The 262,577-nt window shown below is 47.4% G+C and overlaps 1 protein-coding gene across 1 annotated transcript; it reads right to left on the bottom strand.

The window, feature by feature from the left end:
• Nucleotides 1–21,115: 21,115 nt before the first annotated feature.
• On the bottom strand, nucleotides 21,116–201,846 carry plxna2 (plexin A2). Its single transcript, XM_086159682.1, has 31 exons — nucleotides 200,524–201,846; nucleotides 195,944–196,126; nucleotides 145,249–145,383; nucleotides 115,774–115,874; nucleotides 104,461–104,584; nucleotides 99,798–99,951; nucleotides 96,480–96,576; nucleotides 92,816–92,930; nucleotides 91,074–91,274; nucleotides 89,640–89,736; nucleotides 88,453–88,652; nucleotides 81,494–81,645; nucleotides 76,630–76,747; nucleotides 73,341–73,477; nucleotides 71,084–71,251; nucleotides 69,149–69,242; nucleotides 63,184–63,423; nucleotides 61,835–61,978; nucleotides 61,429–61,663; nucleotides 59,156–59,298; nucleotides 58,053–58,321; nucleotides 45,711–45,777; nucleotides 45,281–45,427; nucleotides 43,439–43,598; nucleotides 42,451–42,554; nucleotides 34,990–35,089; nucleotides 30,428–30,618; nucleotides 30,187–30,356; nucleotides 29,766–29,978; nucleotides 29,493–29,643; nucleotides 21,116–22,819 (listed from the first exon to the last, which is right to left on the bottom strand). Exons 1-31 carry the CDS (start codon nucleotides 201,712–201,714, stop codon nucleotides 22,724–22,726), a joined length of 5,697 nt encoding a protein of 1,898 aa, XP_086015808.1. The 5' UTR covers nucleotides 201,715–201,846; the 3' UTR covers nucleotides 21,116–22,723.
• Between the last annotated feature and the right edge of the window lie 60,731 nt (nucleotides 201,847–262,577).

The raw sequence follows: 262,577 nt of genomic DNA, 5'->3' as shown, positions 1-262,577 counted from the left end.
ACCTGCACGGACCAGGCCAATGAACTGAAATTTGGAAAACAAAAAATATTGCAGAAATATACAAACCATTTTTCTACACTTACAGATGACATGGATGAAATTCCGATCGTGAAATAAACCAGACTTACGGGGGGGGGCGTGCGAAGCTCAAAGCTAAATTTTCACCATTTTTACAACCGCAGCAGTAATGATGGAATACAATACAACCGCGGGGCCACAGCTTTGTAACTACTGCTGCTCCGGACCTAGATTTCCTAGCGCCACTCCGGCGTGAACCACGGTTTTCGATTTCAAGTGCATTTGTTGAGCACTTTGAGACCAAATGTAAAAACTGAAGAATAATGTTAGAAAGAGACCCCCTTCACGCCCCAAAACAAGAAAACAAACAAACAAAAAAACAAACACAAAAACATAAAGTTGCAGAAATGAGGTTTATGGACACATAAATGCTCAGTAGGGGTTCACCATGTTTATATACAAGACTAACTTCTGTCTTGGCAGGATTCTTTTATTTCGCTGCCAAACCATGATTATCTACTATAAACCTGGCAGGGGAGAACATTTGAAGGACTCTCTCCTCTCATACCCTCCCCCTTTTCAGTCACCCACTCCAAGTTACCCATTTTGTGCGTGTGTGTGTGTTTGTGTGTGTTTAGTCTAATTGCACAAAGAAGATCTGTTCGAAGAGGAGGGGGGCGTCGCCGGGACATCATGAGGACCGGCACATGGCGGCAGAGAATACCAACCCCCATCGGGCATTTTTGGAGGATATTTTGGGGGCTTTATCTGTCCATGAAGTGACCATGAAGTGATCACGGGTGCGGGACCGGCGTGTGATGCGACCATAGATGGAGGAGGGATAAAGGCTTCCAAACAAGCACACGAAGAACACACATTCGAAAGTTGACACGTTTCTGTAAGGAACGACTTGGAAGAGACCCCTGCTGATCTGCTTATTGTTGTTTCCAGTGACAGTTCTGTTTGGCGTGCCGACACCTCCTCTCTCTTACGCTCTGTGGCAGACTCTCTGTTTGTTTGGTTGTTTATGAAAAACTGCGCGCTTAAAACTAACTGGTGAGTACAGAGAAACTAATGAGGGAATCACGATATTAGGGGGCCGACAAGAGCTCGTCTGGCAACGGACTGGCTTTATGCCATAATCATAACATGAACGCTCCATTTCTTAAGACAACAATAGCAGTAATAGGATTCATTACCGTCTGCTTAGAGTGTTTTCCCAGGCGGGGACTTCACTAATGATTTCACCAATTGAGGAGAGGAAACAAAGAAGAATCCTTTTGCTCACTTTCACTGTTTCTTTCTCTCTCTCTCTCACTCTCTCTCTCCGCAAAACATTAGTGCAGTGAGTCTCCCGGGCTCCTCTGCGCCCTCATCATTCTGTTGATCTACCCATCCATCGCCACTCCTGCATCTAATTCCTCTTCTGTTTCCTCCCATTCTCCTTGCTAATGATGCATGCTAACAACCACTCAAGCACGCCCTCCCGTGTGTCCAGAAGTGTGCAGACAAACCTAGCAATTACAACCCCCCCCCCAACCTGTGGAAGACAAACATGGAAATGCATTCATTTTCACCCTTAACCCTGCGGCTTCTGCTATCTCTGCGCTCTTCCTCCGAAGTCCGTGACATGTAACGGAGTGGAACGGAGGCCGACCTGGCCAAGCGTTTCCACAACGTCGTGATGGGACAACACGGGGGTCTAGTTTCCCACCAGGGAAGCCGTATGGAAAGACCAACACTTTGGAAAGGAAGATACGCAACTATAGTGTTACACAACCGACACGGGCTTGTCAGATGACTGCTGCATGTGCTGAACACAGAGCAAGATAGTCTTACTTTAACCAGCTGAGGCTCAAACTGAAGAAATACGCACCAAATAAACACCTCATTTGTGTAACAATGCCCACAACGACGGAAATATCAGTTGCAGAGGGGGGCCTGTTGGTGTGTTTCTTAAAAATTGTACCCTGTTAACAATTTTGCCCTGTTACTGTGTTTTTCCAGTGCACATTCCTACCTTCCTCAACTTACTTGACAACTGTTTTTTTTACATGGAGGTTGTTTATAGGGAAAATGAACAAATTCATCGGTTTGGGGGGGGTGGGGTGGGGGGGACCGAACAGAGGAATCAATACAAAAACAACAAAAAACAGATCCTGGTGGAAACGGTTATGATTTCATACAAAATGATGGAAATAGCAATTAGAAATACACTGTTGTAGTGGCTCAATTGTCATTATCTGCCCATTTGTTGTGATTTTGTGCATTTGTGACATCCCACTTGGTCCATAAAACAACAACCACTTCAGAGTTAGCGAGCTAGTAGTATTCTCCTGAATTAGCAATGGGGTGAAGTTGCTCAGTTCTTTGAGGATATAGTACATACATGTTTAAAACATTTGAGGTGCAATAGCGATGTTCCCCAAAGAACATAGCCTCCGTGGTTTAGTCCTCCCGAGACATCTCTAACCTTGCTTGCAGTAAAAACAAACAAGTTGGTATATTTTTCTGGAAAAATGGTGATGGGCTGATCCAGGAGCCCCCCCTGGGCTAGCACTGCACAAATTGGGAGGGGAAGTCTGGTTATATGAAGCCGTGGACCAACTAATGGGAAAATAACCACTATCAATCATGACTGGCATGCACGTGGAGCTGAAAGGTGCACTGTGTGACAAGGAGTGTTCTGCTCTCGCCGCTTCGACAGACAGGTTTGATGCTAAAATGTGCATTTCTGGACACCTTTCAACATGGTTCGATAATACTGACCCATTGGTCAGACAACGGCTACAGAAATGAGAAGAAATACCTTTATTGTCACATACAGTTAAACAAAGAGCACAACATCAGTGGAGTTTAACCCCTGTATTTAACCCATCTTGGATGCAGCATGAGCAGAAAGCAGCTACGTAACAAGCGAAGGGGAGCAGTCAGGGGTCCAGTGTCTTGCTCAACAACACTTGGACAGGCTAGGAAGAAACACAAATCAAACCAGGAACGGTCAGTTCCAAGGACGACCGCTCAAACCTCCTGTGCCACGCCGCCCCTCAAATTATAGAGAAATGCTGAGTCCACTCGCTCATTTGGGAACGTGGCCTCTCCCAAACAGTTAGGGGTCTCTCCTAAATGGGTCTGTGTATCAAACCATGTGGCATACCTTAAAAGTTTTTTTTATAAAAACCATCATCTGCCAGCTGACAGAAGAGTGTAATAAATGTCACGTTTTTCACTATGAATAACTGACTAATCACTCTGTCATTGGTCAAATGATTCCCGAAGATATTTGGAATAGGCCCTTCCTTTTTACCCAAGAGGCCAAACTGAACACAAAGGGCAACAGAGAAATCGGGTGTGATACCAGGACTTTGACTCCACCCTGTTGACATGTCTCGCTGAGGATAGTGACAGAAGAAAAAAGGGAAAACCAACAGAGACCTCCACCTTCTATTGGCACCTGTTCCTGGGAAACCCAATGATTGTGTTTGTAAATGACACTCTCACAACACTCCTGAATTTCACTGCAGAAACAAGATTGTCAAACAATGAAAATTTCCGTACATGACTTGGTTTCAGTCCGTTTCCGATACCTGCTTATTGTATTGATTGAGTCCATGAGCGCCGCACTTTCCTAAACACGGAACAAGATGCCAAATCCCCCACCCCCTTCTCCCCTGAAATTTAGCTCTCCATTTTCCCAATTGCCTTGATCTCATACAGATGTTCTCCTTTAGTACTCCCCTCTGGAGGAAGCCTACTCCTATTGTTCATAAAAATCAGTCCCACGTACCCAGACGACTCAGCCCAACCCTTGCTCTTCATGGTTTGGGACATGTATGATCAGATACATGAGACAAGAATGCGCGTTAGTCAACCTTGCAACAGCTCCAAAACATTTTGGAAGCCCCTTACATATTCACTCAGAAGTAGATAATGCTCTCTTCCAAGGGACCGGTCGTTGAGATGCATTTGTGTGCATGTAATCGCAATCGTGGATGATCTTTCTCCACCCAACTTGCTGTCTTTTACAGCATGTCCTGTCTTACGGAAGGTCAAGTCTCCTAAAAGGCACAGAAGGAAATGAAGCTTCTTTCCCTCAAAAAAAAACAAAAAAACGTTTGTCCGATTGGAGGGGATATTGACAACTGCACATTTGTTGCGTTTACTTTTGTTTGTTAATTTGCATTCTGTTGCGTAAAGTTGAGTATTCCGGGGATATATTTTTTCATCTTGCAGATCTTTGCTCTTTACTTGAGTGCTGAGACTGAGGACGGTTCATCGAAACTAATCAATTCCACCGAACTAATGGTGAGGTAAAAACACAAACCGCGAGCCCATTACACCTTTGCCTATTCACCGCTGGAAATCTCACAATAACTCTAATAACTAAAATGTATCCAGACCCTGTGGACATGAGATACAGCACCGTTTTTGCTGCGCTCGCTTCCTTTGTTCCGTTGCACTTTGTCTCCCTGGTGACCCGGATACTTTTTTGATGGGGCGTATCTGGTGACCTGGTATCATGAACACGATGGCAAACGCAAAGTCTAAAACACGCTGAGGTCAACCATTGTCAATCATGGGATTTTGACGTGTTATGACCTGAGGAGTCTAAGTTTAATTTGGTTAGCTAAATAAAAGGACAGTGTATTATCGGGGCGGGGAACCATAAAAATCCAACATCCTATTCTATGTGTTTGACCACTGTACAAGAAGATGGTTCTCTCTCCAATCCTCTTTGCGTCCAAGTGGACGCAACATTTCCCTGGGTGCATTTTATGAAGGGGAAGACATTCGTCCTTCACTTTGATTGGATGCATATGCCTCTTCCCAGTACAACATCCATACACTTAGACACGTAGGTTTGAGCCTTCAACGCAAGTCAGACCCCACATATATAGTTCACCACAAAAATGTTAAAATCTTCTTGCGCACGCATTCAGATTCAGCATTTTGTCCCTTTGGATCACAAACAGATTACAAATGGTGCATTGTACAGTCCTGACGACACAAGCGGGTGGTGACTTTGGGATCACACATAGCAAGACTCGGATCCAGGATGAACCCTTCCAAATAAATACCATTTCTGGTTTCTAGCGCTCACAATTCATGGCGCATCAGGAACACGCAACCTTCTTGAACTCCCATAAAACAGTATGACATCTGCACAAGCACGGGTTGTCTTTGCTCCCATTGGCTCTCACCGCTGTGGCTCATTAACAGTGAGCGCAACATATCAACCATACCCCGGAACGGCCCACAGCTCTGGGAGGGGGCAGATCGATTTGTTGAGACTATGCAAGCACGGATCTGCCAAAAAATCTGGAGCACACCTGGGGAAGCTTTGGAAATCCACTGGTTGGGACTAAACATCTTGCAGTGAGCAGTCATACTGAATATGTACCACGATATACAAAAAACTAATAAATATTGCGAAGTGTTTGACAAGATTTCCCCATGAAAATAATCTCCACATTCTTCATGTACCGCTTTTTCCCCTTTCTCGCATTCGAATTCCAGGATCTATAGGGATACAGTGAATTTTTGTTTCAAGTTTCCCCATCATATTTTCATCTGGCAAAAAGTGTAATACAACTGGCTTTAAAAATAAATCAATCTGTAGCCCTGTCTCTTTAAAATCCGAACATCCTCTGACACAGAACCCTATTACTGTTTGATGAATGAATGTTAAAAAAAACAAAACATGAAACTTCCTGTGTCAGAGTCTTGTTAGTGAAGCTTGTACATTAAACGGAAGCGACAAGAAGGGAAACACATTCTTGACAGGGGGGTAACGCACAACAATATGACTGAATGCTTGGGCTGGACTTTGACACCAATCTGACCTCAACCTGAAAACCCACCAACCTGCTTTTCACCCCTTGCGCTGTCATTAAAGGGATAAAGCTAACAATCGGACAACCACAAATGTCCCCAACCACGAATACAAAGAGCTAAACCTTTTTTTGGACTCCACAAATGTTGTTAGAGTGTACAGCAGGCAAAGGAAGGCACGTGCACACACACACACACACACATCCTTGGATCTGAAGGTAGTGCACAAAGCGGGATGGCCAAAACGTGCACACTTCTCCTAAATATCCCCATTGAAATGCTTTTTTGATACTTAATTTGGAACCTCACAGAGACAGCTGTACAGGGGGGTCCACACGTGCCCGTACACACACACACACACACACACACACACACACACACACACACACACACACACACACACACACACACACACACACACACACACACACGCACACACACACACACACACACACACACTTCTTTTGTCCTGGCTTCCTGGTGTCCTTCCTGATGATTTTTTTGAAAAGGTCAAAGTCTACAGGCAAGTAACCAGCCCTAATTGGGTGACGGTATACATTTTCAAATGATGTGTGTTCGGGGATCGGAGGTTAGCTGGCACATTGAGTCCCCTGTGTCAGTTTCTCCATCGCAACCACCGCATTCTTTGAAATATTTCGTCACCGGTCTGAGAATCGATCCTCGCGGGGAATGACAACAAAGTAAAAATCGTCCCCCTTCAGCATTTTGATTTCATCGCCACGTGTTTTCCGTTTGTGTTTTCACGTAGCATAAACAAATGGCTGACTGCAGCCATTCACTCTGGCCCATCTTGTGATCCCATATGGGCCCATTTAAAATCAAAACAAAGTTCTGATCCCAATGTACTGAGACTGATTTAAAGTCTTAATTTATTTGTAACAATACAATGGCTTGGCTTGCTGAAGCCCCTTGAGTCTGAATCTTTGATCCTTGCTACCACTAGATGGCACTGGAAGACCGTGCTCTTTGGCTCTTCTCCCCTCCGGCCCATTGAAAAATATTTCTGACTGACTCCATTCTGCGCCCTTGTGGCCACGAGGCAGCAAACACCCCGATCTGTTCTTACCGCCCCGTTCTTCACATGCAGCAAAACATACAGAGCAGACTATTGGTATCATTATAATGATTCATTAAAATACAACAGCTTGAACAAGTCATTGGAAAAAAAAAGAAAAAGTCCCAGACTACTGAGGCAGTAGTAGAAAACTATGCCGGAGGGGGGAAAGAAGATGGCAAATAAAAGAAATCTCTCCGAAAACATGCATCCAATCGAACTGCCTGGGGAATTTATCATGCAGGCCTCGTCTTTCAATAACTGACTATCACATGTCTTGAGGTGTTTTTTCTTTATGGTGATGTGTGTGTGTGTGTTTGGAGGCAGGCAGGTGTACACCTCACCCCAGCCCGTTCTCTGAAGTGTTGCTCTGGGCTCATTGGGAGACGCTGGGGTCCTCCACATCAAATATTCATTTCACAGAAACTCCTAAGCCTTAAATAATTCTCAAAGAAGTGTGCCGACAGCGAGCCCTTGCCAACCCAGGCACGTTTCTATCTGGACAATGGATTCAAGGGAGCACGAGGAGGAAGCCAGAAGAAGGATGGCGTGTGTGTGTGTGTGTGTGTGTGCGTGTGTGTGTGTGTAAGGGGGTGGCAGACAGTAAGTGGGAAGTGAAATCTATTGGGCTCATAACAGATGGCTTGCTTAAAGAGGTATCAACTGGATATACAGTTGGCCACGGGCTTTGTTTAATGAGAACAGATAAGAGGAGGGAGATTAAGAGTAAACATTTACGCATGTTTCTTTTTTATCGATAAGAAAAAAAGGAAGTTGGTGTTTAACATCCAAACTGCATCATTAGAAATTTTAACAACCACCAAAGGCTTTAAATAAACCTGACAACATCTGACAGATGACAGTTATTGATTTAGTTAACCGAGCATTCATACGAAAGGTTTTTTTTTCCGAGACAAAAACGACAACTCATTTCTACATAACAGCCGTACTTGTTTGTCTGCAAGATAGCTCCAATCACCTGATCCCATCTGATCTGACCCCGTGCCCACACCTCCTCCCCGACCACAATTATGCTATTTGAGACGGTTGATCTCGCACTCATTACCTCTCCATATCTTGAGACCCTGACTGAACGAATGTGTCCCCTCCGGTGTCTCTGTGGCAGGTGGCGTGTCAACTTGGCCCCGGTCCTTAGCCCTGGAGTGCTGATAAGAGCTCAGCGTGGAAAATCAGACAGCAGCGCTCTGGCCTTTCAGAAGCGAGCAGAGGAAAATGAGCCATGAAGGAAATCGGAGGTGATTATCTTTATTATTAGCCAGGGGAGTAACCGTGGAAACGGCGACCTGTGTGTGTGTGTGTATGTGTGTGTGTGTGTGTATGTGTGTGGTGGGGGGGTGGGATGCGCACGCTGTTCCAGCAGCCTGCCGATTGGCCTGTACAGGCACCAGTGGTAATTAACATCTGCATATGCAAACTAGCGCTCTGGCAGGGGAAATTTGGCAGGCATTTCTCACCTGCACCCTACTCCTGGAAACAGCAGGGTAGTTAAATTTGTGTCGCTCTGTGTGCGTGTGTGTGTGAGAAACTACACCCACACAAACACACACACACATAGAAAATCAAATTATATGCGTTCATATTCATAACGCAACCCTGTTCCTTGGCGTGTTGGGTGTATTTTAATAACCCGCGCCATTTGCATAGTGGAAAAATAATGACGCCTGCACTTTTAGGAAGCACAATTGGCATGGGCAGAGCGGGGGCAACTGGGGCATATGGGCAACAGCCACCCGCCTCTGTGCCTTTTTTGTTTATTTTTTGCTTTTGTTTTGCAGCGCTAAAAGAGTTGAGGCCACACAACAGGAGGTTGTCAGCTGGCCAGCAGGGGGAGCCTCATTATCATATCAGGCAGCGTGGATGGGGCCACGTCCAGAGGAAGACAAAGATCGTCATCCTCACCTGCTGAGCGGACGAGTCTTTGGGAGAAAAAAAAAAACCTGTTGTCAGCAGGAAAGTTTCTCTACATCTGTGCATTAATGAAACAGTTCATTAGCAACTACGCGTGGTTGTGTAGTCTTCTGTCGGGCTCATCCTGCTGAAGACGCACCTGTTTGTTCGTGTGCGCGCGCCGCTCTGTACAGGCTGCGTGTTGCTGAATGAGTCTCCGACCTGCAAATTATGTGGAGCGTCCACAGATGCGGCCCGGGGTCTGCTGTGCCGCTGAGTTCTAATGAGCTAGCGGGCTGGCGGGCGGCGGGCGAGACAGGCCACGAAGCACGGCGAGAATGACAGCTCCGACAGCAGGAAGCCGGAGTATAAATAGAGCATGTGCTGTGAGCTTATAACACCTGGATTGCACTCACAATTTCCCTCAGACCAAATCCCAGCACCACCCATATCTTTTTCTTGTGTTCTGTTCAGCTCCGGCGCCTCCTCTTATGTCAGCTCGCTGTCAGAAGTCGTCCTTCCTTGTAACTCTCTTTGCTTTCTGCTCAGACGTGTCAAGGATTGTATCGCTCCCGTCCTCCTCCTCTGCTTCCTCTGCCTTCTTCTCCTCCTTCTCCTCCTCCTCTTCCCTGGGCCCTTGGTTCATTTATCCCCTCCAATCAGACAGGTTTTTGCCCTCTGAATTACTTTGTCAAATTTAAAATGTTTACGTAACCACTTGAGAGAGCCCTACAGGCTCCTTAAAACTATGAAGCTTTTGAAGAAATAATGAATGTCTGCTAACCCTGAGGCCAGTTTCCCGTCCACAGTCCAAGCCCAAGGACTCCATATTTGTAATGACAGTGCTGCTTCCAGAACTGAATGACTGCAAAAGTGCAAGCAAGGCTGTTACACAAAATTACTCCGTACATTGTATTCAGGTCACGGATCTCAAAGCCCAGTTCTTGAATTGTTACTTTTTTTTTGTAGGCCACATGCTTTAACAAAATTTTGAAAAAAGGACCCTTCTGACTTGGTCGAGACACCAAGGACGGGCGAGGGAGGACTAATGAACCGAAAGAGGTGACCCACCTAAAGGCGGGGTGGACGATCAGAAAGATGAGGTGAAATTAACAGAGAGACAAAGATGGATCAAATCTGAATTTCAACGGAAGCGAGGTGCAGGTATGGAGAGAGAATTCCAAACCACGACCACGGCCAAAAAATTCAGCGCTAACATCATCTGCAGCCCAATAATGGAGCTCTGTGCAAGATTACGAACATTACATGAGCTTCGTGCCCCTTTGCACTTTCTGTCCGAGACCCATTAATTTTAAAGATACCCTCCAAACGGCCAGCGGACTTTGGTCTAAAAGGTCTTCAACGAACCACCTGCCCCAGAGCGGAAACTGAGCAGCAACTTTTTCATGATGGATAACTTGGCAACTGAACTTGGCAGTGACTTTCATGTTTCCCTGCTTTCAACCTCCCATTACAGGACTCCAACAGCATTTGAATTCCAATCAGCTCGGTTTAATGTTAAGTGTATAAAACAAAAAAACATTCTCAACATCTCTTAAAAGTCATAAGCTGGTGTTATGTAGAGCGAGTATAGTATAGCGAATGATAATGACACTCAAGCTAAAACATGCAAACATTTTATTACAATTTAGAAATGGTTACTCCAGTTAAAGGACACTATATTTTGTGGGTGACACAAAGGCATTTTGAAATAATTGCACCCTGTGTTTTAGATGTGGAAAAAGACCAGCTGCAGCAGAGTTGCGATTACAAGTGGTCTGGCTAACGACTGGAGCACGACAATGCGAGACTAACTGCAGCAAAGGAAAGTATGCTAACACAAAGGTAACACTCGTCGGAGCACAGCGTCTGAGTTAGCCACGGTAAACACATGTCTATAGCTCAAAGATTCTATGCTAGGTGTGTCAAACTCAAGGCCTGCGGGCCAAATATGGTCCGCCACATATTTTGATGTGGCCCGCGACAACGTCTTCAAAGGTCTTAAAAGTCAAACGCGTGCATTGACCATAAACTGTTACCAAAAATTCATGCTGATCATATTACTCTATTGCAGTGTATCCACATCAATGCAATTATCAACAAGTGGCATTGAGATATACAAATGATCCCTAAATGTCCAGGGAAAGAAAAGCTGATGCAGACGGAAAGCTGTTCTAAGAAAGCTGGGAGGGCGAAAACATGTTTGTGCTTCAAGGAGAAAAACCAGTGTGCCTTTTGTGTTACGAGGCAGTGTCGGTTGTCAAAGAATACAATCTACGTCTGCATTTTGACACCAAACACGGAGCTAAGTATGCCAAAGTTAGCCTTCAGAAAAACAACAAAATGTCCAAGAATTAAAAGCCAAACTACGATGTCAGCAGAATGTGTTCACGAAAGCCACATCCAAAACACTGCAGCAGTGAAAGCAAGCTTTATAGGGGTTGAAGAAATCAACCAAGCGTCAAAGTCTACATCTGTCACACATTTTTTTTTAATCTATTTATTTATTTATTCATTTTACTGTTTATACAATTTTCTACTATTATTTATTATTGTTATAGACTTCTTGCAACTCTGGTACAACAATTTCCTTCGGGATAAATAAAGTTGTTCTTATTCTTATGAGCAGCTCACAACTGTTGGTTGTACTTATTCTGTTAGTCTGCTCATCTCAATTGTGTCAAAAAGGTTTTGAACAAAGTTAATGTCATCACTAGTGTTAGATGATATTTTTCTTTATTCACTTGGACAGTTTAATCATTGATTGATAAGAGTACTGTGGATATCTCCACCTGACAATTTAAAATGATTTATGCTGTAACAGAGCAACCAGTAAACATCTATGCAAATGCATGTGTAACATTTTGGATTTGAATGAGTAATGATAAAGAGTAATTACATTTATTTTACATTACATTTGGTTACTGAAACATGTGGGCATTTGAGGGTAACCATTATGCCGATGTGATCCTGGGTGAAAATGAGTGAACCCCGTGTTCTATACCAATAATATTTATCACGACAAACTACTTTAAATACTCTTAAAGCGATGTTACGTCACTTTAAGCTAGACATTCAATAATATTCCAATGAGAAACACATATATACATACATTCAAGCCTGATATTGTAGCTGCATAAAGGCTAAAAACTAGCTTCTGGCATCCGGGTACTTGTAATTTATCATCAAACTTGGGTCGAAAACTTTGTCAAACACATCTCGGGTTTCTCTCTAACAGTTTGAGTTTCTTTGCTTAAAGAAATACTACTTCTGCACCGTTATAGAGACGATGGCAGAATTAAAAAACAACAAAATCCGCCTTCGGCTAACTTTGTGGTTTCATCCTCCACAACGATACGTTCTAGCAAAGAAGGCGACGCTCGATAGCTTAATTGTTAACGTCAACACAACAACCAAACACCGGCTTTTCACCGCTTATTTCACACAGCAATCGTCTGGAAACTCGGTTGAAAACCAGGCAACATGCAGATTCCACGTTTTCCATTTGGAATTGTAATTTACGTACCTGAGGAGCTGTCAGGAGTCAGCGTTTTTCTCTTTGACTGTCAGCTCAAGCATTCATTTCCTCTATTGCGCGCTTGCAGCTGGACCGGCACGACAGCGACACCTAGCGGTGGAAAGGGACATTACACATTTTTTGTCTGGGACTGTTTTCTGAGGGAGAGTCAAAGGAGTTGTCAGTTTATTATTTTTACTACTTTTACTTTATACATTTCTCATTTTATTTTTTATTTTTTAGTTGACATATCTGCCATTTTTTGCAGGTGTAATTCTTCATATGTTCAGGAGTGCTAACTTGACCCATACCACCCCCTGCCCCTTGTGGTGCAGACATTGCCGATTGCAACAGCAATGTGCTAAAAAAGCTTTGGATTCAAGATTCATAGCATCAGTCGCCAGGAGCACACACTTGCTTCCATTTTTGCTTCCATTTTTGTCACGGCACCTCCCCCACCGACTAATCGCACTCTTAAATCATCCAAAAGGTTCCAGGCCATATTCCTCCAATTCCACAACCCATAAACATGTTAGTATATAGGTAGCAATTACCTCTTCAGATGATACCAGGTGATATTCTCACCAGCACAATCTGTCCCTGTATTATCCTGTTGCGAGGAGACAATGGCGCACTCCCAAAGGGCAACTCCTGCAAAATTGAAAAAAAAAAAAAAGCTATTAAGTGCCAGATCACTTTCCAACTCATTTATGTAAATGATTTGATTCCAACACATAGATGAGATGTTTTAGATCTCCCTAAAACTGCTTTTTATTTCACTCTGTATTGTTTTTTTTTTAATACAAAATACAGATTAAACTCACCCCGGCGGATTTAAATCTCTTTACCTGTAAACACACGTCAGACGGCGAATACAGATGTTCTGAATAATTGCTTCTGGAGCTGATTGTTCAGTCGTAATGCCGGGCCCTCCATTCAAGGGGGTTTACGGCTACTGTGTCTACTGTTTGTTTTAGTTCATCGTAAATGTAACGCTCACATCTGCTGTCTATCAGGACCACCTGCTATGCCCCCCCCCCCTCCACACACACACACACACACACACACTTGATAGTCTTCTTTTTTCAAATCCTTTTAGGTTCGGGACTGGGACATCATGTCTAGCGTCCTGGAGATGACCTGCGCCAAAGGTGGCCGCCGTGTGAGGTTGGTTGAAGAATGGCAAACAAAACAAAAAAGAATATAAATATAACCCGAGGCCTTGACATCAGGGTTGATAATTCGAGTGGAAGCCTGCAGTGCCGCCACTGCCGCCGCCTGACGACTGATCCTGGCGCAGCTCTCGCAGCAGGGAGGAGGATTTTGGGTTCATGGCGGCAGCGTTGTCCTCCGGTCTATGTGAGAAGGGTGGTAAAGGGTCTCTCGGTTTTATCCAATGTTTCAAAATCACCTTCGCTGTTTGGAGAATTTGGCTTATTGCCTGGTGGTCTCTCGGTTAATACCAAGGAGGAATTTATTGATTCACTAAAGGTGTATTTTTTTTTTCTACCCTGGTGTTTAAAAGAATAAAGAAATAAAAAAAAGGGAGAAGCAGAACACAAGATGACAAAACACAAACCGGTATTTGGGTGTCGGCAGAGCATTGGGCAGCATGAATATGTGAAGATGGAGGACAGCAAACAATAGAATCCAGATTCTTTTTCTAAATTAATCTTGTTTTACAAGCACTCCATGATGGCAAAAGAAAGTTATGGCAGAACATCTGTCACTGGGGGGGACAGATATTCCCGAAGGTGCCGACTGCCAATAAAATCTTCCTCCGCTAGCGTCTTTTCCCAGAGCTGTCTCTCCGTTGGGTATCAACGGCGTCATTTCAAGCTTACAGTTTTCCATGTGAACACTTGATCGAAATGAACTTTACTTAATCAACTGCCATTCATCATCCGGTAAGCCTCTCCGGTGAGCCGAATCCACCAAATGTGGCCCCCGAGGCAATTTATATACTCTTACAAAAGAAATCAAATAGCATTGTTTTTCCCCTTATCATTTATAAGACAATATGTTTGCCAATTGACATGCAAAACAAAATTCAAGTAAATACAAATGACATAAGAAATACAATACAAATAAACTTTTTACCTTGTAAATAAATGAATAAATAATAATAATAATAGTAATAACTTATAAATACAACAAAATTTTGTTGTATTTATGATGAAAACATTAAAAACATTTGGAATTACTATTTGTAGGACTATTAATTGACCATTGCTTTACGTTTAAATCAGCCTGATCTTTTTCATTTTAAGAGTTATTAGTAATCGGTGTAGTTTTAGTATAATTAAGGTGAATTTTTTCCGATATTCTGGCGCCCTTAGCATTTGCCTATATGGTCTAATGGGCATGCCGGTTACGCTTCACACCATCTGGTTTATTTTGGTAACGAATGAATCGGGACGGTTTGGTCACCATGGCAACAAGTCAGCCGGAGTTACCGGTGACTCAGTGCTGGATCAATAGGCTCCAATGCCTTATTTTCTTTTAACGTCTTTAAATTTGTGATTTCCTTTGGTCCCCTCTTTAGATATATCCATCACGACTTAATAAGGAGGCTCGGGACTGGACGCCATCTCTAGGGACGCCAATAATCTTGAATTGAAATGAGCAGTGATGCGCAGGTGCCGACATAAATTATAAACAGAGAGAATATATAAACAGGGAATAATGTGAACAGAAAATCACAAATTTAAAAACATGAAAAGAAAATACAGCATTGGAGCTACATTTGCCTTGAAATTACGGCGTTGTGGTTCCCAAAACGTGTATGCAAGAACGAAGGGGATGCGCTGAAATGCAAAATGCGAAATGAGTGCATTATCAATATGCCCCTGCTATCGATTAATAACATCCCATCAGCTCGCTTGGATGACAAGCAGACTAAAATGTCATGAATGGCAGCCTGCACCCGGTATTGGGTTAAACGTGCCCGTGAGTGCGCTTTCCACCGTAGTGTCCCTCCTAGTGGTCGCCCGAGGTAATACAAATAGTAACCACAATTACATCCGACATGCCTTCGGATTTTTAGCAATCAGGTGAAATATCAGAAACATTACAAAAAACACCCAAAAATTCGACCCGGGGGACACGCTTGCAGCCGATTGGTCCGACGCTTCGGCCACAGGTGTGACGGGAAGCGTCACGGGAGGGAACTATCAGAGTAAAACAGGAAGCGTGAATTAAAGGTCATCCAAAACAACCTACCTTAAAAACGGGGCCGAAAACCCACGCCGGGTATCCCCTTTTCACCAGCTCGCATTAATTATTTCAGAATTTGCCTTGTAATCCGGGGCTGAGCGTCCCAGCCAGAACGAATGGGATGTCAGCTTTACGCAACTACTTGTAAAGGCATTACAGGGCGTTAAGTCCCGTGTGGATTTGAATTGGTCTCAGCAGTACAGGATTAGAAGCAACGGGGATTAGACCTTCCCCGGAGGAGGTACAGGAGCAGGGGTGGCCACGGGACTATGGATACGGGAATAAAAAAATGGCGGGGCGGGGCGAGGCGGAGATCCATGCAGGTAAACCTGACTGATTTCCGGCTTTCTGTTTTAAAACCCTATACAAATACACAAATACATGTGAGAATATTTCATTTTCCTGAACCGGCTTCACAAGACGCCGCGATTTCCATCAGAAGGGAAAAAAAAGAGGAGCGTTGGAGTGAAGCTTCTGTTCCGTTTTGTCGGGGAAACATTTCTGAACCGTCTTGAACCGGCGACGGATGGTTTTCAAGGATCAAACGCAGGAAAAAAATTTTTTTTTTCTTCTATTTTTCCAAACCTGTTGTCTCCCAGGATTTTTTTTCTTTTACATCTTCGCTAAATTCAACAAACTGTTTCAGAAATCAGAAGCTTCTGCGTCCGATATACTTTCTGTTATTCGAGGCTCGAGACGATAACCGATTTCTCCCTCAAATCCAGCGTCTTCTAATTGTATTAGCGCTGATAAATTATTCCTAAACCACCCCCTTACCGTCTCTGCAATTTTTAATCCGCAATTAAATATTCATTTCTGCTTTTGGTGAATTATTAGCGGCTTTTCTCGTGACGTGTCCCCTGGCCAGGCGAATATCTTTCAGCCAGAAGAAGCGTTAGCGACCTCTAGTTGCCTCCCCGCCCCCAAGGTGTCGTCGATCCATCGATTCCAACTCGCTGCTTCTTTGTCAAATATAATGATTCTTTTTTTTAAAAAAAAGGAAAGTATTTTAAAAACTCGGCAGGTGAAATTTTCGCCGTAGGGCAAGACATCACTCGGTCAATGCCAGAAGCAGAAATTTCTGCTCCGGCTCACTGGGTTCAGCTGGGAGCGTAGAAAACGTCTCTACTTCCTGTTTTAAATGTGTGCGATTCTTAAACTCGCACCTCCCCGAGTCCAACATCCAGTTCTCGGGCTCGTGTTCCTCCTACACGGGCAGCGGCGAGGCTGTTTATGCCGTTTTTTTTTTTTTCAAGTTGTTTATTATGTTCTAATCTGGGTCACGGCTCGCTTTACGGTTAGAGGCTAAAAACATGGCTGTTCTGTGAAACACCATCCGTGTGTGTGTGTGTGTGGATCATTAGTCCTGCCCGAGAATAAAAAAAACAAACTCTGCAGACAAACTATTTTGACTTTCTCTGCATTTGTTGTTTCCTCCGTACATCGGCGCTTTGTTTCACATTGCAAATTTCGCAATTTGGATTTATCTTGGAAAGCTGTCTGCACCCAGGGAGGAGTTTTCAAAAAAGCAAAACTTACACGAGACAGAGGCCCTTCAAAGCGACTCAGCGCCATAAGACAATTTTCACATTTGCATCTGGAGTAGTTGCTTCATGTTCAAAGTAGGATTGGGAGCATAAAGGGTTAATTTCAATTAGTTAATTACAGAAACTGTCCAGAAAATGTATTTTCACATTTCTCAGTGCACGAGTTCCAAGAGGGCCAATAATACTGACACATAACGGGATTAGCGTGATGGACAACGTTGATGAGGCAATGTTGATAAATAGGAAATTGAAATATAAGACTTCGAGATAGAGGTTTAAACGCACATGTTGTTCTTTCCACCCTCTGTTAGCACCTCAACGCTAAACACGTCGGAGCAAGCGTGCAGGTCGCTAACCTAACTGTGCTTCAGAACATAGCATAGCATTGCTATTTTAAGGTATCATCTGTTTTTTCCTTCCAACGTTTGAAGAAGTCGCATTAGGTAGTTTCTGGTACAAAGTTCAATTTTTTTGAAAACTCAAGATACAATACAATGAGATAGAGTTTACTGATCTCACAACAGGGAAATTTAATTGTCACAACAGCATTAAAAATAGGGAAGGGAAATAGTGAATAGTAAAAAGAAAAAGCAATATATAAATATAAACAACGGTAAAAGCTTCCTATAAAATATGAGAGAAACAAAATAAATGCCTTGTGATTGGAGGTAGTGATGAATAGACATGGAGTAGTGATTAAAGGAAAAAAAACATTTTTGGGATTCTTATGAGCGGCATAAAAAAAGTGTTTATGTGCTTGTGGTGTTGAACAGTTTAAATTTCCTATTTTCATGTAAAATATTACAAAGCAATTAATACAGTCGATGGATATATTATTAGGCCTCTTTTAAATCGCGTCCCGCCCCAGATTGTAATACTTCGATTCCGCCTTGTGTGTGTGATTAAGCAATGCTCGATGTCTGTGAATGTGAGTTTAGCGCCCTCTTGTGTTCAGCACAAGCGTTGCAGGCATGTTTGGGGTTCTGCACGTGCACAGTGGACCGTGTCACGGAAGACGCAAAGGTGCTACGTACTCAAACAGTTGTCGCTTTTGACACCATTAATCTGTGAGCATGTTGCACTGCACACTTTAAGAATTAAGAACAATTCCAATAACGTCGGTATCATTAGTTAAAGTATGTATTTTAAGTCAATGTTTGGTTCAAGTCATTGCTAACCCGCACTATAAACTCGCACTTTGCAAAATTGCAATTTGCTAACTTGCACAATGCAAATTTGTGTTAAGCGCTCGCTAGCAGGGTTCATGCTATGGCGAATACCCGTGTATTTTACTACGCTAAGTCGTATTAAGCTAGTGCTAGCAGGGTTTACGCTACTGCGGATACACGTGTCATTTACCGCGTTTCAGTTTTAGCATTTTTCATAAATGTCAATGTGTGTCGGTGGACGTGTCGCGCATGAAATAAGTAAAATTCCAGTCGGTGCAGTTTTTAACCAGCAAAGTTTATTCATATATAACAATGGTACAAAGTGAATCCTTGGCTTGCAAAATAGGTGTGCTTCATATTTACAATAGGTACACAATAATATATTATCATAACAAAATCAAAGCAAATAATAATAATAATTAAAAAACCCAAACAAAACAAGAGAACAAACTTTTTTCTTTTTTAAATACTTTTAAGTTTCTTACAATTTTCACAACACTTTTAAAAAATAACAAGAACAGACAGCCATTGTCATCATCATCGTCGTCATCATCATTATTATTTTACAGAACTCCAGTGTTGACGAAGGGTTGTTTACAATGGGTTTAAAATGGAAGGGTATTGGTCGCGTTTCCCCGGTGATAGAAGCCGATCCTTATCCCAGTCCGTCTGTCCACCGCCGCTTAGGAGCCGGGCGATGGGGTGCAGAGCGAACGCCTCCGTTTTGCGTGAGGAATGACTTTTAAAAAGGAAACACTCGAAATATAAAAAAAAAAGTGCAAGAAGCATCTTCTGTTAGCGATCGGCTAAAGGCCGCGAATCTGAGCGGGATTCTGCGCCGCAGAGCCAGAGGAACCCCGGCGGCTAGCCAACACCATGGACGATTAACAGCGAACAACAACAACAACAAAATCTCTTTAAAAAAGGAAAAATAAAAGGTGCGTTCAGGTGTGATTTAAGACAAACGGCGAGTTAAGGCTCATTTATGCTCAGGTTACAGACGTAAACAGGTCCGTTTCAAACGTCATCAGACATAGTGTGAAGCACTGCGTCCACTAGAGGGCAGCAGTGAGCTCAGAGTTCACTTTCAAGTTCCAAGTTTTGTTTAAGAATGGCGGCACAGCGGACGGCGGCGGTCTGTGCGGCCGCAAAACACACGGCGGCGTGTGGATAGAGACTTCTTCTCCTCTTGCTATGCTGATGCCATGCTGTCTTCTTCTTCTCCTTTCACTGGTCGCACTTGAGCGTGTTGCTCAACCCCACGACGCCCGGTGGCACTACGCTATTTGGCTAAACGAAAACATACAGAATTACGCAGAGGACGGACAGGCGGGTCCGTCTGTACGCGGAGCCGACGTCGAGCATAAATGAGCCTTCAGGAAGAATTGAATGGCGGGTGGATATGGAACAAAATGCAGAGCTAAAGTGTTCATTCTAAATGCATGCAAAAGAAGTAACAGTCGCACAGGAAACTGAGGAGATATCCTGTTAAATATATATAACTATATATATATATATCATTTCTGCAGGACAGATAGAAGCCACATTTTTTTGTGGCTCTGACCCGGGCTGGGGATACATTTCGGTGAGGGGGGAGAGAAGAAAAAGCAAAAAGAAAAAGGCATTTAGGTCCTGTCGAAGTGTTTTTAAGCGTCAAGCAGTGCTGAGGTATGAGGACGATACAATTCTATTTGCTGCAATCGGGAAGACGCCATCATTGAACGGAAGAAGCTTTTTTTTGTGTGTCGTGCGGGTGCCGCGTGTGTGTGAAGCATTGCGTACCTCCGGATCCTTAGTTCGAACCTCAACTCCCCCCAAAACAACTAGCGTAATGAGATAGCGCCGCCGCCATCACTGGCTTCGGCAATGGACCAGGTGATTGGAGAGACCAAATGTCGGAGAGGCTTTCTATTAATTTTATCTTATTTTATTTTTTTCCACGCATAAAGCATAGAAATTGGCAAAATCACAGCGTGTTTGACATCTGTTGTCATGGCAACTGGCTAGGCTTTGAGCTAAAATAGAGAAATGTCAGAAATGTCGGATAAATTTGAGTTTCTTTCGCCGGGGGGGATTCAGTTGAAATATGTACCGCTACTTTTTTTCCCAACACTTCAGAGTCCAATCGATTGATCGATTGCGATCGATTGCCTTCGGTCAGACGGCGAAATGACAAAAAGAAGGGGAGACACGCAGCCGTTAAAAAAAAAAAAAGACGGACCGGTCAATTTGCTCCGAATAGAACTTCTCAGCTCCCGGGCGGAGGGATCCCCGTCTCGGAGGGGCGGAGCCTCCACGCCATGACGGCGCCATTAAAACCGCGGCTGATCTGACCCGCCTCTGCCCCCTGCTGGCCAGACGCGGTAACAGCATGTCACTAACACACACACACACACACACACACACCTTCACTCTGAATTTCTACCGGCCTGTTAGCGTGATGTGATTTTCCATCTCCTGCTTGCTCCACACACACACACACACACACACACACACACACACACACATCCAGCCTCAGATCAAAGAGCAGCTTCAAAGCTGGAGCAGGAGACGAGAGCTAAAAGGCCTCCCCTTCTCTCTCTCTCTCTCTCTCTCTTTTTTTCTCCTTCCACCTCTCCCTCGCTCCTCGACACCGCCCTCCAAGCACGGCCGGGTGACGCGGCCTCCGGCCCGCACCCTCTTCACCTCGGCTGGAGACGGCTGGAGACGGGGAGGGTGTTACCGTGGAGATGATCGGGGGGGGGGGGGATCCCCGAGCGAGACGGGGAACGCACGAGCGGGAGGGAATCTAAGGCCACGGAGATAAAGAAGCACCTTTCACCCACAACCGGTGTGTTTGTGTTTTTTTTTTTTTTTTCATGCTCTTGGCTGTTAACTGTACAAACCGGTGAGAATTGAAAACCTAGATTCAAGTACTCGATGTAAACGGAACGGAAACTGAAACAGTGTTCGTCTCCGGCGGAGACGCGGAGACCGACACCTGGAGGACGGGATCCGGGGTTCGCCGTCGTCCAGCTGCGAAGGTCGGAAGGTTAACGCCGACGTCGGCCGGCGGGCCGGTTTGGTTCTTTGAAGTCGCGAGAATAATCTTTTAAACACGGGACGTAAACAAACGACACGTAACATACAGCCATTTCCTGTTGTTTCTAAGACACGCCCTCCCCTCTTCCCCTCCCCCTCCCCGCCCACATTTTCGTACCTTCGGCGGCTCGTCGCTGACATCTGTAAAGCATAAACCGAATCTGACAGAATTGAAAAAAAAAATAAAAAATCACACAAAAGAGAACGAGGGGCGACACGACGGGATCTTTTGGCACTTGGTCGAACCCGACCCCCACGGGTCAGGGGGTCAGGGTTCGATCACTTGATAAAAGTCAAAGACGGACATTTAGGACACGTCTGACGTGTGACGGCGTGCAGACACGGGTTACGAGACAGACAGCCAGCAGTCTTTTTTTTTTTTTCTTTTTTTTTTTTTCGTGGCCGCTATCATGGCGGCGGGGCGCGGAGCAGCAGGGGGCGCCGGCTCCCCTTCCACCCCGAGGTCCGAGGTTAGGTCCGAGGTTACGGGTGGAGGGGGCGCCTGGGCCGACGGCTGGAACTGCTGCAATACCCCCCCCCCCCCCGTCACCTTCTTCAGCACACACACACACACACACACACATTTCTACATTCACATACACTGTTTCAGCCCCGGCGCAGGGAAGCCTCGGACGCTGATTCAAGGTCGGCGTCTAAATACTCCATGATCCGTGATCCGCCAAGAGTGGAGCTCCACTTGGACCGTGAGAGTCCCGTTGCATCCGGAGCACCGGGCTTTTGGTCCGAGGGCGGAGGGGAAACGGGGCGTGGTGGCGAAGATCCTGGATGGGTTTCCTTTTTGACTGCAACTGATAATCCTCTAATGTACAAATACAAAAATAAAATCTGACGGCGAACTCAGCTGCCCAGCGTGAGATATCCTCCTCCTCCTCCTCCTGTACGTCTTCCTCGCCTTTTTTTTTTTTGTTCCCCCCGTGTCTTGTTTCACACTTGTGCACGAGCGTCTGGCTGAGTTGAGAATAAACCTTGTTTCTGCCATTTTGTTCAGCACGGGCTTGCGGGAGTCTGACGCAAACACACACACACACACACACACACACACACACACACACACCATTTCCAGGCTGAGAGAAAATATCCTTTGAGGGGAGTAAAAGTAAATACAAGCCGTGGTGTTGCCCGCTCCCCCGACGCCCCATGTCACAGTCTGCGGGCCCTCGGCGACGCTCGCCAGGAGAGGAATCACAAACCGAAGCGTCTGGTTCTTGTGGTCCGAGCCGTTCCACGGCGAGAGGTAAGCGCGCCCCGAGACCTTGGGGGCGTCTTCGCGTAGTCCGGGGGCGGGACGGCGGCGGGGGGGAAGGGGATCGGGGTCGGTGGACGGGGCGCGGGTTCAACCTCAGCTCTCCAGGGACATGGCGGAGATGAGCTGCTCCACCTTGTAGGCCAGCCTTTGCTTCCTGGCCTGCTCGTCCTGCTCCAGCGCCGCCGCGATCTGGTCGGGGGGGGGGGGGGGGGGGAACACAGAACGGCGGGTTATTTTTTAATTTTGTGGACAAAGAGAGGAAAAGAAAAAAAAAAAATAAGGGTGGGATGGAAGCGGGGGGTTAGGCTTCTATGAAGAACACATGAAAGAAAAGACGAGAGAGAGAAAATTGCATCACCGCCGTCATCTTTGACGGGATCGCGAAATATTTGCGCGTCGGCCCGTTTCCCCTTTTATCTTCCGAGGCCTTGCGTGTTCGCCCGCCGTTCGTCAGACGCCGGCAGACAGACGCCGCTCGCCCGGCCTCTTTTCTCACGTCTGCCTGTCGCCGCCGATCCGTGTCAGGGTGACACCTGGTGCACGGCGAGGAGCCTTTTCACAAGGATATGAAACACACCCCGATATACAGGACTGTCTCAGAAAATTAGAATATTGTGATAAAGTTCTTTATCTTCTGTAATGCAATTAAAAAAACAAAAATTACTTTAAATATTTTAATGTTAATATTTAATATTCTAAATATTCTAATATTTTGAGATAGGATTTTTGAGTTTTCTTAAGATGTAAGCCATAATAAGCAATATTACAATGATAAAAGGCTTGCAATATTTCACTTGATTTGTAATGAATCCAGAATATATGACATTTTTGTTATTTAATTGCATTACAGAAAATAAAGAACTTTATCACAATATTCAAATTTTATGAGACAGTCCTATATAATAGGGAGGAGGCGGTGCTGGACGCAGGCCCCCCAGGTGTGGAGATGGATCTGGACCATCGCTCTTTAAAAATATTGACCGACACCCCGAATCCCTCCCGTGAGCGAGCGTTTGGCGACAGTGGCGGGAAAAAATGGCAATGGATTGAAGGAGACGGTCAGAGAGAAAGAAAAGTAATTTGTGTTTGAGGGGTTCAGGCGCGATTGACCTATTACAAATGATAACAAAAGCTCGGTTAGTTACATGGTAATAGCTGAACCTTGACTTAAGAGTTTTCCAAGATACAAATCGTCGCTCCGGATTTTTTGCTTTGTCGCCCAGCAGACGTCTTTGCCCCATCTTAATGGTAAATAAAACTAGTCTAGTTCTTAACATTCTCTTTTATAACACATTTGTCCCATTTAAAAACACGTAACGAAAATGGAGTCGGTGGAATCGCGGGCCGTATCGCTGGAGGCCAGTGGTGAACGGGTTTGTGGAGTTGTGTGGACTAAACCACCTGGAACTCAACGTAACAAAGGCAAAGGAGTTGGTGGTGGATCGTAGGAAAGGACCGGCCCAAACGTTACCTCCATCCATGGGACGGATGTGGACGAGTACATGTGGGCTTCCATATGGACAATAAACTAGACTGGACTGAAAACACAGTTTACATGTGTGCTAAAAACACAGTATACATGTGTGCTAAAAACACAGTATACATGTGTGCTAAAAACACAGTATACATGTATGCTAAAAACACAGTATACATGTATGCTAAAAACACAGTATACATGTGTGCTGTACACAAGAAAGGTCAGAGCCGCCTCTTCTTTCTTAGGAGACTCAGGTCTTTCATGCTGTTTGTTTATCCCACGTGGTGTCCAGCGTCATCTTCTACGCCAGGGGTGCCCACATTTTTTCGCCTTTTCAAATGACCATGTGAAAATGATCTAACTCCACTAAAAATGCTGAATATCTATTTATTGTTTTATCTACTGGGTATACTTTACACAATAAATGTTTACGGATCTTGCATAACTGCACGAAACCTTACGGCACACTACAACAGAGTACTTTTTTGGTAAATACCTTATTCTGATGACTTGAATGGAGTCAGCAGCATAGTTGAAGTTAGCTGAGAGAAAAATGACCGCTGTCCCGACAGCTGGGATTTGAGTTCCTTCACCTTTCTCCTTCTCAGCTCACTTTTCGGAGGGAAGTCGTAGTTCCTAAAAATGCCGCTCCACGTTTCCCTTTTTTGTTATAGCGATGGTAGACCGGCAGATGAGACGAACGCACTTTGAAAATGACCTAGTAAAAGAAAAATCCACCTCCCATTCCGTATGGAAGTGATACGTTTTAGTCTTTTTACTCGGTCCAGCTCATTTTTATACCCATAAGTTCAGAAGACATAAATTGGAGGCTAACTCGCTAGCTTGCTGGAACGCGCCGTTCTGTGCTTGTGCGCGGTGACGCCTGCGTCACAAAAAATCAGATCTGACAAACCGACTGCCAGTCAAGTGACAAAATTTCATTGTGAGGATGATCGGCTGACGTCGACGTTTTAATGCCATGCCATCTACCCACGCTACCTTTGCGATCGACCGGTAGATCGCGATCGTCCGATGCTAACAGGCTTAATAAGCTCATTAAGAAGGCTGGCTCCGTCCTGGGAGTTGAACCGGACTCATTAGTGGACGTGTCTGGGAGGAGGATGGTGAAGAAGCTGCTCAGTATCAGGGACGACGCCTCTCACCCGTCGCACGCCGGGCTACCGGCCGTAGACTGAGACCGCCGGAGCACCACAGAACGCCACAGGCGGTAAGAAGGTCCTTCTTACCTGTGGCCATCATACTATATAACTATCTGCAAGACTGAAACGCGACAGCAAAAAAATCAGGTTGGAGCCGTCCGGTAAAAGAACTTCCTTCGGGATTTAATAAAATACCATTTTATTCTATTCTATTTCTGATGTTTCAGTTCATTTTAATGGGAACATTTAATTTGCTATACCATCAAATCCAGTTACCGGCTCGGTCACCGAACAAATTGAACTCGTAAGTCAGGGTATTACAGTGCATTAATAGCTTCATAAAAAGTAATAGCCGCGGTGGACTGGCGTGGATGAAGCTCCGCCCCCTCGGGATCTGCAAAATGAGAAGGCCCGTGGATTCGGGAGAAGATACGAGCTTGATATTGTGCACCGATGAATGGAAACGAGTACAGACGGGAAGGACGGAGAAGAGTGACGGTCCACTCCGGTTCCCCTGGAGAAGCTGGAGTTCGGACCCAAAGATCTGCTGAGCGGACGCGGCGTTTTGGGTGTTTCTGAATATCCGCGGCGGAGAATAACGGCGTGATTACATTTAATGACATACCCTGGCTTTTGATTTTATGCGCTTTGAATATCTTTCATATAAATATATAGCGTTCCATCAAGGTCAAGCGGAGGTGAACTTCAAGTTCTCGACCCGGCGAGGAACTTATTAGTATTTCGAAGGAGGTGAGCCGTCCCTTTCATCTCGACCCCCCCCACCACCACCACCAGCGCCACTCCGGATCCTCCAGGCTTACCGCTGCAAGATCTCCGTCCCCAAACGTTCACGGGAGTCAGGCGATAATAAGCGGGGTTCTCCTCAGTCTTTGAAGTCGCACCGTGAGGGCCTGACCTCCTCCCAACCCCCCGAAACACACACACACACACACACACACACCTTGACTCATCCAATCCAAAGCTAGCACGATGACTGACGCAAACATGTGATGGACCAGAGCTCCCCCCCCCCTGAACTCTGACTGACCGCTACATTTTTCGTGATGCTACGCTAAGTCGCGCTCTTAGCATTTAGCTAATTTCCAGCCACAGCCTCCGTCTGCAGCCCCCCTTCCTCGCCTTCCTCCTCCCGCTTAAGTGCTTCTCAAAAGGCCCTGCAGGTTGTCCGGTCGTCTCTCCGTCGGGCCCCGCTGGTTGGTGTTTTATTCATCTCCGGCGCACATGCACGAGAATCTCCCTACGCCGCCACTTTCGCACATCCATTTTCGCGGTCTGGGTGTGTGTGTGTGCGTGAATGCGAGTGTGTGTGTGTGTGTGTGGGGGGTTTGGTCGTCATGGCACGCGGGGCCCTCTGTCAGGGTGAGTGAGATGGAGCTGCCGTCCGGCGGCGCCAGATGAGGCTTTAACGTGCGGAGAAATGAGTGTGTGCACCGAGAGAAGCGTGGAGGCTGACTGGATAATGGATTTGGAAGAAAAAAAAGAAAAAAAAGCGGGAATGGACGGGGAAGGCGAGAGCGAGGGTATGATGGTAGGGGAGGGGGGGCCAACATAAAGGTCAGGCTAATGTTTCCCAGAGGAGGCGCTGACATTAGAAGCAGAACGTCTCCATAAAAGCTCTTCGTTCCACATCTCCTGCCCTCCTTTTTATGCTTCCTGTGATCTGACAGCGTGACTCTGTGTGTGTGTGTGTGTGCGTGTGTGTGTGTGCATGCATGTGTGTGTGTGTGATTCTGCTGGTGAGAGCCTTGTTTAACAGAGAGATAACTCTAACACAGCACCGGGGGAAGGACAGCGCCGCGCCGAGAACTTGTAGACACTTCCCCGCTCTCCGATTCCGATGATGTTCGCCGTGGCTCTCCGAGGGGCGTCTGCGTCTGACCTCTGTCGCCGCGGTAACCTCTGCCGACCTAGTACGGGTCGGCCCGAGGATATCAGGGGCGCCTTCTGCGCTCATTTGAACGACCTCCTTTCCATTCGACGCAATTTGTAATTTCCAATCTGCGTGTAATTACTGATTTGCTGAGACTAATTACGACCCCGGGAACCTCTGCCGGGTCACAGCCGCAGAGCCAGGACATCCACGGGGGGGGATTCACTGGACCGGCAGACATCCCATAATTCCAGTGATAATAGTACTTCAATTAATTGGAATTAAAGTGTAATTTCCGTTTTTTAAAGCATCTTGTTTATTCCAATTGCTGCGTATGTAGAATATTCATACATATTTATATGTGTACGTTTATATGTATGCGTATTACATATACACATGTATTTATGTATGGGTAAATATATGTAAATATAATACTATAAAGTAGTAATATCACATGTGTATCATATGTATATTTAAATGTGTGCATTTATATGTATGCATTTGACATATACACATGTATTTATGTATGTGTAAATATATGTAAATATAATACTTTAAAGTAGTAATATTACATGTGTATCATTTATATTTAAATGTGTACATTTATATGTATGCATATTACATATACACATGTATTTATGTATGTGTAAATATATGTAAATATAATACTATAAAGTAGTAATATAACATGCAGTGCCCAATTTTTCGGACTAAAAATCACAGATTTTTTTTTAGGGTGTGGCTTGTCCCGCGACTTATACTCAGGTGCGACTTATCCATTAAAATATCTACGATAATTTAGTGCGTTCTAGACTCAGTGCCAGTGTGCCAGTATCTGCTACTCCTATCACTCGTGGAGCACTGTAAATTTTGAATTTAAACATCAACATATCATGACTGAACACAAATTCCACCAAATGGAAAATCATATTCTGAAAACGCCAATGGTGCAGCAAAAAAGAAAGTCTGGAGTGAGTCCCGGGCTCAAAGCTGGATGGCCGAAGCTAGAAGACAAGTTCACAAACGGGTGCTTGAACAACGTTCTACCAGGAGAGGCTTGTCGACGCTGCGGTTTCGTCTCCACGGCCAGATAGTCGGCAAAGCGATGAATATATATGACTTTACGGGAGGATCTTCTTGGTGTTGACGCTTCATGCTACGCAACCGCCTCTCTATCAGAGCACGGACGACAATGTCCAAAAACATCCGTGCAGAAGAGGAAGCGGATCTACGGTTTTGGAGTGAGATCGAGAGTTTGGTAAACTTTTATGATTTGTTGTTAATGCTATAGTTATCTGAATAGCTGTTAATATGTTAGGTTAACATACCAGACACCTGTTCAGCACGTTGCTCTCTATTCTGTTATTACTAGTGTACCGACCCCGTGTTACTGTTTAGAAGAATATTTCAAGTTCTGTGATTTCCTACTGGCTGTGTTTTGGGAGGAGAGAGAGCGCTGAGACGGAGAAGATTAATGTATAAAAATTTTCTAATAAAGATAAGGTTTAACCAGCAAATCGTCATAGTTGGGCACGTGCGGTCCGACACTGTAACTTGCCTTTTGAGGTGAATGGCTGTTCTTTGTCTCGTATTTTATCAAATAAATTTCGCCTCCAAAATGGCACTTATAGTCCAGTTTGACTTATATGTTTTTTTCCTCTTCATGATGCATTTTTTGGCGGGCGCAAATTATATTCCGGGAAATACAGTACTAAGAAATCTTTTTTTAATAGCAAATTAGGCTCTTTATTTTGGTTTGTTTTTGCAGACATGGGCCAACACAATGCTGAATGGTTGTATCCAATAGATTACCACTGCTAGCTTGTTTAATAGCAAATATAAAGATTTTTTTTTAAATATCCAGTGTTTGTTATAATGATTTCATGTACTGTGAGAGGTGCTAAATCGCGAACCTCTGATCAGGTGACCTGTTGGATGCAAGACAGCGAGATCCAATTAGAGGACTTCCAGCGAATGCTGACTCCGCCCCCTACCTGCCAATGTAAACAACACATCTGCAAGCTACGTTTGAATCCTCTGTGATCAATATTTGTGAATAAGAGGCTAAGATATTAGACCCCCCCACTGCACCTGCGTGAATATGATGGGATGTTCAAGGGCGAAGACGCCGTAAATCAACCCCGTTGACGATCAGGCGTAAATAAAACGGCGTGTGTTGCTCTGCCATTACGAGCGTGATCCTGGCACCTGAGCCGATGCTCCGCTTCATTAATCCTGCCGAACGTGCCCACGGACACATCCATCACGTCGCCGCCGCGCCCGTCTCCCGCCCAACAGATGCCCACGGCTTCGCCAACCGGGGCCGCCACCCACCTCCTCGCTGTACTTGCTGACGTAGGAGTAGATCTCGTTGAGAGCGCTGAGCATGTTGAACTCGTTGGAGTGGAGTCTGGCCTGCTCCGCCAGGTAGGCGTTCATGTCCTGGTCGCTGATGGCCGGCAGCCGGTTGATGTCAGCGTAGTACCTGGGGGTCGGGGCGGGGACGAAATGTGGCGTCAATCACGAAGGACGTGAGACGGATTCAACCCATTTTGGGTCGGTACAACTGTTTTGCTAACCCTAGCTTGCCGAGTTGGCGGCACGTACCTCTCCACCCAGCTCTTGTAGTTGGGTATGTCTTTAGCGTAGAGCAGCTTATTGGACGGCGAGTCCTTCCCCAGGCGGTGCTCGGAGGTGGAGCACGAATCCATGAAGGTCTGAGCGACCACCGACAGGCAGGCGTCCGTGATGCTGCTCTTGTGGATGTCGAAGACAAACTGCGGGTTTTTGATCACGTTCACCCAGAAACGCAGCGGGAGGCTGAGGAAGAGGAGTTAGCGCGGTTACTTCAGGTTCAACTCTGGATTGTGAGCGTTAGCTCCTGCCGGATCACCGATCTGCTCCGGAGCAGGTCAATATCCAGACAAGAAGTGACGACAAATGGCCAACGGCATTGCTTTTAGACGTTGGTACATTTAGCGGAGGCGAATTTCTCGACGAGGTCTTGGATATAAACAAAGGGACGCACCAGTTGCTCTTCCACGTGTGGCGAACGTCCGTGTCGTAGATGCCGTGCTTGTCGGCCTGCTCGTCCAGGAAGTCGAACATGTACTTGATAGCCAGGGGGAGCGTGCTCCCGCGGTGCACCGTGCTGAACAGCGTCTCGAACAGGTCGTCCACGAACTTCTGCAGCGTCCCCTGCGACCGTAAAAGGAGACGCTCAGCGTCGGAGGTTGGACGCGGCCGGGGCTCGCGGAGACGGGACGTACCTTTGTGGCCAGCAACCTTGTCAGATAGATCTCCGACACCATCTTGCTGCCGCGGTCGCCTTCCTTCTGGTCCCCGTGCTCGTGGTTCTTCACCAGGTGCCACACCTTCACGCCGCTCTCCAGATCCGGGGTGATCATGGGGGCCCGCGAGCGAAGACTGTCAGGACTCCCCGTGTAGCGGAAGGAGGAGTCTGAGCGGAGGACATGCGGCAAAACAGTCAGCGAACGTTGAGCAACGGAGTGAACGGTATTTTGTCTGTTTTTGTTGTGTGAATGACAGAGTGAATGGTTTTCTGTTTTTTACATGAAATCATGAAAGAGAGTGAATGGTTGTTTATCTCCATGACATTTGAACGTGAGAGTGAATGGTTTTCACGTCTCTAGAAGACATCATGAATAAGAGGGAATAATATTTTGATTTTTAATATTGTGTGACTGACAAAGCAAATGTTTTTATGTCTCTATATAACATGTTTATATGAATGGTTGCACAATGGTTGTATGTCTATATGACATGAATTGGTGAGTGGATGGATGGATGTCTCATATGCCATGTGAATGAGAGGATGAACCGTTGTTTATCTAAATCTTCTTCTTCTTCCTCTTTCCGCTTTTCCCTTCAGGGGTCGCCAGCGAATAAACCTTCTCCATCTAACCCTCTTCTCTGTTTCCTCCGCTCTCACACCAACTACCTTCATATCCTCTCTCACGACGTCCATAAATCTTCTCTTTGGTCTTCCTCGAGACCTCCTGCCTTGCAGCTCCAATTCTAGCATCCGTCTACCGATACATTCGCTATCCCTTCTTTTTACATGACCGAACCATCTCAGTCTGGCTTCTCTGACCTTCTTACCAAAACATCTAACATGTGCTGTTCCTCTGATAGACTCATTCCTGATCCTATCCATCCTGGTCACTCCCAAAAAGAACCTCAACATCTTCATCTCTACGACCTCTAGCTCTGCCTCCTGTCTTTTGGTCACTGTAACTGTTTCTAGTCCATACAGCATCGCTGGTCTCACCACTGTCTTGTACACCTTTCCTTTCATTCTGAAAATGAGAGGGTGAATGAACAGTTGCATATCTGTAAACAACGGCATGAATGAGAGTGAATGGTTGCATGCTTGTATATGACATTTGCATCATAGGGTTAATGGGTGGATGTTTCTATACAGCATCATGAATGACAAGGTTAATGGTTGTATGTTTCTGTATGACATGAATGAGATCACAAATAATTGTAAGATAGTTGTATATCTCCATATGCGAATGAGATGGTGAGCAATTGTATGTCTCTATATGAGGTGTGAATTAGAGAGCAAATGGTTGCATGTCTATATGACGTCATGAATGAATGGTTATATGCTTCTATATGACAAGTTTAGAGAGGCCCAGCTCCCCCCCCGTGACCCTGACTGCAGGATAAGCGACAAACATAATGAATGGATGAATGAATGAATGCGATTGCGTTATAAATTAGTCATTACACTTCGGGCCGTGCGTCAACAGGACGTCAAAACAAAACAAAACAAAACAAACAAAAACATCCAAAAACACTAATTTCCAACTTTTATCTCCCCTTTGCAACTAATTACAGAGGCGAATCCTCGGCACTCGTTCTTCCCGGCAGAGGAAATTACAGCGCTGGATAATTTAATAAAAGAGCCGGCCGATGAAAGGGACGGGAAATTGCGGTCGGGAGAGGGGGGGTGGGTGGGTGGGGGGTGCTCTGCGGGGCCAGAAAATCAAAAACAAACCCAGATGACGCGCAAAATTCGTGAGGGGTCGGTGTTCGCCGGCTCCGCGACAAACAGGAAATGGGCCGGCGGTGTTTACATGCGTCCCCTCTCCAGCTCGGTGATTAATTACACGATAATTAATCTTTTATGATTCACCCCGCTCCCTTTTTCTTCCGCGAATCGCCCTTCTTTTGCACCGTGGACATTCCACCGCCCGTGTCGACACGACATGGTGTTTTACTAGAGGCTGTTAGTGTTAACCCTTCCAGTGCCAATGATGCCGACGACCCCGTCCGGGTTTATTTTAACGTTCAAGTGTGATATTTTTACGACCGCATTGAACCCAGGATCATTTAATTCCTCCTCTCTCGGAGACTCAACAGTCTCGGGGTGTTCTGAGGATGAGTTACGTTTATTTTAGTTTTTTTTTTAGGAGAGAAGTCAATTTCGAGAGCCGTCGTTTTGCCCCGGGAAGAACTCAAATCAAGGCCTGGAGAAAAATAATAATTTGTTTAGCGCCCTTTAGGCACGTTCCTTCATCCACGCGTCATCCTCGTCTTTTTCGCTCTCACCTCCCCGCCGCTGTTTTTTTTTCGGCTTCCCTAATTAGCCGCCGTCTTTCCCTGGCAGCCCCCCTCGGGGGCGGGAGGCGGGGATTCACATATCTGAGGATCCGGATGAGAATTCTCTCACCTGCCTTCAAAGGCCTCGCTCCAAAAAAAAAAAAAATCTTTTTTTTTTTTTTTTTTCCCCGCTGCCACATGTAGGTTTTAAATGAGACCAACCGGCGGCGTCCACCTGGGTCAGGGTTGATGGGGCGATTATATCAAGGGATCAAGGCCCCTGGAATCCGCTCTTAATCCAGTCGCTATTTTGAGCTCCCTAGCTATTTCTGCATTCCCTTCCTGGATTTTTTTATCTTCACGTGGAACCGCGCGCCGCCGCTTCCCCGAGGTCCTGGATGGGAAGCAGCCCGGGGAGAGCTACTGGCGGTGAGGTTGAGGCGGTGTCAGGCGGCTTAAATTGAGTCAAGATGCTAAGTGCTGAACGTTAAATTGGTAGGAATCCATCAGCGAGGCGCAGTGGAGACACAGCTGCGCCCGTCCCACCGCCCGATGATTGATGAGCGATGCGCAGGTGCCAGAGGATGCTTCTGTTCTCTATGCGGCGCACATCTCGGTCAGAGAAAAGGGAAAAAATAAATAAAAGCGACGGGCAGAGTGGGCTGGGGTGGCTTCCTCTCCTCTGCCTAAAAGTTGTGTTTCCGTGAAAACGCCATCACCGTCGGGAGTGCAGAGGGCAAAGCAAGCTCCAAAAAAAATGAGATGAGAGGAGCATCGGTGTCCCCACTTCCCCCGAGTTAGCCGGTTCAACGGCGCCGGCGGCCCTATCTCCGGCAGATAATTGCCCGCGCTCGTTTATCTTTTCCGGCCGGCGTGAAGTATCATCGCCGCATAATAATTAGCGACGGCACGTGTCTTGGCCGGGAACCAGATCCGTCACCTCTGAAAGGATGGGCATGTTTTCAAGCACGTAGGTGGAGGAGCGCTTACATGTGTCTGTGGCGAAGCGCCCGCCCTCCGCGCCGCGCATGGTAATATCGTTGCACTTCAAAACAGCTTCTCCCACGGAGCGGGGCGGGGCTAACAGAGCTCATTACGCCCCGCCGTGGCACGAATTCATGAATAAAGTAACGGACACAGATTAGCTGAGAACCCTAGGAAATGTTGAGATGCTTTTTTTCCACTTGAGTTGAGACAAAATTCACCAGACGCACCATCCAGACGCACTTTCATTTATTATCTATATGCTGGAGTGTATCCTCGCTGTCATTGAGCGAGAGGTGGAGAACACCCTGGATTGGTTGGCATATGTCACCCTCTTAAAATAATCGCCAAAGTCATTTTTTTTTTAACTTTTTTTTTTTTGCCTAAATCATCTCCTCATGATGCTGACCACCTCTGGCAAAATTGCTTACATTCTCAGTCAAACAGATTATACCCTTCTACCCCTTTAGTAGAAATTGCCTCTGTCAAGAGTGTGTCAAATGGTTCAGTTTTTTGTGTTTCCTGAAAAATTTGAAAAAATGACATGGGCGATTATTTTAAGAGGGTGACGATAAAGAGATGCACAAACATTCATCCTAACATTCATAGTCATATAGAAACATAAAACTGTTCATTCTCTCATTTAGTCATATAGAAACGTACAACCATTCATTCTCTCATTCACACAACATATGGAGACAAACTATCATTCACTCGCTCATCATCGTCCTACAGCCACCATTCACTCTCTCATTCAAATGTCATATAGACATGGAACCATTCATTCGCTCAGTCAGTCATATAGAAACCTAAAACTATTCATTCTCTCATTCATAATCATATAGAAACATACAAGATTCACCCTCTCATTCAGTCAAATAGAAACATACAACCATTCACTCTCTCATTCACACAACATATAGAGACAAAATATCATTCACTTGCTCATCCACGTCATACAGCCACCATTCACTCTCTCATTCGAATGTCATATAGAGAAATACAAGCATTCACCCATTCGTAAACTGTTAAATAGACATCCAGCCATTTGAACCATGTATAGAGACATAAAACTATTCACTGTTATTCAAAGGCCAGATAGAAACCAGATAGATGTCCTCATTCTGGGCATTCTGGACTCTGATGAACCTCCTTTGGATCGTGGGGAGGGAGAAGGAGAACCCGGAGGAAACTCCGAAACACCAGGCAGAAAGGCCCCCGCGCCCCCGGTCGGAATCGAACCGGGGACCTTCGGAGAAGAGCTGCATCCACTCACCGTATCTGCTGATGGAGGTGCGCGATATGCTGGCCGAGGAGGGGATGTTGTAGGATGAGGTCTGCTTCGGCACCAGCGCCACCACACAGCGGTCTGACACCTGCGGCGGGAGGAAGCACAATAACCATCTGAAAAGGGGGGATTTTTGTCACGTGTATCTAGAAAAGCCGTCCCGTGTTTTCGGCGGCGTAATCCCGCCAATGTGTTCTGAGAAAGGAGCAGACGACAATGGGAGAATGTAAGGCCCGGAGTGAATAATCAAAACATTTCCCAAATCCTTCTAAAACCCTTCCCTTCCTGTCGTGTCTGTGCTTCCTGCTGTTCTCTTTCTTTTTTTTTTTTTTCTCCTCTCTCCCGCGGAGCAGATTGCCGTGGCGGCGTGATGAGCTGTAACTCGACGTGACTGTCGCCCTCCTCCTCCCCCCGCCCCGCCGCTCCCCCATCCCTTTTCGCAAACATGAGAGACGTGATGTAAGCTTCGGAGCCGGTTGATGAGATGCAACGGGCGGCGAGGTGGAGCAAGTGAGGCTCGGAGGGTTGGGGCGGGCGAATGAAAAACTGAAAAAAAAAAAATAAAAAATAAAAATACAGGCGAGCGAGTGAGACGCTGAACGTCTCATCTCATGTGCACTTCACATCCTTCAGGAAAATGAGGTGCGCGGATACAATAATAGCATTAAAGCTGCGCCGAGTCAGATGAGGAGGCGGGGCTTTGACTTACTGATGGAAAACGAGGTTGGTTGTTTTATTTTTTGGGGGGGCGACATGATGCACTCCTGTCACTGAAGCTAGAGGTTAGCAAACCAATGCTAGCCACTTTTGGAGGGATGCTAATGATATCTTTCGGAGGCCGAGGTAGCTCATCGGATGCCATTTACTGACCACCCTCAAAAAAAATGAGCCTCCAGTTGGGCAAACAAACAAAACCCAAATGCAAGACTTCAAAAATAAACCGCCGCGTTTCTTCGGAAAAAGCTGGAAGCGCATCTTGTCTTTTTTCCCGGCCTTTTGGAAGCGTTTCTCGTTTGCTCCCCCGACTTCCTTCCACCCCATTTTTTTTCTTCTACAAATGAATCCGGGGAAGCGCTATTTGCCGGAGCCTCCATCTGGCCTCCGCCGGCAAGGGGTTTGAAACTGTGGGTGAAATCTAAAAGGGATCGTGTTCGAGGAAACGAGGCGGCGGCGTTTCCATCTGACATCGGAACGGGTGGAGAAAAGTGTCAGGGGTGATAAAAGAGAATCAGCCAAAATGAGGGGAAAGGTGTGGAAAACGGAAGTGAGAGCAGCCGTTGCGTCTGGTTCAGAGACGCTGAGGAGAAGACAGGAGGCAGAGCTGGAGGCAGCGGAGATGAAGATGTGGAGCTTCTTTTTGGGAGGGTTAGATATTCTGGAGATAAAGTCACACTGAGAGGGTTTGGACATGGAAGAGGAATGGTGAAGATTCGGGTACAAGGATGCTGAAGCTGGAGGAAGACCGGAGAGGAGGTTTTGGAGGACACGCGGAGGATGCAGAGGAGAGTGTTGATTGGCTGTGGCAACACCTGAATGGTGGAGCCCGAAGGAAAACAAGTTAGCTTAAAGAGGAGGTTCTGAAGTCCTGCTAGCAAGAGGGACGGGACGCAGATCTGGAGTCTGAAGTCCACCCGTTGAGTTTGTAAACATCCGGTTTGTTGTTTTGAGCTGTCCAATAAGAAATATATCAATCTTCCAGAATAGAGTTTGGAGATCATTTTCCCCATCGGTATTGTTTGGCTAGCTGAGTTAGCATCCCTTGCGCTCACTGCACCGCCTCATGGCTGCTTTTGACCGAAATCGAACCTGACCGGCGCCCGCAGTCTGATGTCCTAAACCTCTCAATCGCAACCCTCCCCCCTTTGTCTCCGCTCTCTGAAAATTCCATTCCGGCGAAGCGCCTTCTATGCCGACGATGCGCTAACCAGCGATAAAAAAAAACGATGGATGACGGTAACTTCCGTGGAAATTGCTCCGCCGGTTCCTCTGACGTGATTTCTCCGGGAGGCATGAAATAGCCCCCCGCCCCTCTTTTGATGGCTGCCAGAGAGGCCGGAGCAGAGATGGGTCCTGGTGATAGAGTAAAAGATTGAAGGCGTGCAGATTTGCCCTTCAGGGATAATCCAGTGTGGGGCTGATAGTGGGCAGGTGTGATAAGGGCTGTGGGCCCGCCTGTGATAACACCTTCCATTACACAGAACCCGGCAGCCTGCGGAGTCCGGTCGGCCTTTATCTTTCTCTTCTCAGGCCTCCACGCGCAAACGCCGCCCTGCCCCCGCCCTCCCCTCAGGGGCGCCTTCCCCGCCGGACTCATCTTCTAAGATCACGATGCCTATCGGGCCCGGACACTTTGGCCGAGCAGCCGCGCCGACTTCTCCGTGGATGCGATGGCATTTCCTTGAATTTTTTTTTTTTTTTTTCTTTTTGGCTGGATAAAAGCTCCGGCGGTTGGCTCGGGTTTCACACATATGCATGCCACGTCTGTTGATGTAAACAAATGACAAGTGAATTGCGGGTGGAGCTTCTGGGAGGCACGGAGAGCGGCTGGAAACATCCGGTTGTTTTTGGGTTTAGTGACAAATGATATTCTGAGGCCATTTTTATACTGAAGGAGTTTGTGTCCCCATTGTGTGGGGTGTTTTTAACCCTTGCGCGATCTTAACATTGTTTTTACTCCCCTTTTCCTACGGGTCAAAAATGACCCATAAGACAATCTTTGTACCCTAGTGGTGTACAGCCCACATGGAAACATAAACAAAAAAGAAGTATCAATTTTTCTAATTATGGGGTCTCTTTAGGAAAAGTCATAGAATTTCAAGTCGGAAAAAAATAGGTTAATGTGTTTTTTCTACAGCTAAACATGGTGGTGGGTCACTTTTGACCTGCAAGACAACACAAGGGTTAAATAAGAAAAAATGTCATTTACAAATATAGATAATGATACACAATAAAAGAGAATGTAAAGACATTAACTGGTCTTATTAAGTGTATTTACCATGATAATTGGACGAAGATGCCACCATGGGGGAGCGTTTCCTAAACTTGGTGCTCTAAACTTAATGCTACAATGTATTGCTAAATGTAACTTGAGCGCTATCCTACACTTTATCGCTAAACTTAATGTAGCCACGGATTGAACACAGATCCTCTTTCTGAAATGAACAAACCGTCCCCGACTGGCTTTGGACGACTCTTCCGATGCCTCATCCGTTGACATTCCCGCTGTCTGCTGCACCAAATCCCCGTAAATATGCGGTGCCTTCTCACGAAAACAACTGTTCCATCTCTTCACGGACAAGTCGACAACACGCACGCCACGATCATGTTTGTTCCACTGATTTTTACTAGGCTACCTTGCGGCGGGCGGCATGTCTGACTTCCACTCGCTCATCCCACTTGCTACGATCTCAGATCTCGGCTCGTATCGCAAAGGAAAAATAATCCACCCAACAATGGCTCGGATGTCGGACAACTTGTAAGTTGGGGCACTTGTAAGTCAAATTCATCTCTATGAGTTCACAATGGAAGATCTGCCTGTGTTTGGAAAATGACCGGTCAGACCATGACGGGCATTTCTAAAATGACCGTCATTATCAAGATAAAAAAAACATACAGTTCGATGGCTGATGATAATAGAAAATGTTCTATTGTTCCGACCATCTGACCCGCCTAGAACCCCGGATACCCTCCGCCCTCCAGGAGGGGTACTCAGGTTTGCACCCAGGAGATGTCAGTGGATACGCAAGCTGCCTTCCATAAACAAACAGATATCGGCGCAGGGGTATCCATGCTGTCTGGGACGGTTGAAAATAGCCCAGAAAGCCCCGCGTGGTGTCTCCGAGGTGGGTAACAGGATCCCGCCGCCGTCGACGTCGGCTCTCCTGATTTTGGGGGCGAGGACGCGCCGAGGTCACCGGACAGGCTCCGTGCCGACTTTGCTCTCCCCATGAGTATCCCCACCGAAACAAGAAAAATAAATACACAGACAACGCCCTTGTCCAGACTTTGTCAAATGTCGTCAGGGAAACTACCCGCTCCGTTGGACATTTTGAATTCTCATAAACAACTGTTTCTCACTAGCCGCCCGTTTCCGATCGATCCAAAAGTCCGGGCTCTTTAACTCGTGCCGAACAACGTAGGAGCCGCAGGAGTCGCGCCTCCTTCCGACAGGACGAGTCAAACGCCTCTAAAATCGGGCCGATGATTTTGCAAACGTCATAAATAATACATACCGACTCCTGCTCGTGCGCGGCCATCTTCCAGGCAGACAAATAAAAGATAAAGTTTTATTTGGATGCCTTTTTTTAACTATTTTGAATTTATCTGTGCCCGGGGTTGGGGAGGGGATTCTTGGGATGCTGTGCGGCCCATTAAATTTAATGCCTCTGTCTGGTCGCGGTTTCCCTGTCGCGGGAGAATTAAGACGCCGGTTGACGCTTCGGTCCCAGACCCCCCCAGAAATATCTCTTTTTTAGCTCCAGCCATTTCTCTTATCCTGACCCCCGCGGGCCCAGTGAGCGGCAGCCGTCAGGTGTGGAGCCAATCAGAAGGGAGCGTCGAGCGTCCGCTCTCGCCGGGGGGCATTAAGGGCCGTCTCCACAGAAATGATGAAGTGGTATCATTAAAGCGGGTTAAAGCGGCACAGGAAGTGCAGAGGACGTGCTAGAAGTCCGACGATGTAAAATTAAAGTCATTGTGTGTGTGTGTGTGTGTGTGTGTGTGTGTGTGTGTGTGTGTTGCTGTGTCAGCAACTCTGGTTTTAAAACATAACCATGCTTTGCTTTAATAATCGACCCCCTCAAAACATCACGGTCTGTGACAGCGAAGCTTAACTGCTGGGTCTTAATAATAGCCGTTTCCAGGGCAACGAGGTGCTGGTTTGAACCCCCACAATTTTCGGCCGATCGGCCAACGGGGCGGTGTCACTTTTATTTTCCATCTAAGGGTTAAAAAAGGGTTAATTTCCACGGTAACATCGAAAATTCTCGTTTTGTGTGAGGACAGTAAGTGAGGTTATGTCCGTGCACATAGCATTTTTTTATTTCTGTTAAATTTTTTCAAGCCCCCCCAAAAAAATTAAAAAGAATGTGTCACCGGTTGTATGGGTGCACCGCTGATAATTGGGCGCACCTATCGGCAAATCCCAAAAAGACTAATTTCCTACCGACGCCGTAGGAATCGCCAACGTTCTGAGGAAGGCGACCACAGGAAGGACCTTCCACCCGTCAACTTCCTCCGTGGAACGCAGAGCCAGATCAGACGTTGATTATCGAATTATGAGCAAAAGAGCTATAATTAAACCAAATTCCCTTTTCAAAAGCTCTCTTTAATTCATGTTCAATGAGTGTTTTCACGTTTTTTTGACACCTTCACTTGAGTCCTCTCTCTTCCAGGTCATCTTCCACCTCCTTCCTTGACCTCCTAACACTTTCCCTTTACATGATATTTTATTTTGATCTGGGCTTGAATATCATCTTCTTAATGGGTTCAGAGAAGAAAACTAAATGTGAGTAAAGTAAATTGGGGACGGAGGGTGACTTCGACTTTGACAAGTCCTCGGAGAAGGACGCCAGTGTCTAATGACTCCTATATCTGCTGTCATCATCATTATTATTATTATTATTCATTCTTGATCTGTACCGCTTATCCCATACTCAGGGTTAAGGGGGTGCTGAAGCCTATCCCAGCTGTCACCATGGGTAAATCACCAGCCAATCACAGGGCAACATATAGGGATGTACAACCATTCACTCATGACATTATATAGAGATACAGCCCTCATTCACCCTCATTCACATGTCTGGACAATTTTGGGTCTCCAAAGAAGCCGTGTTATTGGACGATGGGAGGAAACCAGAGAACTCCATGCAGACACGGGGAGAACACGAACGCGCAGAAAGGCAGCCCGGTTGGAATTGAACCAGGGAACTCCTTGATATTATAATTATAATAATAAGTATTGTTATTGTTGTTGTTTTTGTTGTTCTTGGAATGATCATACTCATTGTAATACTTAAAATAATGATAATAATAATAATAACAAGAATAAGAATCACAACAATAATAATAAAAATAATAATAATGATAATAAATAATATCAATATTATGATAATAATATGACATTGTATTATTATATTGTGACAATAATATGATTATGTAATATGATATGTTTGTAATTATTATTATCATTATTATTATTGTTATTATTATTCTTATAACATTTTCATGACGATGATAAAAATAATAATAATAACAAGACTAAGAATCACAATAACAATAATAATATTAATAATGATAATAACAAATATTATTATTATTACGATAATAATTTGATATTGTATTATTATATTGTGATAATAATATGATAATTATATGATTATATGATATAATAATATGATTATCATTATTATCATCATTATTATTATTGTTATTATTATTATTATATCATGATGATGATGATATTGTTATCATTGTTATTATTATTATTTTATTTTATTATTTTATTATTTTTATTAGCGAAAGCACAAAATCCTTTCCAAGACAAGAATTGTGAAATTGATGCAAATCAGCCCTGCAGCAACAAGGTGTTGTTTTAAGCTCTGCCAGTAGGGGGCGCTGTTTCCGTCGTTTACCTTGCAGGTATAAAACCTGTATCTAAATGTCTCGGTGACATCCAGTTCCCATCCCTTCACGTCATGTTTCTCTTTTCTGCAAACACATTTTCTGCTCAGATCGGACCAGACCCCTTCCCCCCCATCATCTGATGCTTCTTTCATTACCGGGGAACCAGAAGTCGGCTGCCTGCTGGCTCCGGCCTCGCCTGTCTCATTATTCTCCCATTTAAACGCCTCTTTATTACTCCTCTCTTGACTTCCCTCACCTGCGCTCATTTGTAACCCAAAGGCCCGAGCAGTCCGCGGCGGTCCCGGGGCAACGAGCGATCCCGCCGAGAAGCTTTGTTGCCGCGGTTTCCGCACCCCCGTCGTAACCCCCTCCCGACATTAATGACGCCGCTCCGGAGAACACTGCGCCCGCTGGTCGTCAGACGGCCGGGGCGTGAACGGAGCGGGCAGTCACAGCGGGGCAGAAGAGAGCTCATCTTCCCCTCCCCGCCTGCGCTCTGATCATCCCTGCCGTAATCCCAGCGGCTGCCGGCCAATGAGAGGCTGCCGCGGAAAAACCGCCATAGCCCTGCTGCGCGGGAACATCGAAAGGGACTTGACTTAAATGTTCTGCGGAGCGCTGGAGGATGGCGCTCAGGGGCGTCCCTCCAATCAGAGCGGTCGATGGTTCACTTCCAGCTCCTCCTGACTGCATGCTAAAGTGTCCTTGGGAAGGACAGTCAAACTCCAATTGCTGCGTGTGTGTGTGTGTGTGTGTGTGTGCTCCTCAGCCACCTTGGTCATGTTCGACCTTGCAACAGCTAACGACAAAAGCCCGGTTCCTTACCTGGTAGTGCATCAGGGTGTTGAGCCTCTTCCAGTCGTTCTCGATCTTGGTGGTGATGTCTTCATCCTGCAGCACGACACGAGCCATCCGGCCCTGGCGCCACTCTGACCACACACACACACACACACACACACACACACAAGGTCTTCAATGGGGGGTCTTATTGTCCACTATATTTAATTCATACACTCAAAACAGATGAAGACGCCTGTTACCGCGACTCGGCTGAAAGAACCCTGCAATCCCTTCGTCACTTGAGACGCTTTTCTTCCCTTTCAGGTGCAGCGAACGATGACACGTGTCGTAATTAAAAAAAAGACATGCGTGAGCAAAAAAAAAAACAAAAAAAAAACAACAGGCTACACGGTAATTGGTGCTTGCGTCGTGGAAAAATTTGGCCCATTATTGTCGACAGCGGCCGGCCCATCGGGGCCGGGGCTGGGGAGGGGGGAGAAAATAACCTCCTTTCAAAAAAAAAAAAAAAAAAAAAAAAAAGAAGCAGGGGATGGAGGCCGTGCTCCTTGTGGGGTAACAAAACGATAATAAGGGTGTTGACGGGGATCTGGACGGCGGCGCCGGCTCTCGGGTTCCGAGTGATCATCGATTTTCCCCTCTGCTGCCCCGGGTTTTATTACTTTGAGTCCGGGCCAGGCGGTCACATGACCACCCCACCCCGAACTGTTTAACTCCGGGAAAAACGCGCAGAATGTCCGATAGCGGGACTCCGAGACGGGGAGGGGAGGAAGGAGGGCGGGCGGACGACAGACTGTGTGGGAGCGGGGGGTGGCCAGACGTCTGCGTCACACACACACACACACCCTCACACACTCCCTCACAGGTGGGGGTCAGGTACTGTCCGTCTGTTGGATCGGGGCGGGTCGAGGTGAAGGGTGGAGACGAACTCGGCAATAACCCGTGCACGTCACTCAGGGTTTCATTATTACTGCGCGAAGCTACGCCGCTGAGTGTGTGTGTGTGTGTGTCATACCTAGGTCCATATCGACGGCCCGGGGCCGCTGGGAGTAGGGCATGTTCTTGTACACGGCGTCCAGGATCTTCTCCTTCACCTGCGTGATGGTGTCGCAGTTCAGCACTTTCACCGGAATCTCCGGGCTGTTCTCGTTGTCCGGGTTCACGCAGTTCAGGATCTGTTTCGTCGAGGGTGGAAATAAGAGGAGGGGGGGGTCAGAGACGAAGGGCGGGGAGGCGTCGAGCCCCTGCGCGGTCCGACGCGAGGCTCGGCGCTCATTAGAGCCTCCTCCGAGCCGCTTCCGCTCCTCGCCGGCATCCAAAAAAAAAATCTAATTTCACACCTTCGGCGGGACACCAATTTCCAGCTCCGCCGGAGTTTCGGCGCGTAATGAGCCAAACTCCCGGTCGGAGCAATCAGAGCACCGTGGCGTCTCACGCTGTCTGCGCGAGTGTGTGTGTGTGTGTGTGTTTTTGTAAAATGGGCTGTTTGGTTTGTTCCAACCCCGACAGCCACCTACCCTGATGTTGGGCCAACACCGCAGCCTGTGGGATCATTGGTTTACTTAATCACACACACACACACACACGTGGGCCTTTGCAAAATCAGGTGCGAAAGGCCGAAGCTTTTGTGCGCGGCACGTGCCGAAACTACGTAGGATGTTTATTTTAAACCCATCTCACCCACCCCCAGAAGCTGCGTCACCAAAACAATGAGCGGTGGAGCTCTGCCAGTCCAAAACATTAAATTTGCATTTTCAGGGCCGCGCGGAAAATCAAAGGAGAAGCATTAACTGAGGGGATGAATTCGGTCGGATTAACCGCTGTCTAGCCGTTTTGTCGTTGTCAGTTTTGTTGTTGATGACTGCGATGGTGGCGGCGGCGGCTGAGATTCAAAACCCTTGGAAAAAGCAAGAATAACCGGAGAATAAACTGGAGATCCGGGAGCCGAGGGGCAGAGCGGGGGGGCGCTGTCGGGATTTTCGCAAATTCCAGCCCGATTTCACAAAAATTTGGATGATTATGAATAATTAATTATAAATGATGATATGTGATGATTACCTCACATATAAGCAGAGTGCAATAAACCCTTTTTTACAACACTTTTTACATCTTTCCTTTTTTCTTTCTACATATTTCTCTATTTATTCTCGCAGTTGTTATTTATATTTTTTTCATATAGTTGTTCTTATATTTTTTCTGTCTTATATCTCAACCCCCGCGATGCTGCTATTGTTGCATGGTTGTGCTGTGTGCTGCTTTTTAAGGCTGTTTTTTTTTTTCTCCTGTTTTGATTCCACTGAGTCTCTAAATTTCATAAATTTTTTTTCATATAGTTGTTCTTATATTTTTTCTGTCTCATATCTCGAACCCAGCGATGCTGCTATTGTTGCATGGTTGTGCTGTGTTTTAAGGCTGTTTTTTTTTTTCCTGTTTTGATCCCATCGAATCTCTAAATTTCATCGCGCTCTGTGTAATGACGACACAAATCTTGAATCCTACAAAAAAAAAAAAAAAATCAGACACAGTTTCAGACACAGTTGGGCTCAACTAGCGGAGGGGTCTGCCCGCGATATCTAACCCCAACCCCCCCCCGAACCTGCTAGCATCCTGTCAATCAAGCGGCGCCAAAGGGGACCCTCCTGTGGACGCCCCCACTCCCCGTGCTGCCTTCAGGGACCCTGCGCTGCTGTCAATTACGCGTCAGAATCCGTGCCGGCTGCGGCCGCAGCATCTCGGGCCGGCTAATTGGCAGGTCTGGATTATCGGTAAATCTGGCCCCCGCGTCGGGGCGCTGCTTCCACGGGCGCCCTCGTGTAAAATTCCTGCCGCTCGTGCAGAGGGGAGGGGGCCGACGTACCAGGGTTTTGTACTCGATCTGCTGGCGGATGAGCTTGTCTTCGCTAAGGGAGTAGCGGGCCTCCCCGGTGATGGCGTCGATAGGCCCCTTCTCCATCTGCTGCTTGATGGCGCAGTACAACATGAACAGAGGCTCCCCGGCGCACTCCTGCAAACACACACACACACACACACACACACACACATGCAGAAGAAAAACCCCAACAGCTTTACACATGAGAGAATACCACATGAAACACAAACACAAGTTCACGTATTGTACTTAACACACGACACTACACGCAATCACACACTAGATGGAGGCGGCAATTTGATAAAGCATGCAAGGCTGATTTATATTTAAATCACACATGCACAAAGACGCACGCGCGCGCACATACACACACACACACACACTCAGGCGGGCTCGCTGTGTCGCTCTGAGCACTAACCTTGAGGAAGCGGTGAAGGAGGAAGGCGAACCAGTTTGTAAGCATCTTCTCTGCGACTGACTCCGTTCTGAAAGGATTTTGAAAAAGAGAGCAGAGACGGGAGATGAATATTCTTTCGTTCACTCATTCGTTCATCATCTAACGCCGCTTATCCTGCAGTAAAGGTTGCAGGGGTCGTTATACAGGGGTTCATCTGTCGATCACTATAAAGACGTCGTATGGAGACATGCAACTATTCGCCCTCATCATATAATTCAATCTATGCAACCATACACACCTCATACATAAAGCTACGTCATCTCTCCTTCTCATGTCGTTTAGAGACTTGCAACTGCTCACACACTCACTCACACATCATTTCTACATACAACCATTCACGCTCTCATCCTCAAGTCCTATAAACATACAACCAACGACCCTCTCATTCAGACGTCGTACCGACATAAAACCATTCACTTGCTCATTCACATGTCAAATACACACACAACCGTTCACTCTCTCATCCTCATGTCATAGAGAGGGATGAAACCATTCGCTCGCTCGCTTAATCGTACGTCATATCGACATAAAAACGAATAAAATCCTCCATAATTCATGAGTTCACGTCGGAGCTTTTGGGAAGGTGGTCGTGTTCCTCGTGTACCTCTAGCAGTAAATCGGGGGGAGGAAGCAAAGCCGGTCGGGCAGTCTGTGCTTGTTTCTTGCACGTATGTGTGTGTGTGTGTGCCACACTGGTGTGTGTGTGTGTGATCGTGCGTGAATGTGATTAAGTGTGTGTATATTCACGTGTGGTTGAACACAGCAGGGCGTCAGCAGCTGTGACAAGCCTCAGCTGCTGAGAGAGACGAGCGCTGTCACAGCCAGGTAACGGCTGATCACAGCCAAAATGATCTCTTCTCGTCTGGTTTACACACACACACACACACACACACACACACACACACACACACACACACACACACAATCTCCTCTCCCATCCCAGTCAATCACACATGGAGTTACAGCTCGCTGCTGGGCTTGATTGGGCATGAAAACACACGAGTGTGCAGTGACCTCTCGACTGTTCGTACCGTCGGCGCCGGTGCAGACGGCGCCCGCGCCTCTCTAACGATTTCGGGCTATTTTGTCTGAACGCCAGGCAAATATCCCCCCACCGCCTCATTAGCACAGTCGTGGAAGACGAAATGGAAAAAAAAAAAAAAAAAAAAGTTTGGGTTTGTGATAAATAAATAAATAAATAAATGGACAATTAAATAAATAAAAGCGCTAGCCTGGTGGGAGCGGTAAACGTGCGGAACAGATGAGTGGGTTAGCGGTGTGTGTGCAGCGTCTGTGCACGACGGGCACCCGAGGTGAGTAACAACAAGCTCCCAACACATCTGCTTTTAAACAACAAGGCGCTCGCCATTTGGTAACATGTTTGGATTCTTTTGCATGATTTTTTTAACTACCCTGCTTTTAAAAACTAACTAACTCACTAACTAATCTGTCTTAACAGTGACCCCTTAACTCCTCACTGCCCTGTGGATGTGGTAGGTGTCCTTCCGACTGGAAGTTTGGTGGTTCAAACATCGACTTACGAGTGCATCAACTTTTCCGTGAAAGAATCCGTCGCTCGGTAAATTTTTCACTCTGTGATACAAACTCAAATCTGAGTTGCGAGCGAGTGGGATGACAATGACGCCGTACGTTGCTGTTGGTGAGATACGGTGACGAGAGCATCATCTTCACTTGTAAAGCATCTATGAGTACCATGAAAAGCGCCATACAAATCCGATGCATTATTATTATTATTATTATTATTATTATCTTTTACGACAACATTTACGGGGGTTCGGTGCAGCAGACGAAGGGAAAGTCAATCCAAAGCTGGTCGGGAGGGTTTGAACATTTTGAAAAGAGGACTGGTATTACTGCGTCACTTAATTAAGGTTAGCAATAAAGTGTAGCATAGTGTGCTAGTTACATTTAGCAATGCAATGTAGCGTTAAGTGTATCGTAAGTGAAACGATAGAGCGAAATATTTCTTTATATTCTTTTTATGATGTATTTTCATTTTTTTTTATATATGTACATTCTTCTTATTTGAATCCTGGAATAGATTCATGGCGCTTCAATTTATTTCTATGGGGAAATTTAATTTAATATATGAGCTAATTGAGTTACAACCTCAAGAAACTTGTATGTCGAAGTATTACTAAATTGCTTAACATGCGTAATGACAAAAATGAGACATAAATGAGATAAAAAAAAAATTGTAATAAAAAAACAAAATAAACAGCCATTGGGTCTCCGCAGACAGTTGTGCAAATATGCTGGAATGGACGGCGGTTGCAGAGAATAATAAATTCAATTACGTAACGCATCTATTTTTAATGGCATCACTTCAGAGATGACAAACAGGTAAATCCTGTTAATACCAGATCTATGTTCCCAGTTGGAGCCAGTTGGAGACCGTCTCATTTCGCACGGTTTGACAAGTGACGTCACTCTCGCACAGCATTTTGGGTGTTCGGCGCTGCCTGACGGATCGCCGTAAGTGAAAACATATCAGTTACCATCGACGTGATGGTAACATCGCCAGGTGATGCCACGTACGAATGGCGATAAGCCGGGAGGAAAGGGGGTGGCCCTATTAATGTTGTATAAAATGACAATTTTGCCGGTGGACGTGATAGAGGGGCTCGGTTGCACCGCGCAGCAGGGACGAACCACGGATTAGCATTAATCAAAGCAGCCAGGTATTAAAGACAAACTCAAAAGCCTCCATCTCCTCAGAGCTAAGTAGTGCCGTGGATGATTGGACCCATTCAAGCTCTGAATGGACCTAAAGGGAAATTATGACTATTATGGAGATAATGGCGTTAAGTCGTGTTGAAGAGCCGCGAGCGGGAGCGTAAGTGGCTAAAACGCCGGTCCAAGTTTGCGGGCGTCAGAGAGGGTGACGGCCGTCCACGTCACCGACGGGAGAGAAGGTGTCGATCCTCCACATGAAATTGAGACACAGGCGAGATTCTTCCTCCTTTCTCTTGTAAAACTCACAACCCTGGTTTGGTTCGCTTGAGAAATCGAAAGGTCTGCAAGTCCTTTGGAAATAAAGGAAAAGACCTGTTGATATTATTCTTGCTCGGGTGAGCGTCGAGTGCGACATCAGACACCGCCTTTGAGTCCGGTTGCATGCTTAAATGGCGGGTCGGCCGTGCTTTTCCTTCCCCGAGGGCTGAATCATCTCCCAAAGCCTATTAAATCTCCTTGACGCTTTTGGTCGTTTCCGCCGACGCCTCAAACCCATTAGCGTCCAGAAGCCTGTTCTGTTTTATAGAGCTTTGCAGGTCCATTGGTTTTTAAAATGGTTAAATTTCACTTCAGTTATTCGGCCGTTCGTTTCAATTTGTCACAACGATGTAAGTCTATAAAGGAAATTTGTAACAGTAAAAAAAAAAAACACGGCTCCGTACATACCGTTTCTTCCTGAGTCACCAAAATCATGTCATGAAGCGAATTAAATGAGGTGTAAGAGAAGCTCAAATGTCAACAAAGCAAGAAATACATTTAAGAAACAAACTGGGCCTTTTTTTCGTGCCTGTTTGATAGAAGCTGACTACTTTAATTTGTTTTAATTATTATTATTCATATTATCAAATATTATATTATTTATTATTTATTTATATTATTTTTATTATTATTTTTTTATTATTGTTATTATTATTATCTTGCTACAGTAGGGGGTTCAGTCCCGCCAAGCAGCCCCTTTTTTCCTCGCTCAATATATGGAGCATCAGCCGATGGATCAATACCAGTTGTTCTCCCAGCTGCCGTTCAGCTGATACGGGGATCGATTTGAGAAATATGAGCTCCGCTTCCTTTCCATCGCCACCCCTACACACACTCGAAGCCTGTCTTTATTCCAAAACAACCAAAAACCGACGCCGCAAGTTGTATCACTCCTAAACACAGTGTGTCCCCGCGTGTTTTTTGACGATCCAGCAAATCCCGGCGTAATTGGCCTCCTTCCTCTGTGAGAATTAACCCCTCCGTGTCACCACCACCACCACCGCCGCCGCCGCCGTCCGTGTCCCCCTCCCCGTCTGCATGAGAATTTAATGTGTTAGAAGTTAATGGAACCCATTAAGCATTATAATAAGCTCAGCAAGTCCCACAGAAGGAAGTCAAATAAAGCCTTTTGTGCGGGGGCTGTGCTGACTCCCTAATATCTCTCCTTTGGAATGTCGGGGGCGAGGCGCACTTTGTTCTTCATCTCCCCCTCCCGTCCTCTCCGTCATCTGCCTCCACTTCCTCCGCTCTATTAATTGAGTTTCATTAACGAACATCCGGATTTCATTATCCCACACGGGTGTTTAAGAGCATCCTCCCATCCTCTAACTCCAAGGTGGAGAAGGCGTAGGGGGGGGGAGGGAGGGGGGCGCGGTAGTGCTAGCAGGCAGCGGAAAGCCTTTCAATGAGACTAATGCCAAACACAATGCGTGCCTCCTTAATAACGCTGTACTCCATTGCTCTGCATGGGAGGAAATCTCATTACAAAAATGCTGAGGAGAAAAATAATACAAGATTGAAGGAGTCTCGGGGCGACCGAAGCAATGTTCTGCGCTTCCATTAAAATAACACCGTGAGGAATGAGGGGAAGGGAAGGAGGCAAAACTCGGGGAAGCGGCGGGCAACTCCGGCGGGGGTCATCGACTGCGCGAGGAGTTTTTCGCTAATAACGGACAGGCGGGGAGAAACGATAACAGACATTAAGACTCTATTGGGAAGGTTGGAATTAAGCAGCGGGAACAAAGTGTGCGGAGAAAATGGGCGTAAGAAGCTACTTTACTAATGGTTCAAAGTACCATCCTGTCGTAATATTCGGGGGTGAGTTCCGCGGGAGAGCAGGGAGAAGAGGCACATTAGCGGAGCTGGGATGTCTCCTCCTAAAAGCTTCCGGGCGAATCTTGAGCGTAAGAATCCCCCCCCCAAAAAAAAATCTCTCCACAGCGAGACAAAGATGGCGAGATGTGTCTCGAAACCTTTAAACACCGACAATACCGTTCGGCTCTGACACTCCTCCGAAGAGCGCGAGTGCACCCTTCAAACGTGATTCTGGGAACTTAACTGACAGGAGATATCTTTGCGGCATGAAGGGCAAGACGCAGAACGTTCTATAATTTACTTTGACTGGGGGGGGGGAGATAGACGGGGGGGGGGGTAATAGGATCCAGCACTTAGCAGGAGGAAGCAGCAAAACCCGGCGTGAAACACATTGTTACACCAGCCAGCACCTTCTGCTGGCTTCTCATTACAGCTGGAGCGGTCTAGACTCCGAGTTCCCCGCTCGACGGTTTTAATCGAAATACCCACGATTTTGCCGACGATACCTGCGAAACAGCAAGAAGAAGCCGCGGGAGATGGTAAACCTGGCCAGGAACGAAAGTCCTGACCGAGACCTTCTGAATGTGAAGAAAACAAAAATCATGGTAGTCGACGGAGACGGGAAGGACGTCAGACCCGTCGATGTCGGACGACGATATGGAGCAAGTGACAAGATGACGAAGGACGGCAAGGGAGGAAGTGCGGAAGATGGCGACCATCTGGAGGAGCGAAGGGATTTGGTTTTGAGTCTCAAGTTGAGGCAACTTCAGGCGACCACCTTTTGCATGGAAGCGAGCCCAGGACCAAGCATAACACTGACCAAATGCAGTGTTCCCGCAGGGTACGGCAAGACAGACTACCATCTGGGTACCGAGCAAAACCGGAAGCGAGCTGACACGGCACAGAGAAGGGGAAGGTACGTTTTTCTAGGACACGTGATTTGGCGCAGTGGACTGAAGAGACAGAGGTGGTCGGGGTGAAAAAAAAAAACAGGAAGGAATCGACACAGCGTTGCATCCTATGACACCTGACCAAGAAGAGGACACGTTTCCAAGCGGGAAACAACACAAACCAACGTTTTGGCGACGATATCCAACAAAACTCTCTGCTTGCACAACAGGCCAAAATTAGTTTGATGAAAATTAGCTTAGCTGTGCTACATTTGCTTCAGTCAAGGGTTGAATTCTTTCTGTTCATCCCCACTAGCTAATCCGTGGGGTTTGGCGTTGTTCCCATCCTATGACACTTTTTGGGATTTTGTCATGATGCGAAATAACCTTGTTGTCCGTAGTGTCCCTTTCACGCTTCGCAGTTTTACTCCGCTTTTAATTTTGACGGTAATTCTTTCTCTTGCAGCGCATTCTATGTTGCAAAGGAGAAGGTCTGTGTAATAAAGCTTGTTAAAATGCAGAATAATGTGTGTTTAGATCAGAATAAGGAACATCAACCCCCAAAACCGCGGGAAAGCTCGTGACATCCTCGCCTGATTGGGCGGCCGGCGCCAACTCGTGGAAAGTTTTTGTTTGTGTTTACGTCCCCCGCCAGTAAGAAGGACGTCGATTTTGACTCCGGTGTTTTAACGTGCATCCACCACCACCACCACCGTGGCATCCGGCCTCTTTTAGGACAGGAATAGAAATTCAAATGAATGGAAATTTAATGAAGCGCACACACGATGCGATACATATTTATGAGCGACTGTGAGCATATTAAATGCTACAAAGTCAAATATAATGCCGGCAAACACACGCATCAGATCTCAGCACACGTCTGCAGAGGTGCTTTTTTTTTTTGTTTGAAGAGCCATTTTATTCAACTTACTCCGGGCAAAACAAGTCAGGCAACAAATATCCATTCTCTCTTGCTTTTTCTTTAAATCTAAAATGCATATACTATAGGTATGACGCTTAAAGCTAACAGCATTGTATCTGTGGCATGATAGAGGCTAATCTTATTCCCATCATTCCCAGCGAAGTATAGATAACGCATCAGCAATTAAACAGTCAGATGTGGTTAAAAAATAGTATTGGGAAGGACAATTATGTGTGTGTGTGTGTTTGTGTGTGAGAGAGAGACGAATAGGAGAAAATAGGTTTGTTGCGCCAAGGCGTTGATGCTAATCGGCGAACGGCTTTAACGTCCCGCCCAGAGGCCTGCCCCCCAGCGGAGGGCATCCAGAGCCTCCCTTTAATTTGCTAAATTAATATGTTTATCAGTTTTTATAAAATAAGAAAACTCAATGCAAACAAGCACCGCGGGTCGTTTGCATCGGGCCGACGGTTGCCAGGCAACAAAATTTAAGCTAGTCAATTTGAGACCGACGACGGGATTTATTTTTATTTTAACCTTTTGTTACCACATAGATGGCAGGCTGTTTTGAAATCATGACACCGACCAAATAAAAAACGACGCTCCACGGACGCCCCTAAAACGCTCCGGCACTTCAAACATCAGATTCAGTCACTTCATGAAGGGGAAATTACCATTATATATGCACTTTAAAGTAAAGGGATTTAACAGTAGTTTTTTTTTCTTCATTTACATATTTATACCTCTTATAACTTTATATATGTGCGAAATGGACTGAATATCTTATCGAGGATTTTTATTCAGATACCAATTAGAAGTCAACTGCTGCCACGGTTTGTGAGCAGTACAGTCCAACTAGTCCACGAAGGTTCTCGGTCACCCGGTTCTGGCTAATTGCTGTATCGCCACTTGCCCCAGAGGCTTTTTCAGTTCTAGTGGACCGTGGGCGGTTTCCGGTCCACAACTGACAGAGTTGGGGTTCGACGTTTGTCCGAGTTAAGAGAGTTCGTTACGCTAATGGGTGAGTTGTTTTGCTCCGACTGGGTCGACTGGGGTTGTTGTGTTTATATGTGCGACGTTGTGAGGTGCGTCATTTGGGACACAAAGGTACTTGCGTAAAACCAAAAAATGAGCATTAGCTCACTTTGGCTAGGGGGAGGGACACGGATCTGGTATGCCTGTGCCTTTTTTGGGAAAGATCTCAGCACGGTGCTGTATGTAGGCGAAAGGTTGTGAATGCGACCCCCTCCTCTGTTCAGTGAAGGTCTCTGCAGTCTGACAAAGATAGCTTGTTTGACTCCTCTCTCGATCCGTCTGTCTCCTCTGACAGGAATGCAGACAATGTTGTCTTTGAAAGAGTGGCCCTTGTCCTTGAGGTGTCGGTGGACCGCAGAGTCCCGACCTGAAGAGGGGACTCCTGTGTCGGGCCATTCGTTTGAGCGGAGGTTGTTTTGTCACTCCGATATAGAGGTCATCACAATTCTCACTGCACTTCACAGCAAATACCACATTCTCCATCTTGTGTCTCGGTATTCTGTCCTTGGAGTGCACTAGTCTTTGCCTCGGGGTGTTGCGGGGTTTGAAGTGCACCGGAATTTAGTGTCGACTGAAAACCCTTATGACTTTTTCCAAAATACCAGCAATGTATAGTATTACAATGTCCTTGGGTTTGTTTCTATCCTCCACGGAAAACAAGAAAGACAAGAATACTGCAGTACAGAAGTACAGTTTGCTTAGCATGGTGGTGGACTGGAAAATTCTGGAACTGGACTGGGAATTAAGGCAAAATTCCAATAAAAGCAGAGATGCCACGTAGAACATTTCCTGATCCCCTTCATCTGAAAGCTGTGTTTATTACTGCAAGTTGATCCCCTAGTGACTCAGGGCTGCTGGTCTTAGACATACGCTTGAACTACAAGTCCTGCCCCAGTGACATACATCTTAGCAAAGACAACCCTGCCTTCTCTCTGGAGGAAAACTTGGGCAACAACATAAACGGGGGCATACAATAAGAGACCACCTTTGCTGAAATGTCGCCTTTGGGTAAATACTCGGAATATTGCGTTGCTATAAACAGCCGAGGCGCCAGACTTTGTCGTTGGCGTCGCTCTGGCTGACAAGAGGCGTCGTCATGGAACAAGACGGTGCGCTTATTCTTCACAGTACGGGGGGGATTACTAAAATGCATCTTCAGTCTTTATATGCAGTAAAATGTGACAACTGAGGTAAACAGCATCTGTTGACTCCCCCGTCCACGTCATTCCGCATCTCACACGGCGACGACTTCGCAGTCCCCTTTTCCCGCGGTCCAATCGAAATGGGTACGTGACAGCGGGGCTCGGAAAAATGCCGGATTCACCCCGAGGAAATAAATAAATGAGCGGACCCCTCCTCGAACGCCGCGATACTGTTCGCAGGCTGGTTCTAGCTCTAAAAGGTCGGTGCTGCGGGCTTGTGGACACGGTCGCGACCCCCCCGGAGAGAAGCACTACATGACAGCTGAGCGGCGAGAGGAGCGGAGCTCTTTGCTGTGACTACCGCGCCACGTCTTGGGATGCACTTTCCACCCGTTGTAAAATGAATGAGGAAATGGGCCGGGCGACCTGGAGGACCGTCGCCTCAACACCCCCCCCGAACACTTCCTTGTCCCCGTTCCGACGGGAAGGGCTGCCAGCCCGCCAATAATTTATTCAGGCCGCTTTTGGAGTGGCCGTTTGCCGCAGCGCCACTCGGAGAACGGCGGATCCCGATGGTCGACGGCGTTTGGGTTCATACCACTAGCACGTTAGCATAGCATGCTCTTAACCCCTTCCGGTCTGTTTAAAAGGAAAAGTATCACAAAAAGTACACGTCCTCTTCATCAGCCTCAATAGTTCTACTTCCATTCAGATCACGGTCAGATTAACCGACCGCGTTGTGAAGGAAGTCAAACCCTGATCAGGCGCTCTTAAGATTCCTCGAACCGGCAGCGAGGTGTTTGTCTGAAACGCCGAAGCTCTGTATTATCGCCGGTTTGAGGAAGACGGGGCCGGGGCTCCGGATGAGTGATCGGATCGCTGGCGTGCGGACACAAAATCCCCGGCTGTCGAAAAGCTGATCGTGATGAAGGCGAAAAATAAAAAAAAATAAAACCTCTACGCCGCTGTGAATTTTGTTTCTGCACACACACACACACACACAAGCGCACAATCCGTTAGACGAGGCTGGCTGCTTTCTAGTGTTTTGGCAGGCAGATTTAGCGGCGGGTGCAAATAAAAGCCTCGGCTATTATTTGAAGTTTTATGGTACATGAAGCTGCTGATGATGTTTGTGAACACTTCTAACTGCGAGGACAAACAGCGGGAGAACTCTGACACTCCCGCTTAGTGTCTCCTCTGTCAACCTCCTGGATTGTATTTCCCAACCAGGAAAACCCGAGCGCCTGATCGGAGTCACTTCAACGGGTTAATCCGATATTTTACGATCACATTAAGAACATCTTTTATTACCGTCGTAATTAAACCGATACAAGACGCACTAAGCAGGACTTTCTGGTAATGAATGTGTTATTCCCGCAAAATCACACACAGATATGGACGCCGTCGTTTGTTTACGCGCTTTTGTTTCGTTAAGGTTAGAAAAGCAGAGTGAAGTGGGTCGGGGTGGGGGGGGGTCTACGCAAGCATCGCACCGTCCCATTATACGTGATAATGGATCGAGGGGAGCAGACGGAGGAAACGAGGGAACGGCGAGGGAAAATGGCAGTGCGACACGGTGGGGCAGCCTTCATCACCCCCCCCCCCCAACAAACACAATTACTGCGGGGAGATGGGCTCGATTCGACTGCCGTCGCAAACGTGTGTGTGTGTGTGTGTGTGTGTGTGTGTGTGTGTGTGGATCGGTGAGTCAGCCGGCTGGCGCTGCTGCATCGGGAGGGGGAAGACGACAACGACGGCAAAAAGAGCCGCGACGAATCGATAATCCCTTCAATTCTTCGGAAAAACTAAGGAGGTAAATGCATAAGAAATGTATAAAAAAAAAAAAAAAGAAAAAAAAAAGAAAAAAAAGGAAAGAAAAGGGGGCACTTAGCCCCTCCAGGCGGCCTCGGCAGGGACCCCGAAGATTACCCAGCGAGGGCTTCCTAATAGGAAGGGATAATAAAAACTTCGGGTTGACTTGAGGGTTGAGGAGGGGGGCTGTCACGTGAAATTACGGCTTAATCCAGGTCCATTTGTCAGGAGCGCCGCTTTTCAAGCCGTTTCCCGCCGGCCCTCGGTCTCCCCTGTCAGGGCGGCAATTCCCTCCGACGATCCACGCCGGGGGTTCGGGTGGAACATTTGCATCAGAAAGAGGGAGCGGTTTGAAAGAAACAGCAGCTGCCCTCGCTCTCGCTTTATTTCTCTGATTGAGAGGAGAAAAAAAAAAACAAAAAACTAAACAGCAGGCGTTGAGCGCACCGCTGCATCCCAAAGACTCCCCGCACCCCACTTTTTTTTAATTTTTTTTTTAGCTTTCGCTCCTTTTTGGCTGCTTTCTGTAAAGCGGTGAGGGCCGAGCGACGCGGCGGCGGCGGCGGCGGTGGCGATGAGGTCCCGGCAGGTGTTTAAAGTTTAAGCTCTCAAAACAATATGTCGCCCGAGACGCGGGGAGAAAGGATAAAAATAAAAATAAAAAAATAAAAAAATAAAAGTCGAGCCGCTGAATGTTTCATGAGGTGCAGAGGGGCCCGGAAGGATGAGCGAAACTGACATCGGCATTGAGAGAGCGGAAAGAAAAAAAAAAAATTGCAAGGAATCGCACGCGGAATTCAGATGTTTCTGGTGACGTCGCGCGGAGGCCGGGGGATGTTTATCTCCTCGTACTGTACATGTAGCACTCAGTGCAAGGTGTCGGTCCCGACCTGCAAAATAGTCGGTGGCGTCGCACGGCGGCACGTGCACGGCGGCACATGCATTGTGCTTGGCAGGAGGACCTTCTGTGTTGAGTTTGCATGCTCTCCCCTGAGTCTGCATAGGTTTCCTCCAGATTCTCACAGTTCACAAACATGCAGGAGGTTAACTGGAAATCTCAAGCTCCACTGGTGCTGAATAAATGTGTGACTTAAATGAACATGTTTCCTCCTCTCATTTGTACAGTACTTTGATAGAAAGTGCTCCATAAATATATTTATTGTTATTATCCATTATTAACTGGCACTAAAACGTCCAAGGTGGGCAGAAACAGCTTCTATCTAGCTCGCTTTTTTCCCCCCTATAAAAATCTGTTTTCTCGTTCTCTTACTGGAAATGGAGAATGTTGAAACCCTCTCGCCCCTGAAAGTTGAGATTAAGCGAGGGTTAGACGCCAAGCCCCCATCCGTGGATTTCCTTGGGAAATCGAGGTATCCCGGGACATCCTAGGACACTGACGGACGATCGCGACATTCACTTACTGTCCTTGGATTCACAAACTTGCCGCGTCGGAGCGGCAGCTGGTAGCTTGCAGCTAAGCTAATCGTAGCTAAACGGAAACACACACCAGACAAGAAGCGAGACGCAATTGTGGGCGGGGCTTCGCCGATCTAGAATTTCTCAAAAATGACCAGCCTCTTCACAACCAAGGACAATCGCATTGATCGAAAAAGTACTTAAAAAATATTGGTTTCACGTTGCGTTAGCTGTTTAGCTGTTTAGGGCGGCGTCTCACCTGCGGAGCAGCAGCTTGGGGTGGTTCTTGCTCTCCAGGTTACGTCCGATGAGGTCGGACAGCAAGTGCTTGAGGACGTCGGTGGCGTACTCCAGCCGCCCCTGCAGCGCCGTCATGATCAGCGAGGCCACGTTGCCGCGGTCCCTCATGGAGAACGAGCGCTGCATCTCCAGCGTCCGAATAAAGGTGAGCAGGAACACCTTGTTGTTGATGAGCTGGCCGAAGAGCTTCAGGGCCTTCTCCACGTTCTGCTGGCCGTTCCCCGACACCTGGACGGGAGGACAAACGCACGTGGGCGAGCGCTAATTGGAACGGCGTGAACAGGCCGGGGCAAAGGCGAACGGTCGCTCCTCCTGACCTTGACTGAAACAAACTAAAGATTTCTGCGACGGCTCCTTGAGACCCTTCCTCATGTTTCACTCCAGACAGACAGGTTCCTACTCGGTCTGAGTAACTGAGAAGACCTCAATTAATTATTGACTCGGGTCCAGTAAAGATCATCGTGCCTCCGAGCCGGGAGAGGCTTCATGTCAGCCTGGTGACGTGCCAGGGTTTAGACGGCGCCGAAAACCACATAACCCAAGCCTTTACCGCGTCCACGCTTCCAATTTTAGCTCCGGGTGTTCGATTTTTCTCAAGAGGGGGGAAACAAATGGACCGAATCTGCGGCGCTTCAGCGGCGAAAAAAGTGAAAGCAAACGATCTCTCGCTTGAGAAAAAAAAAAAACATGTCCCCGTCATCCCGAAGAAAATCGTCTAGCATGCAAAGAAGGCACGTTCTCCGAGCGTCTCATCCCGCGATCCTCGATCACTCCATCGAGAAGAGCGTTAACCAGAGCGGGGTCTTCCCTGCCTCTGCGGTCAGAGCCGGAGCCGGAGCCCCCGCCTGAGGACCGGGAATTATCCACTTCATTACCCCTCATGCTGCAGCCGCTGGTGGGTGAAATAGCCATGTGCCGGGACCCCGCTCTCCACCGGGGAAATCTTTCCCCGCTATCAAAGTTACACTGCAGGGAGAAGGAGGGGGAGCGACTGGTACAACCCGGTCCAGTCCAGCCCCCCCCCCCCAAAGCCACTTTGACTTTCCGCCGCCCTCCATTTACCTCCAGTTCCCTGAGGACCGGGTGATCCTCGATGCCGGGGAACAGGACCCTCATGGCGTACGTCCGGTAGTCCAGGTGGGGGATGCCGGCCCGGTCCAGGTCGCTGGTGAGCTCGTTGATGTCCGTCTGCAGCTCGGCGAAGGCTTGGAGAGGACAAGAAGAAGATGAAGAAAAAATGAATATTATTAACGTCATGAGTGGTTGAGCAGCTCCGCGACCCTGAATGCAGGACAACCGGAAAGGATAATCAATGAATGTATGAATTAGCGTCATCATTTCGGATGCAGAAGCGGCCCAGTCGGAATCACCCGCCTGCAAAGTTAGTTTGCATTCAAAGGTTTGCGTACAAACTGCATGATTTGACTCTTTTCAAAGAATTATGGCAGACAAACACCTGCTCCCCTTCACCTGGGCCATGCAGGCACCAATTAGAGATTTATATATATGCGCTAATGCCACGCAGTTAATTTATTTTGTATTACGTGCCACAAAAAAAAAAAAAAAAAAGCCAGAAGAACGGCAGGGGAATTACATTACCCCTGTGTCGGAGCGACTGGGATTAAATGATACATTTCTGCTCCTTGATGTGATTGTTGTTTCTTGATGAAAATGACTGACCTCCCCACCCTCCCAGCTCCCCGACACACACACGCACACACAGACACACACCGATTTAGAGGGACACTTGAGACCTGCAGTCCGAGATTAAAAGTCTCCCCATAATCCCTCCGGGGGAGCAAATATGTGAATCATCTTTTATCTCCCTTTCCTCTCACTGTGATGCTTCTGACAGTTAAGGTTTGAAGATTAACATCAGAGGTGCATTTCAGAAGAAAAAACATCACACACACACACACACACACACACAGAGCAAGCTCATTTTTTTTTTTATCTCCCAGTCAATAAATTGGCGTCAGCAGCAGTGTCAAGAGAGAGTTCCATCCCAGCGTGAGGTTGCAGGTGAGCGCCGGTTAATTGGCTCCATCTTGACCGACTCCCGCTCAGGCCCTCAGCTTTGTTGCCGGTTCCCCCGCCGCCCCGACGCCGCCCCTCAAACCTCCCCTCCTGACCCCCCGCGGGCGTTTTCCAGCCAATCCTAGATTTCCGAGCCGAGACGAGCCTTGCAGTATGCATCTTCATGCGGCGGAAACGGGTCGTACCATTCTACCCCGGGTGGGAGACAACTGCTAATGGTTAAAACATGAATCTTCTTCTTTCCTCGGGCTGCCTGCATGCGATTGGTTGGCCCATCTGTCCCTTCTCTGGCCATCATAGAAGTCTGCGGCGCCGGCGGCCCTCTGTAATAAGGTCCCCTCCGGCTGTTGAAACCACCTGGATGCCGGTAAGCGCGACCCCCCCCCCCGACCCCCCCCCAGCTCTCGCCACGACCCCTGCGACGCCATCATCGGCGGGGTTTTTTTTATCCGAGGGGCATTCGCGCGGAATGCGGCGGCTGGTTCAGTGTTTTTTCGAGGGGTCAACCCGAGGTCGGCTGCCGTCCCTCCCCGCCGGGGCGAGAGGTCGCAGGTCAGATGAGCCGCGGCGCACTCGTCTGACCCCTCGGGGAGTGTATCGACGCCGCCGTGCAACCGATAGTAGTGACACTGTGACTTTGAAAACACACATACACATTTTTCCCTCAATAACACACACGCGACATGTTTGATAGTACAGTCTCGGACACTGTTTCTGTACAAATGGGAAGCAATAAACACAACCAGAGCCTTCAGATTGAGGGAAAATGATCATTAAATAATCCCGCTATCTGTTTTCTATTGGTCAAATAAGGAGGTCATTTTTATTGCACTAATGAGTGGGTCTTTTTTTTACTATTATGATTTATTTCTCCTTTGCTTTTCCTGTATCTTTCCATCCCGTGCTCGCTCGCTTTCAGGCGTGCCCGAGAAAACCCATTCACAAATGTGTGCCATTGGGCAAACGTGAAGCACTCGGGGGACGTCAATACACTCAAAAAAAAAACAAAAGCCTCTACATGAATGCCATTTATAATGTCCCTATGTGTGTGTGGATACACTGCAGTAAAGCTGCAGCAAAGACGTAGGACTAGCAGGTCACATGCAGTACTATCCCAGCCTGGATGATGCACTGGCCTGATTTTGAAGTTCCCACTGCATTATTTAGAGTAAACACAGCACCAGCAATGTACTCACAATACCATGCACACCATTATGTACAAGATGAGTATAAGCCTAATGAGCGTTCTCCTCAGAGTACCGGGCATTGAGATGCAGCGTTCCTGTCGTGTTGCTGACCTTCTTTACACTCCAGTGCGACTCGCGACTCCAGGTTGTCCATCTGCATCTGCAGCCGCTTCAGCGTGAGGTCGTTCTCCCTCGACTTCCGCTTGTAGGCGATGAGGACGAGGATGACGATGATGAGGAGGAGGCCGCCGCCCGCCGCGATGCTCACGATGGCCGGCAGGGTCAGCAGGCTGTCGGACATGATGTGGACGGTGCCCGGGGACACGTGGAGGCCGCCGACCTGAACCTTTTTTTTTTTTTTTTTCCGGAGGGACGGAAACAATGATTAATGCGTACGTATGTGTGAGGATACACAGTCAACAAGCTAGCGGGAGGCTAAAAACAATTAGCTTCGGTTACACGCGGCGATCGGCGGGGATTTAAACAGGATGTCGCGTGCGTCGGCACACATACTGACCATGACTTTGTATTGGCCGGTGAGGTTCGGCGGCTCGCACAGCAGCTGGCTTTCGGACACCGTCACCGAGCAGGGGGTCTCGCCGATCAGCACCGTGTAGTTAAGCTTTACCCCTCCAGACGTGGGGGGAAGCAGGTTTCTGCCCTGCGGGCGCATGAGGATGGGACGGCGGGAGTGCAAAATTAGCGAGGAGGCACTCTTGCCAAAAACACACACTCACACGGAGAAAATAATGCAATTTCAAAAACCTCCCAAAACCCATATGTCACCGGAATAGAGTGCAAATGAGATCCCCGGGTCGGACGGGGCGGCAGCTGAGGCCAACAACCATCTCGTACCCAGATCAGACACATGGGGACGCGTGTCTGAGTGATAAAGAAGAACAGCTGCACATCAGCATCCACATCAATCCCGCCTACGGTCTAGATATTCCAATTCAAGGGCTCCTAGGAGAGAGTCTACAGCCTTGTTGCCATCCCAGATAATTAAGGTTAAGAGCGCGGCGGTCCTTTGTGTCGATAAATGTCTTTGTTTCCGAATTAAAGAGTGTTCTTTGGAGGACGACGAATTTTGGCAAGTTGGCAAAAACCGACACAACATTGATGTTGGCGGTCGCCGGTATCGACGGCTCAAATATAAACACTCAACTAACTAAGATACTATCTTTTCTTCTTTCCGCACCTTTTGGCTGCTGCCGTCACAGCCAATTGTTTTCCCCCATCTAACCGTCTCCTCTGCATCTTCTTCTCTCGCACCAAACCACTTCACGTCTTCCATCGATAAACCTTCTCTCCGGTCTTCCTCTAGAGCTCCTGCTTGTTATCCCCAACCTTAGCATCCTTAGCCTCCTGTCCAACCATCTCTGCGTGACTTTATCTCTGGAGTCCTCTGATGGACTCTTCATCCTCCTTGGTCCAAAAGAGAACCTCTACATCTTCATCCCTGCTGCATCCAGCTCTGCCTCCTGTCCTCACAGAGTCTCCACACTCCTTGCAGACACCTTTCTTCACCCCTTGAATGTGTTAATTCACCATCTTCTCAGCCCTCGCCCCTGCTCCGGATTGTTAAAGTACTTCAAATCCTCCACCTTCTGTTCCTCCACTCCATGTAGCCTAATGGCTCCGCTTGGGTTCCTCTCATTCACACACATGTATCCTGTCTTGTTTCTGCTAACCTTCATTCCTCTACTTTCCAGAACATCCCTTCACCTTTCAAGATCGTCCTCCGCCCACTCCCTGCTCTCACAATATATCACAATATCATCTGCAAACATCATATCACTTATACATCAAGTATTGAACAGCAGGCCTCCCTGCAAAGGGCTCCCTGGCCAACTTGACGACCTTCACCTTAAGGATGATGGGCGACCCGGGTTTCTGCTCCAGGACCCCAGTGGTGCTCAGGGGCTCGAAGTAAGGGTTGGGATAGTAGAGCAGGTTGGTGTTGTTGTAGACCAGCAGCGCCTGCACGTTGTTGAAGATGAAGCCGAACTCGTCGGCGTGCTTTACGGTGTCCAGGCCCGGGTGGTACTCCTCCAGCAGGGACGGGGCGAAGCAGCTCATGCTAGTCGTGTTTAGCACTTTGCACACCTGGAGAAGGGAACAAGACAGTTGAGGGGAGTTGCAAGTGCGATTCTTCGTGTCTGGCGACCTGAGAACTTTGAAATGGGACGAGATGCAAACCCAATCCCCGCAGGCTTTCATTCTGTTATTTATTTCTTTTAATTGTCTGCGAGGTGTGTTGTGGAAAACCAGACTGCACGTACGGCGTGATTTGCTCTCGGGTTCAGACAATTAAAAAAAAAAAAAAAAAAAATTGTTTTGCAAAAGAGGGAGTGGAGACTGAATAGGAAAAATTGATTAATTCTCAGTCTGACCGTTTGTGTTTTTGATAAAAGACACCCCAGAGTGGGCGGGGCTAACAGTTAAAGAGAAATCGAAAGCTCCGCCGTTGTCCTCGAGCGCCATTTGCCTGCCATCCGCTCCGCCGGGTATTGCATACCGCGGGTATTTCCCTGCGTAGCGTGCTCGATCTCTCGCTTCTATTTTCTCTTTAATCCTTGGCCTGCCAGTGATTATAAAGCCGCCGTCGTTGCCGTCAGCGAGCATCACGTGCTGGGCGTCAATCCGACGGGACGAGCCCGGTGAGGGATAAATGGGGCACGGTGGGATTTGTTCAAACAAAAGGAGTATTTTGGGTTTAAGTGTGAAAGCGCACTGCGGCCTCCACAGTACGGCTTACTTGGGAGTACTGAGACGCTGTGCGGCTCGGCCGGCAGAGCCGGCGTCCCTGATATCCGAGGGTTAGCGGTTTGAATTCCGCCACCCCTCGTCGGTGTATCTCTGTACGCGGTTGAGTACTTTCAAGTTTCAAGCATGTTGAAGCAGAAAGCTGATGAAAACGCTTTACAAGTGGAGAACTAGGTACTTATCGATTAATATACACTGTAGGATTTTTGATTCATTTTTTTGTCTTAGATCCAGACAATTTTGATGAGAGAGTGAAGGGTTGTGTGTCTTCATACGTAGCCCTTGGATTGGTCCAAGGTGAACCCCACCTTTCGCCTAATGACATCCGAGATAGGACCATGCTTCGACTACTTTGGGAATCTCGTTGACCCCGTATCACTTTTCCTTCGATAGTGTCTTCTTCTCACACGGACAAAAACAGCCGTTAGCTTAGCATTGTGGAGTGACGCGATTTACGTGCTAGCAAAAAAAAAAAAACACAAATATCTTTTGACCATAGCACCTGCTGGATGTTGGTGGGGCCGTCACAGATCGCGGCGCTTTAACCTACGCGATAACGCAACGCTAGACACGTAAACAATTGTGGACATGAAGGTGACTGAGGACCCTCTGCTCCGTCTGCAAGCGAAGAGCCAAGGAAGGCTACAGGCGACGAGAGGCGGCAGCAGGCATGCTAGCATGTCGTTGTTTTGCAGGAATGATACTTGCATTGAGCGCCGCGCTCAGTGACCACATCCTCCGGCCAATCAGGGGCCGGCGGGCTGTCGACGTCACAACTCAGTGTTCTTAACCTCCAAGGAGCAGGTACTAAGAAAGTACTCGGCACTGTCCTTTATAGAAACGCCTAAAGGGGGCTACAAACATGCTATTTTGCTTGCTTATTTTGGGAGAGGAATCATTTTTCACAGTACTTGTTGGCAAAAAAGAGAACAAAACAAAATCTCAAGCATCGCTTCAGTTCTCTCCACCTCAAATTCCAAGAACTTGTTCGTTTCAAGAATACTCTTCAGTGTTATCTTTGCCTCTCGGATCTGAATCTCATCAGCGTGTTGCCAAATACTGAATTATCACACGGAGCAATTAGCAGCACTTGTACATCAACCCCTCCGGGCCATGAAGAGGAAAAGAAGCTTTCTTTTATTTAGTTTTTTTTTTTTTTTTTTTTACATTGATAAAGTGCAATGAGGTCGAGAGAGAGGGAAAATAATTGGAAACTCCGCCTCATCTGTCTTTGGCTCCTCGCTGCAGAGCAGAGACAGGGCTGCTACTACACCAGCGCCTCGGGCTGAGCGCATCGCCGCCATCGCTGCGGCCCACTCAGCCGCGCAAAGGTCTCTGGCCAGTGTAGCCGCGAGAAAGTGCGCGAGGACTACGCGAGGAGATGTGCGTGGGAGAGAAGCTACGGGGTCACCGAGATGGAGGGGTGGGGGAGGATGCAGGGTGGAAGGGTCACTGACTGTTCTGCTGTTCCTGCACTGCGATACTCCTACACAGCGCCTGTTTGCCTGCCAGCCTGCTGTTCCGACCAACTGCTAGCGCCGGTGTTAGCGCAGGCTAACTTCAGCACCGATCCGTCCGCGTCGTAGCGCGACGGACGCCGCTACAGTTCCATGAACTTAATCCTCCCTCGCCTAAGGTGGTGCTAAGTGAAACATCATGTTTTGGATGTCTTGCCATGTTGACGCCCTGACTCATCGCTACAATCCAAAACTGCACGCCTATTTTTTTTTTTTACCTTCTAAAGTAACCGACGGAATCCAAAAATATTCTCCCCTCCCCTGCTCCCCGATGTACCGTCTATCAGTTTACAGAGCTTTGTTTGCCAGATTCTGTCAGCCGGAAAAGTGTCGGCCGTTCCCCGCCGAGCTCAGCTCAAAGGAAATACTTCCGGCTGATATGCGCTGTGAAGCTATCCGGAGTGACTGGAACCAGACGCCGCGGTTTGTACGCTTTCTGGCGGACAAACGGCACCGAGGCCCATTATCTCGGAGCAGCACAACCGGACGAGGCCAGATGGTTTGTTACGCAGAACCATCTGGAAGAGACCCTGTAGAGGGGGAGGGGGTGAGAGTTTTTCAGAAAATAAGCAAATAAATAAATAAAAGACTTGGCAGGTGACGCTGTGAACCATCTGTCCGTCAGCGCCGAGGGCGAAATCGGGAGCGGGAACGCAAATCAGTCCAACGGATGGAGAAAACATCTAAACCCTCCAGAGGAAGCCCCCCCTCTGCAGCGCAGATGAAACTGATGCTAATGCTAACCTCCGAGCTAACCGCGTCACCGGATCCAGAAGAATCAGACGAGCCGCTTCTCCCGAGATCACGAGCACGGATGCTACAAAGCTGAACGCCCGCTACAAAGTGTGCAGGTTGCGGAGCGCTCCGTGCACGGGGGGGGGTGGGGCGAGTCCAGCCCGGCAAAGACGGGCCCGAAGGCGCCGCCGGGACAGCCGACGGAATTCGTGCTCAGAGAGAAAAATATCCCTTTTAGCTCTCATCCAGATTATGATAAATGTTTCAATTGCCGATCCGGTGACAGATGCGGAGCGTTTCACAAAGACCCCCCCCCCCCCCCAAACACACACACACACATGCGCAATGCTGATTTCTTTGTGAATCCGCACAGGTGACACAAGGGAAAGAAGCGGGGAGAAGCAATTTAGACGGAGACAGGTGATCATTTGAAGGCTGTCTGGCAGGTGGGAGCTCTTATTGCTACAGGCCGTCGTGTTCGTCCTCCAGCGGCCGGGGGGGGGGGGTCGGAAAAGAGAAAGAAGAGACGAGGAGGGATGAAGGACAGGTAATTGTCACCTTAGCATTTAATAGAAAATTTGTTCTCTGTGGGGTAATCAAGAGATTGACAAGGGCTCCTTTTGCAAGAGCACAGAGGAGAAAATCTTTTTTTTTTTTTTTTTTTTTTTATTCTCCCGAACCTTGAAAACCTGACAATTGAGATACATCAGACAAATGGTTCCCATTCTTTCCCAGGAGCCCCTCCTGCTCATCAGGTGTCCTCCGCGCTGAAACACGGCCGAGACATTTTGCATGTAATTACCGGTCCTTCGTGACTCAACAAAGATTTTTTTTTTTTTTTTGAGGGAAACTGTGTCCTTATGTCAGGGTTGGTCGTAGCACAAAAAAAAAAAAAAAAAAAACACACACACCCGAGGCGGCGTTTTGAGTTTTAGCGAAGGAACAGTTGCTAAGCGAGTCGGACACGCGAGGCCAATTTTAGAGCGGGGATGTCAGGAAGGGAGCGGCGGGGCCGCAGCAGAAGGCCGCGGCTTGTTCAAACCCATTTGTGCAGAAATCCCACAAAAAAAAAAAGAGTGCACGGCGATGGGTGTTAACTTCCTTTTTTTTTCCCCCCGAGGGTCAGCAGAAAAGAAGGGAGAGTTGACGGCAGGCGCTCAGAGCCGTGATGGTGTGAGCGGAGGTCAGGGTCCAAACATTCGGAAAGTCAAAAACGACTTAATGATATTTGTTTTTTTTTGTTGCAAACTAAGTCATCTGTATCTACTGAGCACATTGATACTATTTTCACACCTAATACAGTCATCCCTTGTAACACCTTTTGCGGTCTCACTGTGTTGCAGATTTTTAATGTGTGATATCAAATTTTATAGCAGATTAAAAATCCTGATTTTTAATTTGCAATTTTTTTTTATTTATTATCAATCAATATAAACAATTTTGCATTATGGATTTTTTGCTATAACCTGGGTTATGGTATCCATGCATTTTTATATATCAATTATTTCATTTATTTTTATGGAACAATAAACATTTTGTAGTCTGGCGACCAACCAAAGCGTGGTGTTCTGTATCCTGGGTTCTGATTGGCTCAGCGACTGCAGCATCATTCTCTGCATCTCCTGCACATAGCAAGCATTTAGCATTTTGCCTCGTCCGTTTCAATCGACATGTGACCGCTAATCGTTTAAGAGTATAGGAAAGGTTATTAAGAGTGTGGCGAGGGTCATAAACTTTTAAGAGATAGATAAATGATAAAATAAAAATGTGGTCGCTTCTTCATGGATTTTCGTTTATCGGCGCCGGTTCTGGAACGTTACCCTCTCGATAAATGAGGGACTACTGTAATTCATATGCAACATATTTATTTATCACTTTACGAGGTTCTTCCTGTTTCACGGTGACGTGAAACAGCTGGAGGGCAGCGGTTCACCCGGCGGGATTTATATTTCCTCTTAATCCAGATTAAACTGAACCTGAAACACCCGGAAACACCTTTTCCAGGAATTTGGATGTTTAAAGTTTGGGCGTCACGCCGAGGGGTTTTTACGCCGGCGTGGTCGGGCGCAAAGTGCCGCTCTCAAACATTCTCCTCTGCATCCCGCGGAGACCTGAGCCGTCCAGGCGGCCTTCACTTCGCCAAATTGACCCCCACCTTTCCCAACACCGCAGATAGGAGATCCCATCCTCTTAATTAAGCCGGGCCCCCCAGGGGACGGGGGTGGGGAGGGGGGGCTCCGATGCAATTCGTAATGATTTCCCACAGCCCAGATTTTGATTATACAGGACCTCTTTATGCTGACCAATGGCTGCTGACTGCGGTTAATCTTCCATTTAAACCCATTAAAACCCTCCTTGCCCCCGATCATTGATACCTGCAACATTCTCCCTGCTGACCCATCCTAACTCACACACACACACACACACACACACACACACACACACACACACACACACACACACACACACACACACACACTCCCGCCTCTCTTCAAAGGCTATCCTTGAACCGACTCCAGCGGAGACAAACCGCCCCTGCACGCAGTCAGAAAACTTTTGGATTATTTGTCGGGGTGGGAGGGTGTTAATCATCATGCTTGACATGCAGAACACACACACACACACACACACACACACTCAACGCCATCTGCATTATTCACACACTTCAAATGGAGGCTTGAGACGAGTTGGAGTGGAAGCCAACCGGCGCCGAGCTGGAGGCTCGCCTAGCGTCTTATCGCCTCTTTGTCGAGTTTGATGAGTTAAGCGGGAAGCGGTCCGCGGGGACGCCGATCGGGCGCTGATGGACTTACGTTGACGGACTCCTTGCCGGCGTACTTGACTCGAATCCTGGGTTCCTGAACCACGTCCAGATTGGTCCCGGTCACCATCAGCGGGGTGTGGCCACTGTGAAAGACACATATTGGACATTGTTTGTGCTGCAGGTTTCGACCCGCTCGCCAAACCCCGTCCAAACCCGACACGCCGACGCCTCTTACTACATGTGGGCCACCGAGCCATTTTGCAGTCGATCAAGAACAGCCCCTTTGGAGCCGATGGAACTGTTTGCAGCTTCCAGAAACTTTAAGTAGCTCACACCCAGCACGCTGACACCTGCTGCTAAGTGAGGGTATGTGCCATGTTGTAGCTGATAAAGAATAGCCCCTTTGGCACTGAAGGGACTTTTTGCAGTCCTTAGAAAGTGATTTTCTGTGATTTCGGACAGCAGAGGAACAAGGGACGATGGATCTCAGCTTAAAGTTCCATAGGAACTGCAAGGATGTTTGGTGGTTGGTGGAACTCATAAGCCACGCAGACTATTAGACAGTTTTCCTCAGCGGTTGGCTGTTAGAAGCAGCTAGAAATGGGCCGACAAAGAGGTCCGAGCTCTTCTGGCTCGCTTTGCCGCAGAGGGGTTTGGAGGGCTCTTCCGGGGTTCCTCACACAGGCAAAGCAGTGCAGGGAAAAAATATAGGCACTTCAACCCATCTGATAGTCTAGTGTTATTAATCCTGCTGTGCACAACCGTGGTACCTCACCGCCTGTAGGGATGCAAAACCAAAAGATTCTCCTGGGGGAGAAGGGTTCCTAGAATGAAATATCGCACTGGACATTTCTTAGCAATGTTCTGTACAAAAGCAGAAATGGACGTCCCATAAAGCTAATAAGTAGCCAGCCTTCCGTCCCTGTTCGGTCCCCTTGTCCCTGTTTGGGGACCTCTTGTTTGCAAACTCAAAAATAACCAAGAGGCATCGGGAGATGAAAAGCTAGCATCACACCGCATGGTGATTGGTGGAACTCATAAGCCATTAAAAAGCCATTGGCGGATCACTGTTTTTAAAAGCTACCGCGGTCACCCGTTGTAGGTTTTCTCACGTCAAAGCAGGACAGAAGGAGCAAGAAATGGAGCTGATGAGGAAGTCTGAGCTCTTCTGGCCTGTGACGCCACAGAGGAGTTACCAGGGCTTGCAGAAGAACATTAGCATTTTGACCCAAATAAGTCCGCAGTTGCTTACGGTGAGGCGTAGCGGTGCAGGAAGGAAATAAAAACACTTCAACCCGTCTGATAGTCTGTGGTTATTATTCGTGTTTTTCTTCTTCTCCACAGTGCTTAAGGCACATGTCCCCATAATGTGGCCCCTCACTACCTGCGAAAATGGAAAATGAAGAAGTTCTCATGGAGGAGCGGGATTTCGAGGCCGAGAGTTCTTAGAGCCGCAATTCCCAAAGCGGCGACTGACTCACCAAACTTGTACCCAAAATACCCCCCCCGTCCAAGAGCATCCTTTCCTTTTCCCGCGAAACACTCGCGCCCTCGTCACCCTCCATTGGCCCCCCCGCCTGCTCGGAGCCATCTGCTTCGGGTGCGCAGCTCTGATAGCACATTGTTCGGCCGAGACACTATTTCATCTTCATCCCTTTCCTGCTTTTAATTAGTGCTGGACGCTGTGTGTGTGTGTGTGCGAACACGTGTGTGTGTGTGTGTGAGTGTGCGTCCGCCCAAAGATGTTCAACAGATGGATCAACAGTGGAATCTCGGTCTCTCCGGTCTGTCCACCGCGGCTCCTCTATCAGATCCAGACTAATTGGAAAGGGAGCCCGGCCGGTAATTGAAAGTGCAATATTGACCCGCGTCTGCTTGTTACCGTCGGCCTGGAATGGCCTCTCCGCGAGAGGTCGGTTTTCGAAATGGGGAAGTGAACTTCCCGGGTCCCCGGCGACAGGCTTTTTTTTTTTTTTTTTTTTACCTGGCGATGCTCCAGTCGGGCTCGATGCGTTGCACGGTGGGGTCGTCGATGTACTCGAAGGTGAGGCTCTCCCGGATCTGGGCCCGATCCACTCTGACGCTGATCTGCACGGGGCCGACCCCCGACAGCGAGGGGGCCGAGCAGCACACGATCTCCGTCGTGGTCCGCCTGGAGACATCAAGACAGGTTTTTGAGTCTTACCGTCGCTGAATGCTGGATGGGATTAGGCTGGATGGGATTAGACAACCACATGTTAGATATACTGGAGATAAAGTCAAACTGAGATGGTTTGGACGGCTTGAAGGATGCTAGGAGTGGACCTACAGGAGAGGGTTATATGGAGGCAGATGATTGGCTGTGGCGAGCACCACGAAGGAGATCGCGGCGTCCCTGAACGCATCGTCCACACCAAGATAATCACCTAAGAACCGACCAAATTTAATAAAACGCGCCGCATCCCCGTTTTTTTTTGGGAGGAGGAAAACGACGATAACCCTCGTCTTCTTGTCATCCTCGTGTACAAACAACCGTGAAACACGGCGACTCGCTGCCTCTCGCTACTTTCGCTCCGCGTCCGACCTGCCCGACTCCTCAGTTTGGCCCAGTTCATTAACAGGAAGGCGGGGAGGGGTGGGATATGAGTGTGTGTGTGTGTGTGTGTGGTAGAACCCATCCCCGCCCTCCTCCTCCTCCCATATCGGGAATACGGGAGAGAAACACAAGCCAGTAATTAGCTGCGAGTCTCATTAAAGCCGGCCTGACTCCTCGCCCTTGCACTGTTACCATCGGATCCGGTGGAAGGGGCTTAAAATAGACGCAGGAGGGCATCTGGGAGCAGGGGAGAGGAGGGACGGAGGAGAGGCGGGAAGGTGGAGGAGGGCGGGGTGGGAGCTGCCGGTGAGAGGGGGGAGAGAACGAAAGGGAAACGGGTGGGGGAGAAGGGGTAGAAAGAACGGGTGGGTGGATGAAAAGAAGGTAGCGTTATTATAGAGCCGAGCATCGGGTCAGATACACCTCATTAAGATGTACACTAGTTTCTGACAGCAGGGGGAAGCATCCTCCTCTGTGAGTGTGTGTGTGTGTGTGTGTGTGTGTGTGTGCATGATGTAATATCATAGGGGTGGTACACTCCTAAACCCCATCGAACTGATGATGGAGATCATTCACCCTCATGCACATATCGCATAGTGACATACAATATTCACGGTTTCATTACTGATGTTATATAGAGACATAAAACTATTTACTCCCTCATTTATGTGTCATCTACACACATTCACCATTTCCTTCACGTCCTATGGAGACATACAAGTGTTCACCCTCTCATGCACGGATCACATAGAGCAGCGGTCTCCAAACTACGGCCCGAGGGCCAGATGAGGCCCGCCTACACATTTTTCTCGGCCCCTGAACAATACCAGAAATGCATTATGATTTTTTTTTTTTCATGTAATCGTGACTTGTACATGCATAGAGCGTAACATTCTAGTCTGTGCCTCATCTGAAACCCCTCCCTCAAAAAAAAAAAAAAAATCCTGGATACACCCCTGTCAAATTACCTAACCAAAAATTGATTCAGAATGCAGGGTATTTAACCTGCAGTGGACAAACGATTATTTTTTTTGTTCATTTCAAAGAAAAGGCTGTTTTTTCTCATCTGTCAAGAGATGAGACAAAGACATTATTCATTAATAATGTTATTATTTATTTTCTGTTTTTTTTTCTTATTTTCTGTCAAGATCCCAGAAAGGGTTCATTTTTGGTTACGTGTCGCTTTCTGGAAAACAATAAAGGGAAAAGTTATTTGGCCCTAGCAGGAAAAAGTTTGGGGACCCGTGACATAGAGACATTCAACAATCACTACCTCATTGATGATGTAATCACACATTGACATAATAATTTATCCTTTATTAATCCCCGTGGGGGACCCTAACCCTTTCATTCACAGTTAAAGTTCTGCGATGAACCTCCTGCGTGTTAGTGGACCGAGGGAGGGAGGCGGAAAACCCGGAGGAATCCAACCAGGGACCTTCTGTCTTTGAGCCAGAACTGCTAAAGGAACGTGTCTCAATTTGCACTGACATTTTAAAGTAAAGAAAAGAAAAAAATAAATGTCAAATAGACACAGTGTTGTGAGAGGAAACATACCTGGGTCAGAAATTATCTTATGTTTTTATGGAATACTTGTAGGAAGTCAATGCTAAGAATGACAAAGGGACGTTTCCTGATCTGAGTGTGTGAAGGTTTGGAGTCTCACCCGAAGAACTCGCACGTCTGGTTCCCGAACTGCACGTGCACGTTGCTGCCGGCGCCCAGGTTTTCCCCCATGATGGTCACCTTGGTGCCGCCGGACTCGGGGCCTCTTCTGGGCGACAGGCCGGTGATGGTGGGGGTCTGGGAGTGACGGCAGCAGCCAATCAGAGGAGAGAGAAGAGCGAGGGGGTGGCGGTCAGAAATATTCAGAAGGTCAGGACATCAAAATCAGCAAACTGATTCTGGACATTTAACAAATATTAGTATTTCGATAAAATTATTATATGGTTAATTATAATATTAGACTTGATCTCATTTCATGTTAAAGTACATTTCTAATATATGTTTTACTAAGAAAAGGCAGGACTGCAATTACTCTTGGATTTAGTGATTAAAAAACATTTATATATTGTATATATACATAAATGTATAGATTTCTAAATGCAGATGTTCTCAGATCTCCAGACGATATTTTTGATACAGCAGAACATTGATTTTATTGATCGGGGAGAGCTGCATTTTCATAATGTACTTATTTCAAATAGCTCATTCTGTGGTGTTCAGTTGCTGTTGATGAGCATGGAAGAAAAGTGTGTGTGTGTGTGTGTGAGTTTACTGCGTCAGGTGTCACAAAGAAAAGAGAATCCAATAAGGCATTTCATCACCCACCCACCCACACCCACACACACACACACACACACACACACACACACATTAAACCCCAAAGTGCAAAAGCTTGCAATTATGCTGTAGAACTGCTGACGGAGACGTCTACGCAGCAAGTGTGTGTTGTGGAGAAAACCGCACAACACTAGGGTGAGGGTGTATTGTTTGTTTTTTCAAGCTAGCCAACAACACTGGAGCTGCGTGCGTGTGTGTGCGCACATGCAAGATTGCAAAAGTGATGCCATTTCCGAGCGGTTGAAAGGTATTCCTCTAAGACAGCGGTCGCAAGCCATATATGGCTCTTCCGGTGACGGCATATGGCTCCTAGACAATTTTGAGTTGAAAAAAAAAAAATTTTGGAACTGATTTTAAAGTAGGTGTCATAAATCTTCATAATCCTGTGTCATTTTAAAGTAAACAGAAATTAGATCTGAAGATAAATTTTACGGGTCATCCTTCGGTCAGGACGGGACCCAATGTCTTCCGAGCATGACCGGATTATTGTAAAGGTAAAGAAATCAATTTTATCAGACAGGTGACTAGTTTAGCCTTTTAACGGAAAAGATGGTGCAAAAAAAAAAAAAGACAATTATTAACATGCATTCCAGGCTGCGTGGACAGAGGAATTACAATTTGGATCTGCGGTATGTCTAATATGCAACGATAAAATTGCATCAATGAAATGGTCAAATAAAAAGCGACACTTTATAGTGTAAAAACATATTTAATTTACTATACGTTCAAAATACTATATGGCTCTTAATGAAATATATTTAGAAATATTTTTATGGCTCTCCCAGTCAAAAAAGTTCCTGACCCCCTGTTCTGAGAGTTGCAGCCTCTTTTCCCCTTTAAACAACCACCGCGCCGCCGGGAGGGGAAAAGAAGAAATCTTAACACGGGGGGCCCGTCGCGTTGATTTAAAAATTAAAAATAAATAAATAAATAAATTTAAAAAAGCGCGAGCGTGACGTGGAGGATGGGCCTGGAGCAGCTGCTCCGAGAAGAAAACGTTGTAATTACAAGCTGCCGTTAATTGTTCAGGGAGTGCAAATCGTGGAGGTGGGAGAGTTTTGTAAATAGGAAAGTAGATTATCTGTTGGCTGGGCAGACACACACGGCGGTGAGGGAAATTGCAGTGTGTGTGTGAGTGTGTGTGTGTGCAAGAGAGAGAACTGGGAGTAGCTAATGTTTACCTGCAGAGTGAAGCTCTAGAAAGTTGTTTATCTTTCACCCTGCGTGCTATGTATTCATGATATTTTCATTTTCTTGTCCTTAACCTCTACAGGCGACGTGTCTGATCGAGACGTCAGCGCCTGAGAGCCGTGCTAGGCTAGCTTCGCCACGTTGCTTAGCTTTTAGCAGATTCGATTATCCGACAAAGGGCTCAAACATTGTATTTCGCCATGCAAAGTTCAGATGTAAGACTTAAAGAGAAGAAAAAAATAAAAGAAAAATGTTACATGAAGTAGCCCAAACGTCCGCGAATGAAATATATCGACTTTAGTTGCTTTTTCGCCGCAAACTCCCTCGACTGCATCCGAGATCAGCTTCCGTGTTTGTTTGCGGCCGCTTTCACGTTCAGACACAAACACCGCTGGTAAATCGAACCCTCGGCGCTCTCGGCCTCTCCACCCCCCCGTCTGACTTCCTGTGCAGCCGGCATTGGATATTGGATATTTTTTTTATTGGTTGCGGCTCCGTTTGTAGAGCGGGCGTCTCTCCAATCACACGTCCCAAAGTGTCCTTGAGGAAGATTCTGAATGCCGAGGCGCCGCTCGGGCCACGCTTCACGCCTTGCGCAGCATCAATGTGTGAAAGAGCGAATGCAATACGTGGAAACCGTATTATTTTTTTCGTGGCGAAGGACGATGACACGTAACTGCTAGCATACACAGATCGACCTTAGTGGGCTGCTAGCAGGCGCAAAGGGCTCAATCTGTTATCATAATTTTGCGGTTCCAACTGTCGCGAGCTATCCCGCTGGTTGCCGAAAGGAATATTTCGAAAGTTCGGTTATAAGGAACATGCTAGCTTTTTGGGGAAATTCACTGAATAATATAACCCCTGGGGTACGGTGTCGACAAATACTGCATCGTCAGCATTGGCTAGTTAGCTTAGCGGAATAAATCTCCACATCGCCTTGTCATGCACTAACAAAATCTGTTTCTGATCATTACTTTATTGACTAGTTTATTCATCTAATCGTCCTTGCACCGCCTCACTGACCACAGTATGATGTTTTCCTCCTGTCGTTGTCGTATCCGTCAGCCAAATTCCTCGCATGTGTGTGAACACACTCCTTCGATAGATGCGGATTCTGATCTTGATTCTGATTCTAACCTCATCTTGGCAAATGGGTGAATTTTACTCAATCCCTGTAACCTGGCCTTTGCTTTTTTTGGTTTATAATCAATCAGACTTTATGTATTTTGTCAGATTCGAGCGAAAAAAAAACACAGTTTGTGTACCTGGGCTGAAGGTGCTGGAGCAGGAGAGGAGAGGGATTTTCCTAGTTTAAAATAATTTTCTAAAAAGTGGTTGTGGAAAGAAGCAATAATCAGGCCTCCCAAACTTTGGCTTCCCAACGAGCGACTGGTGAACACGAGATTAGCGTGAAGACGTACCACGAAGGAGTAGAGCTGGGAAGAGCGAGCCCTCAGCTCCGGCCGGCACTCGCCGACGCACAGCTCCACCGGGCCGGCCGGCCCGTCGGCGGGGGCCGAGTCCATCTCGCACACGATCCTGCGGAAAAACAAGAAAAGAAAAAAGAAAACAACACAAAACAGAACATGTCAAATGGCGGCTAATGCAAATAACGCGGTAATGATCGCCTCCGGTACGGGGAGAGTAAACAAGGGCTGTGAAAAAGCAGCGCCGGCGCTTCTTTTCTTTATCATTTCTTTTTAAATGACTTAAAAGCCCAGAAAAACGTTGGCGGGTTTGAAAAGTTCTCAAGCCGAGTTCGGAGAAAAGAATCAAAACCCCCTTTGCTGTTCGATATTGATTTGTCCTCCACTCTGAATGCAATCTTCTTTTGTTGCCTCACTCATTTCATTACGGGACACATCCACACATCGACCCCCTCGCTCCTCCGACCCCCCCCGTCGACGCTGGCCTCGAAATGACGGCGCTCCAGCCCACCTGAGCGCGGTAAATCTCCCCACCAACAACCGCCACCGCCTGCGATGTAAATCACCGGATCGGGATCGATGTGGCTTTATCGTACCATGTGATCAGGTGTCGCCCGGCGCCACAGGTGAGTAGATCAAACCGAATAATAAAACAAGGATGCGTATTGATCCGCGAGCCAGGGAGTAATAAAGTGCGAGAAGCAATCGCTGGGCGGCGGTGGGCGGGGCGGAGAGAATAGCACGCCGGCTGTTCGCCTGAAATACCGCCGACCGTGAGCTGGTCCGACTCACATAGCTTTCCCAGAGCGAAGGGAGAAAGAGAGGGCACAGCTGGCCTTGGTTTATGTAAGATTTAAAAAAAAACAAAACAAAAAAAACAGCTATTTTTACATAATTGGGAGTTTTACGCCAGCTCATTTAAAGTGAGAATAAAGAGAAATAATAAGTGATGTTTAAGTTTTAATCCCATGACGGAGGGAATCATCTGAACTCCAAGCGGGTGGATACAAACGGGTGCCGTTAGCTTTGGGGTCGACACATTTGCCGCAGCTAGCTGCACCGTTAGCGACGCCTTTGGAGGAAGCTAGCGTAGCAATGCACGGGCAATGAGCGCACGTCATTGGAATCCGGCGCGAGCTTCATGTTTTTGGACTGGCGGGGAGAACATGGAGCCTCCACACAGAGAAGCCAGTGTCGGAATTGAACCGGGGACCTTCTCGCATTTTGTCAACTTAATTATGATGTTAGCCGGTGAATAGCTTCTTGCGAATGTTAAATATTTGGATATTCCACCCGCTGAGTTCAATGTCTGGACGTCGCGTTGCCATTAACAGGTTGCCGACTGTCCGGCTGACTCAACAAAGTTCTTTTTAAGCAGACATTTTTGGAGGGCCACTCGCCCACTCCCTCTGTTAGGAGGATGGTCTCCTTCGTAAAATCGGGGGAGAACTTTTCAGAACGTTCCCGCTAATGAGGCGCCTCAATCTGGCTGCTGAAAAAAAAAACAAAAAAAAAAACGACCCTAAATATCGGTCTTTTTCCAAGAAAATGAAACAAACTTTTCTCTTCAAAGCGGCCTCGCCACTCCTCCGAGGTCAAGACATGAAAATATATTTTCGTTTATTTATTTGGAGTTCCAGTGAATCGAGACGATCGGCGTGATTCAGGATAGGACACGCGCGCGATGAACCCATGTGACCCGGTCGTCTTGGCTCCTACCGTCGCCATGGCGACTTCAAGACGACAAGGGTCGCAGGTGAGTTCTTTTTCAACGTTTTACCTGCACATCAAACACACCGCTAACAAATTGTCGCCTACAGCCAAGTGGCACAAGCTGAATCTTAATCACAGCTGCTCGTGACGGCGTCACGTTTTTCTTTTCTTTCTTTTCCAAGCGGCGTCAAAATGAAGGGAGCGTTACAGGCGGAGCTGAGCCGCCCTCTTTCCCTGGGCAGAAGTAGGCCAAGACACAAATTAGGGTTAAAGGCTCCTCTGAGATCCGTGACTGTGAAAGCCTGTGAGCGTGAGTTTTTCAAATATCACAGTTTTATCTGTTTTCAGAGCACGCGGCGGGTCTCTGAGATGTGCTTCGGATCATGTGATCATCGTTGCATCGTAGGGTCACTGCGGCCCCGGATCCTCCCGCTGAGGGACCAAATGTCCACGTCACTGTCTGGCGCCGGTCATCTGAGGTCGGCGGTCAGCAGGAACTCAACACTTACCCGCCAACACGGCCCTGACGTGTCGACGAGCTCTTAAATTCAAGGGCGGACACAAAGTTTCTATTCTGACACTGCAAGGTCTTGCGGGAGTCGCGATATCCACGTCAGCTATGCGGGTCAAAGGTCAAGGTCTCGGCGATGGACCGATATTCAGATGGATGATAAAATCAAATTTTCCGTCGACAGCATCCACCCTCGATTCTCAACATCCAACGGGTCGAGGCTCGACTTCGGAGATCACGATTTTTTTGGAAAACCAAGCTAGTGTGAAATTTTTTAGAAGGGCTGAAGTAACTTTTATTTTGTTTTCTAAATCTCGACATCTCCATGGGGTCATTAATTTTTAGCGATGTCGCAATATCGGATTTGCTTTGACAACGCTATCGTTTGTAGCCATTGTGCCGGCTTACTGACGACAACCAGAGGAAGCTGGACGTAGGCCCGATTCGAATGTTACATTTAATGATTGCCTTTAACCGCCTGAGGTCCGCCACATCTGAGGAGGTTTAAACAACCAATGAGAGAGCGGGTCTTGACGTGTCCTGCCAAGAAGTGGGTGGGCATGAGGAGTGTTTCATTAGTCAGGGGTGAGCGGGACGGGCTTTAACATGCTCAACGCACAGCGTGGGACGATTAGGGAGGTAAACACTGGCGCAGAGGCGCAGCTGCTGCGCTGCTGTTGCTAACTAGAAGGGGGCCACGGCGACGCTGCGAAGGCCGGCGGCGTCACGGCTTGGACCCCGTCCAGTCTCCGTTATGGGCAGCTTCTTGTCGTAGTCCTCGTACGGCGGTTGGGCTCATTGGCCGTCGAACCACTGATCCCTTTAATCCACCAAATATGTGACATTTACAAAGCCGGCCAGCGATAGCGTGAAAGAGACGGATCGAAAGACCTCCCGGGTTTGAGCGGAGGACAGAAACGAGAGGTCGGTCGCAGGCTGTTTTGGCAGAACTGAGCGATATCTCAGCCAGGAGGTTCGGCTCGGTGAACTTCTGAGCCCGAGCGCTTCAGAAAAGAAGGATTGCGAGGCTTTTTGAGTTTTGGAAAAAAAAAAAAATCTGGCTCCGGCTTCCATTTGCTGCCGTGGAGTAACCGGACTCATTGTTTGAAACATTTTAAAAAATTGCTGAGAAAACTTTCAGTCGATGAAAGCGGGTTGACCTCCATAAAAATCATAATGTCATAAAACTGTGAAGGATTTTCAAACATGACATGAGAGCTGTTCCTGCCTGAATCCTAATAAGTGGACAGAATATTTGGAGTGAATTTAAAACTGGACCTGAATCATTTCAGCAGTTCCAAGAACATTTTCAGTCTTTTTTTTTGGTGCATTCAGACAGCAGAGGAACAAGGGACAGCACTGAGGCATGTTTTTTCTTTTCCTTTCCATAGGAACTAATGTGACACATCGGTGCTTGGTGGATCTCATAAGGCCACCCATTACCAGATACTTCCCGCACCACTTTTAAGATCTATTACGATCGCAGAGAGAAATTGGGCAACGAAGAGGTCTGAGCACTTCTGGACCTTTCCAGGGCTCGCAGAGGAACAGTAACATTTTTACCAAAAATATGTACTGAGTTAGCTTACGACGGGTTCTTCACACAGAAAACAAAACATTTAATTAATTTCTGGACGATAAGCCGCGACTTTTTTCACGTAAACAAAATGTGGCTAATATATGGACTTTTTGGGTGGGGTGGGCTAACGAGCTTCACGCCGCTAAAACATTTCTCCTCGTCACATCGGACGGATGAAATAAACGGGAAATTCTGAGTCCGTTCAACTCCGACACTGAAGAAGGCGACTTCGATGGTTTTAGAGCGAAGTAGGAAGCCCGAGATAGTGATCGGCTAGCCGGCGCGGCTTATATTGAGGTGCGCTCAATAGTCTGGAAATTACGGTATTCAAATTACATACAGTCTTATATTTCCAGGTTTTATGCTGTTAAATCTCCGTCATCCTGTTACCCCAGCACTGTATCACTTTATACTTTAAAATTCTATATTTATTGTGCCCTTTATTCTTGATGTGCTCACTGTTATTATTTTGTTAATTCCATGTCACTGTGGCATAGTGAGAAACGTCTTCTCACTTCCTCTGTATGTCTAGTAAATGTGGAGAAATTGAGAATCACTTTCTATTCTATAGTTTGTGTAGGTACACTTTACTGCTAACCTACACTTTATGATCATTATTTTGTGAATCCATGTCACAGCGGGATAGTGAGAAACGTCTTCTCGCTTCCTCTGCTTGTCTGGTACATGTAGAGAAATTGACAATAATAGCTCACTTTTGACTTCTGAAATACACTTCAACTCATCGGAGAGTACGTGATGATTAATCTTGCCATGCAGAGCTGTGGTCCGTCACTGCCTGTGCAAATGCAAAACTAAAAAGTTCCCCCAGAGAATAGAATTCGAGTTGTACAGTTCTTAGTTCTTAGCAGAAGACGTTTCATAAGGCTCTGTAGTAGCCTGAAGTAGTTCCGTCCCTGTTTGGGGACGTCTTTTTCACAAAATCACTATTATTTTTTTCCAGTCTTTCTAACCCCGGGATAGCAAAGAGGCGCCGCGAAACCGAAAAGCTAGCGACACGCTAGCTCGGCCCCATTTTCCCCACCGCTTTGACTTACTGCTCGGCAATGATGTAGCCGTCCTGCACTGGGGCGCACCTGACCCCCGCCACCTGCACGTTGCCCACCATGTCGGCGAAGGCGAGGCCGAGGTTGGTGCCCAGGATGGTCACCCGTGTCCCTCCTTCAGGGGGTCCGGCTACCGGTGTCACCTTCGGGGTGGGGGGGACAAAACAAAACAAGACTTCAGGCTTGAAACATGACAATGAAACGCCTGTTGTTTCCCCCGCTGATGATGCTCTCAGACTCTCAAAACAATTACGAGAGCCTCGCGAGCAACAGGATGCGCACCGCTTTCGCGCAACGGGAGCCAGCTGGAATCAAACACGGCTAATTCTCTCCAAACGTGACTAAAGAACGCAGGAAAATCCAATGAACATTACTTTCCACTTAAAGAAAAATTGGAGGTATTATTAACTTTCTTGGAAGGACGCCTGCTGGGGCTCCACTGCCGTTGCCACGGATGATAAATTTAACAAGGGGGCAATACTCATGCCTGCCGCCCCCCCCCCCCCCCACATCCCCAACTACTCATAAACCACAATATGGCAGCCCAGCATGACCTTGGCACGGGGTGGCACGCTGCCTTTCTCCGCAGCAGAGCGCTGACCTGGCCGCCATCCATCCTTTGGAAAAGCCGGAGGAGGAGGAGAAAGACAGGGGGTGTGAAGCAGCAGATCGAGGGGATCGCGGGGGCGGGAAGGGGGGGGTGACAGGAGTCGCCGCCACAATGTAAACAATCAATATGCTATTACTGGCCATGCTAGCGGAATGAGAGAGTAAAGTTGTGCCTGGTTACTGAGTCGCAAAGTGCCATGTGACGGCGGACTCCTTCGCAAGGTGCTGTAAACCCAACCCCTACACACACACACACACTTCCACCAGCGCACACATGGGCATTGCGGCCTCCCTGTGGGACACTAGCGTTGTAATCTAGATTCAGTGGACATTAATTGCTCTGGATGTAAAGTAAGTGTGTCACTGCACCGCCTGAGGGGTCTGAATACATGAATCTTTCAGCGCTGCTTGGGCATGCAGGGTACGGGGGGGGGGCGAGGTGGGGGCGGAGGGGGACGACATAATGGCTAAATATATCCATGTCAGGCGATGGCAGCAGCTATTTGAGTAGTGATGGTTACATAAGCAAAAGGACGAGGCCTGAGAGAGCAAGGGAGCAAAAATGTGAGGTGAGAGGGAAAAATCGGAAGAGGAGAGGAGGAAGTGCGGCCAGGTGGATGTGGCGGCGGCGGGTGAGGCCGGCGGCGGCCTTGGTCCACGTATGAAAACAGTTCGACGGAGACCGCCCCCCTAAAAAAAGAACCCAAAAGGGTCACTGAAGGGGATCCATTACTATGATTGACAGGTCATCCACGCAGGTTAAGCCCCGCCCCTCACTCCAACACCTGCCGGGATTGGCTCCGGCCAATGAACGGACGGATTAATAAATCTGGAGTCAATATTCTGTTTTTCTGTTTTCGGAAGGTTAAAGGACGTCAGTGACCTTCTTGCGTCGGAGGCATCCCATAATATCGCCACACACGGTAAGAGTCCAAGAGTCCTCCAGAGACCCCGTGTTTGTCTTTTCACGCCACGGCGAGCAGTCATTGGTTCCTGCGTCTCCTCCTCTTCCTCTTCGCTCCCTGTCCTCCTTCATCTCGTCTCCCCGAGGCCATGTGACACATCCCGCTCCTCCCGAACACCAGTTTGTCTCCACCGGACTGTTTTTTTTTTTTCAGACGGGACGAGGAAGCGGAAGCGCGATCGGACACGCACGCCACCCTTAACCCCCCCCCCCCGCTCGTCTTTAACATAATCCGTCTCCCTCCGGCCCCGAGGGATCTGAATTTCGGGCCGCGTCCTGCCGCCGCTTTCCCCCGAAAATGCTCTGCCGGATTTGGCAGCGATTGTAGGGGGGGGCTGTAATCCGTGAGGGAGGAAAAAAAAAAAAAAATCCCGAAAAAAAGAGGGTCTCATCCAAGGGAATAATCTGTTTGAGCTGAAAGGGGGGGTCGGAATGGATGTGGATGTCCGTCGGTGAAGCGACGCATCCGGCTGGAGTAGAGGAGGGAAGCTGGGAAGTGCAGATTCATCTAATGCTTCGCGTACATCAGAAGACTTTGAAAAGATTTGGAAAAGACTCCCGGAAAATGATCACACCTGCTCACATTAGCCTCAGCCTCGTCTCAAACTGAAATTTTACAAAGACTGTGAATCTTACAGGGACGCTATTTACACGACTACAACTAAAACTCTTTCGGCGTTTTTTTCCCGTCATGCAATGTTTTCAGAGCTTCTGCTATTTCAGTCCATCGCTTTTTTCCTTCTCCGCTCAGTCGTGATTAGCTGGAGAGCTGACATCGCCCGAGCCGGGCTGCTCCGCCATCCCCTCCTCTTTCTGGACGCTCCACGCCGGTCCGTCGCCATTCCCGGTCATCCATCCCGCCAACGAATCCCGTCTCTGCCTCCAATGTCGCACCGCTGATCGTTCGTCTCTCGGGTTTCCGGATTTTTTAGAGCTCATCCATTGGTTGTTGATTGTGTTACGTCACAGAGACTGAAACACTTGCACTCATATCAAACGTGTTAAAACCCTAAGAATGGGAAGAGACTGATCGGAAACAGCTCGGATTATCACCGTATACTTAACAACCTGGATGACTCCAGTAAGACTCCTAAAATTTCCTTCTGATTTTCATTTCCTAGTCTATGACGGTGAAATCTTTTGGTGTTAGCCCGGTATAAAGTGCTTTTTGTCCACAGTTAAAGAGCCGCTAACATCCTTGATGAGGATGAGAGGAGGGATGAGTCCAAGATCTTTCCGCTGACTATCCTACAGTTGCATTGCCCCCCCACTCTTTTCTCCCCGCCGTGCCTCCAGCTGGAGCGGGCGCCGTTCCCGCTCGCCGACTCCTGCCGCCTCAGCGGTTTTCTGGACATCTGCTCGGTGAGTGGAGCTAACCCGGGGGTCGGCGCCGTTACGTTTTTTTTTTTTCTTCGTTACGTTCCACGTTACCCGCCTCCAACCCTGTTAGCATTGCGACCCTATATCTGCTGCTGCGTTAGCAGTTAAATGCTAACACGTGTTATGTAATGTATTATTAAATATATTTACTGTTCATACAAGATCATTAATAAAGAACGTTTCAACCAATGTATGGACAATCTCTCTTTAAAATACAGCAATACCTCGACTTACGAGTTTTATCCATTCCATTCGTGAGCTTGTAACTCAAGCTTGCTTATATGTCAAATTAAATTTTGAATTGAAACTGGTTCGGTATGTGTTTTTGAAGAAAAAATACATAAAAATAATTATAAATTATTAGAGTATTTTACACATATTTATATATCTAACTGTGCAATATTTCATAACTGTGCAATATTTCACTTCATAACACCTATATGTTCAATAGTTTTCCAATATTTTCTTGTGCACGCCTTATCTTTCACTTGGTATTTAAGACCTTAAGACACTTTATAGTCTTCACTTGTTACTTAAGACACTAAATGGTTTATTTGCATTTCTTACCCCCCCCATTTTTTTTTTTTACTGTTTATACAGTTTTGTACTATTATTTATTATTATTATGTTTTCTTGTAACTTTGGCACAACAATTTCCTTCGGGATAAATAAAGTTGTTCTTATTCTTATTCTTGATCTTATTCTTACTCTTCCATTTTAAAAACTAAAAGTTAACATACTGTCATAAAAAATGATTACAAAATAACAACCGATGTATTAAAAAATGAAAATGAATCCTACAAGAGGATGTTAAGAAATAAACTAGTTTAATTAAGTGTATTTTCCTTGAAGATCTACAGAGTACATCAGGGGAGTTTTCGCATTTCATGCGCTATTGCTTAATTCAACCTATTCGCTTTACACTTGAAGTTACGATTATTGCTAAATGTAACTTGCATGCTATGCTACACTTTATTGCTAAACGATGAAGGGATTGAGCGCATGCATGTCCTCTTTTTAAAAACGGTCAAATCATCCCCGACCGGCTTCGGATGACTCGCGATGCCTCGTCCTCGTCCAAGGACGTTCTCGCCGTCTGCTGCAGACGGAGAAAACTCGTGACTCAAGATTCAACTGCATTTTAAGATAGCAATCTCACACGGCCCCGACCCCGCCATGTCTCCCTCCTAAGGCGGCTGCGTAATTCGCCGTCGCTTCCTCGTAGTAAACGCGTGCAGAAGCGACGGGCGGAGCCGACCGCCTTTCATATGCCCATCAAAAAAAAAATATAAAAAACCCCCTCCCCGCTCCATTTGATGTCGTCCCCCCGTGCTGTTAGCGGGGGCTTACGTCTCGTCAATATTAATGGGCCGTGGTGGGGGGGCGCCGTGGCACTTAATAGAGGCATTAATTATTCAAAAGGGCCGATCTGGTGGAAGGCACACTTGCTAATGTGCGAGTGTGTATACAAATCAGCCGGTGATGGCTGGGATGGGGGGGTGGGTGCACACAATCAAAACCAAATTTATGAATAAATTCATCCCGCTGTGGGTGGATGGGACTGTCTCTTAAAGAAGGCGTAGACACCGTGAGGGAGGGCGCCGTTAGTGTTTAATGGCGGCTCCTGAATATAGGTGAGCTTAATGCGCGCGTCCCTGTGAATCGGCTTGATTAGCGCCGGGTGTTTTTCGCCGCCTATAGCTGCAGACGTGCCGCTCGGAGGGAAAGGGGTTTACGTTCCTCTTTCTCGTGCACCCTCGTGTTCTTCCTGGTTCCCACCAAACTTCGGCCGTCGCTCAGATGTAAACGTCCCGGTGGATGTGATCGATTTTGTTTTCCTCGGGGGGAAATTTTGCTGACAGCCATTTGCCGTCATCCCAAATCACGAGAGTGAAGGGTTTATGGACGTGCCTGTTTTTTTACATCCAGATGATTATGTTTTATTGTGTTTATCAAAACTCCTTTCCTGTCCTTCCATGAACAGATTTCCCTTCAGTAAATAAATCAGCCTCCACTGCGCGCAAAATCATCCAATCACATGTTTTGCCGGTTGAATTTGAGTTCCTCCCAGGCCTTCTAACGCTGTTTCAGATAAGCGATGTAAATATTATGAGTTACTTGGAGGGATTTTACAAATGGGAAAATTAAAAATGGATGTTAAGCCCCCCCCCCTCCAGCCGGTGCCCTTTTAAAAGTTTGCAGGGAGTCGACGTCTCGGCCTGCGGCGCTCCGGGCGCCTCGTTTTCCTCATCCAAACTCCGAGACGGCGGAATTTTGGGTGATTGAGAGGTCGTGTTGCGTGAAGACACACACACACACACGCGCACATGGGAATTGGGGAAGGCTTTGTGTGTGTGTGTGTGTGTGAAAGATCTACTGGCCTTTTTTCCTTTACCTCATCTGCATACAGACGGAAAAATCAGTGAACCAAAGCTCCTCACCTCACTGCTCAATTGTCTGCACTGGATGTGACTATGTGTTGGAGCAGCGTGATTTCGATCGATGGGAGCTAGGGGTGTGTGTGTGTGTGTGTGTGTGTGGGAGGGGGGGATCCGACGCATGGGTCGGCCACGGTGCATCAGTCTGATTAGCCGGCTTGCCCTGCCCCTCCTCGCATCACTGGCTGCATCATCACCAGATTCCGAAAGACAAATTCATCTGTTTTTACTTTCTGTGGAAAATAAATACCCTTGTATTGTCCCCCTTTTCATCCACATCCATATAGCCATATATCCATATTCAGGAATGATATGTTATTTCAACAATGCATCAGCATTAGATGGGAAACTTTGTTTTTTGACTTATTATAGCTTTTTTGTGTTGGATGGCCCCAACCGGAAAACCTGAAGAGAGACTGAAATCCAAAGCTAGGCTTGTGTGGAGACAGGGAGATGTGGGGGTCAACTTTATGGCCTACACACACACACACACACACACACACACACACACACACACACACACACACTTGTGTAGAGTCCTAAGAACACATGCCTTTTAAACAAGAATATTTTGCAGTCCCAGGTGGATAAACCTCCGAAGGCCTTTGGCTTCAGATGAGGCTCGACGGGTGACGAGAACACCGTGAACTTAACACACACTGGCAAAGACACACTCGCAGATAAATCTGAACACACACTGGGACGAAACACGCACAATGGCATAGTTGGTTTTCCCAGACGCGTATTTAAGAAAAATAAATAAATTTAAAAAAAGGAGCTTTGGCTGCGTCAAAGTCATCACGTTGTTGTTTTTCCCTCTGAAAAGTTTCAGCGTCACTGAGTTTCCCCAAAAGTCCCCGCGACGAAGGCGGGAATCTGGAATAGACGCAATTAATTTGACGGGGTCATCCACGATGCGCTGGATTTCTGACAAAAATCAAAATCATTTGAGGTGGAAAAACAAAAAAGACGTTGTAATTCTGCCACTTCATAAAATGAGAGAAAAGCAGGTTGTCTCTTCTCCCTCTCTCTCTGTCTCTCTCAGACTTAGGATTTTAATCCTAGAAGTTCGGAGCCTATCTCCGAATAATATTCCACTAAATCTGCAACTTAATAACCTTAGATCCATAGACCGTCACAGAACTTGTCTGTTTTTCTAATGAACACAACGCTCGTCATCTTACGCCATCGCCGAATACCCGAGAACCTGTAATAACTTTTAATTAACTCATTAATTTGCTGTGACGAGTCGACAAAAGGCCGCTTTGAGAAAATACCAGGGCGCATCGGACATAAACCCAGCCTTCCCCGCTCGCTTTAGAAGCTGAATCAGTGCGTAAATACAAATAAAACAGCAGGTCCGGGATATAATCTGCGGACTTGACGGCAAAACAGGCCTTAAACTGTGTGATCATCATCATCATCATCGCTGTCACACACACGGTGTTTTAGCAGTCTGAGCCGTAGCATCACCAGCGCCGCGGCCGATTAGCGCGGAGTCGATTCCGGCTGAGCCGCATTACGCAATGCGGACTGCCGTGGGGGGGGTTGGGACTGACCTCTGTGATGCGCGGGTTGGTGCACTTGACGTTCTTGGTGGACAGGTTGAGCCAGCGGGTGGTGTAGGGGTTGATGGGAGGGCAGTGGTGCCTCAGCGTGCATCGGCCCTCGCCGCTGCACCAGCCGCACTGGAACTTCCTCTCGGCCTTCAGGCACATGCCGCAGCTGTCCCGTAGGGCGGCGCACTTGTACAGATGCACTGGAAAGGTGATGGGGTGAGGGGTGCAGAAGTTACAATCTGCAGAGAGTGATTCGTCTCCCACGTATGTGTTGACGTCGCCTGGTTAAATAGTGACGGGGTTCTGTGAGGTGTCAAACTTTCCCGTCGCAGACTTAAAACCGGAAGCCGGAAGGAAATCTTAGCAAAGTTTTACTGGATTCGCAGCAAACTCCCGTAATCTCGGTCGTCAAGTGTGAGCTGGTAGTCTCACAGTCTCAGCACAGTCTTAGCTCAGTCTTAACCGTGTCTTTGCCTGGTCTTGGGTCTTATCTTCCCTCAGCTGCAGGGAATCTGCAATCTTTGTAGTTACAGTTAACAGTTAAGATAATTCATATTTCATTGTCTTTCTTGCTCTTCCTCCTTTCTACTATTATCTATTACTGTTATGTTTTTTCACTTGAAACTCTGGCACAACAATTTCCTTCGGGATAAATAAAGTTGTTCTCATCTCGTCTCATCTCATTAAGATGATCAAATGCGTTTGACATTATCGTAGGTCTTTGTGTTACATCACTGTAAGACTTGATTTACATGAGCTCCAACAAAACCCGAATCGTGAAACCCGGTACCAGCATGATGGTGAAACATTGCGCGATGGGAAAAGAAAGTTGTAATTTTCCAGGGGTCTTTTCAGTCTTAAGGTGTAAGCCCGGCATAAGTTTCTTCGGAAAAGGTCACCATGAAGACTCACAATAAATTGATTTTGTTGAGAGTCGTTAAAATAAAACCCTGTCATCGGCAACCGATCCCGCATTTGATAGTTTACATCCTATGGCGTCGCTGTTACTGGATGGTATATGAACCAATCGGCCAACGGTTTACAGCAGGAAGGATGTATGTGGAGGGGCACACACTAATTTTATTCCTCCTACGAGGCAAAATGGGAGGTTCGGACGTCGGACGGAGTCAGAAAGTTCGGAGGGCGGCTGACTATCTGCTATCGACGGCGGCAGCGCCTCCCCTTACCTTGGATGTTTTCCGGGTTATCAATAATGAAGTTGCCGTTCCAAACCACCGAGAAGTCCACGGGCAGCTCGCTGATTCTCATCCCCTCATAAAGGTACTGAAAACAATACAAAAAAATGTTGTCAGGTGAAAATGCCGGATGATGTCAGCACTTCGCCATCAGAGGCGAGAAAGCGCTGAGGAAACGGGACAACCGGACCGGAGCATGACTTTCTCCTCCGGCCCCCGGAGAGACCATCCTTCCCCGTGCTCTTATTCAGAGCTTAACTTTCATTGTGTGTGTGTTAGAGCGCGAGGTAATGTATGTACACGGCTCCTTTGGGAGCATAATGCAGCAGCCAAAGTGTGTCTGCCTGGAGGGCAGACTCGGGCCGCAGACTCGGGCTGCAGCCTCCGCAACTATAATCCACCGGCGGCCTCGAGGGAGTCTTCACATGGCAAGTAGGATATCGCGGACGCATCGGCGTCGGAACACCGCTCAAGCGATGTGAGAACTTTTCTGATTGAAACCAGAAAATAACATCTTCCTCCTGCGACATCTAAAGATCGGACGACGTTAACTCGACCGAACAGCGCTGTGTTTCCAGGGCAACGCAAGGCAAATTTCAGGTTATGGTTATCACATGCTAAGATTAGCCCGACTGTTGCTACGTGTGCATGCTAGTCAAAAGTGCAACTGATAGATGGTGGAACTTTGACTTATGAGTGCATAAACTTACAAATTTTACAAGATAAGTTCCATCAATCGGTTGTTACTTTTTTTTTTTTTGCTTTTGTCAACTTATGAAGAAATGGAGAAGCGGTTGTCGGTGCGATATCGAAACACATTGGCGGGGATTTGGTGCATCAGACGGCGGGAGCTTCAACCGATCAGAAGAATCATTCATAGCCGGTAAGGGACGGGTTGATCATTTTAAAGAGAGGACATACATTCACTAAATGTGTATGTCGCTAAATTTAGTTTAGCGATAAAGTGTAGCATCGTGTGCAAGCAATTTTGCAATACATTGTTGCATTAAGTGTGTAGCGTGTAAGCATCTAAATGCCCTTAATAACACCAGTTTATTTCTTTACATTCTCTTCATTATGTATTATTATTTTTTATTATTTTTATTAAATTTTTTTCATGAAGGAATTTTTATTTTTTAAACATTTGTTGTTATTGATAAAGCACATTTTTATAATTTAAAACATAACAAAACCTGGGGGCTATGGATTAATAGCATTTCAATTCATTTCAATGGGGACATTTAATTTGATATATCAGCAAATTGCGTTATGATCTCTGGGAGCACTTTAAACTCACAAATCAAGAATCTACCGCACGCAGTTTCAGCCAGATATCAGTCCTGTTTGTTTTTGTGGTGAAAATAATAATGAAGCGCGATAGAATAATCGGATGGAAAACGTCAGCGGCTCCGTCGGCCGACGTACCGAGCTGTTCTGACACTGCACGCTGGAGCTGTTGAAGCGCAGCGCGGTGACCCGGTGGCTGACGCCCTGGATGTGGAGGACGCACTCGTAGCCGCGCTGGCCGGACTGAGGCTGCGGCAGGTTCTTGGCTTTCAGCGTGATGGGCTTCACCTCGCCGGCCGGGATCAGGATCTCCTCGGAGCGCACCAGCTGGGGACAGTCCTGGAGGAGGGGGGAGACAACGTCAGTGCTAGTTCTTTTTTTTTTTTCCGCCGGGAAAGTCGCAGAGAAGATTCTGTGTCCTTCAGAAACTCCCGGGCGATCAGAGTTCTGAAACTATTCCTGTGGCGAAGACTCGGAACCATCTGATCCCGTGGCTTCGTGTTTTACTCCGGAGCGGCGCTTCTCTTTACACAAAGAGAAGTGTCTGCCAAGTTATTTTTTTTTTCTCTTAAACCTCTTCATTATTTCTGCGCTCGGCAGCCGTCTCCTTCGGCCTGCAACATCCAGAGTCTTTAGCTCGGAGCCAGGTCGATAACCCGGCAACGCGAGGGGAGAAAAAATAAGAAGAAGAAAAGAAATAAAGACACAGCACGAAATTGGAAACATAAAACACTTGAGTTCACCAGGATCCAACGACACTGGACGACAATCCCTATATAAAAATATATAGTGCATATATATATATATATATATATACACACAGTATATATATTATACAATTTCTATTCTTCTTTGATACATTTATTACATTTATTAGTAATCATTAAGCTTTTTTCTTCTCAAAATTTTTTGTGAGGGTGTTTTTCCGTTTGTACAAATGTGTGCGTGTATATATACTGTATATGTATAAATATATATACTGCTCAAAAAAATAAAGGGAACACTTGAACAACACAATGTAACTCCAAGTCAATCACACTTCTGTAAATCATAGTGTCCACTCAGGAAGCAACACAGATTCATTTCGACTTGTTTTAAGGACATTACATCAAAGTTGGATCAGCCTGGAGTTTGTTTTTACACTTTAATTTTGAGTGTGATTCCTAATCCAGACCTCCATGGGTTGATACAATTGATTTCCATTGATCATTTTTGTGTGATTTTGTTGTCAGCACATTCAACTGTGTAAAGAGCAAAGTATTTCATAAGAATATTTCATTCATTTAGATCTAGGATGTGTTTTTTAAGTGTTCCCTTTATTTTTTTGAGCAGTGTATATATATATGAATGGTTGTGTATGTGTATATATGTATATATATAAATATACATATATATATATATATATATATATATATATATATATGTGTGTGTGTTTGTATGCGGGAACCCCGCCGTAATTAAACACAACACTCAATGAGCAGAAAAAAAGCGAAACAATCACAGATTTAATGGCAAAAACAGAAAAGCTAAAAAGCTAGCTTGAGAAGCAGCTAAAAATCTGGGTTTATTATGAAAACTTTTTATCCCTAAAACTGAGCTCTTGAGTTGTCACGCGTGCCAAGTGAGAGGGGGGTAACTGCAGTGTGTGTGTGTGTGTGTGTGAGGGGTTTATAGTCTGTTTCCCCCCCCTTGGGTGTGTTAATCTGAGCCTGGATGGAAAGGCCCACACACAGGGAAGGACACAAGAAGGAAATAGGAGAGGACAAAACTGGGAGGGTTGGGTTGGGTTGGGAAAAAACTTGGGATGCAAGTTTACTTATCTGCATGTGTGTGTGTGTGTGTGTGTGTGTGTGTGTGTGTGTGTGAGTGACTCCACTAACCTCCGAGGCATTGACCCGTCCCTCCTGGAAAGAACAGCTGGAGGGGTCGTGGGTACACAGGTTGCGGTACTTACACCAGTGGCAACGGAAGGCACTGTTCACACATGACAAACACCTGCGGGGACACGCACACACACACACACACACACACACACACACACACACGAGCAGAGTCAGGCGAGAACAGCGCAGTCAAGGAGGGGGGCGGTGAGATTTGCCAAATTGGCGCAAGCGCCGACGAGGAAATGAGTTCAGTTCCCGAGTGGGCACCTGCTGTTGTTGTGCCCTTGCGGTTGGACCGGCGCCCGGGAACCGCGGAGCACCGGCGGCCCCTCACGTATTATTCTGACGTCGCGAGTGAACGGAAGGCTGCGCGCTAACCCGGCGTAACCGAGAGGGAGGCGAAGGGCGGATGAAGGAGTGGAGGAGCGTTTGACTAATGAGGACGAATAAGACGAGGGAGCGACTCGATTCCTGCAATTACCATCAGCCCCGCATTGTTAGCGCCTTCGTGGGACTGCCAGCTGTTGGGTGCGCGGCTGCGTCGCGCCGTTTTGTGTGCGCGTACCGCGCATGTGTGTTTTTACGTGCAAAAGCTGAAGCCTCTTCACCGCCTGACATCACAGGTACGGCTGCACTCCAAGCAGAGTGTGAGCGGGTACTTGAAAATAAAATCTGTTTGGAAGAACCCACTGCGAAGGTGTGAATGACTGGGTGAATGGTTGTCCGTAAATTGATTGACAGGTGACAAGTACGGGGTAACATCTCGCCTCTCGGGCTCCAGGCCCCCCTTCACAGCTGACATTCGGCCCGGAGGCGGGATTTAACCCTGGGCTGGCCGCCTGTCAATCACATGAAACATAGAGACACCTACCGCTCACTCTGGTGGAGACCGAGAAATGGCTGGATCAGGGGTCGGCCACCTTTAACAACCGAATATCCATTCAGATTCGGTTTCCACGGAAAAGAAAACACGTGGAGCCGCAATTACTTTTTGACGTCTAAAATAAAGGTGCTGTGAATCTGAACGAATCTGCCCAGGCGTCATTGAATGTTCGATTTTTTTTTTCTTTCCTCACATTTTTCCATTTTTTGCCCCCCCCGGGGTTGAAAGTCTCAACAAATTGACGGCGTTTTGGCGGGTAATCCAACATTTATTTTGAGTGCCGGAAAATAATAGATATAATTATATTTGAATATTTCAAGGTCTCAATAATCTTCCAATTTAGAACTAAAATAAAGAAAAAAGGGAACTAACACAAATAAAATACACTTCAATAAAATACTTATAATTCTTTTTCCCAAGCCACTCAGAGCCACGGTGTAAGGGTGAAAGAGCCGCGGGTTGCCGATCCCTGGACTCGATGAACGATAATGAATGGTTGAGTCGCTCTAGATGGATGAGTGAATATCTTTATATGCTATATAAATGAAATATTATTCACATTATAATGAGTGCACAAGTGAGTGACCATTTGTTTGTCTCCATATGACGTGCAAATGACAGGGTGAAGGATCGTATGTCTCCATATGAGTGAATGGTTGAATGACTTGTGAATGAAAGTGAAAGCTTGTATGCATCCGTATGACACCTGGTGAAAAAGTGAATTGCTGTATGTCACTATGAAGTGAGAATGACAGAATGTTGTTTTATCTCTATGTGTGGCAACGTGGCTCCAGCCCCACCGTGCCCGAGGATACGCGGTATAGATAATGAATGAATGGATAACCTTTACTCTCTCATTCACACCCACTAAAACTTTAGAGTTTTCAATTACCTTGCTGACTGTTTTAGGACTGAGGGAGGAAGATTTTTCACGCGGGGATAACAACAACAACAACAAGGAGCTCCAAAGCGACGTTCTAACGGTGTTTACCCGACGCCCGCGTGCAAAGATGGCGGCGCGCGACTCCGAGATGTCACAGTCTTCACGCGTTTCCGCGGCAAATGCACGCACCAATGACGCCGTGTCACGCCGTGGCGCTACGGCAGTCACGAAAGCTCGTCGGGAGACCCCGCGTTCTCGTTGGGCTCAGCCCGCCTCCTCTTCCTCCCCCCGTTGAAACAGCGCGGAACCGTGCAGACGTCGCTTATTGTGAAATATTCATTGTTTGCGAAGGGCCCGGGCCGGCTCTCCAGCGAGCGCTAATTCAAGAAGAGTGAGGCTGATTCACCTTCAGGCTAACACAGAGTGGCGATGTGTGTGTGTGTGTGTGTGTGTGAGCATCGAGTGAGACATGGCGCCTGCCCTCATGCGCCGTGGCTCAGCCGTGTATGTTTGTCGTCGGCGATTAACCGAGCTGACGTGAGAGCAGGTAATTGCTTTCCGCGCCACTCAGACAGGCTCCTCAGACGGCGTGAAGCTACAGGGCCAGCCTGTGTGTGTGTGCACGTGTGTGCCCATGTGAGCGTGCATGTGTGTAATAAGCATTTCCCCTGCATTTTATCTTTTACCGTCATTTTGTTTCAACGTCCGGTTAAAAACCGATGTGCCGTCTGTTCCCGCCAAAGCAGCCACCGCCGTGACGCGTTCAAATCCGCCGTCCGTTTCAGCGTTGCTTGCCGAAGTCGGCCGTGGACTTTGGATCTCACATAAACGGAATCTGCCACAGCGGATTTGAAGCGAGGCGAACGCACAGCACAAGCTATGATTTTTTTTTTTTTATCTTCTCCATTTCCAGGGGATTCAATTCAAAATCACTCATTGCGGGACAGACGCGGCGTGAAACAGCCATGAAATTCCTGTTTAGGAGCGAGAAAGCGGGTCGGGTTTCTATTTTATTTTGTTGTTGTTAATCACGGCTGCCTGTTCGGGAAGATTCCTTCTCTAACTCGACAGCACCGAAAAAGAACCCACCCCCGAAAACACAACTTCCTGTTTCAGTACTCAGGTTGGGACGGGGAACCAATCAGATAGCAGAAGTCTTCACAGAAGAAACAACCGAGATCTTTGGGGTGTACAGATATCTTCATGCTAATAGCAAAACACTTACATGAATGTGGACGTTTGCAGCCTCGGCAGTTAGCGTTGGCTAACCAGACGGAGGTTTGCAGGTTGTTCCTGCACAGGTGCACAGATTGGACCAATCCCAGATCGCCCATTAAGGAGTCGTCTCAATCTCGCAAGCGACGGGGTCGAGATTTCAGACAAAGCTTGTCAAAGCTCCTGGCTAAAAATGTTTAAAAATCCCCAAAGATTGGGTGGAATCCAACCAGTTATTTCCGTTCACAGGCTGTCCGACAGCTGATGGGGAGCTGCAACAGAAGCTTCTTCCTGCGCCGACATGTAGGCTTGAATGTCGGCGGCGGTTTGTAACAGACCGGGGTGGTCACATGTTCTAAGCCCGGTTCTGGATTGGATCCAGAGCCAAAAGCATCAGGAGCAGCTTTTACTCTGAGCTCTTTGTTCACGATCACCGAGGACACCAAAATCTAGGTTACCTCACACTGAAAGGTTATCATTCGTCCATCCATTATCTACACCACTTATCCTGCTGTCAAAGTGCTGCCACTGGGTGACATATAGAGACATACAATTATTCCCCCTCCCGTTCAAACCGCATATAGAGACATACAACTATTAACTCCCATTCACGCGTCACATGAAGACCTATAGACGTTCGCTCTCTCATTCACGCCTCCGTACGTCTTCGAGGCACTCACAGTTGGTGGACGCTGCAGTTGTAAAACTTGACCTCCGTGCTGATGAGCATCTGACCCGTCTCTTTGGAGTTGAGCCTCAGCTCCACGCCCGACCAATCTGAAGCAGGGAGAGAGAGAAAGAGGATTTAATCCGAAGTACATTTAGGCTTCTTTACAGTGGGGCTGAAAACCATCGGGGTGGATCCCGAGGCTCGTCATCCAGGTCAGAATTTACCGGCGATGCCTTTGTGCTGGTTATTATTTTAATATGTATCCGCGTGAAAGATGATGGTGGCGGTCCTCGCTCACAAATCCATATATCTAGAGCAGTCAGGTACAGATTTGTTTTTTTTTTTCCAAGTATTTTGCCGAGCAGAGTTCTGGCTGCGTTTCTGTTCTCAGTAAAAGCAGCCATCCCCGCCCCCTCCTCCCAGCATACACACTCCATAAATATGTGTGTGTGTGTGTGTGTGCGGCGCAGCCCGGATTTCTGAAGACCGTCGGTGTGTGGGCGGCGCCGAGCGCGCCCCACTCGCCACACCTGTTGGAAATCAGGGCTCTTTTTTTTCCACGAAAGTCACAAACCAAGCTGGGACAACGGCTGATGCGTGGGGCTGCACGCCGATTTCACAGGAAGTGTCCTGTCCACGCAAATTCTCCAAGGATACGCCTTCATATTGCGAGAAAACACAAAAAAAAAAACAAGATCCATCTGTTTTTTTTCCCTGTGATTTGAAGCATGTGCGTGTTTTTTTTTTTTTTAAATTTCTTCTTCTTCTGCTTCGCCATTTATACTCCCCGCGTCGGCGCCCCCCTCTGGCTAGTGGGTGCAGCTGCAGAGGAATAAACGTGGCGAGCACACAAGGGAAAAAAAAGGGGATCGTAGGGAAGGTGGAAGTAGGTAGAGAGTAAGGATGGATGGATGGATGGATGGATGGATGGATGGATGGCTGCAGGAAGGATTTACAGGGGGGATTGGCTGACATTTACCAGGGGGAGAACATTTATATTAGTGGCTGATGCACCGCTTCCCGCGGGACCTCTGCGCAAACAGACCTGTCATTTACTCGCAGGGTGGAGGAGGATTACCAAACCCCCACCCTCCTCCCCAAAACATTTCCACACACACACACACACACACACACGGCTCATCATATATTATTCAGTGTGTTTGGTTATGTCGCCCTGCAGCCATCTTGGCTGGCAAAAAAAACAGGTATATATTGTCAAACAACAGGTGCGAGTATTTGAAATGATCTCTATATGTTTGCAAATAAACCAACGCCACATCTGGTGTTGTATATTTATGGGACTGTTCCGGAGGAACGCCGGAAAGGTCACGAGATTTCCATGAATAGCGAATCGGGGGAGTGTGTGTGTTCATGTGTGTGTGTGTGTGTGTGGGGGGAGGATTAGCATATCTTCATCCCTGGTCCAAAAAGTTGCTTTATTTTCTAAATAGGCTGGAGTAAAACATGCTGATCAGACCGATTAGCGCGTAAATGGAACCTAATGAATTATTAAAACGGTGTGATTTCACAAATGCACTTTATTATTCCGACACGTTTCAGCAAACAACCTAAATAAGCTCAGATTTTTGTGGCGAAGCACATTTAATAACAGCTAATATCACCAAAGCTCTGGTTATAACGCTAAATCATGCTTTCCAGCCGACGCTAATTCATGGCTAACAGATTATATTACTAGGCTAATGGAGGCTAGCTTGTTAGGTCCTACTTATTTTCAGAACATTAAACTGAGGTCTCATTTATGTCTTCAAAGATGAAGAGAGCTAACATGTGGTTCAATTAACGCAACCGCATCTCTGATTCAAGCTTCCGTGGTTAAAGCGCGCTACCGCATATCGAATTCAAGCTAACGCGTAGTAAAAATGTGCAAACCCATATTGAATTAAAGTTAACATCGGTTTCAAGTAACGCTACCGCTTGTCTAATTCAAACTAATGTGTGGTGAAAGTAATTTGACTACATGTCTAATTAAAGCTAACAGCTAATTAGAAAAACCCTGTCACATGTGGTTAAAGTACGCTACTGAATTTGTAATCCAAGCTAACATGTAGTTCAAGTAATGCTACCACATATCTAATTAAAGCTAACAGCTGATTAGAGTAACGCCACTACTTGTCTAATTCAAGCTAATGGGTGGATAAAGTAACACTATTACATGTTTAATTCAATCTAACATGTGGTTAAAGAATGCTTCTGCATATTGAATTCAAGCTAATATGGGGTTCAAAATAACGCTACCACGTCTTATTCAAGCTAACACGTTGTTAAAGTAACACTACCATATGTCTAATTCAAGCTAACATGAGGTTAAAGTAACGCTAGCACATGTTTAATTAAAGCCAACATATGGTTAAAGTAATACTACGATATGTTTAATTCAAGCTACCGTGTGGTTTGTAGCACCACAGAAGCTAATGCTTTGCCAGGAGGTGGCCGAATGGCTAAGAGATGCAAATAGGTGTGACGCTAATCATATTTGTTTATGCACCCATCAGCTGCTGCATTCAAAACAGGATGCTGGAATTTTATGCTCCTAATGATTATGCATTGTGTTTCCGTCAGCGTTTATCAGGCCACGCTTTCCTCCAGGAAACAACGGGCAGCTCCCGCTTCTGCCGCTCTGCCAGCGCTCTAATCCACCGCATCAACTTTCCTGTCATCCCCTGGAATAAATCCTCCCACGGCTGATTGAGCCTGCATGTTAGGCCTCTGCTTATTAACCCGATCTGGGGGCCGTAATGTGGCGAGCTGCGGCTCAGTCACAGGGCGGGAGACCTCAAATCCGGTCCTCTGGCGGCCCTAATGGGGCCCGGTCTCGCCCGCGGCACATTTCACAGCCGGGGGACGGATTGTGGGATCGACGGGGGGCTCGTCCCGGAGATGAGGCCTGCCGCCACGCCGGGACGAGAGATCGATGGAGGTGCTCCGCAGAGTTTGTGTACAGGTGACGAGTGTAAACAGTCGAGTGTAATACATTTCAATCCCCGCTACATCTCCTCTCTCGAAGCGGAACTCGCATTTCGCCGCGGCGAACGGTTATTTCGGGAAACATTATTTCATGACCTACCGACAAAAGAGAAACGGATGTTCGTTCTCCGGAGGCTGTTAATTCCGCGTTTGTTTGATTCACAACAGAGCCCTTCACTTTCAGGTGGTTACGAGTGTCAGTTTTTAAAGCAAAATAAAACGACCGAATTTGTTTTGCTAGACTTTGCGAGACGTGACGAATCGCTTGTGATCTCCAGGTTTTCCAGCACCTTGCACACATGACTGTGAGCATGCATGTGTGTGTGTGTGTGTGTGTGTCTACCTTGGTCTGTGGGGATGAGCGGGACGTCCTTGGCGGCAGGGGACACGCAGAGGATCTGGTTGCCGTTGACTTGCCCTTCCACCTCCGTCAGGTTCCCGAAGGAGCAGGTGATCCCGGCGGAAAGGTCCGGAACATCGCTCACCTTCACCAACAGCTGCGCGCGGAGAAGCAGAGGCGAAGTTGAGAGTCGGTATTTTAGGCCTGGGTGTGATGTACGGTAATATCTTGACCCGATCACGAACAAAACGGCCTACGATACAGAGTTTCCGATCAAATTTTGAATGCAGCAAGCCTCGGTGCATGAACGCGCTAACAAACAAGCAAACACAGGGGTTTTCCGCTGCGTAGCATCGTAGCATAGCGACAGTCGTGCGTGCTACTCCACATTGTTTACATCAGGGGTCCCCAAACTTTTTCCTGCGAGGGCCAAATAACTTTTCCCTTCTCTGACGGGGGGCCGGGCAAGTTTCTCACAAAAAGTGTGATGATCGCAGAGTTGACTGAACATAAATGTTTATTGTTTTCCAGAAAGCCACACCTAACCAAACATTAACCCTTTCATGGATCTCGACAGGAAAAAAAAAATTGGAAAATAAAAAATAACACTATTTACGAAATAAATAATAACCAAATAACCCTTTTCAAGTTTTTCACAGAAAAAAAGGCCAAGGAACATTAACTTTCTTGTAGACACAACTGTTTGCAGCTCTCATATCAAATTCACTGTGAAAACCAGAAAGCAAGCAGGCTATGAAACCCGACTGATCCAACACCTAACAACACATTTCACTACCAGTATGGTTGGAATATAATGTTACGTTCTATGCATGTACAAGTCCCAATTACAAGGCCAGAATGAAAAAAATAAAAAATAAAGAATATATATATATATATATATATATATATATAATTAATAATACATCTCTGGTATTGATCAGGGGCCAGGCAAAATGTGGAGGCGGGCCATATCCGGCCCCCGGGCCGTAGATTGGCGACCACTGGTTTACATCATCATCACTGTGTTCTTTTGTTGTGACGCTTTTTTCCGTAAGCTAACCCTCATTATGGCTGCCTAAAAGTTAAAAGTGCTTGTGCTCGTGGTGTTAAGAAGAAGTTAAGAAGGAACTAATTGCTAAACATGAGCGTGGGGTTTGTGTTACTGATCACGCCGAGCACTAAGACATGGCTAAGATGAGCTAAAGACGGCTGATGTGGCTAAAGGGGTAACTATGTTAGTAAAGCGAAGGTCTCAAGTCTTTGAGGAAGTAGAAAAGGGATTGTTGGTTTGGATGAATGAAAGACAGCTTGCTGGAGCTAGCAGTAGCGTTAGCGTTAGCGTTAGCGCTAGCGAGGGTCTCATGTGCGAGAAGGCTTTGCTGATTCAGCGAAGGAAACTGCAAGTACAAATGCTTGCAAGAAGAGAAAGAACACCAGAAACCAGGTAGTAATTTAGGTTGTATTTAATAACTTTCTGTTTTTTTGCACGAAATAAACCAATGAAAAAGTTTTGAAAAGTGTGCGTTTCGAGGCTGGAGAATTGAACAACGAGATTTACAATGATTTCATTGGAAAAAACTGATTTGGTTCAAATTCAATTTGTAAGGCGGGGTTCTTCCGGGACACAAATATTTTGTGGCTCGGGAGGAATAACAGGAGGGAACACATGCTTGGGCTTCCTCTAGATCCACCGCCATCGTCACGTGGCGGGTTTACGGGCACGATCTGATCGCAGGTCCTTCTTAAAGCCTACCGTTGGCCTCTACCGGCAGTGAGCTTCGCTTTTCTTCTCATCTTTTTCTGTTTATCTCCAGGTTACGGCGACGGTGGAATCTGCGAAAACGCTCACGTGCTGCACAGATGTTTGAAGCGATTCTCCGAAGAGCGGCGGCGGCGGCGGCGGCGGGGCCAGAGCGCTTTCGGCTGCTCTGCCTATAAATAAAGGGTGTTTCGGCGATGCGGGTGTGTGTGCGTACGCATCTGTGTGTGTGTGTGATCTCGCTCTCCAGCCAAAAGAGGCAGCCTGGGTAATTATCAGCATGGCATTAGGCGGCCTTGTTCCACTCGCTGTTATTTTTGGGCCGCGCCGTGTGAAGTTTCCTTTTGTTTCATCTGCCTCTCGCTAAAGACCACGGGGCTACTGGGACGGGGGGCTGGAAGGGGAGGAGGGGGTGGACGCAGCTGAGCTGCTTAACTGCAGGCCTTTCAAGAGACGCCGACCATTTCGGCATCAGGCTACGCTTCCTCCCTTGTTAACCGGCTACCCAGAGGGAATTAGTACTTCCCCCTTCTTCAGCCAAGTACTGTCCCTCGCCTCTCGCCATGTAAGTGTCACGGGGATCCTTGATTACGGCCACAATCAGCGCCCTGTTGTTCGCTGTCGCTAACCTCTCACGTTAATTAGCTCTCGTCGTCGTGCGGCGGAGCCACGCTCAAACATCGACGCCGTACGCGCCGGAAGCCAGTTTGTCTCCTTGACACTTTGCTGGTTTTGTTCCCTCCTCTGTTGGGTGTTGTTCCACACAAACATAAATAAATCTGCCCGGTTGGTAGCGGGGTAGACGTAATGATAATGTGATCGTTTTTCCTGCATTTCTGCGGTTCCCCCGGCGAGGAGGCTGCGTTGCTATGGAGACAACACAGGGGCCGGCCGGCGTAACATGCGAAGATGTTTGCGAGCGGTTTGGCGCGATGACCTCCGCCGCCGGTCTCGGCTGACGCGGACTGAGATACGTGCGTTGACACATCGCTCGTGCACAGAGCCGGCGGAGGCTGAGGGAGAGGTGAGACCTGACGGCGCGTGGGTGAGAAACCGGCCAGACCCCGGATGACCTCGGGAAATAAAACAAACAGGGAAGCATTGTTGCGATCCAAGTCATCATTCACTCATTATCTCTATCGCTTATCTTGCACTCGGGATCGCAGGAGGGCTGGAGCCAATCATGGCTGTCATTGAGCGAGAGGCGGGGTCACCCTGGATCAATCCTAGAGCCACATATAATGACAAACAACCAGACACTCACTATTCACACACCATATAGATACAACCAACCAGTCATTCTCTCATTCATACGTCATATAGACAAACAAGCATTCACGCGCTCATACAAAGTCATGTGGAGCGATTCAACCATTCACTCTCTCATTCACTTATATTTAATGTAGGGTCGCCCAGTGATCCATCTCATTGAGTATCATTATTATTAGGATTACTATAATTATTACATTAATTCATTAGACATAGTTATGTATCTCTCTCTCTCTCTCTCTTTTATATATTTATACATATATATATATGTATATATATACGCAAACATGTGAGATGAGATGAGAACAACTTTATTAATCCCGAAGGAAATTGTTGTGCCAGAGTGTCAAGTAAAAACATAACAGTAATAGATAACAGTCGAAAGGAGGAAGAATAAGAAATATAATGAAATATAAATTGTCTTAGCTGTTAGCAGTAACTACAAAGATTGAAGATTCCCTGCGGCTGAGGGAAGAGGAATTAAAAAGTCTGATAGCCTCAGGTAGGTAAGACCTCCTGTGGCAATATGTATATGTATATATACATATATATATATTTATCTCAATAACTGACATATATATGTATATATATATCATATATAATTTTTTATTATTTGTTTAAACCGACAGTTTAATTTCTCAACTCGCGTCAACTCGAAATAAGTATATTTTATCTAAAAGAAAATAAAAAATAAAAACAAGAACAAAAAAAGGACTATTCCATTTGATTACAAAATAAATAATTAAGTATTTCACCAAAAAAAAAAAAAAAATTGAGAGTGTATCTCTGCCATTAGTACAAATGTATTTGTTGTAATTCCACAAATAGAGATGTAATTAGGATGCGATATAGGTCAAACTAAAGTGTGCGTTTACTTCCTGTAGTTTTAATGCCATCACTGTTCAGGGGAGCAAACAAGATGCTGCTGATCGGGAGAGCGGACTAATCCCTCCGATTTATCCTTCCCTTCACCCTCAGGTTTCCTCTCTGCCTCAGTTTAATAATAATAGAAATAAACAGACTCGATCCTTCTGCCTCCACAGACATGAAACGTGACCCGCATGATCAGAACCGAGCGAGATTTTGTATTTCTTTATTTATTTATTTTGATAAACTAACCTTTTATCTATGTGGGCATTTCGAGAGCTCCAGTGTGTGTGTGCGTGTGTGTGCATGTGTGTACGGTGCCCCCCACACACACATGCACACTTAAATAAAAGAAAAATAAACTTGCTGATGCTCTACCCGGGTGCAAAGACACCGCATTGTACTCAGCTGCACTTCCACAACTTCCCCTCCTACACACTCTCCCACGCAAACATGTCTTGGCGCACACACACACACACACACACACACCAAAACGGACACACACACACACACACACACACTGCCCGACACCAGCTGAGCATATGCACACTAACACGCCCACGCCGGGCTCTGATGAACCTTCCTATCTAATGTTTATGCATCAGGCGCAATCAAGGTGAGGCGGGCGGTAGCGACGGCGGCGAGGGAACATTTAAAATGTTTCGCTCTGGGAACGTGGGCGGAGGAAATGCAGATGAGAACGGCTCCAATTACAAAAAAGGCCGGGTGGCAGAGGAGATTTAAGTTGTGTGTGTGTGTGGGTGAACTTACAGGAACGCTGGGTTCCGACACAGCGATGCTGTCCGGGTAGACGGTGGCCTTCACACACTGGTTGAGGGAGGCGGCGAAACGGTACGGCTCATTGGCGCGCTCGCAGCGGTTCCTCTGGGAGCAGCTGGTCGCATGACGTCACGAGAAGTGGGGAAAAAACAAAACAAAACAGGGGTTAAAGACAAATGTGTTACCACGGGAACAAATACAGGTTAAAAGAGATCATGAAATGATAAAAAAAAAAAAAAAAAGTGAACATAGAAAGAGACTTTGGAAAGGGGAAATGAATGAAAAAAAAACATAAAAATGAATAAAAATATGGACAAGAGGACAAAAATTAAATTTTATATCCTTTAAAGAAAGGATGATACCATAAATTAAAGCACAAGTAAAGAAATGTATCCAAGCGAATAAGTGAATAAAAGTATCCAATAAAAAAACAAAAGTAATAATAAACTTGATAAATAAATGGAACTATAAACAGGAGATGAAGCTCCATAAATGAAAAAAATGATCTTTTGAAATTATAATTCAAATAAGGATTCAAGTCCATGAACATTAACAAACAAGAACAGAATTGGGGGGGATTAAGGGTTGAAAAGCAAATGAAAAAAGTCAAACCAAAACAATGCATTTTATAATATAAACAGGAGCAACATCCATCACCTTTACTTTAAAAAAGAAACCCGAAGTGTGCGGTTGAATATATGCAGTCATCGTAAATATGAAAATGGGAACAATGGCTGTAATTTGATTTGACGTGTTTACACAAGACTTTCAAAACAATGCCATATAACATAAATAACAAAAAAAAAAAAAAATCAGGATATAAGGCAAGAGTAAAGATACACTAGGATGTGAAAATCTATGCAAGACATACTACCTTCATATTGGAGAAAAAAACGAAAAAAATAAATTCTATTGTAATGAATTCAGACTGTTGAAGCTCATCACTGCCTTCAGCTATAAGTCGTAGCCTCGTCTGCGGCTAAAATTAGCGATGTCAGACATGCAAAGCCATTTACAAGCAGCATAACTGGGTATCAGGGTTGAGGGAGGAAGGAAGCGGTGCGACAGGGCGCGAGCAGGAAGCGCCGACAGGAGATGGCTGACATCGCCGGGTTAAGTGATGTCCTGGTTTTGGTCACCTTTCTTTTAAAACCCCCTGCGACCATTCTGGAAAAATCTCTAGCAAAGTGAGCTCCGTGCCAACAGCCACCTCAGGGTGTTAGCGTAACATCGCCAGCGACCCTCACAATATGGCTGCCAAGTCCAACAAACACATGATGAAATCATGTTTGGATGTGTGTGTGTGTGTGTGTGTGTGTGTGTGTGTGTATGATCATCAATCTTCTGAATTTTCAGGCTCTCCACACTTTTTTGAAAGTATTTTCATGACCTATTGCAGGAGTGTTCTTTTCTAAAGTCCTAAAGGCATTAAAAATGCATTTCACTGGTTTAAAAGTTGCAGAAATAACAAAAAAAAATGACACACTGATCTTTGTATGCTATTTAGCCATGCTAAATCCCATGCATTTTTATGCTAACATTAGCAATACAGCTAAAGCCTGTCCTCAGTGTGCATCCTTCAGGTTTTGACAACAACTCTTCATTGACAAGAGTTAGCTGAAAGCTACGTAAATATTAACTAATTCCTTTGCCTTCTGTGCACAACAGGACGGATTATTTCCCATTAAAGTTTCACTTATTTCCAGTTTGTGTTGTCAGAAAATCAAGTGAAATACTGAGCAAAGTGGATTACCTGCAGCTACCTGGAAGGTAATGCTCCGCTGAAATCAAACAATATTTCAGCTTACAGCGCGTCCAAATTTCAGAGGGAGACATAATCTCCCACGCCATTTGTCCTATGTTTCTTATTTTCTATGTTTTCCGTGAGGAAAATTGACCAATCATTTTCAATTTTTTTTTTTCCCAGAACGCATAACAGACAAGATCAGTCTTAAAAAGGTCACCTGATTTCCCATTTTAGTAATAAAAATAGACAGAACATCCACGGGAACGTCCTTAAATTCAACTTCACTGCTAGTTTGTTTTTTTGTAAACAAAAACAAAAGCATCCAGGAGGTAGTGCCTTTGCCATGAACCGCGCCGAGGAAGCGGGAGCGCTGCCTCACAGGGGGCTTTAAATAAAAACGCATTAACATAAACTACAAAGCTGCGGCCATAAATAAAACACGCCCCGAATTCCATCCCTCGGATGTCCCGAAGTCTGAAGGGAGGGCTCGGCGAGATGTTAATGTCGTGACGCTGTATCGAGCGATCAGAGCCATCCCTTATTAAAGCGCCGCCACCTCCTCCTTATCTGTGCCCCCCCCCTGGGCGCCCTCAAAGTGGGGGGGCTCCGTCCCGCCGTGGCGTCTGAGCCGCCGTCCGTCTGGTCGCAGCAGCTCTAATTGGACTCCAACGGGTTGGGGGCGCTGTCCATGGTGCTGATGAGCCACTACAAACCCCTCACCATGACTGTGTGTGTGTGTGTGTGTGTCAGTATGTGTTAAGGACCACATCAAGCGTCTCTAACCCTGTACTCTCTCCCTCTCTCTCTCTCTCTCTCTCTCTCTCTCTCTCTCACACACACACACACACACACACACATACACTCTTACTCTGAGCAACAGCTTCATCTGCAGTGTCTGTGTGTAATTATGTTGTCAGAAGTTCAAGTCATATCCAGCAAGGCTCACATGAAAAGGCGCTAAGGCGAGCACGCACGCACACACACACACGCAGATGAACAAGCGCACACACGAGTGTGTTCAGACAAACCAGAAACACTCGTATGCACATACTCCTTGGGGTCTTTAGAGAGCAGGGAAGTGCAGAATTGGTCTAGTAATGGGAATCTCCCACCACTGTGTGTGTGTGTGTGTGTGTGTGTGTGTGTGTGTGTGTGTGTGTCTGGTCAACATGGTCCCACTCTGCTCGTCTGAAATATTTTATTCTGATACTAAATATCGGACATTGTGTAATTGTACAGCCCCTTGTTAATGATCCAGGCGCTCCATCTGTCCCTTTTGTCTCGCTCGAGCTGAAGCGACGACACCTTCTTCTGACAAGGTGCTACTCATCAGCGATTTCACGCCCACCTCACTAATCCCCCGGCCGCCGATTGAGCGGGGACAGTTCGGTAAACACGCGGAGCCCGAAGACGACGGATGCGGCGTCGCGCCTGAAACATCAGTCTGATGCTAATTTGAATGGCTTCATCCCTGATTAGGCTTTTAAAAAGTATCTTGGTTTGATAACCATAGCTGGGGAGAGAAAAAAAACAAAAACAAAAACAAAACATACAGCCAATAAGCTCGCAGATGTGGTGATTCAACGGGAACGGCTCCTGTTATGGAATAATAATCAGGTTTGATATTGTTTGATCTGACAAGATCCCATCAAATTTGCCTCAAAAGTACTCGTATTTAAGAACTACATTACCCACAATCCTTAAAATCAAAAGAATGGCTCTTATTGGTCGGGGAGTTTCGTTAGCGCCTGCAAACATTGACTAGCTTCTTTACTGCTAGCGCTGAAGCTGTAGGATAGCAAAAAACAATTGTTCCTGTGACTTCTACTGCAATGCATTCTGGGACTGAGCCGGCGATTAGCAGGGAGAAGCTCTCTTAAATTCTAGAAAGATTATAAAAAATAAGTATCACTCGCCCCTTTTATTTTCAGACCTTTTCCTTTGATTCGGTGAAGGTTTTTAGGAAATTGCTTGATTATATTGAATGTAAATTGTTGTAGTCCTGCTAATTTGCAGGTGATTTTCTATTTCATAAATATATATTTAAAATTTTACAAAAGAAAGTGAGTTGAATGGAAAAAGGGAAGAAAAAGCCTTAAATATTAAATTCCGCTTCTGGCATTTGTGAAAGTGTGAACGCGCATTCCTCTTGGGTTCATTAAATAAAAACAAAAAGCTGCAAAATCAGAGGTCAAAGTTGTTATGAGGGCAGAACAAGGCGTTCCTTGTGAGCGCACGCCGCCGCTGCCGCCGCCGCCGCCATCGCACCTCACCATGTCTCGTCTGTCACCCAAAAGCTACAAACCAGCTGGTAATTTACGGAAAAACTGAAAAAGAGAGACTCATGTTGATTTTCTTCTGTGATTTCACCATTGGAAGGTACGATGAGGGAGAACTGAAAGGGGTGGTGTTGGTGGGGGGGGGGGGTTGAAGGCGGCGGCGGTGCATGGCTCAGGAAGGCTGCTGTTGCCATGGTTTCCGGAGATGGCCATTATCTCTGTGTAGTTAGAAGCTGACCCCTTGCCTCTCTCATTAGTTGAAGTGCATGCCACTGAGCGTTGACTACAGTCCTGCCTCAACCCCGTCCCCCTCCCCCGTCACCCCCCTTTCCCTCCCTCTTATCCTCCCGTCTGGGGCAGACCTGTCACTCAGCGACGTCGCCGGGGCTTTATGTTCAGACACTCTCATCCCCCCGACGGAGGGGCTTCGCACCGGGATTCAAGGTTGAGACGGCGGCGCATCCATTACTCTGCTCTAATGACAGACACGGGGAAGGCACCGTGTCAAATGGATACAGTCGTTTTTTTTTTTTTTTAACAATCATGAATATTTTTTCTCCTTGAGATTTTCAGAATTTCAGAATCAGTTTTTTGTATTTTTTCACTTTTTGTATTTTAAATAAGAATTAATTCCCTACCCCTTTTTAATTAATGAATACCAATTTCTAGCTCACTTTTTGGCTAATTTCTTGATTTCCACCTTTAATTCGCAAATCATATCTGCTCAATTTTTTTTAAATTTTTTTTACCGCGTTTATGTTATTCACGCGGGGATGTGCCGACAACAGCTGAACAGCCGCGAAATTAATAATAAAAAAAATAGAGGCGAAGAGTCATACCAGGCATCAGTTCCATATCAACATTCATTCATTATCTATATCCTTATTCTTCTCAGTGTTATGGGGAGTGAGCAAAAGTGAGAAAAGGTGGGGATTAAGCTGGACTCCAGCCACTGGAACACAGGGTCACATACAGAGAACTACAACAATTCCCCCTCCCATTCACACATCAGATAGAAACAAACATGTGCTGATGTGCTGCTGGGCCCTGATGCAGGCATGTTAACGTGAGCATGCCTCCATGTAGACCCACACACACACGAACAAACACGCTTCATTTTCATCTAATAAGTGGCCGATCGCTCCTTCCCCCCCACAGCGGCGTCAGCAGCAGCAGCAGCTCAGGGCCGCCGGGCTGTTTGGGCCCCGGAGCTCTGTCCGCGGTGCTGAGCTCAACCTCCCCGCGCTTCATTATCGCTCCAGCTTCCTGCCAGCGCCGGCTGAAAGCGGCAGTTTTTTTTTCTTGAGTGCAGTTTTAAGTCACGGTTGCACTTTACGAAGTCCTGCGTAAAACAAACAAACAAAAGAAAAAAAAAGGAAGTACCGAGAGGAAACAGGATGTTTTCTCTTTTCTCCACCTGCTGGAGTAGAGGGATCGACTCGTTTCAAGTCAATATGCATTTGTGGTGTGTGTGAGTGCGCGTGTGTGTGTGTGTGTATACGTGACACCCCAATTCTGCATCTATAAATGGAATGCAGCTGCGCTGGGACTTTGGGCGACGTGGGAGGAAGAGGAGGTTGGCGGAGACCAGACCTCAGGGTCTGCTCACCTGATGCCTGCTGCTTATTCTAGCACCCGCAGACAAGCAATTACACTGTCGTGCTTTGATAGACGCCCAAGACCAAACACACACACACACACACACACACACACAGACCAGTTCACATAGATTATAACCACCCTTAAGACACCCACATATGTCCTGGGCACGTCCATGGGAATGTGCCAGGGGAAGATTTATGTTTTCCACCTTCCTCTCCCGCCTTTACTGTGTCCAAGGACTCCGGTTAGCACTTGTGTCTGCCTTTAGCTGTTAGCGGCATGTTTGAAAACATTACTGTGTGTGTGGGAGTGTGTGTGTGTGTGTGTGTGTGTCGGGGGGGGATTTTTCATATCACCTTTCTTCACCCCAGCTCTGGGGAAAAACAATAAAGGAAGGACATTGAGAGCGGAGCACGGCAGGAGGGTGTGTGATGCAGGTTGCCATAGGAACCGCTGTTGTATTGAATATTTGATGGTGCTTAATAAAGCAAAGTTGTCGGCCATTATGTTGGGGAATGGTTGGCCGCCGTGATTTGCTTTGCTTGAACGGGCGCCACAGTCCGCGGCCTCTCTGCAGAGCGCCGTGTTAATGTAACCTGCGCCGGGACTTTTCCTCTCTAGCACAAGGAGATGAATGATTAGGCAAGCGCCCTTGGCCACACACACACACACACACACACACACACACACACACACACACACACACACACACAGTGAAGCCACCCGCATCTCACTTGGCACGTGTGACAACTCAAGAGCTCAGTTTTAGGGATCAAAAGTTTTCAAAATAAACCCAGATCTTTAGCTACTTTTCAAGCTAGCTTTTTAGCATTTCTGTTATTTTTCCATTAAAAATCTTTAATAGTTTAGCTTGTTGTTATCGTTTAGAAAATGTGTATTATTTTATCTTTGTAAGCGATTCATTGCATTTGTTTCATAATGCTGCCTACCCAATGTGTGTCTGTGTGTGTGACAGAGAGGGGGTATTTATTTAAACATGGCAGAAAAACACGGAGGTTTAGCATCGACTGTGGAGCCGCGGTGTGAGTGGCAAACACCCTTGCAGAGTGGGTGTAGATTAAAAACAAAAAAAAAGGAAACCGCGGTTCATCATTTGTCCCCCTCCCCCCGCGGCGGAGGCTGGAGATAATACCTGAGTTCGCGGTCCCGCTGCGGCCACTACCGGCTTCATCTTCACACCCAGCTGCTGTAAACGGACTCATTTTACATTTAAAAGCACACACACATTAGTGGGTGCCAGGCGGATATAAAAAAGTGTGTCTAGCGAGGTACAGGAGGACAGGAAAATAGACCCCTGTTTGCTCAGCGCCCTGCATCAAGCTAACACTCTGTGATACTTGAATAGACAGATATGTCTTTTTGTCAATATTAATATATATATATGAATCAAGAAAACATAATCACTGTCTGTTCACCCTGTCATCTTTCAAGAGATCAAGGTATTGCTAACGGTTTGTCATCATTTTAATCTCTTTGTTTAGCGCTCACTCCCCATGTTGTCAGAGCCGTTGTATTCCCCGTGTTTCCGGTCTGCATGCCGAAGTGCCGTCTGCCAAAACACTGAGCCGCGACTCGCTCCTGATGGTCTGGCTAGCCGCTAGCGCCTTGAGTTGCATGTGAATGGGTGAATGCAATCACTCTGTGAGTTCAGACCATTCATTCATTCATTCATTCATTCATTCATTCATTCCGCTGTCATTGGACAAAAGTTGGGGTTATCATTGATTGATCACAGGCCCGTATACAGAGACATATTGTTATTATTATTATCAAATTTATTTTTAGCTGATATGTATTGTTATGAATCTACTGGAGGGTTGCCTGTATAGATGTCCATTATTTTGTAATTATTTTTTTTATTTGTATTTTTATAATTGTCTGGTTCTCCTGTGAACCTCCTGCTTTTTTTTGGACAAAACAGGAAAATTGGGAGAAGACATTCAACATCCCCCCCCGCTGGAATTGAACCAGGGATCTTCTTGCTTTTAGGCAGAAGCACTTACAATCGCATCATTCTCACCCAAATCCCATTCATTTATCTTTGCTGCTCCGGTATGACTGGGTGTAAATCTGATTTAACCAAAATCAAATGTTGGCGTTGAAACCTTGAAACCAGTTGAGCGTCAGTCACCGCTAACTCCTAAATACCCGCCTTTCGGCGGCTCAGAAGTGCCGGTGATGCGGAGAAAACCTGCATCCCGAAGATGATTGACAGCCGAACAGAGGCGTCTTTTATAGGTCGAGTAGCATTTTGGCTGCTCCCAGCCGCCTTTGTCAGTTCAACAAAGACGCGGGCGCGCTCCGTTCGGGGGGAAAACAGCCTTCGCGACGAGAGAGGGAGGTAGAAAAAAAAAAAAGCTGTTACCGTTATGCGCTTCTGGGCTCTGCGGCGGGGAGAACGGGGAGATGTAACGACCGAAGCCAAAGTGTCGGAGTATCGAACGCGCTCCAGGTGGAACTCCGAAAATCTACACCCTCTCTCTTACCAGAACGTCCCCAGTCTGGTTTCGTAACAGTTCGGTTTCCGCCCCCGCAGAAGTGGACCGGATCCATGCGGACTCTTGCCAACGAGAACCCGAGCAAATTCGCCGGAGTGACTCGGATTCGGTTTAATCCCGGAAAAAATCCCAGCACTGCCGCCGCCGCCCGCAGGGGGAGATTTCAGGCGACGGAGAAAGCCTCTTTTCCCGGGGTGTGATTAGAGTGGTAATCTAACAACGACATGTTTTTTTTTTTTGTTTTTTTTGGAAGGACAGTTGTCGGAGGAACGCCGGACCGCCCAATCACACAAACTGCCGTTGAAGAGCGCTTGAGATGATGAGCTCCCTTTGAGCCGCAATCAAAAAAAAAAAAAAAAAAAACGCCCGGTCTTGCGAGCTGTTTCGGGGCGGCCTTGAAAAACCCCACCTCGTCCTTTCTGCTCCCCCACCTCTGCTCGCCGCTCTTACCACGCTTGCATTCTCGAGCAGATGCCGGTAATCTAAGGACTTCGGAGTCTCGCGTCGCAATCGGACGACGAACACCACCCAGCCTCGGTCGGGAAGCGCCTCCTTCGCCCTCTTCTCGTCCGCCTGTCACCGTGAAAACCAAAACCAACTCCCCTTGCTACTAATTACCCGCTTCGAGCGAGAGTGTAGAAGTTGTAGGTGGGCGGGCGGGTGCGGAGGAAGGCGGAGCGTCAGGACGTGAAAGAGATATTGTGGATGGCAGCCGTGTGAGGAAAGGCCGATCAAAGAGGGGATGTTTATGTGTGTGGGAACGCCAGCGTTTCTGGAGTGCGGAGGAGATGATTCCAGAGTGGGGGTGGTGTCGGCGGGTGGTGGACGGCGCGGCGGTTAGCTCGGATGAGATGCGGACGCTAGCTCGGCCGCGGACGGGAGCGAGAGATGTACTCTCGACTCAGGGGGAAGAGATAATTTCACGAAATCGACGGCTTAGGGACGGATGATGGAGGAGTGGGAGCGAGAGCGGGGGGTTTGGGAGAGAAACGGTAGCGATCGCAGCTGCGGACGGTTGTACAGCTGGCCAGAAATTTAATTTTAGGAAGCGCGAGATGTCTCTCCAGCAGAGGGGCGCAGCTGCCTCCTCCCCAGCTGCGTCCGACTCCCTCGCTCCAGCTAAGCCCGGCGCCGTCCCACGGGCGTGAAGCGGTCGCGTCGCCGCTGTTTGGTAAACCTCAGCGATGCGGACGAGACCCCTCGAGGAGAATCTTTTGTGCGAAATAAACACAAATTCGTGTGAAACCCGTCAAACACACAGCCCAAACATTAACAGCCCATATAGCAAGAAATGCTGAATTTAGCATTTAGCTTAGCTTGGATTATTGTCCGTCTTTTTTCTCCAGTTATGTTTAAGATGGCATCTATGTTTTTATGCTAACTAAACTAATATATTAGTTTAGTATAGCCAAGCCAAGAATTGTTTGTTTGGACAGCTTTACTTTACAAGTCTGGCACAAAACGCAGTGTCTGAGAAAGCTTCAACATTGAATTGAACCACAAGCATTTTGATTAGTTACTGATACTCCCTGTTTGTGTCGAAAGACGTTTGGGCGCATGGCGCTCAAAGCTTCCAGACATCGTGAAACTTTGTCTCAGGTGTGACGGCTAAAAGGGTAAACGTTGACCGATGGCGACTGGCGAAGTCTGGATCTGATTGGGCAGCGACTCCTTCATTGCATTTCCGCGCTGTTACGGAACTCGAATTCAAAGCCGATGTGTTCGTCCGTCTTTTGTATACCGCGGTTGATTTGAAAGGCGGCGCCCCGCTCTGATTGCCTCGCCTCAATCAGCAGCGGCCACCGCCGATGTCGGGTGGGGGGGAAGAGAAGGGAAGGGGAGGGGAGGTGTCATTCAGAGCGAAAAACTAAACAGCATTCACTTTCACTCGCGTCCTGATGAACGTGTTTCATTCATCAGGAGTTACTATCAGGACTCTTGTTTCAGCCCCCCGGAGCTGACAGGGGTCCCGCCGGGCTCGCCAAGGGGTCGGAGCGCAGGACGGGTGACCGGGGACGGGACGGGGGTGGGCGGTGCGGTTTTGGGGACAACAGATGGCCGGTCTGACATGAATCCCACTTTTGACCTTTTTTATGGGAGGGGGCGTGGGGGATACAGCGGTCGACGCAAGTGTTTGTGCAAAACCCACATGCCATCACACACACACGACACACACAGACTCCAACAGAGGGCACTCCCACCCCTCTCCCCCCAGACAGCTGTTCCCCCCTGCAACGGAGCTGCGTCAGACACAGCTTCACCTTTCCAGCGCCGGCTCCTCGAGGAGAAACGCGGCCGTCGCCTAGCTCACCTGCACAAAGGGCGTGTGATTAACGGTCTAGCGAGGAGGCTAACGTTGTGGTAAATGATCCCTGTGTGAAGGCACGCGGAGAATTCAGAGCTTAAGCCGCCACCGCCGCCGCCCGACCCCCACCATGTTTTTCCTACCTCTGCAGGCACATGCTGAATTACCTTGTCGCTAGGCAATTATTTGTCCTGTCCCGGCTTTGGAGTGATGTAAATTACTTTAAGTGCACTTTACAGGGGCTGCCATCATGATAATGATGATTGCGGCGGGGCTCTGACACACACAAATATTCAGCTATACCTCTAGACAGAGGGGCTTCTAATAGGAGGTGGCGTCGGCGTCGGCGCGGGTCTCCCGTGGGGGCTCAAGAAAAGCCTCGGACCGACGGACGCGCGAACGGGAGAAGGGTTGCGGTATTTATCGCAATCCATCATGTCGCCCAACTACGTCTGTCTCTGTTTCCGATCAAAAGGAGCGCCAAAACTCGCTCGGCGAGTACCTCTGCGTTCACCGGAGTGCTCGGCCCTGCCGCAGTTACACAACCCGGCCAGCGGGTGTCACTCAACGCTTCCCTGAGCAGCTGAGTTCTTCCCTCCCCCCTTTTATTTGCTCCGGGGGAAAGTTGACAGATGCAGTTCGCCTCATCGGATTGGGAGAATATCCAGTTATCCGGCAAAGTGAAACACACATGACTCTTTTTATGCTTTCAAATAACAACCCGTCTTGTCAAATCCATAAAGTCCCCCCCCCCGCCCGGATTAGACAGCGGGTACCTCCTTTACCGGGTCGTGTGCGAGCGGCACTGCTGCGGGATCTGAAAAAGAGGAAAAACGAGCGGGAGGTACTCACATGTTGTGCAGGACGCACCAGCCGCAGTGGGGGTCCCCGGAGCTCAGGCACTCGCCGCACGTCCCGTACTGCTCGCACGACTCGATGGGAACTCGGGTGACCTGCAATCACAGAGGAGGCGCCCTTGAGTCGAGCCGGGGGTCACAGAACCGGCTCCCGGGACGGGGAGGGGAAGGCGTCGTTTACGTAAAATGCGTGGAGAACCGCGGGAACGAAGGTTCGATCACGTGACGCCCCTGGATGTTGCACCGGCAACTGTCGCCTTAATCCAAAGCCAACAAAAAAAAAAAAAAAAAAAGAAAGAACTGTTGTGAGCAGCTGGGATCAGTTGGCCAGAGAAAGCTGTCTCTCTGGCATCAAGGGGTTTTTGTCTGCAGCGTGCATCTGTCCACGTAGGTACAGCCCCGACACACACACACACACACACACAAACTTTTTTTATGTGAGCATCCACAGAGTGCGATTCAGTTAAAAAAAAATGAGGTTATTGGTTCTGTTATGGAAATCCAAGCAAAACATGTTGGAGGTGTCACCAGTGGAGAATTTGAATAAGCAAACACTTGGGATCCGCCCGTACGGGTGGAGCGGCTCAGCCGCCGTCGCTTGAGAACAGAGAACAACGACCTGGTCGACACGACCGCAGGCCCTGAGATCCTTGATCTGCAAGGGCGACAGCCGGAGGAGCTAAATAATCAGATGTATGCGTCTTTGTGCGTGTGTGTGTGTGTGTGTCAGATGACTCGCAGTGTGATTTCCACATGCCGGGCTCATTTCCAGCTGCCTCACGATGAGCGAGCGCAAAGCGCATCATTCGTCTTTCCTGGCTGCACCTTCGTATTCCCCTTCCGAAAGTCGTCCTCCAGCTGCTCTCACGAGAGCTGGACGTGGGTCAGCGCCATGGCGACGAATCCGGCGAATAACTGACGACATATAAAAATTGCGAAGAGCGACGGACGATGGAACGTTGGTTGCGTTAGCTTCCTATTGCAAACACACGTGCAAACTTGGATATTAGCATTAGTCATGTAGCTCTACCTTATAGTCTCACGAAGCCCATAGCTGTGTTTAATTTCTTCTTCCTCGCTGAAAGTGGCTCCTAGTTTTGAAACTAGCGCTACTACAACCGACCTTCCACGCTTTTCTTTGTTTCCATCCTGCCTCAGAGTGGGAAGTATTGTCACACCGGAGCTAAAAACTTTGGGGTCTCGATTTACAAAAAAAAGAAAATCTAATCTCACATCTTGTGTTTTATTTTACATCTGTGCCTCTTCATCATGATCTATGTTGCTAATCAACTTGGCTAGTCCAACTTTTGTTTCTGAATTTGAACCCTGACGTGGTCGCGTGTCGGCTAGCGATGCTCTGCTAGCTCGTATTAGCGATGCCGTTATCTTCCACAGCTAACACGACTGATGTTAGCGTTGAGGTTATAACAGAGGGTGGAAGTTGCTCTTGTTGGTGATAAACTCCTGCTGGTTTAAAGTGCAAAAATAGCATTTCTGTTGATACTTCCACCCAGAGGGTTCTTTTATTTAAATTTCCATTCCACCGTTGTCATCTCATCTGCCTGGTCCATCAAGCTATCACCACGGTGCGTCAGTGAAATCTGTCTCTTTGGAACACTAGCACCGAGAAACGTTCCAGGGAGCAAATTAAAGTCAGATTAAAATGCATTACTTTTTTCTTTATGAGCCTTTTTTTTTTCTCCCATATTTCCTGAAACGTAATGACTTCTTTAACTTTACGATTTTCCGCGAAGTTTGGAACAAGGCTCGATTCTTCGTTCCAACGGAAGGAAGAGTTCACGGTGCCAACAACAAAAGCCAAGTCCGAGTCAGATTGTTAGGATTCTCCATCAGCTTCAACTGGATCTCTTATGTTTGCTGCGGTCCCTCAAAACCTAAATTACCGTGGAGATGTCTGGAGATCAGTCAGGGGAGAGCGTATCATAAATCCATCATATGTTTCACATCGGGGGATGGAAACGGAGGTGAAAGGAAAAACCGGCGGATGCAGAATCGGAGCGTAAAACAAACCAACGGGACGTCGAACTGTTTGTTTTTAAAATCGGGTTGAGAATCGCTTCTGCTTTTCAACCCCCCCCCCCGTCCGGAAGACCGCCAGTGCGGTTTACACCCCCGAATTTCCCATAGAAAAACACCAGGCGGGGTTTTTTTTTTTTTTTTTTTTTCACACGTCGGCCAACACAAACAAGATACTAATACACGTGTGAAACGCTAACATCAACCAAATTTAAAAAAAAAAAAGGCTGACTGTGTCCGTCTGCGCATGTTTTCACTTCTGTGACATCTCCGTCGGGTCCGAGGGGCTCGGAGGTCAGCGAGTGTGTCTTCATCCCACCCCGGGGACCCCCCCTCCCCACACCCCGCTCACACCTTCATCTCGCCCATTTCTGCAGGATAAACACACACTTAAACCCCAACAGCCAGAGGAGCTCAGGATCAAATGAGTGTGTATGTGTGTGTTAGTGGTTTGGGCTCCAAAGACAGATGGACACGTTGACCCCGACGACCTCCAGCGCAGATCCGTCCGTTGATGAGTGGCGTCTGGGCAAAAACTGTCTGGTCTGAATTTGGCTGTAAGAAGCCCCTTCCTCCGGAGGAACCTTTCAGTTTTGCTCTCCTACAGGAAGTAAGGGACGTGCAACGTGCATCTTTTCGCCGCGTTCAAGAGATGAAGAGGAGGATACGGAAAACATGGAGAGCTGGGATGCATGGTGGGAATCATATTCTATTTTCTCGCGGCGCTCATTCGCTGAGCGAGGAAAGCTACCAATAGCTAACGCCGATGTTCCTCTGTGGCCTAAAAGGACCTCTTGGTCGCTCCATGTCTCGCCGCCTCTGTCCTTTTTGTCACGAGAAAACAGCTAACCGGTGATCGGGATAGTTTTTAACCCTCATATTATGTTAAGGGTCAATTTGACCCATTGGGTCAATGGGTGAAATGGGTCAAATTGACCCTTAACGTAATATGAGGGTTAAAAACGCTATTCTGCAAGAAGCGTCTTGTGGCTTATGAGTTCCACCAATTACAGAGCACCTAATGTACGTCACTAAAATGATCCGAGGAGCCGGGATCAACGCTCCCCGGTTCGGAGAAACCGACCAGTTCCGGAAAAAGCTTCTAAGAAGCGCAAAAAGTTCCTCCGGTGAGAAAGGGGTTACGGAAAGGCGGGGCGAGACACGACAGCTGCGTGGCCATGGAAGGCCTTTTTCCACAGCTCTGAATTAAAAAGCGCTGACAGGAAAAGTTGTAGCACCGGCCTTCTGTCGCAGGCCCGACTCAAATGTAGCCGGAGGCACGAAAAGAAAGAGAGAAAGGAAAGCGCCGTATATTTCCCTCTTCTTGTTTTGTCCTCCAACAGCTCCGTCACTCTCCACCTGTCTGCCTCGCTCCTGCTCCCTTTAGCGGCACCCTGACCAGCCCCGCGGGGACAAAGGGAGCCTTTGACACGGGTCCGCCTTGACAGTCCCCTGCAGCCCCCCCAAATCCACCCACCGCCCCCCCCCACGCCCCCACGGACACTCCTGTTAGATCAGCTCCCCGTCCCCCCTTGTGAAACTCTACCGATGTGTGTGTGCGTGCTCGGCCTCGCTTCGGGACAAACAGGTGGCACGCCGTAATGAGCCGCGGACGGGGTCACATCAGCAGCAGAAGCCGCGGCTGATGACAAACAAGCCCACCAGCAACGAGGCTTGGTCGGTTAGAAACAGCGACTCAGTGTGTGTGTGTGTGTGTGTGAGTGTGTGTGTCAATCCCTCTTAACCCCTTAAAAAGCGTTCAAGTTCTTCCCAAAACATCACTGAGACCAGAGGAAACTTTGTAGTATAGCTTTTCACAGAGAGCCCCCCCCCTCTCCACACACACACACACACACACACACACACACACAAAACGCCCCCACCGCACACTTTGTGAAAAGGTTACAGTGTGGAGACAGCTGTCGGAGGGGAGTGGGGGGGAGAGGGGGGAAGGTGTGATTTAGTGTGTGTGTGTGTGTGTGTGTGTGTGTGTGTGTGTGTGTGTGTGCTCAGACAGACGGACACGGCCCGCTGTCAGCTGATACAAACGGTCACACAAAAAGGTAAAAGGCGAGGTGGTAGTGGGGGGGGAGGCAAAAAAAAAAAAAAAAAGAGCACTAAAAAAAAAAAGAACATAAAAGAGTGTATTTAATATGTGTGTGTGTGTGTGTGTGTGTGTATTGTACTGAGACCAGCGTGGGCCAGCAGTGGAGGTGAGGGGTTGGGGGGGCTTTTGCGGGCAAATCGCAGCAGCTGTTGCCCAGCACACGCTGCAGTCACTCAACGCAGCAGGGCCGGTACAAAAAAGCCTCTCCTCCCACTGTGCGCATGTGTGTGTGTGTGTGTGTGTGTGTGTGTGTGTGTGTGTGTGTGTGGGGGTGCGCAGCGTCATAACGTCACCCTATTTTTTTTTTCCCGTGGAAAAACACAAAAGTCGCCTCCGACTTTCCCCTCCGGACGGCGCCGCCCTGGCCGTCGTCTTCCTCCGGTCAATGAATGCAAATCAAATTCCGGCGCAGGACGACGGCGGCGGCGGCGGCGGCGGGGGGGAAGTTATCCAACCAGAGAGCTGTGGGCGGCGGCGCAGCAGACTGACAGCCAAGGGTTAAAACAACATCGGCCCCCTGTTATTACGGCCTCCGTGAAGCGCGGATTAATGGCGGGGCCTTCCAGCCATTAGCGAAACCTTATCTTCGCTTAAAGCTCGGCGAGGGACGGCTTCATGGCGGGAGAGCGGCATCGTCCGCTCGGAGTTCGTTTATTTTGCACCCGATTTTAAATAACTTGTAAACTCTCTACAGTTTGCGTTGGAATTCACTTCGTCTGGCACGACGTGACGCCGTTGTTCGTCGGACGTCACGTTCTTTACATAAATACATATGTCACTCACTTAAGCTAGCGTGGCGGTAAAATCGTAATGTCGGACATAAAAACACAGTTCAGTAAAAATAAAAAATACATTTATGGGAGCCATAATGAAGGGCAAAAAGTTTCCAAAAAATACAGAGGAAAGTGAATGTAGCACAATCCAATATCACGTGCGACCTCCTGGTATAACGATGTATTCATCCACTCCGTCGGCAACTAGTTCCCATGTGAAATTTGATACCCACATATTAAAGGGTGCCGGTGTGTATCAGTTTATACATTTATATAGATATAAATAGAAATATATGAAGAAACTCATATATTTCCCCCTCTCTCATTTTCTGGACATCTCTAAATATTTTAATATCCAGACGGCCTGCGTGACCTTCCGGTGACCCGACGATCCCCAACATCTTTGTCACATTTAATTTGATCATTTAAAACGTCTCGCGTCTAAAAGTGACTTGACTTCCAAAAGAAAGAACAGAAGAAGAAGAGGAAGAAGGAAAAGCGTACTTTCATTAATGAATGTCAAAACTGCCTTTCAGACCCGCGTCGATTAATCGGCGATTTGATGAAATGTCAACTTTTAAATGAGTCACCGGCCGACTTTAAAGGGTTTCCAGTTCTATTACAAGAAATGGAGCCGATGTTAATATTGATTTCTAAACCTCTGGTGACAGAAAAGCCGAGTATCATCAAGTTGACGTTTTCACCCTTTCACAGAGGAACGGATGATTTGATGAATGAATAAATGACTGTAAATCTAGTAAAAACACAAGCTTCCAGCCTGAACACTGCAAACTCCTAACCACCCCCTGATGGGATGGACGTCCACCTTTACATTTGTTTCCGTGGAGATGTGCATTTGGGGGCGTGTGGGGGGGGAGGGTTTGTGTCACTCGGTCACCCGGAGCGCCCCGATGTTAAAGAGCAGCTTTTTCATCTGCCTCCGCCTATTTGCGGATGAGCGGGAACGGCGGCTCCATTTCAGCCCCGCGGAGCCTGCCGGCGCTCAGCGGTGATTCTGAAGAGGAGGGTGGAGGAAAGTGGCGGAGGGGGCGGGGTTGTGAAGAAGGTCGGTGGAGAGCGGTAACCGCCCGCTCGCTCGCTCCTCGTCCCCACGGCTGATGCGAGAGACGAAGCGGCGGGAAGACAAAAAAAAAAATCCACCGCTGTCACCCGGTAATGCGGAGGGAGCTATTTTGCTGGCTGTTGCCAAGGCAACAGGCCTGGCTCTGACCTCAGGAACACCCCCACATCCACCGACACCACCAACTCCAACCTTCAAATCCCTCAACAGAGCACAGTAAACAGCTGGCACCTCTGGGATTTCCTGCTACCTAGCACGCGCGGCGGCGGCTCCCCGGCGCACCATCCATTTTTAATGAGAGTTAGCCGGGCTACCACATAACTGGAATGAGGCACATCGATCATGAGCACAATACCCATTCCAGCGGAGCGAGGGAGGCGGAGGAGATGGAGGAGCGGGTGGAGGAGGGGTGTGTATCTGTGTGTTTGTTAATGACGCTGGCAACAAAAGCCGAGCAAATACTTGCCCCCGGATGATGGAAAGGGGCTGAAGCCCTGGGAGTCTGTGGGCTTTGCCGAGACCCCGTGGACGGTAATGTTTGCGAGGACGCCAGTGACCAGATTAAAAGCCTGACCGGAAATCAAGAAAAGGCACGTAAACAAAGAGATCGGAAAATTCTAAACCATGAGGTTATTTTCCGATTTCTTATTTCATGAATATGGAAGACGTTATCGTATCCTGTCACCAGAAGCACGCAGCTGTTAGCGGTGCTGTTGTTTTTAGTCATTTGTTCCTGTCCATCGCAACGCTCATCACCCTCCACCCCCCGTCCCTTATCACACTCTCACACACTCTCTTTCTACCCTGACCGTTCGAGGCAGAAGGCCGCCCCACATCCAGCGCATCGAGGCGTCATCAGACGCTGTCGTGATTTGGTGCCGTTTCCCTAATATCTGATCGGCGGCCGGGTTACACCCGCTGATCGGCGTGCTAGAGAACGGAAAGGGCTAGAAACAACTTTTATGTCCGCCGTTCCTCTACATAATGCAGCGCTTACACCGAAAGATGAACGCGGTCAAAAGCTGAAAATCAGACGGAAGTTGTACTGGAGTTGCAGCGCGCTACCGTAGTATAAGTAGAAGGCGGTAGACAAACAATCGTTGAAGACGGGATTCGTCGGCGATACGGGAATGGCATAGAACGAGCGTCCAAAAGAGCGGATGGTGGAGCGGTGGGCAGAACAGCCCGGCTTGGACAATGTCAACTCCACAATGTATCACAACTGACTGGAGAAGGAAAAGCGATGGACTAAGGTTTGCCAAGCAGAGGTTAAATATCTGCTAAAAACACTGCATGGTGGGAAAAAAAAAGCAGAAAGATTCTATTTGTAGTCTCATAAATTGTGACCCTGTGAAATTCGGTCTTTGCAAAATCTCATTTGGTGCTCGGCTGGAGATTGAAACTTAAAAAAAAAAACAAAACATAAAAACTACCGTAATTTTTGGACTATCTCGCGTAACTGACTGTGCTGCATCCACTAAATTTGAACATTTAAATTATTCAATTATACTTATACACTTGTATATAAGCTGCAATTGTCCATTTGTAACATGAGATATTTACACAGAAAAATTTGTTAAGTTAAACACATTTCATAAATGCTTTGTTTTTGAACAGTGCCTGTAACACTTCTGGTTAAAAAATAAAAAATACAGTAGCCAACCGGGAAAAGCCATTGATTGCTATCTTTATGCCGTGCACTAAAGCCACTAATGTCGTCTTCTTCAACATCGGAATTAAATAACCTCAGAATTCCTCCGTCACACGTTTCCAGATCGATCGCCTTTAAATTGAAAGCGGCATCGCATGCATTTCTTGGTATATTTTCCACAATGAGTGTGTGTGCATGAAGCGCAAAAAGGTACATTTAATAAAATTCAAACAGTTTCATCCGACCACCGTGACCTGTTGGGTAGTTTTATTGGTCCAATGTGAGAAGGCTCACTATTTAGGCAGCATGAAGCTTGTTAGCCTGTAAAAATTAAAAAAGAATTAGTGGCATCTTTGCCCAAACCGTGTAAAAAAAAAAAAAAAAAAAAAAAAAAAATTGCAGGAAATAATCTGGAAATTACTGTAGTTTTTAGCTGTGAGAAGGTGTGAGATGTTCGGGTAACAAAAAAAAACAACAAAAGAAGTCGCGGTTGAAGGGAATCAACCCAACAACCCGACGCTTAATGCTTAAATCCATAGAAACGTGCAATAGATGGAACCCTAGCCAGTATCCATGTTGACAGGAAAGATCTGAATTGTAACCAGAGTGAAGAAATGTTGCGGCTAGTGTTTCCGCTCCCTCTCCCCTCCCCCGACTCTTTAATCTGCCCTCGTAATCCCGCTGAGACTCCTCCTGAAAACAGCGGCCTCTCTTCCTCAACGGGACAAATCCCCCGACGGTTTAGCCGCTAAGACCCAAACAAACAAGTCGCAAGAGTCGACTCATCCGGCGCGTTGCCGTCCCGACCGCGGGGACGGAAACGGGGCAACGCATCCAAACTCTACGCACGACTTCGATGATCTGGTTTTAAATTTTTTTTTTTTTTTAAGATGGGAAATTTAATAAAAAAATATCTTGTGACTGTTTTAATTTGGACCAGCTTGTATTTTTCTATTCTTTTTTTTTTAATATATATTGGGGAGGCCAGTCTGAGTCTAATCAGGCTTTGAGACACACAACAATCACATCCGCCTTGATTAAGGACAAGGAAGACAAGTGTGTGTGTGTGTGTGTGTGTGTGTGTGTGTGTGTGTGTTTTGGGTGGTGGGCAGGGATGATCCCTTATATCCAATGTGCAAACACACCAAAACAGCTGGGAGCTGTGGCGGCAGCGGTTTAGAAAAAGTCTCATATCCAAGAGTAAACGTGCACGAGTAATTAATTCCAACCACATGGAGCTCCTCTCCTCCGCGAAAACTTGGAACGACACAAAAAAATAAAAATAACAACCTTCTTCCCCCGAGAGACACGCAATCTGCTTGTTGTCACTCCTGTAGGGGGTGTCGCAGGGCTCCCTGACAAGTGGCTTTGGAGGAAGAAGTTTTGTCTTGGAATACAAAATATTGATCCCCGTGCTCCATCACACACACACACACACACAAACACACACACACACACACACACACTCCACCCCCTTGCTTGGCTGTATAACATTTATTAAAGGGTTGTCTGCTGCGCTAATGCGCGATCGCTTAGGGATGAATGGAGGCGAGAAGTAGGTAAAGGGAGATGAAGTATCACTGCTTGTGTGTGTGTGTGTGTGTGTGTGTGTGTGTGTGTGTGCGTGTGTGTTTGTGTGTTTGCGCTTCCTCTGAAGGTCACAGCCTTTTACGTGCTCGGCGAGTATTTAGCTCGGCCGACTTTGAAAGCTGGGGAGACGGTATTCGGAGATTACGAGTTGATTTTTAAGAGGGTGGTAGTAGAGAATGTTACACTATATTACACTTATATTACATGAGAAAAACAACAAAAAAAAAAACTGATTTGGTTAGAAAATGATCCTTTATGTCTCAGCAAAGCCCACAGTCTCCGGCCCAGGAAGAGTCCCAGACTTCTGAATGATATTTACAGCGAGGGCTTCAAAAGCGGCCGTTTTGTTTTACTAAACAGTCGTCTCTTGCCATATCGCGGTTCACCTTTCGTAACTGTAAAAAGATGCAGAGAGATCAAATTGCAAATACCCGTGGAATAGCGAAAAATCTGCTTTATAAAATTGTATTGTGGATTAAAAATCCGTAATTTTAATCCACGATAATTTTCCACAATACTTTTAATCCCCTTTTTATGTTGCAGATAATACCCCGGACAATAATACCATAGATAAAGGGTATAAACGTATTTTTATATATTCATTATTTCAATTATTTTCACGGTAAAATAAGCATTTTCTCGGGTGTCTACCAATTGGATCATGGTGTTCTGTATCCTGGGCTCTGATTGGCTCAGCGACCGTACTTACTTTGCACTGTTTCTTATGCAAATTCTATAGCAAGTGTTTAGGAAAGGTTCATAAGAGAATGGGGAGAGTCATAAAGGTTTAAAATAATTATAAATAATAAAATAAAAATATGCTCGCTACTGTACTTTATATTGTATAAAAATATATTTTTTATTTAGATACATTTTTATCTGTTTTTTTTTTTTTTTATATATTTATCTGTTTTTTTTTTTAATGTTTTTTTTTTTTTTTTTTTGACGTCCACAATTTGATGCTGCTACCCCCATGCACCCCCCCAAATTGACAACCACATTTTTTCTGATTTTGATTCTGGTTCTGGTTCTGGAACGTGACCTGCGCGATATACCAGGGACGACCGTACTGTTACCGTTTTTTTTCTTGAGCCTGGATTTGTTACTTCCTGTTTTATTCTGAAAGCCCCCCTCCCTTCCCCTCCCTCTCCTCACCCCCCTCCCAAGTGAAGCTTCTGTTGTTTAAAATGTCTTTGTTTTGTTTGTTTTTTTCCCGCTGTCACTCTCCGCTCAGGAGTCGGGCCACACTCGCAGCCCGATCAATCTCAAAGTTGCGTCTCTCTCCGGTGGGAAAAAAAAAAAAAAAAAAAAAAAAAACGGGAGCCAGACAGACAGCCGCTTCCTCCCCGAAGCGCCGCTGGTGGCGTTAATTCTTTCGATTCTCGTACTCTGATCTCCGCCAGTCGTGTCGGGATCACTTCCTGTAAGCTTACAGACATCCCGTGAAAACGTCGCCCCCTCTGGCGGAGTCTCCTCGGCCCCGTGACGGACCGGGTCCCTGGCAGCTCATCAGAAGTAGCAGAAGTTTGGGGAGGGGCGGGTCGTGGGTCTACTGACCGCGGTTTGAACCCTGGATCTGAGCTGCCGCCGCCAGTTAGCGGCGCGCGGGTTCGCTGAAGGTCACGATACATCGGGGTGTTTTTATTGGGTTGTCCCCGCTGTTTGCTTTCCACAGTTTATTTTGGGCCGGTTGTTCCTGTTTTTTTTTTTTTTTTTTTTTCGCGCGGATTCCCTGACTTGACACAGATCAGACGGATTTCGACCGGCTTTAAATCCTCAGCGAGAAGGTGTCGGCCCTCGAGGAGCGCGGCTTTGGAGTCTAAACGGAAAAAGGAATTACAGGAAAGCGCTCTGAACAGAAGGTGTAACATCTTTAGCCCCGAATTTTAAAAACACCATTCTATCGATCCCTTATTTGACCTATTTTACTGTATTTTTAACACTTCCCAGGCACGTCGACCTACACTCATTCATTCATGCATCTTTTACACCAGGGGTGTCAAACTAAAATACACAGTGGGCCAAAATTCAAAAATGTTACAAAGTCGCGGGTCAACAGTGATATTTATTGAAAAAAAAATCTTCCTCCAGATATAACAATGAACCCAAACAAGGTTTGCTTAAAAGCTAAATATGGAACAAGCATAGCTTAATCCTATACCTTCTGCAGCCTCTGCTTTACGTCCAGGTCCTTGTAATTGGCATTATGCTTTGTTTCAAGGTGTCTTCTTATGCTATATTCTTTCCTGACAGCCACGCTAACTCCTCACACAAGACAAACAGGTCTGTCCTTCATTTTCGTGAACCGATAATCTGCCTCCCACCTGTCTTGAAAGCTCCATCTTTCATTTGGCCGTTTTTGCGGAGGGTGAAATGAATTTGTCCGATGTGACTCCAGCATGGGTGTTAAAGACTGTCAACAGAAAAAAAGGAGCGCTTTGCAGGTTCGACTGCGACATACCGGCAAAGCATTGTGGGATTTGCAGTATTAGCGGTGCATGCGGCGGGCCAGATTTAATGCACATTTAATGCACATTTGATATGATCTCGCGGGCCAATCATAAACAGGCGAGAGGCGGCTTTTACGCCAGTTCATCAAAACGTATATTGAGATTCACCCTTCCATTCATGCATCATATAGAAGCATTCACCGTCTCATTCACCTCTTCTACAGACGCACAACCGTTCACTGACTCCCGCTCGGTGATGGAAAATCTAGAATTGTCTTACAGGTGGTTTGAAAACCGAAAACTGTTTTAGCGGTAAATTGTCTTTATGTACTTTTCGAGCGTACGTCTCAAAATATTCAAGCGTTTTGCAAAAGCAGTTTGAAGAAGCAATTTTCCTCCAGTGCCGCCTGGTAAGTTTTTTTGCCCCGCCATTGAAAAAAAAAAAAAAAAAATAGAAAATGCGCGTTGACAAAATGGATGCGAATATTTATCCCTCCCCCTGAAAAAAATGAATGAATAAATAAAAAAAAAATTGAAAAACGGTATTGAATTTTCCCTGTTTTCCCCTGAATACATGGCAACTGTGCATTCTGGACAAAGCGGGGCGGGTGGGGGGGGGGCAATAAGTGTGTGTCTGTGTATGTGTGTGTGGAGGGGCGGGATGTGTGTTTAGGTTGTACAGGCCGGGGGGAAATAATGGGAGGAGTCACAGGGGGGCGGCGGCAGGAGAGCGAGCGTAGAAAATAATGGAGTGAGGGAATCGACCAGCGGCGAGGATGAAAAATTCCAGCCAGTCGATGGAGCCAGGAGCGCATCAATTATTTATGGCTCCGGCCTCTTTCTGGGGGCGGACGTGGCGGGGGGGGAGAGGGGGGCAGTGGCACAGGTTGGGGCGGGAAATCTTGTGTGTTGTGATTGAGTGTCCGCGTCCTCCCACTGTGTTTTTGTGGAAAAAGCGCCTGGGCGCCGGTGCACGGGGAGGGGATGCTCCGGACGCCGCTCCATCGGATCCCGGACAAAAGCGACGGCGACGATGAAAAGGGAAGGGCGGACAAAAAAGCGCGGGGAGAAGCTGGATCGAACCATTTTCAACATCAATGACCGCAGCAGACAACTACTATTGTATTCATATATTATACTCCTACTGCAATCATTTTCGTTTATTTTTATTGATAACCAATTATCAATAATGTATTGTATTTCAGTTCAGCTCATTGAGCTGAGCTGCACGGCCGACCATCGCCGGGGTCTCTGGTGGTTAAAGGCTTATTTATTTATGCTTTTGTTTTTACCGCTTTTTTCGGTTTTATTTATTTTCGTCGTTTCTTTTAATTTGGATTTTACGTATTTGTGTAAGGCACCTTAAATTTTTTTTTTTTTTTTTTTCGCGTTAATTCTCTACTTGTGCGTGCCCAAGTCATGTGATGTGATGTTGCCACGGACACCGGGAAGTCCTGCTGTTTTTTCTTTTTTATTTCATTTTTAACAAGTAGCCAAACAACCCCAGGGGTTTGGATGAAACCAACTTATCATTCACGGAATACTCACTTCTCAGCGTATCCAGTCAGTCATCTGTGAATATTGATGAAATAAAATGAAATTGAATGAAATTTGAAGGTGAGTTTCAGTACGGAGCTAAAAAAAAACACGGATATCAGGAAGAGCCTGTTCGAGGATGTCGGACTTTATCGACCCCTAAGCACGGATGGGGTCGCACGTGACTTGTTTAAACCAAAAGTATGAAAACAGTCGAGATTGACGCTGCAAAATAACTGTAGTCGCTACTGGATGTCACGCACAACTGTCGCCGTGGTTACTGATGCTTCACCCTGACCCAATGCCGTCAGCGGATTTCTTTCGAAAGGCCGAGAGACCAGGGATCACGCATGTAACGCCAGACGGGGGATTTGGAAACAAAGGAGTGTTAGCGTTAGCGCTCTGCTCCGTCCTCCATTAGTGTAGTCCAGATTCGCATGTTTGGGCTTCCCTTCACTAACCACGCCCACTTTCATCGATAAGCCACGCCCCCATTTACAGCTAGCCACGCCCCCATTAACTAGCTCCGCCCACTTTCCCCTCAACTAGCACTGACTGGAACTGCGAGTCCTGGGTGAAACTGAGCAAAAAGTAAAATAAATAATTTCCTCGACGTCACCCAGCTGACATGGCAGCAGTCGCTGCAGCGGCTTTATCACGCCTAACAGAATGGCATGTATGTGTGTGTGTGTGTGTATAATAAGGACGAATCAACGACAGGATGTGGTTCAAGAGCACTTCATGTGAAGGAACTTATAGTTGAAATCCCTCCAGACAATGCTAATAACCTCTTACTCAAGTACTACACAGCGGGGTAAGTTAATTACTCCATTTGTAAATGCGAGTTGAAAAGAAAAAAAAAAAAAAGAAGTGGAGAAAAAAAAAAAAATCTTCAAATGCAAAAGTCATTCATGCCTGCCTTTCCCCCCCCTCCAAAAAATAAAGCTTTATGGGCGATGGAAAGGTAGGAATGTAGCACTCATTTATGAGCATTTTATATTCATTATATTCATTTAGGCATTTTAATAATAAATTAATTCAAATTATAAGATGAAAAGGACTTCCACTGGGCGATTAGGACGTGCAGAGATTCCACTCTGAGCGGAGGGTAATTTGTGTAATATTTGAATGTGTGGGGAGGACGTTCAAAGGGACGTGTGATCTGTGTGTGTGTGTGTGTGTGTGTGTGTGAAGGCGGTGGGTCTGGTTGGACGGACGGCAGGAATCAGATTCTGGATCAGGACTCTGGAAGTAAAAACTGTCTCTCGTGAACACATTAAAAACAGCTTTGATGTGAACCAGAGGTTGCGCAAATTTATATTTACATCTGAAAATTATTATACTTATTTTTTTAAATTCACATCTTTGCCTCTGACTCTTAGTGCAGCTTTATAACCATATTAATCGGCAGTCAGCACACCTGATTGTTTACCCTCCTGTCTAGACTGCCCGTCTGCGACGTTCTTGATGTACCTCTTAGTCTGTCTTTGCCTGTCTGTCTTTGTCCGACGTTTGCTTGTGTGTGTGTGTGTGTGTGTGTGTGTGTGTGTGTCTCTGTGGGACACTGGGCTGCCTATGCGTCCAGTAATGAGGTGTACGCTCCAGTCAGCGTGTGAGCAGTTAATAAGGAAGCAGCGGAGGCCATCGCACATCAACAGGCAGGAGTGTGTGTGTGTGCGTGTGTGTGTGTGTGTGTGTGTGTGTGTCAGGGGAAGGGTGTGAAGGATAGGGAGCCTCCCCAGCACACTCACGGCTGTCTGTCGGCCGTCCAGGGTTATTGATTTGGTGGGGAAGGCAGACAGAAATGAACTCTGATCCACAGAGGGGCTCCACGGTGAATGTCTGAGTGTGTGTGTGTGTGTGTGTGTGCTCGCACGTGCACATGTGTGCAACTGCATCCGAGCGTATTTGTTCTCTTTGTCTCGGCGTCTTGCCGGTGTGCACGTTGTACATACAAATGAAGGATTTGGTTACACCCTGATGATCTTGTGGATTTGCGGCTGGCGCGGAGCGCGTGCATGTGTGTGTGTGTCTGTGTGTGTGTTTTATGAGGGATGATGTTCAACAGTGAACCTGTGAAACACACAGAGTGTGAGGAGAGAGACTTTATCTGATCCCAAACAGATGTGTACATGCATGTATTTATTTGTGTGTGTGTGTGTGTGTGTGTGTGTTGGGGCTGTGCAACACATCTGATATCATCCAATCATATCACATCACAGGCTGTTTATAACAATGAACTCAAGATTGTTGTCTATTAACGATCACATTTGACCCTCAGACATGTCCGATCACCAGACCGATTCAAAAAGGGGCGGAAAAATGCACCTTAAAAATCAGGTTAAAAAAATGATCTTAACAGAAGAACCTCAAAATAATAAAAAGCCCCGCTGCTCTCAGTAGACTATGTTAGCTTTTGCATAAAAAGCAGAATTGAAGTATGCGCACTAGTAGTACGCTTTTGCCTCATCTTTATTCACATCTGAACTGATATTGCAGTATAAACTGCTTTTTTTTTTTGTGATATTCTCGCTTTTAAAATATCACCCATCCTTATGTGATGGCAAATTATCCCCCACAAACTGATACCCCGCATGAAGGTAGGATTCTACACACTCTCACTCAGGATGCAACATTATGCCGATGAGATTGTGATTTCCGGGCCAAAAAAAGAATCCATGCCACTTCTCTTTTCTCAATTTTTCCAACTGATTTTATTCAATTCAAACTGTTTTATTAATTATCCATTCATTCACATGTCATATAGAGACATCCGCCATTCACCCGCTCATCCACAGCTCTGGGAAATATGAAGTTTCTAAAGAAGCTTCCCTTTTTGGACCGTGGCGATCGAACCCGTCGGGAGCGCTTACCGCCGCCGAGCCGGTCGCACAGATAAAGATGCAGATGAAACCCTTCTTTTTTTAGAAAGACCGTTTTTTTCATATAACCTGCAATTGCTGCAAAACACGGAAACGGTAATTACTTGGAATTACAACGTTAGAATGTGAACGTGTGTGTGTGTGTGCGGGCGTAGGTTTAAATGCTCCAACCACACGGGTCGTGAGTCTCTAGACTAGACGAGCGCCGTCACCTCTTACGAAACACTATCCAAGCTCCGACTTCCAAATCTCCATAACCGGAGGTTCTTGCCAGAAGGAAGAGCTACACGGCTAACAATCGATATAGAAGTAACCAAATTTCCAGCTGCAGAGAGAAGATTATTAGATTTTTCCCGATGAAGAGACTCTACGGGAGACGGGGGGGAGCGGAGGGAGAAGAAAGAAAGCGGCGACTGATCTCCGGCGGTGTGTCTAAAATTGCCCGGGTATCTTTGTTTGGCAGAAGAGGGTAAAAAAAAAAAAAAAAATCAACATAATGAGCCAAAACTGCCTTTGTGTCTCGCCGCCTTCGTCTCGGCCCCCTCGGTGTCTTCCTCCCTCGCAGACAGCTGCTTGTGTGCAGTCAAATTAAGTGCTCCCTGGTCGCTTTCCCAAAGTGTGAAATAAATAAGCATTTTCTCTCTCTCTCTCTCTCTCTCTCTCTCGGAATTCGGTGCTTTTTATTTCTCCCGCTTATGAAGTCGGAGCCGCTCTCGACGCGTCCGCGGGTCGAGTGCAAGGTGAAAGTATTTGTCCACCATGCGAAAAAGGCGTCACGTCTTGGTATTTACGCCACCTGCGATGGTCCTATCTCTCCCCGCCCCGTGATTCCCCCCCCCCCCCGCTTGCAAATGTCCGATTTACAAGTCGTGGGAGTAACGAAAGGGAATAAAAGAAAAAAAAGGGGAGTTGAGGGTAATATTTCAACAGGCTGAGTGAGTGCTTTTAATCGCGGGCCTTATCGGGCTGCCAAGCTATTTCTTATATTTTTTCCTCAAATATTGCACGTCTGCAAACGCCGTTTGCACGTATGTGCGTGAGTGTGTTCGACTTCTAGGACGAATGTCTTCTCGATTCCTGTGTTCGCTCGCACATGTGGAGAACATGACAATAACGGCGTCTAACACCGATGAGCTCTACAAAAATGGAAACCTGATTGACAAACAATCAGCGGAGGGGTTTTGACGGCAGGGACGCGGTTTCTTTGAAGGGAATGGATGAACATGAACGGCGGAGGAGGGTCAACAAAGAAGAGCCGACGGTGGAGCAAAAGCGATGGGCTGAAATAACACCCGCTGAAAACATTGCGCGGTGGGAAAAAACGCCAAAAGAATCTAGTCGTCATTGTCGTCATGTAAACGGTGACCCAGTAAGATTCACAGTCTTTGTAAGACGATAGTTTTCAACTAGTCTTTTCCAAGTCTTTAGAATTGTACAGACGAGCTGCATAAGGAGAACCGTCCTGTCGGGACTGTATCAAATATTTGTGAACTTTTTGTGAAAAGCTCCAATACTGTTGCACCCGGGGGTTATTTTTGTTTATCTTTTTCCCACGATGCCATGGTGGATCACAAGCAGACTAGGTGAAACAATGAATATATGAATGAACAGATGGATGGATGGATGGATGGATGGATGGATGGATGGATGGATGGATGGATGGATGGATGGATGGATGGATGGATGGAAGGAGGGATGGAACGCCCCTTTTTGGGATGGCAAAAAGGGCTGAGCTGCCCTGCGCTTCGCCCCGTCAAAACCGGCTGCTCTCCTGCTGCACCCAGTTTACAAAGACCGGCCTTCTGAAAGACACACAAGGAGCATATTGCCTGGCAGTGCGACCGGCTGTGACACACACACACACACACACACACACACACACACACACAGAAGGAGACCTCCTGGGGGTCTGCCAAACTGCAGCAAATGAACCAAGACCCTGGTTGGGATACACAGACACACACACACACACATACACACACACTCAAAAGCGTCAAATCTTCTCAGTCGCAAACGCACATATGTGCACATGCGGATACTTATTCACCCACTTGGAAGGCAGCTGGGGGTGCAGGGGAGTGAGCTGTCAAACGGAGGGGTGAGGGTGGGTTCACCGAGAGGCGATGCACTTGATGTTTGCAGCCGCATCCCGGCTGGGAGGGCGGCCGGGGGTACTGACAAACACCAAAGTAGGTAAAAAGAAAGAAGACGGCGGAAGAGGGTGATACCGAGAGTGAGTTGCACACATCGCCTCCTCCAATTATAGACCAAACATTGACGCTCCGTTCGCCTCACTCCTCGCCAGGCTCCCGACAGGAAAAAAAAAAAAAAAAAAAAGCGGCGGCTCCTCGCCGCTCCTCGCCGGCACCCTCTCCACGCTCTAATTAGGCTTGTAAATAATTATTGCAATTAAAGCCTAAAATTAGGAGGAGTGAAACGCCGCCATTAGTCTCACAATAAATGTCACGAGCATTCTGCATAGTCGTGCGCGGCGTGCGTGTGTGTGTGTGTGTGTGTGCCATTATGGAGTCAGACTGACAGCGCGAGAGGGAAAGAGACTGAGAGAAGAAGGGAAGGCTGCTGACATGCAGCCAGTTGACACACTCACGCCTCTTAATTATAGCGCTGATTATTCTGGCAGGATGGCTTCCCGGACCGGGCTGCTGGCTCGCATTCGTGATGTGACAAGAGCGTGCGTGCGCGCATCACGTGTGCACGTTTAATGGGGACCCACACACATACATCCTGATTGCAGACACCTTTAAGCAAGTGTAGGAGGGGGTGGAATGTGGAAAATAACATATAAAACACAGAAACACGACTATCGTTAGGTAAATAAACTGAAGCTAATATGGCTTAAAGTGCAGATAGCATGTGAGGGGGGGGGGCAGGAGAGGGGTTTGGGGGGATTTGGGGGGGGATTTGGGGGGGGGGGGCGTCTGACGGAGTGTCAGAGAGTCTGAGGATCAGGTATCCTCTCCCTCATTATCTCATATTATGTCAGAGGGCCAGTGAGAAACTCCTTTGGGGGGATGGAGGGGATTCAGCCTTGTGGTGGAGGCTGGTATTGAGACACACACACACATACACACACGTGCGCGCGCCATCATGGAGCATGGAAGCAAATATGTAGCTTCCGAGCTACATTCCCTTGCTGCTTCTTCCTGTGTGTGTGTGTGTGTGTGTAGGGGGTTGGGGGGGGTCCCGGGGTTTTGCAGGTTTCTATTAATTACAGGCTTGATGGGGGTTGACAGGACGTGCGCCGCTATCAAATAATGAGGTTAGGATTGGCCACTGGTTCTAGGGCACAAAACCTGATTAACACTAATCCCGTTTTAAGTCAATTAATAATGCCTTCTGCGGGACTCGTGCAAATGAAGTGCCTTTGTTTGGCCGGGCCGGAGCACAAACCCGGCAGCTACACATGTATATCATAGCTATTACGCAGCTGTAAAAGGGGAACGGATGTCCGTATCTGCCATTAGGATAAATGACAAGCGGCGGTCGAGTAGACAGATGCCATAAAAAGAAAAAAAAAAAAACGTGATTCAATGGCGGGGCGGCTCCGGCTGACCTTCTCAGTGACCCTTTTGGTTTGATGAACACGCTCGGGTCAACCCTGAACTTCCCGCAACCCCGTGACCTCGCTGGGAGGTCACGTGATCACATAAACCGGGGCTTGTGCTGCGAAAGGGCGGCGTGGAGCGATCAAACCGCCGCGCGGAGAAATGTAATGATGTCGGTGATTGGATTAGAATAAAAAAAAGCTGGACATTAATTGAAGCTAACAATCCCCGCATTTGTGCATGTTTTTTTAATTGAATTAAATATAAAAAAAAATAAAAAAATAGAAATAAAAACAATAAAAAGCTTGGCGGAAGATGTTTTCTGCTTTTTTCGACACAAACAAGTTACTAAATGAAATATTTCAGTCACCAGAAGGAGGATTTAAGTGTGATTTGGCGTTGCATGATTTGCTGTTTGAGTGGAGAGGAAACATCCGTTGGAAGAGATGACTAATGTGCATGAAAGATAAAAAAAAAAAGAAAAAAAAATGGCATAAATAATCCAGGTCCAGGCACTCAAGGATGTTTGAAAAATACATAAGGGGGCGTTCAAGTCATGGAAGCTGAATCGTTACACAATAATCGTGTGGGATAACGCAGCAGTCAGGTGGGCCATCTTGAAAATTACTTTTTTTGGGGGGGGGGGTCTATTTTTCAATTCGTGGAGAACATGCAAACTTTGCTAGCGTGTCGCCCTATTGAGAAATTGAGATTCGTAAAAAAAAATTAATTTGTTCATCCGGCCTGGCGTGTCTCCTCGTTTCCGGCAAACAAAGCTTTAGGGTTAGCTTAGCTCGCTAACATTTTGATTTGTTTTGACACGCAGAGCTAATTTGCCGCCTTGTGTCATTGGATCGAAATCATTTACTATAAACCGTGCACGCGCGCGCACACACACACACACACACACACACACACACACACATAAGCCGCCAACACAAGGGCTCCGGATTAATGCGGCTTGACAAGTAGGACAACAATGAAAGTGGTTTCTTTGGAATGAAAAGCTAAATGGCATCATCGATAACCCGGGATGTGTGTATTGACAGGGGGATTTGTACTCATTTGTCCGGGTGTCAATATCAAGTGATGTTGTCACGGCGAGCAGCTGAGGACCCCCCCCGCCCCCTCGTAGGATCTGGATGAGGAGGCCAGACCGACCCCGCCACAGCGCTGGGGTTCCAGATGAGGCATGACAGTGGATGTATCACACTGGGGTCTGGACTCCGACTGATAACTCGCTGTCCGAGCAGATGCGTGGGAAAAAAAACAAACAAACATCTGAGCTTCGGAGCGAATTCCATCTCGACTTTGGCTGGGCGCTACCTTCACGCGTGCGTTGTAAACAAGAGGATTCGGGATGAACGTCCGGGAGCGTCTGCTTTATCTGGATTCCAGGGCAGGCTGAGAGGAATCGGCTTTAAACGGTGGCGGCGCGGAATTCCACGCGCGTGGAAAACGGGATTGTGGGAGAAACTCATAAAAGTCTTTTTCTCCCCTTCACAGAACTTCCGCCGCAACGCCCAGACAGTCGTGCCCAAAGTTCCCTGGTGGAGTACCTGGAGCCTGATGGCGCTAAGGCCAGCTGAAGGTCAGCTGAAGGCCAGCTGGAGGTCAGCTAAAGGTCAAAGGTTGTCGGTGGTGAGGGGGAGGGGGGGTCAATGCCTCCTCATCATCATCAGCCAAATGGGTCGTCATTGTTTACGGCGCAAAATGAAGCCGTGTAGGAGGGAGCCTTCGAATCCACCGGAGTCCCGAGCATTTGACAGCGGTGACAGAATCCGGAGTCTTCGGTCGCCGAGCGACAGGAAGCTGCTTCAAATGCAGCAGAGCGACGTGTAAAGTTGCCAAAGAGTCGGCGTCTGGAGCGAGCGCGCTTTCCTCCGCAGGCCGATCTGTTACACCGCCTCGGCTCGGCTCGGCGAACGAACCCACGGTAACCCCTCTGTGCCTGGCTTTTAAAACAGGAAGTGATGTCGCGGCAGCCCCCGCCATGCACCAAATGGGAGCTGCAGCCAAGCATCGGTCGTTTAAAGAAGAAAAAATGAAGCCACCGCTAAACAAACAAGTGTTCGTCAGGAATACACACAGTGTGAATCAGCACGTTTGTGTGTGTGTGTGTGTGTGTGTGTGTGTGTATGAGCCCCCCCCTTAAAAAAAGCTGCAGACCTTAAACTCTAAGCTCTTGTTTGCCTTGTTTGTTTGTATCCATTCTTTAGTCTTGAACTTTTGCCAGGCACCCGTCTCTGTCAGATTATAGTGCCTCTGCAAGCGTGCACACACACTCACCCACCGAGGAGTCGGGGGGGGGGGGGACCGGGATCTTCAGTTGAGCTTTGAAATCAGCGGTTTGAATTACAGTTTTGGCGTTTCAGCGCCGCGACATCAGTGCGAACACGAAAACGCGCAGACGTGCTTAAGTCCCCCGGGCGAGGGAGCGAAGGAGCCGGCGGCCTGGACGTCGGCCAATCCAATCTGCTCGTCAAGGAGGGCGTAAACAGAAAAAAAAAAGAACAAAACGACGTGGAGCGGAAGGAGCTCCGAGAATGCCGCCAGAGCTCCGGCGCCCTGCGGAGGGAAGGCCGAGCCGCGTCTTTTAGCACGTGAAATCGGTGCGTCACGCCGACCCGAGTCCCGTGCGGCTGCTAATGTTAGCCCGGGCGAGGAGCGGCGTAATTCCAATTCCCCCCGCCTCGATAACCACCAGGAGTCATTTCCTTACCGAGCTAAGTCCCCTAGCCAAACAAAGGTCGGCGGGGGGTGGCGGGCTGGGAGGAAGGGGCTGGGAGAGCAGGTTGACAACAGACCTCATAGACAAAATAGGTTTAAAATGAAAAAAAAAAAAAAAAAAAAAATGCAGTCCATGCATGGATTTCAAATTTCACAGCTGAGCACCTGGAAGAAATTGCCAGTTTTCAGAAAAAAAAAAAGGGGCTGGGGGGGTCGGATGGTGGCGGGAGGGGGGATAATATGAGGACGGGCTTCTTTTCTTTTCTGATAATCTTTGCTTTTGAGGGAGGAGGGACGACGATCGAGAATCGGAAGGGTGAGCGGCGGCGGCGGCGGCGGCGGGGAGGGTTAATGTTTGCTAAAGAGCCAAGGGTGTATCAGGGAGTGAAAGTGGAACATGGTTGAAAGACTCCATCCAGGAGAGCGTATGTATGTGTGTGAGCGTGTGTGTGTGTGTGTGTGTAGAGGTCGTGGGGTGTGTTTTACAAGCTAGCTCAGTAGCCTTTGCTTGGTCATGCTAGCAAACATCGTACATTCACCATCATAAAGAGAAGGCAATTAGCGGGGCCGCTATTTCACTGGGGGAACTATTAAGTCTGTTAGGGGTCTATTATGTGCGCCGTAAAACATCACAAGGGGAAAAAAAGAAAAAAAAAAAAAAAAACACCCGGCTTTATTACAAAGCCGACACCTGCTTCTTTTCTTCGGGCTTAATTATGACACGATGAAAACCTGACCCTTCTCATTTCTCCATTTGTTTTTTTTTTTTTTTTTAATGGTGTTTTAAAAAAAAAAAAAGCAACTTTTTTTTCAGGTTGCTCCGAAGAGACATCACATGTATTGTTTCAAAAAAAAAAAAAAAAAAAAAAAAAACCTTTTCAGATGTTAAATCTTGATTGTTTTCCATGAATAATACATAACAGCCCGGGCGCCGCGTGCTGGCCGCTGACCAAAGCGGCCGACATAATGCAGTCACTGATTCTCAGCCGCGTGTGATGAGCGCCCCGGCGCCAGCGGCCATAACAGCGCAGCGCGCCACAAAGGGAATGAAAAGGACTCGTAAAAAAAAAAAAAAAAAAAAGAAATGTTGATAATCCAAAGCCCTCGTTGGATACTGGAGTAGTCGCCGGCCGTTTATCCAAGTGAGCTGCATTGTGTTGATAAACTCACAACAAAGAGGGCTGTGGCGGCGGCGGCGGCTCAGGGGCCATTTTTATTTATTTCACTCTGGCCGCCTAAACTTCTCCCAACGTGTACACAAATAACGCTTAGCTGGAAAGAGCGGGAGAGAAAACGGAGGTGTGAGTCGGAGCAAACCAGGCAGAAGAGTCGACTCGGGGGCCCTCACATACTTCAAGACGAAAAAAAAAATACAAATAAAGAGCCGGTTCATTTGATTCATTATGTGCACTTTTAGCCGAACAGCTCCTACGAGCGATCCAAACAATTCCCTTAATTAAAAATCCCAAACAATTTCTCTGTTTGTCTTTTTCTTTTTTTTTTCCCTTTCTCGCTTCGAAATGACACGGAAGCTCGGCGAGGACGAGATTGGCAACGAAATATCAGGAGGTGTTATGATTCATAGGAGGAGGTGTTGATATATTCTGCTCTAATTAAATTAACAAAGAAAAAAGTGTGTGTTGAGATGCGGTGCAACCACACACACACACACACACACATACCTGAGGAAGATCAGATAGACTCAGGGATGGCGTGAATCGATTGTTAGGCCTGCGGGCGAGACTCAGCTCGGTTTTATTTTCCGCCGCTTTGCGAGTATAATTAACGACAACAGCGAAATGCACATTTTATCTGCTCATTTATCCGGCGATAAGTATCTGAATGCACTGGATTACATCCAAAAAAGTCGAAAAGGAAAAAAAAACAAAGGACGAACCTTGATCCCTCCGTAAGCCTTATATGTCTTGGAGTCACGATAGCGCCTCGGACAGAAATGCGTCCTTGTCGGGGCCGATGGAAACACTGGGCCCAGTTGGGTCGGGTTTGGCTTTGAGTCGCGCGATTTGAGGTCGGAGGTAACCAGAGATACGAATATTTTTGAAATGTATTATATTATATTTACTCCTTTCCGCATTTAACCCATCACGGATAAACCATGAGTAGTTGGCAACCATCTAGCGGCGCCGGGAGAGCAGTTAGGGGTTCAGTGACTTGCCAGGAGTAAGGCGGGAGTCCGGATCCACTTGGACCTTCATCCTACTCACTCTTGGAACTTGTCTCAGGTCCGAGAACCTCCTCGGGATGTGGTCCGTTTCTTGGGCAATCGGGACCGCAGAGGAACCATTTTGGCCGCGGGGTCTTTCTAAAGTTCTACAGGAACTCATGTGATTCGGCGATCGGTAGAATTCATCAGCCACGGCCAATACCAGACACTTCACGCGGACTGCGGAGCGGCATTTTAAAAACTAACCCGGTAGGCTGTTTTTATTTTTTTTTTTGCGACAAAATGGACAGAAGCAGCGAGGAGATGGAAGAGGTCCAAGCTCTCCTGGTCTGCTACGCCGCGAACGGGAATCACAGGCTCACAGAGGAGCATCGAAAATTTGGGTCAAAATAAGTCCAGAGTTCGCTTCTTCCCAAAGCAGAGCAATGCAGGAGGAAAACGAAAACACTTCAACCCATCTGATCTTCCCCGGATATTATTCCCGTCTTGCAGAACATGAACACAGGTAGTCACGTTGTCCGTGTCGTCTTTCTCTTCTTCTTCTTTGGTGGTTTGTATCTTAAGGTACATGTCACCGCGGTCCCTATAGTGGTCCCTTACTGCCTGTGGGGATACAAAGCTGGAACGGAATTTAAGCTGGACACTTTCTTCGAACTGATCTGTCCAAAAGTGGCTCATCTGAATTTCAGAAACGGAAATCGCCGATCCCGTTGACATGAATTGCTCAACGACGCCGAGAAAAAGCACTCCCGAATTTTTGGCCTTTTTTCGTCTTCATCATCGAACAACAAACCGTCGCCCGACTCCTCCGAACTGGGGTGATGATGACTGCCGTCTGCCGCGTATCGCGCAATCGTGCGAAAAGAACGAAAAAAAAAAAAAAAGGGAAACTCCAAACCAATCCCTTAAAGCGTTGGCCGTTGTGGCATTCGGTTTGAAATCCGCACTCTTTTGATGCAATATTAAACGGAGCGAGGTGTAAGAGGAGCGTAAGACATTCGGCGGCGGATCGTCCGCCGGAGAAAGTAGAAGAGCAAATTAAAAAAAAAAGAGAAAAATTGAGGATGCGCCTCAGAGGCGACTCAGCCGAATCTCCTGGAACAGCGATGACCTTTTCCCGGCGCTCGCCGCTGGCATTTCTACCCGGCCGGATACCAAAAATCGCCGGATTACGGGTCCAAATATAGCATCGGCCCCGGCGGACAAATACTGATGCAACATGACTCGGGCACGTGATTTCGCGGGAGCCCGGCCGCACAGCAGCGGCTCGGACAAGAGGAGGTGGGTGGGTTCGGGCGGTTCGGGTGGAGGGGGCGCCAAACAAAAACAAACAAACAATCAGAAGCTCGGCGACGGCACCGAGACGGGGCGAAAACGCGACTTCTACGTCGGTAATGACGCGCGCAAACGTCTGGAGAGTCATCGAGCCAGGTCTTTTCATCAGTTCCACGACGCTGCTTCCCATATCTCGCCCTCTCTCTTTCACACACACACACACACACACACACGGTGCATCATTAATATGGCGGAGGCTGCTGTCATTACATCTACAAAACAAAAGCGCGGATTAACATGGCGGCGCCCCGCTGATCGAATATGAAACATAGGGGCTATTAAAGTTTTTTATTTTTGGGTCGAGGTGAGGGGGGGGCGACGGTGTTCTGAGATGAAGGCGGTGCCAAAAAAAAAAAAAAACACACCGACGGCGGAAGAAACAAGAGCGTGGGGAGCCCGAAGGTGAGGCTCATCTGTCTTTCGTAATGGAGGTACGGAGGTGATTGTAAAAATGCGTGTGTGTGTGAGGTCATTGCGCCTCCTTTTTTTTCCCGCAGGCTGTGCCACAACACTCACACACACACATGAACAGGTGCAAGAATGGCCTTGCAAAGTGCAAAACAGATCAAACCCAAAAATAAATCTCGTCTGGAATCGAACCATTGTGACTGACGGATGATAAAGACGAGACTTTCTGACGCCGTCTCAACCCTCTCAAGCCGATTTTGCTTTTACATCTGGTATTTTGAACCTGCGATCTTTTCCTCGGGCGGGATGTTTCGCTAACTTGCTAACTTGCAGAGGAACTCCATCCGGCTTCAAATATCCCGACGCTTTCCTCGGGTCGCGCTCGCTCCTCATTTGCGCACCGTTTTTATCCGATCCCGCAGGTGGTTGCGTCATTTAGCTATTCTCTCTTTGTGCTCTTGCGCGTTTTGGTCGAACACGATGTGACTCCACTCAGGGATAAACGACCGAGCTCAACGGCTAGTTCCCGTCGGGTTACACCTCTGCTAGTTCTCTCGGAAAAAGACCAGAGTCTGAATGAAAAGGCATTGCGTTCTTAAAAAAAAAAAAACAACAGGAAACGGTATCTTTCTTTTGCGAGGATCCTGGAATCCAAGATGGCCAAAGACCAATTTTCTCCTCTTGGCGACCGGACTTGAATTTCTTCACTTGAAGACATTTCACCCCTCATCCGAGAGGCTTCTTTGGCTCTAATGACCTGCCGGGAGTTTCCAAATATACCTGGCAGGTTTTTGGGCGGGTCTAGATTATGGTGGCTTGTTGTGTAAATGGAAGTTAATCTACAAGAGGGGCGCTCACACTTTTTCAGCATGCCAGCTACTTATAAAATAACCAGGTCAAAATGATCTACCCACAACAAAAATGCAAAATAATCTTAATATATACAATGTATGTTGATGTACCTTGCAGAACCGCATGAGCCAATATTGCACGACACAAAATAATGATGCGTATTTTTTGTCATGACCCAAGTTCACTCTGATGACTTGCACTGAATTGAATCATCATCCGGATAGCAGCCGCTTCCAGCCGGCCTTATTAACGATGACGCGACTCGCCCGGAACGAGGATTCGGTCGCAGATTTTGCTTTTGAAGTATTTTGTGTGAAAAGTGACCGCTGTCCTTTCTCTTTCTCAGCTCGCTTTTCGGCGGGACGTATGTGTCGCGTTTTCCATGAACGGTCCGAAAATGCCGCTCCGACATTACCCTTCTTTGGTATTGCGATGTTAGACAGGCAGAAGAGGCAAACGCACTTCCAAAATGTCATCGTGGATAAAAAAAGTCCTCGTCTCATTCCGTTTGATAGTGATAAGTTTTTGTCTTCTCACTTGGTCCGGTTCCTCCACTCATTTTATACCCTTTCTTAAGTTAAAGAGAAAAAACCAAGGGCTAAAAATTGGAGGTAACTTGCTGACTAGCTTGTTAGTTTTGCTGCACTTCGCGCCGTTGTTTGCGCACGTGCAGTGACCTCAGTGTCAGAAAAAAATTAGATGTCATCTGACTAACCGCCCTGTATATCAATCAAGTGACGAGAAGGACGACAGGCTGACGTCTATTATTTTTTAATATCATGCGATCAACCGGTATTACCCTTCAATCGACTGGTAGATCGCGATCGACGTATTGAGCACCCCTGATCTACAGAAACTAAGCGTAAGAGGGGGTTGTTACGCTAACGGGGCTGTGTTCGTTGGAACAAAAGCGCAATTAAGCAGGATTACCTGGATTATATATTATATTTGGAAACTTTCCATAGGTCACTAGAACTGAAGAAGCCTTTCGAATGAGCGGCAGATCGTCTTCAACTGCAGAAATTCAAGTCCAGTTTCCAAGACAAGAAGATTTCTACTGGACTTCACCATGACCTGGATGAGAACCTCCACAGAAATGCACTAAAAGTGCATCGGACTCTGGATTTGAAGGTAAAACGAAGGTCCGATCATGTGACGTTTCCCGTCGGACCCTGGAGGAGTTTCCATAAACCCGCCTGGGCGACGTCCCCTCGAAGTAGCGGAGGACTTTCGAGACTGCGTGTGTGTGTGTGTGTGTGTGTGTGTGGCAGTGTGTGTCTGCAGCCGATCCGCAACCCCCGGAGAACCCGTCGGAAGAGTCTACATGCTGAATACTAATAACTTTCCCCGACATTGCTCGGCGCGCAGACGACTAGCAGTTATGAGTTCAAGATCAAAAGCCCGTTTCATCTCCGGAATAAGCAGGAATAAAAGATTTAGTAAATATGGGAAACAGACTGTGTGCCCCCCCCCCCCCCCCCTCTTTCTTTCCCCGAAGTCGCAGCGTCGACACGTGTTCGCCGTGTTAGCGGCCGCCGAGTCAAAGTCGGGTGGCGCGTTTCTCGCGCCGGACGAAAAAAAAAAAAGCAAAGCAGCGGTTAGCTCAGAGAAGAAGGGCGACCGGAAGGAGCTTCAATCGGCGGCGGCGGCGGCGGCTGATGAGATCGCGTTTGACACCGTTATATTTTTATTCTCCCAGCAGGCGAGCGCCTGCCGCCTCAAACGTTTTTTCCTCCGATGCGCCGTTTGAATTCTTCATTGTTTGGCCTAAAATAAAACAAAGCGACACCCCCGAAGTGGCGTTCTGAGCGGCGAGGACGTTGACCTGACCTTCCTCTTCCTCCTTCTTGCTCGTCTTCCCTCCCCGACTTAGCGCGTCGCTCGCGCCGGACGCGTAAACGGACGACCCGACGTTGCGTTCTCCTCTCGGCGCCCCCCCAAAAACCTTCCTCCATCACTCGTCCTCCTCGCCGAGCGCCCTTCGTCCTCGCTCCCTCTCTCTCCTCCCGTCATCCGCCACTTTTTTTTTTCCCGTCGTCTCTTCCTTTTCTTCCCGTCTCCCTGCCCTCGTTGTTCTCCTTCGTTATCAAACGCTGTCACAGTGCCCCCCCCCTCCCCTCGCACCCCTCAACCCCCCCCCCGCTGTGCCACCAAGATTATTTTTAGCTAAGATACAAGAAATGGTGGCGGATGCTGGGAGGTGGGCCATCTCGGAGCCCCGCGCGGGACTGTTTCGGATGTTTGAACCGCCTCACGCGCGCGGAGATGCTAACCGTCCTTCACCCACCTGTCTTTCGGACATCACGTAGAGGAAACTGCGGTCCAGGGAGAAGGCCATGTCCCGGAGGATGGGGGCGCCGTCCTTGATGACCGACACGGTCTCGTACTGGACGCCGCCGTGAGGGGGTCCGTCCACGCGGATCTGAGGAGCACAGGGAGGAAGAAAGCGGTCAGTGGGGTCGGGGGGACGGGCGGGACGGTCGATTGGCAGGGATCGACGAGTCGTTTCATGTATTCATGAGTTTCAGTATCATGTCGCTTGTTTTGTTTTGTTTTTTTTATTGCTTCCACCTAACCCTCTCCTCTGTATCCTCTTCTCTCACGCCATTAACTTCCTTTCCTCCATCACTCTATCTGTAAATCCGCTGGTCTCCGTCTAGACTTCCCGCTTGCCGACTACAACCTCTTTCTACCCAGATCTTCACCATCCCTCCACTGGCTGCACCCAAACCGTCTCAGTATGACTTTATTTCCAAAACGTCTAACATGTGCCGTTCCTCCGATGGGCTCATTCCTGATCCTGATTCCTTATTCCCGAAAAGAACCTCACCATCTTTGACCCCTTTCCCCCGATACTTTTCTCCACCTGCTTGCCTTTCACCATTTTCTCCACCATCTTCACTCCTCTGGACTATTGACCGTAAGTGCTTTTCAAGAGGGGACCTCCAGCTCTCTGGAAGTTCCCCGTCCTGCTCCCTGCTCTCACTATAGATCACGACATCATCTGCAAACAATCATAGCCTGTCATTCGGCCCGTCACCACTGCAAACAAGAAGGGGCTCAGAGCTGCTCCTTGTTGTACTCCCGCCTCCACCTTGAATTTCTCTGCTGCTCCAGACTTTATACACCCGGTCATGGGTGTTTTCCAGATCTTTCTCCAACATTCTTAGAGCAAATACTGCGTCTGTGGTACTCCTTGTAACAAGAACCGCAAAAATCCCCCCCTTGAGTTCTCCCTCTTATTAAGAACTGTACATTTGTAGGGAAACGACTCCCCCGAGGAGCGGCGCCGTCGCCATGGTCGCCGGAGAAGAAAACCGCCGCTGCTCCGGTGAAGGAGGCGCCCCGGTTCGCGGCGCGAGTACGAACAAGACTCGGGAGATATTCCCCGGCTCGGGCTCCGCCTGCATACGACTCGTTGTACGAGTGATGTAACTGCCCGTCCTCTAAGATGTAGGATGGGGTTACAACAACTCTGAGGAATTATTTGCCGATATTATTAGACCTTTGTGAAACCCGAGCTCTGTTTTTCTTCGCTCCCTCTCGCTCCCCCTCCCGCCGAATGATGTATATCCCTCAAGTGAAGCTTTGAAGTGCGAGCCAAGACTACCGAAACAGTGATAGAGGGCTTCTAATGACTCTCTATGACATGCTCGACCCTCCCCGACCCCGACGGTCAAACGGCAGCGGTGTATTTTCTTTATTAATCAAATCTGCCGAGGCCCGACGCCTCGCCTCGCCTATAAATCTACCCGGCGTCCCCGTGTCTCGTCCCCCCCGTCACGTATCGCCGGGCCCGTCCCCTTCCGCGAGGGATGACGGCTCCATTCCCCATCCGCCCCCCCCCCCTTCCGCCCAAACATCAGTCTATCTATTCAGACGGTGACAGCGCCGGAGAACGGGCCGGACTCTCAATGAACACAGCGGAGGGAGAAAGTCAAGGTCATGTGTCAGTCAAGAGAAGAGCCCGCGAGTGCATCCACATACTGCATGTTGGACGCGCAGCGGCAGGCAGCGGGATTCGGGACCTGAAAGAGGTTGAGTCTGTGCACAGCTGACCTCGGTGTGACCTTGGCCGGCTAATAAAAACATCGAGGAGGACATATGTGAAAACCATATGTCGGTGGAGAAAGGCAGGAAGGCGTGGGTGTGCGGGGTGGGGGCGGGCGATGCAAGGCTTCATCTGAACGCGGCGAAATACGCTCATCCATAAACCGCCGCTCGGTCCGTCCCGCCCGTGGTGTGTGTCCTCGCCGGCGCCCGCAGGTGGTCGCAAGATAACCCGACCTTCGCTCCCGGGAGCCGGCGCCGCATCTGAATCAGATCAGTATCTGACTCGTCCAGAGGCCTTTCACATTTGTCAAGACACACACACACACACGGAGCCAACGCACCTGGTTTTAGAGCATGCTTTCTGTAAAAACGGCGCCCCGCAGGTGCGGCGTGAACGCACGTCGGACCTGTTTAGACTCGCTTTGACGTCCCGAGAACGTAAACGACGGCGTCTCTGTCGCGGATCATCTCAGGGAAGACATCTCCACCGAAATCAGGGGGTTTCTGTCTCCTTCGAGGCCTTAAAATATCATTAAGTAGCGTTAAAATATTTGCGCCGTGCCTTCGGCATGGAGGAGAGCGAACCGCCGCGCTTACAAAGCGAAGGGTTGTGCTCGTCTGATAAAAATCGTCACGGCAACATTTAAAATTCACCACTTTTAACGATGCCTCTGAAAACACACAAAACAGACACACACAAACTCCCGCAGTCACTTCTCACATTCGGAGGGCTTAATTTAATGCAGAAAAGCCGCCGATCCCGGAAAGCAGGCTTTAAATTACCAATTTATCAGGCGCTAAATGCTAACTTCCAGCGGTGTTCTTACTTACAAGTCGTCGCATTTGAAAGTCATTAATTAGAATGACGTCGTATTTCGCCACGTTCTTTGAAAGTTTCACGGTTTATCCGGCGCGGATTCTCTGCCCTTTTCTTTGCCCGTTCCATCTTTTCTACCTTTTGTGCAAAATGCGGTTTCTTAACAAAAGCGTGGGCACGAGGCTGCGGCGCAAGGGGAGGGACGGAATCGACGTTACTCGACAAGCTTGCGCTTCGCAACCGCTCGCGCCGTCCCCTCCAACACGCCCACGCCCTGTCGCTTTTCTCATTAAGGCGCCGCTTTTTCTATAGTGGCTGCAACTCGTGCAAAGTGCGCGTGTGTGTTTGTGTATGTGCAAAAAAAAAAAAAAAAAATGCACGCCCACGCGGCAATCATAAGGAATCGCTGGGACACGTGTGAGGCGGATCGGTTTAATGCGGAGCACTTTGCAGGTGTCGCCTCGGAGGTGGGCGAGGAAGGCGTGGAAAAGAAAGGAAAATGTCTCGGGGAGTAAAAGGGCAGGACCGAAGCTTAACCGACCAGACGCACACACACTCTCTCGCGCTCCCGTCCCACTCGACTGACCTATGGAGAGCCAGAGCCAAAACTGTCTTTTCCATGTTTTGGAAAAGGCAGTTTTGGCGCTCCAGCATCGCAGCGAGAAGGTTGCTGGTTCACTTACGACAGCGGGGCCTTTTCCGTGCACAGTTTGCATGTTTACTGAAGTCTCCAATGGAGGGTGAACGGCTAAATGTTGTGAATAGTTGGATATCTATATGGATGTTATTCTCAGCTAACGTCGCGGTAGTCGCCCGTTCCTGCAGATTCCTCTTCTACAACATCGGGAAGATTTGCAGATTCCTCACGCAGGATACGGTGTAGATACTCATCCAGGGCCTAGTCATCTCTCGGTTGGACGACTGCAACTCCCTCCTTGCCCGTGCCCCAGCGGTGACCATCAGGCCTCTGGAGCTTCTTCAGAAAGCGGCAGCCCGCCTGGTGCTCAACTGTCCCAAATTCTCCCACACGACTCCCCTTCTTCTGTCCCTTCCCTGGTGTTCGCCTACCGGGTGGTGAACAGGACAACCCCGTCTTATCTCCAGGATATGGTCGAGCCACATGTCCCTACCCGTCCCCTCCGATCTGCCGCCTCTCGGCGACCGTCCGCCCCATCGCTCAGAGACGATCTAACCGGTCTCGGCTCTTCTCTGTCATGCGTCCTCAGTAGTGGAACGAGCTCCCGGAAAAGCTCAGAACAGCGGGGGTCGCCGCCCGTCTTTCGCCATAAGCTGAGAACATACCTCTTCACCAAGCACTACACTACTAATCGCACTAAGCCCCCAACCCCCCAGGAAAAAAAAAAAACAATGAAATAAATGTATGTATGCATATGGTTCTGAGATGGCTATTTGGTTGAGTGGTCACTTCTGACTTCCGACTACTGGTACTTCGGATTTTCTGTGTCTGAATTGCACTTCTTGTAAGTCGCTTTGGATAAAAGCGTCTGCCAAATGACTGTAATGCAATGTAATGTAATGAAATGTAATGTAATGTAATGTAATGTCATGTAATGTATATGATGTGTGAAATAGTGAATGCTTGTATGTCTGTTAGTGGTCCTCTGATGGAGTGGCGACTGGCAGGATGACTCCTGCTTCTCCCACGATGAGACTCTTGAGACCCAGACTGCGAGTAGAGATAATAAATGAATGGATGAATCTATCGGCCTCTAACGGCACGAAGGCACCCGAGGGGGTCGGCGATGCGACCGGAGTTTGACATCAAACCAATGACTTCGTTACGCTTGGGAATGAAAACCAAACAGAAGAGTGAAAAGAAGAGTCCGGAAAAAGCTCGGACAAAGGCTACGTCGCCGCACCTAAGCAGGGGAGAGGCGGGTGTGAGATGGGGGAGGGGATTCGGGGGGAGCAGGGATTGGCGGCAGGAAGCCGTGGCAGCGGCATCAGAGGCCGGCCTACCCTTGTGGCTAAGAGAGTCCCTGCCAGAGGGGCGCGTTTGATCAAACCATGTAAGCACCCTGGAAAAACCTTTGAAGGCTGACCAAACTCCTAATTCAAAATTACCCCCCCCTTTTTTCTCCCTCTCTCCCTTTCTCTCTCTTGTCCGCTCTCGCCGGTTTTGAACGGCGTGCCAGGGACCGAGTCCCCCGGCCACGCCAGTGCGTGTGAAGCAATTTGCTGAGTAGCGAGAGCCGAATGAAAGCGGGCGCTAACCGCCTCCGACGGCGTGTTTTGAGGCGCATGGCGGACGCCGTCGCTAGGAGACCGGTGGGAAAAAGGGTCCGAACACCCTCGTCCGCACCGACCGCCTGGATGGGAAATGTGAAACGGCCTTAGAGGATTTCCTTTCGGGGCGATCGTCAGATTTAGCGATTCTCAGCCGAGAGTGTTTGCACAGCGTCGGCCTCCCGGGTCCGGAATATTCCTCCGATGGCCGCAGCTGCTAACCATTACCTCGGAAGGTGTTTTTCTTTTCCCGTTCAGCGAGAAGCTATTTTTCTTACCTTCGCCTTGAGGGAGGTTCGCGTTTCTGAAAGACGGCGGGCCGTTGCCAACACCAACACGGGGTTATTTCGTCGCCGCGTTGAAACCGGCGTATGCCAAACGCCCGGTGCCGGGATCGACCGATTTTGTCCCGAAACGGCGCCGGCAGACGCCGACGCCGACCAAAAACGGTTATCGTCGGAGATTGCCGCTAATCCAGCTCAGCCGCCTCGGACGCGGAAGAGACAGGCGGCGTGTTTTATCGACCTCCATCTCGCTCGCACTGGATTAGACGCCGCAAAGGACCAATCTCAAAGCGGCGAGAGGAGGACTGGGCTCAGGGAGGAAAAGACGACCGGAGGAGAGACTCCGATAAACAACAGATATCAATTTCAATCCGGCCGAAGGAGCCCTTCTCGGCAAGGACTCTGAATCCCCTGTTAAGCCTGCGAAACTCTGACAAGATAAAGGACTGCCGGCGGCTCTTATAGAGTCCGGAGGTCTAAAAGGCTTCGGCAACAGAAAGCACGCCAGTCATTTTAAGCGCTACGAGTTAAAACCCGGTGGACGCGAACCCCCCCCCCCCGGCAACCTGGGAACAAATCCGACGTCAAGTTGGGTAGGGACGCAAATACAAGTCAACATTTAACCGACTGCAAAATTAACGACGGGTCACCGGTGATGTCATTGTGGACAAAGCCACGCTTAACCGTGTCTCAATCCAGCCGCTTGAAACGCCCAAGAGTGAGACGTCTGTCTGTTCCCCAATCTTTGACACGCTGACGGAAGCAGCGGCGGTGAGGAGGCGGCCGAAGGCGAGCCGCCGCCAGAAGGCGGGCTGCCGCCAGACGAACGCTCCGCAATTTGGGAGGGTTCGGTGACCGAGAAATGCTTATTTTATCGGCGCATGCAGCTCTTGAGTATCTGGGCGTTTATTTAACAAACTTTGTCGGCCGCTGTAGGCGTTACGCATGAAACACACTGTTTTATTGCAGTATTTGTTGAATCCAACAGAGTTTACTGACAAAAAAAATGTTTTTTTATTGCTGCAATGAATGTAAATAACAGCATTTATTTTTATTCATACAGTTCTGACAAGTTGTTACGGCCAGCCCTAGTACTGGGCAGTACGTATGTGTGTGTGTGTGTGTGTGTGTAGGGGTTGCATACGGACGAGTATTATTTTTTAATAAGCTCGGTCAAAACCAGCTGAATTACAACCATTAACCAAAGGTTACCAAAACACAGGATCTCTGCTGGCGGCGGTGAAAACGCTCCTCGCCGAAGACGCTTTCTGTTTACCTTGCCCGGGCGGTTTTCTCGAAACCATCGGGAAATGTTATAACGAAAAAATAAAGGAAATCTGGACCGGGTTATGATCTGGTTGTATTTTTTTTTTTGCTCCCACCCTCGCCTCCCACCGGGGTTTTCGCGACACGCGGGTGGAAAAGGAATAACATTCAACGGGTGGGTGGAAGCGACTGGACCGAAGCGAAGGCCGGAAAACAGACGGCGGACCGGTGAGAGGAGCAACAGCGTTTCCGAGGCGAGGAGAGGAGGAGGTGTGTGTGTGTGTGCGTGTGTGTGGGGGGGAGCAACATATGATACTTTGCCGTGGTCTATTCCGGATCCGACCGCCGTCCAGATTCCGACCGACCTAAATGAGATGTGCTGACACGCTTTGTTAGTCCATCGCGGTGTAAAAAAAAGGAGCGCTTGTTTTCTTCGCTCTCCCCCTCCCTCTCTGGAGACGAGGCGCTAACAGACGGAACCGGGAAAACCCCTGCAAATTAATCCATATTTCCCAGTTTGACGGCGTGACAGGATCCAGTATGTGCGCGCGCGTGGGCTTCAGCCGTGCACAAAAAAGCAACGGCAATCCCTCGGATGCCCACAAATCATGCATCGGTACTTGACAGGCGTCAGGAAAGGGCGAAAAACCCGAAAACTCGCGTCTCCATTTATTCCCACGTCTGTCCTGGAAATCTGTCTGGAAATCCACCAGACTGCCGCTGTATTTCTTTACTTGTGGGTGAAATGGGTACAAGCAATATAGGTCCCCCATATGTGTGTGTGTGTGTGTGTGTGTGTGTGTGTGTCTCTTTTTGCTCACTGGGACAAAACATGGCGCCCCGCTCCGTCTCGATAACGCATCTAATCCATCACCGGTGTCAGACTGAAGAATTCTTGTGTCACTGGCAAATGGCACGTAGAAATGCGTTCAGTGAGTGTGTGTGTGTGTGTGTGTGCATCTGTGTGTGTGTGATGGCTCGCAGCGGCCCGGCACGCCGCCTCTTTTGTTCCCGCCGTTGCGGAACCTGCTGCACTTCCATAAGTCATGTGTTAGCTCGGGCGGCTCGCTGCCCCGATCGCTTCCCATCGGGCTTCGGAGGGAAACGACCGGCGGGGGGGAAAGAAACGGGGAGGGAAAACAGAACGGACGGATTTAGAGATTTTTGGGGGGAACGGAATCTTAGAAACACGAGAAGCGGGCTGGAGGAAAAAAGGGGGGGCAAATGGCAAAAACAGACCTGGGATCTGTCCGCTTTAATTCTGCATGTGAAACAATGGCTCTACATCTTCGTAGTCAGTACCAAAGCTTCGGCGACGTCATACTTTTGGCCGGGCAACATCGAGCCTACCGATTGGTCCCCTCGGGGTTCTGTGAAAACGTTGCCCGGCGAGGGCTTTGGTCCGAGACTGGCTCGGTAATATGGTCGTGTTTCTCCGGCGCATAACTCTCCAAACCAAAACATGATGATATCAGCACCCCCCCCCCCCCCCCCCCCCTCGCCTCAGAGTCCAAATAGAAAGCAGAGACGGCGGCGTGCGGCGGGGGTCTGCGGCGGGATGAGATCAGGCCTCGGCTCCGATCGGCCCCAACGTTTGCGGCCGCGTACTGTGAGGTCTATATTTAGTCGCCTGTTAGAACACCTAACAGAGGCCAGTGTGCCGGCGATTGGACGGCGGCCAGGAGGGTTCAGAGGGAGGGGAGGTGGTAAGATGGGATGGCGGGGGTTCGGGTGGGGGGTCGGCTTCTACTCTGCTATCAAAAATAAGGTTCACGTACATGGAGAAGCTTTAAACTGGATGCTGAAGAAAAGTGGCTGCCTTTTATCGGACTGAGCTGTCAATCACTGACGGTCAGCCTCCATCCCTTAGGGACACAGCGTCTCCACGGTAACTGAATTTCAGACAGACAGAACCCGCCTAGTATGTTATATCAACGTAATCACGTCTAAGTATGTGATTTGAGTATATTGCTAAGACTGCACCTCCTGGGCTCACACACACAAAAACACACTCACGGCCGAATGAACGGCGTCCTACTACGGCCAAGACATCCAGACCACCCACTGGAAAAAAAACCCCAACAACCCCAAAATATGAGAGGAAAAAAAATTTGTACGGTCCATCACACTAGCGGTGGTTGGACGCCAATGAACGCGGGCCAACTCTCCGTCCCCGACCGTGAGCACACGTAGCATCAGCGCTGACCCAGCAATCTCCCTCGTAGACCAAATCGTAAAGCAGAACCAGCGGTTGACTTGCCCGAGTGGGAGCGGTAGCTGGACGAACGGACAAATGGATGGGAGAAGGATTTGAAGGGCATTTCAACCCGCGCTCAAAGGATCCCGGGCATTCCTACGTGCTGTGGGGAAAAAAAAGAAAACGCTCACGGCGTGGCTTCCCATAACGAAGCCTGTTCTCTTGTAAGGTATTAAGCCGCTACTGTGCGCTAACGGTATGCTCGCTCGACGCAAGAAGGGCAGAATGCCACGGAGGACATTAGAGGTGCGAGGCAGGAAGAACCGTCACGCCTCCCGTTTCCTCTCTGTGTGTGCTGCAAAGTAGATCACCGTGTGCGAATAAAGAAAAAAAAAAAAAAAAATTGGAAAGTAGCTCACAGAGAGTTCAGGTGAGGAGCAAATTAGCTGAAATGGTTTCAGTTCCTCCCACCGGGTTTGTGAGGTTTAAATGCAGGCCAGGATTGGCAGGTAGAGGCGAGATGCTGTGAAATTATCGCCGGCGGGAAACAGGGAGGGAAGAGCGCCGGTTTGCGCGCATTCAGACAGAGGAGCCGCCGACCCGCGTCGTGTTTTTGACTTCTTCTAAGCGAGGAGATCGGCAACAAGAGCCGCAGGACGGTGGAAAACAAGGCTCCATTGATGGATCCTGAGAGGAAACACAAAGTACATCCAACAGCAAGTCATGCTAATTTGAACACTGGGTGCTGTCAGACAGCGTTTCCCCGATTTTACCAGAACTTACGGCGGTTTAGCTGCGCACAATCGAGCGTTCTTGTCGGAATCGAACGCCAGCAGTCGTGAATAACGTCACTTCACGCGGAGATAGCGGATCGTGAAGTCGGCTTTACTGTCACTTTCTCCGCTAGCACAAGACATACAAGAAGACGTTTCTCACAACCCCATGGTCTTGTGAAATTAACAAAAGAAGAATAATAATAGAGTGTAAATTAGCAGTAAAGTGCACTGTTACCTTAAATAGTAAACAAACTGTGAGGTGTGATGTGCACGCAGATGCAAACTGCTGGTGAGGTGGGAAGATGACGAACATTTGACAGCAGCAGCAGAGGTTTTTTTTGTACATATTAGTGCAGAGGTCAGTGAGTAGTATCATAATGGTATATTGTGCAATCGCAGCATGATGGTTTTCTCCGCGACAGGGCAAAGAAGCAGAAGTGCAAAAAAAGTTCGGCATCTGAGGAGTGCAGGGAGGTAATGAAGACAGAGAGAGTTCAGAAATTTGGGATGGGAGGGAGTTGAGCATCCCGACAACCTGGTGTATGAAGCCGTGCTCTGCAAACCGCACAAAAACAATAGCATATTAGCGCTAGCTGTCAACTATAAACCTACGTTCAACCGTAATCCCTGCTCCCGGATGATCCGGATGTTTTGTGATCTTGGTTCCTGTGCAGAGAAACTCGTTTTGAAAAATGCGCGTGAGTCTAACGGAACAGAAAACACACAAACGGCGAAGAGGATATGTTGACATTAATGTGAATTGCTGCGAAATGTCTGAGATGATAATCAGCAGATAAACTGACCTTTGATGGAGAACGAGAATGTCGGGAACGCTTGCGTTGCGGGGGGAAAATAAAAGAAATCCTCTGATTTAGTCAGAATAAAATATAAGGACGGCTGGAAAAAGAAAGAAGAAACCTCGGAGTGGGATAACACCGAGGCGGGTTTAGGCTGCTGCGTATTTATGGGTAATACGCTGATAGATCAATACGTTTAGCCGCCACTAAAAACCCAGTTATTGTAAAAGCTTGTCTCTTTCTACGAGGTATGGATCCAGCCGGCTCTCTCGCGCAGAGGGTCGTCGCCAATAATCCATACGGCCCATCACCGACTCGTTTTCCGGCACCGGCCCGTATTGGCGGGGGGTCGGTCCGATGGACCGATCGTAAACTCGATCAGTCAAGACAAAGATGAAGAGTAACGCCGGCAGAGTATCAATACTTATCCTCTAACTGTTAGAATGTATCACAGATGTTTTCCGGTATTTGGAATGGTATCCGGGCTTGTTTGAATACTGGTTTATTATCTTGCAATTATTAACACGCACGAAAAAATATTGATTGTATAGGTCATTTTATTAGACAAAAAAGGAAAAAAAATGAAAAAATCGGTTAGCAAAAAAAAAAATCCAATAAATCCAGAAATGGAGCAAGAATTAAAAATCGATAAACAGGATATTACAAAAAAAATCCCACAAGAAATAATCTGAAAATTAGCAAAAGATTCCCTCATAAACCAGAAATAATTCCAAGCTAATAGGTATTGAAATAAAATCAAATCATAACCTTCATATAACCATATCACAACCCATAACACCTCAGTATATTTTATATCACTAATCACATGAGGTTACATCCTGTTGAAATGTGTGTGTGTGTGTGGGGGGGAGGCGGGCAACATCACAGCAATAATCCACGAACATGTCTCTACAAGAATGGACGCCGTGACCTTTGACCCATGACCCCCGCGTGGATTCTTGGATAACTGAGTCGTCCTGTGGAACCCCCCCCCCCCCGTGTGGGGGACCTTTAACCCCGCTGGCCAACAGAAAAGAAGGGTGGGGGTTCGGAAAGTGGGATGAACAATGAGAGACGGGAGGGGGGGGGGGTTCCAAGCAGGCCTTTTCAAGGAGACAGTGATGCTGCTGATGAGTCGAAGGGTTGGGGGGTGGAAGGGAGGGGGTGGGGGGGGCTTGGTTAGATTGTCTGACCCCATTCAAAGCGCTTACAAGAAAAGCAGGCCAGCACCTCCTTTGCCGGACAAGGGTTGCCATGGTAACCCCTTGGGCAAGAGATCAGCGGGGAATCAACTGAAAGCGTGTGTTGTGTGCAGCAAACGTGTAAGGGAAGAAAAACTAATAAAATAACCTGCCACGTCAACGACCTTGACTCAGACACAACACACACACACACACACACACACACACAGACCATTTTTAAAGAACTTGTCTTTTTTAAGAAAGAAAAAAATAAAGTACCGCTTTTCTCCCGCGGGAACGACAAGCAGGCGACATTCCAGCAAACACTCCGTCCCGCTGAAAAACAGGACGCGCCGGGTCAAGGCTCTGATGAATTCTGCTCTATCTACCCAGGTTAAGAGCATCCTAGCTCTTTTAAATATTTGTTTACATCGGAAGGGTGGCAGTTCAATGCCGAAGTATCCTTGGGCGAAACGCTGAACCCCCCCCAGCTGGCACCTAGCATCGCAGCTCTGCCGCCATCCGTTTGTGAATGAGCGAATGCTAACTTGTGTAATGCGCTATATACATGCAAGCCATTTACAATATATAGGAATAGCACACACACATATACATACATAGATGCATGTCAATGCATACGCATACACACCCACAAATGTATATATGTATTAATGCATACACACACACACCCATATATGTATTTATACACGCAAATATAAATATACATATGCATAGCCATACATATGCACACACACATATATATATGTATTTATACATACACATGTACATACAAACATGCATATGCATAAGCATATATATGTATATATATGCTTATATATATGCATACATACACATATACATAAAAATTTGCACATGCATACACACACACGCTAGCACATACGTGTATACAGAAACATACATACGCATACACAAACATATATGTATTCATACATAGATATATACATGCATACATGCATATGAATACACACACATACTAGCACATATATGTTTTCACATTCACACATACACAGGCATACACAGACACTCTCACGCACATATGAGTTACATCGCCTGCACTTGTTTCTGTCTTTTTTGCCTGTCTTTCCTTTTGACCGATTATTCATTTTTTACACGCTGCAGATATTTACATTACATTACATTTACATTTTTACATTCAATACAAATACACACAGCTATTTATGGCATTCAGTATCTTTTCAATTATTTCTTTTATTCATGTTTAGCCCGTGTTTACACGTGTCTGTCACGGGGTAATGCTGCTTTGCGCGTGACGAACAATATAAGGGTTTGATTATGATGATGTTTTTCTGCATGGGTGGGGTTGCCCACACAACAGAACTCTTTAAGTTGAGCAATAATAATAATAATGATGATGATAATAATGATAACAGTGATTAAAACTGAACAGCAGCCATGGTACTTTCAGCATTACCATGGCAACATTTGAAATGAGCCCGACACGTCGGCTCACCTCCCGCCGAAAGGTCGGGGGGAAGTCATCCGATCAACCGCGACCGAAAAAGTTACACCTTTTTGTGAAATTTGGTGGCTGAGACTTTATTTGATCTAGTTTTCGGAGGCGCCGCTGAATAATTGATGACACGCAGGCGGAATCGACGATAATGTGCGCGTGTGCGTGTGCGTCTGCCTTATTATCCCGCCAATCAGATCGATGTGCTTTGCAATGCACATGAAGAAGCAAATTATGAAGTGAATTAGAAACCAGCTTGACTCGACATGAATAATGGAGGGGAGCGTTCCACGCCGCGCAGCTCCTTCTCAGGGGAGTGTGTGTGTGTGTGTGTGCGCGCGTGTGTGTGCGTGTGTTTGTGTCCGTGCCAGCCTGAAATTCTGTCCGTGCACAAAAAACAACAAGCTCATGCCTTCACGGCAGCAGTAAACAAGACTTTGATTCATTAGCGTGTTAATTAGCAAACACTGGGACGGATGACTTATGGTCTGGCGTTCCGAGCGGACGCGCCGCTAGCGCGCACGTGAGGCGCGTCGCACATGCAAAACGGGGCGACATCTCCTCCACGAAGCCGGGGAGAGATACTCATCAGTCAAGGAACCTGTTCGTGAGCGGAGTACCTTTTATTCTCTTACTCAGACGCACGTGCGTAAGCGTGCATGCCAGCGTGCACGTACACACCCTCTTGAATCCTCTCTATTGCCCCCATAATTCACACACGTGCTATGAAGCTGCAGGAGAGGGAAAATGCTGCGTATGCAGAATAGATGAGAGCCGTGCGCGGGTCAGAGTGAGTTGAAAAGAGGAGAGACGGGGACCGTAGCGAGCGGTGTGTATCTGTGCGTGTGTGTGTGTGTGTGTATGTGTGTGTGTGATGCCAGCACATTTTGTAGTCTATGAATCTTCACTAAAGCTCTTTAAAATTGCCCACCAATCCCGCGTCAGGATTTAATGCCTGTTCTATCCAGAAGGAATAGACCAGCCAGTTAAAGTATGCTAATTCAGTGGCACTAAATACACTGCTTTAAATGTCAACCTTCCATTATTACACACACACCTCGCCTCGGGCCCTCCCCGCCCCTTAGACACATAAACACACACGCAGCTCGACAAACACAGGTAGCGCACACGCGTGCGAGGGCGCATGGGAGGTAGAGACCTATAGATCACGGCCACTTTAGAGAATCGATGAGCGAATGAAAAAGGGCCGCGCTAACAAAGGTACATTATCGAAGCGGCTTTAGCCCGTGTGTGTGTGTGTTTGAGAGTAGCGTAAACAAGAAATTTTAAGAAAGAAGATAAAGATGTTCAAGGCTGAGGGGATAATGGAGCCAAGTCCAGGCTGGAGGAAAAATAAAAACAACAAAAACAGCCCGATGCTCCGCCCTGAGCCGGCGCCATTAATTCTATTAACCCTATTAGTATTCCGCCGCCATCGGCCGGCTGGGTCAATACACACCTCCGCCACACGGCAAAGCATCTGTTTCCCCTCCAACACATGCAAAACAGGGGAGCGGCCGAGGAGTCGGGGGAGGGGAGGGTAAGGAGGGGTCGGGCGGCGGCGGTGACGTCCGAGTCGACCCGCCCGTCGTCCTCCTCTGCAGAGTCGACGGTCCGATTCCGGCCCCATCGGCATCGGGCCCGAATGCGGATTTCAATGTGAGAAAAACTTCCGTCGTAAATGATCTCGGAAAACGCTGGAAATGGAAAGGGGTTATAAACTGAGCCGCGGACGCGAATCACTTGGCGGTCAGCTTTGGAAATCAATCAGCGACTATCGATCTCGATCGATTAACCGGTTCCAGACACGTTTTATGAATCGATGTTGGAATCCCAGCTCATCCTATCAGATGTTTTTAGTCAAGATTGACAGTAAGTTGAGTATCTCTGGGTCGCAGGCCCGGCTTCCTGATGTTTGACCGCTTTATGACATTTAACAAACAAATCGGGTAACGAATACGAGATAAATACCCCCTCTTTATTGCGGCTCTATGGAATCCTAACACGACTGACTCCGGGACGACTTACTGAGGTTTTCTTAAAAAAAAAAGGAGCATTCTCTCAAACAAAACATCGTCCAACAAAAAAGGACGCAGATGCAAAGCGTTGATTGACTCATTCATTACCTAAAGTGCTTATCCTGCAGTCCAACCCGTGGAGAAGAAACCGGGGCAGATCCCAACTCCCATTGGGCGAGAGGCGAGATCCACCCCGGACCGGTTGCCAGTCAATCACGTATGTAGAGACATGCAACCATTCCCCCTCTCATCGACGTGTCTTGACAGGTTAGCGTCTCCGATGGACCTCCTGCGTGTTTTTGGACTGTTGGCGGAAAACCGGAGAAGCTGGGGCAAACCCATGTAGACGCCGGGAGAACGTGGAGACTCCAAACAGCAAATCCCTGCCTCCGAATCAAACCAGCAACCTCCTTGCTGTGAGGCGGAAGCCCTGCTGACCACTGCTGACGCAAATCATTTCACCTCCTTCACCGAAAAACAGAAGTCCCGCGCTCCAAATCCGACCGAAGCCCGCCCGGGTTTGAAGGCTCACCCCGGTCACGTCCGACCACCGGCATCCAGGAAGCGAAGGGCAGACGGCGAAGAAAGCAAAGAGCAAATTTTCTACTTAAGATACCATCTCTGGAAAAACGCCGGCTGGAACGGGTTCACTTCACCCACCGATGGTCCACAAACCTCAGCTGGACTGGATTTTCTCCCGTGGTGAGGGATCTACTCCACTTCCCAAATCGTGTATTTTGCAGTTCACTAAGACGAGGATCATCGGGTCTCGGATAAACACGGGAAAAATAAAATAAACAAAACGGGGATTCGTGCGATTTTTTTAGGTAAATATTTCATGGACGTTATTCGAGAGCATCTCGACCAAACCCAAGATCTGGTTCATCATATTAGCATCGCCGTAATTGCTATCATTAGCGTAATCGCTTTCATTAGCAGTAGTGATCGCTTCCTTTCCGACCTCATTCTTTTTCCATTAAATCATGTTTCTCATCGTCATTACGATGTAGAAATATGAGCAGCGATCCCCCACCTTCCAAACCCAGCGGTCTGGTCTCAGAGCAGGAGGTTGGCTGGGGCTGGAGGGGGTTTGGGGGGGTTAGCGGAGGTGGACGTAGCAGCCCAGAGGCGGCCCCCTCCTCCCATCTTGTTGCCCGAACCTCCCAATCTGCCTCCAGCTCAGGGCGGGTCAGTGAAGTGGCCAACAGACACTTGCATACCGAGTATGTAGGACAGTGCCATTAGGGCATTAGTGCCGGTCAGCAGCCAGTATGTGTGTGTGTGTGTGTGTGTGTGAGAGAGAGAGAGACGGTATATGTCGGTATAGTTCAAAAAAAGAAAAAAAGTAAAAGTTGGAGGCAAATATACTGTGACGTTGTGCGTTTTTCATCCAAATCAATCCAAATTTGTCAGAAAGCGGCTTGAGCCCTTGACCTGGAAAAGGCGCGTCTACGCATCTACACGTCTACGCGCGACGCCGCCATCGAGGATTCCTAAACCTCTCCATCCGGCTCGGAATCGCGGCAACCCGACTCCTTTCCGCTCAAATCTCGAACCCCCACGCAAACACACGGCCGAGATGAGCGAGAATGAGTAAAAGTTTTGCGACGGCTCTTCCTCTCCACCGTCTTTGTCTCCGTGACGACGGGCCCTCAGCCTTTCCCGCTGTCTAGCCTGAACCGATTTATACCCACGCATGCATCGCTTACGGCCGCGTGATATTGAGATATAGGAGAAAAAAATGTCTTGATTATTCTAATGATCATATTGTCACTTTCTCAAACTCTCCATCTCAGCACCATCAGACTTCCCTTTTCCGAATCCCATCGACGCCATGGATACCTGCACGCCGCGCGGGAAGACGAACATCGGCCCCGGCTCAGTCCTTTAAAACGCGATCATCTTTCCCCGGCGTGTTTATTCTGTTTTAAATTTTTTTTTTTCATCTTCATAAGTTGACCGCAGACTCCGGCCAGGCGGCTCCGTGTTTGGTTACTCGAATCCAAGATTTCCCCCCCTCAGAACTCTGCGGCTTCCTGCCGCCTTCACAAGCGGGGGCTTTCTTTGCCCCTCTCTGGAAAAAAAAAAAAAAAAAATCCAACTACTTGTCCAACTACGGCGACGTGTCGGGAACCCTTTTTCTTTCTTTCAGCCGTGTTTGGGTCCGTTTGTTTTTCCATCTTTAATAATAAAAGGGGGGCAACAGTGGAGCGGGGCGGGTTGAGAGAATCGTTAATATGATGCATCAACTCCCCTCCGAACCCCCGCGGCCCCGACCACTGCTTACACTGTCTTTGTTCCACCGGAACAAAAGACCAAATAACTACATCCATATGTGGGAAGTGACTACGAGAGGGGGGGGGCGGGTTGTTTAGTTAGTTAACGGTTTTCTGGCAGACGCAGAGAGCCTTTTTTTTGCTCAGCCCCCGGGGACACACACACACATTTTCATACTGTGCACACACACACACACACACTCCAAGCAGGTATTGTTCGCAGGAAGTGTTATAATGACAGTTATACACTGGGTTGCAGGGGTGAGGGAATTGAACTCAGGAATTGTTGTCAAATATACGATTCTTTTACGGTGTCCAGCTATTAACTGGTGTGTGCTGGGGATTAAAACACACACACACACACACTACCGGTGGGAAACAGGGCCATTACGTAACAATGACGGCGACTTTACAGCGACGGTCTGGCTTTGGCACGCCGGCTCCGCCCACAGCGCGGAACACTTTGTAGGGTAGGTAACCTGCAGTAATTGCAGGTCGTGGGGGGGCGCATTTGCAAACATATACACACACATGCACGCCCACACACACATATGCAACACCTTTAATTCGTCCCCGACCGAACTCATAACTCAATCAGCCTGTATGTCAAATTTAATTTCCCCATTGAAATGAATTTAAATGCTCGTAGTCTGTTCCAGCCCTGGTTCTGTTATGTGTTTTTAGATAAAAAAATATCCTTTATAAATAATACATAATACAGGAGAATTTAAGAAAATAAACCCGTTTTAATAAGCGTATGTAGCTTGAAGATTGGACCGAGACGCTTATGTGCTACACACTTGATGCTACAATGTGATGTTATATGTAACTAGCATACAATGCTATACTTTATCATGAAATTCAATTTAACGATGGAATAAATGCAGGTCCTTTTTTTAAAATGATCAAACCGTCCCTAACCGGCCTTGAATAACTCTTTCCATGTCTGTTGACATTCCCACCGTCTGCCGCACCAAACCCCTGCAAATGTGTAGCTCCTTCTCACAGATGATGCTCTCGGTCACGGCATCTCACCCGCAACGACTTCTCCATCTCTTCTTGGACAAGTAAATTTCATTTCAAAATGTTAAACAAAAAAAAAAAATCTGTAGCACAAACGCAACTAAACACATTTCCAAGACGACCGTCTTTGGGTCGTCCTTTCAAGTAATTAAGAGATTCCCAAATCTATTTTGCAAATTCCCTCCTATTTTTTTTTTTTGATGATTTTCATTTTTTTCGATAGGCTACCTTTTAGCCTCTGAGTTTACCTTTTTTAAATGCCAACAGCTGCCACATCAGTATCAAACACTCATCCTGTTCGATGATAACTCAGATCTGGGCTTGTACCACGAAACAAAAAAATTGAACATCTATCATTTTGGTGGATTTTGTCCTTAAAGTTTTGTTGCATTTTCCATTTCTTATGTATTCCACTCTTAATTTTCTAATATCATACTACTTCTACTCCTAATAATAATAGTACTACGCACTGGTGAATTCGTGTGCTGGTGTTGCCAAGAAATGTAACTGCCATTGAGATACTACAATCATCCAACCGAGAATCATCCATAAACATCAGACCTTCTCAGAGGATCTCAGACAAAAGGAAGAGGAGGAAGAGCAGCTGGAGATCTGGGGCTCTGGCCCCTTCTCCTCCTCGGTGTCCGACCCCTCGGCACATTCACGCTCATCCTTCTCCCTTAGAAGGTGGGACGACAGAAACAGGAAGCGCCTACAAACGCACGCGGTTCTTCTCAGGACTATTCCGTCGAGATTCAGAAGCCGAGCCGATCCGCCTCGAGATTCGGGATTTCCTGGATCTGCTCGGCGGAGCCTGACACGGCGTCGGCGGGGAATCAACGCGGCTGAGGAGTTCAAATATCAACAATCCTTCCCGGGTGTCGACGCTCCCCTTTGAATCCGGGCCCCGGCTCTTTCGCGCACCGGGGCGAAGACACCGCTGTGATGAAATATGCATCCCTGAATAAACAGTGTCGGCGTTTTTTTTTTTTTTTTTGTTTTTTTTCGGCTTCACTCACACGCAAAATATCCGATTCCGTCTGAGAGGCGAGGGGCGGCCATCGTTCTTCCGCGCCGTGTTTGGAAATTTGAGCTATCACCTTGAGGTTGTATTCCCCTGACAACCGGCCCGCTTGTAGTTACTACACTGGATGCTGTGGAGTGAAAGCTTGGGAAAAAAAAAAAAAAAAAAAAATCAATGCAAGTGTTTTTGGGGGGCTAAAAATAACTTTTTGTGATCCCTTGAAGTGTAACCTAGACGGTTTGAAAGAACAGTCAAGAGGCGTTTTTGCGGAACGTGACAAGGAACGTCTTGTACTATGGGTTAATTTTAGTTTTGATGATGAGAGACCCGTTGATAGGGTTTGATTTGTGACGGTTAGGAAGGACAAAGTAATCAGCACTTGGAAGTACTGAGCTGGCACCTCCAATGGCTAAAGGCTCATTTTGGCTCAACAATAAATACTCATTTCTTTCTTTTTTTTAGCTTAGAACAAGTTGGGCAAACTACGGCCCGCGGGCCACATCCATCCCGTTGGTCTTTTTTGACCGGCCCGCCAAAGATCAGTATCGAATTCATACTTGATGATTGAGTGATTGGATCAATGAGTGTGTGAGCTCAAACAGGAGATTACCGAATTTTCACGACCATAAGGCGCACCGTACTAAAAGGCGCAATCTTAGTTGTGTGTGCCATTACTGTATTTAACACACACATAAGGCGCACCTGATTATAGGGCGCGGGTTTTAAATACAATCCACGCACACACTTCCCCCTTTAACGTTCTCACGGTGTCCTCTACTACGTCCGCCTTACAACAACAACACACACACAAGCATAAAAGTGTATTTAAAAATAGAGCGGGAGCAAAACTGAGTTTGGTATTCACATTTTTTTACCGGTAATCATCATCAATCAAGCCCATCGGAGTCCTCATCCTCTGTTTTTGATTTCAACAGCAGCTCTAAATCTCCATCAAACATGCCAGGTTCACTTTCTTCACTGTCAGAGTCACTTTCCGTGCCGCGCGGCTCCTCGGAAATGATGTCGGCTTTTGCGAAAGCTCGAACAACAGCGCCAGCGGACACGTTAGCCCGAGCATCTACAATGCAACACACGACACATCTGTAGCCTAGCTGGGCCTCTCTGCTAGCAGACGCTAAACAGCTGACACTGACTACTTTGTTTTTTTTAGCACGGCGCTGCTGTCCTGTGAGAGTTAGCGCTGTGTAGCTGCAGATGTTCTTACTTTGCGTAGGTGTCAATGTTTTTTTATTCTTTTTTTTGTATGGGGGTGGGGAGATGTGGAGGTGGAGGTCACCGAAGCCCTTCGGCTGCTTCCCGCCAGAAATGAACAGAGCGCGTCGGCCGGTCGAGAGGAAACAAACTATTTCCTGGCTGATATACCCCTAATCCCTCAAGATTTAGCCAGCAGTGTGTCTTTAACCAGATTACCTCGCCCGTAATCGGCTAAGCATCATCGCAGAGAATTGGGTTCTCTGTCTGGTTCCGCCACTCCAACCAATCTGCTCGTTCTCCACCAGGAAAAACTTCAGCGTCTAATCTGCGGCGTGTACAGTGCGCGGGGGCCCAGACATCGGCGGGGGCGGGATCACCTGCCGTAATCCCCCCGGCGTGGAACAATGGAGAACCATAATCTCAATTCCTTACAAAGGCGAGGATCTGATGCTGAGCAGATGACAAGTGTGTGTGTGTGTGTGTGTGTGTGCGCACTCACATGTGCATAAATGGTTGTCTGTCTCTCGGGTCTCTCGGTGAGCGCCCTTCCATTGAACACATGTGTGAGGGTTAGAGGGTGGAGCGGTGTGTGTGTGTGTGTGTGTGTGTGCAGTCCAGACAGCTGTATGTGGGGGGTTTAGAGATGAACATGAGGAATGCAAAGTCCTGAAGGCAGTTACGGGGCGAGAGTGGGGTTAACAGACCGACCCCCCCCAACACACACACATTACACTACACACACACACACACACACACGCACACACACACACACACACACGAACACGCACCTCGTCTGTCTGTCTCACACTTTCATTTGTTTGTCTTCCCTTCTAGTAGCCAGCTGAGGGCTGGGAGAACGGGTGCATCCCATCATCTGCGCCGCGCAAATGCGGTAACTGGGGCGAGGCCTGGACAATATGTCTAAAATAATAATAATTCTATTAATAATAATAACAATAACGGTAAAAGACGCTGAGGATCTGTTGTGGCATCTGTGAGTTTGTGAGGGGGGAAAAAATAAAAATCACACGTTGGCGAGTGAAATATTTTTAACACTACACTCGAAACTGGGGCGAGCCCTCGACAATATGTCGAAAATAATCATTTTAATAATAAAAATATTTTCTAAGGTGGCATCAGTGAGTGTTTGAAGGTAAAAAAAAAAAAAAAAAAATCACATGTTGAACACTATGGGTGTGAATGAATGGGGGGGACTGTCCCTTTTTTAACACTAAAATTTCATGAATGTCTCACTTACATTTGTTTTTTTTTTTTTTTGCACAGTTGTACCTTTATATTAGATTCCTTAAATGGGGCCAGCTGCAGCTATGAGGCCGGGGCAGATCGGGGAGGGGGTTTCGCACAGCAGCAGCAGCAGCAGCCGCCCTGTGACGGCTTTCCATCCCGGCATCCTGCCACAGATGGGTCGGAAAAAAGGGGGAGGAAGGATGGGGGTGTGGAAGCTCCATAATTCACAAACAATAATCGCCCGTTAAGACCCGCTGAAGTAGGCATCTGAGGGGGTCGGGGCAGAACGGGGGCCCTCCTCCTCTGCACCATCCGTCCATCGCGGATCAAGAGGAAGCTGCTGCGACGTGTATGTGAAGGGGTGTGTGTGTATGTGTGTGTGTGTGTGTGGGGATGGAGAAAAGGCCCAGCTGACACACAGCCGGCAGTCAGCAGACACATCCCGACGGTCCCTCACGTGGCCCCGCCGCCCTCACGCTGGGCAGGAGACGGATCCGCTGAAATATGGCTGCGCCCCACAGCTCCACAGATGACTGGGCGGCCATGACCGCTGGCTTGACCCCCCCCCCCCCCCCCCCCCCCACACACACACACACACACACACACACACACAGACAGACAGACAAACCCCATCTCAGCAATAACAAACGTCCTTTTCTACATTGAGATGTGGGGGTGGGTCATCTATTGATCGCTTTCCGGTCAGAACACGTCAGCGTCCTTTGACACTACGTGATACTCAATTGACCCCGATAATCCATACCGATATCATTTACGGCGTCCCGCACTCCGTCGCCCCGATCGTTGCAGTCCGCGTAAACTAAATTGGTTATTACAGCTAATCAGCGGAGTGCATCCCCCAACATCGTGTGTGTGTGTGTGAGAGAGAAAACCAATTACTTCCATTACAAGCTTACCCGGAATCATACTTTCATTTGGTTTGATTGGAGTCTTTCACTTTCTATCCGCGACCGTCGTCCCCACCGCGCCATCTGGGCTCGTCCTTAAGGGTTTCGTAAACGAGAGCCGGAGGATCAGCGAGCGTTGTGGACTGGACAAATGACGTCAATTTCTAGACTTTTACGGCTGTTTCCCACTTTCAAACACATGAAAACGCGGGACTACAAACCAGAGCGGGTGTCTTTCATCGATTCTCCAACAACCTCACATCTGATGGGGCGGAGGTTTTGTCCCGATAGCCGGTTATCCGAAAAAAACGAGTGATTGTTTACATTTTTATTTTCTTATGACCTACATATTTCCAAATGTATGCAACAAAAGGATCATTTCAGATTCTTTGAGGCCACGTAAGCCTCCGAAGTGTGTTTACGTAGCAATATGTCCTCTCTGGGTCGATGCCCGTGCACCAGAGCTCCACGGATTACTTCAGATTTGGACTCGACGCTGATAAATGAGGTGAAACCATCAGGGGTGAATGCTGAAGATGTCAATGGGATTCATATGTTATCATCTTTCAGTCTGATGGATTCTACATGTTGGATGGCTAAACTGTGGATGTTGGTTAAAGTAAATTGCAGAAAGCCTTGAAATAAAAAAAAAGATGAGAAATAAAAATCAACTGCGATCTTGGCGATTGGAGTCATCACGCGAAGGATGCAGCGCGTCAAACGACAAAGCCGTTGGGCTTCGGCAGCCCAAATATGGCATACGTTACGCGTGTGGCAACACGGGATATCTATAGATTTCCCAGTGAACAAAAAACTCAGTGTGCGCTTTCTGAGATGTCCTTTTGTGCTTCCAGATTTGTTTTGCTTTTTTAAAAATGGTAGCATCTCATTGGCTGCCTCTATTTGACCCCAAAACTGTGTTTACTGTCATCTCACTGAGCGGTCGTTTTGCCTCAGATCGACCGAGCAGCGATGTCGGCTAACCCCGGCTAAAGCGGCGGCGTTGGCTGAACGCGACCGATGGGTTTCCTTAACCGCAGTTTCCCTTTTTTTTTTCTTCATTGCCGTTTTGACATTTGCTCACATGTACCGCCGCGCATCCTTGAAAAAGCCGGCGTCTGCTGACGACGTCAGCTGACCGCGCGCGGGTTGACATCAGCGCGGCGCCGGGTCTTGGGGAGGCGTGACGGCGGCTCAGTGACGGCGTGCAACCCGAAGACAGACGGCTCCCGCGTGAACCCGCGGTCACACACGGTAACTACGCGCCCCGGCCCGCTGAAATAGAAGCCTTCCAGAGCCACGGCAGAACCTCTTTGTCTCGCAATACCACAAAAAATGTGCAAACGCAGACATGCTAGCAGGAGAGCGCAAAGCAGGCCGCAACCATTACGCCGAGTGAAAGTCAGAGCAGGGCTATCATTACGGCCCGGCGGGCTGAAAATACAGACGCGGAACTAACAAAGTGTTTTGGGGGAAAAAAAAAGGTAGCTTGCTTAAGCTGTCTGAAATAATCAGCTCTTTTAAAGACAGCGTGGAGCCATTTTGTTTCGGTTTTTGGCCTTGAAAGCTGACGTGAAAAGCCAGCGGAGCCGCGACAGCCCGCGGCAACCCGGACACCGTAACATCCGGAGCGGAGTTCCGCAGTTAGCCGAGGATCCGCGAGTTTGCTCAAAGCATCTGCGCTCTGAAGGCGATTCCTCCCTCGACGGTCGCCGGACAAACGGGCGACACATTTGGCACCGGGAGAAAAAAAAAACAAAAAAAACGCGCTACTTAAACAGGGTTTCCAGCCAGGAGTCAAAGGCAGCCAAAGTCTCACTCTCTCAGGATTTTAGCCGCTCCATTACTTTTCTTTGAGTAAACATTGCAAATGCGGGGAGTCGCCGGGTCACCAAGAACACGCCGCAACATCTTTTGCAAAATCTTCAACAGAAAATGAGATTTAGATCCGGGGGCGCCGCGGACTGATGTTGACACACAACGGGAACGGACGGGGTGGAGAGGGTGTTTACTCTGAGAAGCCGAGTACGCGGCGTCTGATCCACTTCTTGTGGGAACCCATAATGCCGTCTGATACCTGCTGAGACGGCAGACGCCCCGGCATTTCACCCACGGCGGGGCAGGAGCCGTCCGGAGGCGCGGCAACTCATCAGCAGTCACAGACAGTCTAGTGTCTAAACCCGCCACATTAACACTGTAAACACAGGATATGGCGGTTGGGGTGATGTAACACACACACACACACACACATACACAGCTGCAGAAGCATGCCTGCACTCACACAGTGTCAATTAGGGAATGCAAGACAGGAGAGGGCAGGACTGGAAGGAGGCCTTGGGCTGTTTTGAGTCAGACAGGGAGGGCTGACCCACACTTTTCTCTTTTTCTTCTTTCCACTTTGAAGAAACTTTCTTTATGCGTCCGTCACGCCTTCGTTGAACTCCATATTTGGCAGGTGCGGGAATAAAAGTCAATGTCAATGTTTGTTTAGCAGGAAGGTACATGTAGCAAAGCCAGATCCCTGCTGGAGCCGATCCCAGCTGGCGCCGTGCGAGAGGCGGGGTTCGCCCCAGACCCGTCGCGTATGCGGGCCTTTCACGCGTCGTATAAAGATATACAAGCGTTCACTCTGTCGTTAAAAACATCATACAGAAACAAACTACAAATCCGCGTCTCATCCACGTGTCCGAGCGATTTCCGGTCCCCAGTGAACCTCTAGTGGAAACCCACGGGTAGAACATGGAGCCTCCACACAGAGATCTCCTTTTTTTTATCCAATGATGTATATATACACTGCTCAAAAAAATAAAGGGAGCACTTAAAAAACACATCCTAGATCTAAATGAATGAAATATTCTTATGAAATACTTTGCTCTTTACACAGTTGAATGTGCTGACAACAAAATCACACAAAAATGATCAATGGAAATCAATTGTATCAACCCATGGAGGTCTGGATTAGGAATCACACTCAAAATTAAAGTGTAAAAACAAACTCCAGGCTGATCCAACTTTGATGTAATGTCCTTAAAACAAGTCAAAATGAATTTGTGTTGCTTCCTGAGTGGACACTATGATTTCACAGAAGTGTGATTGACTTGGAGTTGTGTTGTTCAAGTGTTCCCTTTATTTTTTTGAGCAGTATATAATGTATATATTGTTTAGATTTATGTGCAGGGAAGCGCCGTGTGTTCGGAATGGCGAGGAGAAACGGCTCGCTAAATCGTGAATAAACACATCTCGTCCGAGGCAGATTCCAGATCTATAATGAATCCCTGCAGCCCGGAGTTTTAATTTTCCCCCGACAATAACAAACCAGTCGGGCCTCCTGCAGGACCGGGGCGGTCGTGCGTGGCGGAGCAGGCGGCGGCCCAGAAACCGGTCGGCGTCTGATGGGAGCGATCGGGAATCCGACCCCGAGCTGGACCTTCCCTCCGACCAATAACAGCCTTCAAATTCTCCCAGTGAGTGACTGAGTGAATGGTTGTACGTCTCTATGCGCGGACCCGCGATCGTTCCAGGGTGAACGCCGCCTCTCGTCCAATGAGAGCCGAGAAAGGCTCCAGCGACCCTGAACGCGGGGTCGGCCGTACGAAGAATGAATGATTGAATGACAATATGGATTAATTTTTTCTTTTTTCTCTCTATTAAAAACAGACTGGCTGGTGGATCCTGAAAATCACACTAAGAAAAATGATCTTTTACCTCCGACGGTGATTCAGTTCAACATTTTTTGTACCTTAGCAACAAGGGCGGGGTCTGTTTTATATGTTAACTTTCAAAATCAGATTTTTTTTTAAAGTTTCAATCGCTTGATGGTCCTTTTAACAGGCTGATGAACGGACCTGTAGTAGAAGAACCCCCTGCCGGGCGGTCTGTTGAAACCCTTTCATTTCTTGCGAACTGCTCTTTAAACATTCATGACGGCGAGGGATCTGAGAGCGGCCGAGTGGAGTGTCGAAATCTTCGAGGGCAAAGCCGAAACCTAAAGTGGCCTTTGGCTTTTTAAATACGGGGTTATACGGCTTTTGGTCGTCGCGCCAGAGGAAAAAAAGAAACGGTCCAAGTCGTCGTGTCTCGCTCGCATTTCTAGCTAGACGTTGGACGTCTAGCAGACGTCTTAGCCTGTGTTTTTATCTTAAAAAGTGGAACCCTCGTAAGAGACTGTTTTTTTTTTTTGTTTGCTTTTAGCCCTTTCAACCTTCCACAAGAAAACAAACAACAAAACATGGTCACAGAATGAAGGTTAGTCACAGAAAGACAGAATATATATATGTGTGAATGACAGGAACCCGGGTGGAACGGTGAGCCTACAGGGGTGGAGATAAAGAAGTTGAAGGATTTCAAGTACTTAAGGCTAAACAGTCCAGAGCAATGGAGAGTGTAGAAAAGAGGTAAAGAAACAGGGCCAAGCAGGTTGGAATGGGTGGACAAAAGTGTCAGGGGTACCAAGAGATAGAAGACTATCAGGCAGTGGAGAGACCAGCAATGCTGAATGGCTGAGAAACAGTTTCAATGGAAACAGTGCTGAAGGTCACAGAGATGAAGATGTTGAGGTTCTCTTTGGGAGTGACCAGGATGGATAGGATCAGGAATGAGTCAGAGGAACAGCACATGTTAGATGTTTTGGAGAGAAGGTCAGAGAAGCCAGACTGAGATGGTTGGGTCATGTACGGAGGAGGGATAGAGAATATATTGGTTGACGGATGCTGGAATTGGAGCTGCCAGGCAGGAGGTCTCGAGGAAGACCAAAGAGAAGATTTATGGACGTAGTGAGAGAGGATATGAAGATAGTTGGTGTGAGAGAGGAGGATACAGAGAAAATATGGTTAGATGGAGAAAGTTGACTAGCTGTGGCGACCACTGAAGGGAAAAGTCGACGAAGAAAACAAGGTTACGGGGTTTGAGTCGCTTCACCTGCAGGCCTTTCAGTAGCTTGACTGGAAACTCAGAGTGTCGGCCATTCTTGTGTGTGTGTGTGTGTGTGTGTGTGTGTGTGTGTGTGTGTGAGAAAAAGTGTGACACAAGGATGTAAATTTCTTGTAAACTCATCAATTGCGACAAACAGCAATATCAAATGACAGATGAGCTAACGGCTAGGTGGGTCGCGGCGCTATCGTTCACGCCGTCGCGCGTGAGCGCCCCACGCCGGCTGTGTCCACGACCCCGGCGCAAAATCGGGGGACAGACAGGGAGAGATTTCCCAAAACAATCGGAGTGTTTCATCGACATCGACGGCAAACATAAGCGGTAAGACAACCGGAAATGAGCGGAGCCTAGCGTTACCTTAAAAGCCCGAGTGGGCGATGCCGCGGTAGGAGTGGGACACGCGGACGCCATTTTTAGTCTTTTTTAATCTCTCGATAGAAAGGAGGCGCAATGAGCAAAGAGCTTTTCTGGCCGCCTTCCACCCAGGTGTTGACTGCCGGCCGGCGGCCAGACGGTCCGACCTTCACCGATTTACGCGGTGGCCCGTATGGAAGGGTCCGATTTTGAAAATTGGACCACTGCGGGGCTAACCGGGGAGCAGGCAAGGACAGGGTGTGTATGCTAGTGTGTGTGTGTGTGTGTGTGTGAGTTAATATCCGCTGACTCAGGCTGATTCATGTTTCCTGGAGATACAAACATGCATTAGAAGTTTTGCAGAATCAGCAGTTTGAACCAACACCACATGTGTGGTAGAAGCCCCCCCCCTTTTTTATATCCAAACACAAGACACGCTAAATTGTGTGTGTGTGTGTGTGAGGGGGGGGGGGGGGGGGTTATGGTGACATGAAGTCATTTTTGTTGTTTATTCCTGATTTCTTTGGTGGATTTCATGTCTGCTCATTTTTCAAGCCATTTCTTACTGCTACTTATAAAACCTATATTATATGTAGGTTTTTTTTTTTTTCTGTAATAACCATGTAGTTCCTTCATGATGCTTCAAGTTTTTGCAAAGTTTCCGCTTTTTTCAGATTTATTGTGATTCTTTAAATGATTTTTGGCATTATTATTGTTTTTTTTTTTTTTTGCAAACACTTATTCTGTGTATGTCCAAATAAATGACGTATGATATATATAAATGATATAAAAAAATTATGTCGAAAAAAATTTGAATTTACAAGATTGAATATATGTATAAAAATCGGATATATATTTACTAATAGAATACTATATACTATATATATACTAAGTGAACTAATGTATAGTGCCCTTTGCTATGTATACATGACCCTTTACAATGTATACACAGCAAAGAGCCCGGTTCTCCGGGGACTGAAGGTTATTCTAGAGAAGCCATGTTTTCCCAACGTATTAGCCTATTTGGACGCCGATCCTCTCAACCCTTCTTGCTCACACTCACACTCACACTCTCTCACACACACACACACACACACACACACAGTTGCTGCAGAAACGTTGACACCTTCGGCCCCGGCGGGCGGGCGGGGAACTCGGCTCTTGCGCGGCTCCTCGTCTCCGAGGTCCTCACACAAATAAACTTTCTCTGGTTTAAAATAAAGCCCCGGGCTTGCTGGGATTTAAATACACTCCTCCCCCCCACCGACGGATTCCAGGCACCTCTGGGTCCGGCAGGGTGTGGAGCCGGGCTGCTGCCCATATGGTCCCCGCTGGATTAGGCTGAGAAACCCGGACGGATAATAGCGGGGGCCCGGGGAACTATTAAAAACCCATTAATTGTGAAGTTCGAAGCTCCTCGCGGCAGTGATATGCTAATATTTCTTCGTGGCGAAGACGGGCTGGAGAATGAGAATCAGCCAAATGAGACGGGAAATACACTCAAAGGATAGGACACGAGGGAGGGGGTTGGAAACGCTGAAAAGGGAACCTATACCGTTCTGGGGTCGTCGTAATTCCCAAACATCTACTTGTCTGCCAGACACACTTTCTTTCACACACATGCAACAAAGAGAGAGAGACGGGAAATAAAGAAAAAAAAGGGGGATGCGGAGGGGCGGAGGGCTAGAGAAACTGCAAGCGGTGGAAAACAAAGAGGTCAGTGTTGTGGAAAACATGGAGTCTGACATTAAAGTGATACAGTTCAACTTGCTGGCGTCGGCGCCAGAAAAGCACAGTTGAGGGGTTCACGCGCGGCGAGGGGGAACCTAAACCAAAAGGAAATGGGAAAAATATTTATTAAAAAAAAAAAAAAAAAAGGTGGGGGGGGGGGGGGGGGGGGGAGGAGGAAAAACGAGGGAGTGTAAAAATGAAAACTGCAACCTTAATGATTTCCGACTAAGGCGGTGACGTTCCACCCGTCCCTCCGGAGGAAACTCAACGACATCGGCTAGATTAGCAGATTAGCCCGCTGCAGCGCCGAGGCCGCTCCTTTCCCGCCTCAAACCCTCCAGAACCCGGGCCGCATCCGAAAGGGGACTCCCGGTTAATCCAGGACTTTCGAACTGTACCAACGGCTTACGGGCTGCCGGCAGCCGACAAGAGAGTCAGTATGCGAGCGTGCCGGGCGGTGGGAGGGGGGCTGGAGGGGGGGGGGGGGGGGCTGCCGTTTCCATGCCAGAGCTCGCCGGTTGGATTTCGATTACGGCGGCTGCCGCCGCTCTTTTCACGCGCTCTTCCAGTAGATCCTTCAGGCGTGGGGGTTTTAATGGGGTGTTTGGACAAAATGCAGGGACGCGTTACTTGCGGGATTACGCGTGCTGATGTGCTCCGTCAGCCGTGACTGACAGGAGAATGTTTCCGCTCGCCGGCTTTGGACGGGAAGGAATCGTTCCCCTTTTCTTTTTTTTCTCCTCCCCCTCCTTTTACCGTAACCGATCAAATACATGACATCGGAATGTCGGATTTTCACAGAAATGCAACCGTTTTTTTTTTCGCACCTAACCCTCTTGAGGACAAACCAAGATCTCTGACCGGACGTTAGCGCATGCTAAGCTTCGTGGTGCTAATTCCCAATCTGAGGGTTACTCCCGGTTTGTTTTGAGCTCCCCGTGGCAATCGACCAATCGGATTTGAGCTTGTTGTATGGGGGTCAGGAAGGCGGGATCCACAGACTGAACTGTAGCCTGGATCATTGGTGTCTTTACTATTTCAAAAATGCAAAATACAACCCTGATGTGAATGTGGGCTAGCCACTCGCGGATCATCCCTCCGCGCACGTCATCGGGTAAAGTTGAGCGGAAGGCTAGACGCTACTTCGATTCGAAGTTAGCATGTGCTTTCTCAAACCATGGCACATCAGGGGGCGTCACACTGTACCTTTTAAAAGAAAAACAAGTGTTTTTCAGTTGTTTTTGATGCCTTTTGTACTTACATTTGCGAGGGCTCAAACATCTGAAATGAGCTGCTCTGAGTCGAGATCTGAGTTACGTGCGAGCGGGATTTCAACACAGAGGATGCATCGGAAGACTCATCCAAAGCTGGTCGGGGACGGTTTGATCACTATGATCATTCACTTTTTAGCACTAAAGTGTAGCATAGTGTGCTAGTTATATTTAGCAATGTATTGTAGCCTCAAGTGTGTAAATACACTTAATAAAACCAGTTTATTCCTTCACATTCTCTTTGATTAGGTATTATTTTTTAAAACGTCATTTGTTATTACTAAACTGACTCATAGCGTTTCAATTCATTTTAATTGGGAAATTGAATTCGACGTACGAGAAAACGGAGTCACTGGTTCGATCGCGGGATGATTTAATCTTTCAGTCAAGGTAAAACTGTCAAATAAATCTCATTATCGTCGCTTTTCGAGATAACAAACACAAGATGGCTCCATGACTGCTCGATGCTAATATTGTCAGCCGACCCTAATGGGCATCGGTTAGACTTGCTTCGGTATCGCACTTAGCCCCCCCAAACCCCAAAAAGGAAAAAAAAACAACAAAAAAACGAAGAAATTAATGTATGTGTTTATATGGCTTTGAGATGGCAGAGTGGTGACTTCTGAAAAACGACTACTGGTACTTTGGATCTTCGGTTATTGTATTGCAATTTTTGTAAGTCGCTTTGGATAAAAGAATCTGCTTCATTATGTTAATGTGAAAAAAATATAATGTTATGTCCCACAGCTATTTCTGCAAATGAAAAGGGGAAAAGTGAAAGAAACCTCTACTGACAGAAATGCTTCTGTTGTATCATCAGTGAATCTCACAGCGCTAATTCTCAACTTATTAGCAGCTGATTACCGTAATTTCCAGACGATAAGCCACAACTTTTTTTCACGTAAACAACGATGAGGCTAACATATGGACGTGTTTGGGTGGGGGACGCTAACGAGCTTCACGCCGCGAAAACGTTTATCCTCGTCACATCGGACCGATGAAATGACCGGGAAATTCTGAGTCCGTTCAACTCCGACACCGAAGAAGACGACTTTGACGGTTTTAACACGCAGGAGGAAGCCCGAGATAGCGATCAGCTAGCCAGTGCGGCTTATTTTGAGGTGCGCTCAATAGTCTGGAAATTACGGTAACAACTATCTATTGACAGACTGAGTGCCGTGTCTCCCGCCGCCAAAAAAAGTCAGTTCACAGAGCTAGCCGCTGCTAACAGGAAGTTGCTCATGCATGATGTGATGTTGTTACTGCAACGCATTGTCTGCTCCGGCCGGGGGAGCCGGCGGCTACGGCGGCGGCGATCCTCAAGAGTCACTTCTATTTTTTTTCCCCCGTTTTCTTATTCCGCCAGAATGCCAATGAGGGAAAAATGAAACCGGACGTGTCATTTCCCCCGGTCGGGCCGGAGCGAGCCAGGTGTGTCTCTATAATGGAGGTGTGTGGAGACTAACACGGGTTAATGAGCTCCGCTGCCGCCCCCCCCCCCAACCCCCGAAGGAGATGAGCATTATGGGCTGTACGTGATCCCCCCTCTCATCCCCTTCATCCCTCCATTTGTGTCAGACCCTCGGAGAGCGACGAAGGAACAAAAGGGGAGCGAGGCGGGGTGGAAGTGGAGGTGCGAAACGGAGCCGACGGGGAACAAAGAAGGGATGAGAAAGAGAGAGTGAAATAGAGAGAGAGAGAGAGAGACGGAGGGAGAGGGAAGGAAAAAGAAGGAGGGTCCAACAGCCTTTTTTTTAAAAAAAAAAAAACAAAAAAAAAAACAATTAAAGCCTGGATGAGACCCGCTCTTTAAGTTTCTCCTCCCAAGCAAGACCCAAATGTAGCAGCGGAGGGGGAAGCTTAGCCAGAGTGGGCCTAATCAGGAACAGACACTCTGCGACAACAAACCAAACCACACACACACACACACACACACACACACACACACACACATGAGAGGGAAAGTCGACACTTTACATAGTAAAACTCTGCAGGAAAAGCGGGACCGGGGAGAGAGACTGTGGAAACATCAAATTGTAATGGGGAACAGGCTCTGGGAGACGCTCCGGATAGAGGGATGTAATGACGGCAAAAGAGGGAGAGAACGCTTTTACCCCCCGACCACAGATTCCTCTGAGCTTGTTTTAAGAGAATTTGTTGTGGAGTTGTACCGCGTGGCTTTGCGGTGCTCCTCTCTTTTTTCTATCGCGCTCAGATGTGGCTTAGCCTTTTATTTGGCAGCCACGAACCAAAAGTGTCGAGATTCCCTTCTACGCGCCCGCGTGTCTGTGTGTGTGTGTGTGTTCCTTGTCGGGAAGAGGGAAAAACGGGTAAGAGGTAAAGGGACGAGATGTGAAGCGGAAGGTTGAAGCTCCTGAGCCGAGAGGACGGAGAGGAGGAGGAGGAGACGCGGCCTCACATTCCAGGCGTGATCCTGTATAAACCCTGTCTGTTACCGCGGATCGGATTTGGAAATAAGAAACCCAGATGGGGGCTTCCAGTGGCCTTATAAGGGATTGTGGCTCCGGCCTGGACGGTTCACGGGTGAAAAGCCGCGCACGAATGAGAAGGAGAGGCAGAGCGAGGCAGGAGGGGGGAAAAAAAAAACATCGGAAAAGCATAAGAGCGGGACGGACAAGCTGGATGAGAGAAGAACAAGATAATTGTAAAGGGTCGGAGTTGGTTTCCAGGCGAAGGACTCGGACAGACAGCCTGCAATTTCAAGCGTTTGTTTGTTTTCCCTTTTTTTTTTATCTTCCATGATTGTAGTCCTCCGGTGATGTTTCGACAATCTCCGGTGTTTGAGAAACGGCGCTCAGGAAAAGCCGGAGACGATGTCTCTCCGCATGGCGCGGAGCCGAAGCCAACGCGAGACGACTCGCTGCCGAGGACTCGACCCGAAGGTTCTGGAAAATACGGGGGCCTTCGGGACACGCTATTTATCGGATTTATGTTCGGGGAAGATCACGGAATGACAGCACGCGTTTCCGTTGAGGTCATTCATTCATTGTTATTACATCATTTTTAGGGAACGGGTTTCGGGAGTAACTGCGGTCGTCATGGGAACCGAACATAACTGGTCGGAGTCCCGCGCTCCTCCTAGCCTGTCGAAGTCTTGTTGAGCAAGAAAGCCAATCCCCAGCCGACGGGTTTCACTGATACGCCACCAAACATTATATACAGGAGTGTCTCAGAAAATAAGAATATTGTGATAAAGTTCTTTATCTTCTGTAATGCAATTACAAAAACAAAAATGTCATACATTCTGGATTCATTACAAATCAACTGAAATATTGCAAGCCTTTTATTATTTTAATATTGCTGATTATGGCTTACATCTTAAGAAAACTCAAAAATCCTATCCTCTCAAAATATTAGAATATCATGAAAAAATAATTGTTGTTCTTTTAATCGCATTACAGAAGATAAAGAACTTAATCAAAATATTCTAATTTTCTGAGACAGTCCTGTAGAGAGGTGCGACCATCTCGACATTTTCGTCTCCGACGAACCTCCTGCAAGTTTTCGGACAGTGCAGTCACCAGATTTCATCCCATATTCTTGTTTAATGTCAACAATAATTGAAAATACACTTCATTAACACCTCCTTCTAACACCAGATTCCAAATATCAAAGTTTCATGTTTTTTTTTTTGTTTTCCCCCCCAGGAGCGCAGCAGGATATTAAGTGCACTTGTCAGGGGAAAAAAAAGCGTGCGGCAGCTTCTGGTTAGCTCCCTGCAGGTTAGCTTAGCTTCTCTTGTTTGCGACTGTTTACCATCTGCCGCACCACTCTGAAAATAATATGAAAAATAAATACGATCGGCCCACGGTTCGGAAGCAAAATGACAGGGGAGCGCGGGTGGGGGGGGGTTCTCTTTCGACAAATCATCTATTTGCAAGTCACGCTTCACAACAACTTGTGTGTCGATAACCCCCCCCTTTCTTTGTTTGTCAGCGTCTTTTGCACAAACAGACAGTTTCCTCCGCTCAGACGGCGGCGACCTGCTGAGATCCCCATCAGCCGAGCTAATCTCATCTGCTGCGCGTCGCTCCGAGTGTGTCTTCGTCAAAAGAACGCCGCTCCCAGCACGCCGTAACCCAAACATCCTCTTTGGGAAGCGTGCGTGCATTTGTGTGTGTGTGTGTGTGTGTGTGTGTCGGGGTCTCACAATCACCTGATGCCCCCTTCCCCCATCCACAAGCATACCTTCACCCGCGGCGTTCGCCCGACCGCAACCATCAGGGCTCATTAGGTTAAAAACTTGTGACATGAGTGTTTCTGTTTTTCCTAATCGGGGGGAAGACAGGCACACACACCCATCATCCCCCTATGTGTGTGTGGGACGTGTGTATTTGTGTGATGAAACACTTTTGAAATAGAGTGAAACACATACTGTCTTTGAATGTATGATCAAGGGAGTTTGCGCACACCTCCCTCATACAAATAAGTGAATAAAATGTGCCGCACAACAAAGAGCTTTCTTCAACGCGCATACGTGGAAAAACCACCCCGCCCCGCGCACGTGCAAAAGAAACTGGAGAACCCATTCGCGAAGGTTCGACCGGAACCCGCGCCGTTCAACAGGAGCCGCGTTGTCCGGGTTACTGTCACCGATGAGGAGGAAGTGTTCGCGGCGCCGCTCGGCTCAGACGGATGCTAACGCGCCGATCCCCCGCGGCGGCGGCTTACTGCCCTTTTGCTGTGATTCCGTCAAATCGTCACCTCTTGGCCTCGACCGGTGGCCTAATCTGACATGCCGTGCCTTTTTCCCAAATCCCCGCCATGGCTTAATCTCCCCTCCGGCCCTGACCCTTGCCCTTTCCTCCTCTCGCTTCTGTGACGGGGGCTCAGGTAATGTTTTCCCAACCGCTAACCATCAGGGTTTAATGAGTAACAGCGGTGGCGGCGTTGACCCCGGCCCCCCCGTCCGCCTGGTGAAAACGACGTTCTATTGACACGGCGGGTCCGTCGATGCACCGACAAAGGTGGTTTTCACAAATGTACAACCTACGCTGTTTTCCCTTTCCTTGAATTCTTCAACGGTCACATCTAATGTGACCTAATGCAGCAACAGCTTTATCCCTGCAGGCTCTTTCATTGAATTAACTCCTACCAAATGTTGTTTGTCCTGTTCATGTAAAGATATATATATATAAATTTTTTATGTCCTAGATTAAGATTATGATTTTACCACCGTGTAAGCATAGGTGAGTGACAGATGTACTTATGAACAGTTTGTGAATTGCATTTATACGTATTATATATTTAAATACATAATTAAATATATTTTTAAAATTTTAATATATTAAATATATAAAAAAATATATATATATGCATATATACATGTGTGTGTATATATATATATATATATATATATATATATACACACACACACAGGTATATATGTATATACATTTATATGCTGTATATATAAATCTATATATGTAAATACATACATATTTACATATAAATACATTTACACTCAAAAAAATAAAAGAAACAACACAATGTAAGTCCAGGTGAATCACAGATGAAACACACGGGAACTCAAACTGTGTAATCAAAAGCAACACTGGTTCATTTTGACTTGTTTTAAGGACATTACATTGAAGTTGGATCAGCCTGTTGGGGTTTTTCCACTTTAATTTTGAGTGTGACTCCAAATCAAGACCTCCATGGGTTCACATATTTGATTTACATTGATATTTTTTGTGTGATTTTGTTGTTCGCTCATTCAAATAAGGACATTTCATTCATTCAGATCAAAGATGTGTTATTTTAAGGTGCCCTTTATTTTTTTGAGCCGTGTCTAAACGTACATCTGTCCCTCACCTACGCTGACACAGTGGTATAATCCTACTCTGGGGCATAAAAACACCGTACAGTAAAAATGAGAAATACATTTTAAAATAACTTACGCTTGGGAGCTATAATGAAGGGCAGGGAAAAAAAAAACAAACGTAAGAGGGCAAATGTAGCATAATCGATGCATCGATTGTCGATCAATTCGTAATTTTAGCCTCGTCGTACAACGGCTACAAGGCAACCCGCTGTCCCCAACATTTCCTCCAATACATGCAATTTAAACCATGTATTTGTTTTTATATTCAATTCAGAAATCACAAATGACATTTGTGCACGACGGTAACGGTGCAGGCCGTTGCCGCGGCGAGCCGGTGACACGGGCGGTGATACCTTGGTGTTAAAACTGCGACCCGATAGACAAAATCAAAAGCGGTAACGTTCACTGATGTAGGCACAAACACCCGACCTTAGGGGTCACCGACGCGAAAGGGGTCACGGGGGGGTTTGAGCAAAAAAAACAAAAACAAAAAACAAAGCGTAAAATCAAAATCCTTTAAGAAACCTCACGTATCTTCGGCTTCCCAGCCTGAGCTGGCGGCTCTGCTTCACATCAGCGAGAGGCCGGGACCCGACAGGGAGACGGTCAGCGCCCGCGCACGTGCACGAGCATGTACGTGCACGTTAATTGCGCGGATGTGACAAGCAGGTGAAGGCCGAGTGGCGGAGATTACCAGTGGCTGGAAATATCATCGCTTGCTATTAGCGGCGTATCACTGCTCATTAGGCTGATGGCTAACTGGAGATGCTTGACAGCCCCGTGGGAGGAGGGGACGTGGAGCTAATGCCAGGAATGGGAGGAAAATAGGAGAAAATGATAAGGGCGAAGCTAGCCTAGGTGTCGGAGGAGGGGTTCAAAGGTAAAGCGGCGTATCTGAGAAGCGGGATTTAATGGCGTGATAAGACGGAGCGCCGCGTTTTACCGGCTAATTCTCATTGTCATGATGTCCATAATAAATACAAGGCGGCCATCCGGGCGCGAATCAAAGGCCCCGATTCGAGACGTAAACACGGCGTGATCACAGGGAGGCGCCGAACAATTCCTGCCCGCGACGAGCTCCGGCGCGAAGGGGCCCCGCGATAACCGCCGCCGTCCGTCTGCGGGAGGCGGGAGACGGAGGAGCGGCGGAGCTGTCTCGCTATCAGACAGCAACATTAGTCGCTGTCACAGTCTATTTGCCTCCACGCGGAAAAAGAGTTTAGCGCGTTATCAAAGCAAAACATTTCCCTACGTCCGTCTCTTTCTTCTCCCGCTTTATCACCGTCCCGTTCGCGGGGTTCCGTGCGACTCGTAGTCGGAGGCGAGAGGATTCGAAAATCCGGATGCAACAAACTCCCCCATAAATGAGGACGATCATCGCCTTCCCTTAAATTAAAACTGATAGAATCCAGCGCGTCTTCGAGGAAGATACACAACTTTTTAGGAGGTTTTTTTTTTTTGTTTGTTTGTTTTTTTTTCTCGCAAGTTTACAGAGTAACGACCCTCAGTTAGCTCTAATCTCTCTTCTGTCCTCCCCCCCCCCTTTTTTTATCTAATTTCGGACTGCTCGGGAGCCGGCGGTAATGAATTGGCTAATCACGCTTATCTGGCCCGTTCAAGTGCTTTATAAAGCGAATCAATAAGAGCATGGCACCGAGCCAGCCGCCCACTTTGACAGACGTTGCTCTCTAATCTATTTCTGGACTTTTTTTTTTTTTTTTCCTTCTCTGTCTGAAAGATGTTTACCCTTTCTGTGCCCGCTCCCCAGTTTTTTTTTTTTTTTTGTTTTTTTTCGGGCGTCTTTGTGCGCTTCGCCAAGGACGCGGGGAAGAACGGAGCAGGTATTCCCCTCCTCGGGATGATAAAACATCCGGCAGCGAGCGTTCCCAAAGACGGCGAGATGTTTTGACCGTAACCCGACGGAATCGGAAGTCGCCGGGGCATCGATAATGCGGACGCCTGCGCCCCGGTTTCCACGGCGACCCATCGACAACGGTGATGGAAATTGCTATGAATTTCAAATGGCAACTAGCGGGGTCGGACTGGGCGGGGAATAACGAAAGGGCTGGGAACGCCGGCCTCCTATTGGACGATCCCTCGTTGTGAGAATCGTTTCATTACCAGGAAGCGAGGTGGCTAAAAATACACCGCGTCAGTATGAATAATAAAGAAAAAGAAAAAAAGAGGCCCACTTCTCGCGAATAGAAACAAGTGGGAATTTCCGCACCATGAATGTTAAGTCTCCGCGCCGTTGCCGGGGAGCCGCGTACAACGTTTGATGTGGTTCGCGGATGCTAATGACATTATGCCCCCCCGGCGCTGGCGGGGAATAAAAAAAAAAAAAACCCCACACGGTCCGCCGCCACCAGCAAATTATTACCCTGGGCTCTACACGTCAGGCCCGTGTGAACTTCTGATTCCAGGCTTTGGACGTCCTGCTTTTCCAATCATGGGGGTCCAATGGAAGAGCTAGTTTTTTTTTCCCTGCTCGCGTGTCACCTGCGGCTTTATGATATATACTTTCCTGTTTTACATTCTCCAGGGGCCCGTTTTGGCTACTTCCTGTTTTATTTCGGCCTCTCCGATGTGTCCTGTTTCGTCTGACTTTTTGTGTTTCCCCCATGACAAAAAGCGTTCCATTCATTTCAGAATAAAAATAAATATGTCTGATTGTATTTTTTTCATTTAATCATTCATTTTTATTATTATTATTTTTTTTTTGCCGCTTTCTCACCTTTATTGTTTTCATTTTTATGGTGTCTTTTAAACTGAAAGGAACATGTCTGATTGAATTCTTATTCATTCATTCATTTTTTTTTTTAAACACTTGGTCACTTTTACTGTTTTTATTTTTCTTGTTCATTTTTAAACTGAAAGACACATCGAGTCCAGTTGCCACAACAAGAAGATTTCAAGAAGAATTCACCATGACCTGGATGTCTGAGAACCATGACAAGAATCATGCCTGGTTAGATTTTTAATTAATTCCTTAATTTTTTAAAAAAGTTTTAAACATTATTTTTTACAACTTTGTCACTTTTATCATTGTATTGTTTTTTTATATATTTTTTTTCTTGTTTCTTTTAAACTTGTAATTATGTTTGTATAGTTTCCTTGAGTGTAGATTAAAGCGCTTTAGATAAAATAAATTATTATTATCATCATCCTCATCAAAATTATAATTATTATCATTATTATTCATATTATTTCATTGTCTATACTGCTTATCGGGGACTCAGGGCTGCTGGAGGGAATCCCTGCTGTCATTGGTTGGGAGGTTTAACCTGGACTGATCGACCGCAGGGCCGCGTTCTGAAACGTAAAACCATTCACTCTTTGATTTAAACATCATTTCGACATACAGCCACTCACTCACTCTCACATCTGGGAGATTTCGGGTCTCCAATGGACCACCGGCATGTTTTTTGGATTGCGGGAGGAAATCCATGCAGACAAAGGAGAACATGCAAACTCCAACAGCCTACCAGCCGGAATCCAACCAGACGGCCTCTTGTTGTCGGGCAGAAGCACGAACCGCCAATTCATCATGAAAGCGAGCGCAGCAGAGATTTCCTGTTCGGTCTCAGAGAACTTTTCCTGGATGAGCTAAACCCGCGGCCCGGAACGGTGCACGTACGGGGGGGGGGGTTTCGTGACGGAAGCCGGCCTCCGATGGGCGGTGAACGTGGGTCGGGTCGACTCGGAGAGCCTTCGAGACGTTGGGCCCTCATTTGCATGATTTCCACTTCATGCAAATGAACTATGGGTCGGTTGACAGCTGCTGAGTGCAGACCCGGCCGAGGGAGGCCACCGGGGCTCTGACTGCGAGCCGTGAGCAGTCGACTGGAAGCGGGGGGATCACATGACAAACATGACACCGTTTTCACGGTTTATCCTTTTAGTGAAATTGGCTTTAACGCCCCGTAGACGTTCCTGTAAGTTCCCGTGTTCGCTTCCTGTTTTCGTGTGATCACCCGCGTCTCCTCTGTTAATTAGACATCGCTTGCGTCGTCCCCCCCCCCCCGCCGCCCGTCCCATGAGGACCCGCTTCAAACCTCCTTCTGGTTTTTCCCATCAGTTCTCTTGCATTTAAGTCTTCGTCAGATCCACTGATGCCCCCAAACACACACACACACACACGTGTCTCAGGAGGTTTGCTTTTGCCAGGCAAGCCTGTTATCCGGTCCTCCCTTTGCGCCTGCCTGTATTCGTATTTACTTGCTTTGTTGGTTATTAATAAAATCACGGCTGCCCGCTGAGCGTCCACCTGGTCGTACCGACTGCCGCATTGCAAGCGTCCGCGAAGGATTCGGCTTCTGTCTCACGGTGACAAACCATTAGCCTGATTTTTAGCAAAGGTGAGAAAAACAAACAAAAATATAAAACTAAAAATGTTTTCATTCATGTATATATACACATAAAAAAAATAAGATAATAATAAAATCAACTGAAAAAATTATAAATATATGCACATACATATACAGCAGATGCATGCATATGCAGCATACTACAGAAACTACATACAATGTACGAAATACATACTAAAAAAATACAAATATAAAAATGCATATACATATGCAGCATATATATGCATATGCAGAATAAATATACACCCATATATAAATCCATATGTATATGTGTATATATATATTTTATGAAAGGAAAACTGCAACCAATACAGTCATCGCCTCAATTTGTAAAAAAAAAAAAAAAAATGCAACACTAATGATAGAAATAATGAAATCAAACTTTTAAAAAATACTAATATGAAAATGCATATACATATACAAGTTTTAAAAGAAATCACTGTACATATTTATAATGTTATACACTAATATCTATGTATATGCATGTGATTACATAAAGTTATAAAAAAGTATGGAAGTATTTGTTCTACATCATGCTTCCCCCAGTGGTGTGTGTGTGTGTGTGTGTGTGTGTGTGTGTGGGTTGGGGGGGGGGGGGTCCCATTCATCAAATCGACAATGAGTTAATTAATCACATGGAAATAGATAAGCCCGATTATGGGATGTATTCCACGGAGCAATTTGCACCCCACCCACCCTCTAAAAAGAGAGAGGCATTGTTGCGAAAAGTTCTCAAGATATTGGTAATAAATTAATGAATAGCAAAGTCACGTGACGGCGTCTCCGAGGAACCGCCGGCGTGGAATATCTGCGGGCCAAATGAAGCCGGCGCGCGTAAAACCCATCTGTAGTAGTAAGAATGTAGGCTCTGTGCGAGTATTAGTCTCTTGTTGTTAGATAATGAAAAAAAAGACGCTTCCTTCGAGACACTGGCGGAGAAAAGAGCGAGCAATTAGAGCGACAGAATGGAGCGGGAGATGGAGAGAAGGGCAGAGGCAGGGAAAGAGAGCTGTTTGAATGTGATTAATGAGATCACTGCAGGGTAGGCTGTGTCTTTGTGATAGTCGGAGCAGAGGAGGAGGAGGAGGAGGAAGAGTGTGACACCGAGACGGAGGAGGGGGGGTGAAGAAGAGAGAACGGAGGGAAAATGAGTGGAGACGGCTGATGGAGTGACCGGGCTAGCGCTTTGGCTACGGAGGGGGCTAACGGCGAGATGTTACCAGCGCATACAGAGGCTTGTAGGCCAGAGAACCACGAAAGGTGCCGCCCGCCGTCGCCGCTGACGCTTCATCTCGGGTCAAGCGGGGATATTTCGTTTTTTTCAAAAGGTCCTGTTGATCACCTGGTTTCCTTCACCACCGACTGGGTCGGTCAAACTCATCCGGGGAGCATTCCGATATTTTCTTCCCTGACAATAATCGGCAAGGGTTGCAGTGTGTGTGTGTGTACGTTTGTGTATGTCTTTGTCAAAAAAAAAAAAAAAAAACTCACTAACCCAAGCTTACTGTTCTGTATATTTCCTGTGCTTTGCGTATTTGCAAGTGTATTTGCAGTCCCTATGTCCTCTATTGTAAGTCGCATTGGATAAAAGCGTCTGCCAAATGCAACGTAATGTAATGTAATGGGTTAAAGTCGAGGAGTATCGTCTTGTTCATGATCGTGTTTGCTGAAAACAGGTTTAGCCAACTTATCTCGAAGCCTCGCAAGAAACCACATCTAGTAATTTGATCCATCCGTCCTTCCATGTCATAAATACAAGCATGCAAACCAGTGGGGAAATACATATATAGGAACATATAGATATCGGTTTGCAGGTGTGTGTGTGCGTGTTTGATATAGAAATATTGAGAAAACAGCAAAACTCCTTGCCCTTTACTTTCCCCCCTCAGTAAACAAACCATGGGAATTTAATATTTTAGACAAACAGCGTTGGTAAGTGCCAATTCTGAGCACTGAAGGTTCTGGGAAAAAAATCTGGAAAAATTTCAAATTGACTTGAATGTCTTCAGGAATGATCCAATAATGTATATTTGATTATGAAATAGATATTTTATACGCATTCCTAATTAGGATAGCGTTGCTTCCCATTTATGTGTGTCACACTTTCAAGGCACCCCCAACCATTTGGATTCCTCAGCTCGGCCAGGCTGAGGTTTAAGTCTCGGGTTCCTGGTGAGGATGTGTGCGGCGTCTCGGCCGCCGCGGAACCGTGCCAACCAAGCTTGGCCCGGCCCGGAGCCGCCATCTGTACCCCGCTCCGCGGGTACAGGACAGGGGGGGAGTTGCAGCTCCATGACCGGCAGACCTGAAGCGGTCCTCCTGTTGTTCGTTTGAGACGTTTTTGACAGAGGAGTCATGATGGCGACCCCGGAGTACGGGAGAACATCCGGTTTGCCCAAGTCACGCATGGATGTTCAACGGCGTTCGGACCACCTGGTGATCCGGGGGGGGGGGGGAGGCTTTCACAGAACCGCTCACGTGACCCGTATTTACTGGGTATTCTGTCTCCCCGCAGGAAGTGGAAAGGAGCTGACGGTAGGACGCTTGCCTCTGCCTCTTTGAGGAGCTCCCAGCTGCCGCGGCAACCTGCCGCTGTGCTGCTTTGTTTGACAAAGAGCTGGGAATTTAGAAGGGAGGGGGCCCCGAAAGTTCTGGTATTGTACTTCCGCGCCGCATCCCCGTGACGGCCGTCGTGTCGCCCGGCCTGAAGGGTACATCTGCCTCGTTCCCAAATGAGCATACCGAGTCGGGGGGGCCGAGAGACAAAAGGACGACAAAGGGGGGCACCGGCACTCGGCCCCATCGCTCGAGTCAAACAGTTTAGTCTGGAAAACGTCCAGATGAAGAAGCATCTCGGAGGGCGACTTATCGGAGCCCGGGGCCGCGGCGGGGTCGTTCCACGGAGCCAAATGGGTTGGTATTTACACGCTATTTACACGCTTTGCGTTTTCTCCTTGGCTTTGGGTCAGCGCATCGGAGCGTCTGCTGCAGGGGATGCAGGTGACCGGACCCTTCGGTTGCGCTCCGCCGAGAGCGGTGCCACCGTCCCCCCCCCCCCCATCCGACCCCCCCGTCCCCCTTGGGGGCTGCGATGGGATAGTTACCATTTTAATCGTTGCCATGGGCCTCAGCTGTTGCTAAGGACACCATCCTCAAGGCTTGTTAGAGCCTCTGTCTGACTGTCTGTCCTGGTGGTGGTGGTGTGTGTGTGTGTGTGAGGGGGGGGGAGGGGGGGGGGGGGCTTGCAGATGGGACGGTAGAGGGTGGGTGGGGGGGGCTGTGGAAGTGGGTTAGGGTGGGCGGTGGGAGGGGGGGGGTTGACCACTTGTCCACAAGGACCCTGTAGGAGCAGCTGCCTGCATTTACAAGCCTTTCAAGTCCCTGACACTTTATGCACTCTGATCAGCTGCTAACCCTCAGCAACACTCCAGTAATTTCTGCATCACACACACACACACACACACACATACACACTCTAAACACACAAGTGCATCTTGCCTTTCTGTGGGAGCCAGGTGAGTTAGCCATTAACCCTCTGATGTGTTAACCAGTCCAACAGGACATTTGTCCGGTTAAACACCTGAACCACCCTTTTCAAGTCGCCCGGCTTGGCTTTGGCCCGCCGGCGAGCCACGTCTGTCCGAACCGATTCCCCATTACTCATCGGGGCGCGATAAGGAGAATTAATTAGCTCTGGAGAAGATCATCGTGGCCGAGAGACCGCAGGATGAAAAGCGGGGGGGTGATTTGATTTTTTTTTTTTTTTTTTCCATCCCCCTCGCTCAACGCTGATGCAATCCACCACAAGTCCGAAACCCGACTTCCCGCCGATTCCGTGTTTGGAAAACACTGTCCGTCAAAATATAACTGACTTTGAAATAAACAAGTTAATGCAAGTTCCTATCACGGCTTCGGCTTTGCTAAATACGGACGGATTTGTTGTTGACTCGGCCGGCCGAGACAAGCGGGCCGGAGGGACGCTGGTTCTCCGACGGGAGCGGGAATCCGTGCACGCGCCTCGCTTTAGCCTCGCTGTTCATCTGTCGCCGGGGCGTCTCTTAACATCCAATTTCACATGTGCGGCCTCCATCTCGGTCGGAATCAAAGGAAACGCTCCCAGCAGCTCCTATCCTCCTTAGCGCCGTTGTTACTTCCCGCCCCTTTTCCCCGGGTCCCCGGGTGGGGAAACGTCTGCGCTTAAGCACAAAGTGAACCACACACACAGCCGAGGTCCCGATTCCCGTGATGCAATCCTCGGGTAACGCGTGTTCAGCTTCCAACCGAGGAGCGTATCTGCTTTTTCTTTATCATTTGACCGGCGCGGCCTTCTGGCCTCCCGGTGCTTTCGGTGCGGAAACGGGCGCGTGTGGCGATAATGCATATTCTAAGAACGAGCGAAAAAAAAACAAAAAGCATTAAAAAGAGAAGTGTTCTTCTGTGTGCTGCGTTTGGCTGCACGTCACCGGAAAGGAACAGGATTCCGCGGGAAATGAAGAGGAAGGGCTGTTCTCGGTTCTACTACCTCAGTGGAGGAGCAAACTTCCGGAAGCAACAAGACTAGCATCATCTCTCTCAACCTTCAAGAAACAGGTAAAAAATTTTCTCTTTCAGGACTTTTTACTGCACTGATGCCCCAGATCAGGTTAGGCACCAAGTTAGGCTATGCAGTGTGTGTGTGTGTGTACGTTTGCGTATGTGTTTGTCAAAAAAAAAAAAAAAAAAACCTCACTAACCCAAGCTTACTGTTCTATATATTTCCTGTGTATCTTGTATTTGCAAGTGTTATTTGCGGTCCCTATGTCCTCTATTGTAAGTCGCTTTGGATAAAAGCGTCTGCCAAATGTAATGTAATGTAATGTAATGTAATGTAATGTAATGCAATAATGACCGGCCTTGAGAGGCTGACGTTCGAGGCTGGCGAACGGATCGAATCCCGACCCGGGTGTCCGGCGGGGGCGCAGTTGCTGAACAAACGTCTGCTGATGTTAGCTGTCTGTCGGGCTTCGTCCTGCTAACGTGAAAAAGTGCACGGTGGCCCCCCGAATATTGATCGTTCCCCTTGCAGTTTTTTTTTTTTTTTCTGCTGAGGTGAACATCTAGCGGCGTACGCAATCAATCACCTCATCCTGGGGGAAGCAGGGAGGGGGGGGGGGGGGGGTTGTGGGTTCGGGGGTTCACAGCCCCGAAGTCTGAGGCCCTGGGCTGACGGATCTGCGCGATTTCAAGAGAACGATCGACGATTCTTTCGATTATATCGGCGAATACTGCGACTTGCAGGGCCGCGCCGGACGCGGTACCCGCCGTGGCGGTTTAGCGGGTAACATCCAATCAGATTGAGCTCCAGGATCCGCTCCGGAGCCGCCTCCCGACTGTTAATGCAGTCTGTCAAACAAATCCGGGCTATTATTATTTCATTACAGCAGCGCTACAGCTGCCCATTATCTATATTTGATGACAAACAAACATTTTTTAGCACGTTTTAATCTATGATAAAAAAAAAAAGAAAAAAACGCCACGGGTTTCTCGCAACATTCTTCGGCGCGTTGTTCGTTTGAGCGATCTCTCCCCCGGGAGTCGTGGGACGATGCCGATCGCACGATGATCGTACGTCCGCTCAGACGGCCGATCCGATCTGCAGGTTTACGTGACTTCCTCTACCGTTTTTTTTTTTTTTTTTTTTTTTTTCGGTTTCAACGGGGAAGCTCACGTCCTGCGGTCCGCCTTCATCCTCCTCGCCGGACGAGCCTCGTCACGCTTTCGATCCGCCGCAAAAACACGCGCCACAGGGGCTCGACGTGTCCTCGGACACCGAGCCTCCGGTTTTGCCGCGCTCCGGACGCTCTGCCCAGGCGGAGGTAGGGAAGGATGGAGAGGGATTGAATGGGTAATCGAGAGACGGGGGTTGGGGAGGAGGGACCCTTTTGGGAAGGGAGCCAATCCAATTACAGGCAGCGGTGCAGCCCTGGTTTCATCAGTGGCACTGAATTCACATTTCAATGGTCCTTTCCTCCCATGGTATCGTCTTCCTGCTGCCGCCTCTTCCACCTTTTTTTTTTTTTTTTCCCATTCTCATGTCATAGCTCACACACACACACACACACACCTTCAACCATGTATCCCCCCCTCTTCTGTCTGGCTCACTCGGTTTGCCCAGGAGGAGGCGGCGATACGGAGCCGTATCACCGGCAAAGCATCAAATCTTGTGGGCCTACAGCGGCGTGGCGTTGGGTTTCCGGCGGCGGCGGCGGCCCGCAGCCTCCCGCCTTGTTTGCGCATCTCACGCGGCCCCGTGGCGGCTTATCAGCCCTCTGCAGAGCGCCGCAGCCAGAGCTCATCAGGTAGCCCCTCCAACCCCTGCCGCCACCTCCCTCCTCCGAGACACCTGGGGGACTGAATGGGTAACACCCTCCCCACACACACACACATGCCTATTTCGCCGGCGTGCAGGATTAGTTATTCATTAGCTATTACAAATGAAATGCTATCGAGGGGCGGGGTTAATTGTGGTCACCGTCGTGTTGGCGCCTGGATGGCCGGACCGTCCAGACCCGCCGGGGGGGCGTGCGAAAGCCCGGCGTGCCCCAAGGCGGCGCCGACGAGGGAAACGTTTCGCCCACTAAACGCAGCGTTTAGCCCGGTCGTCGCTTCGTGCACGAGACAGCGATCTCGACATAATCACGGCGTTAAACCCGCTGCGTCCAATTATTTGATTAAAACAGTAAAAGCCTTTTCACATTTACGCCGTTCTGTCGCACTCACCCGACCGAACCCCGAACATAAACACACTCGATTGAACCGCAGCGTTTGTCTACTTCCTGTTGACGTGCTCCCCCTTAAACCTCGGTTAACCAACGGTTAACCCATTAACAAAGGGGGGTCGGGGTGCAAGAGCTTTCCTCATCAGAATCGAATTACCGGAGCATTGATTGCCTGGAAATTTGTTTGTCTTTCTGCTCCACGAGGATTTTCCTCTCTGACCACCAGACCGTGGTGACTCCTCTCCTCCCCTCCGCCTTTCTCATATCCTGGTTAATTCCTCCCCTGCATCGGCGTCACTGTGGTTACCGTCATGCTCCCGGGAGCAGCAGGGGGGCCCGAGCGACGCGGCGGCGGCGGCGGCGGGATCCGAGAGCCGAATTTGCATGGAACCCTGAAACGGGCAGGAGCCGGAGAAGGAACGGAGGGGGGAGGGGGGGTTCAAGCGACGCGTTCGGGGGAGAACGCTCTTTTCTGTTTCGTCTAATTTAACCGAAGAAAAAAAAAAAAGAAGAAGAAAAAACGAGGGCTAAATTATTAACCGGTTAAAACAGGGGGCGCATGGATGAATATTCTGTCTCCCTCGGCCTCATGCATTGATTTAATTATGAATAGAGGGTGACTAAAATAACTCCAGCCGGGGCCGTGTGTGTATGTGTGTGTGTGTGTGTGTGTGTGTGTGTGAGTTGTGCCGCCGGGCAGGAAGTAACAAAAGTGCACGTCGCAAACAGGTAACTCGGTCAGCGTCGGCCCTCGCAGAGCCAGCTGCGGTGGCGGCGGCGGCGGCGGCGGCGGCGGCTGTCAGCAGGGTGGGCCGCCTCTGTGGGCCGGTGGCGTGACACATGTTGACACACTCCTGCTGTCAGTCAGGAAGGTGGCACCACTGGGAAGAGGGGCTGCGGGGGGTGACAAATCCCTCAACCAGCTGTCTAAACGGTGCCTGCAGGACCTCCGCCGATAATCGAGATAACAGGTGTGAGATGACACTTCGGAGCCGGGCCGACGTACCAACGCCGCCGCTATCGGAGAGGCTAAGATCCAGCTAGCATTCATTCATTCGATATCGAAACCGCCGGTCCCGCGTTCGGGGTCGCTGGGGAGCCGATCGCTGCTGTCGCTGGCCGAGAGGCCGGGGCTTCACCGATCGCAGGGCCTCATATGGAGACAAACAACCATTCACTCTCTCATTCAAACGGTGAAATTCAATCCCCGGTGAACCTCCTGGTGCTTTCGGACCGCGGGAGGAAACCGGAGAGCCTGGATGTCAACCTCGAGGCCCTCTGCTGGAACTGAACCGGGCAACCTTCTTGCTGCGAGGCGGAAGCGCTAACCACAGCGTCACCCAACTCTAATATGCCATCATTATAGTCATTTTTATTTTACTATCTTTATATATCTTCAAGCTGTACGACCCTCCCCACACTCTTCTGGACATTTCCAATACCCTTAAATGAGTAGCGGTCCCGTGTCGATGTGAAATGCATGCTATGTGAAGGAGATGCAAAGAATGATGCTATGGTCGCTGAGCCAATCAGAGCCAAGGAGAACACATGCTCTGGTTGGTCACCTGGAAAATGTTTATTTTCCGTGAAAATAATTGAAAAATAAATATATAGCACTACATTATATATCCAGATTTTTAATCCGCGATAATGCAGATTTTTTGCCATGCCATGGGTTTTTTTGCAATTTTAAATCACAGATTAAAAATCCATGACAGAGTGAGACTGCGAATGGTGAATTGTGACGAGGGACTGCTGGTCATGCTTGAATGAGCTTTTTTTTTTTTTTTTGTACTATTGTATAGTTTAATTAGAGATGCTGTTGAATCTTCAAATGTTTATGCTCCCCATGAGCCAACCGCTTGCCTCACTGGGTCAAATAATGATGATTCTGATAATAGTCCATATTTTTCCATTGACGCCCCAATGGGCTTGCGGAATTGTTGCTGAGAAACCAATATTCCGTTGAGCACACGGGTCAACGCGTGTCCATGAGGATGTCAATCGCCACCTGGTTTGGAATTCGGAAGAGTTCCCACCTCTGCGTGGGCAGCTAACCTGTATCTGATGTCTAACCCATGTTCGAATTTTTAAACTCCCATAATGTGAACATCAACATCGGTAACATCGGTATTCCAGGCTAACTGTACACTATCGTCACGTAGCGTTGGTTTTCAGTCCGACATCTCCGATAACAATTCTGACCCTTCACGTCAAGTGAGATCTTTTCGGACATCTGGAATTGCGTGACTCGGACGTTAACGGCTTTTTTTAACGCTAAAGCGTTCCTCCCGGTTACCGGCATCTGTATATCCGTCCAACCGGCATCAACACCACGTACATTCAGGCACGTCTTCAACATGCTTGCGCTCCGCAGTTGTTTAGCGCTGAGACGGGTTAGCAGCCGCAACTCCCTGCTCAACCCTGTCGGCGGGGAATCTCTCCGAAGGCCTCCGACGTCCGGGACGAAAATAAAAATGCATCATTACGGCCTGGCCGCCGGCCACTTGCCCTCGGCGGAGTCGGAGTAGCCGGGCAGAAGTTGGAAGGGCAAGTAAGCCCGGCCTGCCCCCCTTCCTCCCCGCGGGCAGAAAAAGGCGCCTATTAAAATTAATGGGCCGGTTCAGGTTATTCAACACTGCGACACCGGAGCTCCACTTAACAAGGTACTGGTAACCACCGCTACGGCCGCCGCCGCCGCCATTACCCCACTGTGACGCCCTGACAGCAGGCATTAAATATTAAGGAGGCAACTTTCCCGGTGACCGTGATCCATCTGCAGGGAAATAGGACCACTTGACAGTGTCTGCGAGCCGTCGGGGTCCAAACCAGCCGCGCTGATGTAACCGGCTGAAAAATCACCCGCAGCGAAAGGAGAGGGGGGGAGGTTTGGACCGCCACTCACCTTCTTGAGCCGGCCGCTCTTGGTGCCCACGAAGGCCACGCAGTAGCCGTTGTAGACGTAGGAGACCACGGAGGTCATGCGGTCCCGGGTCTCGGTGTAGAGGGTCTGGCCGGTCACCAGCTGGGAGCCGCCGAGCGGCTGATTTATGTCCAGGCCGCAGAAGGAGTCGTCGATGGGAACCGGCTGCAGATTGAGAAGGGGGAGAATACGAGTTACAGAATGAAACGTAAAAAGATGACAGGGGAATCCAATTAAACCTGAAAGTGAAACACAGAGGGAGTAAAGGAAAAAAAAAAAAACAGGAGGGGGTTGGAAAGGGGGTGATAGTATGAGACAAATTTGTCACATAAAACAGCGAAACCCTTGACGGGAGACGCACCGCGAGAGGGGGGAGGGCGCCGAGAATACCTCAGAGAGGCGAGGGGATGAGACGCCAGGTGAGCGGAGGGGCTGGGAACGCCATGAAAGGAGACGGCGAGGGGGGGGAAGGGACGATGAAGGTGACGGAGCGACGGAGACAAGCAGAGGAAGAGGCTTGAGGAGAAAGAGGGGTGCGAGGGGGGGATCAGACAAACGTTTGCCTTTCCGTTCCACTTGGCGGACAAGTTTCCGGCTGACGAGGCCCCGCCTCGCTCTGGTTGCGGCTCGTTACCCCGGCCCGTCGGGGCGGCTCGGCGGGAAGGAGGACGCCGCCGGGTGACCGGACGGATCGCGTGACGCGACAGCAAAGACGTTCGAGAGCAGGCCGTCCTCGGGACGGAAAAGATGGAGTACAAGCGTTCTGAGGATTCGGTTCAGGTCGCAAATAAAATCCGCTCAAATCCCGATTGGAAGGTTTAATTAAAAAAAAAAAAAAGCCATTTATTTTTTCTAACGTTTCTCTGTCTAACATTTAATATTTCCATCCATTCAGTAATAGATTACTCAGAGATAAAAGATCAGAAGATGAAAAATTGATTAAAAATGACCATTACCTGCAGCCCTACGGTAAGCCCTAAATCCTATGATGATAATGATAAAAAAAATGTTAAAAATAAGAAGAATAATGACGTATGTATCATTTAACAAACAATTGACTGGCTTAAAATGACCCAAAGTTCCCAAAAAGCATAGGAAATAATTACTTTTTGAAATTAAAATTTGAAATATGTTACTCTTAAAAAAATGAAAAAAAAATATTAAAAAAAAAGGTTGTACCTTGAAAAATAAGACAGGTTTTCATAAAAAAATACCTGGAAATATGCAAAATAATGTGTTTTTTAAATGTTTTCAATTGCATATTGGGGAAACAAAAAAAAGGATTCTTTATTTAAAAAGGCACGTTCAGAAGCCTTTGACAGACATTTAAATAAATGGAATAAATCCCACCGCGCTTCCCGACGGCCCATTTCCCCCCGTATCGGAAAAAAATGGCATCTGACGGAATCAAAACCGGAACGCTGCACTTTTGTATTTTTTTTTTCCACTCTCATACCCTCTCACCCCGTCTCGGAGGGCGGGAAGCCGAGCCAGGAGGAGGCATGTGAAAGAGGTACGTATCCTATACTGTGCAGCAAATACAGAGTCCGCAACGTTCAGTCTCCACTCATTAAACGTCTCAGGGGGAGTGGAAACCTTTCCATTCCACTCGGGATTTTTATGAGCGAAAGCAGCGGTGCTGACGGCGAGGAACTGCCGCTTCATATCTACCCGCCTTTATTTACTCAATCGGGGAAAAAAAAAACCTTCGGAAGGGGGGATATCATCTATTGGTCTTAGTTAAAAAATCGGAAATCTTGTTATAAACCTGCTCCATCGGGGGGGGGGGGGGGCGATAGCTAATAACGCTAGCTGTTATGGAAGGGGGAAAAAATTAAAATCAGGAGATTGGGAGATCCTGGTTTATCCGGGGAGCCTTCGGGTTTATTTATATTGAAAGTGTTTCTTCCATGTCTGTGTCCTCCCGGGCTCCAGACAATTTGGTTGTGATCACGTCCGGATAGTTTTTAAACAGAATCGGCAGCGAGAGCGACCCGAAACCCCTCCGGCTGGATTTGCCCTGTCGGACGCTTAATCGGACATCCCGCGATGCAACATCCGGTTCCGAAACCAACGAAACATCGGGTTCTCCTCGTGGTCATGTTGGCGACGTGTCCGAGTTCTCGGTCTGTTTACAAAGCAGTCTCCCCCGTAGTCTTAATGAAGGACCTCCGGATAAGGTTTCGGCGGGTTGATAGCGAAAAAAAAAAAAAAAAAAAAAAAAAAACTGATTAAAAAGCAGCCAGCTCTCTGGATTGGATGGGAACTCTTCACCCGGGGATCTGGGAAAACGCGCTTATTAAAGAGTAAGATATCAAACCCACGTTTGCACGTGAGCGGCACCGCGCTGTTTGACTCGGGGATTTAACGGGCGGGGGCGGGGGATGTTAGCGCGGCTGACATAACCACTTGTTAAAGGTAATTTGTATAAGCTGCCAGGCCCCCGCGTCAATTGACACCCATCTGCATAATCCATATTATACCAGGGATTACGGACTCCGGGTGGAGGCGCTCGCTTTGCATTTCTTCCGTCTACATCGTAACAGGGGTTGAGGGGATTCGAGGGGCTGGTCTGACCCGAGATTTCATCACCTGGCGGAGGAGGAGGTTTTTTTTTTTTTTTTTTTTTTTTTTAAGTTGTCATTAGACCCCCCCCTCCATCTTTGTGAATCACCTCCTTTTTTCCACCCGTTCTCCTTCTTCTATCTCTCCCTCCCTCCGCGGGGAATAATAAACCCATCCCGACAATCACCTCTGACATTCTGCTAATTGCGAATTTACCGATCTTCATAAAAGTGGTCAATCGAGCGCCGGGAGCGGTGTGTGTGTGTGTGTGTGTGGGGGGGGGGGGTTAGAGACAAAAGAAGGGCGAGCAGAGGTTCTCGTCATGATGAGTGCTCGGGGTATCATTATAGTCTATAAATAAACCGAGGCCTGCAGCGGCGTCGGGGGGGGGGGGGGGTCCCATGCAGGACGCGTGGAAGTGGGAGCAAGTCGCTTTTCATATTCTTGGAAATCTATTTTGAAAATAAGAGCGGCAGCGCAGAGGAGCGTTCTCTCCCGGGACGGCGGGGGGGGGGAATATCAAGGGACTTAATTCTGCCTGACAACATGCGGCGGAAATGCGGTCTGGGATTAGCGGATAATTGGGGTCTTCTGAAGGAGTGCGATCCATAATGGGGGCGCAGTGTTTAACAACATCGCACACACTCCCATCCCGCACCCCAGGACCGGGAAATAGCGGCTTCTCGGTCTAGAAACGGGAGATTTCAAATCGGACGTCAAGACAGCGACGATCCTTAAAAGTTGGAAATTATTTGGTGGTGATGATAAACAGAGGTTTCTCGCTGTTGTTGATTGTTCCGCCATCTGGTTTCCCAGGCTTAGATTCATAATGGTTTCTTCACCGTTTGCTTTATTTTTTGCCTCTGTGAATTTTGTTAAGTTTGACCTCAGCGGTGACTCACCGCAAAAGGTTTTACGGCTATTTTCTCATCATTTCGACTGAGTAGAAACAAACAAATGAAAAAACGGACGTGGACAGAAAATGTGTGATACACAAAAACATAATATGAAGACGTGCCCTTCCCGAATGATGATGAATGCAGAATATTCCTAAAACCCCTTTCTCGGCTTTTTGCGACGAACCGTGGAGCGTCATGTCTAAATGTAACCGAAAAAAAAAAAAAAGGAGTATTCGCATTTTCCGCATCTTCGTATTGAAATGCGAAATTCATGTTTGTGCATTGATGCTGCAGCAGAAAATAGATATTTTCCTGCCCGCCCTGTCCCGAAAAATAGCGGCTTCTCGGTCTAGAAATGGGAGATTTCGACGAACATCAAGATGATTTACGATTCTTAAAAATCGTGTGTTATTTGTAACAGAGGTTTCGCATCTGGTTTCCCAGGCTTTGATTCACAACTGGCATTTGTTTTGTTTTTGTTCGTCCTTAAAACGTTTTGTTAAGTAAGACCTCACTGGTGCAAAAAAAAATTTTTACGGGTATTTTCCCATCATTTCGAAAGCAACTGAATTGTTTTGGTACCAGTCGGCGGAAAATTACAAAAATCAATGTAAATGTTTAAAAAAAAAAAAAAGGAAAACAAACAGAAACTTGGATGTGAACAGAAAATATGTCACGCAAAAACATAATAAAATAAAATTCTCATCACGATGCATCAACAGTGACGGACGGTTGATTTTCCTAGTCATTTGTTGTTGAACCTTGGAACGTCGTGTCTAAATCCACATCCGTATCTCTATCTAAACTTAACCAAAGTAAAAAGGGGTGTTTATATTTTTCACATCTTTGTTCAGAATGAAAAATCACGTTCGTCCGCAAACGACGAGATAAGGGTGTCACTCCAGGTTTGGGATTAAGAACAAACAATACAGTATCGCTGATAAGGTTCTACTGCAGATCCAACTTCCTGTTAGATAACAGCATCAAGAACGGTTATGGCTGAATCCACAGCCACGTTAACCAAAATTGAAATGATGCGCCAACACGCGCTTTGGACGCCATCAGTGCGAGAACAGGTTGGTAACAGGTTCAACTCACCGCCTTGGTGCACTGGACGTCCTTCCCCAGCAGCCAGTTGAGCTCCAGGTTTCCTTCGCCTTGGTAACAGGACTGCAGGCGCTCCTTGATCCGCGCGTTGATGTCGCGGATGGTGAAGACGCAGAGGGCCGAGTCGTCCGGCGGCCGGTGGAACTGCTTCTGGCCCTTGGAGAAGACGGTGAAGAGCACGTCGTCTTGGGTGCTGATGTGCAGCGAGGCGGCCAGCACGCCGCCCGGCTTGCCGAGGTAGGCGGCCTGCAGCAGCCTGTACTCCACGCCGTTCTTCACGCAGCCGATCGGCAGCGAGACGTACGAGTGGAACTTGCGGTCGTCCTTGCAGAGGCGCACGATGCGGGACGTGTAGAAGAGATCGCTGGTGGAGCCGCCGGAGGACATGCTGTTCTCCGGCGTCTCGGGCTGCACGGTCAGGAAGTACACGAAGCCGCCGCTGGCGAAACCGTACACGTAGTAGATGTCGAAGTGCGAAACCAGCGCCAGCGTGTCCGAGGGGATCTTGATCAGCGACGACACGAAGTCGGTGTGCAGCTCGTAGTCCAGCATGGCCGACGACTCGGGGTCGCGGGGCAGCTTGCGGCTGGAGATGGTGGGGAAGTAGTCCTGCTTCCCGTCCACCGCCGTGCCGATGAACAGGGTGCCGTCCTGGCCCTGCGAGGGCACGATCACCCCGTACATGGTCCCCGTCTGGTTGACGCTGGAGAGGTAGTGCTCCTTTTTGTGCGACGGCTCCACGAGGATGAAGAGGTCGTCCAGGCGCAGCAGCTTGCAGACGCCCTGGTAGAGGCTGCCGCACGCCAGCAGCCGGTTCTGGGAGTAGTCGATGAGGAGGAGCTTGTTGACGTTGTTGGTGGAGACCAGGGGTTCGGAGCAGGGCTGCACGATCAGCGGCGGGTAGCAGGCCTTGTTGTCGTCCTCCGGTCCCGTGTCGTGGGACACCAGCAGGGTCAGGTTACCCGACAGCTTGTAGACGCGGTTAACCGCCCCGATGTACAGCGCCCCCGTGGTCCGGTGGACCGTCAGGTGGTTGAAGATCCACTCCCGGCGCTCCGGGTGGAAGCTGGTGAAACTCTGCCCGCCGCACAGGGACGGGAACACCAGGAGCCAGACGGCGAGCAGGGAGGCGACGGCGCCCGCTTGGGGGCGCTGCGATAAAGTCCTGCGTGGGCTCCCCATGCTGAGCGAGCCGGCGGGGAAGGCGGCGCAGGAAGCGGTCGACGACGTCTGACGTGAAGGAGAAGAAAAGGGGGAGATGTTTTTCGGCGTCGGGGGCAAACTCGCAGGTGAAAGGTCGGCGGGGGTCTTCACATGTTTCTGGGGAAAAAAAAAAAAAAAAGGAGGAATTATGTCAGGCAACTTCCCGCACGGCGAGACTACACGCCACCGGGTGCGAAAAGCAAAGAAAAAAAAGAAGAAGAAGGAGGAAGGGGCTTCATTAGAGATATCGCCGCTCGAGAAGGTCAGAGGTCGCCTGCGGTGAGGCGCGCTGTCGAGAGCAGGGGCGGGGGATTAAACAGACAATGGAGGGAAACTATTATGGCGCACATTCCTGAGGAGTTGCTAGACGCCGCAGGAAAGAAAGGCAGGTTACAGCGGAGGAAATTAGCTTGACCTGACTCACAGAGGAGCCGCCGCCGCCGCCGCCGCTTCTAGGAACAGGCAGCGCAGACATTACCCACTGATTGCCGGGTTTAAAACAGGTTGCTGTCGTCATTTTTTTTTTTTTTTTTTTTTTTTTAACATAAAAGTACATAAAAAGGAGATTCCTCCACCCAACAACAAATAGAGAGAAAACCTTTTCATAAGCTCCGTCTCCTGCTGTGCAGCATTTCAAGATATAGAATGAAACTGACACACGGGAAGATATATTCCTTTTTTTTATTAATTCATTTTACTGAGCCGCTTTACGTGATTCTTTTTCATTTTGTGCCATCTGGAAAACCTCCGGGGTTTGTGAGAACTTCCTTTTAACAAAAAAAAATCACTGGAAATTATTCATAATTACTGAAATAGTCATAGAAATAGTCGAGAAAATCCCGCAAAATTCCAAAAATCGAGAAAAAAATCAGCACAGATTTGACTGAAATGAAAATAATTCAATATAATTTTTAGAATTGTTCAAAAATAACCACCAAAACACCCCCCAGAAGTAGAATAACTAACTCTACTATAACAGAAATGTTGTTAAGTAGCTGTTTCTAACCCTATAGGGATATTCTTCACTGCATCATAAGTAGCATTATAAACATCATTTTTTGTATCCACGGCGTTTTCACACACAGATCTCAGCTCCAGCAGCTCCAGAGCCAAAGTGGAGGAGGGGGAAGGGAAGAGGGGGACGGGGGGTCCGGCTTCTGAGCTCCAACATTATGTAAACTTTCCCCGGCTTTTTACAGGTCAGACTATTTTGGTCCTTTTGAGCCAAACACACACACACACATATACATACTGAATACACCAGCTAAGAAAAGAAAACAACAACAAGAAGCAGCACTCCGGGAACATCTCATCACTCCCTGACTCATCAAGAACAGGGAGAGGGTTAAAACATTATTATAAATATGAACAGTGGCAGGTAAAACACTTGAGTGCAGCTTGGTTTGCAACTCACCAGGTTGGAAAACATCCAGCCCGTTGTTATTATTACATAAAACAAACCGGGGATTGAACTGGATCTCGAGCCATTTGTTAGAATTTTAATGGGAAAAGAAGTTGTAAAAATCGTCTCGGCGGACTTATTAGCGCCCCAACACCCCGAAACATCCGTCACCTCCGACTCCTATGTTTGTATCCTGACTACGAAGCCCCCCCCCCCGCCCACCGAAGCATCTCTCCTTATCTCCCCTGCAGAGGCATACAGCAAGGATTATGCAACAGCGGGATGCAGGCGTGCAAGCCGGGGTCTCCGTCCGCGCGCTCGACAAACCCAGACACGGGGTGCGTGCACGCTCCCTGTCCCTGGGAGGTAATTATCTTATCCATTGGAAAAGAAGGCCTGAATCTTATTACTGAAACAAAGTGAGGACAAATTGCGATCCCCCCCGACACACACACACACACACTATCACACCCTCTCTCTCTCGCTCTTTAAGCGGCCTTCTGAGAGGGACGGAGGGAAAAAAAAAAGGTCGGAATCTATTAATTATTCCTTTCTAAACATCCCCTCTTTTTGTTTTTGAAATCCCTTTCTTCCATTCATCTCCCGCCGACACCATCAGATCGCAAAGGGATTAAACGCTGGCAGCGCACCAATCGGCCCTAAAATGAATCGGCTTCCGTGTCAGATGGGTACACACACACACACACGCGCATACACACACACTGCTCACACACGTTTTTATCAGTGTACTCCATCATAACCTGGCGCTGCGAGGGGGGCTAACAAGTGGAGACAATGCGGGTGCATCCCCAAAATCAAGTGTGATTAGGCGTAGCCATCCAACAAGGGTAATTACCGTGAGCCGGAGGAGGTGAGTGTGTGTGTGACACACACACACACACACCACTGGTGGAGGGGTGGGGGGGAGCGGATGCTCAAACGTGTCAGAGATGAGCCCCGCGTCATTTGTCACGCTCTGCATTTGCATTTCCGGCAGCAAGTGCTGCTGACAGGGTCGCGGAAATTACACGTTAAAACGTTTTTGAAGGCCTTTGGAGGCGGCGGCCATATTGTCCCCCCAAAACACACACACACACACACACACGCACACACAAACCTCCTCAGACTGGACTTACATATGGACCCGGGAGGGAGGAATTATTGATCCCCATGACCATAAACACAGGTTCTGAGGTGCTGCCAAGCTACACAGTGCTATTTGTGTGTGTGTGTGTATGCATGGAGGGGAAGTACACACACACACACTGTCCCAGAAGCACTTTATTAGCATGGTCGTAAAAGTGCCACAGCCTCTGAAATAAACAAAAAAAATAAATAACATAAGGGAGCGGGGCACAGACGCCTCCCCGGCTCTCAGCTGCCGCGCTCTTTGTTTTCGTTTGTGCACGCGAGACGTGCAAAGTAGATCCCTCCGGAGGTGCGATCAGCCGCCTGCTGAGCCAGCTTTTCACTCCTGCCCCGCAGCCTCCTGCCCTTTAAGACTTTCCGCCCCCCCTCCCTCCCCAACCCCTTTAATCGTATATATGTGTATGACATTTACTCCCATCCATCCCCCCCCCCCCTTTCTTTTTGTTCATTTTCCGCCCTCGGACGAAGACGTGCGAGGTTGTAAATAAAACACCACCACAAAGGTGGTCCATTCATGGCAACCAAGTGTGTGTGTGTGTGTGTGTGTGTGTGGAGGGGGGGGTTATCTTTGTCCCCGAGCTGATTGCCTGACCGAGTCATTGTGGCGCACCCCCGACGGAGGCTTCGCTCCACGGTGCCGCGCAGGAACCGACTTGAAAAGAAAAGAAGGGGAGGAAAAAACAGTGGATCACCTTGTGCTCGGCGGCTCGGAGCCGAGTCTGACTCTTTTGTTGACGAGGAGTCACAAGGTAGCGGGAAAGGAAATTAACATTTAAATGCAACCGGGGATGATTCATACGTTCGTAACCTACTGACCGAGGGGAGACAAAGGGCGCGATTGTGTCGGGCTAAGATGGCGACGGAGCTTCGATCAAAGGAGCACTTGAAGCTTTGGAATAAAGATAATAAATAGAAAAACGGTCTGGAGGCGCGCACATCGGCGAGAGATACCGAAGAAGAGGCGGGCCGGGTGACAAGACCTTCGTCCGGCGCCGAAAAAAAAAAAAATCCAAATACCTCAACCTACAGCTTTTACGAGCCGGCAATGTTTTTTTTTTTTTTTCTTTGTGATTCGAGCTGAGATATGATTTTCTATCGAGCGTTTTTCAACAACGTGGAAGTCGCTTTGTGAAGTGCTGTTTAAAACAGTCGGACACACTCCCCGCCACTGGGTAGCCCGGTGACAATTATGGAAAAACGCGAGCCAGGTGCACGTGCTGTCGACTCGTACGAGAAGAGATGGAGTTGTTGTTGTTGTTGTTGTTGTTGTTGTTGGTGAGATACCGTGACCGAGAGCATCCTCTGTGAGACATTCATGGGAATTCGGTGCAGCAGACGGTGGGAACGTCAACGGTTAGGGACGATTGGATCATTTTAAAAAGTGGACTGGTATCCACTCTGATACTAAATTAAGTTTAGCGATAAAGTGTAGCACAGTATGCAAATTACATTTAGCAATACATAGTAGCATTGAGTGTTTAGCCAGTGAGTGAGGTGATAGAGCACCAAATGAAAAACTCCCAAACCTCCTTCATAATACACTTAATAAAAATTAATTTCTTGACATTCTCTTTTATATTGTCATTTCTATACATTATTTGCTTTTTTTTTTATTTTATTTTATGTATTTGTTAAAAACATGGTACACAACTGGGGTGCTGGAATGGATTAAGAGCGTTTCACTTCATTTCAACGGGGGAATTTAATTTAATATACAAGCAAATTGAGTTGGGAGCTCGGTCACGGGACGAATTAAACTTGTAAGTCGAGGTATTGCTGTATGTCGCTGTATCACGGTCATCGTCGGGGGGTTCCGTCATCCTCGGCGGCGGCTGACAGCAAAGCGGAAGAGGAGCGGGACCGTGGAGGCTCGAAGGCGAGCTGTGATCAAGGCCCGGAGAAACGCCTTTTTTTTTTTTTTTCTTTTTATATATGCATGACTTCCCATTCATAATGAATAGGCCGACACACACACACACACACACACAAGGAGTGCTGGCACACTCACACTCGTTGAATAAACGGGTCCCAGCGGCAGCCGTGTGTTACGATGTTGATTTCCCCGGCCGCTCGGACGAACGGCGGCGCCAACTGCGGTCAAATCTGGGCTGCACGCCGGCTGGTTATCTCTTGGAAACAACAGCGAGGAGCGAAGGGAGGCGCTTGCGGCCGCCATGAGCGAAAGCAACGCCGTAAGCGGCGGCGTAACAATGGCGGCAGGGGCCGTGAGCTTGCGTCACCCCACGGGCATGCGGCAGGTTTTACGTTTTTATGTCCTTTGAATTTTTAATTTTTTTTTTACACCCCCTTCCCTCTCTCTGCGCTATTGTGCGAGCGCTAGCTAAGCTCCTTAACAATGCGGCCAAATTCGTTTGATCTCCTAAAATTCGTATTTACCGCCGTCGCATTGGGGGAAGATAAAGGACGGAAAATCCGTTTACTGAGCGGGATCCATTGTCGCCGGAGAGGGAGAGGAAACGGGAGATTGTGATTTCACGGCCGGGATTAGCACGGGGCCCTTCGGTTCAAACGGCGATCAGAGCGGCAGGCAGACCGGCGAGCGAGAGAGCGAAAGGGAGGGAACGCGCAAACACCTCTTGCGTCACGTTTGTCCGAAAACACCGGGGGAAGCTGGAAAAAAAACCCCTCTGACTCCTGACTTAAAAAGACGACAAAGCCGTCCGTTAAAGTCAAAATACCGAATCGATTATCAAAGCATTTATCGATCCCGAAGGCAAATCCGTCACTTGTCGGGTCTTTCGCTTCCCGACCTGACGAAATTTTCCGCCACCCTTTTCTTATCGTGGAACATTGATCGATCGGGTGTGTTTATCGATCAAAACGACGGGTAATCGGTCAATAAAATGTCAAGGGAAAGACGGGAAGCGCCGCTGTCGCTGTCCCGCGTTGCCCAAAGATCACCCGATAACACTAAAAGTGTATGGATCTGTTTTTACAGCGGAGCGGACCTTTGCATTGTCGTACTTATCGATTATCGATTAAAACGGGCCGATCCGGCATCGCGTCCTCTCTTCTCCAGCCATGTAAACAAAAGTCTAAAAACAGCGATCTGATTTTCGGGAGTCAGTCAGGGAGGAGTGATTAGCAGCCAGATTCCGGCCCATTAGCCAGAATCCTTCAGGAGCCGGAGATAATGAGAGCGCTCTTTGGCGAGTTGTGAGTTGCTGAGCCCGAGTTATATTTATACATTTCTTTGTCTGGGTAGGAAACGAATGTCTTTCTCTCTCTTTCTCTTGGCGGTTTCGAGAGAGAGAGAGAAAGACATCGGTCTCCGTCTGCGAGGCGTCCGAGGAGCTGGACGCATCCACTCCACGTCCGTCAATCCCTCCAGCCGGCAAAGAAAAGGACGCGGTGGGCAGAGCGGAGGGATAACAACCCCAGAAAAGCCACAAGCCCTCCGGTAATTGCTATCATTTCATACTGTCTGGTTTCCTGCGCGATGATGTAGGAGGCGGCAGATCATCCAAACCCCGGCACGAGGGGGGAAATGTTGATATTGTGCGGATCTGTGGACCGCAGATATGTGTCATTTTTTTTTTTTTTTTTTTCTGTCTTTTTCCTCCGGGATGAAAATATGTTTTGTATTAAGGTTTCTGACAAGATCGGAGCCTGTGATGTGGGGACGTATTTATGTAGCGGGGGTATCATATTACACACACACACACACACCAAAAACCTCGGCGTGACCCGGCAGCGAAGGGTAACTCAAGTCAACTTTTGTCATTTCATTTCCCGCTGACTTTTTAGCCAATTTTCTGCTTCATTTTCAGAGAACTTTGCAGGATAATAACGCTAACAGGCTGACATGATTATAAGGATTATTTAATTTTGAATTTTTAAAGGAGCGACTAACTGCACAGTGGTTAGCGCTTTTGTCCTACAGCAAGACGGTCCTCGGTTGGATTCCGACGGTGCGAAAATCTGATGAATGGTCGTAAATTTCCGTGAAATTCTGAGGTTGTTCTGCTCCGATACTGAAGAACACGACTTTATTAGTTTTAGTGCGCAGGAGGGAGACCAGGATAGCAGGACAAATAGCGGGGTAGAAAATGGATGGATGGATGGATGGGCTTTTCCTTGTGTTATTTTTTATTCGTCTTTTTCGTCAGCCGTGTTACAGGCACTGTTTGGAAGACAGGATTTCAAGTACGCATTTGTGGATGTTACCGGTATGTAATTAAAGAACTTTTTTTTTTCTGCATAACATCTTTCTGTGTAAATATCTCATGTTACAATATGGACACCTGCAGCTTATAGACAAGCGCGTATATATGCGTACCTAAATATATGTATTCATTGATTTATTGAGGTTTTTTAACTTGGTGCGGCTTATATTCAGGTGCGCTCAATAGTCCAGAAATGATGGTATCTGTATGATGTGTGGATGTCGGCGTGGATGGTTTTATGTCTGGGGTTGAATGAATGAAAAATGAAGTGAAGTCAGCGAGCAAATAACAGAAAAACAAAATTGAACAACTTGATTCATTTTTTTTCTATCTATCAATAACATTGTTCGAATAAATATACAGAAATATATGTATGCATTTTAACTGCGTCAATGATTTGTCCCTTTCCCTATATTACCATCCCGCTGGTGGCGAATACACTGTCATGTGACATTTTTTATGGGGATCACGCCTCCTCGCCGTCGGCCATCTCGCTCATTCCCGCCGCCGATGCTCGCTAGTTTTGAGCAATCATCGTCAGTGACCTTCTCGCCTGTGTTTTTGTTTATCTAAAGAGGTCTGTTTTGCGCGGGTTTGCTCGCCGCTGCCGGAGACGACGCTAAATTAGCCGCCGCTTCGTTAAACGGCCGCGCGCTCGTGCACAATTAACCCCGTTCTCCAAGGGCAGTTTGACAGAACGCCGGCCTCTGGCGGCGTCTCAGCCCCGCGGCGACAATCAGCGCGTCGGGCTGAAGCTTTTCAGCGAGCTGCACGGGGGGCACGAGAGTCTGACGGACAGGCGGAGACGTTACTTGAACACACTCTTGGTGTGAGGAGCGGGTCACCGTGACTCAGGAGTAATTCAGATTGCATCACACACACACACACACACACACACACAAGCAAACAAAACACCCGCTGCTACTTCCTCGCAACACCCAACCTGGCTCTCTGGCTCTTGTACAAGCTTAAACATGCACATATCAACACTCCCAATCAAAGGCATGCGCTCACAGTCGGGGGCAAACACACACACACACACACACACTCACACACAAACATGCACGTATGCACACACACACTCGCACAGAGAATAGAACACAAATTACCCTACTTCTTCTTTTTCCTATTTTTTTCTTTTTTTTTTGCAATTCATGTTTCCTCTGACACAAATAGCAGCTCCGGCATATTTTCCCTGTCGAAGCTGGAGCCTGGATCCCGGGGGCGGGGGGTCGACTCGGGCGGCCCCCCGACAGACGCCTCGCCGCGGCTGTCTGTCATCCGGGCGCAGAGGCGCTTTTTCCATTAAAGCGGCCATTTCCATAAATCTGAATTGTAAACATCCTCGGCGAGGGGGAGAGGGAATCCTCATCAGGCGGGACGGCGGCACAAACCGGGGGGGGGGGTTTGTCACAAAGGGGGGCTGCGGGATCAGGAGCGCCTCACCTGAGCTCACACCCGACCGGGGGGGGGGATTTTGATTGACAGCCTGCCCTGGATGGAAACAGAAGGGGTTTCCCCGCTGCGTTCGGTTGAAGCCGCCGAAGGTCGAACCCGCGCGTGATGTCGTGACGCTTGACCCGTTGCCAAGGTAACGGCCGGCGGGCGTCGAGACAGGATTTAATTGCTACGGCTCGAGCCTGGCTGATTAGTTTTTACATACTGCATCTGGAGGGGGGGGGGGGGGGGGGGGGGGGGGGGGCTAGAAGACATCCTGCTACCAGTTGTATCACACTTACATTATAATATATCACACTACTGTTTTACACCACCAATAATAAGAGCGATAGCATAAATTACAAAAAACTTTTTTTCATCCGGTTACATGTTATTACCATCTAATAAGCATAAAAACGCCCCATATTTATTTATCTATCTATCTTAAACCTTGGCTTCTGAGGCCTCCAAGGACCGCAGGAATGATAGAGGCAGATGTTATAATAAATGGGAATTCTTGCTCTCAGAATGCACGCATTTTCACCGATCACACCATCCGTGCACGGGCAGACGCTCAGAAGTGCCCTGACTCTGGTCGAGGCGGACACTTTATGCGTCGCCTTCCTCATCTGTGAGGCAAAGTGGTGTTTCCTGGCGAAATCTCGCGGCGCGTTTAAGGCCCGTTGAAGCAGACTAATGGACTTGGCAAAGCCAGGAAGTTGGCAGCGGTGGCGAAGGCAGGTAGCAGGTGTAAAGGGCGGGCGCGAGGGGTCGGCGAGCGGGGCCGGGGCCGGGGTCTCGCCGTGGGGCGGCGCGGATTATATAAAGTCGGAGTCATTAATGCGATTTGATTAGAGGAGACCGGCGGCGTCGGGAGCGACCGAGCCTGAAAAGTTAGAAATGTCATTAACCCACACTAATGCAGCCCCGCGGTATTCTCTGTGCGAACATGTGTGTGAACGCCACTGTGTGTATCTATGTGTGTGTGTGTGTGTGTGAGCCTTGGGATGGCTACATTATACCCCGCGTGTTTGCATGCAGGTTGGCGACGGAGTGTTTGCTTTCTTTATCAACACGCACTCTCCCTGCAGAAGCGTTATCTGCCCGCAGCTGCACTCGGCCAAACAAAGCCCGGACTCTGACCTCTGGTGTGCAGCGGGAGGAGACGGCGTGGCGGGAGCGCCGACAAATATAAAAATAATGAGAATATCCCCGCGGTCAGAAGCCACTGGATACACTTCCATGGAATTTGGGGTATTATTTTTCTTTGGAATTCTGAAGTTTTATTACACTTCTGTTGGATTATTCAACACAGAGCATTTCACAAAAACAAACCCATGTGTTTTTTTTTATTATTATTATTATTTTGATAATTTTTTTCTATATTTTTCATGCAATTTTTTTTCTTGTTTTAGTTTCAGTTGTGGCTGAATTTCTGCTTAACATAATTTCACATTAGAGGATTTGGACATCATATACTATGAATCTTCAACAATGTAGAATTCATTTCCTATAAAATATACATGAATATAAAAAAATCTGTTTAATTCAAGCAAATTTGAGATTTTTCCAGATATTTTTGCAGAATCTGTATAATTGGCAGTCAGCCACGGCGTTTGCCTAAAATCTTAAATACACACTGTTTTCTGTGGGAGAAAGTATAAGACACAGTTTCATCGTGTCCTCACTATTTATGGTCATGGCCAAAAGTTTTGAGAATGACACTTTCACAAAGTATGTTCCTTCGGGGTTTTTAGGTGTTTGCCAGATGTTTCTATGGTTGTGTCATTCTCAAAACTTTCGGCCATGACTGTACGCACACACACACACACACACACACATGCCTGTACACCAATATGTGCTTTATATTTACACACCGGCGTGCAGGCGTGTATGTATGACGGATGGATGGATGATACGGATGAAGACATCATGGGAGCGTTACAGCTTCTGGAAGAAGGGAGGACCGGAGGAAGAGCGAGGAGCCGTGCAGCCATCACTCCAGCTGGGTAACAAACCGTTGCTGCCTCTGCTCAGGGAAGCGTTCGCTCCCAGAGCCGAACCTCCGTCCGCTACTATCTAGGGCCCGTAGCTGGCGAACGCAGGGGACGGAAGAGGAGATCTGCGGCGGGCGTGCCAGAGCCCGCAGAGCCAAGATGCGTGGGAAAAAAAAAAAAAAAAAGAAGAAGACGCGAGGCAAGGCGAATCATTTGGGTGTGAGCGCTCATTAGACAAGGTGACCTGTTATTTCACACAGCAGACACCAGCCAGGGTGTGTTATGTAAGAGTTTCAGCCTCGGAGGGGGGAAGAGGACAGGCGGTGGGAATCCTGTCAGTCAAAATAATCCCTTCAATTTCGGTGGCTACTCATTCAGTGCATGCATGTGTGTATATGCGTGTGTGTGTGTGTGTGTTTAATCACTCCTGTTCACATGGTGGTCACACTCAGAACAAGAGCTGAACGGGCGGCAGCAAAGATGTTCTTACGGAAAGATCAGATCACTCCCCTCACATGTCGGTTTGTTTCCCACTTTGACACACACACACACACACACACACACACACACACACACGTCCGTCCAGGCTTGGTGATGTAATACAGAGCCCGTGAACCTGCAGCTCCACCCATGCCGAAGTAAATTATCTGTCAATTCAATTAACAGCATGCATGAGTGTGAGACCTCCGGCCCCCCATCCTGGACCAGATATCGGTCAGAGCCCGCCGAGGCGACACCACCAATACCTCCGACGGACGCTGGATCTCGGGAGCGCCGTCACATGACCCTCGGTTGATAAGTGAAAGGTGTGTGTGTGTGTCTTCATTCGTCACACATAACAAGGAGGTGGCGTGATGTAACCAATATAACATAAACAAAGATGTCGCTATTTCATAGGAGACACAGCAACAACAGCAACACCAACCTCATCACTGCGTCACGGGTTTTGCGTTCTGTTACCGCTGCACACGTGACCGAACTGGGGACAAAAAGTCCGAGTCTTGTACATCTTTCGAAACGTCACCAGATGTTCCGCAGATGTTTTCTCCCGTACGAAGCTGCAGCCGGTCCTCGGTTTACGACGTCCTCAACCTACGGCGTGTCGGTGGTGCATTGCCAACTCCCGTAAATTTACGAAGACATTCCAATGTGCGGCGCGGGCGACGTTAAAAGAGATTTTGCGTGGGAAATTGTTGGCTGGCGTAGTGGAGGTATACGGTACGTCGTCACGCAGTGCGATACAAGGAAGACGGCTCTGCCGGCTTGTCCTTCAGGGTTCACACACACTATAATAATTATGTTAAGAATATAAAAGGGGTGAAAAAAAATGCAGATTTTTATTTTGAACCTAATTTGGAATTTTTGCTGATTTTTTTTGTTTTTACTTTGTAGGAACTATCCTGTTCATTTTTTATTCTTAAATCTGTTATTTCCTGAATATTTAAAGGGAAGGTAGTTGATCCTACATTTGTAATTCATTAGTCATGTCTTACAAATTCCGACTATTTTCGGCTTTGTTTATGTTCATATGTGAAATCGCGTTTCAACGCAGCGTAGGAATGGAACTCCCACATATAGAAATACAAAATACACACATTTATATATTTTCAACCTGACGGGCATCCGTTTAGCTTCTAAAAGTATTACATTTCAATTTTTTTAATTCTAATTTGGTAAAACTAAATAGGTAATTGAGATAATAATAAGAAATAATAATAACGATGACCACGAGAATAATAATAAAAAAATATTTGGGGGGATTTGGAGAAGTTTTTTTCACAACTGTTGATTTAAAAATAAATAAAGAAAGAAAATTGTATAAAATAATATGTAGGAAAATATGGTGTATTTTTAAAAACAGAATAATATACTTTAAAATAGTGTCTGGAAGACATAATAATCATCTTTGACGATTTTTATGACGATAATTGATTATTATCTAATCGATTTAAATATGTGAAAAGCATTTGCGCCAACGTTTGCTTTGTCCGTCCATTAATAAACACAAAACACAAAGGCAATAAAACAATCCCGGCGATCGAGAGAAAAGGTAGCAGATGTTGGATGGATTCGTCCTCCATCCTCTGATTAGTCAACTAATCATCTCAGGGCTTCATTAAGTTTTCTGATGGTCTCATTAAATGTTAGTTTATGAATCGTTCTCGTGCAGCGCGTGCAGAACAACCCTGATTTGCAGATTTGCAAAGCAAATGAGGCTGTCGGATGACTCCGTTCAAATAAAACAGCCGCGTCTCCTTTGGAAGACGCAGCACCAGAGTGCTAAAGTTGTTGAATAAATGAGTTCGGAACCTGCGGCGCAAAGGTGTAGGTTCCAATTATTGTCCCGACTGCTCTGTTTGCTACACCGAACCTCGTGGGACGAAGGAATCACATGACTCAGACACACACACACACCGCTATCAGAGCGACGTTAGCGGCTATTTCCAGGCCCCCGGAGGCAGAAATAACAGATGCATTATCACAGAGTTGAAAAAGGCCTCGGCTTTCTCCCTGCGCAGCCTCTGCTTCTGGTTTAAAAAAAAAAAAAACACAACAAGAAAAGGCCAGTCTAATTTCATCAGAGGTGATAAAACACCGCAAAATCAAGTCAGCGGCGAGTTACTTAGTCCAATCCCTCCTCCGCCCGGGGCCGGGAACAGCGAGGGAAGTCACACTGGAGGAAACGCGACCAGAGAAACAGACCACGAGTCAAAAACAATGTGATTCGATGCTCGCGGCGGGAATCACGTGACGGGAGGCCGTCGCTTTTGAGCGCATGTGAATTTAGCAGCCCTGGACACGAGGGGAGGAGGGGGTTCCCATCTTGGCCTTAAAAGCGTTTTCCCCACGCTGGTGTTAAGACAGAAACAGATGGAAAATCTGCAAAAATGTGAATTCCCAGCGGGTCTCGACACGCACGATGTCCTGTTCGACGTCGAAAGCCGACGCGGACTCCCCGATATCGTTCCTCGAGTGTGACGGAGCCAAAATACGAGATGATCTCTTTGCCATTCCGCTAGCGGTCGCTGCGATGGAAGCCTCACGCCGGAAATTAGCAGCATAGCTAGCTAGCTGAGCCGATTGACTGCCCGCGTCGCATCGCACAGCTAGCTTAGCGGCTAAGACGCGACCTTTTCATCGCATTTCACAGCAGGAGCGCTTTGTTAGCAGCTAGGCGGCTAACCGGCAAGTTCCATGTGGTGCAGCAGCGAGCGAGGACTGTTCCTGTCCAGACCTCTGAAAAGATGACATCATTATCAACCTCCCGCTTGGATTTCTCGAAAAATAACGCTTCCTCGGAAGCAGGAGTCACGGAGCCGGTTCGCGTGGCTAGCCCGGCCAGAGACACCGCGTGTCCGAGCCCGCTTGACGTCCGTCGACGGGATGTGAAGCAAGCGCGGAGTTGCGTAACGTTCCCCGCTCGTCATCGCATCGGGAATGTTGGCTCATTGAGATGTAATTCGATATGTTTGGTGAGAAAATAAAAGTCTGTGGTCGAATCCTGGCCCGAGCCGCTCGCTGGGACTCCTTAACGTGGGAAAAGAAAAAAAAAAAAACAAAAAAAAAAACCTCTTGTTTAAAAATCCTTAAGGAAACAATAAGCGACGACCGCAGGCTTTAACTGTTTGGTTTCCTTGTGCAAACCAGCATAGGGTAATAACACGGTCATAAGCAGCTGTGCGGCCTCGTTCCAACCGGACCAAACCCCAGCTGACCGGCCCCCGGACGGCGCCGGCTGCCAGGCCGGGACGGTCCGGGACCCGAACAGAGCCCGCTAACATGTGTGGCTTCCGGCCTGTTCCGTGTGAACCTCTCACAGGATGGAAAGGGCCGCCGGCCCTGAGATGAGCTCCGGCAGGCTTCCTGTGAGGCGGCGTCCTCGCCGCGCGACATAAAACACCGACTTTATTTTTTTTAAAGCATCCTGTCCGGATAAACCGGGTCCACAACCGTCAGGCATCCCAGGACAGTTTTAATCAAAATACGATTGGTAGAAACAGAGAAAAGGACGTCTTACGTTAAGAAGAGCTCAGTCGTATCCGGCGAGCGATGCCAAGACGCAGACTGGCGTGGGAGAGGACATCACGCCGGGTCAATGCGTGGAATTATTCACCAAAGCGGTGAAGGCTGACTATTGTGCTGTTTAATACACAAGAGACAGGAAGGGGGAAGGCGGATTGCAACGGGTATTATCATGTGACGCTGCGGTGGGAGCAGACCATTATCAAAAAAGGGGATGAGGTGCGACCGCCATTGTGAGTCAATGTCAGAGCCGGCCCTGCGGACCTTCATTTTACGGCTTTTAATGAACAAACAATGTCCTAAAAACCTTGGACTCGACAAAGGGTCACTCTGTTTCCCCCTCTTGCTGTGTACAACTTCCACGACTTTACACAACACCTGCGCTCGGTCGGAGATGACGCTCCTAGAGTTTCCTCTAAGTGGCGAAAAAAACACTGCCATGCATCGGGAAAGTCGACCCGCTCAAGCTTCCCATTACGCCTTGTGTTTTCTCTAATATTTAAAATACATCGCTCAAAGTCCAGTCGAAATATTGTCGTACAATAATTAAGAAAAATTATATGAACATAATAATGTAATATTAATATTATATTATTGTATTTTTATATTAAATACATATCATTAAATATATACATATTTATATACATACATATATGTATAATTATAACATAATTATAACTATATTAGTAATAATATAAACAGAATATAATAATGCTAAATAGGTCCACCAATTAATTTAAAATAAATATATTTGTTTATATTTATATTTGAAATGCAACATTGTGTTGGCATGACGGGAAAAAAAAAAAATCCTTCAAAAATTCTGCTGAAATTTACTTTTAATGCACCAGGAGGGGAAAAACTACAGAGTCAACTTTTTTTTTTGCAGAGGACATTGTGAGTAAAATCTCTGGATGTGGCGGTATGCACAGGAGAGGTAGAGGAATGAAGGTGACTCCCATGACTCCTGACGCTCTTGGACAATAATTAAGAATAATCATATAAAAGTTATCATATAATGTTGATAAAAAAATAAAATAAATTAAGTGAATGAATTCATTCGTTGATCAATTAGGCAATAAATTCAAAAAATATCTAAAATGGCACATTGAGTTGGCTCAAGGGAAAAAAAAAGAGGGAAAACATTCCCCAAAAGTTTTGCGCGAAAATATTTTTTTTTATCCGTCAAGAGGGGAAAAACTAAAGATTCTAAGAGGAACATGTTTTTGCAGACGACACTGTGAGGAAAATCTCTGGAGGTGGCAGCATGCACAGGAGAGGTAGAGGAATGAAGGTGCAGATGATTTCCATGACTATATATATATATATATAGCTATAGAGCTGCATATATAAATATATGTATAAATATATAAATAGGGGGTCTTTTCGTCTTTTACATCAGAATTCCATTCCCACGACATCCCAGCAACATAACACGATTTTCGTTCCTGCAAGTAAGAACTCACAATGTACATCAGTACATATGTGACTCGCCTTCGCCAGGACTGGTAAAATCATAATCTAAAAACACAATACGGTAAAAAAGATAAATAAACAGAAAAGGACTCGGGAGCCAGAACGGAGGGCTGAACGTTTTAAGAAAAACAACACAAACGTCCAACCGTCCTTCCTCGCGTTCCCCGTTCCACTCGCCGACTACTTCCAGCGCGATTTTCATTTTAACGTCCCGCCCCGTGACTGAGGAATCGGCGAGGAAATAATAAAAACAGCAGAAATGTGCAAATAAAAAACCCCTAGCATTAGCAAGCAGCTGCCAGAAAAGAACTAAATGTACTAAAGCTCCCAAACGGAGCCCTTGGTCTTTCATTTTCAGATTACTGAGCGTTATTGGTGTTTTTCACAAAGGTCATATGGAGGAGCCTTCTTCTGTTCGGTTGGTCATTTTACTAGAAATGGGACTTTTCCGTCCCAGTGAGGTCCCTCAGCAGAGGCTGTGAGATATCTCTCTCTCTCTACATGGTGGCGTTTCACCATATGCCCGCCAAAGTGAAGGTATCTGGATGGTTAAACTACAGAACTCCCGGCCGTCACATCGGCGGCGACACTGTCAGATCCTGTCAGCGAACCCAGCTGGAACCCGGGGAATAAGACCCCCCCCTCCGCCCCCCCTCGCCCGCTTCGCCGCAGATGTAATGGCGAGATGAGCCGGGCCGTCCATATCCTCCAGACTGGAGGAGGAGGGGAAGCGGCCGGCTGTCCGTCAGCATCTCCCTTCCACTACATCTTGATGCCCTGACCTGTGGAGAGCCTGGGATCGCTGGAGAGCATGTCACCGAGTCAATCTCCCATTCACACACACACACACACACACACACACACACACACACACACAGGTCTAGGAGGAGTGTGAGACGATGGACAACCGGTGAAGGATGTGCTAAATATAGGTCTTAGCACGCTGTGATATTTTTCTAACTCTCTCTATCCATTTGAATGAATCCACAAATATAAATATTACATATTTTTCATTAACTACAAATTAATAACTAACTAGCATCATTAAATTGGCAGTGGCGTTTGAAAAATCAGCCAATTATCTTTTTTATTTTAATCATGCATAACTCTAAAGCTGTTTAATAATGCTTTGAGCAGGAAGAATTAAATAATCAAGTGAATTAATTAAGTTGATGAATTAAAAAACAATTTAAATGCATTGAGATATTGAGGGGGGGGGGGAATAAATTCCGTTCGAAATTACCCGCTTTAAAGAGCAGAAGGGAAAAAAAATAAAGATTCAAAGACGACGTAGGTTCGCAGATGGCGAGAAAAGCAAGAAGGTGGAAAAAAAATCGGGGAAAATCGGCCAAAATGAAAGGGAAGGAGGTCGAGGAGATGAAGATACGGAGGTTCTCTTTGGTGTGACGGAGAGGGACAGGAATAAGTCCAAAAGTCAGATGTTGCGGAGATAAAGTCAGACCGAGACGGTTTGGGGGTGGACGGGAGGAGGAATGGGAGGAGGTTTTTACGGACGCCGGGTTAGATGGAGGCAGATGATCGACTGCCGCGACCTCTGATGGGAGCAACCCGAAGGAGGAGATAAATACCATAATACCAAAAGATCTCCGGACGGATGATGAAACTCATGATAACGTTTAACGAGCCTCTTCAGTTTACCGGCCCTCCCGCCGCACCGGGAACACCGGCTTCAAGTGGAACCGACGCTCTCTCTCTCGCTAATCTCTGCTAGTAAGATGATTAAAATTAGCATCTGTTTCTCCGCGGAAGACGCGGCAGGAGGCTCGCGGAAAAAGACGGACAGACGGAGGGAGAGAGAAAGAGAGGCCCGTTGAAATCACAAGAGGAAATAAATCAGGGCCGATGGCTTTCGCAGGCCTGCTTCCCGACGCCAGAAACCCCGGATTCCTCTGCCAGAGACTTTGCCTTGTAATAACCTCGGATTTTTACATCTTTTTTTTTTTTTCTTTATCCGAACCCCGAGGGCCTCACACGTCGACGACAGAGCCGACGTGGATGAAGAAGCCGCGGGCGCGGGGCGGGAGTCTCTCCATCCCTCTTGCCACCGAAGCCTCTTGATGATAAGTGGCGGAGGACGTGATGAAACCGGAGCCCGTCTTGAAACGGCGGCGAAAAAAAAAAAAAGCCGACCCGCCAATTTCCTCTTATTACCGCGTTTTGTCTGAGGGGGCCAAAAACACAGCGGGAGTTTGGGGGTACCCTCCGCACCCCCGCCCTTCCTTTGCCCTCTCTGCCAAAGGAAAGAGCCCCCCTGCCACTGAACCGCGCTGGAAGCTACGCTAACGTGTAATCATAGTCCTTAGCAACCAAAAAATAATAAATCAAGTGTTGCTGCTCTCCAGATAAAAGATCCGGCGTCGTCCCGTCCGGTGAAAAATCTCGCCCGACCACCCGGCCCGACGCCACCGTCCTTGAAAGTAACACCCGATAAACCTGCTCCGCCGGGGAATCCAAACCCGGAGACAAGAGGAATGTTAAATTGTAACACAGATTATATCGGCATGGTAATAGCACGGTTATAACTGTGTAACAGCGCACGCGTTTGACCTCCATCGCCGCCGGTCGTTACAGTGCGCCGCGTTGAAAGCACCTCTGCTCCGAGAGCGTTTACAAGCCCCCCCCCCCTCAGCTGCCCCGTGGATCCAGTATCACTCAGAACCTTGAATAAACATTTCCGCCTCCGTCCTCTAATCCCTCCCTTCCAGCTTCCTCTCCTCTTCCTGCCTGACTCGACGAGCGGGGGCCTCGCTGTTCTTCCTCTTTTTTTATTTTTTTTTTTTTATTTTTCCGCACCGCACGCCAGTCACGCTGTCGTTTGGTGGAAAATAAGCGTGACCTCTGACCTTGAACATTCTGGGGTCGTCCGGCGGCCCGACTGGTTTGTTAAAAGCTGCTGTGATGTAGATAATTTGTTTCTACTTTATAAAACAGCGCCCAGACGCGGCATGCGGACGCATCCATAACTTAATTAAATCCGGTCTAGACGGATAACGTGTATACATGTTTTAATTTATTATTTTTTTCCCCGAGCATTTAAGGACTCTTGCTTGTAAAGAGGCTTTATGACGGAGCGTCTCTCACACACACACACACACACACACAATGCACGTTCACTTTATTTTTTTAGCACCGGCGAAATATTTCCATCGTGACAAATAAAGAAATGAAGAAGAAGGAGAAAACATTTATTTACTACTCCTTGCAAAGAGAGAGTTTGGCTTGTTTGCCTTGAGACCCCCAAAAAAAAAAAAAAAAAAACCTTCAGCCACTGAATCTACTTTTCACGGGCACACAATCGTGCGCGGACGGCACAGCCTTGGAAAAACAAAGACGAATCGAGGCGCCCTTTGTCGGATGTTGTCGGAGTCCACTGAGGGATTTACAGTGTGACAGTGTGTGTGTGTGTGCGTGTTGCCCTAAAGGCTTCGCTGCTTTAAGGACGCCGGCGAAACACGAATGTGCTGATGTTACCCGGCGTACATGACACATGACCCCTCCCTTGTTCCGTCTCACATGTTCTCGGCGGTTTCGAGCCGCCAGATAAACACCGGGGCGGCGAGAAAGAGAGAGAGGAAGTGGGAGAAAGGGAGGAGGAAGGAGGTCACGTCCTCAGCTGCTAATCACTCCGATGAGCGAACAATGAATTGAGCGCTCTTTTAAAGCGGCAGACAGCGACGGGCTCCGTTTGGCATCTTCACCGCCCTCACGATTCGATTATAGGACCGGGTCGCATTCTTCTCTATTATATCGCACATGGCTTTTTCATTAATTAACAAAAACGGTCAGATAAATATGAAAAATGAAGATAGAAACAAATGTTTTGTTACATTAAGCAGACTTTGGCTGGGTCACTGGCTTCCCTTTCGTTGTTAGCTGAGGCTAACGTTAGCTCGGCGTGCTATTTTTTCCTCATATTAGTATTGTGAACGAAGTATTTTATTTTTGCATTTATTTTTGAGTTTTCCAAATAGCGTGGGTCTTGTCCGGTTAAAGTCTCCCTCATAAACACCAAAATGTTCCCCAATATCCGCCTTCAAATGATGTGGATTGTTTGACATGTTTTGCATTTCGCTAACCACTGCGCCGCCGTGCCGCCCCCCTGCCCGAGAAATCAACATCCAGAACTGACCTAAAAAAACAAGAAATCATAAAGGAACTAAAGTAAAAAATATCGATAATCTTGAATTTTTGAAGGTGAGACATGATGTAAAAATGTGCAAGAAATAATGAGTTGGCTAGCCATTTTCTAAAATTCCGAAAATTCTGCAAAACATAAGAAAAACAAAAAACAAATCATGTTTTACCTAGAAATAAAAGGAAAAAAAATGCTTCGAAATGATGTGAATAAATTAAAAAATGTATACATTAAATAACATACGTATAAAATGATATATTTTTCAAAATAAATAAATTCAGACAAACCATAAAGCCATAATCTAAAATTCTGAAAATTCTGCAAAACATAAGAAAAAAAAAATCATGTTTTTTCCTTGAAGTAAAAAGGAAAAAATGCTTCGAAATGATGCGAATAAATATACATTAAATAACCAGAAAACCATTTTCTAAAATTCTGAGATAAATGGCCTAAGATTCTGCAAAACCAAAAAAATACAATCTCAAAATCATCAGGTTTCACCCTCGAAATAAAAAGGGAAAAAAACCACTAATACTAAGAAATTAAAAAAAAAAAAAAAATCATAAAATAATCATTTAAAAAAAGATTAATTCAATAAAATACTGAGACACTTCCTAACAAAGGAAAATATCGGCAAAAAAGCACAGGAAGGTCTGCTATCACTTATCAGTGTGTCTGTGAATGTAAACATGTGCTTCTTTACATAGTGTGGGTGTGTTTCTGTATGTGTGTGTGTGTGTGTGTGTGTGTGTGTTTTAACCTGTTTCCACAGCCCCCTCTCCCCAGCCCAGCCCTGGGTAAATTAAAACCTGAGGGATCCTGGAGAACATCGAGGAACATGTGGTTCTCATCGGCGCTCCCGTCAGCGGAGGAATCATGTCTGAAACATGTTGGCGGCTTTCTAGTAAAATACAAAATTGACCTCACCTCCTCACCCTGTCGCAAAAGTTCCCATCAAAGTGTGTATGCGTGCATGGGCAAGGTAAAACACTTAACGGTAACCATTCTGGCAACAAATATGAGATAATTCAGCAACGAGTGGAAAAAAAAATGTAAAAATCTCCTCCTCCAGGGGAGACCGAGATGTCAGGTGACACTTGAACGCACCACCAATGCCAAACCCTTTCAGATTCATGTTGGAAAGAAAGAAAATTTCCAGGTTTGACTTCATTCCTCGTGATTTTTAAGTCAAACTCTTGTTTTACCCTTGCTGTTCTAGATTTCCAGCCCATCCTCTGGTCATTTCAGATCCCTCCCGTTCTAGCATTCAATCCCCTAGCATTCAACAAACTCACTCTCCTGAAACGCAGCGGGAAAAAGGACGGCGTCCCAAGAATCCCACGGGGATTCAGGTTTCTCTCCCACTGTGTTTCCCTTCGATAGGGAGCGCCACCAGGAAGTAGAAGGAAGAGCGGCGAAACAAAAATATCCGCCCCCAATGAGAGATGGGCGGTGATAACGGCGGGAACAAAAACGGCACGGCGAGCCGTTAACCCGTCCCTCCGGCCTCCATCCACGACGGGCAGGCTTCACTTATCGTTTGATAAGCTGCGGAGAAACGGCGGCGTCTCGGGGAAAACAGGATATGGAGTTCCTCAATATCCTCGCGTATTTCGCGCCGTTCCTCAAGGGTCGGGACCAGGTCGAGCGCCGCGGCGACAACAAGCCGGCGGGAGCACAGTGTCAACAGTTTTGCCAGGAAAGCCATTACAGCCTCCACGCGGCCCTCTGAGTGTTCACGCAGTCTCCCTCACCCCGTACTTTTCAACCTTCTGTTCTTTTTTATTTTTTGGCTCCGGTCCGGGGGATCCGTCACGGCGGGGGGGGCGGGGGGGGGGGGTCTCGCATCCGAGCCCGGACACCGCGGATCGCCTCGGGCCAAGATAAAGAGTCTGGTAACAGCGGCTTTTCGGTAATCGCCCTCCCTTTTAAAAACATAAATTCATAAAGAGAGGTTTTTTTGTTTTTTTTTATTGATGTTTTTGTGAAAGAGGTATTTTTGTAATGGTGCCAGGAGTGTGCAGAAAAAAACAAAAACACAGTGGGGAAATGAGTTTGTTTCTGTGTCTTATCGTGGGTTTATCTCAATTCAAAGAGCTGGACAGTTTAACAAGTCTGGGATTTTTTTTTTTTTTTTTTTCTTTTAAGGTAAATGCTTTGCCAATTTCAAGGCCCCTTTTCCACACATCACATCATTTTTGTGATTTTTTTTTATTACTTTATAATAATAAAGTGAATATATATCAAAATCCAAACTTATTTTCACTTCCATTCTAGGTTGTAGGAGTACTTCAGGTACAAGTCGTTGAACTTGTCTACAGCGATTTTTTCACTTCCTATCTTCTTGTAGCATTTCTGGCTGCCTAATGTAGAGGTTATTGAAATCAAGCCATTTTTAACATTTTTAAATGTTCTTTTTTGTTGTTTTTCTTTCAAGTAACTTGACTGGATCATTTTTACTCAGTTTCTGGAAAAAGAGGTTTACATACACGGTATTGAGGCATGGTCTATAGAATATCATTGTTAAAGTTGCTCCACAGAAAAAGGTATATCCTGTGTGTGTGTGTGTGTGTGTGTGTGTGTGTGCATGTGAAAGGAACATGAAAGAAGAGGAAGGTGGAGGCCGAAATTTTCCAGACAGGGTTTTCTGGCTGCTGTCTTCCTCAGGAATGACGAAAGGTCTTATATTTACCCACTCAAACACACACACACACACACACACACACACACTCACACACACACACACACAGACACACACACACCATTCAGTTTGTTATCTGTTGAAGATGGCTCACACTGAGAGGGCAGCCCGTCAGATAAGGCCCGCGCCCGGCTATAGGATGGTGATGGTGGAGGTGCAGGTACCAGCATGTCGCTGGGACTCAGCCACGTTAGCGTTAGCCTGCTGCTAAACGCACCGCCTTGGCTGCACATGCTAGACGCTAGCATTAGCATTGGGGTCACTGTACCACCCCATTGATTTCACTTGCGATGCTACATTGAAAATAGCGTAAAGTAACTAGCGCTTCAGTCACCACTCTCTCCGGGGTGTGTGTGTGTGTGTGTGCATGTGTGTGTGTCCTTGAATGTGCCTCCTTTCTGTTCCAACCCCTTGTTTTGGCAAACTTTTATTAGAGGTCATTATCATTTAAAACATGAAACTTTAAAGTGTTTTTTTTTTTTTTGTGGGGGGGGATACTAATTTTCATTCAACTTTTAAAAAATAATAGCAAATTTTTTTTTTTGAATCGTAAAGAAATTTGAGGATATTTTTTTCGTTTTACTATATCTAGATCACTCATGTTTTGGATCAACCACATTATTGTTTTACAGTAATTTTACATTTATCTTTTATGTCCACCTTTTTTATTTTTAAAACAACATTAAAAAGGTGTTTTTTTTGCTGAATCCCTGATGATTATAAGGGAATTTGAAGATTTCTTTTTTTAATTTAATATTTCAGACGACTCACGATTTGGTGCAACCATAGATTTTATTGTTTAACAGTATATTGGTATTCATCATTTATGTTACTTTTTTTTATTTTTAAAACAACATTAAAAAGACTCACATTTTGAATTAACCAGTTCTTATTGCTTGTCAGTATTTACATGTAATATTTTTATATTCTTTTTTTTTTAAGAAACATTAAAAAGATTTGCATTTTGACAAACCTTTTTTTTTTATTGTCAGGAACTTTGAGTATATCTTTTTTTTTTTTTTTTTTTTCTAGACCACACCTTTTGGATAAACCACAAATCTTATTGCTTTTCAGTATTATTTTTTTTTTTCATTTTTTTACTTTTAGAGCAATGTTAAATGATAAATATTAATTAGCTTTTTGTGTTTTTAGTCTAAATCTCATATCCTGCATTTCAGCTGACTCTTCACCTGGTGCTGCAGGAGGGCATACTGTGACAATGTTAGTATTAATAACACTGCTAGCGGGTTTGGGTTTTATTTAACTATTTATTTCTTTATTTTTACCTCTTCCAGGGCAAATAGTCTTGGGCCAGTGTCTCATAAGAAAACAACCCGCTGCTTTGAAATGGCTGCGATCTAATGGCCATAATAGGCCACTTTGAGTTGAAAGTCCTCCTAGTTGTTATCGGTCTGAAGTGTAAATAATAATGGAACCGAGCTGCGGCTGATTGTGTTCCCCTGCGGCACATGAGCAGACTAGACTAGCAATATTTGTGCTACACCCCCCCTTCCGCCTTTTTTTTTCGGTGGTAACCATGGCGACAGCGGTAGTCAGCAGCATCCTCATCACCAGGGGGCAGTATGGGCAGTGCAGCGTGGTGTTGCCTTAAGCGCCAGCCATTCCTTCTACTCTCGCTCTCTCTCTCTCTCTCTCTCTCTTTCTCACACACACACACACACACACACACACACGCACACACGCACACACACACAGGCTACCGCTAGAGACACATGTGCCACGCAGTCAAACAAATACAAATTAAAATGAACACAAACACACGCAGTCGAGCGAAAATTACGCACAAACACACAGTCATCTGCTTCTGACAGCTGCCCCTTGGCGACTAACACCCCCCTCACACATGCACACACACACACACACACACACACACACACATCACCCCCACACCCACCGCCCCCCTGCCGGCTCGCTTTTTTGTCAAGTTTCCTCCTAAACAAAGCCGCCCGTCCTCCGTTGACGCCGGCTAATTGATTATTGATGCCGGCAAAATGACTTATATTGAATCGGACGTGAAAAACGACGCGTTCCGAGTGGCTTTTTTCACGACAGTTCGGGAGTTTGGCTTTTTTTTCCCACGTATTTCTTTTCCTGTCAGCCTCCGACAGGCAGCGGAGGGCTGCATCGGGAAGCCCCGGGAGCAGTTTAAGGTTCTGAGGGTGACAAAAGTAGTGCTCTGGAAAGGATCTAGCAGCCGTCAGCATTAAAAAACACAAGAAAGAAGCCCCCGTCGCCTGCTGGCTGCCCCCGACATCTGACTCCCAACCTAAAGCGGGGGCGTCTGGCAAACAAAAACAGCCAGGTTTGTTATTCTGCCGGCTTCCGGCGTCGGGATCGCGGCCCTTATCGCCGTCATCGCCTAATTTTGTTACACGTGGTAAAATATAGGACGGCTTGTGACAGCGGAGATCAGATAAGATGCGGAGAGGAGGGGGCCGGGCAGGGCGGGACGGCGAGCTGGGGCTGAATGCCTAAACAGACTGCTGTGTGTGAGTGTGTGTGTGTGTGTGTGTGTGTGTGCGAGCAAGTGAGGCGGATGATGGCGGCGGGCGGATTGACTCTGGCACTAAAGGGGAGAAAAAAAAAAAAAGAAGCAAAAGGCAAGGGATCTAGTCCTGTGGAAATGTGTCACGAAGGTGGTTCCATTAACATCTTAATAAGGGCTTCCCACACCCCCAGAAAGCCCTGGTGAGCTCCAGCCGGGGGCCCCGGAGCCCGCGCTCGCTCTCTGCCCGTCAAAGAAAAGGCGCTCAAGTTTCCACCACTGTTGCACCGCGAGGTTGTTGAGCCTCCCGAGGGACGAGCCTCAAAAAACACGCTTCGTTAAATGCATTTTTTTTTTTCCTTGACTTTTCGGTTTCCCGTCCATTACTCCATCTGTTGGATTCGAGCGCGTCGGACAAAACGTCTCCGTCTGTGCGGGCCAGCGGGCCTTCGGGGGGCGGCGCGGGGCCGTCTGGGGTCCGCTGCTAACTTGCTGCCGTCAACAAGCGGAGAGGGATCCAGACTGGTCGTCATTAGGTCGGAGCAAAGGGACGACGCCTCATCGCACGTCCTGCTGACGAGGCAAAAGCCTGCATGTGTGTGTGTGTGTGTGTGTGTGCGCACTGTTCTTGCCAGGATGCTGACTGAGAAGGGGAATTCACTTTTCACAAAAAGGCTAGTATTGCTGGAAAGCTCCTTTATTTCCCCCCCTTAAAAAGACGGTCAAGCACATTTCTCACGCGCATCGTTTTGATGCGAGCGTACGAGTTCTAGAAACCCCTGAAGGTCCGGGTGAACATTGTTGGATCAGGACCTACGGTTTTGGTTTGAATGAGCAGCGGCTCGAGCGAAAACACGTCTGGACAAAGAGCGAGCAGCCTCACCGCCCCCTGTGTGGGCTAACGCTAACAGGCTAGCTAAATCCGGAGTAGAGAGGTGGAGCTAAGGGCTAACATCTCTTGCGCTAAAAGGGGGGCGGACATCGCATCCCAACGAATCGGCAGGTTCGGTTTGATTCGTGACCCCTTTTGTCCGCGTGGCGAAGCAGGACACAGAACCCCGTGATTGCTGCGGATGGCATGGCCGCTCCGCCGCCATCGCTGTTGGAATGGGTGAATGCTATCCCACGGTAAGCGCTAGCAGGGGGCGAAAGTGCTATATAGGCGGAGACCTGACACGCTGAGTAAATAATGGAGTATGCAGCGGGAGGCTTAAAAGGAAACAAAAATCCTTTGCGGGGGATTCTGGGATTCCTCGCCGTTTATTAATGTTAATTCACTCTGTGATTGTTTACTTTTGTGTTCATCTCTTTGCCGGTTGTCTCCGATCTGGGACCGTTTGTCTAAAAAAGTGAAAAGAAGCTAGTGGAGGTCTGACGTCGCCTCCGTCTCATCGCGCTCCCGCTCTCTCAATCCTTCTCTGGGTCGAGGCGGAAGGCCGCCGGCGTTGAACGTGGACCCGCGCCGGTAAATGATCCGTCGATCATTCCGAAGAACGGCGGCTCCAGAGACGCCGCGCAAATAAAAACCCGACTCCGGTTCCTTTGTGAGACTCCTCTCGAATTCGCAGGGATCTTACGGGGATCATCTTTTACCGCCGCTCCGGTCCGAGCTCGGCCGAATCGCGCCCTCTCCCCATGAATTGTGAAAAATGAACTGCGGAGGAGCGACATTGATTTTTCCCTCGGCGCGCCGTGTGTCTCTCGTCGTGGGCAAGCTGCTACTTAACCATGTTGCCGGCCTGTAGTCATCAATCTAAAACGGGTCCGCCGATTCGATAAGTCACTGAAGTCTACTCAAGATGATGAAAATGGCTACGGCTGTATGACTGGACCATTAAATGTAGCCCTGTAGTGTTTTTCTACAATCTGCCGCCGAGTGGGAATCATCCGCTGCATCTTAGAATCTATTATATGCTCCTTTACAGCTTCGCCGTCCCCGGACGTACGGAGCGACGGAATTTTCGTACGGGACTTTCGTGGACGCGCACGAAGATGAGCGCTATCTGAACGATCATCTCCGCCGCGTCGACTCTCCGGATTCTTTCCTTTCTCGTTCTTAAAAAAAAAAAAAAAAAAAAAAATCAGGATCACGGTGTCATCTCACGCCGGAGCGAGAGAGAGAAAGAGAAACCTCCCCCGCGCTAGAAGATCCAAGCGAATATTCGGTTTCGGTTTGAACGAGCAGACGGATCCCGGTAGCCGGCGCTCGGATTAAGGCGCATCCTCCGTCGCCCGACCGCGCTCCACTTGATCAATGTCACCTCTGATTTTCGGGCGGGAGAGACGGCGGGAGCGCGGCGTGCGGCGGGGGGCGGCGGGTCAAGGAGATAAGAGATCTGTGTTGTGACAGCTGGACAGTCGAGAGGCTCGGATAAACAGCCCGCGGTGAGTGAAAGACGAGAGGCCAATTGCATTAAAACAAACACTCGCTCACTATTTGTACACTTGGGCCAGACGGGAGTGTGTGTGTGTGTGTGTGTGTGTGTGTGAGTGGGGGGGGGGGGGTCTTTGTTGGAGAATGAGTCAGTGAACTCACAGGAGCACTATTATCTGCATGTGCTTGCACGCGGGCGAAATAAGACGGTTAGGACGGCCGGGGTGGCTGTGAGAAGCCGAGGGAAAGGGGCGGGGGGGTCGGAATACACAGCCGCCGAGCGCGTTTGCAGTATTCACTCATTAAGAAATAGGTCAAGGATTCAGCCTTCATGCGTAGCGACTTGTCAAAATCTCTCAAGCTAAACTGCGGTGAGTCTGGCTGCCTCGGGGAGGAGGGGTGGTGCAAAAAAAAAAAAAAAAAAAAAAAAAAAAGAAGAAGTGGAGCGAACGGCGCGAACGCTGGTGGTGACACAGCACGCTGCGAGGCGACTCACTCGGCGAATCACGAGGTTCGGAAAACCGGTGGACGGTCAAAGGTGGCGGCGGGGGGGGGGGGTTGAAGCGTCCCACAGGGGGCGCTCTGGAGTTGGAAAGTCGGACGCCGACGCAGGACGTCATCGTAAAAGGCGTCCCAGGGGAAATCGGGAAGTCTATTAAATAACTCCGGCCGAGGGCCCCCACCGCTTCGGCCAGAAATACCAGCGGCCCCCCCACGGAGCGGCGGCGAGGAGAGAAAGTGAGACTCAGACGCAGCGGAAGGGAAACCAAAAGCGTTACACCACAAAAGAAATGAAAGTTTGTCTGAGCTGAAGGCAGCCGGAGCCTCCTTCCGTCCCGCGAGCGCGTCATTTTGGAGGAAGAGCTCCGGACCGGCCCGAGCGGCGGCTCGCCATCTTTCATCCCGAGACCAAAAGTAGACGCCGGTCATCAAATATCACGTGTGAATGTTTTAAAATCGATCACCAGACCGAGGCAGAAACACGGGCGTTAAGAAAACACAACGGGAGCGTAGCAGATTTCAAACTGGTGGTGTGCGATGGCGCCGCGCCGTCCGCCCGCCCGCCCGCCGCTTCTCCCGCGCGACCGGAGTTAATTAGCCGAACGTAACGGGCGTGTGATCATCAAACCGGCGTTGGTTTGTTCTTCTTCTGACGCCGACGATTTGCAGCCTGCCGCCTCTTCGGAGGTCGAGCCGCCGATGTCGAGGTAATGACGCGTGCCGGTGACACTTCGCATCCGGTCGGAATAAGGAACAAGAAACAAAAAAAACATGAATAATGTCATTCGGCCCAAAACGTGCGGCTTCTGAGTGCACGGACGGACGGACGAGGAGGGCTGCAGCTCGGCTGAGGTCCTCTCCTGAAAATTCCCCAGCTTTTTTTTTTATTTTATTTTCCACTTAAGACGACGTCTATTCGCTTCGGAGCCACGGACGAGACGGACGCGCTCCGACGCCTGGAGTCCCCGACGAGGTCAAAGGTCAAACGCGGGCAGATGGGTGCAAGACGGCGCAAATGACTCGAGTGACTTCTTCACACCGTTTCCTTGATTTCTCAAAACACACACACACACACACACACATGCACGCCGGGAGCGTCTCTTTGTCGAGCGGTGTTCCGCCTCTCTGCCGGGGGCCGAGCGAGGATGAGGAGAACATCTACCTGCTGGATAAACCGGCGCGAGGAGACGGAGGTGCTGGACTGTCCTCGGCTGCAGGGAGAGCCGGACGGAGCGCCTCCTCTTTGCAGGGAGGAGGAATTCAAATAAAAAATATGAAATATGATGAAATATTTAAAAACCCAGCAACCTTGAAGAGCAGCCTCTATTTCTCTGCAGTGTGTGTGTGTGTGTGTGTGTGTGTGTGTGTGTGTGGAGGGGGGGGGGGGCCTCCACCCAAAGCTCCACAACGCCTGTCTCAATCCATTTGTAGTACATGTGTCACTCGTGCGTGGGGGAGGAGGGGGGGTGGGTGTTGCGGGATGCGCGGGGATCACCGCCACTCACCTCCGTGCGGGAGCTGGAGCTGGATCTCCCGGCTGCGGACGTCCTCTAGGCGCCGGAGGGTGGGGGGGGGGGGGGATGTTGGTGGGGGTCGCGGCTGATGCGTTCACATCCACGGCGGAACAACTGTGCGTGTGCGTGTCCGAACGGTTCCTCCGGAGCGCGGGCGTCCTCCGCGTTCACCGCCGGTGCGGGGAACCTGTTAAGCGGCGGCGTCCATTCATCCGCTCCGTCGTCGTTCAATGGAAGAGGGTGTGCGTGTGAGCGTGTGTGCGGATCTCGACGCGCAAACTTCACCGGCGATCCTCCGTGGAAACCGGGCTCTGCGTGACTCTTCCTCCCCTCCTTCCTCCTCTTCCTCCTCCTGCTGCTGCTGCTGCTGCGGGGCGGCGGGTGACGGCGGGCGGACGCGCCATCGTCGAGAGAGGGAAAAAATAAAAAATAAAAAATAAAAAAATAGAAAAAAAATGACAAAAAAAAAATTCAAAAAGACAAATTAAAAATGAAACGTGGAAAAAAGAGGAAGGAAACGCGGCGTGGCGTGGCGCGGCGGAGCTCGGAGCCGCGGCGGCGTGTCCTCCTCCTCCTCACGGGGCTGCGCGGCGGACTGACAGCCGAGCCGCTCCATCCGGGGGCATGCGAGCGTGGGAGCGTGCATGTGCGTGTGCGTGTGTGTGTGCGTGTGTGTGTGTGTGTGTGTGTGTGCGCGCACTGCGCGTTTAAAGGCAGCCCTCCTCCTTCACACTCATGATGGTGTGTTAACTGTTTCCGCCCGAAAGACCGTTAATGAAAAATAAATAAACCCAAAAAGAGAGGATGAATGGAAGAACCGGGTTTCCGGAACCGGGAAGCACGTGATCAGAACCCCCCCCCCCGTCCCCAACACACACACACACACACACACACACACACCACACACACACACACACACACACACGCACACACACACTATACCAGGAGATGGAGTGAACGGTTGGTTTTCTGTGCTGACTGAAGGCGATAATCTAACACATTGATCAGATGGGATCGGGTTTGTCGTTTTGGGATACGTGCGCACACACACACACACACACACACACACACACACACACACACACACACACACACACACACACACACAAAGTCCGTACCAGCACAAGTTGGCCGGTGCACCGGCGGCGCAGCCACTCGGGTCGTTTTCTGCAGGAACGCTGCCATCTATGGGCTCAGCTTTCAAACTGCACCTCTTCCTCCTCCTCCTGTGTGTCGCTTCACTTTCCTTCCTGCTGGTTCGAGGCAACAGCGGGGCATGGAGGTGGCACCTAGAGGAAAAATAAATATAGGATATAAGTGTTGAAATAAATGAAAGAAATATTCCCCGTTTGGCTGCGGCGACCCCCCCCTGAAGGGAAAAGCCTGAAGGTAATGAGTCGATCCATCCCGGCTTGTCGGTGGATCGATCGGCAAACATTCACCCTCTCATTCACACGTATTTACAAATAGCAACAAAAAATGAATAAAAATCACCCTTTTAGTCACACGTGCTAGAGACAGTCAACCTCTTGTTGCAGGAAATCTTTCTCGTGGCAAAACCCAAACAATAACTCTTATCACTTGCTGCGCTACTTCATATTTGCTTATTATTTATTCTGTAAAAACAGAAAGATATTGTTTGTTTTTTTTTTTTAGATTATACAGGACTGTCTCAGAAAATTAGATTATTGTGATAAAGTTCTTTATCTTCTGTAATACAATTACAAAAAGAAAAATGTCATACATTCTGGATGCATTACAAATCAACTGAAATATTGCAAGCTTTTTATTACTTTAATATTGCTGATTATGGCTTACATCTTAAGAAAACTCAAAAATCCTATCTCAAAATATTAGAATATCATGAAAAAGTAATTTTTGTTTTTTTAACTGCATTACAGAAGATAAAGAACTTTATCACAATACTCTAATTTTCTGAAGCGGAGCCGCTCTTAGTGTAATAGTGTAAAAATACTTTTACACTTCAGTTTATTTATTTATTTTTATCTATTTTTATTTTTTAGTTTGTCTTGTCCTCGTATGTCTTGCTGCTACTGCTGAACCTCCCCGATCGTGGGATCATAAAAGTACATCTCAAACGTTGACACATCAGAGTGAACGGACTTGAATATCTTCACTCAAAGGCGTTTCACCCGTGAAATTCAAGAGAGAAATTCATTCCGGTTGCCACGACGAGAAGATTTCGACGAGACTTCAGCGCCACCCCGATGACCGGGAACCTCCTCGGACATTCGCGCGTCATACAGACACACAGCCTTGGCAGGTCGGGGCCGTTCGGGGTCTCCAGTGAAGCTCCCGTATCTCAAATATTTGTGCAAAGTGAAAAATGAAACTTCCCTTTGCGTCACATAAGGACGCGTCAGAAGCCCTTTCTCTGAGTCCGGACACCAACATCCAATGCGCTATTTTTCGTGTAGAAGCGACTATTTTCGGGTTTTGCAAACTTTTATCCGGTTTAGGTTGAGATATAGATACGGATCTTCGCGTGCGGTTGGGGAGGCTGGACCTTCGGGAGCCTCTCACGGTTCTGTGTTTGAAAACTCCGTTGTTGTTGTTGGGTTTTCTCTGTTTGTTGGTTGTTGAATTAAAAATTGCAGCAATAAAAATTTCAGCCAACAGCAACATGAGCATTCTTGACTCCGTTTGTCGCATTGAAAATATCACGGCTCGCCGCAAGATGTTGGTGCAGACGTGAACTTTTCACTGTCCATCACACCGTTGAGGCATTGGCTTGGCGGTGAAGATGGGTTCATCTGGATCAGATGAGGAAGAAACGGGAGAACTTCGAGAGAACATGAAGACGTACCATCGTACCATCATTTTCGGACTATTGAGCGCACCTGAAAACAAGCCGCAAAAATAAATTTCTACGTACATCTACATCCCGCGCTTGTCTGGAGATATTTACCCGGAAACACTGTTTACTAATGAAATACATACTGGAAATGCTTTTTTTTTCGGAACAGTGCCTGTAAAGACGGCCGATGGAAAAGACGGCTCATAAATATCACAAGGAAAAGCGCATCCGTTCATTCGTTTTCCATCCCCGCTTTGTCCGACGCCAGCCGATCGCTATCTCGGTCGTCCCCCTGCGCACCAAAACCATTAAAGCGGTCTTCTTCGGTGTCGGAATTGAACGGCCTCAGAATTTCAACGGTAATTTCATCGGCCCGATGAGACCAGGCGAAATGTTTTGGCGGGTTGAAGCTCGTCGTCCCAAAAACATCCATAAATTAGCCGCATCATTGTTTAAGCTGTTAAGTGTCCGGAAATTACGTTAATTTCCCCCCGTCGGAATCGAACCGGGGAACTTCTTGCTGCGAGGCACCGAATCACCGAAACACCGGGAGTGAAAGGACGCTAAAAACACAAAACTACCTGAAAATCACTGATTTTAGATGACAGATCCCAACATGAATTCTTTACGTTTCATTAAAATCCGTCCTGTTTTATCATTTCGCTCGCCATTTTTTTTTCCCCCTCTCTCAATCGACCACGATTAAAAACCAGTCTGGTGAAAGGGAGAGTCAAGGTCTGACTCTGGGACGCAGGCGGTCCCGCGTTCTGCCGCGCATCAATAATACAGGGGCGGGTAAAAGAAACCGGCGTCCGCCGTCAAAAAGTATCGCAAAACTGCCAGGGGTCGGGGGAGAAGACGCCGAACAACCGGTGTGTGAGTACACTAAAAGCACAGCGCCCACTTAAAGCGCGGGTCAATAGCTGGAGGGCGTCCATATTGGAATTCCGGCGCACTGCCTCTCAGATGGATCTTAGTCAACCCTGGGCAGCCGGGGTAATCAAATCCAGACTTTTTCAATCCATTAGTCACTACCCTGTTTGGAACAAGCCGTAATTTGTTTGATTGGAACATAACTCAATTCACATCGAAGGGACGGAGTTCGGGAGAGGTTTCAGGGGGGATGATAAATGGACCCATTCTGCAAGGTGAGGCTTTGGTTATTACATGCAGCGCGGTTCTATTAGCAATGTTTCACTTTAGGACACGTATCGAGCGGCCGCAGGTGGGAGAGGCCGGAGCGCCGCGGCCGACAGACCGATACGTATCTCTATCAGAGCGGGAGGAGCCGAGACGGTCGGCGCTTCCTGGCTCGAGACGTCTAACGGTTCCAAAACGGCCATCTGACCCTAAACTTGTATGCTCAAACGTGACCGTTTTCCAACAGTGTGACAAAGGATTGCAAATACATGATCTCCAAAAATAATCACAACAACACTACCACTACTACTACCACAACTACTTTTCAAGATTTCAAGATTTTAATTGCCATATACGCTCTAAGAATATGGCGATTCGGACGATGCAAGAAAATTCTTACCAACAACACCCGTTTTAGACAAGACTCAATATTATGATACAGCTTACAGAAGAAAAAAAAAGTAAATTATTGCAAATATTAAATAATTGCATTAAATTATTATAATACAAAATGTATATAATACAATTATTAAATAATTGCATGAAATAAGTAAACTATTGTAATTATTTCAGTAATAAATACCATTATAAAGGAAATATATACTGCTACATAAACTATTATATGACTAATATCATTAACTTATAATAATATTGCTCTGTCCTTTTTAGTTTTACTACTTTTACTGCTTTTATTCTTTTACTGCTTTTATTTTTATTTCTTTTAAATCTGATTTAAAGATTTTTTTGTATATGTATAGGCCTGTATGTTGTCTTTAAGTGTTGAGCAAGAGGCCAGAAATAATACTTATGTTACATATTATTCTTAGTCTTATGAGCATCATTATTATGAATAATGGCAATTGAAACTAAATCTGAAAGAATGACAAGACATCCACCATAAATTGCCCTTATAAAATATAACAATAAATTAAACAAGTAACTAAATAATAAACAAAATATATATACAAATGATATATCAAACATACCAAAACAGATGGAAATCTTGAAAAAGGAAACAATGTACTGAAGCGGAATTAATAATCAAATCTAAACCCACAATTGTACAACCAAAAAGATCTTAAAATTAATTAAAAAAAGACTGAATCAAGGTTTTCTCAAACATCTCAATCAACGCAACATTAAAAACCGCAGTACTGAAGTACTCCTCATCCTCCGCAGATAGACAATCAGCGTATTTGTTGAGATATTGTTATATATTCCAACGCCGAGATATCATTTTCCTTCCAAATCCCCCGGCGCCGATCCACGCCGACGTTTTTCCGAAGGCTGCAATTATCGGGCGAACAAGCGTTCATTACGCCGGTTGTCATTCGGGTTATCTCCTCCAACCGGATGCGATCACCTGAGGAGGAACCCGTGTTAGGTTTGTCTTTGCTCTTTCAAGCGTCTCAATTCGCCGCGGATGCTTATCAATGTGCTCGTAAGTCACAGACACACACACACATGGATGCGCGTGCACACACACTCCTGGCAGGAGGCAAGGATGTGATGAGAAATCACGAGGAAAACAAACACGACCTCGGCTATGAGTGACTGGAGAATCGACCCACGATAATCTTGGACTCGCTTCGAAACAATCGCCACGTAGACCTGTAAGACGTGCGGAAACGAGCGGGACTTGAATAAAAAGTCGTAAGAAACTACAAAACGCCGTCAAAAGGGTGAGCGGAAATTGCAGAGATTGTTTGAGAAAAGACAAGAATTTAAGAGAAAAATCCAGAATTCACGGAAGATCAATAATTTTATTCTAAAATAGCTGAAAATTAAAACTGTCCGCTTCAAATGACTGATTCGTGGATCATTTTTGCTTTTTGGTTATTACAAAAAAAAAAAAACGCCATAACTTCAATATATTTTCCTGGTGTACCAGCGAGACAATAAAATAGAAAGTGTTTTTGCTGGTGGGAGTTTTATCATAGATAACAAATAGCCTGCAATCATCTTGAAAAACACTGAAAAAGATTTTTTTTTTTTTTTTTTCAAAACGGTAGAAATAAAGGATGGTAAAATCCTAAGTTGTCATAAAAATGGCTTGAAAGGGTTTGAAATCCAGGAAAAAAAATTGCTGAAAAAAAAAAAAATATATATATATATATATATTTTTTTTTTTTTCAAAATGGTAGAAATAAAGGATGGTAAAGTCCTAAGTTGTCATAAAAATGGCTTGAAAGGGTTTGAAATCAAGGAAAAAAAAAACGCTGAAAAATATATATAATTTTTTTTTTTTTTTTTTTTTTTTCAAAGTGGTGGAAATAAAGGATGGTAAAGTACTAAGTTGTCATGAAAATGGTTTGAAAGAGTTTGAAATCCTGGAAAAATAAATTCGCCATCAGGGAGCGCTCGAAAAACACTGAAAAAGATTTTTTTTTTTTTTTTTCCCAAAACGTTAGAAATAAAGGATGGTAAAGTACTAAGTTGTCATGAAAATGGTTTGAAAGGGTTTGAAATCCAGGAAAAATAAAACACTGAAAAAGATTTTTTTTTTTTTTTTTTCAAAACGTTAGAAATAAAGGATGGTAAAGTACTAAGTTGTCATGAAAATGGTTTGAAAGAGTTTGAAATCCAGGCAAAGTAAGTGGGGGAGGGGAGGGGCCGCAAAACGCTCACCGCTTGGGATTCGTTTCCCGCGTTGGAGCGAGACCCGCCGACCCCGGCGCCCCGGGAGGGTAGAGCACAGGCGCCTGGCGGCGGACGAAAGAGGAGGTAATTCTCGGGGAAGAGCTCAAAGCGAATTTGTCTGCTCGGCGAGGGAACGGAACGGCGATCGAGTGGAAGGAGGGCAAACGAGGGGCCCCCTGAGCCCCACGCCGCAACGTAGGGGGGCCGCTCGGCCGCTCGGCCGCTCAGCCGCTGCGCGCTCCCCGATCAAAGAGGCTCGCGTGCAGCCGCTCCAAACCGGCTCCGGAGGTCTTGCCATGCCTCTAATTCCCGCTCCCCGCGGCCATATTTGAAGGCATCACGAGGGAAGGCGGCCGATCCCCCCCCCCTCGAGGTGAATACCGGGAAACGAGCGGGTGGAAAAAGCCGTCGGCCTTTCGCGCGTCATGGCGACGGCGGGGGAAAAACAAGACCTCCGTGCCGTCTTTAAGCGGAAGGGTTCATTTCCCAGACGGATATTAGCTTTAGCTAAATCTGACACGAGGCGTCTCTCCCCCTCCCCCCTGTTGTGTGTTCCCTTGACAAATAAACTGAATAAATACAAATAAATAAACGTTCACAACCATTTCATATTTAATTGACATTAAAAAGAAAACACGCGGCGGATTTCAAAAAACGGAGAACCCCCACGAGAAAAGCCGGAAACCCCCCCGTCAGCTGCTCTCCTACTCTGGTCTGATCTCTCCGCTCACTGATTCCAGGCTTGGAGGGAAAATACTTCCTTGTTTTGATCTTTATCTGGTCATTCCTTCGTATTTTTTGCTGATTTTCTCTTTTTTTATAATCGCAGTATCCAACTGCTGTGTCCATATGTAAAGCCTTTCATGTAAATTTAAACGTAATGTCTTGTTTTTTAATGAAAGGAGACATAAAATAGTAGTATATTATTCTTCCAAAATTATGATTTTTATATTCTTTAAAATTTGATATTTTTAGATGATTTTCTTTTTTTTCTATTTTCGGGGGGGGGGGGGGGGATTGCTCTGTGGGTTTTGGCTTCAATTCCAGTCAAGAATTATAATACATAAATGAATCAATTCAAATTATAAGTTCATTTACATTTTTTGAAATTGTGGCGTTTTGTTCTTTTCTGAAGTTGTGTGTGTGTGTGTGTGTTAACTGACCGAAAAGCCATTTTCAACCCCGGACTCTCTTCCCAACGCCAGTTTTTTTTAGGTTTTCAAAAAGGGGAAAAGAAATCCTGATTGTTTGAAAGAAGAAGGGAACACAGCGTCCCCCCCCCCCCCCCTCAGGGGGTCAGGACGTAAAAAAACAAAATCCCCGCACCTCGCGGGCCCGAACACACAGCTCTCCTCGGGGGCCTCTCTCCAAGCTTGTCGGGATTTGCCAATTGGAAACACAAATTTAAATAGCAATTAATTTCCGGTGAGAGGCGACCACGGGAGATGCGCCCGCCGAAAACCAGCCTTAGCCGCTGTTGTTGTTTTCATCCACTCACGCGTCGTACGACGGGCCGTCGAATGAAGGGGGCGTGAAAAATGCGGGAGGGGGAGAACATACAGATATACAGATGGTCAATCTTTCAAACGCATCAGATTGAGCTGTCAGCGAAGATGAGTAATGATGATGGGGGGGGAGGGGAGGGTAAAAAAAAACAAAAACAATTAAATACTTGGTGCCCACAGCCGCGAGTCATTTAGACTGCGGCTTAAACGCAAGCTGTGCAAAAAACATCAGCGGCAAACAAAAAAAAAAAAAAAAAAAGCAATTTTTTTTTTTGCCCCGAACGCGGCGTCGGCGCGCACGCCGGAGGTAAGAGACCAGGGAATCCATTAGGGCCGTTTTAATAAGATGCTTATCAGAGTATGAATCTCAGGAAATTGCCGGCTACTTGTTTTATTGGGCCTCCTTCGCTCGCCCGGTCTCTCCTGATAAAGCGTTTCGTTTTAATTAGAGCCGATTCCACGCTCCGCCGGGGCGGCGACCCCTGATCGCGATGAAGTGGTGCCCGAGCGGGCCGGCCGGGAAAGGACCCCCCCCCCGAATCTCAATCCATCCGAAGGGGGGGGACGACCGAATCAAAGGAGTCTTATGCAGAAACAAATTGTTTAACACAGTTATCTCCTGCATGCTTCCTTTTTTTTTTTTTTTTCCATTTCCATTCCTCGGCCCGATTGGACACGAGGCATGCTTCGGGGGGGGGGGGGGGACGCATTGTTTTGCATACAAACAAGGAACCTCGGATATCCTTCACGGCGATGGAGGAGGAGGAGGAGGGTGGTGTCGCGCCAAACGTTTTCTGACTGTCGCGACAGCTGTAAAATAAAGGGGAGGGCGGATCTCGGATCACAAACACGATTTTTCGGGCTCGGGGAGCGTTGTTTAACACAGTCAGAGCGCTCGGCTTGTGTCGAAACTTGCACGAGACGGCGGGGGGGCGTCAAATATACCGGGTAAATGCGACATTCGCTTCTCGCACGTGAGACGGTAATGGGCGGCCTCTTGGACACCACGTGTCTCCGCTCGCGCTTCATCTCTTTTTGTTTTCCGCCGAGTCCGAGAGGGAAAAAAAAAAAAAGGGAAGGGGTGGGGGTGTGGGGTGAAAGGACAAAGCAATTATATCCACCATTACATGCCATCATGGCTGATCTCCTAGGTATGAGAGTGCGCGGGGGGGTGAGAGGGTGAGGTGGAGGGTGAGACTGATGAGAGCTTACCGGCGGCTCGAGACCTGCTCCGCTCCAGACGGGGGGATTTAAGGGTGCGGGCTCGCCTGCCGGCGCCCGTCCATAAGGCGCGCAGTCACAGTGATACCTTAATCCGGCCTGGCCTTTCACGCGAAGCCGAGGTCAGATATGAAATGTAAATGGGGGTGGGGGGGTGAGGGGGGGGTCCGGGGCGTCAAAGGGAAATGCCAGCGTCACCAGCTGACAGAGTCATTAACATCTTGTTTTTTTTTTTTTTGGCCTTTGTTCCAAAAGCTCCCGAGGCTTCGTCGGAGCAAAATGGGATTTTTCCCGGGTTTCGGTCGTAATAAGAAAGACAAGATATACACGGGACCAAATATAATTCAAACACCTAAACATCACTATCACCTCATGATCCCATTTCTCTGCTTGTTTAACGGCTTCATGGTCGTAGCTTAACCTTGCGATCGCACCGAGCACGGATGAAGTAATTTGATTTACAAGAAAAGCCGATGGGGGCCGACAGGTTTTCTTTCACGAGCACGCTAAAGGACCCTGGGAAGCAGGAGATGCCGGATGTTCTCCCGTGAGCGTGTCCACGACCCGCTACTGTGGAAGTAGCATCTGATGACGAAAGACCGTCGTCCGGTCGCCCCGTGAGTCCACAGGGAAAAGCCGATGACGAAAACCAGAGCCGCCTACATCAGACGCTCTCTCTCTGTTAGCGTAACAGCACGCGCAACGGACACTTTTGCCGACTCTAGCCTCTTTGCTCGTCTTCATTTTGAAGCTCATTTGGACTTTTGTCTTCAGCGCTGCCCTCCTGCCTCACGTCTCTCGGGCTAAAACGGGAAGGGATGCATGGATGGCGTGACCTCTGGGTTGTGACCCGGCCTACGGGTGAAAGCTATGTTTACGATTTTATACAAACTAAGATATGTTGACAGATGTTATCATGGTTTTTATGTAGCTGGTACAAATATTGATCAAATAGGACCCCTTAAATTGTTTAATGGCTATTAAAGGGCGCTAGTGGTTCCATTTATGTTCCGCCGTGTCTGCAATGAGCGGTTGGGGAACGCTGCGCGACACTGCTAAGCTATCAGCAGAACACAATATCCTGGTCTGAGAACCCCACTGGGGACTGGTGTCGACATAAAAAGGATGCGGTCGCGATCCGTGTCACGGCCGGCGCTCACAAAGGTAGTTTTCTAAATTTGCGCGGCAATTCACTCGCAGCCTTTTAGCAACAGTTTCACTCTGCTCACACACGAAAACAGCGGGTCGGCTTTTAGTCGGTATGGACTCGCAGATGCTTCCCTCCGCTCGGCTGCAGAGGTACCCCACCCGCCCCCACCCCAAGGGGTGACTGGTACTAAAATCCGGCGGCAACAGTAACAGCCTTCGACAAGAAATAAAGTAAACGAGATGAATCCGCATTGCCGAACCGTTACGGGCGTTCCTGTTGCATCACGACACGTGACATTTTGAAAGCAAAGGGAAGCGTTCGAACAATTGCTGCGACATCCGCTTTTAACATTTCATAAAGCTCGCCGCGTCACAAGTGCTTTCCCCCGTAACCCCCGGCTTGTTTGCACGGCTTTTGAGAAAAAAAAAAAAGGCGCTCGCTTTGGTGAAAAGCACAGAGCGTACCTTTGTAGTTCAAAAGTTCCCCGAAAGATCTTTAGACTCCTCGCGCTTTAATAATGAAATGCGTCACCTTCCTCGGGTGACGAGGCGCCGTCGACAGTTCGCCCCGCTCAGCGTTTTTTTACGCGAGGCTCGGAAAAACACAAGTCCGAAATCTGTCGCGTTTGCGCGCTTTGTTGTTCCGCCCCCGTCCCCGGGCCGTAGAACCTTCAAGGTCGCCATGATTTCCCCCTCGGAGGGACGTTCCTTCTAATCCTCTGTGATAAATAATGGACGCGGATCCTCGGATACACTCTGTCAAGCTGTCAACTCGGTCTTTTCTCCCCGATGCGTCCGGTCCCCTTGTACGAGCCCGACATGCAGTGTATTGTCCATTGTGTCCCCAACTGCTCATTGGTTTAATTTCATTTTGCCTTGTTTTGTTTTTTTTTTTTTTGTATCACATTTCTAATTCTAACCGTGCAGCAAACTGCCACTCGGGAATAATGAAGACATCCTTGATGCTAAAATATTTCTATCCTCGGGCTCTTCCATAAGCAATTAAACCGTGGCACTTCAGGCAGAGCTGGTTATGAGGTATTTGATGCTGAATTGCAGAGATATTGGGTTTTTATTTTTGCAAGGTCTGCACACGTTAACATCCCGGGTAGTCAGGACAACACAGACGGAAGAGGAAGAAAAAAAAAAAATCTTTTTCAGAGGGGATTTCCATGAATCATCTGTGACATTAGATATTTATGTAAGTAGTAGTTTGGGTTCTTGCAGAAAATGTGAGCCGGTTGTCGTGAGAATCGGCTCCTTTTAGGCAAAACTGGAAAACCGAAAAAGCGGCGTCTCCTAGCATCCTGTTGCCTCGGGCGCATCCTTCAATCATTTTTCCTTTTCGCCCCGAAAAATAGAAAAAGAAAATAAAATTCCAATTAGATTAACTCAAAGTTTCATTTCTCAATCATGAATTATTCACCGCCGAAGGAGCTGCAAAGCGCAGCGCCGAATGCATCCTGTTGGAGTTCCAGGCTATCATTATCTGTAAAAATGATATTAAAAATGTACATCTGGCCCGAGGATGGCCTTTAAAAATTCCTCATCTATTCTCCCGAACGCATTTCGGAGACGTCGGCGTTTTGGAACGACCCTCGCTGAATGCGTACGAGGAGGGCGCGACCGTGGCGTTCCGGGCCTGTTTGTGATGATCGGCCTGGACCGGCGGAGGCGAACTGAACGTCTCGTAGTCGCGCTCGTATCACGCTTGGCGCTCTGGGCTCAGAGTTTGTCAACAGTCCCGACCCCCGGCGCAATCCCGCTCCAATTATGCTGCGACTGCGCTGTAACCTCCTGTTGGAAGGACAATGCGAGTTACCGTGGAACTACTTCTGTTGGACGATTGTTATTGTTGCTAACTGGGATTGAGAAAACTGAAGAAAACGCCGCCCGAAAATTGCACTCCAAAAAGACACCGAATTATAATGTTTTTTTTATTTACAAGCACAACATGAGGTCTCTGTTCTACATATGGTATTTCTTATTGAATGCCAACCTAGCGGGTTATTTTTTTTATACGATCATTCATTCATTCATTGAGCGAGTGAACGGTTGTACGGTAGAACCCTGAGTTACGAGCCCATCGAATTTCCTGAGATACACGCTGCTCTGAGTTTCAAGTAAGCGGGACGAGCGTTTGACACAGTTAAAAACGGTTGTAGCCCATGCAAAATAATAAGAACACGTGAGCGAAGTGTGTGTGCTGTTCCCTTGTCCATGACGAGACTGAGAAGTTGCCGTCGGTGAGGTACCGTGACCGATAGCGCCATCTGTGAGAAGCTACCACACATTTACGGGGATTTGGTGCTGCAGACGGAGGAAATGTCAACGGAAAAGTCATTCAAAGCCGGTTCGAGGACGGTTTCATCATTTTAAAACGAGGACCGGCATTCACTCCGTCGCTAAATTAGGTTTAGGGATAAAGGGTAGCATAGCATGCATGTTACATTTAGCAATACATTGTAGCATTAAATGTGTAGCCGTCAAGCAAAAAATGTCTTCCTACTGCCGCCATCTTCGCCTGATCCTCATGCTTAATACGCTTAATAAAACCGGGTTATTTCTAAACATTCTCTTTTATTACGTATTATCATTTTTTTTACATTATTTGTTATTCATAAAGATTTTTTTTCGTGATTTGAAAACACATAACATTTTAATAGCATTTCACTCGATTTTAATGGGGAAATTTAATTTGATATTTGAACAAATAGAGTTACGAGCTCAGTCACGGAACGAATTAAACTCTTAAGTCAAGGTTACCGTGTTTGGTTCAGGGATCTCATCACGGGACTCCAGAGTTGCAAGAGGCTTGGCTCTTTTCTAATCTCCACTGTTCCTTAGCCAGCTCTACATACATTCAATAAGAGGTGACATTTAAAAATCGCAGTCATACAGGAAACTGCTGGCACACACACACACTAATGCAGACCTTGTTAAAGTAATTGGCGATATTTATCTTTTCTGAGCATGCCTCTTCAAGATGTGTTTCCTGACGCCTGCATAACGCAAACACACTCTATTTAATTACACAGCAAAAACAAATTGTTTACTCGCACAGATATGTCTGCCATCCACCACGAGGAGGAACGCGCCGGAGCGTTAAGATCACTGGCGCCGTTACCATCCGTCAGCATTTTCTAGCTTTACCCCGCTAAAGCATAAAAGTGTCGCCCCCATTTTCCAATTTCTGTCTCCTGGCTATTTACAAAACGTGTCAACTGTGTTTGATTCCTTTTTCTTTACAGCATATTTCCCTTTATTCTCCACGTCAGACTCTTTGTTTCGGCTGACTTTTACTTCGATCCGAGTTGCTACAAAGACTTCCCACCTTTGTCCCGCTGGAGTCTCATGAGCCGACGGTCCTCATTGGTCCCGCTCTCTTTCCCTTTTGTCCGATCGTCCAATTAGCTCCTCGCCCGGGTTTCTATTTGTCTCGTTAGCTCCGGCGCAGATTAGCTCCCCTGGTCATTCCTGCCGAATTCCTCCTCCCTATTCAGCTTGTTTGTGCGTCCCTGTGGTTTTTCCTGTCGGCTCACTTCACGCCCCCCCAGCAAGCGAAGTTACCTATTTTCTGTTTGTTCCGAAACCCTGCCTTTATGTTTGTCGGCGCGAGGGTCTGCGAAAACTGTGACACACACACACACAAACACACACACAGAAAATAAAAGCCTGTGATGGCCTATCTGGAAAGTGTTTCTCTTCCTCTCTGTATTCAGGACATACGTCGGCCGTTCTCAATGGCACATCACAATGTCCTCCCCAGGCAGCATCACCGGGCCCCCCCCCCCCCCCCCCCGCTAAGATCTCAGCGATGCTACTATTTGTGCGCGGCTCATGGCGCTGCACACCAAACACCGCCGATCGAAGGGGCGCTCCCGCAAAGAATTATGAGCCCGAAACCCGGAAGCGCAAACATTTTTTTTTTTTGAACAACTGTTGAATTCAGCTTCCGACTCATGGGGGGGAAAAAAAAAAACGGGACCACGGACACTCCTGTAAAAAACGGTCTCAGAAAATTGTAATATTGTGATAAAGTTCTTTCTGTAATGCAATTACAAAAAACAACAATGTCATATATTCTGGATTCATTACATATCAACTGAAATATAGCAAGCCTTTTATCATTTTAATATTGCTGATTATGGCTTATATCTTAAGAAAACTCAAAAATCCTATCTCAAAATATTAGAATATCATGAAAGCGTAATTTTTTTTTTTTTTTTTAAATTGCATTACAGAAGATAATATCACAATATTCTAATTTTCCAAGACAGTCCTGTATGTACCGATCGCCCGGAATCGGACCGTCGGGACTCCGATCGTTTGGCGCAGAGTTAATTGATGCTACGAGATGCGTCCCTTTTTTGATCTTTTTTTTTTTTTTTTTTTTCCCCGCCTATCAATTTTTGAAAATGTGAGGTGTGATGCATTATGGATTATCTCTCTTAGCGTGACAGCTATACAAGAATAAGCAACATCAAACACCATCAAGTATTTATCGGCTGTGAAATAACTAATGGGAGATCCATAAAACCTCAAGACAGGACTTGAGTCTATTTGAGACAAATTCAGGCTGCTCTCCAAACAGAAGACACTTCAATAACCCACTTCACAGCCAGGCATACATATATATATATCACATATATATATATATATATATATATACTCGCATATATATATATAAATATATATGTATCATCTGCAAACACTCATTGCATTATAAGCCCCCATTATTTTGCAGTACATAGGCCATCATCTGTCAATAAAATGGAGCGAGCGCGTCTGACTCTAGCATTTATCATTTTTATTTATGGGTTTATCTTTTTGTTGTTGTTGCTAAGCGACACTGTGCGGCGTTATATCTAGTTTTAGGCTCACTAGAACTTGAGCAGGTCTTGCTCAAGTTCTAAGACCATTTCCATTTCTTAGACCTAACAAGGCCTGACCCGCATGTTGATATCTCAGCGATTTAATTTCCAGTATCTTTGTTATTAGCAAAGTCATCATCCTCATCGTGTCCTACATTAAGCCGGCTTGGAATCTTAGTCCTTTGTGTCCGTTGAAGAAACCAGTATCAGATTCCCGAAGCGACACCTGCAACTGCTTCAAAACAAAGAAGCAGCCATGCTACAAAGGTGCTAACAAAAGCAACAAACAATATTAATAAAGCTTTCCTGAGCGTCTTGTTTACTTTAAGAGCAAAGACTGTCTCGCGCAAATGTTCTCTTCGGCATTAAAATGCAAAATGTTGCATTTTTCACGAGGCGAGACCGAGCAAATCAGAGGGAATCTCTGATTCGGTCGGCCGACACGACAGGACGAGTCGGCGGGTGCCCGTTTTCGCTTCTGCGAATTCATGTCTGCGAATAACAAGGAGGCCGACGGGGAACCAGAGGGCGCCCGATCTCACGGCCGCGCTGACGTGACGCGGATCCGGACGGCGCTCCGGGCCACGTCCGTCTCACTCTGAACCCGATCCGAGATTTTTCATTTCAGCAGTTGCTTTTTAACAAATCCGGTCGTAAAAATGACGGCGCGTTGAGTCCCGATGGCGAAAACGCGTCGAGCAAATGTATTTACACGCACCGTGATGACATCACCTTGCACCAGGATCACCCCCCCCCCCCCCATCTGAATAGTGGCTCCACCGCCTCTCCTTTGTTAAGTTACAATTAGATTCTGCCGCTGCCTTCACGGACCTTGATGCCCAGAGGGCTAATGAAAGTTGAATGAGTTCGGTGGCAAAACAATGAAATATGAGCACATGTTTGAATAATGTGTGCAAAAGTAGCCCCGCAGAGGTCGGGGGGGGGGGGGTGTTCACACCACAAACAGGCGCTGCTTGGAAAAAGCTAATGCATTTCCTCTCTTGATTTCGAAGCTGTTTTTGCTGTTAATCGTGGCCAATTACAAACCGCTTTCTCGCACGCGTTGCATTTGAAAGTCAGTCATTTTGAGGGGAAAAAAAAAAAAAGGGTCATCGCTGAGTTGCTCCATGAAGGAAAAATCAGCGTAGGGCTCTGGGATCCGCCACGCCCCGTGAGGGAAAATGGCCGAGTTCAACTGATGGCGGCGAAATCATACACATTTACCGCAACCCCGGCGACACATATTACTTAGTGCCATCGGCAAGAAACGCGGGAGCGGGCCTTTAATTGGTCTTTTAATTGCGGTGCGAGTCCAAGTGCTTAACTTCGCGGTGAAAGTGTAATTTTCCTCCCAGCCGAGGTCCATCCGAGGCACCGCTCAGACTGCCCCTTTGTTCGGAGCAGATGCCGCGAATCGTTGGGAAGCAAAAATAAAAAAAAAAAAAAACCCTGACATTATTGGCTCTGAAATGAGGCTTTTTTTTTTTTTTCTCCAATCATAACATGCGTCGGAAAATGTAATCAGCTGACCGTTAAGGTTGCACTTAACCCTCCATCACGCTCTCTCACGGCGGCGGCGTGTTTTGCGTCTGTCGGCTCTTCTCGGCCGGCGAGACGGCTCTCCGTGTTTAGATTGCATTAAATATGTATGACGGGGATTTTTCTGCAGTAATAAAAGGTGGAAGAGGCCGGAGACGAGAACAAGCGATCATGTGTGTGCGAACCATTCCGGGAAAGCTCATACAACCTCGTTATACCGAGGGGTTTCGATTCGCCTCCCCCGCCCCGACGCGGAGAGAGAATAAGCTGCCAGTCAGCCGGGCCGTACCGAAGCTTTGATTTGCCCGTAATTGATTGGCGGCCGGCGGCTTCAGGCCGACGACTGACACCGTGATTACGGCTGACACGTACCGGCGTGTCGGGAACCCCGGCCTCACCTCGCCGTCGAGCGCAGAGCTGCACGCGCCCGCAGAGCGACCCGCGTTTAGAACATCGATTCGGCGTGTGTACAAATAGACGTCCGATCCAATACCTGCCGTGAAAAAAATGCCCGGCACATCGTCCACGCTGAAATCCAGATTGCAGACCAGTTCAGAGAAATATGAATCTGATGAAACACGTACATCAATGTGGGGAAGAATATGAGTGTACGTATGACAACTGGTCTCTACTTGCGTTTCAAAGCACTTTACACCTGGTCCCGAGCCCGGATAAATGCAGAAGGTTGTATCTGGAAGGGCGACTGGCGTAAAACTTTTGCCAAACCCAGACACGCGAATCAAACCTAACAATATCACAACAATAGCACTTTCAACTTGCAAAATACATATTTTATTGCCTGTTTATATATTGTATAGTTATTTTATTGCCTATCTGTATATTTTATATATATTGTCTATTTTATACAGTTTTATATTTGTATTGTCCAGGACTACAGATGGAAATTAGCTATGAGCTATAATCTGGTACAAACATCTCTGCCTCTGTGCTTAATGTATTTGTACACTGTCCTAATAAACTTCTAAACAAACAAACAATCTCATACCGGATTGGTCGAGCCCCGGGTTAACAACAACCACCGTTAGTACCGATGAACTGCAGAGTACCAGTGGAAATTGGGCGACCGCGGATCGAAAAAGGAGAGGAAGGAAGGAAGGCATGTTCACAAGCAGAGAGACAAGAGGAAAGACAGGGACTCTGAATATTGGGTTGGTCGACATGATGCAGAGAAGGAAGGTGGATATACTGTGTGTCCAGGAAACCAGGTGGAGATGGTAGTTGGTGAGGTGTGCTCACAGAGAAGTTCAAGGTGGGACTCCATCAGAGATCAATTCTGAGCCTCTTTTTGTTTGCAGTGGTGATGGACAGGCTGACAGATGAGGTTAGACAGGAATCTCCATGGATCATGATGTTTGCAGATGACATTGTGAACTGTAGTGAGAGCAGAGAGCGGGTTGAGGAAAATCTTGAGAGGCGGAGGTATGCTCTTGAAAGGAGAGGAATGAAGTTTGGTCGCAGCAAAACAGAGTATATGTGTGTGAATGAGAGGAACCCGATTGGAACGGTGAGGCTACAGGGAGTGAAGATGAGGAAGGTGGACGATTTCAGGTACTTGGGGTCAACAGTCCAGAGCAAAGGAGAGTGTGGAAAAGCGATGAGACGAGTTCAAGCAGGTTGGAATGGATGGAGAAAAGTGTCAGGGGTACTATGGGATGGAGGACTGTTGGCCAGAATGAAAGGAAAGGTGTACAAGACAGTTGAGAGACCAGCGATGCTGTATGGCCTAGAAACACTTACACTGCCAAAAAGACAGGAGGCAGAACTAGAGGTTGCCGAGATGAAGATGCTAAGGTTCTCTTTGGGAGTGACCAGGATGGATAGGATCAGGAATGAGTCCATCAGAGGAACAACACATGTTAGATGTTTTGGAGAGAAGGTCAGAGAAGCCAGACTGAGATGGTTGGGTCATGTACAGAGGAGGGATAGTGAATATATTGGTAGACGGATGCTGGAATTGGAGCTGCCAAGCAAGAGGTCTTGAGGAAGACCAAAGAGAAGATTTATGGACGTAATAAGAGAGGATATGAAGGTAGTTGGTGTGAGAGAGGAGGATACAGAGAATAGGGTTAGATGGAGAAGGTTGATTCGCTGTGGCGACCCCTGAAGGGAAAAGCCGAAAGCAGTTGATACGCACACATAAACGCATATACGCACACATAAACGCACACACATAAATATACACACACATACACACAAACACACACACACACACACACACACACACACACACACACACATATTAAAATCTTTTTAACATATTACGGAAAAAGGTCATCATATGTATTCATTGGCATAAAATCGAATATTTATTGATTACTCCACACTCAAGGACACCTTGTAGACATATACATGTATGCAATGAAAATTAAAAAAAATGGTCAAAGTAACAAAATATTATATATATAATAAATAAATAACATGTTTTTGCACTTAATTATTTCTAAATTAGTTCAGCACTTTAAGATCCCAAAAGGAGTTCAAAAAAAACAAAAAAAAAAACAATCCAATTCCCTTTTTTTGTCACAAAATTTGAAAACAGCCTCCGAAAGTCAAAAAGGACCAAAAGAGCACCCGCTGACTGCAAGGAGGATTTTTAACAGGATTTCTTTTTTTTTTTTTTCACCACTGTCTGAGTACGTCCTTTATGAGGCTCCCGATATTCATTACGTTTTGAGATTTGCTCAAAAAAGTCACTTAATGTGAAATCCATAAGGCCATATTCCTAATGTAGCATGAAGCCGGCCTCCCTCTGAGAGTTATGGAGTTAATGGAGCCGCGACCCAATGAGACGTCACACCAGGGCAAGAGGGGATGTGCCATTTCCCTTCTTTGCGCGAAGGACTCTTGAAAGAGTCCGGCTGCGGACGTTTGTCCGGGACATGGCGTCACGTCTGTTTTGTCCTGGACGGAGGACGGAGCGGTGCCGGGGGCACATCTCCTGACATGGAAGTAGATTAGCCATTTCCACAGCCCACCCCACCCTTCACTCCCACTCCATCCCCGGCACGACCCCCCCCCCCCCCCCCCTTGGCGCACAGGGAATTGGATCATAACTGAATCACTCATAGCAATTATGATGGCCTGCCCTTGGCAACAGTGGGAACATGTCATGACGACAGCGTATCACAAACACACTCCGACACACGATATAGCATCTGGCGCTGAAGGGGGACCTTTTTTAATGATGTAACCCGGCAACGTTTTCCTCGCCCACGACAGCGGTTTCCTACCGTTCGCCGCTTTACCTGCGTCGACGGAGCGGCCGATCACCCGAGTCATCTCGGTCAGCCGTCCCCGACCTCTATTACGTCACCCATCAGTTTCATGCAGGACAAATGGGGGGGAGGGTCGGGAGACGACAATAGGATATGACCAGCAACGGATGACAGACTGTGACTCCATGCAAGCGGAGCCCGTTATTTGGAGGATTTCACAGAAACATGGCTGTTTCAAATAGAAAATTATTCCGGTCTTATAAAACTGACACCAAAGGAGACCTATTTTCAAGTATAGCGGAACCTTAACTTACGAGCGCATCGACTTACGACCGTTCTGAGATACGAGCGGTCGATTTTTCTCGAGATCTGAGTTATGAGCGTTTGACACCGGCCTGACCCGACGCCGCCCGTGTCGCGGCGTTTAAAAACATTCGTCCGCCACTACGTAGCCCTGGGAAAATCATGGAAAAACACGAGCGAGGTGTGCGTGTTGTCAACTCGTCCATGACGAGATGGAGAAGTTGTTTTTGTTGAGATACCGTGACCAAGAGCATCATCCATGAGTAGGTACGACACGTCGACGCGGGGATCGGCGTCGGAAGAGTCAATCAAAGCCGGTCGGGGACGGTTTGATCATTTTAAAGAGAGGACCTGCATTCACTCCAGCCCTAAGCACTACAGATGGAAATTAGCTATGAGCTACAATCTGGTACAAACATATCTGCCTCTGTGATTAATGTAATTGTACACTGTCCTAATAAAGTTTTCAAACTAAATTAAAAGTTAAGTTTTGCAATAAAGTGTCGCATAGTGCGCAAGTTATATTTAGCAATACATTAAGTGTATAGCGAATTAAGCGACCGCACGAAAGGGTGAACTTCCCCAACCTCCTCCGATGATCTCCATCGCTAGCATCTTGGTCCAAATTTCAAGGTAAATATATGTAAATAAAACTGTGAATTCTTCACGTTCTTCATGTATTTCTTATGTTAATATTTTTCCATAAAATTTTTTTTTTCATTATTTATTATCTATGATGTTTTTCTTATTTAAAAACATGTATGAAAACCAGGGGGCTGGAATGGATAAATAGCATTTCAATTCATGTCATGGGGAAATTAAATTTGATATATGAGCGAACAGATCTACCAGCTCGGTCACAAAACCAACTAAACTAGTAAGTGAGGGTATGATCGTATTAGTCTGGACCAGAGGGTATCTGCGCTCTATTCTGTGCAGTGAAAACTCAGCACAGAGAATTTAAATTTGACCCCGGAATAGCGGATCGATGATGGAATAACGACGGGAGCCACCGAAGTAGGGTACGGACGGTCACAAGGTTCTCTTTCCGAAACCGAAAAAAAAGCTTAAGTCAAAAGATGGAGCATGTCGATAGCCCCGCCATGGACATCGCGGTATTTTGATGATTTCTCTCGGCCTAGCCTAGCCAGGCTAAATCTGACAATTTTATTCCGGGGTTCACATCCTCAGAAAATACACTCCTACGTTAGCGATCATCTGGATCTACAACCGGTCAAATTAACAGAACAACGCTACACGCTGCTGACCATATCCTGCAGACTTTAGCTTTATTTGCTGTTATTTCGCGTCATCTTTGAAAGTGACCGTGTCATTCAGGTCGCTCGGCGGCGACGCGGCTGCAGATTAAGGAGATTCCACTTTGTCTACAATCTGGAGTTTACAGTAACGCCTCGGCGGCATCGCCTCTCCTTTTTGTCGACCCGTCCTTGTTAAAAGACGCCTCTTATGAGATAAATGGTGACTGAAATAAAAATAAATTGGCGGGGGTTGGGGGTGCAGATCCATCTGTGGAGCGAGATTAAACTTGAGCCCCGGCAGATTTGTCCCGATGCCAAACGGTTCTCTTAGCTTTTTGTCAAGGGGACAAATATTTCTGGAGCTTATAAAACAGTGTTGCTTTGTTCTTCTGTTTTCCACATTCGCGCTCGCAGAACAGAAGATTCAGTGTTGTTGAAAGAGCCGGATCTTCAAAACCGCTGGTGGGCAACTTATAAAAAAAAAAAAAAAAAAAAAAAAAAAACACTGACTGGGATAATTGCCAGCACGACTAGGAAATTATATCTCCGCATGAGCCTCAAATCGAGGAGTGTGACTCTTCGCTCCCGCGTTTTAAACGTTTTTTTTGTCGATCGGCTCAGCGTGCTGACCGCCGAGGACACGCCTCTTTCTGTTGGGTGAAAATCAACAACGAATGAACGCGAGCCCCCCCCCCGATCTTTTTTCTTTCCAAGCTCGAACTCACCACCTCTACGTTTAACCCGCCCCACCTGACAAGCTGCGAGACATCCCAGATCACCTGGAGTTTTAAGGTTGCCAAGCAACGCATGGCAGAGAGCGCGGGGTGTGCAGGTTGCCTGTTCTGCTTGTTTTGCATGGGTATGACCAACCGGGGAGAGCAAAGCCCAGAAGCTAAAGGAGGAAAACACGGTGTGCGGGCCAGGATTGCAACCGTCTGAAGTCTAAAACAAAAAAAAAAAATTAAAACCTGCATAGAGGAACAAACGCTATGTTCTATGTTAACTGTAGGGTAAACTGAAATATATATGAAATCTTTATAACACCGTTATGCTGAACGTCTGCTCGTGCAAAAACTACCTGCTTTATTCTCATGACATCCGGAGGGCCGTGCAGGGTGGATGGAGAAAAAGAAATCCTTTACGTTCTGGAGCGAATCCGACGGCGGAGCGAATTGATCACGTGATCGATAATCGGCTGTGATTAGGTCAAATGCAAATACGCGTCAATGCATATCAGCCGGTTTCGCGTTAGTTCAAAATCCCTTTTCCGATCGTGTCAGAACAGAGCGGACGGACCTCGTGGCTTGATTTTTTTTTTCCACAGACGTGGATCGAACTGTTCGGGCGTTTTCTGATTTGAGCCAAAATTGAAATCAATGTAAATCCAACAAATTTGTTTTCCAACCCCCAAAAAACACAATGTATTCTTCTGAAACTTTTTTATGGGTTTAAATTATGGATAGGAATTAAAGATCAGGTTTCCTTCACCAAATCGACAACGCGATCTCCATCAAGCCGTCTTTCTTTCATTCGTCCAAACCTTCAATAACTTTTCTACTTCTTCTAACACTTGAGACCTTTGCTTCGTTAAAGTAGTCGACCTTTTGTCACATCAGCAGTCTTTAGTGCACGTTTGCACTCAGAGCCATTTCGTAGTGCTTTGTGAGATCTGTAACACAAACGCCACGCTTCTGTTTAGCTGGTATTTTCTTCTTCGGGTGGGCGGCTTCCAGCGAACCGGCTTTGTGACTGGATCCTGTTCTGTCTGACCGCATCGGTTTTGAATCTCAGGAATCGTTTTCCCGGCTAAAATCAGTCCTGGTGGTTTGAGCTGCGGCCTTTTTGTTTTTGCTCACCGTTGGTAACTTACTGTGGCGGCCATATTGAATAATTGTGATTAATGAACCCGGTTATGTATGCGGTGTCCCGGGCAGAATCGTGGTAGCGGGACTCTGTTAACCCACCCAGGCGTTCCCGTCCCGGGCGACAGAGTCCAACTCTTCGTCAGACAGACCACTTAATCCCTCTAGTGTGTTCCAGGTCATCTGGCCCAGAACATCTCTAAGAGGATGAGCACAGGAGGCTACATGTCAGGAGCAAAACCCCCAAAAAGCGACTCCTTTCAACGCAAAAAGAGCAGATTATGCCCTACTCCGAGTTTCCCTCTAGTGTCCGGACTCCTCGCCATCTCTAGAAGGCTAAGCCCCGCCTCCCCGTCGAGGTAACTCATTTCAGCCGCTTGTATCCGAGCCCCAGGTTCTCGCTCCCGACCCAGGATTCATGCGACGGGTGAGAGAAGGAACATAAACCCGACCCGGCTTTTCTTTCAGGCTCAACTTCTCAATTCTTCGCGACCGACCGATCCGGTGCAAGATGTTTGAGCTCCCGCACCGGAGGCAGCGTCCCCCTTCCTCTCGATAGGAAGAAATTCCACACGCACTTTCATTTCATATGTTCTTTCCCTAAAGTAAGGCACTCTGAGAAGTTATGTGCTCTTGAACGTTCTTCACTTAGCCCGCTGCTACTAATGGACACAGAAAAAAAAAAAAAAAACTTGATGCATTCACGTCCTTTAAATGTAAAACATGTACCGACTCTTGTCAGTGGACGTTTTCTGTGATTTCCGAGGAAATATTATGGACCGTGATGAAACGCCTGTGCTCTCAAAGTGCACTTCTAGATTTATAAATATGTCAATGGCATTAATGGCACAGAGAATCGGCTCTTCTTGCAAGTGAGTGCTTCCGCGCAAAACATTTCCTCCCGGTAAAATAAAATAAAAAGGGGGGCGCGCGATACATCTGAACCTTTTATCTCAAATGAAGAAACCTTACCAATCAAATTAGCATAAAAGTTTTGGTCGAGAACAAACAGCCCCTGCCGTTTCAGTAAAGAACCGCTAAATTATCATAATTGCGTGAACAATTACGGTGAAAGTGTGGAGTCGGTCTGTTTTTAGAAGCAAACGTGATCTTGTTTTAGGAGATTGAATTAGGTAATTCGGTTATAAACCGCCATCTTCAGCGAAGTCACTGACCCTGTTCTACTGCCAAACACTCAGTAGGGAGGAAAAAGTGTGTGTGTGTGCGTGCGCATGTGTGTGAGTGCATGTGTGTCGGGGGGGGGTGAATTAAACAGGGCTCTTTAAGATACAAGTTCTGCTGGATTCTGTTTCAGCTTTCTTCCCTCAGCCGCAGGGAATCTTCAAATCTTTGTACTTAAGACCTTAAAACACTTGATAGGCTTAACCTTGACAATTTGTATTTTATTGTATTTCTTATTCTCCCTCCTTCCTACTATTATCTATTATTGTTATGTTTTTGCTTGAAACTCTGGCACAACAATTTCCTTCGGGATAAATAAAGTTGTTCTTATCTTATCTTATCTTATCTTACATTTAAAGATACAAAATGTTTCGCATTCACAGGTGTGAAAGACTAAAACTACAAGTTTGAGTTGCTGTCCGATCGATCGAGGAGGAATGTCAAACTGGGGTAAACTTACATCTTTTGAGACCTCAGAATGATCTGTTTGGAGTTTTGCGCCGCTAGCATCACAATGTGCAGGCTATGTGGACAGCGGCCCGTCCTTGGCCCTTCGTGGCCCTCGAAACAAAGACCTCAGAACTAAAATGTCAGGCTAGGAAGACAAATATGTCACTGTGCAACATTGTTTTTTTTTTTTAATCGGCCAGAGGGTATTTTTATCTGCACATCCTTGAACCGCTTCACATGGCGATCGACTCAAACCACATGACATCATTCCTGCTAGTGTTCTTTTTTTTTTTTTCTATCTTTTTTTCTGTACCTCCTCCCAACATGCCTGCGAGCTGTCTGTCTAAAGGGAGGTCTTGGGATTCCCAGGGTTATCTGATGTGGCTCGATGCGAAAATCTATCTCCTACAGTTATTCTTCTAAACCTAACGGACTCATTTTGTTGATACGTTGCCTAATATTTTTCCTTGTTAAATGTTTTTTTTTTTTTGTTTCTTTTTGGGGGGGTTTCATCTAAAACAACAGCAACACTACTAGAATGCTCTGATTCGAATGGTGGCCTCAAGGAAGCTTAAATGTACTGGGAAACCTGCTGAGGGGAAGAAACAGGCGTTGATGTCAAATGTTCCTAGTGGCAGAAGCACACAACTGCAAGTACGCCGGCAGCCACGGGGCCCCGGCGGATTTTTTTTTTTTTTTCCCCCCGCGGTGTTTTTCCAACAGTCACATGCCTCGTAACTATTCTCATTTGACTGATTTAGTCAGATGATACATTCAAAGTCTAGAGCAACCATGGGATTAAATTACTCTATCACTATTCAAGCGGCAGAGAGCAGGACGTCGGCAGTCCGAGTCTCTTCGCTCCACGGAGCCGATTCTCTGAAGAATTTTTTTTGACATCGCGCGTCCATTGAGCAGGTTTTCGTAGAGACCGACTGTATTCGGGTCGTATCGTTTGACCCGCGCATGGACATTCATACCCTTTTCACATGACCTGAAAGCAAGCGGTGCTTTTTTTTTTCCCCCGCACGGCAAAAGTATAGAAACGGGGAGTCTCGTCCAGACCTTTGCTGCGGTTGATACTTGGAAAAACATCAGCGCTACTCGAACATTTGCCGCCAACTCACTGTATCTCATTCCGCCATCAGTGAAGGAGGCGGTAACGTGCGGGGAGACGTATGGGTTCCCATGCTGTTGGCGTAACTTCCTAGCGTCGTCATAGCAACCAAGACGTCGGAAGACTGACCCGCTGCCGATTCGCCGTCTTGTACCGGACACGCAAACCTACCGCCTGGTAGCACAAAGCGGTACTTCTGCGGTGTTCTACAACTAACCCTCATCATCGCATGCTGCTTCGCCGCATCCGCCCACTGACACGGGTTTGTATTTTTATGTTATCTAATTAATTTTAACGGACCGCCAGGAATGGGACAAGCTTTGTTCATAACAAAACAGTAAACGTGGATGTCTGTGAACGGCATTATGATGAATTACAGGCGCGAACTACATTTGACTGAGTTGAGAAATAACACTATAAAGCGTTGCTTGTGTATTCCAGTCATATCCGGTCATATGAGAGCTTAACATGACTATGGGCGAATAAAAAATGATAAAAAAAAAAGGGGGTGGGGGGTGCTTAGAACAAGTGAGGTGTGAGATGACTTGAGGAGTGTTTTGTTTCCTTGAGTGTGGATTCGCAGGAGGCTCTGGGTGAAAGAGCCGGCTGACAGGTATATTTGTTTGTCTCGGCTTCTGGCTGCGACCTCGGCTGCCTTTCTGGCTCATTTGCCGTGAAACCCGATCTTTTAATCAATCCCTTAAAAACTACCTTCGCCTTTCTTTTTTTTTTTTTAGCTATTAAATGCAATTATGTCTCAGCGGCCGCCCCCCTCGAACCCCATAATAACAGCCGCGCCACTGTTTCAAGGATGGCGGAGCCAATAAGTAGCTCGTTCGCTCAGGAAAGTGACGCAAATAAAGTATACTCTTTGCGCCTAACAATACTTTGCAGCTACAAAGGCTGTGAGAGGGAGACAGGAATATTTTATTCATCTATAAGTATCTATCAAGCCCGGTCTGATTGAGATCGAGGATCTCTTTGACAAAAATGATTAGACCAAATTTGCAAACATGGGGAATCTAACAATATTAAAAGGTGAACTCCTGCAGACAAAAAGCGGGGCTGATTCCCCCACAGCTACGAAGTGCTTCAGGGGATGGCAAACACCGTGTTACTCAAAATGAGTAAAAACAGAAAAAAAAAAACAGATCCGAGCACACACTTGGCTACAGTTTACTGGCCTCAGGAGGTTTTTATTAAAAATTATATTTTACTTATCGTGTTCGTGTACATAAAAAGGATAAAGATAATTTCGAGTCTTGAATGTCTCTTGGCATTTTTTCTCCTGACCAATGAAGTAGTCATTGAGAGACTTGAGGGGAAAAAATTGTTGGCTTCTGGGATATAAGATGGGATTTGCCAGTGATTTGATATTTCTTTATTCTTTTTTGTGAATCAGAGGCAAAGAAGTGAATATGATACAAAGGGTTGAAGAGAGAAACCGCAAAATGAGGAAAATACGTTTTGTTTTTCCTGCCCTTGTCTTTCCGACAGTTTGCAGTCCTAAAGACGTGCATTTCGAATCCAGTGTAAATAGTTGATAATAAAAACGCAGATAACCGCAAGTTCTCCTCCTCGCCTTTGAAAATCTCTACTTCGGAGACTCGCAAAGTCACACCGCAGTCTCACGGGGGGGAAAAAAATAAATAATAAAGAGTCGGGTCTGGGAAAATCTGCCGAGCGCGGATTCAATTTTGAACTCAAAAATGAAAAAGAAAAAAAAAAAAAAAACGTACAGCCTGAAACATATAATCTAGAGGAGCTATTTCAGAGAGGTTCGACTTTATAAATACAAGCGGGGCTCCATCCTCGTGAATCTATACTTTCTGCGAATAACAACACCTGAAGATATTGATTGACTCGTCCGGGCTTCAAATGTATTCGAGCCACATATTCACCGTCCCGCGTTGTCGCAATCTTGTTTCGCCGCCGCGCGGCCCGATATCCCCGGGAGTGTTTGACCCCTGGCGACCTCTGCCCCTTGCGGTTCACGGGATTTAGATCGACGGCGAGCATGACTGCCTCCGCTAACTGCACATCACTGAGTCCGCTCACACAAAAGGCCGCCCTCGCCCGTTATCAAAAGTCAGATCCAGCTTTGACTACAATCCATTTACCGGCCCCCGCCCTCTCGGCGGGGTCGTCTCCGCCACCTCATGACAGCAGCTTTTCCGGCTCATTTCACCGGAGACGGTCACGCGTGTTACCCGGAGACGGGTACACGTCTGCGGCGACCCCGCCTCCGTCGGCTTCGCTTTATTCATCCCCATTTCTGTATCTCGGCAAACAAGGAGAAGCAGATGTGGCGGTAAACATGAGCCCCGGGAGACGCGGGGGTTCTGAGCTTCTGAACCGGGTGGTTTTTCGCGACAGGACGGAGACGGGCGTCTCGGAATTTCAGTCGTCGACGGCGAATCCCGGCAAAAGGAGTCAAAAGAAGAGCGAGGCCCAACGTGTGAGCGAAGGTCGTCCAAATTGGACGGCTTCCTCGAGACAGAGGGTACATCTCGCCGCCCGGACGTCACAATATAATTCTATTAGGATTTAATTCGGTTTCTGAGGAGAAAATAACTTTACAATGGCAAGTTTTTTTTTTTTTTTTTTTTTCCTCAGGCCTTTTGGGGCCAGCTTGGCAACACACTCCCCTTAGTTCCTCTGATAAATTTGATGAGAGCAGAAATACCGGGCTGCGGAAAGAAGCAAGAACGACGCTCGGCCAACTGCCGGTCATCCGCTTTATCGTCGGAGACACATTGCGGACTTATTAGAACGAGAGAAAATGCAACGATGCTCATCGGCTACAGTACCATGAGCGTCGCCAGGTGAGCGATCATGGCCGCCGGCTCTTTGAGGGTTTTGACACGGGACTCGAACGTCCGCTCATCTAATGGGAAGGCAGGTGGGGGGTTTTTTGGCAAAAGAGCATTTGAAGTAAAACTCCAAAGACCGAAGCGCAACGCAGTTCAACCGACAGATTTCAAAGAGGTTTTGAAGGCATCTCGGTTTGATCGCCGCAACCTCTCATGAGACCAAAGAAAACAAAAAGCAATAAAAAAAAAAAGACTGGTCTTTATCTCTCCAAGCAGGAAGACTTTATTAGCCCCTCCATTATGAATTGAATGCAGGGAGGCGCCGGGCGTGAATTGAATTTTCTGGGTCTAAAAGAGTGCACGTACCCCGGCCCAGATGCTCCTGCCTTGTCTCACCAGCAGGCTTGATGAAAGCCAACGCTTCTGAACCACAGCCGCTGCAAAATAATGGGATTTTTTTTTTTTCGAGAGAAAGTAGAGGCAAAGCCGCGAGTCAAAGGTCAACAAGGGATCGTACTTTCTTATACTTTTCAAGCTGTTTAAACCCAGCGTGCAGGCAGAGGTCCGTCGAGAGAAGAGCCAGAGAAAGTCTTTATCTAGGGATCTTGTAAGGGAATCATTTGAATCTGTGTAGTATCATCCACTGCAAAGCCCCTGGTTGATGTTGTCGTGCAATGACAGGACAAAATAGAAGCTGACGGCTACAGCGGCGTCCATCGCCACCCGACCAAGCCTGGACTTTGGCATCAGCCTCAGCAGACTCCGACGCCGAGTCTATTTTTCACGGTATCACGGGGATTATCTGGCAGTCACATCAATCAGACCCACAGCTAAGGATTCTGACCAGACAACAATCTAATTTGAAACAAAAAGCCGCTGCGCATGAAGTAAGATCTAAATTGCTGACACAAAATGTCTGGCTGAATTTTATTTTCTCCCTCCCCCTCCCACACACGCACGGTATTTTTGTTTAATTCAAATGCTCATGACCTATTTCCACTTGTCACTATCAATATTAAAAAGCATCACAAATGAACAAAGAAAAGTAACCGGTTTCAGATAAAGTCACAGCGCCGCCGCCTGCTCCGCGCGAACAAATTCGGCAATCCTCTTGACATGATTCTGAAAACAAGCATGTTGGCGCTACCAGAAGTAGCGGGCAGTATCTCGCTCGCAAGGTCTGCACAACTGAAACACCTTCATCTTCCGTGCAACTTCATATATTCTATTCAATTTCTATTTTTTTTTTTGAAAACGCATAAAAATGGCTGACGAAAAGAAAAACTCTGATGGGTCTCCTCCATGGATGATTTGACTAATTTATTTGAAATAGGACCGTAATTTACTAAATGAACATTGCGCCGTATCGAGGAAGGCTTGAAACCTACGTTCCGGGCCATAAATTTTATTGAGGCAATAAATCAGCGGGGGAAGTTGTGTCATTTTTCATATATTTTTTCTATGAAATCAGACGATTTGCTGCCCCCGGAGTCCCGCTGTGGCGGCATTCATTGTAATGTCGGCCATTAGGGTGACTGCAGGTTTAAGGCATTTTCCCCAAGTCGTTTTTCACAGCCGATGGTGCAACGACCCAAATGATCCGACCTGCGCGGAGGTTTAGTCTGGTTTAGAGGTTTAAACCCATCAAAATGCTGTTGCTACACTGCAGAGAGCTCATTTTATGTCCTGGGTCTGGCTGAGACTCAGCTTTGGCTGCAATGCAACCCCAAGTCACAGCGCTAATGCGAGTCACCCACGGGGAGGAAAAAAACAAAACGCTTGGTTGGCAAGTAGTATTCTGTTGTTTACCGACTTGCTGCAGCGACTTCGCCGGCATGGGTCCTGCGGCACCACGGTAGTGCATGGTCGTCCATTTGGATGATGCTGTTTCCCGAATTCATGTTGCGATTTGACGTTTATGGTTCCGCTGGTGCTCCGATCACCGCAGCCGTTAAAGGTCAGCGGCAGAAACTGACGAAACACTGGAGTGCACCAGCAACATTATCGCTTCCCCTATGAGCTTTTAGAGCTCTTAGGGAACAAAAAAAAGTCCCCGAAGCAGAGCACTAAGAACTTTCCAGGTTGAGTTTCGTACTCTTTGCATTCCCAGAGGAGGTAAGGGACCACTGCAGGGACACAAACTTCTGCAATGTGTAACTGAAGTACTCAAAAACAAACCGCCGCAAAGAACAACACAGAGAGCGTGGCGGCCACGGCATTCATGTTCTGCTGGGTGGGAATAACAACCGTGGACTATCAGTTGGCTTGAAGTGTTTCTAATTTCTCCCCGACCCGCTTCAGAGTGTAACAA

Source organism: Fistularia commersonii, chromosome 14 (genome assembly GCF_037954325.1).
Source record: "Fistularia commersonii isolate RoL2024-O1a breed Wild chromosome 14, RoL_Fcom_v1.0, whole genome shotgun sequence".
NCBI classification, from domain to species: domain Eukaryota; kingdom Metazoa; phylum Chordata; class Actinopteri; order Syngnathiformes; family Fistulariidae; genus Fistularia; species Fistularia commersonii.
This window is presented reverse-complemented; position numbering and strand designations above follow the sequence as displayed.

Coding starts and splice junctions, on each gene's coding strand:
- plxna2 (XM_086159682.1), bottom strand. CDS start 201,714: ATGGGGAGCCCACGCAGGACTTTATCGCAGCGCCCCCAAGCGGGCGCC. Junction 91,275..92,815: donor GACGGGTCAATGCCTCGGAG/GTTAGTGGAGTC, acceptor CCCCTCCTCCAG/GACTGTCCCCAGCTGGTGCG. Junction 29,979..30,186: donor CACACGTGGAAGAGCAACTG/GTGCGTCCCTTT, acceptor CCTCTTCCTCAG/CCTCCCGCTGCGTTTCTGGG.